Source organism: Microcaecilia unicolor, chromosome 12, assembly GCF_901765095.1.
Source record: "Microcaecilia unicolor chromosome 12, aMicUni1.1, whole genome shotgun sequence".
Lineage (NCBI taxonomy): Eukaryota > Metazoa > Chordata > Amphibia > Gymnophiona > Siphonopidae > Microcaecilia > Microcaecilia unicolor.
The window spans coordinates 107,928,746-108,217,103 of NC_044042.1; the positions used below are offsets into that span (position 1 = coordinate 107,928,746).

At 45.9% G+C, this 288,358-nt stretch overlaps 1 protein-coding gene and 1 long non-coding RNA gene across 3 annotated transcripts; one reads left to right on the plus strand and one right to left on the minus strand.

The window, feature by feature from the left end:
- The first annotated feature begins 72,124 nt into the window (after nt 1–72,124).
- On the plus strand, nt 72,125–72,817 carry LOC115482226. Its single transcript, XR_003944045.1, has 2 exons — nt 72,125–72,567; nt 72,623–72,817. It is a non-coding gene; the product is annotated as an uncharacterized LOC115482226 (long non-coding RNA).
- Nucleotides 72,818–79,614: 6,797 nt separating this feature from the next.
- On the minus strand, nt 79,615–215,677 carry DHX8 (DEAH-box helicase 8). Of its 2 annotated transcripts, none has more exons than XM_030221067.1 (23): nt 215,443–215,677; nt 203,419–203,504; nt 193,256–193,328; nt 189,761–189,843; nt 187,411–187,520; nt 186,942–187,265; nt 156,713–156,857; nt 156,384–156,587; nt 152,298–152,385; nt 142,103–142,200; nt 141,798–141,945; nt 135,481–135,662; nt 130,767–130,961; nt 127,089–127,274; nt 126,496–126,706; nt 119,998–120,179; nt 119,679–119,819; nt 118,269–118,424; nt 116,414–116,551; nt 94,477–94,605; nt 80,797–80,993; nt 80,521–80,700; nt 79,615–80,047 (listed from the first exon to the last, which is right to left on the minus strand). In XM_030221067.1, the coding sequence occupies exons 1-23, from the start codon at nt 215,543–215,545 to the stop codon at nt 79,828–79,830; spliced, it is 3,579 nt and encodes a 1,192-aa protein (XP_030076927.1). In that variant the 5' UTR covers nt 215,546–215,677; the 3' UTR covers nt 79,615–79,827. The 2 variants fall into 2 exon arrangements, with proteins under 2 accessions (XP_030076927.1, XP_030076925.1); XM_030221065.1 differs by having other exon boundaries at nt 189,761–189,846.
- Between the last annotated feature and the right edge of the window lie 72,681 nt (nt 215,678–288,358).

The following is a 288,358-nucleotide window of genomic DNA, read 5'->3' on the forward strand; positions in this document are numbered from 1 at the left end:
ATTATATGGGTTGTGAATATTACATCTGTGTAGTATATATTTGCGGATGATACGAAGATCTGTAACAGAGTGGACACCCGGGAGGGAGTGGAAAACATGAAAAAGGATCTGAGGAAGCTAGAAGAATGGTCTAAGGTTTGGCAATTAAAATTCAATGCGAAGAAATGCAAAGTGATGCACTTAGGGAATAGAAACCCTCGGGAGATGTATGTGTTAGGCGGGGAGAATCTGATAGGTACGGACGGGGAGAGGGATCTTGGGGTGATAGTATCTGAGGATCTGAAGGCGACGAAACAGTGTGACAAGGCGGTGGCCGTAGCTAGAAGGTTGTTAGGCTGTACAGAGAGAGGTGTGACCAGCAGAAGAAAGGAGGTGTTGATGCCCCTGTATAAGTCGTTGGTGAGGCCCCACCTAGAGTATTGTGTTCAGTTTTGGAGGCCGTACCTTGCGAAGGATGTAAAAAGAATTGAAGCGGTGCAAAGAAAAGCTACGAGAATGGTATGGGATTTGCGTTACAAGACGTATGAGGAGAGACTTGATGACCTGAACATCTATACTCTGGAAGAAAGGAGAAACAGGGGTGATATGATACAGACGTTCAAATATTTGAAAAGTATTAATCCGCAAACAAACCTTTTCCGGAGGTGCGAAGGCAGTAGAACGAGAGGACATGAAATGAGATTGAAGGGGGGCAGACTCAAGAAAAATGTCAGGAAGTATTTTTTCACCGAGAGAGTAGTGGATGCTTGGAATGCCCTCCCGCGGGAGGTGGTGGAAATGAAAACGGTAACAGAATTTAAACACGCGTGGGATAAACATAAAGGAATCCTATTCAGAAGGAATGGATCCTAAGGAGCTTAGCCGAGATTGGGTGGCAGAGCCAGCCGGTGGTGGGAGGCGAGGATAGTGCTGGGCAGACTTATACGGTCTGTGCCAGAGCCAGTGGTGGGAGGCGGGGCTGGTGGTTGGGAGGCGGGGATAGTGCTGGGCAGACTTATACGGTCTGTGCCCTGAAGAGGACAGGTACAAATCAAGGTAAGGTATACACAAAAAGTAGCACATATGAGTTTGTCTTGTTGGGCAGACTGGATGGACCATGCAGGTCTTTTTCTGCCGTCATTTACTATGTTACTATATGTATGTATACCAGTGGCATAGCCAGACTGCCAATTTTGGATGGGCCTGAACCCAAAGTGGGTGGGCACAAAATTTTCTCTCTACCCCCCTTCCCCAGCAAAATTTAGTCACGCTAATCAGATGCATTTGTCACACAGGGTAAAGTGCTGCTTTTCAGTGCATCAGATTTCAGACAATTTATTTAATAGCCTAACACCTTTTTCAATGAGCTTTCAGAGGTCAAAACCTCCTGCCTCAGGTCAGTATAATGCTGTTACGGTATCCTCGCCTGACCTAAGGAAGGAAGTATTGGTCTCTGAAACTTCATTAACACAGGTACCATATTACTTTATCCTAAATTAAAAATAAAATTATTTTCTTTACCTTTCTTGTATGGCCATTTACTTTTTCTCATTGTGTCGCTCCCAGTCTCTAGATTCTGCTTTCCTTCGTTTTCGCTTTACTCTTCTGCCACGGTTTCCTGGCCATTTCTCATTTTTCTCTCCTTTTTCTTTGCTTTCTTCAATATTTTTCTGCCTCTCTCTCTCTGTCCTGATTTAATTCATTCTTACTATCCATTCTTTAATTTCCTTCATCTACTTATGGCTTTTCATCTTTTTCTCACCCTTGTTCTCCCCATGCCCCTTCCTCTTATTCTCCAGTCTTTCACTACTCTCCTTTTCCATCCAGCAGCTCTCTTCTTTCTCTCCCCATCCTTCCAGTCTCCCCTCTCTTTCCCCATCCTTCCAGTAGTCTCCCCTCTTTCTTTCTGCATCCTTCCGTCCAGTGTCACCTCTTTCTCCCTACCCTTCCATCCAGCGTCTTCCCTCTTTCTCTCCCCATCCTTCCATCCATCTATCCTCTCTCCTGATCCTTCTATCTAATGTCTCTCTCCCTCTTTCTAACCAGTGTCTCTGTATCACTCTACCCTTTTCTGTTCAGTGTCCCTTCTCTCTCCACATCCTTCCAGTCTCTCCCCTTTCTCTCCCCATCCTTCCATCCAGAGTCTCTCTCCCCATCCATCCGTTTTCCCTCTTTCTCTCCCCATCCTTCCATCTGTTTTCCCTCTTTTCTCCCCATCCTTCCATGTTTTCCCTCTTTCTCCCCATCCTTCCATGTTTTCCCTCTTTCTCCCCATCCTTCCATCTGGTTTCCCTCTTTTTCTCCCCATCCTTCCATGTTTTCCCTCCTTTCTTCGACGAGGCCCGCCCTGCATGCCAGCGCCAGCCCCCATTGCCGGCCACTGCTGCTTTTCCTGTTGAGCAGCAGGGCCGGCGCTACAAAAAAGAAGAAGCGCTAATGGCGCTAAGGACGAGAAATGTTTAAAAAAAAAAAAAAAAGCGCGGCACCGGCAGGCACTGTCTCGGCAGCCTTGAGGCATTGGCTGCTGAGGCATTGGCTGCTGGCTCGCAGGCTCCTCCCAGCTACTAGGACAGGGCCCTTTTTCCAGCAGCCTCAGGTACAACATTAGATTGTGAGCCACGTGTACCTGAATGTAATTCATCTTGAGCTACTACTGAAAAAGGTGTGAACAAAAAAAATCTAAACAGATAAAAATCTCTCAGTTCCTCTCTGCCTTTCCAAACACAGTGAGTGGAGCAAGTGTATAAAACAATGATAGATTTCTATAGCATTGTGCATTTCCCTTCTGTCAAAAGGGTAATATATCTATGGAATGTCTAATATTTTCTATATTCAGATTTATGACTGTATAGATTAGACCTCCCTGTCATTAGCATTAGAAAAGCACTGCAATATTCTATTTTGCAGCTGTCCAAAATCCAACAAGGTTCTCATCATAAAAGAATACACAGCATATTGTTCAACCAGGTTCCATATACATAAGATTAGATCACCTTTGTTTATTTAAATTAACCACTACTACTACTACTACTACTACTATTTAGCATTTCTATAGCGCTACAAGGCGTACGCAGCGCTGCACAAACATAGAAGAAAGACAGTCCCTGCTCAAAGAGCTTACAATCTAATAGACAAAAAAATAAAGTAATCAAATCAATTAATGTGTACAGGAAGGAAGAGAGGAGGGTAGGTGGAGGCGAGTGGTTACAAGTGGTTACGAGTCAAAAGCAATGTTAAAGAGGTGGGCTTTCAGTCTAGATTTAAAGGTGGCCAAGGATGGGGCAAGACGTAGGGGCTCAGGAAGTTTATTCTAGGCGTAGGGTGCAGTGAGACAGAAGGCGCGAAGTCTGGAGTTGGCAGTAGTGGAGAAGGGAACAGATAAGAAGGATTTATCCATGGAGCGGAGTGCACGGGAAGGGGTGTAGGGAAGGACGAGTGTGGAGAGATACTGGGGAGCAGTAGAGTGAATACATTTATAGGTTAGTAGAAGAAGTTTGAACAGTATGCGAAAACGGATAGGGAGCCAGTGAAGGGTCTTGAGGAGAGGGGTAGTATGAGTAAAGCGACCCTGGCGGAAGATGAGACGAGCAGCAGAGTTTTGAACCGACTGGAGAGGGGAGAGGTGACTAAGTGGGAGGCCAGCAAGAAGCAGATTGCAGTAGTCTAAACGAGAGGTGACAAGGGTGTGGATGAGGGTTTTGGTAGAGTGCTCGGAAAGAAAGGGGCGGATTTTACGGATGTTGTAAAGAAAGAAACGACAGATCTTGGCGGTCTGCTGGACCAGCAGAGAAGGAGAGAGAAGAGTCAAAGATGACCCCAAGGTTTCGAGCTGAGGAGACAGGGAGAATGAGAGAGCCATCAACAGAAATAGAAAACGGGGGGAGCGGAGAGGTGGGTTTGGGGGGGAAAATGAGAAACTCGGTTTTGGTCATATTTAATTTCAGGTGGCGTTGAGACATCCAGACAGCAATGTCAGACAAGCACGCTGAAACTTTGGTTTGGATGCAAGGTGAGATATCAGGGGTAGAAAGGTAGATTTGGGAGTCATCAGCATAGAGATGGTAGGAAAAGCCATGGGATGAGATTAATGAACCAAGGGAAGAAGTGTAGATAGAAAAGAGGAGGGGACCAAGAACAGAACCCTGAGGTACGCCGACAGGCAGAGGGATAGAAGTAGAAGAGGATCCACCAGAGTGAACACTAAAGGTGCGGAGGGAGAGGTAGGAAGAGAACCAGGAAAGGACAGAGCCCTGGAATCCAAGTGAGGACAGGGTATCGAGAAGTATGCTGTGATCAACAGTGTCAAAAGCAGCGGAAAGATCAAGAAGAATGAGGATGGAATATTGACCTCTGGATTTAGCCAGTAATAGGTCATTGGAGACTTTAGTAAGCGCAGTTTCGGTTGAGTGGAGAGGGCGAAAACCAGATTGTAATGGGTCAAGAATAGCATGTGAGGAGAGAAAATCAAGGCAGCGGCGGTGAACAGCACGCTCAAGTAATTTGGAGAGAAAAGGAAGGAGGGAGATGGGTCGGTAATTAGAGGGACAAGTAGGGTCAAGTGAAGGCTTCTTAAGGAGAGGTGTGACCACAGCATGTTTAAAGGCAGCAGGGACAGTCGCAGTGGAAAGTGAGAGGTTGAGAATGTGACAGATAAAAGGAATAAGAGTAGGAGAGATGGCATTAAGAAGGTGGGTGGGAATGGGATCAGAGGAACAGGTGGTACATTTTGAGGAAGAAAGGAGAAGTGTAGTTTCCTCAATAGTAACTTCAGGAAAGGAGGAAAGGGAATGAGGGGAAGGAGAGAGAGGGGAACGGACTAGTGGAGGGAGAGCTGGTGAGGTAGAGAAAGCAAGGTTTATCTTTTGAACCTTGTTGTGAAAGAATTCAGCAAGGGTCTGAGGAGATAATGAAGGGGGAGTTGGGGGAGGGGGCACCTTGAGGAGAGAGTTCAATGTGGTGAAGAGAAGTCGAGGATTAGAGCCAAGAGAGTTGGTCAGCTGGATATAATAATCCTGTTTGGCACGTAAAAGAGCAGATTGGAAGGAGGTCAGCATGAACTTAAAGTGTAAGAAATCAGCAAGGGCCCGAGATTTCCGCCAGAGGCGTTCGGCGGAGCGGGTACAGGAACGTAGGTAGCGGATATTAGAAGTCAGCCAAGGTTGGGGTTTTGTACGCCTTACAGGGCGGGTCATCAAAGATGCAGCAGAACATTGTATTTATCAAAATAATAATCCAATTAACAAAGCTCAGATCACAAAAACAACCAAGTTAGTACACTACTCCATCCCAGCCCCCCACCCTGGCCACCCCAAAGCCCCCAGAAACCGTGTTAGAGTGTTAGCCATTTAAGATTCTACTGTAGGGGGAGGAGGGCAGGGCTCGTGGAGGGGATGGGTAGAAGGGAGGGGGGGGGGGGTCAAAAGTGTTAATGAGACCCATGAAACATAGTAAACATAGTAGATGACGGCAGAAAAAGACCTGCACGGTCTATCCAGTCTGCCCAAGAAGATAAATTCATATGTGCTACTTTTTTATTTGTACTGTCCTCTTCAGTGCACAAACCGTACAAGTCTGGCCAGCCCCATCCCCGCCTCCCAACCACCAACCCTGCCTCCCAACCACCAGCTCTGGCACAGACTGTATAAGTCTGCCCAGCACTATCCCTGCCTCCCACCACCGGCTCTGGCACAGACCGTATAAGTCTGCCCAGCACTATCGCTGCCTCCCACCACCGGCTCTGGCACAGACCGTATAAGTCTGCCCAGCACTATCCCCGCTGCCCAACCACCAGCCCTGGCACAGACTGTATAAGTCTGCCCAGCACTAGTCCCGCCTCCCAACCACCAGCCCCAGCACAGACCGTATAAGTCTGCCCAGCACTAGCCCCGCCTCCCAACCACCAGCTCTGCCACCCATTCTAGGCTAAGCACCTGAGGATCCCTTCCGAAGCATTGTTATACTTGGCTATGGTCGTTATAGGAGAGTAGTGTCATAGAATATGGGGAGGGGGGGGGGAGGGAGCTACAGGTTAAATATAGCCAATCGATGGAGAACTGTTAGCTTTGTCACTGTTCAGACTATGTTGTTCTGGCTTAAAAGGTTGTATTTAAACTGCTTGTAATGTTCTATAAGGAAAATGGGGGGAGTTAAAACACAAGCGGGGGGGCGGGGGGGGGGGGGAGAAAATGTTTTAAATGAATTTGATGACGGACTGTAATACATGGCGTTCATGTTTGTTTCTAACCTTATGCATATTCAGATTATTGGAAATTTTTCATTTGAATTGTCATCGATAAAAAAATGTTGAAACAAAGATTCTACTGTAAGCAAGAGGCGTAAGCGTGTCCCAAATCAGAGACCAAAGTTGAATATAGCGTTCCCCTTTGACAGAGGAGAAATCGCCGATATCATTGTGCTCCAATGCACTCTGTGTGATCACAGCTGACTGACAATGGCGAATGGTGGGAGGTGATGAGGAAAACCAATTACTAAGAATTATCTTTTTATCTATGATGTACTTTTAAAAAGGCTTTCATATCAACAGTTCAGTCTTCCCACACACCCTCCCCAACACCCGCCCACCCCAGGACAACTCTTAATTTATAGTCAGTTATTGTAATTAGGGTAACATGCAAGGAGTGCTCTTACAGAGTTTTAAATGCATTTCATTACTGTCTAAGAAGGAAACACTAAATAAATCAGACAATTTTTTCAGAGAGAGAGTAGTGGATGCTTGGAATGCCCTCCCGCGGGAGGTGGTGGAAATGAAAACGGTAACGGAATTCAAACATGCGTGGGATAAGCATAAAGGAATCCTGTGCCGAAGGAATGGATCCTCAGGAGCTTAGTCAAGATCGGGAGGCGGGGCTGGTGGTTGGGAGGCGGGGATAGGGCTGGGCAGACTTATACGGTCTGTGCCAGAGCCGGTGGTGGGAAGCGGGACTGGTGGTTGGGAGGTGGGGATAGTGCTGGACAGACTTGTACGGTCTGTGCCAGAGCCGGGGTTGGGAGGCAGGGCTGGGGAGGTGAGGATAGTGCTGGGCAGACTTATACGGTCTGTGTCTGTGCCAGAGCCGGTGGTTGGGAGGCGGGGATAGTGCGGGGCAGACTTATACGGTCTGTGCCCTGAAGAACATAGGTACAAATGAAAGTAGGGTATACACAAAAAGCAGCAAATATGAGTTATCTTGTTGGGCAGACTGGATGGACCGTGCAGGTCTTTTTCTGCCGTCATCTACTATGTTACAATATACTATATAAACTAAAAGACACTTTTCTATTAGGCTAATACCCTTAATTTATTTATTTATTTATTTATTACTTATATCCCACATTTTCCCACTCATGCAGGCGCAATGTGGCTCACAGAGAATTAAATAAGAGTACAAACTTAATAGCTTAGTCAAGCATAAAGAAGTAGGTTGGAGGGAAGAAACTAACAACGTGAACTAGGTAGGGTAAGGGACAAGGGATACTTTAATCAACATGGCAAGTTGAGTGGTAAGTCTTAGCAAAGAGGAATGTCTTTAACAACTTCTTAAAAAGGGCATGATCCTCTTGAGTTTTAAGGTGACGAGGTAATGTGTTCCAGTATTTGGGACTCCAATAACAGAAGGACGAGGCGAAGATTTTCTTATACTTAACTCCCTTACAATTCGGAAAATGGAGGTGGAGATAGGACCGAGCAGCAGGGTTGGCATTTCTAGGCGGAAGGTCGATCAAGGGGAGCATGTAATCCGGGGAGGCCCCATAAATGATTTTATGTGTTAGGGAGCAGATCTTAAAAGCGATGCGCTCCTGTACTGGCAGCCAATGAAGTTTAAATCGCAGGGGTTCAGCATGTGCAAAACGCCTTTCTTTAAGGATGAGCCGCGCCGCAGTGTTCTGAGCCGTTTGGAACGTTTTCAATAAGGAGGCCTGGCAACCCACATAAATACCACTACAATAATCCAGGTGGGATAGGACAAGCCAGTGGACAAGGGTACGGAACAGGTCTCTGGGAAGGAGATATCGGATGCGCCGAAGTCTCCACATGGCCTGGAACATTTTTTTGGAGACTAATTGTACGTGGTCAGCCAGCTGGAGATGTGAATCCAGATGCACTCCTAAAAGTCTCAGGCTTTGGTAATCGGGAGGGTAGAGCCCAGAACTGGAAGCATTGTGTCGGATACATGAGAGTGCATGGACGATAGGATGAGACAATGAGTTTTTTCCCTGTTTAGCCTGAAGCGGAACACCCTGGCCCAATGTTCTAAAGTGGAGAAACAGGCATCTATGAGGTTAATACTGTAGCAAGTTTTAAATTACTGAAAAACTCAAAAACACTAAGATGGAGTCAGCAGTGGCGTAGCTACACGGGGCCAGAGGGGGCCTGGGCCCCCATAGATTTGGCCCTGGACCCCCTGCTGATGACCCTCCTGAGCCCCCTCCCGCCGCCAACCCTCCCCCACCATCGCCGTGGGCTACCTTTGCTGGCGGTGGACCCCAATCCCCGCCAGCCGTGGTCCTCTTCTTCCCGCGAAGGCTTCGTTCTGTTTCTGACATCCTGCACATTGTACGTGCAGGACGTCAGACTCACAGACACAGAACAAAGCCTTGCAGATCAGCCAGGCTTCGTTCTGTTTCTGTGAGTCTGAAATCCTGCACATACAATGTGCAGGACGTCAGAAACAGAACGAAGCCTTTGTGGGAAGAAGAGGACCTCCTCGGCTGGCGGGGATTGGGGTCCCCCACCAGCAAAGGTAGGCGATGGCGGGGGAGGGTTGGTGGCAGGAGGGGGGGGGGTCGAGAGGGTCGTCGGCAGGGGTCGATAATGGCTGGGGGGGGCGGTGACACCAGAGGGGGATAAAATGTGCCCCTCCCGCACTAAGTCTGGCTACACCCCTGGGAGTCAGCAGTCCAGGAGCGAGAGGGTTGCTATCCAGTCTCTTGCATTGAGTGTCACATGTATGATTATCTCCCAGTTGGTGAGATGTCATATGTGTGTGCCCGATGCAAAGAGCTCCTAGCTCTTAGAGAACGTGTCCGTTCTCTTGAGGCTAGAGTAGCAGACTTGGTGGAGCTGAGGGAGACAGAGAGGTACATAGAGGAGACCTACAGGGATGTTGTAGAGAAGTCCCACCTCCAGTCTGGTAGCCCTTGTGCTACCTTGGAGGAGGGAGATCTTCTAGAAGGACAGCATCACCCTGGTGAAGTAGGAAGTACTCCTGTAGCCAGGACCTGCCCACCAGAGGATGTACTATCCTCTCGCAACGAGGATATGTCTCCAAGTGCTGCCCGGGAGGGAAAGGTTAGGACAGCTGTTGTGGTTGGTGATTCAATCATTAAGCATATAGATAGCTGGGTGGCTAGTGGACGTGAGGATCGCCTGGTGACTTGCCTGCCTGGTGCGAAGGTGGCGGACCTCACGCGTCACCTAGATAGGATTTTAGATAGTGCTGGGGAGGAGTCCGCTGTCTTGGTACATGTGGGTACCAATGACATAGGAAAATGTGGGAGAGGGGTTCTGGAAGCCAAATTTAGGCTCTTAGGTAGAAAGCTCACATCCAGATCCTCTAGGGTAGCATTTTCTGAAATGCTACCCGTTCCACGCGCAGGGCCCAAGAGACAGGCAGAGCTCCGGAGTCTCAATGCATGGATGATACGATGGTGCAGGGAGGAGGGTTTTAGATTTGTTAGGAACTGGGCAACATTCTGGGGAAGGGGGAGCCTATTCTGAAAGGATGGGCTCCACCTTAACCAGGGTGGGACCAGGCTGCTGGCACTGGTATTTAAAAAGGAGATAGAGCAGCTTTTAAACTAGAAACGGGGGCGGGGAAGGCCGACAATCGCTCAAATGTGCATGGTTCGGGTTAAGGTATCTTTCAAAGATATTACCAAAACAGGGAAGATAGGGTATCCTAATAGTGAGGTTGCAAAAGAGACCGTAGTAGGTCAGGTGTCCTTAAATAAAAATAAAAATCAGACAAAAGATTGCAAATTAATACTGTCAAGTACTAAGCATGATGTAAATAGGAACAGCAAACATGGTTTGAAATGTCTATATGCGAATGCCAGGAGCCTAAGAAATAAGATGGGAGAGTTAGAATATTTATTTATTTATTTCTTTGTTGCATTTGTACCCCTCATTTTCCCACCTATTTGCAGGCTCAATGTGGCTTAAATAGTACCGTCAAAGGTGTTTGCCCAGTTGGTGGATAACAAATACAAAGTTGTATAGTGATCGTATGAAGTATAAGTGGAGGGTCGGAATGGATGAAGATTGCGTGATGTCCTGTTCGATCAATGTCATGCTGTGTTGGTAGGTGAAGAGGGTTACGTTTTATTTATTTATTGCATTTGTATCCCACGTTTTCCCACCTCTTTGCAGGCTCAATGTGGCTTACAATATATCATGGATACTGGAAATGAGAAGAGGATGTACATTTGGTTTTACAGAAGGATTTTGGGTTACATGGTCATGAAATGTTAGATAGTGGTATTGCAGAACACATTAACAAACATTAGAAATATAGATAGTGGTATAGCAGAAAACATTATAAGACATTAGACGCGTTAAGGAGTTTCTGGGTATGTTTAGAAATTTTTGCATGTTTTGATCTTGTGGTATATCTTTTCAAAGAAATGAGTCTTTAGTAATTTACGGAAGTTGGCCAGTTCGTTGGTCGCTTTCAAATTGCGTGGTAACGCGTTCCAGAGTTGCGTGCTCAAATAAGAGAAGGTAGAGGCGTGCATTAGTTTGTATTTCAGACCTTTGCAGTTGGGAAAATGAAGATTAAGGAATGTTCGAGAAGATTTTTTTGCATTCCTGGGTGGCAGGTCTATTAGGTCTGACATGTAGGCTGGGGCATCTCCATGGATAATTTTATGAACTAGGGTGCATACTATGAACATGATTCGCTCTTTGAGCACCATCGTCTCACCCATGCATTGAGTGGGAGCCAGTGTAGTTTCTCTCGTAGGGGTGTCGCACTTTCATATTTTGGTTTTCTGAATATTAGTCTGGCTGCCGTGTTCTGGGCTGTTTGGAGTTTTTTGAGTATTTGTTCTGGGGACGTTGGGGTAGGCTTTTTTGAAGAGGTAGGTTTTTAGTGATTTGCTGAAGTTCAAGTGGTCGTGGATTGTTTTCACAGATTTTGGGAGCCCATTCCATAGTTGTGCGCTTATGTAGGAGAAGCTGGATGCGTAAATTATTTTGTATTTCAGTCCTTTGCAATTTGGGTAATGTAGGTTTAGGGAGGGGAAGGGGTTCTCAGATGGGAGAAGGGGGTGGGGAGGGGGCTCTCAAATGGGAGAAGGGGGCTGGAACTGGGGTCTGAGAAGGGGTAGTGAGGGAAAATGGGGCATGCCTGGGTCAGGTGGGAGAATGGGTCGGGCTGAAAAGGGGGGCCCTAATGCAAGGCATGTGGATGAAGGGGGCTGGAACTGGGGGCTGAAAAGGAGGGTAGGTGGGATAAGGGGGCTAGTACTGGGACTGGGGGCTGAAACTGTGGGGACTGGGGGCTGAAAAGGAGACAGGGAGAAGTGGCTGGGGGCTGAAGCTCGGGACTGGTGGGAGAAAAGGGCTGGGGCTGAAACTGGGGACTGGTAGGATAGTGGGGCTGGAACTGGGGGCTGAAAAAAAAGAGGCAGAGAGAAAGGGCAGATAGTGAATGGAAGGGGGAGAGAGAGAGGGCAGACGGGCAGATGGTGGACGGAAGGGGCAGAGATAGAGGGCAGATGTAGATGGAAGGAGCAGGGAGAGAGGGCAGACATTGGATGGAGGGCACAGCAGAGAGGGCAGACACTGGATGGCACAGAGAGAACAAAGACAGATGCTGGATGGAAGAAAGACAGTGAAAAGAAGATGAGGAAAGCAGAAACCAGAGAAAACAAACTGTAAATAAAATATATTTATTTTTTTGCTTTAGGATAAAGTAGTATTGTAGCTGTGTTTTTAATGGAACATGTAAACAAGGTAATCTTTTTATTGGACTACTTTTAATACATTTTGGCTAACGTTTGGAGAACAAAACCCCCTTCCTCAGGTCAGGATAGGATACTGTAACAGTACTATACTGTATTGACCTGAGGAAGGATGTTTTGGCCTCTGAAAGCTAAATGTATTAGTCCAATAAAATGGTATTATTTTATTTTCTATATTTGTTTTCTTTCTATTTGTTAATTTGTAAAGTGGTGATTGGTATTTGTTAGTTTTTTCAAATTTACATCTGCTGTCTTTATATTTTGCACAGTACTGGGGGACATTTTCTGTTTCTGTGGTGTTGCATTGTATGCAGAGTCTGGCATCTTAGGGGTTCAGTTTAATTTTTGTCTCAATAGAAAGTTTATGATTACTTATTCTATAGTGGATTAGGGTGTATCTGTGTTTGTGAAAAAGACATGGCTTTCGGTTGGCATTGACTGTGCAGGATTGACGATCTGTACTAATCTGTCTGTTTTCATTTTACAATAGGTGAATTGATGTTCTAGTGCTCACTGTAGTGTTTAAGATGCTTTCCTTTTCCTTGTGTGACTCATAGAAATGACTGCTTATGGTATGGTAGAATTGCTCTATAGGTCCTGAGTGTTTTGTATTCTCGGCATGCCTAGTACTAGATTTTGGAAGGGGGTGTTAAAAAATGACCGGCCCCGGGTGTCAACTACCCTAGCTACGCCACTGCTAAGGTGCAGATTTTGAAGATGATCCGTTCTTTGATTGGGAGTCAATGCAACTTTTCTCGGAGGGGTTTGGCACTTTCGAAGCGTGTTTTGCTGAATATCAGCCTGGCTGCTGTATTTTGGGCGGTCTGGAGTTTTTGATATTTAAAGAACTGGTACTGGACAGAATACCCCTCTTTCTTCCTACAGTATATATTGATGGCAGTAGCCAATGTGAGGGAGGAAGGAGATTAGCAGGTTTTGCAATTGTACAACTGGGCCCAGATAAACAAGTAATTCTGCAAAGCATGCACTATTTACGGAAGATGTCCTCATATGTTCGAACTCGAGCAAATGATGGCTGTTACCCATGCCTTTCTTGGGCCATGTGGAAGCATATTGCATGTGGAAAGCTGCAACTGACTGAAAATCTGGCCTGGCTATACTTTGAAGTTTTTGACAGTTTGGTGGAGCGGACTGCGGAGGAACGCCTGGAGTGGGCAGAGACCGTGTGCTCCTGTAAATCTATGGAAGAATACGAGAAGCTGAAGAGTATGGTGTGTATAATGATTCTAGTATGCTGGGAGAAGGGTCAGGGAGTGAACATTGTGAAAATATTGAATACCTTGGGTAATTGGGTTGATACAAAGTCAGAGTGAGGACAGGGTACTAAACATCACAAATATGATGATGGTATATGACCAAAACCGAGCTTCTCATTTCCCCCCCCCCCCCAAACCCACCTCCCCGCTCCCCCCGTTTTCTATTTCTGTTGATGGCTCTCTCATTCTCCCTGTCTCCTCAGCTCGAAACCTTGGGGTCATCTTTGACTCTTCTCTCTCCTTCTCTGCTCATATCCAGCAGATTGCCAAGACCTGTCGTTTCTTTCTTTACAATATCCATAAAATCCGCCCCTTTCTTTCCAAGCACTCTACCAAAACCCTCATCCACACCCTTGTCACCTCTCATTTAGACTACTGCAATCTGCTTCTTGCTGGCCTCCCACTTAGTCACCTCTCTCCCCTCCAGTCGGTTCAAAACTCTGCTGCCCGTCTCGTCTTCCGCCAGGGTCGCTTTACTCATACTACCCCTCTCCCCAAGACCCTTCACTGGCTCCCTATCCGTTTTCGCATCCTGTTCAAACTTCTTCTACTAACCTATAAATGTACTCACTCTGCTGCTCCCCAGTATCTCTCCACACTCGTCCTTCCCTACACCCCTTCCCGTGCACTCCGCTCCATGGATAAATCCTTCTTATCTGTTCCCTTCTCCACTACTGCCAACTCCAGACTTCGCGCCTTCTGTCTCGCTGCACCCTACGCCTGGAATAAACTTCCTGAGCCCCTACGTCTTGCCCCATCCTTGGCCACCTTTAAATCTAGACTGAAAGCCCACCTCTTTAACATTGCTTTTGACTCGTAACCACTTGTAACCACTTGCCTCCACCTACCCTCCTCTCTTCCTTCCCGTTCACATTAATTGATTTGATTTGCTTACTTTATTTATTTTTTGTCTATTAGATTGTAAGCTCTTTGAGCAGGGACTGTCTTTCTTCTATGTTTGTGCAGCGGTGCGTACGCCTTGTAGCGCTATAGAAATGCTAAATAGTAGTAGTAGTACTCCTGTGGGTCAGCCTCAGCACAATACTGTGAACTGGCTGCCTTTGTGGCCTGTTTGCAGCATTATCAACACTCTCACCCTGAAATACAGATAATCTTAGATTCAGATTATGTATTCAGAAGTGCCATTGCATTGCTGCCATGGTGGTTAAGCCACAATTTTAAATCCACAGATGGGTCCATGGTAAAACATACAACACTATGGGCTATGGCACAAGAACTCAGTGAAAAATTTCAGAAAGTTCATTTATTGAAGGTGAAAGCACACAGAAAGAAAGGCCCTTTAGTGAGAGGAAACACTCTAGCGGATTCACTAGCGAAGGAAGCATGTCATGTAGGCCCTATATGGCCCTGGTATGAGCAGACACGGATGGTAGCCACGGCCACACGGTCCACTGATTACGATCAGGTGGTACCACCAGATTATTTCAGTACACTGCAGGAGAATGACGCAGAGCTTTCCAATCTGAAGCAGCTAGTGCAACAAACCCCAGATAACACTTACCAGCATACACCCTTTCTCACACTCACTATACAAAAAGACATACTGTGTGTGAAGAAGGAGGAAGGATTGGTTATAGCTATCCCCAGAGCTCAAGGGAAAGATTGGAATCATTGGGTTCATGGAGCAGGTCCCATGAGGCACCCTAAAACTGAAGAGATGTTGGCAACTCTGAATATGTTGGTCTGGTGGCCAGAAATGAAACATGACATACAGGATCATGTGGCCTCCTATGTGATTTGTGCTTCATTTGGGAGACAACCTAAAAAGAAAAGGGGACAGCTGATGAGAGCACCACAACGAGGCCCATTTGAGAGACTACAGATAGATCATGTGGGCCTGCTCCCTTTAACAGCTAGGAAAAACATAAGTACATAAGTACATAAGTAGTGCCATACTGGGAAAGACCAAAGGTCCATCTAGCCCAGCATCCTGTCACCGACAGTGGCCAATCCAGGTCAAGGGCACCTGGCACGCTCCCCAAACGTAAAAACATTCCAGACAAGTTGTACCTAAAAATGAGGAATTTTTCCAGTCCATTTAATAGCGGTCTATGGACTTGTCCTTTAGGAATCTATCTAACCCCTTTTTAAACTCCGTCAAGCTAACCGCCTGTACCACGTTCTCCGGCAATGAATTCCAGAGTCTAATTACACGTTGGGTGAAGAAAAATTTTCTCCGATTCGTTTTAAATTTACCACACTGTAGCTTCAACTCATGCCCTCTAGTCCTAGTATTTTTGGATAGCGTGAACAGTCGCTTCACATCCACCCGATCCATTCCACTCATTATTTTATACACTTCTATCATATCTCCCCTCAGCCGTCTCTTCTCCAAGCTGAAAAGCCCTAGCCTTCTCAGCCTCTCTTCATAGGAAAGTCGTCCCATCCCCACTATCATTTTCGTCGCCCTTCGCTGTACCTTTTCCAATTCTACTATATCTTTTTTGAGATACGGAGACCAGTACTGAACACAATACTCCAGGTGCGGTCGCACCATGGAGCGATACAACGGCATTATAACATCCGCACACCTGGACTCCATACCCTTCTTAATAACACCCAACATTCTATTCGCTTTCCTAGCCGCAGCAGCACACTGAGCAGAAGGTTTCAGCGTATCATCGACGACGACACCCAGATCCCTTTCTTGATCCGTAACTCCTAACGCGGAACCTTGCAAGACGTAGCTATAATTCGGGTTCCTCTTACCCACATGCATCACTTTGCACTTGTCAACATTGAACTTCATCTGCCACTTGCACGCCCATTCTCCCAGTCTCGCAAGGTCCTCCTGTAATCGTTCACATTCCTCCTGCGACTTGACGACCCTGAATAATTTTGTGTCATCGGCGAATTTAATTACCTCACTAGTTATTCCCATCTCTAGGTCATTTATAAATACATTAAAAAGCAACGGACCCAGCACAGACCCCTGCGGGACCCCACTAACTACCCTCCTCCACTGAGAATACTGGCCACGCAATCCTACTCTCTGCTTCCTCTGATTCCTTTTCCCACTGGGTAGAAGCTTTTCCTGTATCAGATCAAACTGCCAGAAACACAGCTGAGGTCTTAACTATGCAATTTTTTTACACGTTGGGGAATTCCTAAGACTATTGAATCTGATAATGGCCCTGCTTTTGTTTCTCAGCTAGTCAAGGAATTGTTTGATTTTCTAGGCATAGAGCAGCAATTGCACATTTCATACCATCCCCAAGCAGCGGGGCAGGTAGAACGTATGAATCAAACCATCAAAGCACATCTCAGCCCTATGCTGAATCTGACAGGGAAAAATTGGGATCAGGCCCTCCCTTTGGTCCGTATGCGTATCAGAGCCAATGTCTGTAAGACCTCAGGTTTTGCCCTATATGAAGCCTTAATGGGCAGGCCAATGCCTCGGTGGGAAAACCTGTTACACCCTTTTCTCCCGGAGGATCAGACTGTAGTTCTTGCAAATTAGTGGATAAATCCCTGCAAAAACACCTAAAAGAAATCCAGACCACTGTGCTGGCAAACATAGAAAAGTCTAGGGATTATCTACAGGAGGTGCAGGCCAAAGATTCTGATTTACGACCACTCAAAGTGGGGAGTAAGGTCATGCTCCTAAACCCTAGACCAAACCTCCCCTTTGGCACAGCAAAGTGGGACGGACCATACTTGGTTACAGATGCACTAGGCCCAAGCCTATATCAGATCCTAAGGCCAGACAACCAGCGATGTTGGAAACACATCACTCAGTTGAAACCTTATGGATAATGAGTGGTTACCAGTTTCCGTTCTCAGATTCCACCTGAATACAGCACAGACGACTGATTCCGTAATACAGCACAGACGACTGATTCCAGAATACAGCACAGAAGGCTGCCCCCCCCGAACAAAAGATGAAGGAAGAGTGGTAACTATAGTAGTCACTCATGATGTATAGTATCTGTATAGTTGATACACGCATTCAATAGCGATAATAATACTTAGTAAACATTATTTCTGTTGAGGTGTTATATAAGTAAGTTTCTAAGTAAGTAGGTTAGTTAGTATACTGTAATAATCAGTGTGCTTCTAGTATGGCACGTTTTATGTTTAGTGTGGTATGTGTTCTCCTTTACCCAAGTCTCATTACAGGAACTATCGTCCGAATATGCACAACTGGTTGGGCCAATTCCACAGATGGGGTATATCGCTATCAAGAAATACCCCCACCATTCCTTGAAGGAAAAGACCTGGTTATCTTGAGTTTCTGCTCGGCGCAAGACAGACCAGTCTACTATTCCCTAAACATCACGCACGTTAAGTGGACTCCACCAATTTCCACTTCCCTAGAAAGAACACAAGAATTGATTGCACCCCCAGAGAAATACTTTCTAGGCCCTCCTGCCTTAATTCTGTACAATATTTCTCTCTTATCCATCAAAGTAGCTAATTCCTCCCCTCCCCCAACTAACAGTTTTAAACTTAGTGGGTGGGACCAGTGACTCTGTTGGGAGAAAGCAAATTAGCCTTTGAACTAACAACTCAGAGAGGATCTGCCCTTCTGGAGATAAGCAGCAATCCACTCTGCTCTCCTGCTTATAACATAGGCAGCCGAGACCCCTCGGGCCTAAGGGTATTTGTGATATAGAAATAACAAGACACATGGTATTTTCTTAACATGGCACAACTTGGCCGCAGCTTTATTTTAAATACAAACATCATAACCCAGGGTATACTCAAGCCAATCAACCTCCCGGCTTAGAAGCCAACCCAGTCCGCCGTCATTAGCAAGACTGACCAATCGTATACAGAACTCCCCGCCGCACAGCAAGGGTGCTCCACCGTAAGCGCAGCTATCCCAGCTGCCTAGCTTACACCATCAGGCTTGGGTACCCCGCCAAAGCTGCGACAAAATATATACATGTACATATCCACATTAAACCGGGAGGGGGGGGGGGGGGCTGGGTGCATGCTGATGCCCGGACGCCAGAAGACGACATTCGGGCTCCGCCCAGAGGTTTTAAACCCCTTTTTGTTCCCCACCCTTCCCAGCGGGGTGCCTCTGAGGGGCGGGGACATGCCTACCTCGCCCCGCTTGCACCAGCGCGCATGTCCGTTGGGGCACGGCTCCGTGCACCCATTGGGGCACTGTGCCTTGCTTAACTTGCCACTTGCCAATTTGCAGTGGTATTTGCTGTTTTTCAGCACAATATTCATAAACTTCTTTGCTATCAGATTTCTCTCTTATCCATGAAAATAGCTAATTCCTCCCCTCCCACCAACTAACAGTTTTAAACTTAGTGGGTGGGACCAGTGACTGTTGGGAGAAAGAAAATTAGCCTTTGAACTAACAACTCAGAGAGGATTTTCCCTTCTGGAGATAGGCAGCAATCCACTGGGCCCTCCTGCTTTAAGGTTAGACCCCACCCACCCCTAGAATGACACTTCTTATATAGCCTCCCTAACACCTCAATTTACCACAACTCAGTGTTGCCAGGTGGGCGGTTTTCCGCGACCCGCCGCGGGAAATTTTTGCCCACGGCGGGTTGCGGTTTTTTGGGCTTCTTTTTTGTTTTTTGGGCGTTTTTTTTGGCGGTTTTTTCGGCTGCGGGGGGCGGGGCCGATGACGTTCTGGGCGGGGCCGATGACGTGGGAGGCAGGGCCGATGACGTGGGAGGCGGGACCGATGACGGCGGGGCAGGGTTGATGACGGCGGGGGCGGGGTTGATGACGGCGGGGGCGGGGTGATGACGCGGGGGTGGGGGTGTCGGGGGCAGGGTTTGAGTTTGGGCGGGTTTTGGGCTGGATTTAGGCTGGTTTGGGTGGGAAAAAAATTTTCCACCTGGCAACCTTGCCACAACTGTTCTCAGCCAATTACAACCGTTAACTAATTGCTGAATATTTATTCTCAGTTCTCATAGCAACTATTTAATTCACAGCCATTTGCTTTATTGCAGACAAGTATGCTCAGTAGATGCTATTGAGATACCTTTGAAACCTCTATTTGACTATAACTGCACTTATGTAAATTATCTAATCATAACCGGGACCAACTACCTTCTGGAGATAGAGTGCTTACTCCTCTTTCCTCCTGCTTTAGGCTTAGACCCTCCCACCCCTAGAGTGACACTTCTTATATAGATTACAACACAATTACAGATTACTGTACATGCTGACGTAAATTCCTGGCAGCTTTTGTAGAGTTTTACTTAAATACTGTTAGTATATGTTACAGTTATAAGTTATAGCAGCAGCTTCAGAGAGCATTTTCCATCTCACAGATAGGCTGCAGAGAATACCTTCTCCTGCTTCCACCCACCCTACCCCTCTACCCACCCACCCCTAGAGTGACATGTCTTATATAACCTCCCTATCAACCCACTCATTACTTTACCTCACCCATTTCTATTCTTCTATCACCTTCTCCCACTACTCCAACCAGAGTTACACCTAATCACACTGACCACCCTTCAACATCTTCTGTCCTTCTGTGACTGTTCTCTTGTGCTTGACTGCTTAAATATTTTAAATTTAAATGCTTTACTTTTTGTCTATTAGATTGTAAGCTCTTTGAGCAGGGACTGTCTTTCTTCTGTGTTTGTACAGCGCTGCGTACACTTTGTAGCGCTCTAGAAATGTTAAATAGTAGTAGTTAGAGGCCCCTCCACTGGAATAGTGGTGGGCAGAGCCATAGAGCCTAGGCTACCAAGAAGCACTGACCAGGCCAGAAAATCTGATGATGGCTTGAAACTGGGTACTTGCTGAAGCAGGGCCTAGTTGACAAGTCAAACCAAGACCTGGTGTAATAAGCAAAGGAAGTTTTAAAGCCTAGATGAAGGAGTAAATGGCTGGAATAGCAAGGAGATAGGTCAAGTAATTGAATTTAAAATGGAGTCCTTTTCATAAGATGGATACCTGTCCCTGCATTTGAAGATAGAAAAGTTGTTTATCACAAAGGATGTTGCAGATATTGGGAAATAGTAAGAAAGGGGGGGGGGGGGGGGGGGGGGTTGGGCTTACGGTTAGCAACTATAAGAAAAGCAAGATTTGCATAATAAAATATACAGTTTTAATGAGTGAAAAGGGTATTTAAGAAGTGTGAATATGGATGGAGTTTGGAGAAATCCCCAACTTCATCCAGAGGTGCAGAAGTGCGGACGGTTGTCCTGAAACTTTGACTGATGAGCGAGCCCGATTGATGTTACACTTGGGTAAGAATAAATTCTATATTATCAATTACCTTCCTTGCCTCTCTCTATTTCTTGTCTACACACTTATTTCTCCTAACACACCTAAAGAGCCTTTTTCAAGTAAAAAGTTTAAGTGGATAAAGCATGAAGGGGTGTTTTTCAGAAGGTAGTTGGGGCAGGGGTCAAGGTGGCATTGTGATCTAGAGAGTTTTGATATGGTTATGATGACTTCTTCAGTAGTAAGGGGAGTAATATTAGTCCAGTAACGGTCAACAGGTGTTTCATCAGTTCCAGGGTCCAGTACATCAAGGAAGGTGTCAATAGTGGAGTTATGCCTCTGGGCATGGGGGAAGAGACTTTATTTATTAATTATATTTGTATCCCACACTTTCCCACTAAAAGCAGGCTCAATTCGGCTTACATAGTAATAGGTAACACAGAATTTGTTATGTAAAGTAGGAAATTAAGTATAACATAATAGAAGGATGATGGGTAGGTAGGTAGAGACAGGTGATAGAGAGAGGAGGGTAAGGTGGGAGATAGAGTCTGGTTCAATGTCGTTTTCTCTTAGTATATGTAAGGTAGATGGGTTCAAGAGATTAATCTGGGTCTTTTGGGTAGGCTTGTTTGAATAGATGGGTTTTTAGTGCTTTTCTGAATGGCAGGTGGTCATGGATTGCTCGGATATGTCTAGGGAGAGCGTTCCATAGACAAACTAATGAACTTTACTGAACTCCATGCCTATATGGACCATTTGAAAACAACCTCCACAGAAGTGAATCATACCATCACCTGGACAAATTAGACAAACTGTTCAAACTTTGGTGCAAGACTCCCATGTCTCAGCATGGGAATTATTCTTTGGATATTCACCTACTGCTGATTACTACTACTACTACTACTACTATTTAGCATTTCTATAGCGCTACAAGGCGTACGCAGCGCTGCACAAACATAGAAGAAAGACAGTCCCTGCTCAAAGAGCTATGTAATAAAAGTGAGCCAAGTATAGGACAATCAAGCCATTGTGACATCACTGATGAGGTTGGCTCTTATTGGTGGACTGAGGCATTATGACATCACAATATTAGCTCTGGTTACAAGAGACTACTACTACTACTATTTATCACTTCTATAGCGCTACAAGGCGTACGCAGCGCTGCACAAACATAGAAGAAAGACAGTCCCTGCTCAAAGAGCTTACAATCTAATAGACAAAAAATAAATAAAGTAAGCAAATCATGTCTTTAATGTTTTAATTCACCCTATCATTGTTTTAACTGGTGTACAAGTATTGCTATGCATTGGTATGATTTTCATGTGCTGTAAACTTAGACATATGTACAACTCTGTGCAAAGTTTAACCTATAAAATACCCTCACCCCTATAAGGCAGCTACACACACACAACTTTCCTTCCAATCTGAAAATTTTTTTAACTACTTTCTTCCCAGCATTTCCATTTTAATCTGGCATGGTAATTTGGTTTTTTTTTTTTAACAGCCCCATCATCTACTTTGGAGCTACTCTAGTCTGGCAGGTTAATTTGAGCTTTTTATACCGGGCATCCTGGTACCTGTAGGCCTTAACCTCCAAAGTACTGCATCCCTTATGCACTGCCCATTCTCCAAGACAGGTAAGGGATGGCATATTGGGTTATCCCCGCCCACTAATGACTGCCTCACCTAAAGTATGAGGCTTGGACTCATAAGGGGTCTTAAACATCTCACTATTGTGGAGATATGAATAAGCAGGACAGGGGACCTGCTAGAATTAGCAGGAACGATATAACTGCCGGTAAGGGAACATGAACCGTCGTCAGTACAGTGACAGATCGGGTATCCAGGTTTGCTTCCATCTTGCCTCCATGAGAAAGAAAATAAAAATGGTGGCGATGTCAGGATTGCTGGACATACTCTTGACATACTTAGATTAATATTAAACCAGCTTCTGACTTCTGATAACTCCCCCCTCCCCTTCAGGAATCAGTAAGGATAGCAAAATGGACCAAATGGTACTCAGCGGCCAGCTACTACTACTATTTATCATTTCTATAGCGCTACAAGGCATACACAGCACTGTACACCATACACAAAAAAGTGTGTTGTCTTAATTACTCCTGATTAACATACCTTTTGTTCCATCTGGGAGCAGGGTTCTCTGTAAGAACAAAGGAAGCCAGACATAGAGGCTCCATCACTAGGGACTTCAAACACTATAACCTGTGAAAATGCTCACCTGGTCTGACTTCAGAAAGTAACCTGGAGTTTGGCTGGGAAGGAAGATAAGTTTTTTTTTATCTCTTTTTGTTCTTGACTCAAGAATCTTGAGGTATAAAGCAGAAGCACATGGCTCTGCTTAGGGTTACCATTTTGTGCCCTCTGAAAAAGAGGACACATGTCACGCCCCTACCACGCCCCCTTCGGGTCCTCGTTCCGCCCCTATTCCCCGCCCCCTGTCACATAGTCCCCTGTCACATAGTCCCCTCCCCCCTCGTCACATACCCCCCCCCTCACTATCTAGCCCTGGTGGTCTAGTAGCGTCTTCTCTTCGGGGCAGGAAAGAGCCCCCTCTTTCCTGCCCGGAGAGCTGCCTGCCCTTGCCTGCTGCATCCTCCTCGGTCTGGCTGGGGATTCAAAATGGCCACCAAGAGTTGAAGCGGCCTCGCGAGAGTTCAACTTTCGGCGGCCATTTTGAATCCCCAGCCAGACCGAGAAGGATGATGGACAGGGGAGGCAGCGCTCCGGGCAGGAAAGAGGGGGCTCTTTCCTGTCCCGAAGACGTCACTAGACCACCAGGGAACATGGTAAGGAAGGGGAGGGGACGGGAGACTAGACCCACGGCGCCAATCGCCCGCCCACACGCCCACCGCATGCACGCGCCTGCCCGCACCCGCGCTTGTCCGGAAATCCGGACAAACGTGGTCGCGGGCAAAATCCGCCGGACGCCCCGGACATGCCCTCAAAAAGAGGACATGTCCGGGGAAATCCAGACGAATGGTAACCTTAGCTCTGCTCAGGTCGGTGACTTCTCTCTCTCTGTCTTTCTCCCTGCAGCAGAGCACAGGGCTCTGGGGGCTGGCAGCTTTTCTCTCTTTCCCTCTCTCTGCACACAGGACTCTGCTGGGGCTTTTATTTCTTCTTTCTCTGCACATCTCCATCTTTAGCCACCAACTGGCTTAGCTGTTCTTTCTCTAAACACACACCTCCTCAGCTAGCTGCTCCCCCCATTCTCAGACAGCCATTCTCTCTTTCTCTCATTGATTCCCCTCTAAACACACAGATACAACCTTGTACCTTTTACCTGTACTAAGTGCTGTGAGCCTATATTTATATGCAAATACAATATACTTTATATATATCCAAACTCATGTGGATTGTGTATTCTTTGGGAACCCGGTAGTGGGAGGCGGGGCTGGAGGTTGGAAGGCGGGGATAGTGCTGGGCAGACTTATACGGTCTGTGCCAGAGCCAGTGGTGGGAGGTGGGACTGGAGGTTGGGAGGCAGGGATAGTGCTGGGCAGACTTATACGGTCTGTGCCAGAGCCGGTGGTGGGAGGTGGGGATAGTGCTGGGCAGACTTATACAGTCTGTGCCAGAGCCGGTGGTGGGAGGCGGGGATAGTGCTGGGCAGACTTATACAGTCTGTGCCAGAGCCGGTGGTTGGGAGGCGGGGCTGGTGGTTGGGAGGCTGGGATAGTGCTGGGCAGACTTGTACGGTCTGTGCCAGAGCCGGTGGTGGGAGGTGGGGATAGTGCTGGGCAGACTTATACAGTCTGTGCCAGAGCCGGTGGTGGGAGGCGGGGATAGTGCTGGGCAGACTTATACGGTCTGTGCCAGAGCCAGTGGTGGGAGGCGGGGCTGGTGGTTGGGAGGCGGGGATAGTGCTGGGCAGACTTATACGGTCTGTGCCCTGAAGAGGACAGGTACAAATCAAAGTAGGGTATACACAAAAAGTAGCACACATGAGTTGTCTTGTTGGGCAGACTGGATGGACCGTGCAGGTCTTTTTCTGCCATCATCTACTATGTTACTATGTAACCCACTGCCTCTGTGAACTGGAACCGGGACCAAACCTAGACGATGATTGCTGACAACAGTGAGAGTGGGAGCTCAGCAGTTCTGATGGGAATACAGGCTCACAGTGAGAGTTCAGCAGTTCTGATAGAAGTAGAGCCTCAGAAGCAAGCTGCCTATTGTGGGAGGTGCTTTCTGGTATCACCAACCGTCTGCCTGGTTTGAAATTATGTTGAGAAAGATGATGGCTGAGGAAAGCCTTCCCCAAGAGCAGGCTACAATAAAGGTTGGGGTTCAGCAGCTCTAATAAGAGTGTAAACCAGTGGCGTAGCCACAGGTGGGCCTGGGTGGGCACAGGCCCACCCACTTTAGGCTCAGGCCCACCCATAAGTGGCACAACTCTGATGTGGCTGGCGAGCCTCAAGCCTCGTCAGCAGAAGACTCTCAGCATCTCTCCCTCCCCTCCTCCAAAGGCATTTTGGCATCTGTCAACCACCCAACCTCTCTGTACCTTTTCAATTTTTCAATGTTTCGCAAACAGTGACTCATACCTGCAGCTTGTGCCAGTTCAGAGCCTTCCCTCTGATGTAACTTCCTGTTTCCACAATAGTGGTACCAGGTCAGAGGGAAGGCTCTGGACTGGTAAGAGCAGCGGGTATGAGTCACTGTTTGCTGACAGTGAAGCACTGAAGATTTGAAAAAGTATGAAGGGAAGGAGGGGAGGGTGGAATTGAGAAATTATTGGTCGCCTGGAGGGGGGGAGTGCAGGGAGAGATGCCGGATGGGATTTTTATGCCCACTCACTTTAGGCTCAGGCCCACCCAAAATTGGGTGTCTGGCTACGCCCCTGGTGTAAACTGCTATAAAAGTGGGAGCTTAACAGTTCTAAAGTAAGTGCACGCTTACAGTGAGAGTGGGAGCTCAGCAGTTCTGATAGAAGTAGAGCCTCAGAAGCAAACTGCCTAGTTTGGGAGGTGCTTTCTGGTATCGTATCACCAACCGTCTGCCTGGTTTGAAATTATGTTGTGAAATGTCACCTGCCCTGCCTGTAAACTTCACGCAGTTTAGTTCGTCTTGTTTGTAGTCCTGTAAACCAAGGTTCACTGTGTTTGGTTCACAAGGGACAAAGTGAACATAGACAAAACATCATCCTGGAAATAGGTGTTACCGGATGAATACATTAAAGGTAATTATTATGAAGAGAATCAATTTAATTCACACACATACACCACCCAAATTCTGAATTTCTACAATAACTTATTAAAGTGCAAATTTTTCCAGCACTCAAATTTGAAAATAACCAATTAAAATTGGTTGGCCCTTCAATATTATAAATACCATAAATATTTAAAACCCCTACTGGATCCAGTTATTACACTCTAAGATGTATTTTCTTTTAATAGGAATCAATAATATTTCTAATCGGGTATCTCATCTACCTATTAACAAAATTTATTTCAACTTTTCATAAACTTTTACTCAGCAAATTCAATGTCTTTTTCTCCTATAGGAATTCCCTCTGGTAAATATCCATTTTTTTTAATATTCCAGACTAATGGTGCAGTCAAGGAATAATTAAATCTATTTGGTATTTTTTTTCCTGTTTAGGTTCTCAGGTCTTTGTGGTAAGATGCAAATGCACAGTGCCACTCTTTCCATTTTCAAAGTTTCATCAGTTTTCTTCTCTTTAGTACTTAGCTGACTTTCCTGCTTTCTTGCCCCCTGTGTCGCAGATGACTTTCAGTTGATCTTCTTCCTAAACCTACTCTTTTAAGAAAATAACAGGAGATTCTACCTCCCTGCAGTGAGTGTGGTTTTTCTAATCAGCCTGCCTGATGCTGGAACCTGTACTGTATTGTAAAATACTACTTATCATTTCTATAGCGCCACTAAAATAAACTCAAGTTCTCTTTTCTAAATTCCTGACTTATTCTATTAAACTATTAAATCTATAATCCTAACCAGTGCATTTTGTCTAGCAAAAAAGGTGCCGGTACTCAAATGCCAGGCCACCCTTCAGGGGTGGGGAGATCACTGAGGGACCCTCCCCATAATAGCCAGGACCCCTGCAACCAGTCATAGAATCTATGACAAGGCAGAATTGGTGTGTAGAGCCTGAGCTCTTTCATTAAAACCTGGGGACCATGGGTCAATTGTAGCAGACAATGGAAAAGGTGCCGGTACTCAAATGCCAGGCCACCCTTCAGGGCTGGGGAGATCACTGAGGGACCCACCCTACAATAGCCAGGACCCCTGCAACCAGTCATAGAATCTATGACAAGGCAGAATTTGCATGTCGAACCTGAGCTCTTTCATTAAAATACGAGAACCATGGGTCAAGTTTAGCAGACAGTGGAAAAGGTGCCGGTACTCAGTACCCCCAAGTACCCCCTCAAAAAAGCCCTAATCCTAACTAAAAAAAAAACCAAAAAAAAAAAAAACAGGTGAGCAGTTCTTCCAAGAGATCTCTAAAATGGAGAATGCTTACTTAAATCACTCAATTAACCTTTATTCAGTTTTCTAGTACCAGATAATTTTATATATATATTTCTGTCTGGTACAGACTTCTGATATTAATCTAATTAATTCAAATGTAGTTTCCCCTTCTAAACCAAAAGATTTCCTTTAGGAATCATATCGTATCAACTTGTACTATCCGTAACCACCCCAGAAGGGCATGAAAATTACTACTTACGAACACTTTCTTACTAAAATTTATTCTTTATAGTGTTCCAATTATTATTTTTTTTACCTTAACTAGTAATAATGGGTTTAGCAGGGTTTAAGGAACATCAACTTTCCCCTCAACTAAAACCTCCCCATCTGTTATTCTTAGCACCATAACTTTTAGCACTCTCAATCATCAAAGTGAATTTAATCACTCTTTTATTTTTCCCATCCAGATTCTATCATTTATCCAGGTCGTGTAATCCTCACACACACACAGACAAATGATTGTGAACAGGTCTCCCCATCCCTGGTCTGGACCTTCCCTTGCTCTGACTCTCCTCTAACTGTCTGTCACTAGTACTAGGCAGAGCCCTAACAACAGCCGTGCAGCCAATCAGATAGTTCTATTTCAGACCAGATTTCCATATGGAGATTCCATTTCACATTTCTGATTAAACGTAACATATTAAACCTTCGTTTTTAATTTTAAACCATAAAACTCAGGTCAGAGCCATACCCTAATACTTACCCTGTAAAACTTTTCATTTAAAATGACCCCCCAAATACCTCAGCTGGAACATCCCATAATCGGACTCTTTTGCACAACCCCTCGGCTTCAAAAACTACCCCATAGCCAACAAATATAAGCTTCCAGCACCTGAATCTTGCATGCAAACGTTCTAAAAAGTATATTTTTAATGCTTTTGCAACTATTAGGTGTCAGTGCAAGTCTCCCTTGAGCGTACTGCGCATGTGCCAGAATTCACACCGTTTTCGCCGTTACCTAGCAACCATAATGCTATCGGAAACCCCCCTCCACTTTCCAGCATTCCCTTGGGTGAAATTACTTAAAAATATGCAACATGCATGCGCATTGCGCATGCGCAATCGCAAACATCGCCCAAATTCGACAAATTATTTTTTTTTATTAATCCTACCCGTTCCTGTATAACAGCAAGTTCCCACTTCCCATATTTAATTACGCATTGGTAGCACAATGTTCCCTGATGCTCCGTTCTTTTAGCGGAGTCAACAGAGTAATTAAAGGCATCACGCATGCGTTATAGACGTCACTAATGATGTCATCATGCACCCCCACACATTGCAAACCCGTTTCAGCGCTCCCCAGGCTCCTGCCAACCCCAGGAAGCTCGAGTCTCCTCCCAGACTGTCCACCCCGTGTCCTCCTCACCAAGGGTGATCCTGTCATAAACAGCTTCTACTACTACTACTACTTATCATTTCTATAGCACTACAAGGCATACGCAGCGCTGTACACCATACACAAAAAGACAGTCCCTGCGCAAAGAGCTTACAATCTAGATAAGACAGGTAAACAAACAGAATAATAAGGGTAAGGGAATAAAGAGGTGAGGATAAAGGACAGGGCAAGTGAGTAGTGGTTCTAATGAGAGTGTAGACTGCTGTAAAGTAGGAGCTTAACAGTTCTAAAGTAAGTGCAGGCTTACAGTGAGAGTGGGAGCTCAGCAGTTCTAATTAGATATAATAGGCATCTCTGAGACCTTGTGGAAGGAGGAGTGGAACACATACCGGGGTACAAATTATATCGTAGTGATAGGGTGGATCGAATTGGTGGAGGGGTAGCATTGTATATTAACGAGAACCTTGTTTTTATTCTTCCTTTGTATCCCGGGAAGAATTGTCCCTCTCCCACAATGGACATGTGTCCAAATGGACGAGGGGAGTCTCCCAGAAGGCTTAAAATATATTCCTCTAACATCACCTCTTTCATCTGACTCCTGATATCCGTGAATATCAGTAGATGAGTGAGGGTCCTACCCATAACTAATTTAGGCTCAGGAGGTTAAGCATCCTGCTAGTCATTAGTTAAGAAGGAGAGAAAATAGATAACAAGGATAATTACCTTTATTATAGCTTACCACAATAACACAGCAGGATCAGGAATACAAGCAGATAGGTGGACGGACGGACAGCACTTCGTGTAGCAGGTCAAAAGGTCTTCTACAACGCTCAGTTTTTGCCCTCTCTTATATACAATTTCGAGTACATAGAAAACCAATGCATTCCATTGACTCTAATGTAAATTCCAAACTGGCTGACCACAATCTTGCCTAACTGGAAAGGTGACACCCCTTTTCTCAATCATTTCCTTGCACCTGGCATGACGCATTCGTTTCTCAACTTGTTTTTCTAACTAAGATTAGAGAAAAGTCCACTTTGCAACTTTCCATTTTAATTCTCTAATCTTCCATTTTGTTTCATTTTTTCCCTTGACCTAACTTTTCAATTTAAGTCATTCAGGCCTTTTCCTAAGCCTGACAACTAGGCTTTACCATCAGGCCTCTATCTGTGCTAACAACTAGGCCATACTTTTCTAGTAAGCTCCCAGTTATGACAGCCATCAGATTTCTGACTCAGCCAAGGTCTGTAATAGCCTGAGCTCTATGACTGGGCCCGCCACCATTCCAGTGGGGGGTCTCTGGCTGTACCATAATTATACATTCCCCACTTGTCACCCCATCTGGGGGGGGGGTGACACAAAGCTCGTCAAGCTTGTCATCATCCATTCCAGAAGGTGGCAAGCTATCAAACAAGAGGGCGAGTTTTGGTCTTACGAATTGCTACAAGGTATGGTGCAAGATCAGGGCCGTGCTAACCCAGTAAGCGGGGTAAGCACCGCAGGAGGGCGCCTGTCTTCAAGGGCACCGCGCCGGCCGTGCCCTCCAGTTGTTAGAGTTGTATTTAAAAAAAAAAAAAACCTTACCGCGTCGGCGCCTATGCGCATGCGCTGCCTTCCAGCGTGCAGCGCTCGGCTCTCCACACGCCTTGGAGTGGATGCGGAGCGCATGCGCATTGCGAATTGCGAGTCACCTCCTCTCCCTCTCTGCAAGGTCCGTCCGCCAGGAGGAGCCGACCCAGAAAAGCCTCAGCTGCAGCCAATAAGCATGGAGAAGAGGGCGGGATGGCTGGGACGTGTAAGGCTTTGGGGTTAGTGTGTGCCGGTGGGTAGGCAGCGGCTCTGACGGGCGGAAGATGGTGGGTGACGCTCGGGGTTTGTTTCATGAGAGATTGCCTTTTACCTTCAAGAAAAACAATTGGGGGAAAGACTACAGAGCTAATTTGCAGTAGATTCTCCAGCAGATAAGCTGTCTAGTGTTTTCTTTAACGTTGCGACATTGAGCTTGTAGCTAGGTATCTGAGCACTGGGAATCAGATAGAGGATAGGATGCAGCAATGAAAGGGTGTCTGTTTCACCATGGCAAGGGGTTCACAATTAGGAGCTCTCTGAATCCATTATATCTTGGACTCTGACACTCCAGTGAATAATTACTGTAGCATCATTTGGTTGTTTGCTTCTGGTATATTTCCAATCCTCACTCCCATTCCCGCCACCACTTAACTGTATCATGAATTAATGAAACTTTCAGTGACACACACAAAAACTCCTCCAGAAAGGGATGGAAGCAGGAAAAAAGTGCCATGCATAGACTCTGGCATCCTTCACAGATCAAGGAGAATGTTTTCTATGCCCATGTAACAGCCCACTGAGGACATTTTTTCAGGAAGAGGGTTACTTGCCTTCCTCCAAAGACTATCCCCAGAAGGCTTATAATCTAATTTTGTACCTGAGGCAGTGGTGGGTGGGTGTGTACGCGCCTATTTCACTCTGGCTGGAGGCACTATATGTTCTATTGTGCTCTATGTGTGTATCACAGCACTTGGGTAAGATTGCTGAAAATAATTTTAAGCTTTCTATGGAATAATGTGATTGGCTTCTTCTATAGGGTTGGAGTTTCTTGTGGGTGTCTGCAGAAACCTGCAGTTTCATTAGGCTGCACTGTGGGTGGATGCTGTGTGTGTATATAATCCAGAGCACTGGAGCAGGACCCTGTAGACTCAGCACAGCAATACCCAGCAAAGACTGCCAAAGAGCTGAGGTCACTTCCTGTACAGCTTTCCATGAGCCGAGAGAGAAAATAATTTGATGCATGGAATAGAGAATGACGTGGGGATTGGGACGGGGACTGAGCTCGTGGACATTTTAACAGTGTGAATTAGGATTCCTTAGTGTAGTAGAAATCACCTATTGTTGGGGTTGGAAGGGTAGAGGGTGGTGGTGGGGTTATTATAGCTGCTCATTTTTGGCAATAAATTAGAATTTACACGCATAACTCAATAAGCGTATTCCGTAATGAACTGAGCCTAAATTCTAAAGCACTTGTCATTCACCTTTTATGGTAATGGGCTGAAAAAGGGGGCATGGGAGAAGAGGGAGAAGAGAGAAAGGAGATGCCACACGGGGGGGGGGGGGGGGGGCGCCAACTGATAGTCTGCAGGGGGGCGCCAGAGACCCTAGGCACGGCCCTGTGCAAGATAGGAAACTTCATTCTCAGGTGATATATTATTTGGGGCGTATGGAATTCCCTTTATATTACCCAATCCCTTGGGCCTCAATCATGATGTCACCCCTCTTGAGACTTGCTCAGACCTGTGGTAAGAAAGGTTTTACGAATGGGACAGATCTATGGGTTCATCTACAAAATCCATCAGGCTTATCCTATTGATTTTGCAAGCATAGTTCCATGAAATAAGTGTAGGTATCAATGTGAGCAGATTGTACATAGCCTCGCAGGTTATATATGGATTAGCATTGATGAGCCTGTTCAATATTCATTTGTTGATAGTAGCAATCCTAGGTGTATCATACTACTATATAGTTGCAGGTCTTTCTATGGTTTCCATTGTATCTGTTGCATAGTGCATGGGGAGATAATCTAATGTATCTATCTCAGTGGTCTTGGGAAGGAATAGTGGTTTCGATTAAGCATTGTTATGGGCTCAACAAATATATGATTAGTGCTCTGATTGCAGGCTGTCTTAGGTTACAGGTATCCAGAATCCCTAAGCAGGTTGGAATTCTTGGGCCTAACTTTACCGTCATAGCCATGCAATTATGAGCACTAAGAAGCAAATAGTAGTCATAAGGTTGCATTATACAATAAGGTGGTAGCAACAATTCTATGGGTCAATCCCATGTATATTTATAATTATGAAACTGTACAGGAGAAGAACTTTGGAAAATTATACTAAGGGCATAACGATGGGGGAGCATGGGGTTTCCCCATCCCAGGGTACGTAAAAACAACTTGAATCAAATAGATTGAAAATTCTTCAGGAAACAAAACGCATCTTGGAATCCCTTATGGATTGAAATTCCATATGTAAAGGGGAAAAGATTAGTGATAGGAGTGTACTACTGTCCGCCTGCCAGGATGAACAGATGGATGCAGAAATGTTAAAGGAAATTAGGGCCACAAACTGGGCAACACAATAATAATGGGTGATTTCAATTACCCCGTTATTGACAGGGTAAATGTAACATCGGGGCACGCAAGGAAATCAAGGACAGCTTTATGGAGCAGCTGGTGCAGGAGTCGACGAGAGAAGGAAAAATTCTAGACTTAGTCCTTAGTGGAGCGCATGATCCGGTGCGGGGATCGGATTTGATATTAGATTTGAAGTAAGTATACATGGGAAATCAAATACGTTAGCGTTTAACTTTAAAAAAGGAGACTATGATAAAATGAGAAAAAACTTAGAGAAGTGGCTGTGAGGGTCAAAAATTTACATCAGGTGTGGATGCTGTTCAAAAACACCATCCTGGAAGCCCAGGCCAAATATATTCCGCGTATTAAAAAAGGACGACAGAAGACCAAACGATGGCGTGGTTAAAAAGTGAGGTGAAGGAAGCTATTAGAGCTAAAAAAAAAAATACTTCCGAAAATGGAAGAAGGAACCGACTGAAAATAATAAGAAACAGCAACAGCATAAGGAATGTCAAGTCAAATGCAAAGCGCTGATAAGGAAGGCTACGAGGGACTTTGAAAAAAAAAAAAAAAAAAGATTGTGTTGGAGGCAAAAACACATAGTAAAATTTTTTTTAGGGATATTAAAAGCAGGAAGCCAGCAAAAGAATCAGTTGGACCGCTAGATGACCGAGAAGTAAAAGGGACAATCAGGGAAGACAAAGCCGTACCAGAGAGATTAAATGAATTCTTTGCTTCGGTCTTCACTGAGGAAGATTTGGGTGAGATACCAGTGCCAGAAATGGTATTTGAAGCTGACAAGTCGGAGGATCTTAATGAATTCTCTGTAAGTCTGGAGGATGTATTGGGGCAGTTCTACAAACTGAAGAGTAGCAAATCTCCTGGACCGGATGGTATTCATCCCAGAGTACTGATAGAGCTGAAAAATGAGCTTGCGGAGCTATTGTTAGAAATATGTAATTTATTCTTAAAAACGAGCGTGGTACCGGAAGATTGGAGGGTGGCCAATGTAACGCCGATTTTTTAAAAAGGTTCCAGAGCAGATCCAGGAAATTATAGACCGTAGAGTCTGACGTTGGTGCCGGGCAAAATGGTAGAGACTATTATTAAGAACAAAATTACAGAGCATATTCAAACGCATGGATTAATGAGACAAAGTCAACATGGATTTAGTGAAGGGAAATCTTGCCTCACCAATCTACTACATTTCTTTGAAGGGGTAAACAAACATGTGGATAAAGGGGAGCCAGTTGATATTGTGTATCTGGATTTTCAGAAGGCGTTTGACAAAGTACCTCATGAAAAACTCCAGAGGAAATTGGAGAGTCATGGGATAGGAAGTAGTGTTCTATTGTGGATTAAAAACTGGTTAAAAGATAGAAAACAGAGAGTAGGGTTAAATGGTCAGTATTCTCAATGGAGAAGGGTAGTTAGTGGGGTTCCCCAGGGGTCTGTGCTGGGACCGCTGCTTTTTAACATATTTATAAATGACCTAGAGATGGGAGTAACTAGTGAGGTAATTAAATTTGCTGATGACACAAAGTTATTCAAAGTCGTTAAATCGCAGGAGGATTGTGAAAAATTACAAGAGGACCTTACGAGACTGGGAGACTGGGCATCTAAATGGCAGATGACGTTTAATGTGAGCAAGTGCAAAGTGATGCATGTTGGAAAGAGGAACCCGAATTATAGCTATGTCATGCAAGGTTCCACGTTAGGAGTCACGGACCAAGAAAGGGATCTAGGTGTAGTCGTTGATGATATGTTGAAACCTTCTGCTCAGTGTGCTGCAGCGGCTAAGAAAGCAAATATAGAATGTTAGGTATTGTTAGGAAAAGAATGGAAAACAAAAATGAGGATGTTATAATGCCTTTGTATCGCTCCAAGGTGCGACCGCACCTCAAATATTGTATTCAATTCTGGTCGCTGCATCTCAAAAAAGATATAGTGGAATTAGAAAAGGTGCAGAGAAGGGCAATGAAAATGATAAAGGGGATGGGACGACTTCCCTATGAGGAAAGGCTAAAGCAGCTAGGGCTCTTCAGCTTGGAGTAAAGGCAGCTGAGGGGAAATATGATATGATAGAAGTCTATAAAATAATGAATGGGTGTGTGCTTTATTTCAATTTCACTTGACCTCTTCAGGGGAATCTAGGATAAAGAACTGATAGGTCCCCTGGTGGGGGAGGGATATAAAGATCTGCTTAGCCATACACGCTTTCAATGACACTGAAATCCTAATTTTCCATAATATAGTTTGCACTTCCCTACTTACACAGTCCTATAGGAGGCGATAAATCTCTGATTTGCTCCTATACCTCCATCCCTGGATCCAGCTCTCCCCTTCTCTCCTGCCCATGCTACGGCATCTCTCTTGTCACCGGACCTGCCCCCCCCCCCCCACACACACACATCTACCTCAAAATATCCGTGACTCCAAACAAGGTCCCGGAGGCTACATAGCCTGCTGCTGACACAGGAACCTTCTCTCTGTTGTGGCCCGCCCCTTTTAGCGTAACTTCTTGCTTCTGCAAGGGAGGGCCACAGCAGAGAGAAGGTTCCTGTGTCAGCAGCAGTCTATGTAGCTGCCAGGACCCTATTTGGAGTCATGGATGTTTTGAGGTAGATGTGTATGGAGGGGGGGGGGGGGGGGGGGGACAGTGGCGTAGCCAGAAGGCAATTTTTGGGTGGGCCAACAGGTTGGATGGATGGGCACTAGAGAAACACCTGCCATCTGATATGCCCTGCCCATGCCCCTACTCCTACCACACACCTACCCCACTCCCAATAACTTCAATGGGAGTAGTAGTGTTGGCCTCAGTGGCTGCAGGCCACATTGAGCGCTAGGGGAAATATAAGAGGGTGCACTCTTCATCCTCCACTGAGCTACGGTCCGCCAACACACATATGCTTCCCCCAAATGTGCCCTAAATATTACAGTGGGGCCCTAAAATATCAATACAACTATGAAGAAAAGTGAACAAGCCAAAGTACTATAGAATACTACATAGAAAATTGATGCTAATAGAATACTTTGGTCACACACACAGAACACAAATGCCAAATATAGAATAAGTGACCATAAACCTAGACAAATTAAATCAAAATCCCAAGAGGCCAGGCCTTGCATTTAGCACAGCACAGAGAAATACAAAGAGATGCATTTTCTCCTATACTGTGCAAAATCACATGCAAGAGACAGTGTTAGGGGAGGTACAACTAGGGCAACTGGGTTTGGCCCCCTAGCCAGAGAGAACCCCAGGCCAGCTGGAAGCTGAAGAAGGTGCAGCCTGTTAGTAAGCTTTGGGGTCCCCTTCTAAATATCTGCCTTGGGCCCCAGCCATATTCTAACACCAGCTCTGGCAGGATGTACATTTCAAATCTGACATATTCTAATCACAAAATAGAAAAATAAAATTATTTTTTCTACCTTTTGTTGTCTGCTCATTTTATTTTTCAAGTCATGTTGGTCCCAGGCTCTGGTTTCAACATCCTTCTGTCTTCTCTTAAGTCGCTCACCAAGGTCTCATGTCCATTTGATATTTCTACTCTCTCTCCATGTCCACTATCCATCTTCTTCCATCTCTGTACCTCTATCTTCCTCCATGTTTAGTATCTCCCTTACTCTGTGTCCAGCTTTTCCCCTCTCTGTCCCCAGTGCCATTATATCTCTACCCTTTCTGACCCTACCCCATCCAGCTTCTTTCCCTCTCACTCCCTCCCCCTTTCCAGCATCTGATTTGGTTGCTTGATTCCCTGCCTGCCCGCCCTCCTTTCCTTCCTCTCTCACACTGTAGGTTTAGTATTTGTTCCCTTTTACTTCATCTCCTTGGCCCTACGTAAACAGGAAGTGCATAGAGAGGGCCGGATGAATGCGGCAGGGGGGAGCGGAGCTGCCTGTGAGAATGGCAGTGCTGCGCGACGGGCGAAAAACCGATGCAGCAGAGCCTGGGGAGAAGAATTATTTCAAAGCAGAAGGTAGGCAATGCTGAACGCTGCTTCCCAGATGGCCGGAGCCGTGGGATAAAAGGCAGCGACAGCAGCAAAGGATGGTGGGTGGGTGGGTGGGTGCCCTGGGCCGGTCCAGGCCTGCCCATGGCTACACCCCTGGTTCACTCCCACTGTTGCCCCTTGTGACTCTGGGCAAGTCACTTAACTCAGGTATAAATAAGTACCAGTATATATGTAGTTGGGTTTGATTCCCCCTAGGCAAGTCACTTAACCCTCCATTGCCCCAGGTACAAATAAGTACCTGTATATAATATGTAAACCACTTTGAAGGTAGTTGCAAAAACCACAGAAAGGTGGTATAATCAAGTCCCATTTTCCTTTCTCTATTTGAGATTCTACATGGAATGTTGCTAATGGAGGAGTAGGCTAGGTTAGTGCAGAGAACTTTGACCCTGGGGAACTGGGTTTGATTTGATTCCTACTGCAACTCCTTGGGACTCTGGGCAAGTCACTAAACATCCCCCACCCAGGTACAAGATTCACTACATAAACCACTTTGAATGTAGTTGCAAAAAAAGTTCCATTAACAAGATTCAATGTAGAACTCCATTCCAGAATCCCAAAGAGTAAGCCTACTGGTTAGCGAGTTGGACCTTGATCCCGAGGAAGTGGGTTAATTTCTCAACTGCAGCTCCTTGTGACTCTGGGCAAGTCACTTAACCCTAAATAAGTAGCTGTATATACTATGTAAACTGCTTTGAATGTAGATGCAAAAAAAAAAAAAAAAACCCACGGGAAGGCAGTATATCAAATCACAATAACAAGATTCCATGCACAATCTCAAAGTGTGGCAACATTCCATGTAGAACTCCAAAGAACAGCAAGATTCCGGAATCCCAAAGTATAAGGAGTGGAGGAGTAGCCTAGTGGTTAGTGCAGTGAACTTTGATCCTGGAGAACTGCAAAAAAGGCACTTTTTTTTTACCGAAAATGGACATGCGGCAAAATAAAAATTGGTGCATGTCCATTTTGGGCCTGAGACCTTACCACTACCCATTGACCTGGCATTAAAGTCTCACGCATTAACCAGGAAGTAATTGTCTACTCATGTACAATGCCGATTACCGCCTGGTTAGCGCCACGGTCCGGAAAATTTCTTAGTGGACTCGCATAATAAATGAAATTACTGCCCAGGCTACACGGTACTGGGCGGTAGATCAAAATTGACATGCGTAGAACACGCGTACATTTATTTATTACATTTGTACCCCGCTCTTTCCCACATACAGCAGGTCCAGTGCGGCTTACATAGTAAAAGAAAGCATCTTACATGGTAAAGAATACAGTAAAAACAAGGAAATGTAGGAACAGTATTATAAATTGTGATGATCATAACTACTTACATTATGAAAGGCATTACAAAGGACATGTGAAAAGAACGTAATGAACTAGAATAGGGAAGGTAGACAAGGATATGATAGGTGCAGTGGCGTAGGAAGGGGGGCGGTGGGGCGGTCCGCCCCGGGTGTACGCCGCTGGGGGGTGTCGGCGCCTCGCTGGTTCCTTGCTCTCTCTGCCCCGGAACAGGTTACTTCCTGTTCCGGGGCAGAGAGAGCAAGGAACCAGCGAGGCGCCGACACCCCCCAGCGACGTGCACTCGGTGGATTGGCCCTCCTGTCCGCCCCTCACCACCTTCCAGGTATGTTCTCGCGGGCGGGGGGGGTGTTGCGCTACGGAGGGGGGAGGGTGCGTCGTGCTGCACCCGGGGGGGGGGGGTGCACAGCGGCGACCCGCCCCGGGTGTCAGCTGCCCTCGCGACGCCACTGGATAGGTGAAAGGGAAGGAGAATGGGAGGGAAATGGTAAAGGATGGAGGGAAGAAGATGAGGGATTGAGTATAACACTGGGGTCAGAGTAAGCGTCGACGTCTTAGCAGGAGTATCGTAGGTGATCTGGTGGAATTAAGCTGGTCCATTAGGGTAAACTTGCTTGAAAAAATGGGACTTTAACATTTTCCTGAAAGGTAAATAGTTATTAATAGCTCGGATGGGTCTTGGGAGAGCATTCCAAAGGAGAAACTGGATGCATAGTATGTTTTGTACTTACTACTATTAAACATTTCTATAGCACTACTAGACTTACGCAGCGCTGTACATATTAACTTGAAAAGACAGTCCCTGCTCAACAGAGCTTACAATCTAAATTGGACAGACGAACAGACAGCTAGGGGTGGGGAAATTGCAGTGGTAGGGGTGATAAGTGAGGGTGTTGAGTAAGAGAGTCATGGTTAGGAGTCGAAAGCAGTAGCAAAGAGGTGGGCTTTAAGACTTGAAGACAGCCTGAGGTACTGGCTCAGGGAGTCTATTCCAGGCATAGGGAGCAGCGAGATAGAAGGAACGGAGCTGGGAGTTAGCAGTGGGGGAGAAGCGGGACGACGGAGTTCACTGGGAGGAGTGTAGGGAGAGATGAGAGCGGAAAAGTACTGAGGAGCTGCGGAGTGGATGCACTTGTAGGTCAAAAGGAGAAGTTTGAACCGTATGCGGAAGCGGATAGGGAGCCAGTGAAGCAACTTGAGGAGAGGGCTAACGTGAGTATAGCGACTGGCGGAATATAAGACGCGCAGCAGAGTTTTGGACAGATTGAAGAGGAGATAGATGGCTGAGCGGGAGACCAGCGAGAAGCAAATTGCAGTAGTCTAGGCGAGAGGTGATAAGGGTGTGGGTAAGGGTTTTGGTAGCGTCCTCGGAGAGGAAAGGGTGAATTTTGTTAATATTATAGAGAAAGAAACGACAGGTTTTGGCAATCTGCTGAATATGAGCAGAGAAGGAGAGAGCGGAGTCAAAGATGAATCCAAGGTTGCGCGCAGACGGGACAGGGAGGATGAGAGTGTTATCTACTTGACACCTTTGCAGTTTGGGAGGTGTAGATTGAGATATGTTCGCGATGACATTGTTCTATTTCTAAGCCTACGCAGCTTAGTAAAAGAGCCCCTATATTAATATGAGTGCAATAACAAGGATGCTTATATATCACAGATAATTCTATTATAGCATATCTGATGTATTAGTCTATATTGTTCCTCTTGTTTGTATGTGTATTGGAAAATAAAAATGAATAACATTTCTGGGGAAAACCCCCCCCCAGCTAACATCAGCATCTCAATAAACATATCTCTAAGCAGCAGGAAAAGCTTGAGTAAAAAAGATATGTCCCTGTGAAGAGGGTCCTGTATTGTGCTAAACCTCAGGTACTGCATCTTATTACATTGCTTCATTAATAGTTACTAACATTCTTTAAAAAAAGAACAGTATATCTTCTTTTATGTAATGTCTAATTGCTCAACCAAAAAACATGAGCTTCTAGGGTAATCAAGATTTCTCGAGGCCTGTAATAAATTTTCATGAAAATCTTTACTCTTTTCAAAAATACTAGGACTAGGGGGCACACATTGAAGCTACAAAGTAGTAAATTGAAAACTAATTGGAGAAAATATTTCCTCACTCAACGTGTAGTTAAACTCTGGAATTTGTTGCCAGGGAATGTTTTAAATGCAGTAAGCTTAGCAGGGTTTTAAAAAGGTTTGGATAGCTTCCTAAAGGAAAACTCCATAAGCTGTTATTAAAATGGACTTGAGGAAAATCCTTCTTATTTCTAGGATAAGCAGCATAAAATATATTGTACTGTTTTGGGATCTTGCCAGGTACTTGTGACCTGGATTGGCCACTGTTGAAAACAGGATGCTGGGTTTGATGGATCTTCGGTCTGTCCCAGTATGGCAACACTTATGTACTTATCAAATATCAGACATTTTGATGAGGTGCTACAATAAGAGGCCCCTCTCACACTTCGTTTGCTGATGTAATAGTCTGATGTCAGAATGGCTCAGAACAAAGGAAGGCCACACAAGGGTGGAGGTGCGCTAGTTCCCTACGTACAAACAGTCAAAGCGAAAAAAGGAGGGAATAGGGAGAGTTGGCTCTTCTCAAATACCGAAAGAGACGTGTAGATGGATAGGAGTCTTTATTACAAATCATCAAAGAGCGACTTGATCCAGCTGCTGTGTTTCAGCGCCTAAACACCTGCGTCAGGAGTCTACAAAAATATATATGCAATAAAACTTATGAAAGTGAAAACTAAAAAGTATCACAATTTAAAAAAATATCTATTTAAAGAATTCAAGCGGTGCAAAGAAAAGCTACGAGAATGGTATGGGATTTGCGTTACAACACGTATGAGGAGAGACTTGCTGAACTAAACATGTATACTCTGGAGGAAAGGAGGAACAGGGGTGATATGATACAGACATTCAAATATTTGAAAGGTATTAATCCACAAACGAACCTTTTCCGGAGATGGGAAGGCGGTAGAACGAGAGGGCATGAAATGAGATTGAAGGGAGGCAGACTCAAGAAAAATGTCAGGAAGTATTTTTTCACGGCGAGAGTGGTGGATGCTTGGAATGCCCTCCTGAGGGAGGTGGTGGAGATGAAAACGGTAACTGAATTCAAACGTGTGGGATAAACATAAAGGAATCCTGTTCAGAAGGAATGGATCCTCAGAAGCTTAGCGGAGATTGGGTAGCAGAGCCGGTGGTGGGAGGCGGGGCTAGTGCTGGGCAGACTTCTACGGTCTGTGCCCTGAAAATGGCAGATACAAATCAAGGTCCCAAAAAACAAGGCGGCAAGCGATCTGCAAAATCCAATATGGAAAAAGAAGCCAGCAGATCAATATAACATCAGAAAGATTTTATTGAAGATACCGCATGTAAACAAATTGCCCGACACAGGCCGTGTTTCGCCCACCAAGGGCTGCGTCAGGGGCTACAATAAACAAACAGATTGAATCATAATAAATAAAACATCAAATTTAAAATTGTATATATACGTATACATGCTTGTATATATATACAATTTTTAAATACATATAATGCGTTTTTTGTGATGGGATGATTGATTTATTTATTTGTATTACGTGGTCCTTTCTATGTACACCACATACTTATTTATTCATGTTTAGATTTTACATACATGTATGTATAACATTTTATTATCATTTTATAGCTTATACATTATCTATTTGTTCATGAATATATGAGAAACTATGGTGGTATGTTTTTATATTTTAAGTATGTTGTTTTTATATTTTAAATTTGATGTTTTATTTATTATAATTCAATCTGTTTGTTTATTGTAGCCCCTGATGCAGCCCTGCTGGCTTCTTTTTCCAGATACAAATCAAGGTCAGGTATACACAAAAAGTAGCACATATGAGTTTATCTTGTTGGGCAGACTGGATGCCGTTGAAGCCCACTCCAGTCTATTCGTCTTCTCATTTGTGGGACACAGACCGTAAAAGTCTGTCCAGCACTGTCCTCATGTTCCAGCCACTGAAGTTGCTGTCTAAGCCCTTTCCAGCCCATCCTAAACCAGATTGCCATGTATGAGACACAGACCATACAAGTCTGCCAGGTATCAGCCCTAGTTCATCACAGCCAGAGTCGCCATCTAAGCGTCACTTGATACATCCACACACAAGCAGCCATTTAAGGTTAGGTTTTATATAACTTCCATTTTCTAATTAGAGATCCTCTGTGTTCATCCCACGCGTTTTTGAATTCCGTCATCATTTGTGACTCTACCACCTCCTTAATGGAAGACTTTCCACATTTGTGCTGTTAAAGCAAGGAAGAAGAAGAAGAGGAGGAGAAGACAGCAATCAAAGAAATTGGTATTCGGTAGATGAGAGGCTGGTGCAGGTGCAGCTTACACTTCTACGAGAAGACCACAGAACTGCTTCCATCCCCCGCAGGAACTGCCTCCATCCCCGCGGGAATCCCGCGTTCCCGAGCAACTCTCTACTCTCCGTCTCCGCCCTTCTCAGCCCCAATGCGGTTGAGCCCGTTCCACCAGTGCAAGGAGGGCTGGGATTCTATTCCAGGTACTTTCTTGTGCAAAAGAAAACAGGGGGGATGTGTCCCATCCTAGACCTAAGGGGTCCTGAACAAATTCTTGGTCCCACAAAAGTTCAGGATGGTTTCCCTGGGCTCCCTGCTTCCCATGATTCAGGAAAATGATTGGCTATGCTCTCTGGACTTAAAGGATGCTTATACACACATCCTGATACTTCCAGCTCACAGGAACTATTATTTATTTATTTACGGTTCATTTCTACCCCACATTTTCCCACAAATGCAGGCACAATGTGGCTTCCATGAATTACAAAAGTTAAAAGATATAACACAAGTAGAATAAGGATAAAACGTTAGCAGCAATTAGGATGGTTAAACAGCAGAATTACTGATGGTATACACTTGTTCAAAAAGGTACGTTTTCTGCAGCTTCTTGAAAAGATGGTGGTCAGCTTGCGATTTTAGGTACAGGGGAAGAGCGTTCCAAGTCTTCGGGCTGGAGTAGTGGAAAGTAGAGGCAAAAGAAGCTTGTATTTAACACCCCTGCAAGATGGGTAATGTAGTTGTAAAAAGGTGCGTGCTTTTGTGATGGCATTTCTAGGTGGGAGATCTATTAAAGGAATCATGTATTCTGTCTGGGAGTGCAGCACTTCCAGTATTGTGTGCTGCCCTTTGGTATGGCATCTGCGCCCAGGGTCTTTACAAAATACCTGTCAGTAGTTGCGTCGCAATGCAGACTGAGGGTGCATGAGTTCCCTTATCTCAACGATTGGCTGGTGAAGTACACCTCAGAGGCAGGAGCTCTACAGCTCAACTGCTGGAGCTCCTCGGGTTTGTTATAAATTACCCCAAGTCCCATCTTTTCCCTGTTCAGAAACTGGAATTTATAGGAGCTCTGCTGGACTCACAGACGGCTCGTGCTTATCTTCCAAAAGCGAGAGCAGACAATCTTCTCGCTGTAGTTTCCATGGCCAGGGCGTATCAGCAGATCACAGCTCGGCAGATGTTGAGACTTCTAGGCCTTCATATGGCCTCCACAGTTGCGATGTATTACATCAACAAGCAGGGGGGCACCAGATCTCGCCCTCTGTGTCGGGAAGCCATCAGGATGTGGCTTTGGGCCCACCGTTACAGCATGTTTCTCCAAGCCACTTATCTGGCAGGCGTAAACAACAGTCTGGCCGACAGATTGAGCAGGATAATGCAACCTCACGAGTGGTCGCTCAACATGGGCGTTGTACGCAAGATCTTCCGAGAGTGGGGCACCCCCTCGGTGGATCTTTTTGCCACTCAGATCAATCACAAGGTCCCTCAGTTCTGTTCCAGACTTCAGGCCTACGATAGACTAGCGTCACATGCTTTTCTTCTTCATTGGGGGACAGGTCTTCTGTATGCATATCCTCCCATACCTCTCTGGTGGGGAAAACTTTGCTGAAACTCAAGCAGGACCGCGGAACCATGATTCTGATTGCTCCCTTCTGGATGCGTCAGATTTGGTTCTCTCTTCTTCTGGAGTTGTCCTTCGAAGAACCGTGGAGATTGGACTGTTTTTCAACCCTCATAACTCAGAATGAGGGGGCGCTTCTGCATCCCAACCTCCGGTCTCTGGCTCTCACAGCCTGGATGTTGAGAGCATAGAATTCGCTTCCTTGGGTCTCTCTGAGGGTGTCTCCCGGGTTCTGCTTGCTTCCAGGAAAGATTCCACAAAGAGGTGTTACTATGGTCAGTCTAAAGGAGCCTCCTGGTTTAACTATTGGCCATGCTGGAGAGTTGCATGTAGAAGAGATTGGTCTAATTATGCCCCTCTCTTCCAGTACCTGTATAATCTTAGCTACGGGTTCTATTGCCTGATGAGGTACTGGATATTACTTTTGTGGTGGAGGATCCTCACCTTCTAACAGGATTTCTGTGGACATTCTGCCACATTCTAGTTTGTCTTGTGCCCAAACAGGGATGTCTGTAACCTCTGTGGGAATTGTACTCAGATTATACTGTTGGTCAGCTTTTGTGCATTGTGTGGCCAAATGCATGGGAATTGCTTCGTGCACCAAAACTGTAGACATTTTTGGAGATCCAATACATTGCCACATAGCCATATCCACTACCAAATTTAACTGGTTGAGGACATCGATTCCAATTATTTCCTTTTCTGTGCTTACTATAGTGGCAGCATTGGTTTCCAAAATTTCATTATCATGTTCCCTCTGCATCTGCACTGGGATACCCCATTTAACTGGGATAGCCACACAGTTGGTAACTGTGTCATTGACTCCTTGGATTTTATATGTTTACACATTTTCCTGGTCTGCAGTGGGAGAGGCTCTACTTATAAAACTGATTCCAGCCCCTGTGTCAATCAACACTAATTTATCCTAACCCCCTATCCTGCTGTTCACATTGGGGCGTCCACACGTGTCCAAAATCAAGGGTGCCACAAACTTTAATTTATATTCTGAATCTGTCTCCTTTCCCCTCTCCTGAGGTGCTAGAAGTGCATGCTCAGGTATGTGAAAGGAGTCAGGCTGGGCACAAAATACTTGGGATTGTTTGATATTTGGACACTGGAGATCAGGACATCCCTATTCCTTTTTTTCTTGCTTATCCTGGGCAGCTATCAATTCACTTTTTATTCTGTCCAATTCTAGCTGCATGGTATATTTATCTTGTTCCCATTTAATTTGTTGCTGTGCCAACTGGTCTCTCTGTGCTTTGAGTTCATGAAACGGGATGTAGCCTGAGGAGTTTCTAAAATTACCTCTGCCCTCTCCAGGGGGCCTGTCCTGAGTTTCCTGACGTATTGCTGTGGGAGGGCCCTTCTGCTTGCCATTTCTTCGCTTCTGACACAGTAATTACCTGGGATGGCTGGGTTTTCCACACCGATGCATGTCAAAAGGAGTTTCTTTGGGGTCCTCAGCAAACAATCTGAGATGTTTAGTAATTTCAGGGGACAGGATTTCCAATAAAAATGCTTTATGCTGTACCTGACCATAATCTTCTGTTTTGGGCCAACCCTCCTGGTCTCGAAAGGCTGCTTCCAGTACCCACAATCTGTGCGCAAATTCTTCTAGTGTGTCATTTGGCAGGGGTGCAAGTGTTCTAAATGTTTGCAATTGAGTACAGCGAAATAATTGCTCAAGACCCTTTTTCACCAACTGGTATGGGTGGGTGAGAGATCCTATTTTAAAATAGTGGGGTCCTAAAGCCACGTGCATAAGTCTGTCAAAGTCAGACGTTTTCTTCTTATACTTTCCTAGGCCCCAGTGAATCAGAATATCAGTGGCCCATTTGCACCATTCATTCATATTAAAAGGCATAGGGCCGACCTTCTGTGTTATCCTTTCAATGTCACTATCCTTTAATGAGTCATACAATACCAGGTTTACTGGTGTTCTGGGGTCTGTACTGGCCTTAGTTTCTGTGTCTGCAGAATCTTCCCTGTCCCTCAGGTTAGTGGTTGTGCCTGGGGTTTCCTCATCTATGCATGTCTGAGTGCTTAAGTCAGTGTTTTCAGTCTTAGATTTGCCTCCACTTCTCAAATCCACTACACACACTTCTGTGTGCTTTTGTGGTTCTATGAATTGAAAACCTGGCTTGTAGGGTGTTTCATAGGCGGGAGGTGCTGAGGGAGAAATACTTGGGGTCTGCCAGTGCACAGAGTTAATCTGGTCCTTTGAGGCACATTTACTTTTTAAATGTTTTAATTCTGTTTTAGCCTTGTCCAATTGTTCATTTACATGTAAGAAGGAATTTGTTGCTTGCACAACCTGTGCCCGTTGCATCGAGATGCATGCCTGTGCGTCCTCAAGGTCCCTGGTTAACTGAGTGCACTGAGTGGTCAGGTCTGCATTTTGCTGTTTAAAAGTAATTAGTCCCCTACACAGGCCTTGTATAAAAAGGCATTTCCGTTTATTAGTTTTCTTTTTGAACTCTTGGGAATGGTGTACCATTTGTTTTTGAATATCATACCAGGAATCCTCTGGGAATTCTCCTTCAAATGGGCCTCCCTTTTTGTTACAATAAGTCTGTACCATAACTTTTAGTTCTTTAAGATCAAAAGCGTCCAAGTTTGAAGCTGCTGAAAAATACTTACATTGGTACCGGGGCCTGGCTAGTTTCTTAATAGATATACATATATGGAACTAGCTCTGTGTAGCTTCTTGAATTTGGAAAGGCTCTCTTTATAAAGGAGAGGGACTGGAGAGACAGTACAGAATGAATATAGATTATAGGCAGGTGTTAAAAGATTAAGTATGCCAACTGTCGGTTCCTGTCAGGCAGAGCTGACTTTCACCAAGACAGAGACTGGCCGGATAGAGAAACAGTTCAAAGTGACAAAAAAATTAAGTGATTACCAGATATGTAGTGTTTAAAAATGTGGGACTGTTTAACTTGGTACCCCCTTCCAATAAAGTTGGAGCAGCCCCAAACACAGCATTAAATTACTTCAACTTTCAATCCCCCTTAACACGCCTAGAATTACATATGCAAACATGCAGAAAGCAAAACAATTTCTTACTTACCCAGCTGGAGATCCTCTAGCGAAACCGAGACGAGCTCCCCAAATGTCAGCAATCGTTGTCTAGGGTTGTTCCCAGGTCCAGTTCGCAGAGGCAGTGGGTTCTCAAAGAATACACAGTCCACACGGGTTTGGATATATATAAAGTATATTATATTTTGCAGATATATATAGGCTTACAGCACTTGGTACAGGTAAAAGGTTACAAGGCTGTCTCTGGGTGTGTGTTTAGAGTAAGAGAAAGAAAGGATAGGGTGTTGGTTCAGAGGAAGAGAGAAGCCTTGGAATAGGGCTGTCTGAGAATGGGGGAAGCAGAGCCAGGTGCTCTGGTGACTAAAGATGGAGGTGTGCAGAGAAAGAAAAAGAAGAAACAAAGGCAGCCCAGCAGAGTCCTGTGCACTCTGCTGCAGGGAGAAAGAAAGAGAGAGGCGTAGTGCCCAGGACACAGAGAAGTGCCCGAGACAGAGAGAGGGGAAGAGAGCATGTGCTCTGTTTTTATACCTCAAGAACAGAGAAAGATCAAAACTTATCTTTCTTCCTAGCCAACTCCAGTGTACTTTTCTTTGAAGTCAGGAGAGATGAGCAATATCATCGGTTGTCCTTTTTGAAGTTACAAGCCATGGGAGCCTCTATGTCTGGCCTCCTTTGTTCTCAAAGAGAGCTCTGCTGATCAAGAATAATTAAACCCAGGGCTATTTAGGCTATTTGGTCCATGTCATCCTCAGTGGTTCCTGAGGGGGAGGGGGAAAGTTCTCAGAGGTCTCTCTTACTCTCAGCTGGTGACATCAATCCCAATCCTGGCCCTCCTCACCAACTATTATCCAAACTCTACAGATCTCACCGTGACCTCTCTAACCTCATCTCTATTCCTCTACTCCCCTCCTCTTCTCTGCCCTTCTCTTGCGCCCTATGGAATGCCCGCTCTATCTGTAACAAACTCCCCTATATCCAGGACCTCTTATCTCGCGTCACCTCCATCTGCTCGCCATAACAGAAACCTGGCTCTGCCCTGATGACTCTGCTTCAGTCGCAGCCCTGTGCCATGGCGGTTATCTATTTTCACATACTCCTCGCTCTGCTGGCCGTGGGGGCGGTGTTGGACTACTTCTCTCTCCCTCCTCCAGATTTCAACCCCTTCTTCCACCTCAATCTCACTGTTTTTCCTCCTTTGAAGTCCACTCTATCCGCCTTTTCTCTCCTCTGCCTCTTCGAATAGCGGTCATTTATCGTCCCCCTGATAAGTCCCTTTCATCCTTTCTCAGTGACTTTGATGCCTGGCTTGCCTTCTTCCATGATCCTTCCTCCCCCTCTCTCATCCTTGGTGACTTTAATATTCCTGCTAATGATCCTTCCAACTCTTATATTTCCAAGTTACTCGCTTTAACGTCGTCCTTTAATCTCCAACTATGCTCCACCTCCCCCACTCATCAAAATGGTCACTGTCTTGATCTCATCTTCCTCCTCCAACTGTTCACCCTCTAGTTTCCTTGCCTCCGATCTTCCCCTCTCTGATCACCATCTTATAACTTTCACACTTAAATCTCCTCCCTCCCAGTCCCGTCCTATCCTATCTAATTTATCTAGGAATCTTCACGACATTGACCCTTCATCTCTATCCTCCCATGTTTCAAACCTCCTCTCTACTGTGGCACCATCCACGTCTGTCAACGAGGCTGTTTCTTCTTACAACAATACTCTATCCTCTGCCTTAGACACTCTTGCACCTTTGATGACCCGCCCTGTAAGGCGTACAAAACCCCAACCTTGGCTGACTTCTAATATCCGCTACCTACGTTCCTGTACCCGCTCCGCCGAACGCCTCTGGCGGAAATCTCGGGCCCTTGCTGATTTCTTACACTTTAAGTTCATGCTGACCTCCTTCCAATCTGCTCTTTTACGTGCCAAACAGGATTATTATATCCAACTGACCAACTCTCTTGGCTCTAATCCTCGACTTCTCTTCACCACATTGAACTCTCTCCTCAAGGTGCCCCCTCCCCCAACTCCCCCTTCATTATCTCCTCAGACCCTTGCTGAATTCTTTCACAACAAGGTTCAAAAGATAAACCTTGCTTTCTCTACCTCACCAGCTCTCCCTCCACTAGTCCGTTCCCCTCTCTCTCCTTCCCCTCATTCCCTTTCCTCCTTTCCTGAAGTTACTATTGAGGAAACTACACTTCTCCTTTCTTCCTCAAAATGTACCACCTGTTCCTCTGATCCCATTCCCACCCACCTTCTTAATGCCATCTCTCCTACTCTTATTCCTTTTATCTGTCACATTCTCAACCTCTCACTTTCCACTGCGACTGTCCCTGCTTCCTTTAAACATGCTGTGGTCACACCTCTCCTTAAGAAGCCTTCACTTGACCCTACTTGTCCCTCTAATTACCGACCCATCTCCCTCCTTCCTTTTCTCTCCAAATTACTTGAGCGTGCTGTTCACCGCCGCTGCCTTGATTTTCTCTCCTCACATGCTATTCTTGACCCATTACAATCTGGTTTTCGCCCTCTCCACTCAACTGAAACTGCGCTTACTAAAGTCTCCAATGACCTATTACTGGCTAAATCCAGAGGTCAATATTCCATCCTCATTCTTCTTGATCTTTCCGCTGCTTTTGACACTGTCGATCACAGCATACTTCTCGATACCCTGTCCTCACTTGGATTCCAGGGCTCTGTCCTTTCCTGGTTCTCTTCCTACCTCTCCCTCCGCACCTTTAGTGTTCACTCTGGTGGATCCTCTTCTACTTCTATCCCTCTGCCTGTCGGTGTACCTCAGGGTTCTGTTCTCGGTCCCCTCCTCTTTTCTATCTACACTTCTTCCCTTGGTTCATTAATCTCATCCCATGGCTTTTCCTACCACCTCTATGCTGATGACTCCCAAATCTACCTTTCTACCCCTGATATCTCACCTTGCATCCAAACCAAAGTTTCAGCGTGCTTGTCTGACATTGCTGCCTGGATGTCTCAACGCCACCTGAAATTAAATATGACCAAAACCGAGCTTCTCATTTTCCCCCCCAAACCCACCTCCCCGCTCCCCCCGTTTTCTATTTCTGTTGATGGCTCTCTCATTCTCCCTGTCTCCTCAGCTCGAAACCTTGGGGTCATCTTTGACTCTTCTCTCTCCTTCTCTGCTCATATCCAGCAGACCGCCAAGACCTGTCGTTTCTTTCTTTACAACATCCGTAAAATTCGCCCCTTTCTTTCCGAGCACTCTACCAAAACCCTCATCCACACACTTGTCACCTCTCGTTTAGACTACTGCAATCTGCTTCTTGCTGGCCTCCCACTTAGTCACCTCTCCCCTCTCCAGTCGGTTCAAAACTCTGCTGCCCGTCTCATCTTCCGCCAGGGTCGCTTTACTCATACTACCCCTCTCCTCAAGACCCTTCACTGGCTCCCTATCCGTTTTCGCATCCTGTTCAAACTTCTTCTACTAACCTATAAATGTATTCACTCTGCTGCTCCCCAGTATCTCTCCACACTCGTCCTTCCCTACACCCCTTCCCGTGCACTCCGCTCCATGGATAAATCCTTCTTATCTGTTCCCTTCTCCACTACTGCCAACTCCAGACTTCGCGCCTTCTATCTCGCTGCACCCTACGCCTGGAATAAACTTCCTGAGCCCCTACGTCTTGCCCCATCCTTGGCCACCTTTAAATCTAGACTGAAAACCCACCTCTTTAACATTGCTTTTGACTCGTAACCACTTGTAACCACTCGCCTCCACCTACCCTCCTCTCCTCCTTCCCGTTCACATTAATTGATTTGATTTGCTTACTTTATTTATTTTTTGTCTATTAGATTGTAAGCTCTTTGAGCAGGGACTGTCTTTCTTCTATGTTTGTACAGCGCTGCGTACGCCTTGTAGCGCTATAGAAATGCTAAATAGTAGTAGTAGTAGTAGTAATATTATGTTGACTTCCAGCAATCCTGACAGTCAGTAGCATATTTTTCATTATAATAGTGAATACACTCATTGTTGTAGCTAATTGAAAACCTCTCACTTGCCCTTTCCATAGTGCTGTCTTCAGGAGCAGCTTCTTTCTGTTCATCCATAATATCTTTCAATTCATTATTTTCAGTATTTTCCTGATACTCCATTGGACTCTCAGTTTCATTTTGGGAAGAGCTATCATGTCTCTGATGGTAATCCTCTATTTTATTCTGATCATTAATTAGGACCTCTCTAACTTTCTGCTCATAGCATATTTTTCATTAGAATAAGGAATACAATAATTGTTGTAGCTGGCTGGAAACATCTCACTTGCACTTTCCATAGTGCTGTCTTCAGGAGCAGCTTCTTTTTGTTCATACATAATATCTTTCAATTCATTATTTTCAGTATTTTCCTGATAAACCAGATGTTGACAACCTTGCGAAATACTTCAAGGAGAAAATTATACAACTACGACTCAAGATACCCGCTAGCCCTATTGAATACGCCACACTTCTAGATTGTCTAGATCCAGAAGAAGGAACACACCCAGCAGACAGAACCTGGACCTTAATTCGAACTACTATCAGAACACCTCATTTCTAAAACTCTCAAAAGATATGCCAAATCCCACTGCAAACTAGACATATGCCCAAATAACCTCATGAAATCTGCTCCTCAACAATTCATAATAGACCTAACGAACCATGTAAACTTCATGCTACAAAACGGACTTTTCCCAAAAGAAAAAGGAAAAATCTTACTCACCCCAATTCCTAAAGATACAAAGAAAAGCACGAACGAATTAACCATTTACAGGCCAGTAGCATCCATACCACTAATAATCAAAATAACCGAAGGAATGGTAACTAAACAACTCACAAACTATCTAAACAAACACTCAATACTGCATGATGCCCAATCAGGATTCCGGTCGAATCATAGCACAGAAACAGTATTAGTCACCCTTATGACTAAATTTAAACAAATAATTGCGACTGGCAACAACATACTCCTCCTACAATTTGACATGTCAAGTGCCTTCGATATGGTTGACCACGGAATCCTATTACACATACTTGAATACTTTGGCATTGGAGGAAATGTCCTGAACTGGTTCAAGGGGTTCCTAACCCAGCGTTCGTATCAAGTCACATCAAAATCAACCACGTCTATGACATGGACACCTGAATGCGGAGTACCACAAGGATCACCCCTCTCACCAACCATTTTCAACCTAATGATGATCCCTTTGGCAAAACTCCTATCAAACCGGAAGACTGGAGGGTAGCCAATGTTACTCCGATTTTTAAGAAGGGTTCCAGAGGAGATCCGGGAAATTATAGACCGGCGAGTCTGACGTCGGTGCCGGGCAAGATGGTGGAGGCTATTATTAAGAATAAAATTGCAGAGCATATACAAAAACATGGACTGATGAGACAAAGTCAGCACGGATTTAGTGAAGGGAAGTCTTGCCTCACCAATCTAATGCATTTTTTTGAGGGGGTAAGCAAACATGTGGACAATGGGGAGCCGGTTGATATTGTATATCTGGATTTTCAGAAGGCGTTTGACAAAGTGCCGCACGAAAGACTCCTGAAGAAATTGCAGAGTCATGGAATCGGAGGTAGGGTATTATTATGGATTAAGAACTGGTTGAAAGATAGGAAGCAGAGAGTAGGATTGTGTGGCCAGTATTCTCAGTGGAGGAGGGTAGTTAGTGGGGGTCCCGCAGGGGTCTGTGCTGGGTCCGTTGCTTTTTAATGTATTTATAAATGACCTAGAGATGGGAATAACTAGTGAGGTAATTAAATTCGCCGATGACACAAAATTATTCAGGGTCGTCAAGTCGCAGGAGGAATGTGAACGATTACAGGAGGACCTTGCGAGACTGGGAGATTGGGCGTGCAAGTGGCAGATGAAGTTCAATGTTGACAAGTGCAAAGTGATGCATGTGGGTAAGAGGAACCCGAATTATAGCTACGTCTTGCAAGGTTCCGCGTTAGGAGTTACGGATCAAGAAAGGGATCTGGGTGTCGTCGTCGATGATACGCTGAAACCTTCTGCTCAGTGTGCTGCTGCGGCTAGGAAAGCGAATAGAATGTTGGGTGTTATTAGGAAGGGTATGGAGTCCAGGTGTGCGGATGTTATAATGCCGTTGTATCGCTCCATGGTGCGACCGCACCTGGAGTATTGTGTTCAGTACTGGTCTCCGTATCTCAAAAAAGATATAGTAGAATTGGAAAAGGTACAGCGAAGGGCGACGAAAATGATAGTGGGGATGGGACGACTTTCCTATGAAGAGAGGCTGAGAAGGCTAGGGCTTTTCAGCTTGGAGAAGAGACGGCTGAGGGGAGATATGATAGAAGTGTATAAAATAATGAGTGGAATGGATCGGGTGGATGTGAAGCGACTGTTCACGCTATCCAAAATACTAGGACTAGAGGGCATGAGTTGAAGCTACAGTGTGGTAAATTTAAAACGAATCGGAGAAAATTTTTCTTCACCCAACGTGTAATTAGACTCTGGAATTCGTTGCCGGAGAACGTGGTACGGGCGGTTAGCTTGACGGAGTTTAAAAAGGGGTTAGATAGATTCCTAAAGGACAAGTCCATAGACCGCTATTAAATGGACTTGGAAAAATTCCGCATTTTTAGGTATAACTTGTCTGGAATGTTTTTACGTTTGGGGAGCGTGCCAGGTGCCCTTGACCTGGATTGGCCACTGTCGGTGACAGGATGCTGGGCTAGATGGACCTTTGGTCTTTCCCAGTATGGCACTACTTATGTACTTATGTACCTCAACCCATATATATACGCTGATGATGTGACAATATACATCCCTTTCAAACAAGACATCAAAGAAATCTTCAACGAAATCAAAGTCTACATATCATGAACACATGGGCAGATGCATTTCGTCTGAAATTAAATGCAGAAAAAACTCAATGCCTGATACTCACCTCCCAATACAACACGAAGGAATTTACCGCTATAAACACACCAAACCTAAACGTTCCAATCTCAGAAATGCTAAAAATCCTTGGAGTCACTATCGACCGCCACCTAACACTCGAAACTCACGCAAACAACATAACTAAAAAGATGTTCTACTGCATATGGAAATTGAAAAGGATAAGACCATTCTTCCCAAGATCCGTCTTTCGCAGCCTAGTGCAATCCCTTGTACTCAGCCATCTGGATTACTGCAACTCACTATACGCAGGTTGCAAAGAGCAAATACTGAGGAAACTTCAAACAGCCCAGAATACAGCAGCCAGACTCATCTTCGGAAAACCAAAATATGAAAGTGCAAAACCATTACGAGAGAAACTACACTGGCTTCCACTCAAGGAACGCGTCACTTTTAAAGTATGCACATTAGTTCATAAAATCATTCACGGCGAAGCCCCAGCCTACATGTCTGAGTTAATAGACTTACCACCCAGAAACGCTAAAAGATCATCCCGAACCTTCCTCAACCTCCACTTCCCTAATTGCAAGGGCTTGAAATACAAGATGCTACACGCATCAACCTTTTCTCACATGAGCACGCAGTTTTGGAATACACTGCCGCGCAACTTAAGAACGATCTACGAGCAAGCTTCCTTCCGCAAATTATTGAAGACCATCTTTTTGAAAAAATTTACGGAAAGAGCCAAAACACATAAAGTCCACATTCTCTATTCATGCATCAAACATCCACTTCTGAACTCTCATCCCCCATAATCTCACATCACTCATACCTTCACTCACAGAAATATGTATACCATATGTCTTCGTGTCTTAATATTGCCCTTTAAGCTTCCCATTGTCTCCTTCCTATGTTTCAAGGTTTGTGTTCCATTGTTATATTCCTCAACGATACTTCGATTGTCTCGCATAACTCTGCACAATGTAATCCATAACCAAGTTGTAACAAATTGTATTTCCATTATTCGTATCATATTGTAAGCCACACTGAGCCCGCAAAAAGGTGGGAAAATGTGGGATACAAATGCAATAAATAAATAAATAAATACTCCATTGGACTCTCAGATGGTAATCCTCTATTTTATTCTGATCACTAACTTTCGGCTCATAGTTCATAGCATATTTTTCATTAGAATAGGGAATACAATAATTGTTGTAGCTGACTGAAGACATCTCACTTGCACTTTCCATAGTGCTGTCTTCAGGAGCAGCTTCTTTTTGTTCATACATATTATCTTTCAATTTATTTTCTTCAGTATTTTCCTGATACTCCATTGGACTCTCAGTTTCATTTTGGGAAGAGCTATCATGTCTTTCTGATGGTAATCCTCTATTTTATTCTGATGATTAATTAGGACCTCTCTAACTTTTGGCTCATAGCTCATAGCATATTTTTCATTAGAATAGGGAATATAATAATTGTTGTAGCTGACTGGAAACATCTCACTTGCACTTTCCATAGTGCTGTCTTCAGGAGCAGCTTCTTTTAGTTCATACATAATATCTTTCAATTCATTATTTTCAGTATTTTCCTGATACTCCATTGGAGTCTTCAGTTTCATTTTGGTGTACCCTCCCCCTTTGTTCCCAATTGTTCACCCTACAATTACCCAAACAATACCTCAGATGAACAATGGGAAAACTTGGTAGGGTGAGGAGTAATTATTAAAACTAACCACGCCTCTTGATTTCTAAAACCAGAGGGGAAGTAAACTAAAGAACTCAGCTGAGCAAAGTTAGTGTTTCATAAACTTTTAAGTTTTATTCTCCATTAAAATTATATAACAAGAACTATTCTTTTATTTTCAGGAAATATCATTCCCCCCCCACCTCACCGAATTCCATCAGATAAGTATCACTATTCTAAAATAACAGTAACAAGCTGTACTTAACATATGGTTTAGCTATTATTGTCTTCATCTCTCCTTAAAATTTGTAAGAACTGATTCTTTGTTCTCTTGTTTTATTTTGTCTAGGTCATGGCCCGGATTCCTTGTATGTTAAGTATCAATAGTCTAATACTTTATAGTCAAATTCTTTGTTGTAGGCTTAGGACTAGATCACTTAGCAGTTTATTTCCCTTCGAGTAGACACTTTTAAGGATACAGTTCCTGCTTTCTTGTTTTCTTCTTTTCTTCACCTTTCTTGTACGGTGGGTATCATTAGAGGCGGAAGAGTAGGATGCTCTTAGGAGTAAGCAGTCAGAGACCCATTCTCGAGATTGGTGTACCTACTACACTAAGCTGTAAAATCTCAACAAACCTAAAATCTAGCTAGTGAAATTACATGAGGTTCTTAAAATGAAGATTTAGGTACTTCCCTAATCTAGTTTACCCCAGAAAAAAACAAATAATTTTTAAACCCTACGCTATCCCACCCGCTTTTAATTATTATGCAGAAGAGTGTGTGAATGCAACTCTCAGAATTTTATTCAGGATAAAATTATTTGAACTCAAACAGCTTCCAGTTAGGTCAATTAGTGGACCTATTCATCCCTTTCAATAGGCAAGCTGTATAAAATATTCTGGCTACCCTTTAGAATTCTTCAGTAACCAACTCTTTTTTTTATAAACTTCAAAAAGCATCACTGTCAGAACTTTGATTAAAATCTTAAAGTGACAACCCATTAAGGATATAATTATTCTCAGCCAAACAAACCATCAGTTTTTCTTACTCTGGTTTGTAGAGATACTTGTTTAATAAACCTCAGCTTGTAAAAACAGCTAACAGCTCTCTCACTCACAGCCAGAAACACCGCGGGCTGTTCATACAATTCAGTAATTTACATTAACCACTCTTTTCACACACTCCAAATATACTTAAAAATACTCAAAATCCCACTTAAAGAAGTATTTTCTCAACAACTGTCTGCAGACCACCAACATAGGTCTGTACAGACCAGAGCTTACCTCCCAACTGCCACACAAGCTGTTTAGAACTTAAGTATGTTATCTATAATTCCAACCCAGCACGAGCCCCTGCACTCACATAAAACCCACTTAAACCCACCAAAACATATTTTTAGTTTGCATTACATATTTTTAGACATCAACACACAGTTGAGCAGACTGGATGGACCATGCAGGTCTTTTTCTGCCGTCATTTACTATGTATTTGCCTTTAACATAATATAAATTTAGTACCTTTTTCCCCCTAGGTGTCCTTAAAAATCTTCATTTTCGTCCCGAGCAGGAGCCTACTGCAGCTCCGTCACGAGCCAGAATCTGGCTCGTGCGGTCAACTGTTCTTTCCCTCCTCGTGTCTCCTTTCCGGCGCGTGCTGCACTAACCCAAACGCTGGCCGCTTACTTAAAAAATTTTTTTAAATGCTGGGGCAGTGCATCGGAGCACTTCCCCCACCTTCCCCAACCTCCCTTCGGTCCAAATTTTACTTCAGAACCGGCTCTGTACCTTTAAAGGAGCCGGTTCCCTTTAAAAGCAGGGAATCCTTGGGCCCTGCATCTACAACGTGCGTCTGACGTCATTACATTAACATCCGACGCAGAAGCAGGGCCAATCAGGCTTCTGCAGCTCCCTCTGGGCTTCCCTTCTCCGGGTCTGCCCTGCAACAGCGTCGCTCCCGCTGCTACCTCCAACTCGGCCCGAAATGGCCAGATCGCCGCCTTCCCTCCGTACCTGCCGATGCTCCGCCCACCGTCCCCAAAAACACGACCTGACTTGGGTCCAACTCGCCATCCGGACCCGCAGACATTGTAACATAGTAGATGACGGCAGAAAAAGACCTGCACGGTCGATCCAGTCTGCCCAACAAGATAACTCATATTTGCTGCTTTTTGTGTATACCCTACTTTGATTTGTACCTGTGCTCTTCAGGGCACAGACCGTATAAGTCTGCCCAGCACTATCCCCGCCTCCCAACCACCAGCCCCTCTTCCCAACCACCGGCTCTGGCACAGACCGTATAAGTCTGCCCAGCACTATCCTCACCTCCCAACCACCAGCCCTGGCACAGACCCTACAAGTCTGTCCAGCACTATCCCCGCCTCCCAACCACCAGTCCCGCTTCCCACCACTGGCTCTGGCACAGACCGTATAAGTCTGCCCAGCACTATCCCCGCCTCCCAACCACCAGCCCCGCCTCCCGATCTTGACTAAGCTCCTGAGGATCCATTCCTTCGGCACAGGATTCCTTTATGCTTATCCCACTCATGTTTGAACTCCGTTACCGTTTTCATTTCCACCACCTCCCGCGGGAGGGCATTCCAAGCATCCACTACTCTCTCCGTGAAAAAATACTTCCTGACATTTTTCTTGTCTGCCCCTCTCATTCTACCATCTTCCCATCTCCGGAAAAGGTTCGTTTGCGGATTAATACCTTTCAAATATTTGAACGTCTGTATCATATCACCCCTGTTTCTCCTTTCCTCCAGAGTATACATGTTTAGTTCAGCAAGTCTCTCCTCATACGTCTTGTAACGCAAATCCCATACCATTCTCGTAGCTTTTCTTTGCACCGCTTCAATTCTTTTTACATCCTTAACAAGATACGGTCTCCAAAACTGAACACAATACTCCAGGTGGGGCCTCACCAACGACTTATACAGGGGCATCAACACCCCCTTTCTTCTGCTGGTCACACCTCTCTCTATACAGCCTAACAACCTTCCAGCTACGGCCACCGCCTTGTCACACTGTTTCGTCGCCTTCAAATCCTCAGATACTATCACCCCAAGATCCCTCTCTCCGCCCGTACCTATCAGAATCTCCCCGCCTAACACATACGTCTCCCGTGGATTTCTATTCCCTAAGTGCATCACTTTGCATTTCTTTGCATTGAATTTTAATTGCCAAACCTTAGACCATTCTTCTAGCTTCCTCAGATCCTTTTTCATGTTTTCCACTCCCTCCCGGGTGTCCACTCTGTTACAGATCTTAGTATCATCCGCAAATAGGCAAACTTTACCTTCTAACCCTTCGGCAATGTCACTCACAAATATATTGAACAGAATCGGCCCCAGCACCGATCCCTGAGGCACTCCACTACTCACCTTTCCCTCCTCCGAGCGAATTCCATTCACCACCTCCCTCTGGCGTCTGTCCGTCAACCAGTTCCTAATCCAGTTCACCACTTCAGGTCCTATCTTCAGCCCTCCAGTTTATTTAAGAGCCTCCTGTGGGGAACCGTGTCAAAAGCTTTGCTGAAATCTAAGTAGATTACGTCCATAGCTCGTCCCTGATTCAATTCTCCTGTCACCCAATCAAAAAACTCAATGAGATTCGTTTGGCACGATTTCCCTTTCGTAAAACCATGTTGTCTCAGATCTTGCAACTTATTGGCTTCCAGGAAATTCACTATCCTTTCCTTCAGCAACGCTTCCATTACTTTTCCAATAACCGAAGTGAGGCTTACCGGCCTGTAGTTTCCAGCTTCTTCCCTATCACCACTTTTGTGAAGAGGGACCACCTCTGCCGTTCTCCAATCCCTCGGAACCTTTCCCGTCTGCAAGGATATATTTGTTCACATCGGAGTCTGCAAACGCCTCTCCGGTACTATGTAAGCCACATTGAGCCTACAAATAGGTGGGAAAATGTGGGAAACAAAAAAGGCCTATGTTTTTATAGAGCTATCTCCCTATTCTGATTAGTAAACTGCTTTGTACAATTGTTTTCACTTAAGTGTATAAAAGTGGTTTATAATAAATAAAAATTAGGTACCCCACTGATTTCCTCTTTTTTTTCTTTATTTTGGTGGGATCAGACTAGCATTTTCCTGCTGCTCCACAGAGCTTCCAGCTTTTGAACTGAGGGGTCTTCCCCTTGCTTTTATATCCTTTTCCCACCTCAGCTCAGCTAATGCAGTGACAGCAAAGCCCATTCTGAAGGCACAAGCTGCAACTCCTTCTGAATTCTGACATGTGCACCCTAAGACCAGCCACTAGGTGTCACCATTGCACAATGACTAAGACTTCCTCTCCTCACCAGTAAGCACTGCCTCTGCAGCACTGCTGGCCAACCTGGAGAGTGGAAGATCTGACATAGGAATTGAACTCAGATACTCAACATAAGAATAGTCATACTAGGTCAGACCAATGGTCCAGCCAGTCCAGTATCCTATCAGGGCACAGCAGATCTGCCATTGATTGTTTGTTGAAAGGTAGCCTCATGGTTAGTGCAGTGGAATTTGATCCTGGGGAGCTGGGTTTAATTCCCAACGCAGCTTCTTGCGACTCCAGACAAGTCTCTTAACTCTCCATTGCTCCATGTACAAAATAAGTACCTGTACATAGTATGTAAACTGCTTTGACTGTAATAACAGAAAGGTGTATATATCAAATTCATTCCTTTTCCCTTAGTCACTTAAAAAGAAGTTTGGAACCCACAGAAATTTTGCAGCACTGTTTGTCTGATTCTTATAATCCAAATTTTGAACTCACTGTTCTTTGTAAACTACTGAAAGCACATCTGATCTTCTTATGTTGCCTTTCAGGTGTTTGCAAGGGGCGCTGTGGGTGACATTCTGGGGAATTCAGATTTGTGTCTGCTTGTCCAGAGTCTTTTTAGCAGCTCACTTCTCCCACCAAGTTATTGCAGGAGTCATTTCAGGTAGGTCACAATTGCTTTTGTCAGCCAGTAAGGTGTGCATGTACTGCTGGGGAGAATTGTATTACAAAGCCCAACCTGTTAAGTACATAAGTAATGCCACACTGGGAAAAGACCAAGGGTCCATCAAGCCCAGCATCCTGTCCACAACAGTGGCCAATCCAGGTCAAGGGCACCTGGCAAGCTTCCCAAATGTACATTCTATACATGTTATTCCCGGAATTCTGGATTTTTCCCAAGTCCATTTAGTAGCGGTTTATGGACTTGTCCTTTAGGAAACCGTCCAACCCCTTTTTAAACTCTGCTAAGCTAACCGCCTTCACCACTTTCTCCGGCAACGAATTCCAGAGTTTAATTATACGTTGGGTGAAGAAAATTTTCTCCGATTTGTTGTAAATTTACTACACTGTAGTTTAATCACATGCCCCTTAGTCCTAGTATTTTTGGAAAGCGTGAACAGACGCTTCACATCCACCTGTTCCACTCCACTCATTATTTTATATACCTCTATCATGTCTACCCTCAGCCATCTCTTCTCCAAGCTGAATAGCCCTAGCCTCCTTAATCTTTCTTAATAGGGAAGTCGTCCCATCCCCGCTATCATTTTAGTTGCCCTTCGCTGCACCTTTTCCAATTCTACTATATCTTTCTTGAGATGCGGCGACCAGAATTGAACACAATACTCACGGTGCGGTCGCACCATGGAGCGATACAAAGGCATTATAACATCCTCACACCTGTTTTCCATACCTTTCCTAATAATACCCAACATTCTATTTGCTTTCCTAGTCACAGCAGCACACTGAGCAGAAGGTTTCAGCGTATTATCGACGACACCCAGATCCCTTTCTTGGTCCGTAACTCCTAACGTGGAACCTTGCATGACGTAGCTATAATTCGGGTTCTTTTTCCCACATCACCTTGCACTTGCTCACATTAAACGTCATCTGCCATTTAGCCGCCCAGTCTCCCAGTCTCGTAAGATCCTCTTGTAATTTTTCACAATCCTGTTGCGATTTAACAACTTTGAATAACTTTGTGTCATCAGCAAATTTAATTACCTCGCTAGTTACTCCCATCTCTAAATCATTTATAAATATATTAAAAAGCAGCGGTCCTAGCACAGACCCCTGAGGAACCCCACTAACTACCCTTCTCCATTGTGAATACTGACCATAAAGGAATCCTGTGCAGAAGGAATGGTTGACGGGCAGACGCCAGAGGGTGGTAGTGAATGGAGTTCGCTCGGAGGAGGGAAAGGTGAGTAGTGGAGTGCCTCAGGGATCGGTGCTGGGGCCCATTCTGTTCAATATATTTGTGAGTGACATTGCCGAAGGGTTACGAGGTAAAGTTTGCCTTTTTGCGGATGACACCAAGATTTGCAACAGAGTGGACACCCCGGAGGGAGTGGAAAACATGAAAAAAGATCTGAAGAAGCTGGAAAAATGGTCTAACGTTTGGCAATTAAAATTCAATGCGAAGAAATGCAAAGTGATGCACTTAGGGAGTAGAAATCCAAGGGAGGCGTATGTGTTAGGTGGGGAGAGCCTGATAGACACGGACGGGGAGAGGGATCTTGGGGTGATAGTATCTGAGGACCTGAAGGCGATGAAACAGTGCGACAAGGCGGTGGCCGTAGCGAGAAGGTTGCTAGGCTGTATAGAGAGAGGTGTGACCAGCAGAAAAAAGGAGGTTTTAATGCCCCTGTATAAGACGTTGGTGAGGCCCCACCTGGAGTATTGTGTTCAGTTTTGGAGGCCGTACCTTGCGAAGGATGTTAAGAAAATGGAAGCGGTACAAAGAAAAGCTACGAGGATGGTATGGGAGTTGCGTTCCAAGACGTATGAAGAGAGACTTGCTGACCTGAACATGTATACTCTGGAGGAAAGGAGGAACAGGGGTGATATGATACAGACGTTCAAATATTTGAAAGGTATTAATCCGCAAACGAATCTTTTCCGGAGAGGGGAAGGCGGTAGAACGAGAGGACATGAAATGAGATTGAAGGGGGGCAGACTCAGGAAAGATGTCAGGAAGTATTTCTTCACAGAGAGGGTGGTGAACGCTTGGAATGCCCTCCCGCGGGAGGTGGTGGAGATGAAAACGGTAACGGAATTCAAGCATGCGTGGGACAGGCATAAAGGAATCCTGTGCAGAAGGAATGGATCCACAGAAGCTTAGCTGAAATTGGGTGGCGGGGGGAAGAGGGGTTGGTGGTTGAGAGGCTAGGATGGGGGAGGGCAGACTTATACGGGGTCTGTGCCGGAGCCGGTGACGGGAGGCGGGACTGGTGGTTGGGAGGCGGGAAATACTGCTGCACAGACTTATACGGTCTGTGCCCTGAAAAAGACAGGTACAAATCAAGGTAAGGTATACACATGAGTTTATCGTGGGCAGACTAGATGGACCGTGCAGGTCTTTTTCTGCCGTCATCTACTATGTTACTATGTTACTCTGTTTCCTATCCTTCAACCAGCTTTTAATCCACAATAGGACATTTCCTCCTATCCCATAACCCTCGAATTTCCTCTGTAGCCTTTCATGAGGTACCTTGTCAAACGCCTTTTGAAAATCCAGATACACAATATCAACCGGTTCCCCTTTGTCCACATGTTTGTTTACTCCTTCAAAGAATTGAAGTAAATTGGTCAAGCAAGATTTCCCCACACAAAAGCCGTGCTGACTTGGTCTCAGTAATCCATGTCCTCGGGGATGTGCTCTGTAATTTTGTTTTTAATAATAGCCTCTACCATTTTCCCCGGCACTGACGTCAGACTCACCGGTCTATAATTTCCCGGATCTCCCCTGGAGCCTTTTTAAAAAATCGACGTTACATTGGCCACCCTCCAATCTTCCGGTACCACTCTCGATTTTAAGGATAAGTTGCATATCACTAGCAATAGCTCCGCAAGCTCATTTTTCAGTTCTATCAGTATTCTAGGATGAATACCATCCGGTCCAGGAGATTTGCTACTCTTCAGTTTGCTGAACTGCCCCATTACGTCCTCCAGGTTTACCGTGAAGTCAGTAAGTTTCTCCGACTCGTCCGCTTGAAATACAATTTCCAACACCGGTATCCAACCCAAATCTTCCTCGGTGAAGACTGAAGCAAAGTATTCATTCAGTCTCTTCGCTACGTTTTTGTCTTCCTTGATCGCCCCTTTTACCCCTCGGTCATTCAGCGGCCCAACCGATTCTTTTGCCGGCTTCCTGCTTTTAATATACCGAAAAATGTTTTTACTATGCTTTTTTGCCTCTAATGCTTTTTATCGTAATCCCACTTGGCCTTCTTTATCTGCGCCTTGCATTTGCTTTGACACTCCTTATGCTGCTTCTTGTTATTTTCAGACGGTTCCTTCTTCCATTTTCTGAAGGCATTTCTTTTAGCCCTAATAGCTTCCTTCACCTCACTTTTCAACCAGGCCGGCTGTCTTTTGGCGTTCCGTATTTCTTTTCTAATTTGTGGAATATGTTTGGCCTGGGCCTCCAGGATGGTATTTTTGAACAGCGTCCATGCCTGTTGTACAGTTTTTACCCTCTCAGTTGTCCCCCTAAGTTTTTTTTTTCCACCGTTCTTCTCATTTTATCATAGTCTCCTTTTTTAAAGTTAAACGCTAACGTATTTGACTTCCTGTGTATAGTTACTTCAAGGTTGATATAAAAACTGATCCTATTATGATCACTGTTATCAAGCGGCCCCAGTACCATAACGACCCTCACCAGATCATGCGCTCAACTAAAGACCAAGTCTAGGATTTTTCCTTCTCTCGTCGGCTCCTGCACCAGCTGCTCCATAAAGCTGTCCTTGATTTCATCAAGGAATTGTACCTCTCTAGCGTGTCCCGATGTTACATTTACCCAGTCTATATTCGGATAATTGAAGTCACCCATTATTATCACATTGCCCATTTTGTTTGCGTCTCTGATGTCTTTTATTATTTCTGCGTCTACCTGCTCATCCTGGCGAGGCGGACGGTAGTACACTCCTAACATCGTCCTTTTCCCTTTTATACATGTAATTTCAACCCACAATTATTCAAGGGTGTGATTTGTGTCCTGCTGAATCTGTAATCTATCTGAGTCAAAGCTCTCGTATATCTGGATTTTCAGAAGGCGTTTGACAAAGTGCCGCACGAAAGACTCCTGAAGAAATTGCAGAGTCATGGAATCGGAGGTAGGGTATTATTATGGATTAAGAACTGGTTGAAAGATAGGAAGCAGAGAGTAGGATTGCGTGGCCAGTATTCTCAGTGGAGGAGGGTAGTTAGTGGGGTCCCGCAGGGGTCTGTGCTGGGTCCGTTGCTTTTTAATTTATTTATAAATGACCTAGAGATGGGAATAACTAGTGAGGTAATTAAATTCGCCGATGACACAAAATTATTCAGGGTCGTCAAGTCGCAGGAGGAATGTGAACGATTACAGGAGGACCTTGCGAGACTGGGAGAATGGGCGTGCAAGTGGCAGATGAAGTTCAATGTTGACAAGTGCAAAGTGATGCATGTGGGTAAGAGGAACCCGAATTATAGCTACGTCTTGCAAGGTTCCGCGTTAGGAGTACGGATCAAGAAAGGGATCTGGGTGTCGTCGTCGATGATACGCTGAAACCTTCTGCTCAGTGTGCTGCTGCGGCTAGGAAAGCGAATAGAATGTTGGGTGTTATTAAGAAGGGTATGGAGTCCAGGTGTGCGGATGTTATAATGCCGTTGTATCGCTCCATGGTGCGACCGCACCTGGAGTATTGTGTTCAGTACTGGTCTCCGTATCTCAAAAAAGATATAGTAGAATTGGAAAAGGTACAGCGAAGGGCGACGAAAATGATAGTGGGGATGGGACGACTTTCCTATGAAGAGAGGCTGAGAAGGCTAGGGCTTTTCAGCTTGGAGAAGAGACGGCTGAGGGGAGATATGATAGAAGTGTATAAAATAATGAGTGGAATGGATCGGGTGGATGTGAAGCGACTGTTCACGCTATCCAAAAATACTAGGACTAGAGGGCATGAGTTGAAGCTACAGTGTGGTAAATTTAAAACGAATCGGAGAAAATTTTTCTTCACCCAACGTGTAATTAGACTCTGGAATTCATTGCCGGAGAACGTGGTACGGGCGGTTAGCTTGACGGAGTTTAAAAAGGGGTTAGATAGATTCCTAAAGGACAAGTCCATAGACCGCTATTAAATGGACTGGAAAAATTCCTCATTTTTAGGTACAACTTGTCTGGAATGTTTTTACGTTTGGGGAGCGTGCCAGGTGCCCTTGACCTGGATTGGCCACTGTCGGTGACAGGATGCTGGGCTAGATGGACCTTTGGTCTTTCCCAGTATGGCACTACTTATGTACTTATGTACTTATGTACTAATATACAATGCTACCCCTCCACCAGTCTGGTCCACCCTATCACTACGATATACTTTGTACCCCGGTATGACAGTGTCCCACTGGTTATCCTCCTTCCACCAGGTCTCAGTAATGCCTATTAAAAAGCCACACTGAGCCCGCAAATAGGTGGGAAAATGTGGGATACAAATGCAATAAAATAAAAAATAAATATTATATCCAATTTTTCATTTAGTGCAATATATTCCAACTCTCCCATCTTATTTCTTAGACTCCTAGCATTCAGACATTTCAAAGTATGTTATTTCTTGCTTCAAAGCAAAGTACGTTTGAATTGTGATTATAAAGGCGAAATATACATAGTAGCCTATTAATAGTATTATAGTAAGCCACCTCACCAAGGTCAAGTCAAAGAAGCTGATCCAGTGCTGGTTTAACCCCATTGCATGCATTGGATTTGTTTGTTACATTTGTATCCCACATTTTCCCACCTAGTTGTAGGCTCAATGTGGCTTACATAGTACCGAAGAGGGCTTTGCAGGCTCCGGTGTGAAAAAATACAGGGTGATGTTGTGGGAAGATCAAGTTCATGTGGCACAGTCACATTAGGGAATCGGAGAACGGAAGAGTTGTGTTATGTCCATTATGTGCTTTAGTTTGGTTGTGTTGCAGAAATTAGGCATTTAAGTTGGATCAGTAGGGAATGCCTTTTTAAACAGGTTGGTTTTTAGTGATTTCCAGAAGCTTAGGTGGTCGTACATCACTTTCAAGTCTTTTGGTAATGCGTTCCACAGTTGTGTGCTTATGTAGGAAAAACTAGATGCGTAAGCTTTTTGTATTTAAGTCCTTTGCAGCTTGGGTAGTGCAGATTTAGATAAGATCGTGTTGATTCGGATGTATTTCTAATTGGTAAGTCGATCAAGTCTGTCATTAACTCGGGGCTTCTCCGTAGATGATTTTGTGAATCAGGGTGTCAGGAAGTACTGCAGGCTGGATACATGCCCCAACTATTTGCTCCAATGTGCCCCTGCCTATTTCCTAGATGACTTGACGCTACATGTCAACTATAAAGACAAGTTTCCTACAAGCCATGGTAACATCTTGCTTACCCCAGTACCTAAAGACGCTAAGAAAAAAAGTAGTGATCTGTCCAACTACCGGCCAATAGCATCTATTCCCCTTTTCGTAAAAATCATGGAGAGCCTGGTGAATAAACAACTTAGTGAGCACCTGAACAAATTTAATATTCTACATACCTCACAATCGGGATTTCGACCGCTCCACAGCACTGAGACCGTACTTATCACTCTCCTATCCAACTTCAAGAGGGAAATAGTTGAAGGGAAGAGCATTTTACTCCTGCAGTTCAACATGTCCAGTGCCTTTGATATGGTGCACCACGGTATACTTCTGTGGCTCCTAGACTACTTTGGTGCAAGTGGTACTGTATTAGCCTGGCTGAGAGGTTTTCTTACATCCAGATCCTACCAAGTACACGCCAACTCTAATCTATCATCTCACTGGAAAGCAGCCTGTGGTGTGCCACAGGGCTCCCCACTATCACCTACCCTCTTCAACGTGATGTTGATCCCTCTGGCAACGGTTCTCTCCAAACTGGGACTAAACCCGTTTATCTATGCAGATGACATCACTATCTTCATCCCTTTTGAGAAAGACCTAAATGAAATTACCTGTAGGATTCGGCAAGGCTTTAACACCATGCTCAACTGGGCCAATTCTTTCCGATTCAAACTCAACGCCAAGAAAACGCACTGCTTGATTCTCTCCTCTCCCTATAACAAACTCAGGCCTCCTACATTAATTACTCCTGAGTTCGTCCTGCCTATCTTGGTCTCCCTAAAACTCTTGGGAGTCCTGGTTGACAGATCTTTGACATTGGAGCAGCATGTGAACTCTACAGTCAAGCAAATGTTCTACTCTCTTTGGAGGCTTAAGCGTATCAAGCCCTTCCCTCGAGACGTGTTCCGCAATCTAGTCCAGTCTCTGGTAATTAGCCGTCTAGATTACTGCAACAGTATCTACGGGGGATGCACAAACATGCTCCTAAAAAAATTGCGAACTGCTCAGAATACAGCAGCTCGACTCATCTTCGGCAAATCGAGATTTGAAAGTTCGAGACCACTACATGAGCGGCTGCACTGGCTCCCTGTGAAGGATCGCATCGCGTTCAAGATCTGCGCATTGGTGCACAAAATCATCTGTGGAGAAGCTCTTTCCTATATGGACACTCTCATTAACCTGCCGCCAAGGAACTCCCGAAGGTCGGCCCACTCGTATCTCAATCTTCTTGTGGCCTCAAATATAAGACCATCTATGTTTCCTCTTTCCCTTATCTCAGCACTCAATTGTGAAATGGGCTGCCCCGAGAGGTCAAATTCACTCCAGCGACTCAAGACCTTCCTTTTTGGCAGAGCATACGCTACGAGCCCTTCTGGTGCTACACCCTTTTAACCCACGGCTCTCTCTGTGATAATTTATCACCTCCCCTCTCTTCCTTTTCCTCCTCAGTTATTTCTTTCTTCCTCTTGTGACCTTGTATACTGTATTTTGTACTACTGTTTGCTTATTAACTACTGTACGCCACATTGAGCCTGCCCATGGGCGGGCATACTGTGGGATATAAATGTCATAAATGAATAAATAAATTTTGAAGGCGATGCGTTCTTTGATTGGGAGCCAGTGTAGTTTTTCACGGGGGGTTTTGCGCTTTCAAATCGCATTTTACCAAATATCAGCCTAGCTGCCATGTTTTGAGCGGTCTGAAGTTTCTTTAAGGTTTGTTCTTTACATCCCACATAAATTTCACTGCAGTAATCTAAGTGGCTTAGTACCATTGATTGTATCAGGTTGCGAAATATTTCCCTTGGGAAGAATTGCTTCACGCGTTTGAGTTTCCACATTGAGTGGAACATTTTCTTTGTTGTGGATGCCACTTGGCTCTCTAGTGTTAAGTTACGGTCCACTGTAACACCGAGGATTTTCAAGCTATCTGAGATAGGAAGAGTGTGATCTGGGGTGTTCATACTTGTGGAGATGTCCGCGCTGTGTTGGGATGAGACAATGAGGTTTTTTCTTTATTGAGTTTTAGTTGAAATGCATTTGCCCATGAATCCATGATGTTCAGGCCGAGCATGATTTTGTTGGTGATTACTGTCAGTTTGGTTTTGTAAGTAATATATATTGTGACATCGTCTGCATATACTGAGATGAAGTTCTAATTTACCTTAGGGAAATTAAAACTAAAATTAAACTACCATCTCTGAGACCTGGTGGAAGGAGGCTAACCAATGGGCACTGTCATAGAGGGGTACAAATTATACCGTAGTGATAGGGTGGATCGAATTGGTGGAGAGGAATCAAATAGATTGAAAATTCTGCAGCAAAACAAAACACTTCTTAGAATCTCTGTGGATTGAAATTCCATGTGTAAAGGGGAAAAGGATAATGATAGGCGTGTACTACCGGCCGCCTGGCCATGATGAACAGACAAATGCAGAAATGTTAAAGCAAATTAGGGACGCAAACTGGGCAACACAATAATAATGATTTCAATTACCCTGATATTTACTGGGTAAATGTAACATTGGGACACGCTAGGGAGGTAAAATTCCTCGATGAAATCAAGGACAGCTTTATGGAGCAGCTGGTACACCGAGTGCAGAGGCCAGCTGAGATACTGAGTCCACGATGAGTGCTGAGTCTGCATTGAGTATAGAGTCCAGCCGAGACAATGAGTCCACGATGAGTGCTGCGTTTACACTGAGTGCAGAGCCCAGCCAAGATAATGAGTCCACGATGAGTGCTGAGTCTACACCGAGTGCAGAGTTCAGCCGAGATGCCGAATCAGAATTGAGTTACAGTCCCGGGCAAGATGCTGAGTCCGGGTCAAGTTACAGTCCCGGCCAAGATGCTGAGTCCGGTGAGAGTTGCCGTCCCGGTCAAGATGCTGAGTCCGGTGAGAGTTGGAGTTCCAGTCCCAGGCAAGATGCTGAGTCCAGGTCAAGTTGCAGTCCCGGCCAAGATGCTGAGTCCGGGTCAAGTTGGAGTTCCAGTTCCAGGCAAGATGCTGAGTCCGGGTCAAGTTGCAGTTCCGGCCAAGATGCTGAGTCCGGAGCGAGTTCCCGTGCCAGCCGAGATGCTGAGTCTACGCTGAGTACAGAGTCCAGCCAAGATGCTGAGTCCGAATTGAGTGGCAGTTCCGGCCAAGATGCTGAGTCCGGTGTGAGTTGCAGTTCCGGCCAAGATGCTGAGTCCGGAGCGAGTTCCAGTGCCAGCCAAGATGCTGAGTCTATGCTGAGTACCGAGTCCAGCCAAAAGGCTGAGTCCGAATTGAGTGGCAGTTCCGGCCAAGAGGCTGAGGCCGGATCAGGTTGCAGTCTCAGGCAAGATGCTGAGTCTACTCTAAGTTCCCACTTCAACCAAGATGTTGACCTCCTTCTGAGTTCCAGCTCCAGCCATGAGTCAAGGTCCAGTCTGAAGTCCTGTTCGAGTTCCTGTCCGGCTTCAGATTCCAGAATGGGTGTGGGCTCTAGCCCAGTTCTGGCTGCTACAGTGGAGTGCCAGGAAGTCAAGGAAGTTGTGGACTCCTTCAGGAGATGGTTCCTGTTGAATAGAACTCCACTTGTTGCATCCAAGACTCTGATCCTGCTTAGCAGCCGTCCTAAAGAGCCTCGTGGTGGCCAAAGCCACTCTGGTTTCCAAGTTCCAGATGTACTTGTCACTTCCTGCCCAGCCGCCCAGATTTATGTTGTGAAACCCATTGGGAGATTTCATCACAGCTACCCATGGAGACCTAAATTGTCTTTTGAGACCTGGAGCTCCCGTGGGGACACGGGAGCCTTGAGGGGGAGGTGCTGTTATGATTGGGGTCAGAACCCCTCTCAAACCTACCTCTTTCCTGGGGGTCAGCTTCTTAGCTGGCTTCTGTTTCTTTTGTCTGTCCTTTCTGAGCTGGCTCTGTCTCTCTGTGCTGGCAGCTTCCAGCAGCATGGGGTTAATTGTTTCACTTTACTACAGCTGTGTGGGTGGACTGAGTTAGCTCTACCTCTCTTTGGGTGTACTGGCTTCAAGTGCTTAACGGTTTTGCATTGGTGTGGGTTGGGCCTCTCTGGGTCAGTGTGCTGTTGCCTGGGGCTAGGGAGTGTGACATCATCAGGGAGGGCCTTGATAAGGAAGTGGTGTTGTTTCCTTCAGAGCCTTTGCAATGGTGGTGTTTGCTTTAGGTAGGGTGGTGCAGTGTGCACTTCTGACTTTGTGTCTAGTTTCCCTGCTTGCTTTTGCTAAGGGCCAGGTTTAGTGTTAGTGCAGTGTGCACTGGTGACTGTGTGTTTAGCTTTCCTGCTTTTCCCTTATGGTTCCCCTGCTTTTCCCTCTTGGTTTTGGAAGCATTGCTGTGTGTAGGGCTTTGGAAGCTCTGTTGTTGATAGAAGTACTTCAGGGTTTGGTGTTGTTAGGAACACTGCAGAGTTTGCTGTTAGAAGTACTGCTGGTGTTTGTGCTATTGGGAGCATTGCAGTCTTTGCTGTTGGTGTTTGGTGATTTAGAATCACTTTTGGCTTATGTGTTAGCTTCCCTGCTTTTTCCTTGTGGCTCCCCTGTCTTTCCTTTTAGTGCTAGGAGCTCTTCTGGTTGCTTGCCAGAGTAGTGCTTAGGAAGCACCTTGTTAGTTTTGTATGTAGCTTGCTAGAGCAGTGCTTAGTTAGCTTGTTAGTTTTGTGTTTAGCTTGTTAGTGTAGAGCTCTGCTTGTAGCTTGGTGCTTAGTAGCACCTGTGTTAGCTTTGTGTTTAGTTCCCTGCTCTGTTAGTATAGGGCTTAGGAAGTCCTTTTTGTCAGTTTACTGTTAGGAACACTCCTGCTGGTTTAGGGCTTGAGAGCACGTAGATCAGTTTAGGTTTAGGAGCACTTCTGTTTCCAGTCCTGGTCCCTGTGTCATCCGGTATCCAGTAAGTCCTGCCGGCTACTCGAACCCAGGAGCTCAACTCCTGGGGGGCTTAGTAGCTAAGTGCAGGTGAAGCTGTACGGACCAGTCCAGTGTGTTCCAGTCCGGTGTGTTCCAGTCTGGTGCGCTCCGGTCCGGTGTGTGTTCCAGTCCTGTGTCCTCCAGTCCAGGGAATTGCAGTCCAGTGTTCCAGTCCTGTGTCCTCCACTCCGGGGGATTCCAGTCCATGTGTTCTGGTTTGCTGGGCAGTGCCTGCAGTCCCTGCCGGTGTGCTTGCCCAGTATTGGTTGGTGGGTTTTGCCTGCTGCTGTCGCTCCTCGGCAGCAGCCTAAGGGCTCACGTTTGCTCCAGAGCCCGGCCCCGCGGGCTCTGAACCTGAGAACCTGACAGGCGGTTAGCTTAGTGGAGTTTAAAAAAGGTTTGGAAGGCTTCCTAAAGGAAACGTCCATAGACTGTTATTAAATGGACTTGGGGAAAATCCACTATTTCTGGGATAAGCAGTATAAAATATTTTGTACATTTTTGGGATCTTGCCGGGTATTTCTGACCTGGATTGGCCACTGTTGGAAACAGGATGCTGGGCTCAATGGACCTTTGGTCTTTCCCAGTATGGCAATACTTATGTACACAATCTAAGGGAAATTAAAACTTGAACTCTATGCATGCAATGGGGCATAACCAGAAATGGATCAACATTTTTGCGTTGATGACATGGCAGGTCTGTCCCCGAGAAGTTTAGCCATGGCTGGTTCTTCTGCACTGCATCTTACAGACTTTGCCTCTAAATACATTGATCTAGTAGGGCATATCAAGAACTGGATTGGCCAGGTCAGGTGGCAAGTGCAACTCAACCACTTTATGCAGGAGATTCCAGCTCAGTGCAGGAGACTTAGCAGGTCTGCTGTCAGTGGCACGTCATAGAAACCCCATGTCTTTGTTTGGTGTCTTACATTGAATACACATACTAAGTAAATACGAGTTAGGAATTATTTCATCCTGGAGACTTTGTAAATCTGTTTTGCAAGTATGTGGGGTCAGTTGGCATCCATATAGATACGGACTATGTACCCACCAAGGAGGTTTGAATGACAGGAGATGGCGTCAGGTGACAAGGCTGAAGCTGTGTACACCCAGGGAGGTTTAATTGCTTCCTTACCATGCAGCCGCCATCTTGATACACTCAAATTACATTACTTTGTATGGCACAAGCTCCAGGCCAGATAACGGGCCAAACACAAACACTTATGGCCAGATTTAGTGAAAGGCACGAGGAAAAATTTACAGTTTTAAAAAATAAGATACAATTTTAGAGGACATAGGGTATTGGAACTCAGGAGGAGATAAGATTTTAGAATTGTAGAAGGTGGTAACAGCACTAGAAAGCGAAGTTACTTACCTGTAGCAGGTATTCTCCGAGGACAGAAGGCTGATTGTTCTCACTGATGGGTGACGTCCAACGGCAGCTTCAGGATCGGAGATCTTCCTAGCAACAAAGTTTGCTAGCCCATGCGCGCACCGCGCGACCGTCTTCCCGCCCGTAGCTTGAGCGTGCTCCTCAGTCAAGTAGAAAGCAAAGACAAGGGAAGAAACAACTCTAAAGGGGAGGGGAGGTGGGCGTGTTTGTGAGAACAATCAGTCTGCTGTCCTCAGAGAATACCTGCTACAGGGTAAGTAACTTCGCTTTCGCCAAGGACAAGCAGGCTGCTACTTCTCACTGATGGGGTATCCCTAACCCCCAGGCTCACTCAAAACAACATTGGTCAATTGGGCCTCGCAACTGTGAGGACATAACTGAGATTGACCTAAACCAAAACAACTAACTGAGAGTGCAGCCTGGAACAGAATAAAAATGGGCCTAAGGGGGTGGAGTTGGATTCTAAACCCCAAACAGATTCTGCAGCACCGACTGCCCGAACTGACTGATGCGTCGGGTATCCTGCTGTAATGAGATGTGAATGTGTGGACTGATGACCACATCGCAGCCTTGCAAATCTCTTCAATAGTAGCTGACTTCAAGTGGGCCACTGACGCTGCCATGGCTCTAACACTATGAGCCGTGACATGACCCTCAAGTCAGCCTAGCCTGGGCGTAAGTGAAGGAAATGCAATCTGCTAGCCAACTGGAGATGGTGCGTTTCCCGACAGACACTCCGCTTCTGTTGGGATCAAAAGAAAACAAACAATTGGGCGGACTATCTGAATGGGCTTGTCCGCTCCAGATAGGTCAATGCTCGCTTGCAGTCCAATGTGTGCAACTGACACTCAGCAGGGCGGGTATGTGGACGGGGAAAAAACGTTGGCAAGACAATTGACTGGTTAAGATGGAATTCCGACACCACCTTTGGCAAGAACTTAGGGTGAGTGTGGAGGACTGCTCTGTTATGATGAAATTTAGTATAAGGAGCATGAGCTACCAGGGCTTGAAGCTCACTGACTCTACGAGCTGAAGTGACTGCCACCAAGAAAATGACCTTCCAGGTCAAGTACTTCAGATGGCAGGAATTCAGTGGCTCATAAGGAGGTTTCATCAGCTGGGTGAGAACGACATTGAGATCCCATGACACTGTAGGAGGCTTGATAGGGGGCTTTGACAAAAGCAAACCTCTCATGAAGTGAACAACTAAAGGCTGTCCCGAGATAGGCTTACCCTCTACACGATAATGAAAAGCACTAATTGCGCTAAGGTGAACTCTTACAGAGTTGGTCTTAAGACCAGACTCGGACAAGTGCAGAAGGTATTCAAGCAGGGTCTGTGTAGGACAAGAAAGAGGATCTAGGGCCTTGCTGTCACACCAGATGACAAACCTCTTCCATTTGAAAGAATAACACCTCTTCGTGGAATCTTTTCTGGAAGCAAGCAAGACTCGGGAGACACCCTCAGAAAGACCCAAGGAGGCAAAGTCTACGCTCTCAACATCCAGGCCATGAGAGCCAGGGACTGGAGGTTGGGATGCAGAAGCGCCCCCACGTTCTGAGTAATGAGGGTCAGAAAACACACCAATCTCCACGGTTCTTCGGAGGACAACTCCAGAAGAAGAGGGAACCAGATCTGACGTGGCCAGAAAGGAGCGATCAGAATCATGGTTCCGCAATCCTGCTTGAGTTTCAGCAAAGTCTTCCCTACCAAGGGTATGGGAGGATACGCATACAGCAGGTCTCTCCCCCAATAAAGGAGAAAGGCATCTGATGCTAGTCTGCCGTGGGCCTGAAGTCTGGAACAGAACTGAGGAACCTTGCGACTGAGCTGAGTGGCAAAAAGATCTACGAAGGGGGTGCCCCACGCTTGGAAGATCCTGCGTACTACTCTCGAGTTGAGAGACCACTCGTGAGGTTGCATTATCCTGCTCAAACTGTCGGCCAGACTGTTGTTTACGCCTGCCAGATATGTGGCTTGGAGAAGCATGCCATGCTGGCGAGCCCAAAGCCACATCCTGACGGCTTCCTGACACAGGGGGAGAGATCCGGTGCCCCCGCTTGTTGATGTAGTACATAGCAACCTGATTGTCTGTCTGAATAATTTGATAGGACACCCGATCTCTGAAAGCCTTCAGCGCATTCCAGACCGCTCGTAACTCCAGATAGATCTGAAAACCTGCTTCCTGGAGGGACCAACATCCTTGGGTATGGAGCCCATCGACATGAGCTCCCCACCCCAGGAGAGACGCATCTGTAGTCAGCACTTTTTGCGGCTGAGGAATTTGAAAGCGACGTCCCAAGGTCAAATTGGAGCGAATGGTCCACTAATGTAGGGTTGGAGAAAAACTGGACAGCTGGATCACGTCCACTAGATCCCCCGCAGCTTGGTACCACTGGGAAGCTAGGGTCCACTGAGCTGATCTCATGTGAAGACGGGCCATGGGAGGAGTCACATGAACTGTGAAGGCCATGTGGCCGAGCAATCTCAACATCTGCCAAGCTGTGATCTGCTGAGACGCTCTTACCCAGGAAACAGGAAACAGAAGATTGTCTGCCCTCGCCTTGGGGAGGTAGGTATGAGCTGTCTGGGAGTCCAGCACAGCTCCTATGAATTCTAGTCTTTGAACTGGAAGAAGGTGGGACTTTGGATAATTTATCACAAACCCTAGTAGCTCCAGGAGTCGAATTTGCATGGACTGTAGAGCTCCTGCCTCCGAGGTGGTCTTCACCAGCCAATCGTCGAGATAAGGGAACACATGTACTCCCAGTCTGCGTAGGGACGCTGCCACAACTGCCAGGCATTTTGTAAACACTCTGGGCGCAGAGGCGACACCAAAGGGCAGCACACAATACTGAAAATGCCGTGTTCCCAGACGGAATCGAAGATACTGCAGTATCGGGATATGAGTGTAAGCATCCTTTAAGTCTAGAGAGCATAGCCAATCGTTTTCCTGAATCATGGGAAGAAGGATGTCCAGGGAAAGCATCCTGAACGTTTCTCGGACCAGATATTTGTTCAGGGCCCTTAGGTCTAGGATGGGACGCATCCCCCCTGTTTTCTTTTCCACAAGAAAGTACCTGGAATAGAATCCCAGCCCTTCCTGCCCCGGTGGCACGGGCTCGACCACATTGGCGCTGAGAAGGGCGGAGAGTTCCTCTGCAAGTACCTGCTTGTGTTGGAAGCTGAAGGACAGAGCTCCCGGAGGGCAATTTGGAGGTTTTGAGATCAAATTGAGGGAGTATCCTAGCCGGACTATTTGAAGAACCCACTGGTCGGAGGTTACAAGAGGCCACCTTTGGTGAAAAAACTTTAACCTCCCTCCAACCGGCAGATCGTCCGGCACGGACACTTTTACATCGGCTATGCTTGCCTGGAGCCAGTCAAAAGCCCGTCCTTTGCTTTTGCTGGGGAGCTGCAGGGGCCTGTTGAGGTGCACGCTGTTGACAGGAACGAGCGCGCTGGTGCTTAGCCTGAGCAGGCTGGCGGGTGGATTGTACCTAAGCTTATTATAAGCGTAGGGAGCACTCCTCCTGCTCCCATAAAAACGTCTACCTGACGAGGTAGATGCTGAAGGCGTCCGGTGGGAGAGTTTGTCGAAGGCGGTGTCCCGCTGGTGGAGCTCTCTACCACCTGTTCGACCTTCTCACCAAAAATGTTATCCCCCCGGCAAGGAGCATCCGCAATCCGCTGCTGGCCTCTATTCTCCAGGTCAGAGGCACGCAGCCATGAGAGTCTGCGCATCACTATACCTTGAGCAGCGGCCCTGGACGCAACATCAAAAGTGTCGTAAACACCCCTGGACAGGAATTTGCGACACGCCTTCAGCTGCCTGACCACCTCCTGAAAAGGCTTGGCCTGCTCCGATGGGAGCTTATCGACCAAGTCCGTCAGCTGCCGCACATTGTTCCGCAAGTGGATGCTCATGTAGAGCTGGTACGACTGGATCTTGGACACGAGCATAGCAGAATAGTAGGCCTTCCTCCCAAAAGAGTCCAGAGTCCTAGACTCCCGCCCCGGGGGTGCCGAGGCGTAATCCCGAGAACTCTTGGCTCTCTTGAGAGCGGAGTCCAGAACACCAGAGTCATGAGGCAACTGGGTCTTCATCAACTCTGGGTCTCTGTGGATCCGATACTGGGACTCAATCTTTTTGGGGATAGTGGGATTAGATAATGGTTTCACCCAGTTCGCCAGCACTGTCTGTTTCAGGACATTATGTAGGGGAACAGTGGACGACTCCTTAGGTGACGAAGGATAGTCCAGGACTTCGAACATCTCAGCCCTGGGCTCATCCTCAGTAACCACTGGGAAGGGAATGGCCATAGACATTTCCGCACAAAGGAAGAGAAAGACAGACTCTCGGGAGGAGAAAGCTGTCTCTCTGGCGAAGGAGTAGGATCAGAAGGAAGACCACCTCATCAGAGAAATATCTTGGGTCTTCCTCTGTCTCCCACGAGGCATCGGACACAATTTCTCTGACTTCAGTCCGAAGCCGAGTCCGTCTCGATGCCGAGGAACCAGGTCATCTATGGCAATGCCGAGAAGAAGACTCCCGCGCCACCGGCGACGTCGAGTCAACTTGGGTGGCAGCGGATGCCGCAAGCGGTACCGGCTCCGCAGTCCTCACCACGGGCGGGAAGCCAGCCGCCGCATCTGTTGATGATACCAACGGCGTAAGCACCGGCGGTACCGGAACAGATGGTCGTAGCAGCCCTTCCACGATGAACTGTGGAACTAGATGAATGGCCCTGAGGCGCTCGTCTAGAGTGTCTGTCGAGCAAGGCAGTGGGGCCGGTACAGGCGACGAACTGAGAATCTGCCTGGAGCAAGGAGGCGGTAGAGGGCTGTCCATAGAAGAACGCATCGACACCTCTTGTATGGAGGGTGAGCGGTCCTCCCGGTGTCGATGCTTCACGGATGCAGACTCCTTCGGCGCCCCGGAGCTCTCGGTACCGTGACGGGAAGGCGACCGATGACGGTGCTTCTTCGCCTTCGCTCGAAGCACGTCACTGGTACCTCCCGGTACCGACGAGGACGTGAAATCCACACATCTCCTCGGGGCCGGGTCCGAAAGAGGTCGGTCCCGGGGGGCCTGTACCGCAGGAGCCCTCAAGGCAGGTGGAGACCCACTCGATGGCTCACTGCTACTAGCGTGGGAGGGTCTCTTGACAGCCATCACCTACGCTCCCGACGTCGATGCACTCTCCGATGCAGACATCGATACCGTCGATGACCTCGGTACCGCTGGCGCCGTCGATGTACCGGACTGGGCTCCAAACAGAAGGTTCCACTGAGCCAATCTCGCCACCTGGGTCCTCTTTTTTAGTTGAAGACACAAGGTGCAGGCGTTGGGACGGTGACCAGCCCCCAGACAGTGAAGACACGAAACGTGCCGTCAGTGAGCGAGATCGTCTGGTTGCACCACGTGCACTTCTTGAAGCCGCTGGCAGGCTTCGAGGACATGAGCGGAAAAATCGTGCCGGCGAAATCAAAACTTGCGATGATGCCAAAAAAAGGCACCAAAACCAGGGAAAAACCCGTACGGGCGGCCAAAAAGGCCGCGCACGAGAACGAAAGGAAACTTACGGGGTAGAACTAAAGAAATACAGGAAAAGGAAAGTTTTTTTTTTTAAAGGAAAACGCGAGCGAACTCGCTCAGAAAAAAAGTTAAAGAGCGGCGAAAAATGCTGCGAGGGCTCTCTCTGAGGTGCAGAACAGCCGAAAACAGCCATCCTGAGCCGCGGAAAATAAAGAGACTGAGGAGCACGCTCGTGCTACGGGCGGGAAGACGGTCGCACATGTGCGCGCGAGGGCTAGCAAACTTTGTTGTTAGGAAGATCTCTGATCCTGAGGCTGCCGTCAGACGTCACCCATCAGTGAGAACAAGCAGCCTGCTTGTCCTCGGAGAAATATCTTTTACAATACGTCTTCATGTCCACCCCCATCCCTTGTCACATGTATTCCTCTGTGCTATGGTTGCAGCTCCTCAAGCAGGAGATGCTAAAGAAGAAAAATCTTTTCAATTTTCAGATGCCAGACTCAAAAAAACTGAATAGCATTGGGCTCTCGCTAAACCTTGATCTCTCTCCACCTGTCGAGTATGCTTAAATTTTTTTTTACTGTATATGTTTTGTTTTATTGTAACCCACTTAGAATAGTAGGATAATGCAGGAGAGACATTTTTAAAATAAATATATTTGGTCTAAAAGGCAAGTAAACAGAAGGCATATTTATAGAAAAAAGGGAGCAGAAAATACATTTCCTATAGCTAAATATAGTGGCAGAGTCAGATGGTCAAGTCTGGATGGGCCTTAGCCCAAGGTGGGTGGGCATGCAAGTCTCTCCCCTCTGCCCCACCCCCACCCATGACCCCTGTCTCCACCCTCTGCTCCTCAAAATATAAATACCTGAGCTGGCAGGGATGCCAAGCCCCACCAACCGAAGACCTCTCCTGCCTGAGTCGTACCTGCAGCAGCACTTACTCACCAGGAGTACTTCACCGCTAATGCCAACACTCCTGCACATCTCAGTTAGCCCATAAAATTCAAGGCCTTATAGCTGTTACAGAAAGGCTTCCCTGGCTCTTTACCCTAATGTAAGGTCCAGCTAGCGAAAGCATCAACCATAAGAGAATATACCACAGGAATCCTCAAAAGACTTTTTTTTTTTAAAAGAAAAGATGAAAAAGGGATAAAATTGGTATGAGAAGCAGGGTGGACAAGGAAAAACCGTCCAGTTCAATTTCAGTAGGATTGCACCCTTATGTGAAAATAAACCCTTACAAAATGAAGTGCCAATTACAGTCTTGAGCTTGTGACCCAGCTCATTCCTCAGTTGTAGGCCGAGTCTTTTCCACACCCCAGATGCCCTCCTCTCTTGTTGTTCACCGCCGCCTGAAGGCACGGGAGATTCTCCAGGCATTGGGTTCTTCGTACCGATTGTACAAAGGCTCCAGTCGTTGCTGCTTCTTCTGCTTGCTGAGTTTGGTGGGGTCGGAGACTTTAAAGAAAGCGGGGGCAAACTCCACCAGCCAGCGAGGGTCGATCGTAGTCACCTCTCTCATGTACTCTTTGGTAGTCAGTACCAGCTCATGATACACAACCCTTAGGGCAAGAAAAAAAAATGAATTCACATCTCTTTATGGGCGAGAAAGGGGAAAAAATGTTCTGCAGAAAAAAAAACAAAAAAGCGGAGATGGACAAGGAGTGTGGCTCCAGTGACATCATCGTCTCCTTGGCCATCACCGCTTTTTGTTCTTACAAAAACCTTCATGACAGGACAGTCTCCTCAATTCTCACCGCCCCCCATTTCACATGTCCCTGGTTAGCACCAAGAACGTTAAAACAGCTGTCATCAAGCTTTGCACTTTTCTCGCACTCAAATCATAACCTGCCTCTACTGGGCTATGACACAATGAGCCTTCAATCATACTGAACTGCTGATTTCCCTGCCGTTTTTAACCCTCACATCACAGTGATCTTTGGGATCAAGGACATATCTATCCCAGTTAAATAAATCAGTAAATCTAATGCTTATACCCAAAACAAAAAGACACGATTGTTGCCTATTTGCATACCATTCTGGCTGTCGGTTGAAAAGGGCGCTGGAAGGGTGGATGTAGACCACTTGCTGGTCAATAAGAGTACGGTATCCTTCTTGAGGGTCTTTCTTTGCTGCGTTCCGGAAGAAGCCACTGCAAATGGCCTTCTGCACTCGAACCGTAGCCTTGCCACAGGACACCACGTCCAGTTTATGCCTGCAATTGGGTGGAAAAGAATCCAAGCTTTAATCGTTTGTGGGGAGGGAGAGGAGAGAGTGTGCTCCTGATAGTAATGGCTGTGCTTTTGCTCACCTGTCCATGATGCCCAGCATCTGTTTGCGGATGTCCTGTGCCCTGCGCAGTGAGCGTGCCTGGATGAAGTTCTCATAGCACCAGGGGTTGGAAAACTTGTTGTTTTTCCAGGAGTTGTACACGGCGAGCAGTGTGAGGTGGTCTCCCTCTGTCTGATGGAACTTGGCCTTCTTCTGGTCAGCGAGCGCTTGCTTATCCTGCCATCATAACAAAAAAAACCCCAATTCAGTTCTGCTGCCGCACTTCTCATATATTTGTGACAATTTTTAAAATTTTCACAGTGATGGAAAGTCATCTACAGTCCATGGCACTGAAAAATCTTGTTCCTAAATATAAAGATATGCACACAGATGTCACCTTTTGAGGTCTCACAGTTACACCTGCTGGTTGCCCATCATGTTGCTTCACTCACACCCTGGTTCTCTTCCACTCAAGGAAGAGCAGAGTGAGTAACAGGTTGAAAAAGAAGGGGAAGTCAGGGTTCAAAACCTCACTGTGACTCCTTTGGGCAAGTCACTTAGAGGCCCTTTTACAAAGCTGCAATAAGCACTAACGCATGCTTACCACAGCAAAAAATGGCATACCGGGGGCAAGCTGAGGCATCCCGCAGTAATTCTGCCATGTGTGCGTGCTACCCACACGCTAAAAGATATTTTTTACTTTTTGACAGGGAACGAGTCTGGGGGATGAGACTGGGCATGTTTTGAGCTAATCAGTTAGCACAGATACATTGAAACACACTAACAGATTAGAGCGGGTTTATTGCACGAGTTCCTACCGCCTACAAAATAGGTGGCAAACAGTAGCACATGGCCATTTTTGAAAAATTCAGGAAGTCGGCCATGTTAACCCAGTGGTAAAAAGTGACCTTAGCTCGCGGGAACGACCCGTGAGGGCATACGAGGCCTCTTTGTACCGCTGTTTGGTAAAAGGACCCCTTAACCTTCTATTGCCTCAGGTGAAAACTTAGATTATAATCCCTCTGGGGACAGGGAAATACATAAACTTAAATGCCTCAACCCTGCAACACTTCACTATCAAAGATCGTACTGGACATTATCAAACCCTTCTACCCTAACCCAATTTGACTGTATCTTATCTTCTCTATCCCATTATAACATCTTTTGTACTTATCCCCTACCGGACTTGGCGAATGCCTTTACGGTATTATGTAAGCCACATTGAGCCTGCAAATATGTGGGAAAATGTGGGATACAAATGTAACAAATAAAATAATGTGGGTGGTGGATACTTGGAATGTCCTCCCGCAGGAGGTGATGGAGATGAAAACAGTAATGGAATTCAAAAACACATGGGATAAACACAAAGGAATTCTGTTCAGAAGGAATGGATCCACAGAAGCTTAGCGGAGATTGGGTGGCAACACTGGTAATTGGGAAGCAAAGCTAGTGCTGAGCAGACTTCTAGTGTCAGTGCCCTGAAAATGGCAAGGACAAATTAAGGTCAAGTATACATATAAAGTAGCTCATACAAAGAGTTTATCTTGTTGGTCATCTACTATGTTACCTTGAACCACTACTGGAAAGGTGTGACCTAAATCCCTAAAATCCCTTATTACTAATGACAACTTTTTGGCACTTTCAGACTGTCACTCAGTGAAAATGAGTAACAAACCTTTTAGAAAGGTATCAGGCAAAGTGAGTTTCCACTTGAAAATACTCTACTCCATCCCACCTGGCTAATCCTGCTTTTCACTTTTCCCTGTTAAATCAGCTGTACTTTTCATAACCTCCGATTTTATGTCAGCCCCTCTCCAGCGTCTGCCATTGGTTGCACAGACCACTGCTGATGTGTGTTTGTGGGAGGGGGGGGGGAGGGAGGGGAAGAAATCTTTTCCTAGGGAGCTACAGAGCAGAATAAAACTGAAAAATATTCCCAGTTGCAGCAGTAATCAGAGCAAGTGAACCCTGCAAAACAATCAGGCCTGGCGGGAAATGTCTGTGGCCAGATCCAATCAGGGCTTAAGAATTCAAACATAATTTACCAAAAACAAACCACATCAGATGTCAAGGTACTCTGAAAGGTTTAAAAATACAAACTAAAAAGGAGGAGGGCCCAGCAAATATGGTCTCCAATACTTGTTTTTCCAGTTACACTTACTTGATGGGTAAATGCCATTGGAAGACCCAATCCTATCCCTCCAGAGGATCAGGGTACTCCAAAGCAAGGACTGATTGAACGTTATTTGGCGCAGCTATCCTTTGGAAGACGCAAACTACCAAGGGCCATGGAGAAAAGACATAGAGGAGACCCTAACTAGGCCACTGCTGAGAGAGCGCATCGAGACTTTCTGACATTGGCTCTCTCCGGCAGCTGAAGAACCTAGAAGCCTTAGCGTTCCACGACTGGTATCTCCCCATCGAAGAACAATGGCTTGGAATGCATCGTCAGAGAGGGACTACTCCCCCGGATCCAGACGATTCCTGCCAAGGTAATCAGCAGCCACAGTAGACATTCCTGTGACATGGACTGCCGACAGCTGGCTGAAATGCTCCGCCCAGGCCATCATCTCTGCCATCTCCCGAGCCAGATGGCTCCTGGTTCCTCCCTGATGGTTGACATACGCCATTGCTGTGACGTTGTCCGACAACACACGAACCGCTTTGTGCAGGAGAAGAGGCTGAAAGGCCAAGAACACCAGATGAATCACTGGTCTCCAGACAGACCACTATGCCTCTGTCTCAGACCAGCGACTCTGCATCACTCTGTCTCAGACAATGAGCTCCCCACAACCGTAGAAGCTGGCATCTGTTGTGACCACCAGAGCATCCAGAGGCATAACCACTGACAAATGGGCTGAGTCCAAACACCACCGAAGACAACTCTGCACCCCACGTAGAAGATGACACTGGAGATCTCCAGACAGAGGAGACCACCAGGACAGCAAGGAGTGCTGAAGGGGACGCATGTGCATCCTTGCCCATGGCACAACCTCAATCATGGCCGCCACAGACCTGAGGACTTGAACATCCTAAATTGTTGGAGGACCTGGGCGCAGAGGATGGTGAACTTGAGACTAGCACTTTACGATCCTGTGTTGGGGAAGGTACACCCAAACCAATGGAGGTACCAAACCACAATCCCAAATACCCCCTGCCTGCTCTTGGAGACATTGACCACTCAACCTAGATAGATCAAGAGCTCGATCACTCGGGACTTGACCCTGATCAGCCAGTCGTCCAAATATGGGTGAATTGTGAAGCTGGGCCACCACCATGATCATGACTTTGGAAAAGGTCCCAGGAGCCATAGCTAACCCGAACAGCAGGGCTCAGAACTGAAATACACTCTCGAGATGTTGAAACGTAAGAATTTGTGATGGTCTGGATGGATGGGAATGTGCAAATAGTCCTCCGAGAGATCGAGAATGGTGAGGAACTCTCCAGACCAAACAGCTATGATGACAAAGCACAGAGTTTTCATCCAAAAAGGGACACTGGAAGTACCTTTTGACCTCTTTGAAGTCCAAAATGGGCCTGAAGGAATCCTCCTTTTTGAGCACAACAAAGTAGATGGAATTTATTTATTTATTTGCATTTGTATCCCACATTTTCCCACCTATTTGCGGGCTCAGTGTGGCTTACAATACATTGTAAAAATGGAAGTGCAGTTGGTTGCAGTACAATTATGGGTTACATTGTGAAGAATTATATAAGACAGAGTAAGTTCAAGATATTCTTAGGGGATCGAATAGTGGATTATAACAGGGGTGAGTTGAGAGGGGGGAAACATAGTCGAGGGAATAGGGAGGTCTGACAAATTTGGTCAGTAGGTAGGGTTTAAGAGTGGTGAGAGCGCGAGAGTAGAGGTTCAGAGAGTGTATTGGTGCGTGTCTATGAGATTGCATGGGCTTTATGTGTTTTGATCCTTGCCGTAGATTTTCTCGAAGAGATAAGTCTTTAGTAGTTTGCGGAAGTCGGTCAGTTCGTAGGTCATTTTCAGGCTGAGGGGTAGTGTATTCCAGTATTGTGTGCTCATGTATGTGAAAGTCGATCCGTACAGTGCTTTGTATTTTATGCCTTTGCACTTAGGGAAATGGAGGTTGAGGAAGGTTCGGGACGATCTTTTAGCGTTTCTGGGTGGCAGGTCAATTAGGTCGGACATGTATGCAGGGGCTTCGCCGTGAATGATTTTGTGGACTAAGGTGCATACTTTAAAAGTGATGCGTTCCTTGAGTGGTAGCCAGTGTAGTTTCTCCCGTAAGGGTTTTGCACTTTCGTATTTTGGTTTTCCGAAGATGAGTCTGGCTGCTGTATTCTGTGCTGTTTGAAGTTTCTTCAGTATTTGTACCTTGCATCCTGCGTATAACGAGTTGCAATAGTCCAGGTGACTGAGTACGAGTGATTGCACTAGACTACGGAAGACAGATCTTGGAAAGAATGGTCTAATTCTTTTCAGTTTCCACATGGAGTAGAACATTTTTTTTGTTGTGTTGTTTGCACGAGTCTCGAGAGTTAGGTGGCGGTCGATGGTGACTCCAAGGATTTTTAAGGTTTCTGAGATTGGCAGATTTAGTTTAGGTGTGTTGATGGCAGTAAATTTATTCGTGTTGTATTGGGAGGTAAGTATGAGGCATTTAGTTTTTTCTGTATTCAGTTTCAGTCGGAATGCATCTGCCCAGGTATTCATGATGTGTAGACTTTGGCTGATTTCGTTAGAGATTTCATTGATGTCTTTTTTGAATGGTATATATATCGTTACATCATCGGCATATATATGTGGATTGAGGTTATGGTTGGATAAAAGTTTTGCCAGGGGGGTCATCATTAGATTGAAAATAGTTGGTGAGAGGGGGGATCCTTGCGGTGCTCCACAATCAGGTGTCCATGCAGCTGACGTAGTTGAGTTTGATGTGACTTGATATGAACGTGTGGTTAAGAACCCTTTCAACCAGTTTAGAACATTACCTCCTATGCCAAAGTATTCGAGAATGTTTAGTAGGATTTCGTGGTCTACCATATCAAAGGCACTCGACATGTCAAATTGTAGTAGGAGTATATTGTTGCCGGTTGCAATCATTTGTTTGAATTTGGTCATTAGGGTAATTAGCACTGTTTCTGTGCTATGATTTGACCGGAATCCTGATTGGGAGTCGTGTAGTATGGAGAACTTGTTGAGGTAGTTTGTGAGTTGTTTGGTAACCATCCCTTCGGTTATTTTAGTTATTAGTGGTATGGATGCTACTGGTCTGTAGTTTGTTATTTCGCTTGTGTTTTTCTTTGTGTCCTTGGGTATTGGGGTGAGTAGAATGTTTCCTTTTTCTTTTGGGAAAAGTCCATTTTGTAGCATGTAGTTCATGTGGTTAGTTAGGTCTATTATGAATTGTTGGGGGGCTGATTTCATGAGGTTGTTTGGGCAGATATCTAGTTTGCATTGGGATTTGGCGAATCTCTTGAGCGTTTTAGAGATTAGGTCTTCTGTCAGAACCTCTCTCGGCCGGCAGCACCATCGTTCGCAACTGCAACAATCTGTCCAAGGTCTGACGCCTTCTGAGGTGCCCTGCTTGGTGAGAGAACAAACCGGCTGGATAGCTGATGGCGGAATTCAAGAAGGTAATCAAACTGAAGAACATCGAGGACACAACAGTCCGTCATGACCTGGGCCCATCTCCAGAAGAACAGCTGGCTAAAGAGAGACATCTACCTCTTCAGCTGGATATTTCAGAAATTTTGGAGACCTCAGACTCTATGTTTGGCTACAGTAGTGACTATGATAGTATCTCTGGCACTGAAATCTGACTGTGGTAACTGTCTTTTCTTTAAACATAAAGATCAACCTTTTCTGAACTGCAAAGTAAGGATGGTTCCCGATGTCATTAAAGAGACTTGGAGGCCTATATATATATATATACATATATATACATACATACATATTTTTTAAAATGTAAACCGTTCTGTTTTGCAAAGGAAGAAGCGATATGGATCACTTTAAAAAGAGATGATAGAACTTCTGTCCACGTGGGTGTTGTCTACAGACCTCTGACACAATTGGAGGAACTAGATAAAAATCATTTCGCAGATATTCAAAAGTTGGGAAAGAAGAGAGAGGTACTGTTGCTGGGAGATTTCAATCTGACGGATGTAGAATGGAAGGTTCCATCTGTGGAATCAGAAAGAAGCAGAGAGATTGTGGATGCTTTCCAAAGTGCTCTGCTGAGACAAATGGTGACAGAACCCAAGAGGGAGGGAGCGACGCTGGATCTGGTACTCACAAATGGGGATAGTGTGTTAAATGTCCGAGTGGGTGTCCACCTGGGCAGCAGTGACCATCAAACAGTTTGGTTTGATATGACAGCTGAAGTGGAGGCGGCCACTCAAAACTCAGTCCTGGATGTCAAGCATGCTGACTTGACTAAAATAGAGGAATACCTGAGGAAGGAGCTCATGGACTGGGAGGACGAACGAGAAGTGGAAGGACAGTGGTCAAGGCTTAAAGAACCTATAAATATGGCCACAACCCTTTATGTAAGGAGAGTAAAAGGAAAACGATATGGTTCTCCCAAGCAAGTGGCTGAGAAAATGAAGGCTAAAGAGTTGGCGGTCCTGAAATACAGAAAAACTCAAGAAGAGGAACACGGAGAGGAATACCGGATGAAACAGAAAGAAGCCAAAAGAAAGATACATCTGGCGAAAGCGCAAGCGGAAGAACATATGGCTAGAAAGGTAAGGAGGGGTGACAAAAATTTCTTCAGGTATATTAGTGAAAGGAGGAAGACTAAAAAGGGAATTCCGAGACTGAAACATGCAGCGAATCGCTATGTAGATAATGATGACGAAAAAGGAAATTTGCTAAACAGATAACTTTTGTTCTGTTTTCACAGAAAAAAATCCTGGAGAAGGACCACAATTGACTGGCAAAAGTACATATGAGAATGGAGTGGATATAGCACCGTTCACGGAAGAGAGTGTGTATGAACAACTTGAAAATCTAAAGGTGGACAAAGCCATGGGACCGGACGGGATCCACCCCAGGATATTGAGGGAGCTCAGAGAGGTTCTGGTGGGTCCTCTTAAAGATTTGTTTAATAAACCCTTGGAGACGGGAGAGGTTCCGTGGGATTGGAGAAGAGCGGATATGGTCACAAAAGTGATGATAGGGAAGAAGCTGGAAACTACAGGCCGGTAAGCCTCACTTCGGTTATTGGAAAAGTAATGGAAGCGATGCTGAAGGAAAGGATAGTGAATTTCCTGGAAGCAAATAAGTTGCAAGATCCGAGACAACATGGTTTTACCAAAGGGAAATCGTGCCAAACGAATCTCATTGAATTCTTTGACTGGGTGACAGGAGAATTGAATCAGGGACATGCTATGGATATAATCTACTTAGATTTCAACAAAGCTTTTGACACGGTTCCCCACAGGAGGCTCTTGAATAAACTTGACAGGCTGAAGATAGGACCCAACTTGGTGAACTGGATTAGGAACTGGTTGATGGCAGATGCCAGAGGATGGTGGTTAATGGAATTCGCTCGGATGAGGGAAAGGCGAGTAGCGGAGTGCCTCAGGGATCAGTGCTGGGGCCGATTCTGTTCAATATATTTGTGAGTGACATTGCCAAAGGGTTAGAAGGCAAAGTTTGCCTTTTTGCGGATGATACTAAGATTTGTAACTGAGTGGATGGACACCCAGGAGGGAGTGGAAAACATGAAAAAAGATCTGCAGAAGCTAGAAGAATGGACTACGGTTTGGCAATTAAAATTCAATGCGAAGAAATGCAAAGTGATGCACTTGGGGAGTAGAAATCCACGGGGAAGGCGGGGATGGTGTTTGGGTGGTGGGGCTAGTTCTGGGCAAGATTTCTACGGTCTGTGTCCTGAAAATGGCAGATACAAATCAAGGTAAGGTATACACAAGAAGTAGCACATATGAGTTTATCTTGTTGGGCAGACTAGATAGACCGTGCAGGTCTTTTTCTGCCGTCATCTACTATGTTACTATGTGTTAGGCGGTGAGAGTCTGATATGTACAGACGGGGAGAGGGATATTGGGGTGATATAGTATCTGAGAATCTGAAGGCGACGAAACAGTGTGACAAGGCAGTGGCTGTAGCTAGAAGGTTGCTAGGCTGTATAGAGAGAGGTGTGACCAGCAGAAGAAAAGAGGTTTTAATGTCCCTGTATAAGTCGCTGGTGAGGCCCCACCTGGAGTATTTTTAGTTTTGGAGGCCGTATCTTGCTAAGAATGTAAAAAGAGAGAAGAGGTGCAAAGAAAAGCTACAAAAATGGTATGGGATTTGCGTTACAAGACGTATAAGGAGAGGACTTGCGGACCTGAACATGTATACCCTGGAGGAAAGGAGAAACAGGGGTGACATGATACATACGTTCAAATATTTGAAAGGTATTAATCCGCAAACGAACCTCTTCCGGAGATGGGAAGGCAACGTTTCCATCCGAAAGGAAGGAATCTTTAGAGCCGCATTGACCCTCTTGAGGTCTAAAATGGGCCGAAAAGAATCCTCTTTCTTTGGCACCACGAAGTAAATGGAGTAACAACCGGTACCTCGTTCTTCTGTCGGAACAGGCACCACAGCGCCTAAATCTACCAGACGTGACAGAGTGTCTCGCACTGCCCTTGCCTTGCGCCTTGAATGACAGGGAGAGACGAGAAAGAAATCGGACAGAGGACCGTTGAACTCCAGCGCGTACCCGTCTCGCACTATCTGCAGCACCCACTGGTCTGACGTGATTTGGGCCCACCTCTGGTAAAACAAGCGTAAGCGAGCCCCCACACGAACCAGAGGCTGGACCCCCAAACCATCATTGCGACACACGGGACGTGCTGGCCGCTCCCGAAGAGGCAGCTCGCCCCCCCCCCCGGCGGCCCCCACGAAAGGGCTGGGTTCTCTGAAAATAACGACCCCGGAACCCCCCCGAGGACCTACCCGGCCGATACCGTCTAGCTTCCTGAAAACGGCCTCGCACCGCAGAGCCCCTAGACGCCTTAGGCCGAAGCTCTGGAAGCCGCGGGATCTTAGCATCACCAAGACCCCTAACCAACTTATCCAACTCGTCTCCAAAAAGCAAAGCGCCCTTAAAGGGAAGCGAACACAACTTTGCCTTGGATGCGGCATCTGCCAGCCAGCCCCGCAACCACAGGGCCCTTCGAGCCGCCACTGCGAGGGTCATATTCTTCGCCGATGCCCGCAACAAATCATAGAGCGCATCTGCCAAGAAGGACGAGCCCATCTCCAACTTTGCCAAATCCTGCACTAAGGCGGCTCTATCAACCTGCGGCGCATCTAGCAGCCGCTCCGCCCAGCGGAAACATGCTCGAGCCACCAGACCTCCACAAACTGAAGCCTGCAAAGCCAGCGCCGATAAATCAAAACTGCGCTTCAGAAATGTTTCCAATTTCCTGTCCTGAGGGTCCCGCAAGGCAGCCCCTCCATCTACAGGAATTGCAGTAGCCTTAGTCACCGCCGTCACTACGGCATCCACAGTCGGCAGCTTTAAAGAATCTCTGTCTTCCTGCGGAAGGGGATAGAGCTTAGCCATGGCCCGTGCCACCTTACACGGCGCCTCCGGCGAGAGCCATTCCTGCGTTACCATCTCTCTAAGATCCGCATTCATAGGAAAAGTCCGAGACACCCTTCGGATCCCCTTAACCAGCGGGTCCTGCTTTTCAGAGGGAGCTGGATCTACTGCCGGGTCAAATTTGAGCATAGCAGACACCTGCTCAATAAGATCCGCCAATTCCTCCCTGTGAAAAATGCGGACCACCGACGGATCCTCCCCGGGCACTGTTTCTCTCTCTGGGCCGGACAAGGACCCCTCCTCCTCCTCCAGGGGACTAAAGTCGCCCTCTGACTCTGGAGGAGAAAAACAGTCCAAGTCCTCAGCCCACTCAACACATGGCCTCTTAGCACTCAAGCCCGCCCCCAGACTAAGGGGCTCTGTGCGCGCCGGTCCCACCTGCCAGGCCTGAAATAAGGACCAAACAAACTCCGGAGGGAAACCCATCCTTCCCGAAACGTCCCCTCCAGAAGCACCAGCCACCGGGCTGGCCTGAGGTCCGCTGACTAAGTCCGGAATTCTCGGGCCCGAATCCAAGATGGCGGCGGTTCCCGCCAAAACCGGGATCGCCGCTGAACCGCTAACCGAAGCCCCTGCAACCTCCTGCAAGGCCGGCGCGGGAAGCTCCGCCGCTAATACCGGCGGAGCGGAGGACTGAGTCTTCGGTTCCCCGCAAAAGCGGCAGGAACCGCCAACCGCATCGACCCCCCGACGCGCGCAAGACCGACAGCGAAGCGGCTTCGTGGACATCTTCGCGCCAAAAAAAACAAACCTCTCAAAAGGTAAAAGAAATGGGAAACTCACCCCAAAGAAGCCACTCACAGCTCACCTCGCAAAGCTGCCCAGCTCCGGCACTCCGGAGTGCAGCTGCACAGCTCTCCACACCGTCTGGGTCTTTTTTTTTTTTTTTTTAAACTTTATTGCAGCACAATTTGAGCCCTGCTGCTATAAAATCCCTGGCACTCAAGGCTGCAATATAAAACTGCAGCCGAGGCACAAAGCTGCCCAAACTGGAGAGCTAGCTCGGGGGAGGGACCCGGCCACCCGGGTGTGACACCCCAGGGGGGACAATGGCAGGCCCCACTGGCACCACCAACCCCCAGCACACAGAGTATTCCAGGCACAGGGATGCTCCTCAGGAACAACCAAAGGACCAGCCTAAAACTCTCAATTGATTGACTCCAACCAGACCGGCCAAGCTGCACAGGCTGCCTGTCTACCCTCTGCTGAGACTGAGAAAATACTGGCTTCTGTGGGATGGGCACAGGTTATATGTACATAGTTGAAGTTAGTGTTCTCAGTCTCCCTCTGCTGGTAGGCGAGCATAACCCACGCGTCTTGACCGGTCTGGAGGGTCGCTGAGGAAGTATGATTTCTTTAAATGATGTTAAATACCTTTTTTTCTGTCCTATGAAATGACATGATTTCATTATAGCTAAGGAGAGTATGCACGATGTCCCTGAGATGGCATCTCCCAGTTAATTGCACTATCTAGGCTGCAGGTTCCCGACATCCTTCCAGTCTATATGTGAGAAAATTGTTAAATTCTTTTAGTAATTTGTTTCCTATTCTTGGATCTTCCCATTGTGGATAAAATAATAAGGAATATTTCATTGTATTAGAATGCTTTAAAATTTATGTTTCAAATTCTTATACATTTTGATGTATTATTATCATGATGTAACTATTGAAAAGCTATAAATAAATAAATAAATAAAAGGAGGAGATGTTGGATTCAGGAGCAGAAGGGTGATGGAGAGATGCCGGACAGTGGGAGTGAGGGAAGAGAGAGGGAGAAATGTTGGAACATGGGGGAGAGGGCAGGAGGGAAGAGAGAAGGGGCAGAGAGATGTAAGGCTACAAGAGTGGGGTGGGGAGAAAGAGGGATCAGATGCTGGGCTAAAAGGGTGGAGGGAAGATGCTGGAACCATGTGGGAGAGGCCAGGAGGGAGAGGAAGAGGGTGGCAAGGAAATAAATAAATAAATAAAAAGATACTGATTACAGAGGATAGAAATATGGTAATGAAAGGGAATGGAGGGCTGAGGAAGGAATGAGATGGAGAAATGGAAAAGCTAGTGGGTGAGAGAAAAAGATGAAAATCTGATAGGTAGCTGTAAACTAAAAAGGAGGAGAACAGTGAGAGGGTGAAATTTGAGTTGACAGCAAGGCAGAAAGAAGAAAAATGAAAGGAAAGAGCTAAAAATAAGAAGTCAGTATGTCAGAAGCAGGTGTAGTGAAGGTAAAAGAAGACAAATGGACAGCAGCGCTTGAAAGAGAATTAGAAGACGACAGACAGGAAAGCAGAAAAGAAACTGCAACCAGCATGATGGAAAAATACAATGTCCAGACCACAAAGGTAGAAAAAAGCAATGTATTTTGAATGTTTTAAATGGAATATGTTGGCTTTGGGAAATCTACATTTCTCCAGTGTTGAAGTACATGCTAAGTTTAACTTTTGGGGGTTCCGAGTTCAATTTTTGTCTAAATATTTTTATTTCTGATACGTGATCCCATGTTCTGTATTTGGTGAGGGTCTGTTGGTGTGACAGTAATGGCAGGTTGGGAAATCGGAGGGAAGGCAGGGAGGAGAGGGGATCAGGGAGGGAGCCCTAGCATATCTAACACCAGTTCTGACCCTTGCTGTATAGCTGGTAGGGATCTCAAGCCTCCGCAGTTGAGGATTTCCTCCAAAGATAGCCAGAACTTCCTTCTACCAAGCTCTGCAGTCAGTGACAGCATGCTTGAGTCACCAACAGCTAAGCACGCATAGGGTGCTGGCATCAGTGGCTTGTTGGTGCTGCTGCCTGCCAAGTTTGGTAAAAGGGAGTTCTGGCCACCTTCAGAGAAAGTCTTCAGGTGACAGGGCTTGAGGATCCTTATTAGCGAATGTATTTATATTTTGCGGTAGGGCAGGACAGAGAAAATATTGTGCCCACCCACTTTGGGCTCAGGCCCATCCAAAATTGGCTGTCTGGCTACGCCACTGGGCTGGGCAGCACACCGCCCGCTTCACAGTTACTTCACTGTGTCCACCCGCTGCCATTCCTTCAGATTTGCAAACTTTGGTCAATAGTGTTCTCATAGTCCATGGGCATTTGCTCCTCCAAACGGTTCTCCACTGCAGGTAAATCCACTGCCTCTTCTATGCCCTCCATCCAATCAGGCTCCTCTCCACCCTTCATGACACTTGATTCCTCCCTCCCATCAGCTGGCCTGCACCTTTTCTCTCTCTCCTCCCAGGTGGATGGAATCCTATATTGATTTCTTAACCATGGAAGAAGAGTTTTAGCACTGCTGCTCCCTCTACTGGCCACCCTCTGATATAATGGCTTTTCTCTCTGTGTCCTGCCCTTCCTTTCTAGGGGAGGATTCCATGTCAGGGTTTCTAGGTTGCTCTTTCTTCCCTTCCCCCCTGGCATTGTGGGTAAGGTAGTTCTATATCCCCTGGATCTGCAAAGTGTCTATGTTGCCTTCCCTCACTACAACTTGGAATGCCCTCCCGCGGGAGGTGGAGAGGAAAACAGTAAAGGAATTAAAAAATGCGTGGGATAAACATAAAGGAATCCTGTTCAGAAGGAATGGATCCTCAGAAGCTTAGCGGAGATTGGGTGGCAGAGCCGGTGGTGGGAGGCAGGGTTAGTGGTTCGGAGGAGGGGCTAGTGCTGGGCAGACTTCTACAGTCTGTGCCCTGAAAATAGCAGATACAAATCAAAGTCAGGTAAAGTAGCACATATGAGTTTATCTTGTTGGGCAGACTAGATGGACCGTACAGGTCTTTCTCTGACGTCATCTACTATGTTACTATGTAAATATGGATTTATTAGAAGTGAAAAAACCCAAAACACTATAAAAACTGGAAACCACAGGGCAAACAGCAATATTGGGGGAGGAGGGACTGGATAAGAAATGGACTTACAGTGCAACAAGGCAGCTTCAGGTGAGGTACTAAAACCACTTCTGGTAGTTATCCACCGAAACAAGTTGCCCAGGCAGGTGGAATCTCTAATAGCAGGTGGCATAATCCTCTGTCTGGGATGGTCTAAGTAAAGGAGATCGTGCCTAGAGGCAGACCCTGCTATGGATCTTGTATTGGAAGATAGAGCCATGCAGCAGGAGGGTTAAGGCCTAAGCATCAAGAACTCACCTTTGGCCTGTAGAAGACATTTTGTACAGAAAGCATGGAGACAATGGTCAGCATCTCCTCGCTGCATCCCAGATGGACAGACATAATCAGCATCTTACAGAGCATGGGCTCCAAGGGGAACTCCGCCATCTACAAAAAGAAAACAAGATGAAAAAGGAGAAATTAGGTCTTAATGGATCATTTTCTATTAGATCTTCACACTACTCCAGGACTTGTGAGAATTATCATGTCCATAAACCAATAGGTGGGGATAGAAACTCAGAACTCAGCTGTGTCATATATTCCCAGCCAGCCAGCCCAATTCCTCTGTATTTACACAGACAAGCAGTAGGAAACAAGATATAGAATCTATACAACTTTAACCAATGCAAACAAACAAATTACTCAATGCAAAGCTGTTCATAACCCTTGTAGAGAGACGAGACCATCCCAGGCACCTGCAAAGCCACCCAATGAGAAGCCCACAGGCACTGACCAAAATCCCACCTTCCACCAAGACTCTCAAGAGTCACGGGTGGGCTCCTGGAATAGTGTGAAGAACTAATGAAAATAAAATTGTCAAGACAGACCTAATTTCTCCTGCCATTACACGTCTTCCCACTATTCCAGGCCTTGTGAGATATTCAAAAGCAATCACTAATGAGGGTGGTACCCCGGCCCTGCTGCCTGTAGCACCGAGGCCCCAAACATGGCCTCTGAATGGGCCTAATATCCACATGATAGAGCTTTGAAAAGGTATGCAGCCTTGACCAGGTCACTGCCCTACAGATGTCTGCTGGGGACATCAAAGCAAACTTCGCCATATGCTAAAAAAGATAGGACAGCCTTCAAGGCATGGCTGGCACGGTGGGGCTTAATTGATCTATGGAGAGTACAACATGAGTCTGAAAGGGATTATACATTTTATGCACCAAAATATAACTCATATTCGCGAATTGATTTTTGGTTTGGCGATGGAGAGGTCAGAAGAAACATGGGCAAGGTATCTATATTGCCCTGCAGTTGGTCTGATCACTCGATGGTCCTACTGACCCTAAGGGTGACGAATGCGAAGAGACCACATAGGCACTGGAGGCTCAATGAAAGCATTCTCCTAGACCCACAGAATATAGTACAAATCGAAAAGTATATAATAGAATACATAGAGCACAACGACACTGATGAGGTGCAGCCCATTAGCCTTTGGGAAGGCTTGAAAGTGGTGCTGCGAGGGCAACTTATAGCGCTGCAAGCATACCAATATAAAGAAAAAAAAAGACAAGAAGTAGAACTTAGGAAAACACTGGAGAAGTTAGAGAGCGAGCATAAAAAGGCACCACAAAAAGACAAAGTAGGACGAGAATTACAAGAGGTTAGGAATCAATTGAATGATCTGCAGCTAGCAGACATAGCTATACAGTTGCAAAAAGTGCAACAAGAACACTATGAATTTGGTAATAGGGCAAGCCGGCTCTTAGCATATAAATTAAAGAAGAGAGCACAGCGAAATTGGATTTCCAGTGTTGTTAAACAGGGAGGGAATCGGGTTACTCAAACAGATGACATACAGGAAGCTTTTAAGGACTTTTATGAGCAGCTCTACCAGTCAGAGCAGACACTACCACTGCCTGACATAGAAAAGTATGTACAAGAGACAGCATTACCCACACTAACAAGGGAAGAAATAGAGAGACTATCTAAAGAAATTACATTAGAGGAGATCACGAAAACAATAGCAGCCTTATCCAATAACAAGGCTCCAGGGCTGGATGGATTCCCGGCGCGCTTCTATAAGCTATATAGTAAATGGATAGCACCAGTGTTGCTCAGGGCTATAAACTCATTTGCAGATCTAGAGGAGCTACCCTACTCATGGAGAATGGCTGAAATCACACTTCTCCTGAAACCGGGTAAGGATGCAGCACAATGTGGCTCGTATAGGCCGATCTCGCTTTTAAATATTGATTATAAAATCTTTACGAAGATTTTAGCACATCGACTCCAGGGCTGTTTACCGCGACTAATACATGAAGATCAGGCCGGCTTCATAGTGGGTAGACAGACCTTTGATAACATTAGGACTCTGCTGCATGTGCTTCAGTACTCGGGGGAGGATCCGGCCTCACTGTTATTACTCTCGGTCGATGCTGAAAAGGCATTTGATCGGGTGGAGTGGAATTTCCTCTTTGCAGTGCTGAGACATGTCGGCATGGGGGGCAGATACCTATCTTGGCTTCGACTATTATATTCCAATCCAACGGCAATGATAAGGGTGAATGGGACGCATTCTGGACCGCTGAGGCTGAGCCGGGGCACGAGACAGGGCTGTGCACTGTCACCCCTGCTGTTTGCATTATCTATCGAACCCTTGGCTAAACGGATTAGAGACAATGGGGAGATACATGGAGTGATCAGGGGCAAACGAGAGCACAAACTTATGCTGTTTGCCAATGACATCCTATTGACCGTGGTTCAGCCTCGGCGGTCGCTGCCGAGGCTAATGTATATTTTAACACAGTTTGGGGATCGATCAGGCTTTAAAATGAATGCCTCTAAATCAGAAATACTTAATATAACGGTGCCCCCGCAAGAGGTTCGGCAGCTTCAGAGAGAATACCCATTTAAGTGGAACCCTGCAGGAGTCAAATACTTGGGGGTGGTGATCACTCCAAAGGTTGAGCAGATGTATCAGGCGAACTACCCACAGAAAGTTCAGGAGCTATTTAAAGAACTGGATAGATGGGAGGGCCTAAATATATCCTGGATAGGAAGAATCCATGCAATAAAAATGATGCTGCTACCCAAACTTCTCTATCTGTTTATGGCCCTTCCAATACCAATCCCGCGGACTTTTTTCCAAAAACTAAATAGGAAAATGTTTGTTTACATCTGGAATAAGAGACCGCCACGGGTACGGCGGACAATGCTGTTCCAAACCCCAGACAAAGGAGGAATGGGAGTCCCAAATTTAAGTCTATACTATCAGGCAGCTCAGCTTCGCATAATGGCGGACTGGACCCCGTGGACTACTAAGAAATGGTTACACTGGGGAAAGGGCTTGGATGAGAACGCGATTTATAGGAGATATACTGTGGAAATCAGAGAAAGAAATATTAGCGGAAATACGCCGATTACCATTAGGAATGAGTCATTTGCTAAACACATGGTTGTGTGTGCGTAGAAGGGTGTTTCCTGAGAGGAGATATTTTTTGCAGATGGCAATTAGAGGCGCGCCGGGTTTTCCACTGGGGGGATCAGAATACATTTACCAACAATGGGCAGATAAGGGGCTATATAAACTGGACCAATTATGGGTTGATGGGAAAATAAAGAATTTTGAGGAACTACAAGATGAATATGGGTTAGAAGGGCGGGATCTAGTTTACTATCATTGCTTAAGAAATTATATCCTCCGAAGGGCAAAAGAAGAATTGGAACTTGCAGCAACGAGGCTGGAGCAGGCAATGGGAAAGGGGGGGGGGGGGGGGGTAGTATTACCCGGCTATACAGAGCACTCTTATACCTCTCAACGCCATAGGAATATTATATAAGGAGATGGGAGGAGACTCTACAGAATAGCCCTACACCCAACTGGTGGACGAGTAGCTTTCGATACCTGCTCAAACCTTCCATCGCTCAAACCACAATAGAGAATGGATATAAAATCCTATACTGGTGGTATTATACACCTGATCGGCTGCATAAAATGTACCCACAGACCTCGGCAAATTGCTGGCGGGAATGTGGAGAGAGTGGCACTTTTATACACATATGGTGGGAGTGCCCCAAAGTCCAGATTTACTGGACTCAGATACTAGAGCTGGTGAATAAGGTGGTGCAGGGAGTATACCCTCAGCGGATGGAGGTGTGCTTGCTGCACTCCAGGCCCCCGGGAAGCCGGAAATATGAACATAGGTTGGCGATCCAGTTTTTTGTGGCGGCAAAGATGGCGCTGGCGGGGGCCTGGAGGGCAGTGGCAGCGCCCACTGCTAAAGAGGTGTTAACCAGAGTTGACTACCTGCATTTGATGTCAAAGTTGACAGCCGTACGAAAGGGTCAACTCCATATATACCAGAAGATTTGGCAACCATATGAAACTGTACGAAATGAGTTATAGTAAGACTGCTACATATAGGGGGGTAGGGGAAGAGGGGGGGATGGTTTCATAAGAGGCTGTTTAATATTGTATCTATATAACTACATGTTTAACTAGCAGATGGAAGAGAAATGTAATGTTACATGCATATGGGTGATAATGATCTTTGGTTTGTATTATTGTTCTGTTAAAATTATAAATAAACTTGAAAAAAAAAAAAAAAAGCAAACTTTGTCCAAGACATCGTCATACACCTCAAAGAATGAGCCTTCAACACCGAAGGAAGTTGATGTCCCTCCAACATATAGGCTGAGGCAATGGCCTCCTTCAGCCACCTGGCAATTGTGGGCTTAGATGTCATCAGGCCCAGTCTCTTTTGTTTGCCAAAAAGGATGAAACGTCTATCCGATGTCCAAAAGTTATTCATGACCTTGAGATATCGCAACAGGACTCTGCCCCTCTTCTTCTCTGCTAAACAACGGCAGCTTCACAGATTGATTAACATGGAACACCAATACCACCTTAGATAGAAAGGAAGGCACCATCCTTATCAGCCTCGGTGAAATGGATGAAGGGATCCTGACACAATAGCGACTGGAGTTCCAAAAAACTGACACGCTGGGGCTATCGCCATCAGGAACACCGTATTCAACATGATGTCCTTCAAGGTAGCCTTCCAAAGCGGCTCAAAGGGAGGCTTCTGGAGAGCCTGCAGAACCAGGATGAGATTCCAATCCGGAAAATGCACTCGGAAGCGGACCACATCAGGATGTGACACCAAGGACAAGTTCTGCAGACGTCCTCTGAAACAAGCAAAGACTGCCACTTGCTCCTTCAAGGAACCCAATAACCCTTGTGAACTCCCAACTGCAAAAGCACCAAGATTTGGGCAATCAGAGACAAGAAAAGGCCTACTTCTGTACACCAACCTTCAAATGTACACCACACCTGGGCATACGCCGAGGATGTTGAGTGCTTCCGGGCCTGAAGTAAGATCACAACGATAGAATCCGAGTAGCCTTTCCTCCTCAACTAAGCCCTTTCAATGTCCAAGAAGTAAGACCAAAGGAGGAAGGGTCCTCCATGAACACCGGACCTTGCCGAAGCAGAGTCTGCGGAAGCCGTAATAGGTCCCCATCCAGGAGCCGTACCAGGTTCATGTACCAGGCCTTCGCGCCCAATCTGGAGCCACCAATATGACCCGGCCCCAGTGCTGCGCCATTTTCCTTAACAGCCTGCCGATCATTGGCCATGGCAGGAAGATACAGAGCAGCCCTGAAGCCAGCCACTCCTGAAGGAGTGCATCTAGTCCTAGGGAGCCCATCTCTCTAGAACTCAAAAACCACTGTACCTTGGCGTAACTCCCACTTTCCAGGGTCTAGAGTTTTCCTGCTGAGAAAGTCGGGCTCCACATTCAGAGATCCCGCAATGTGAGCTGCTGACAAGCAGAGAAGATTCTTCTCCACCCATGAGGAAGCCGGCTTCCAATGCCAGCTGTCTGCTGCTGTTCCCCCTTGCTTCTTGATGTAGGCCGTCTTTGTTGCATTATCGAAGAACACTCACACCGGGAATAACTGTAACATTAAGCAAAAGTGATCAGTGCTCTGCAAACTGCTCGGAGCTTCAAGTGGTTTGATAGGCCAACCAGACTCCTCTGCCATCCAGGTTCCCTGTGCCAGGTGAATCCTGCAATGGGCCTCCCAACCCAAAAGGCTGGCATCTGTGGTCACTACCTCCGACTGAGTGATCAGGAATGGAACTCCAAGAGAGAGATTCCTCAGGGCGAGCCGCCACCGCATACCCCATTCAGTCACCCACAGCAGCCAAATGCTCGTAATTCTGAGACACCGGGGACCAGCGACTGCGGAGGGAGTCCTGCAGTGGATGCAATACGTGCTCGCACCCAGAGCCCCACTTCCATGTTCTCTGTATCGCTTCATGGTGCGATCGCACCTTGAGTATTGCATTTAGTTCTGGTCACCATATCTCAAAAAAAGATATAGCGGAATTAGAAAAGATTCAAAGAAAGGCAACCAAAATGATAAAAAGGATGAACTCCCCATGCATAAGGAAAGGCTAAAGAGGTTAGGGCTCTTCAGCTTGGAAAAGACAGCTGAGGAAGGATATGATTGAGGTCTACAAAATTCTAAGTAGTGTAGAATGGGTAAAAGTGAATCGATCATTTATTCTTTCAAAAAGAATACAAAGTCCAGGGGAAACTCAATGACATTACATGGAAATACTTTTAGGTTTCAACATTTTTTATTGATGTTCAGGCAACCAATACAGGTACAGTGTCAAATCACAACAATTCGTTTAACATTTGTCCAGTATTGCTGTGAAAATTTTGAGAACACCAAAAAGATTTGCATAAGAAAGAATCTAACTACCCTCCCAAACAATCCCTAAACCCCCCCCCCCAAAACCCTCCTGCGACCCCATCCCTGTTCCCCCCCTAATCTCTTCTCCGTCCCTTCCCCTCCTTTCCCCCCTCCACCCAACCTCCATGCTGTCCCCATCAATTGAGGAAATACAGAGAAGCGCTACCTTACCCTATTCCCTCTTATAGCCCCGGCCCCGAAACCATTCCCACTTGATTAAGAATAGAACTGCGAGCTCAGGGAGCCAAAATATGAATATATTTTTCCCATGTTAAATAGAACTTACGTTGTGTTTTAGGCTTTAAGTATGAATCTTGAAGTTCTAATAAAAGTAACGCGTGCAGTCTATTGCGCCACTGCCAATATGAAGGAGCTTCCGACTTTGTCCGATTTAACAATATACATTTTTTCCCTATCAGAAACGGCTTATACAGTAATAAGTTATAATGGGCAGCACCAGCTCCCAGCGGAGTGTCAACACCCAAAAGAACATTTTCAGGAAAAATCAGTATTTTCCGTCCCAAAAAGTCTCTCCATAAAGTGACACACTTGTGACCAAAAACTTTGGACCCCTGGGCAAGCCCACATCGCATGGTAGAAAGTACATCTAGGACCCCCACACCAACTACATTGGGGCGAATCTACCCCTCCCATACAATGCAACCTCGACAAAGAAGTATATACCAGAAAAATCCCTCTACCTTGACACTCACTACGGCACTGCAGATCCATCCCGGTATTTGGCTCAGGCTGCGAACTAAAGTGTCCAATGCAACTACTTTTTGCAAATCCTCCAACCACTTCAAAGCCAAAAAATCCAGTTCTCTATGTTGTTCACTCTGCAATAATCTTTTGTGTAACAATGAAATCGAAATAGGTTCCTTTGTAGGCATTTCATAAAGGTCCTGAATCTTGGCGGCCACATCAACGACCAATGAGGCTTTAGGCAAGGGACACTTGCTTATAGGCAAACCTATCTGCCCATTCTATTGTGTCCAGGCCCAAAGTCTCCAGCCTCTTAATATTCCCAGATGACTGCCAGCACCTAGGCAGTGAGAGGAGCCCAACTTTTCCTGAGAAATGCCGAAAAGACGTGGGAAGGCAACAGCTAGAGCTTCGCAACCTCCTTCCTTACCTTTCCTGGGTCCTATGGACAGATATGTGGGAGCCTCGGGACGAAATGATTCGACCAGGAGCGGACCCCTAGAGATTGCCAGCATGAGGCAGGAAGTATCGGTGACCTCGGGGCAGGATGTTACTTTGAGCCCCGATCAGTGAACTCCAACCCCGCAGCCGCAGATGACTAGCTCTCCCCTTTATGGAGCACCAGGACCTCAGCCGGAGAGCGAGATGGTAAACCTGGTGTTGGAAGCTCAATTACAATCTGAAGGGCAATCCGAGGGCCAATTGAGGCCGTCTGAGTCGAGCAGTCCTGCTGATACGAATGCAGGGATACAAGGTATGAGTTTGGTGAAGAATTCAGAGCAAGTTGGTGGTGTTCCTCTGGGAATAATGCAGAAACCGGCAGAGGTAACGTTAAGACTCTCTATGGGATTTAATTTATCAATTTATGTAAACCTCAACTCAAAAAACTAACGCTATATCTGAGAAAATTGTTGAAATTGAACAAAGGATGGCAAAAACTGAAACAGATGTAAAACTCTTTACTGAGAAACAAGGAAATATTGAGAAAACTGTTACAGACACAGTACATACAAGCAGTTATGCTAAAAGATATTGTTAACTTGAGAAAGAAAACAGAGACCTATGAGGAATAATAACCTAAGACTCATAAATTTTCCTAAGATTAAAATGATTAAACCATATGATATGTTAAAGAGGTATCTTCGTGAGGTTTTAGAAATACCTGAAACAAATTTACCACCTTTCAATCAGGTGTATTATATTCCACAGAAGGAATCATCTCAAGAGAGGAAAGAATCATTAAATTTGACTAAATTTCTGGAAACATCTGAAATAGATCAAGCTCAAGCAGCTACCTTGGGTAGCTTCTGTTGCTTTAATACCTGACAAACAGATGCTTCTTCAATTATTCTTTAGGAACCAGGAGAAATTGTTCCTAGGCCTAAGAATGAATATGTTTCCTGATATTTCAAAAGATACCCAGAAAATGCGCAAGCAATTTCTCCTGTTGAAACCTGCCATTCTGCAACTTGGGGGAATATTCTATTTACGTTTCCTTTGTAAATGTATAATTTGTCTTAATTCAATTAAGTATGTGTATACGGAACCTTCACAATTGTCATCATTCATAACCTCCGAAAGATCTGAAAGAGTTTATTTAGTATTTTCGTCCTTTCTAGGTGCTGAATAACCTTACTAAAACCTATTGTGGGTTTTGTATTTTGATTATAATTCTTCCTGTATTTTGAAATCTTGAATCCATTTAATAGTGGACTTGAGTGTCAGAATTATGTTTTTGTTTAATATAATCTTTTGAATTGTACTGTTAACACTATTCACAATCAAATTTGTATTCTTGAGATATAGTGTAAAATTGCAAAAATAAAATAATAAAAAAATATATATATTTCCAGCTGGGTCTAAAAAATCTTGTAACTTTTGAAGCCCTCTATCTCTCAACTCCCTGATGCGCAAATTTTCCATCCCTGGCAAAAAAATCTCCATTACCCATAACAGGCAATAAGCTGCTACAACACAGATCAAAAGACCAAATTTGCGCGAGTTCTCCATATATCACCCGTAAAGGTCATACTAACGTACTAACTCGGAGGACCGACAGCAAAGCCGAAGACTTGGCTTGCAAGACATAATGAAGATGCCAAGGGTAAGCCCAGTCCTTCTCCATCCGCAACGGTGTATAATATGAAGTTCCCAACAACCAATCCCCCAAATGCCTCAACAAACAGGCCCTATTATACCTCAATACGTTCAAAATTCCCAGTCCTCCTTTACTCCAGCCATCCACAATATTTTGTAAACGAATCTGTGGCCTTTTCTTATTCCAAAAAAAATCTAGAAAGCATTCCCATCAAGCTTCTCCAATCTCTCTTGGTGAGGCATAATGGCAGAATTTGGAAACAATATAGCCATTTGGGGAAAATAATCATGTTGAACAAAGATATACGGCCCAGCAGCGATATTGGTAAGCTTCCCCATCTCTTGATAAGCTGTTTAGTAAAAGAAAACAGCTCAGCAATATTCAGCTGGTACATCTTCCCTGGACTCCAAGGGAGCTGTATACGGTAATATCTAAGTATTTAAAGGAATTCCTAGTTCTCTTGAGCGGGCAATTTAGTTGTTTCCACTCTGCCTCTGACATATGAATAATTTGAACTTCCGATTTGTCCAGATTAATACGAAACCCTGAAAAATCTCCAAATTCAACAAAAATCTCCAAAAGTATGGACAAGGAAATTTGTGGCTCCCACAAAATCACCAGCATATCATCAGCAAAAGCTGATATCTTAAAATGTTCTGACCCGATCTTAACACCTTTCACATCTTCAGCCCCCATGACATCTCGTATCAGTGGATCTACCACCAGGGCAAAAAGCAAAGGAGACAAGGGGCAACCCTGTCTTGTACCTCTCTGTATCTTAAACGGATCCGATAATAGTCCATTCACCGATACCTCCACTACCGGGTCCCTATAAAGAACTTTTATAGCCTCTTCAAAGAACCCTTGCATACCATACGCCTTCAATGTTGCAAACAAGAAATTCCAGTGAACTCGATCAAATGCTTTTTCAGCATCGAAACTCACAAGCAAGGAAGGAGCAGGATTATGTTGCAAGTAACATAGTAACATAGTAGATGACGGCAGAAAAAGACCTGCACGGTCCATCCAGTCTGCCCAACAAGATAAACTCACATGTGCTACTTTTTGTGTATACCTTTCCTTGATTTGTACCTGTTCTTTTCCGGGCACAGACTGTATAAAAGTCTGCCCAGCACTATCCCTGCCTCCCAACCACCAGCCCCGCCTCCCACCACCGGTTCTGGCACAGACCGTATAAGCCTGCCCAGCACCATCTCCTTCTCCCGCCACCGGCTTTCCCACCCAATATCGTCTAAGCTCCTTAGGATCCTTTCCTTCTGAGCAGGATTCCTTTATGTTTATCCCACGCATGTTTGAATTCCATTACCGTTTTCGTTTCCACCACCTCCCACGGGAGGGCATTCCAAGCATCCACTACTCTCTCCGTGAAAAAATACTTCCTGACATTTTTCTTGAGTCTGCCCCCCTTCAATCTCATTTCATGTCCTCTCGTTCTACCGCCTTCGCATCTCCGGAAAAGGTTCGTTTGCAGATTAATACCTTTCAAATATTTGAACATCTGTATCATATCACCCGTTTCTCCTTTCCTCCAGAGTATACATGTTCAGGTCCGCAAGTCTCTCCTCATACGTCTTGTAACGCAAATCCCATACCATTCTCGTAGCTTTTCTTTGCACCGCTTCAATTCTTTTTACATCCTTAACAAGATACGGCCTCCAGAACTGAACACAATACTCCAGGTGGGGCCTCACCAACGACTTATACAGGGGCATCAACACCCCCTTTCTTCTGCTGGTCACACCTCTCTCTATACAGCCTAACAACCTTCTAGCTAGGGCCACTGCCTTGTCACACTGTTTCGTCGCCTTCAAATCCTCAGATACTATCACCCCAAGATCCCTCTCCCCATCCGTACCTATCAGACTCTCCCCGCCTAACACATACGTCTCCCGTGGATTTCTACTCCCTAAGTGCATCACTTTAGCATTTCTTCGCATTGAATTTTAATTGCCAAACCTTAGACCATTCGTCTAGCTTCCGTAGGTCCTTTTTCATGTTTTCCACTCCCTCCGGGGTGTCCACTTTGTTACAGATCTTAGTATCATCCGCAAATAGGCAAACTTTACCTTCTAACCCTTCGGCAATGTCACTCACAAATATATTGAACGGAATCGGCCCCAGCACCGATCCTTGAGGCACTCCACTACTCACCTTTCGCTCCTCCGAGCGAATTCCATTCACCACCACCCTCTGGCGTCTGTCCGTCAACCAGTTCCTAATCCAGTTCACCACTTCGGGTCCTATCTTCAGCCCATCCAGTTTATTTAAGAGCCTCCTGTGGGGAACCGTGTCAAAAGCTTTGCTGAAATCTAAGTAGATTACGTCCATAGCTCGTCCCTGATTCAATTCTCCTGTCACCCAATCAAAGAATTCAATGAGGTTCATTTGGCACGATTTCCCTTTGGTAAAACCATGTTGTCTCGGATCTTGCAACTTATTGGCTTCCAGGAAATTCACTATCCTTTCCTTCAGCATCGCTTCCATTACTTTTCCAATAACCAAAGTGAGGCTTATCAGCCTGTAGTTTCCAGCTTCTTCCCTATCACCACTTTTGTGAAGAGGGACCACCTCCACCGTTCTCCAATCCCTTGGAACCTCTCCCGTCTCCAAGGATTTATTAAACAAATCTTTAAGAGGACCCGCCAGAACCTCTCTGAGCTCCCTCAATATCCTAGGGTGAATCCCATCCGGTCCCATGGCTTTGTCCACCTTTAGCTTTTCAAGTTGTTTATACACACTCTCTTCCGTGAACGGCGCTCTATCCACTTCAATCTCATTTGTACTTTTTGCAGTCCATCGCGGTCCTTCTCCAGGATTTTCTTCTGTGAAAACAGAAGTATCTATTTAGCAAATTTGCTTTTTCTTCATCATTATCCACATAGCGGTTCGCAGTATCTTTTAGTCTCACAATTCCCTTTTTAGTCATTCTCCTTTCACTAATATACCTGAAGAAAATTTTGCCACCCCTCCTTACATGTCCAGCCATTTGTTCTTCCGTTTGCGCTTTTGCCAGACGTATCTCTCTCTTGGCTTCTTTCAGTTTCATCCGGTATTCCTCCTCGTGTCCCTTTTCTTGAGTTTTTTTGTATTTCTGGAATGCCAACTCTTTAGCCTTTATTTTCTCAGCCACTTGCTTGGAGAACCATATCGGTTTCCAGCGACAGCAAGATCTTTCTCAAATTCCGTGTTACCAACTGTTCTCTAATAAAGCCCACCTGTGGTGACGCTATCAACCCTAGCTAACCTGTTCGCTATGATTTTTGCAAACAATTTTAGCTTCAAACGGTAGTAAGGAGATTGGCCGATATGACTCAGCTCTACTCGGATCCCTTCCGGGTTTTAATACAATGATCTGAGCTTTCCTTAGCGACCCAGGAAGTTCCCCTTTCTGAACAAATACATTAAAGACCTCTGTCATACAGGCTGCCACCTCTTCTACCATGATTTTATAAAATTCAGAGAATCCATCCACCCCCGGTGACTTTTATAATGGACTATTTCTAATACACCATCTGACCTCATCTTCATTAATAGCCGCATTACGTATAGCTTGTTGGTCTTCCGTGAGCCTAGGAAGCTCCTGACCAATAAGATATGATTCTGCTTCCAGCCGGTGAAGAATATAATTTAGCATAAAATTCCTGAAACACCTTATTAATGCCTTCATTTGTATGGTGGTATACACCCCGTCCATCCCGGATCTGAGACACGCATCTCATCCCCCCAACTTGTTTAACCAGTCTTGCCAACATCTTACCCTGCGCCTATTAGCATGCTTGTATAGCTGGTATTGAAAATATATCACAGACTTTTGCGTCCTTGACTGTATCAATTGGTTTAATTCTGCTTGAGAGACCAACAACTGGTGCTTATGCTCTGCAGTTGGCGACCGACCATATACCTGCCTAGTGCTCCTTACCCATTCCTCCAATTGTAGTAATTCTGCGGCCTTCGCCCTTTTTTTATGCACGAGTAAGATATAATATCTCCTCTCAATACCGCTTTGGCCGCCTCCCAAAAAAGTACTGGGTCCGACTGGAAACTATTCTTATTAAAGTCTGTATATTCTCTCCATTTTGTTTGCACATAAGAATGAAATTTGGGGTCATAAAATAAAGCTCTAGGAAATTGCCAGCGAAAGACTCCCTTCTCTTCCTTATTCCAATTCAACGAAATCCAAACCATCGTGTGATCTAACACTTGAGATGCACCTATCTCAGCTTGCTCTTGTCGAATCACTCTTTGACACCAGTAAATAATCTATATGCAACTGTGTTCCATGTGCCCGAGAAAGATGGGTATAATCTTTTGATCCTCAGGATGCAAGAGGCACCAGGAATCTAATAAATCAGTTGAACACACCCAGGGCACTCCTCTAGAATAGTTCACCGGTCGCACCCGTGAGGATCCAGTACTGTCCATCAAAGGATCAGAAACCCAATTAAAGTCTCCTCCCATAATTATTGGCATCTGGTCAAAGATTTGTGTATGTGTAATAATACTCAAAAAAACTTTTATCATATTGATTTGGCGCATAAATATTCACTAACAGTAATGGTTTATTATTTAAAGTAATTTGCTGTAAGCGATACACACCCACTGTGTTGGAGGCGGCACTTTGGGAACCTTATCAATTATTCTCACTCTTACACCACAAAACGTGTGATTTACTGGAAGGACTACGTAAAAGTGTGCTGTTGCATCCGCTTAGAGAGGTGTGGAGAGTGCTTATACGGCACCTAGGGGGGGATCCAGCAATAACAGATCTATTAACAATATGTGGGAATTGTGAGTTTTTACCAGGCTTATCGAGCCGACATTTTGTAGACTGGGCAAAGAAGGGTATTTCCAGTCTGGCACACCTGGTGGGTGGAGATGGGCAGCCTCTCACAGAAGAAGAAATACTGGGGAAAGTAGGCGAATCCTGGGGTAACAGATTTGCCATAAGGCAAGTGCAGCACTACATTGCCTCTCTCCCGGGGGACCCTTTGAGAACTCAGTTGGGGGATAAGATACAAGATTTCTTTCACTCTTTGGGTGAGGGCGAACTCACGATATCTCTGCTCCACAAAAGAATATCAGGATGGCGACCCCCCAGGGATTACAGAAAGTTGAAGAGTGCTTGGGAAAAGGAATTGGGGGTTGGAGTAGTATCATGGGATATCACTAAATCGATAGCAAGAATACCCTTATTAGTATCGGATGCTCGCTTAAGAGAATGTGCCTATCGTTGTATTCACAGGGGATATGTAACTACAGCTCAACTAACCCACATGGGAGGGAATCGGAGCCCAGAGTGTCTCAAATGTGGAAAGGACTCTGGCACAATGCTACATATGTTTTGGAGTTGCCCCACCTTGAAAAGGTTTTGGACACAGGTTCGAGGCTTTTGGAAGGAGCGGTTGGGGCTTCGGATCTTAGGGTCAGCTGAACAATTGCTTTTAGACATCCCGGGGTCTTTCAGAGGGCAGAATAGATTTGAAACAATATTGCTCCGAAAGATGAGCTTACTGGCCAGGAAATGCATTTTACAGTACTGGACAATTAAAGATCCTCCAGCATATTGGCACTGGAGAAATCAATTGCACCAGTTGGCATCTTGGGAGGCTGGAGAATCCCGGCTCTCAAAGAACAAGAGAGTCACGTTTTTGGCTGTCTGGGGTCCTTATCTGCGAAGTCTAAGCCATAGAGGTCGAAGTTTACTCTTAAATGCAGGGTGAATCCATGGATTAATACTGAATAGATCTCCAGGTCTGGGGAGGGGGGAGGGAGGGGGGTAGAGGAGGGGGTTGGGGGAGGGTGGGGGTAGGATAAATACACCCTGACAGGAGTAAATAAATAAAAATGTTGTATTAAAGGGAAGGGGGGGGAGAAAGGGGGAAGAAAAACTCAAAAATGATACATGTTCATTGACCAATGGTTGAATAATTAGATTGAGGTTTGATGACTGTTATCAGCAGAGCCTTGTAAGTCAACGTTTATGTTACTGTAATTTCAATAAAAACTGTTTAAACATAAAAGCAGAGGGGAAGGAGGGAGGGTTGGGGGGGATGGGAGAAATTGTTAAAAAGTTTTGATGATGGACTTTATCATTGTATTTCTATTTTGAAAGTTTGACGGTGGCATTTATGTGTTTAATAAAGATTTTTTGTATTTAAATAGTCTGGAGCAATTTTTGTGATTTATAAAACAAATGCTCTGGTAGTATTTTGGAGTCCCTAATTGTATAATATAATCCATTTATGTTTATGCCAGATATTGGATGTAGTTATTTTGTTTCATCAATAAAAATGTTGAAATATAAAGTAATTTGCTGTATTATGTAACGTCCGTGGGGGTCTGTAATCCTAAGATTCATCCCAAAATGCAACCCCTTCTGAAATAAGATAGCCCAACGCAAAATACAAGGGCGGGGGTATCTACAAGGTCCCCAACCCACCAGCGACATAACTTCTTGTGCTCAGCCACATTCAAGTGGGTTTCTTGTAACATAAGTATATGAGCCTTTTGTCTGTTCAGCACTTGTAAAATCTTAGAGCGTTTAACTGGCGCAGGCTATCCCTCCCACATTCCAAGTCAGTATTTTAACCACAGTGCTCCCACAATTTGCTCTCTTGATATATTATCCAGTTCAACTCTCTTTCGCTAGGGAAGAGGTGTCCCAGCTCACCCCACTCCTTGCCCCCTAGAAACAATACTCCAATCCTTCCCCCTCCCTTGTGTTTACCCACCCACCTTACAGCATGGAGTACCCCCACCCCTCTCCCCCCCTTCCCTACAAACCCTCCCTCTATCCCCAACATCCCCTGAGTTCTATAGGAACTCTGCACATATAGGCACCCCTCTTCCTCCCGAATAAGGATCAATTTTTATTAGTGGAATGCTTAAACATAACCTTACACGCAATACCTCTCGTTCAAAGAAAAAATAAAAGTGTGAGAGAGATAAGAGGGTGTGACAAAAATATACATCAGGCAATTTGCTTAAACTCCAATACAATCATTAAGGCAATTCAAAGTAACTGCATAAACCTTCTGCATTGTGTCTGCCCTCTCTGACCTTAAACCAAGAATATCGTAAACATTAGAACTAAGCTAACAGCATTGCTTTTATTACATTTAGATAATTATACCATATCAGTCTACTTTCTGGTACAAAGACAGGGGTATATAAGCATTATCTAACCTCTTCCACGAGACCTGACAATGTTCTGTTGGTCCCGATGGTCTACCGACCGAATTAAAGAATCTTCACAAACCCAGCAGTGCCTTACCACTGGTTTACTGTCCAGATATTCAAGCAGCATTCGCCGAAGCACCTTCTCCACCACAGATTCCCACAAGGGGCTTGGGTATAAACCCGGGCCGTCCATTAAGCTCATCACGCCGCTGCTTTAGGTGGCAAATTTTTTACAAAATCTCTGGCAAGCTCCACTGACTCAAAGTTCTTCTCCGTTCCATCGTGGAATACTCTCAATTTAGCTGGGTAAGTCAGAGCAAATTTGAATTTCCGATCATATAGCTCAGCACAAACTGGCGCAAAAGCCCTTCTCGCTGCCGCCACTCTCGCCAAGTAATCCTGAAAACATAGAATTTTCTTACCATCATGCTGTAGCAATTGTCCAGACCTAAGCGCCCTCAAAATCGCTTGCTTATGTCCATAATGCAAAATTTTTATAATCACTGCTCTCGGCCTTTCAGTTGCAGGCCTTCTCAGGCCTATCCGATGCGCCCTCTCAACTCTCAGGGGCCCTGTAAGTTATTGAGTTGCAGTGCCTGGGGAATCCATCGTTCCAGGGGTTCTGGCAATCCTATGATTCTCAGATTATTCCGCCTCGAATGGTTTTCCAGGTCGTCTAACTTCTGTTCCAATTCATCTATTTTCTTTGTAGAGCCTCAGCTGGTCCCGCGGTTTCCGTCATGCGGTCCTCAACATCACTAATTCTCTGCTGCATGTGATCCAAATCTAAATGAAAGCCATCCAAATGTTCATGAGCTTCCTCAGCTCTACCAAATATAGCTTGTAATTTTTTGTCCAACGCGGCCTCAACCGCTGCTGTAACTTCCGCCGTTATTTCAGTTGTCCACGCAGAGCACACTGAGGAACAGTGCTGTAGTTGAGTGTCCGCCATTTTGGCTTCTACGCTCTTGTTCTTCTCCCTGTCTTTTTTTTTTTGTATTTTTGCTGCCATCATATGCCGCACTGGCCAATTAATACCAAATTCTCACTCCCTTCACAGGTATCTCAAGAGATTGCACAATCCAAAAATCGTCCACTTTTGGCTAGCTTAGTGAGTTAGATTAGGAGGAAGTGTAGGAGCTCGGCTTTTCAGCGTCCACTCTCCCTCATGGCACCACATGACCTCCTACATGGAAATACTTTTAAAATAAATGAGGAAATATTTTTTCACTCAAAGAATAGTTCAACTCGAACTCATTGCCGGAAGATGTGGTAATGGCGGCTATCATATCTGGGTTTTAAAAAAAGATTTAGAAAGGTTCCTGGAGGAAAAGTCCATAGTCTGTTATTGAGATGGACATGGGGGAAGTCACTGCTTGCCCCGGAATTAGTAGCATGGAATGCTGCTACTAATTGGGTTTCTGCCAGGTACTTGTGACCTGGATTGGCCACTGCTGGAAGCAGGATACTAGACTAGATGGCTATTCTTACGTTCTTATATCATAGAACCCAGCATCTGCATATAGTCTCAGACCCAGAACTTGACCTAAGGAGCAGCTTCGTGCACCTGAGCTCCATGAGAAACATCTGGTCCTACTGTGTGCTGAATCGTACCCCGAGATGCTCTAACTGCTGAGATGGAATTAGTATGCTCTTCTCGAAGTTGACCACCCAGCCCAAGGACTGAAGAAAATGGATGACTTTCAGAGGTGGATGACCTTCAATGTCGCCTTCACGCTGTCCTGCTGTGAAGCCATGTGAATCAACTAGTCATCCAGGTTAAGGGTGGACTCTGGTACCGCAGGAAGGCTGCTGCCACAACCAAGACATTGGAAAACATTATTGGCCCATAGGCAGGCCAAAGGGCATGGCCCAGAATTGAAATTGACAGCCCAACACCGCGAAGCGCAAAAACTGCTGAAGCAGAGGCCAAATGGGAATATGAAGACATGCTTCCTTGAGGTCGAGATCGGTGAGAAACTCCCCCGCTTGTACTGAGGTGATGTTTCCATACGAATATGGGAGACGCAGAGATACCGGTTCAGGCTTTTGAGATCAAACACCCACCGCAGAGTGCCCTCCTTCTTCAGGACCATGAAATAGATGGGAGTATCTCCCCTGCCCTCGTTCTGAGGGAGAAACGGGCATGATAGCCCGAAGCTCCAACAAGGAGGTGACCATATCTAGCATTTGAGCTGCTTTGGCCTTTCCTTGACATAGAGACTGTAAGAACAGAGGAGTGACCAGGTGGGAGAATTCCAACTTGCAACCGTCCCACAAAATATCCAGTACCTACTGGTCTGTAGTTATACCAGCCCACTCCCCCTGATATGCCTGAAGGCACCCTCTGAGGACCAGCCTGGCATCATTGCGACTGTCTGGAAGTGATAGGTGCCCGTGCAGCAGGCTTCCTGTCACCACGAAACGAAGACTGATGCGATTTAAAATGGGAGCTCTGTCCGTATGTCTGTTGGCCAGGCCTGTATTTCCTGCTATCCTGAAACTTCATCAGCGTGAGCTCCGCCATGCGAGTCAAGGGCTTAGGTTTGTCCTCAGGCAGCTGCTGTCGTTTTGTTTCATCCAGCTCCTTAACCAAATTACTAAGATCCTCTTCAAAACAGTCACTTGCCCATAACAGGTTACTTCACCAGGCAAGCCTCAGAAACAGCATCAGCTACCCAGTTCCTCAACCACAGTTGTCGATGTGCGGTGACCATCAAAGACATGCCCTTGGCGAACGCTTGCAGCATGTCAAACACTGCATTTATTTGTTTGTTTGTTGCATTTGTATTCCACATTTTCCCACCTATTTGCAGGCTCAATGTGGCTTACAATGTACTGTAATGGTGATCGGCAGTTCCGGATCAAGAAATACATAGTGGTATTGTAGTAAAGTTCGTACATAACAAAGTGAATTAAGCATCCACTAGATAAACCAAACCAGCCTCAGGCTGTGTGGCATGGGTATCCTCCTGCGACCCTGCCTGTTGATGCCACTGCAGACAAGCTCGCACCACAAAGGAGGAGCAAATGGACGCCTGGAGCCCCAAGACTGCCACCCCTGCTTCAAGGTATGTTCGAGTTTCCTGTCCTGTGGATCCTTCAAGGCAATGGTCCCTTCAACCAGAAGTGTCATCCTTTTGGTCACTGCCGTCACCAAGGAATCCACCTGAGGCAGGACCAGTTTGTTTTTTTCCCTCGAGCACTCAAGGATAAAGGCGCACCATGGCCCTCTCCAACCTAAGACCCATTCTACTGAAATCAACTCTTGAACATCCGGATGCATAAGAAACGCCTTAGACAGCTCCCTAAGACCCCTCATAATAGCCGATGGTGCCAAGGAGGGCTCCTCAACTGAAAGAGCCGCCAGGGCCTCAGAAATTAGCAAGCTCAGCTCCGCCCTATGAAACAAATGAAGAACTCTCTGGTCATCCCCTTCTTCAGAAGGGAGCTCATCCTCTTCCAATGGCTCTCTCAATGAGGGCCCCTCTGAGAACCGTGCGCCATTTGTACTGGGGAGCCCTACGTGGCCGACATTGCCCACTGCTGAATACTCTCATCTGACGTGGCTTCAGCTTCCAAATCCCTTGCTGCTCTCCAGCTTCCAAATCCCTTGCTACTCTCAGGTTCGCCAGCCTGCACACCGTGCACTGGCCTGGGAACATGCAAGGGCCTCCACAACTCGAGTAACGCTGCACTGCGCGGATTTATGTATTACTGGCACAAAGGCACCACGACTGCCTCCCCTGCGCTGAACTCACACAGCCTGGACCGCAGTGAAGTAGGAGAAGTACTCACCAATGCAATCTGCTCTTAGCCCCCTCCCCCTCTCCACAGGCTTTCCACAAAGGGACATGCCACCCCCCTTCACTACTGGGGCACCTCCTCGAGGTCTGCCCTGGACTCTCTATCAGACGCTACCCGGCTCTCTTTTTACTCTTGTTTAGATTTTTGTTTTTTTTAAAGCTGCTGCACAGGCTCCAAGACCGAAACAGAGTGTGGAGTAGAAACTTCAGCAGGAACCAGAAACAGGGATCTGGCACCACCAGATATGACTCTTCAAATGCAGACACTCACCAGGCTCAACTGGGAACCAGCTGTCCAACTGGACCAGGAGCAAAAAACTCAGAACCAGAGGCTGAATAGTCTGTCCATCCATCTACTGGAGATAGAAAATACTGAGGAACTGGGCAAGCTGGCTGGAAATATATGGCATGGCTCAGTTCTGAATTTCTCTCTCTACCTGCTGGTTGATGGACATGACTATTCCCACAAGTCCTGGAATAGTAGGAAGATACATAATGGAATGATCAAATGGTGCATTTTCCCTTCCTCCACTTGCATGTCTGGGGACTGAGTGTGAAGAGACATGGTAAAGTGTGTCTCATTGGTATGACCGGGGCTGTACGAGGTGTGTCCGTGTACAGACAGAAAAACAGATAGGATGGAACCTATCCAACATGTGCTCCTGCCTGGACAAAACATGCCTAAAATGCAAACACTCAGTCATGACAGCCTGTAAAAATGTCTCTACATTTTTGTTATTTTTTTTGGAAGGCAAAAAAGGCTGTTGCTGGTCCTGTACTAGGAAAGCACCATCCTAAGCGGCCATCACTACCACAAAGAAACAAAGCCAGAGGAACAAGGAAGCTGGATATGGCTCAAATTTAGAGTAAACAAATCTAAGCTCTGCTCTAAATGCAGCACGTAATCATCTTCTTTTCATTCTGTTTCTAACGTAAACCTCAAAGTTCTGCTGCTCTTGATAGAAAAATCAGGACAACCTTATTCTCTGCTCACAGGCAAGGCAATGCCAACATACCAGTGTGACATGGTCCAACAGCTCCCTGCATGGATGCTCTTGCTTAGCTCACAAACCTCTAGAAAGTTTTGCTGGGCATCATAAGTATTCTCATGCCTGCCAACAGCACAACAATCTAATTCTCCCTCATAATTCGATCCAGGGGAGACTCAATTGTATATATGAAGCCGCAGGGCGTACAGGGTCCAGAAACACAAACCCCAGTCCCATTTATAAAGAAAATAAACTGATGGAATTAAGGAAAAGTGAATTCAACAGGGCTTAGCATGAGAATATTTGACAAAACACGAATGAAACGTAAAGCAGGCTGTCTGAATGCAGTGCTGAATTAAGTGAATACAGTCAGTCAGTCATTCTCCATCCGAGCAATATATGTCCGATATGAAGAGTAGCTTAGACAAAAGCTTGAATACAAAAGTTCGCATCATTTTGGGAGGGGAGAGATAATGAGAATTTTTAAAAAGTTTTTTCACATCATCAGCAAAGTCTTCAACACACTTAAGGGGAAGCTTTTAAGCAATGTGAAGACAGGAATTCAAATTTCACTCCCCACGGTCTAATTTCTGCATTGACTGTTTACAGCAATCCTTGACATGGACTCTCCTCCCCACATTATCTCCAGGAAAACACAGTCTTCAGTATCGTTCAGGACCTACCCTGCGCCCCAGCCGTGTGAGAAGTCCCTCATCATCCAGAGCCCCCAATGTGTACAGCTGCTCCATGGCTGTGATCAGGGTTTCCATTGGGGGGGCATCCATGAAATCAAAGGACAGCAAATCATTGATTCCCATCGCCTGCAAGAAGAAATAAAATCAAATTGACGTGAGTGGACGTGTGACAAATACATGTGTATATGTACGTATATTGAAATGTAGAGAAACGTTCAAAGTGTTCTACCTACATAAAATAGACAATCTTCACACTGATTGTTACATTTTTACCCCGCGCTTTCCCACTCATGGCAGGCTCAATGCGGCTTACATGGGGCAATGGAAGGTTAAGTGACTTGCCCAGAGTCACAAGGAGCTGCCTGTGCCGGGAATCGAACTCAGTTACTCAGTTCCCCAGGACCTAAGTCCACCACCCTAACCACTAGGCCACTCCTCCACTAACCCTTCTCAACCTTCTCCTGGAGGCAGGCCTAGCCAGTCAGGTTTTAAGGATTACCGCACTGAATATGCATGAGAGCAATCTGCATGTACTGCTTCCACTGTATGGAAATGTAGCTCATTCATTTTTAGTGTGGCAATCCTGAAAACCCAACCGGCTATGCGTGTTTCCAGGACAGGGCTGAGAAGCACTGCTCTAAGGGGCTGAGGTGCAAACACTGTGGAATCACAACAATATGTCTAGCCAGGTTGGAGGTGTTTCCGGGAACAGGCTTAGGTCAAGTGAGAAAAGTCTGAATGCAGACTGCATTTCAAAGCTACACATGTACTTTCCAGCAAAACTTTACCTGCCTGAAAAGCAGATGTAAGCAATTGTACACAATCTGTACACATTACAGCTCTGCCTCCACGTGTACAAATGCCACTTCCAAGAATATCTATGTGCAATCAGACTGTGCATGTACTTTTTACACATGAAATTACATGGAAGACCTTTCCTGGGGGTGGGGGAGGGGAGGGCTTCCTAACAATTACTCCCTATTTTCTTTCATATTGGAAGTGTGGGCTTTTTTTTTTTTTGTTGTTACATTTGTACCCCGCGCTTTCCCACTCATGGCAGGCTCTATGCGGCAGGCAATGGAGGGTTAAGTGACTTGCCCAGAGTCACAAGGAGCTGCCTATGCCGGGAATCGAACTCAGTTCCTCAGTTCCCCAGGACCAAAGTCCACCACCCTAACCACTAGGCCACTCCTTCACTCCATTTGGATATACCAAAATGTTGTATTATGCATATTATACTTTGGATACAGGCTGGCAATGAATCTGAAACATCCCTAGGGAATTACAGAATGTCGTAAATCTAGCAAGTCAGCAGTCTCAGAACAGTTTGCCCAACGGCTTAAACAAAATCTTTAACCTTTAAAAAAAAAAACAAGAATTCCAGTGTGTGGAATCAGTTTCATAAAGACTTTTTTGTTCTGTTTTGATCCAGCAGCTTCTTTGAGTGCCAGCTCAATAGGAAATGGGCCTGGATCCAATCCAGTGCCATAAACCTTCATTTACAGACATACAGGGGGTTTCTTTCAATTTGAATATATCCCCTCAAATTCAGCCCAGCTGTTGCAAAAATTCTTGTGCACCCCAAATCTGAACACTAATAGTTACCTTGCCACACCCAGTGGCTGTCAATGCTGCCTCCGTAACATCCCCATCCCAGCCAGAGATAGAAGACCTGAGCTGGGAATCAAACCAGATCTCTTGTACAGCAAAACACAGCACTGCTGCAACCGAGTCTCTAGGCCAACGTGCTTCAATAATGATTTATACACAATGGTCAATTTACTGTAATGGTCCTTTAATCGAGCCCAGACTGTAGGCATCTGTAATAAAACTGATAACCCACCTTCAGTGACAGTACTGTGCTAGCCAAGTTAGTCCTTTGGATTTCGGGCACATTCGTGGTTAGCATTTCATCTCGGTAAGCACGCTCGGTGTACAGCCGGTAACACTTCCCTGGCCCTGTTCTCCCAGCTCTGCCTGCACGCTGCTTTGCCTGGGCCTACAATAAGCAAAAAATTACACATTACTGTATATACATATATATGAAACACAGCAGATTACTTTTATGGGGACCGTTCAGAATTAGTATTAGGAGGGTTTGCTGCCTTTATAACAGAACTACATCCATCCAGCTGCAAAATCAAAAGTTCAATTTTGAGAACAAAACAGCTGCCCAAGTAATATCAGTTTATAGAAAAACACATCCTTAGCTTCCTACTCTGTAGCTATGCTGCAGTGAATACACTGTAAACAAGGGATTTTAAAACCAGTCAACTTGAGCAGGTTTGCGCTGGAAACCGTAGTGCAGACATGGCTAAAGGAGACGGCCTTTTCACTTTGGGGCCCTTTTACTAAAGTGCGTTAGATAACACATACAGTGGCGTATGTGGGCCTGAGTGGGCCAGGGCCCACCCACTTAGGGCTCAGGCCCACCCAACAGTAGCACACGTTTAGCGGTAGCTGATGGGGATCCCAAGCTCCGCCAGCTGAAGACACCCCCCTGATAGTAATTAAAACGCTGCTCTCCACGATACTGGCACCTGTGCATGCTCAGTTTTCAGCGCATGCCTACTGCAGACTGCCAAGGTGGAAAGAAGCGTTTTCCCGCCAGCTCAGATATTTTTCTGGTGGGGGGGTTGGGAAGAACACTTGGTGCCCAGCCATTTCTTGCCTAGGCCCACCCAAAATCTGTTGTCTGGCTACGCCCCTGAACACATAGCTAACGCAGCTTAAAATGGCGTACCGTGGGATGTACTCAGACATCCTGTGGTAACTTCCAAACTAGCACACACTGATCCGTGTGCTAAAAAGTGTGTGCGTGTGGGCGGAGGTGTGTCAGAGGGGTGGAGAGTGAACGTTCCTGCACTAAACAGTGCATCCACTTCAGCATGAGCTAACTGGTTAGTGCAGGATTAATATGTGAGCCCTTACTGCCTACAAAATGGGCGTCGGTAAGTACTCATGTAGTAATTTTTTTTTTTTAATGGTCAGGAGCTGATGGCTTCATTAGTACATGGCCATTAATAAAAAAAATTAATAAAAAGCCCACCCAGAAAAATGGCCGTGTTATGACTGCATTAAAAATGGCCCTAGTACACAGGAAAAACCCATGCATGGGTGCGCTTGGACTGCTTTTAACCGCAGCTTAGTAAAAGGACCCCTTTGTGATTTATCAGTGGAGGGAACCTGAAAGAGGAAACTATTAGATTTCAAAGATGAATTGAAAATTAACCAATAATCAGCAGCACTATACCTGTGAAATGGGTGTGACCACCAGCTGGTCAATGCCGGTTTTGGAGTTGTACACTTTTTGTTTCACAAACCCGGGATCCACCACATAATAAATTCCGTCTATAGTCAGTGATGTCTCCGCAATGTTGGTAGCGATGACAACCTGCACAGTATGACAGAAAACAGGATATCTTTTTGAAATGTGTACACCGCCTGGGATATAGGTTTTGAAAAAAAACTCCTGTAGTCAGCTGTATGCTTTTTATCAGGTGTAATCTAAAGTGCAAAAAAAAAAAAAAAACAGTAATTGACGAGAAGTGTTTGGCTCAGGTTGTGCTTACCTTTCTACTGCCGGGAGGTGCCGGATCAAAAATCCTCGTCTGCATCTCGCTGGGTAAAGCTGAATACACTGGAAGGATGATTAATTCAGGCACGTCTGGGCCGAGGGATTTCATTCGCTCGTATAGGATCTCACAGGCAGTGTCAATCTCCTCCTGACCAGTCAGAAAAACGAGTATATCGCCTGAAAGATAAAGTAAAAACAAGAGATTACCGTCAAAAATAAAACTATCGAATGCTATAAAAACAATGCATGACTTGACAACCTTCCGGAAGTTATTGAAGACGCACCTGTTCGAAGAGACTTACAATAAAAATCCTCCTTAATGACTTGATTCCATTCTACATCTAAACATGGCTTTTTTTGAGGGGGTACTTGGGGGTACTGAGTACTGGCACCTTTTCCATGGTCTGCTAAAATTGACCCATGGTCCCCAAGTTTTAATGAAAGAGCTCAGGCTCTACACACAAATTCTGCCTTGCCATGGATTCTGTGACTGGTTGCAGGGGGCCTGGCTATTGTGGGGTGGGTCCCTCAGTGATCACCCCAACCCTGAAAGGTGGCCTGGCATTTGAGTACCGGCACCTTTTTTCCTAGAAAAAATGCACTGCATCTAAACCAACTAATACTGATCCCTTCTAATTTGATTATGTTAATCACATTATCCCTATTGGTCATTATAAGTACATAAGTAATGCCATACTGGGAAAAGACCAAGGGTCCATCGAGCCCAGCATCCTGTACACGACAGCGGCCAATCCAGGCCAAGGGCACCTGGCAAGCTTCCCAAACGTACAAACATTCTATACATGTTATTCATGGAATTGTGGACTTTTCCCAAGTCCATTTAGTAGCGGTTTATGGACTTGTCCTTTAGGAAACCGTCCAACCCCTTTTTAAACTCTGCTAAGCTAACCGCCTTCACCACTTTCTCCAGCAACGAATTCCAGAGTTTAATTATACGTTGGGTGAAGAAAACTTCTCCGATTTGTTTTAAATTTACTACACTGTAGTTTCATCGCATGCCCCCTAGTCCTAGTATTTTTGGAAAGCGTGAACAGACGCTTCACATCCACCTGTTCCACTCCACTCATTATTTTATATACCTCTATCATGTCTCCCCTCAGCCATCTCTTCTCCAAGCTGAATAGCCCTAGCCTCCTTAGTCTTTCTTCATAGGGAAGTCGTCCCATCCCCGCTATCATTTTAGTCGCCCTCTTTTATTTTGTGTTATATAAATAATTCTACTGACCTCTCTACCTAATTTCTTACACAGTAATATGTTAAACTAGACCATACCTCTTACTCTGTTTTGCAACATAGTGTAAGCCATATTGAGCCTGCAAATAGGTGGGAAAATGTGGGGTACAAATGCAGCAAATAAAGAGATGAACTGGCCAAAGACAAAACCAGCATTAATATACCACAAAAAAGTGAGATAAATTAATGCATTTCTTTCTAGCACGATAAGCTCAGCACACTTCCCAAAGTATCCATGAGACAGCTGCACAACTCTGCATAAGTAAATAAATATATAAGTGTTGTCATACTGGGACAGACTGAAGTTCCATCAAGCCCAATATACTGTTTCCAACAGTGGCTAATCTAGGTTACAAGTACCTGGCAAGATCCCAAAACAATACAATACATTTTACGCTGCTTATCTCAGAAATAAGCAGTGGATTTTCCCCGTCCATTTTAATAACAGCTTATGGACTTTTCTTTTATGAAGATATCCAAACCTTTTTTAAACCCTGCTAAGCTAACTGCTCTTACTACATTCTCTGGCAACAAATTGCAGAGTTTAATTACACGTTGAGTGAAGAAATATTTTCTCCGATTCCTTTTAAATTTACTACTTTGTAGCTTCATTGTGTGCCCCCCACCCTAGTCTTTGTATTTTTGTAAGGGTGGAAGTGATGGAGACAAAAATAGTATCTGAATTCAAGAAAGCTTGGGACAAGTCCACAGGATCTCTAAGGGAATGATAGGGAGAGCAGATGGAGGGATAGGCAGACCGGATAGGCCATGTGTTCTTTATCTGCCTACATTTTTCTATGTTCCTATGTTTTTGCACCTTATTGTACTGAGCAATATATTGAATCAAAACAAACACCCTTATGTAATAAGAGGAATTCCTGTTCTCTTCTTATCCCTGCAATGCCTCACATGATTACAGACACTGACTTTCATGCTTGAAGGGTCTTTAGCATAACCTTACAACGGAGAAAAGCACCGCCCAATGCTATTTGATAACTGGGGTGAGGTGGGGATGAGGGAGGTAAGATGGTTTACTGAATTTTAATATATCAGCTCTCCTTGTAAAGTAACAAAGTGGTTTACAAATTAAAAGCAGAAAAAGAAAAAAGAACTTCACTCAAATAATAGTACAAAGAAATTAGAGAAAGAAAGAGAAAACTTGAGGGGGTAGATATTCAGCCAGAAGTGCTCTGCATTTTGCTGCTACCAGCTTTATGTCCGGATATTCAATGCCAGGCTCTGCACTGAATATCCACACATATGGGGTCGGACAAAACATAACCCTTTCAGTGCGAAATTCCATACTCAAATGGACATGGTGAACTGCATAAAGATGGAATGCCCACAAAATAGCCGGTAAGCAATTTAAATGGCCAGAAGCCATTTCTAGTGTTTTACATCGCTTTGAATACCTATCCTGAAGTTTATAGCAGCAATATTTATACAAGAGTGAGAGACTGGGAGTGGTAATCCTAATGCTCCAGTCCACTGTTAGCCTGGCTTGTCAAAGCAGCAGTAAAGAGGAGTTTTAACGACAGCTTTATTATTATAATAAATTTATTTATTTTACAGCTGGTTCAGAAGAACATAAGAGTAGCCATCATCAGACTAATGGTCTATCTAGCCCAGCATTCTGTTTTCAAAACAGTGGCCAAGCCAGGTCACAAGTACCTGGCAGAAACCCAAATCGTGACAACATTCCATACAGAACCCCCCAAAATTAGAAAGGTTCTGGAATCCTAAAGAGTGGCAAGATTCCACGCTGAATCTCAAAGAGTAGCAACATTCCATGTAGAACCCCAAAGAATAGCAAGATTCTGGAATCCTACAGAGTGACAAGATTCCATGTGGAACCCCAAATAGCAGCAAGATTCTGGAATCCTACAGAGTGACAAGATTCCATGTGGAACCCCAAATAGCAGCAAGATTCTGGAATCCTACAGAGTGACAAGATTCCATGTGGAACCCCAAATAGTAGCAAGATTCTGGAATCCTAAAGAGTGACAAGATTCCATGCAGAACCTCAGAGTAGCAACATTCCATACTACAAATCCCGGGGCAAGCAGTTGCTTCCCATGTCTTTCTCAATAGCAGACTATGGACTTTTCCTCCAGGAACTTGTCCAAACCTTTTTTAAACTCAGATATGTTAACTGCTGTTACCACATCCTACGGCAAAGAGGTTATCCCAAAGAAAGGGGGCAGTTCAGTAAAAGGATAAGGAACGTGTGGAGTCTGGTCATGCATGAGCTACTGGGGGGCGTGAAGATCATAGTTGTTGAACGAGTGTAATACTCTTGCTGGGGCTTAGGTGATGATCAAACAGGAGCAAAACTAGTTATTTGACTGGATGTCGGCCAGTTTGCCTCCTTCCCTTACCTCAGTGATTTTCAACCTTTTTCATCTCGTGGCACACTGACAAGGTGCAATAATTGTCAAGGCACAATAGGTTTTTAAGGATATATTTTAACATTTAACAAATGAGTATCAAGATTCTACCCAATGTTCAGTGCTATTTAATTGGTCAGGAATGGCTCCTGGCTAGTTAAACAGTGCTTAACCGGCTATTGACGAATATCCAGATCCGGTGGTGGGAGGCGGGACTGGTGGTTGGGAGGAGGGAATAGTGCTGGCCAGACTTATACGGTCTGTGCCATGAAAAAGACAGGTACAAATCAAGGTAAGGTATACACATGAGTTTATCTTGTTGGGCAGACTGGATGGACCGTGCGGGTCTTTTTCTGCCGTCATCTACTATGTTACTATGTATGTTACTATCCAGTAGGAGACAGACAGTTATCTCCCTCTGAATATTCCATCAATATTTAGTGGATAACCAGCTACATTGCCCAATATAGCCGTCTATCTGCGAATATTCAGCACATCGCCGGCTAAGTTTGAACTTAACCAGCCAGGGCTGAATATTAAACTTGGCCGGATAAGTTGAAACCGGCCAAAAATAAACCAGATATTCAATGCCAGTCACCAGAAAAGGCACGGCATCAAATATCCAGGCTCAGAGCCAGCCCAGCTATCGGCTCCATTGTGTTTAAAGTTCAATAATTAAATCTTCAATCATTGTGTTATCTTTATAACTGAATATTTTTATTGAAGAAACAAGTTGGGGAAAAGGGCAATTTCCTCACGGTATCTGGGTATACAAACTGGGGAATTTAACCTGTTTTTTCCCTCACCTTTTTTCCTGTAGCGGTCAGTGGCAGAAGCAGCAATTCAGACAACCTGAGCCTTCTCTCCGATGCTTCCTGCTTATGCAGAAGCAAGAAGTTGCATTACAGAGAACAATAGTCTCCAATGACCTATTACTGGCTAAATCCAGAGGTCAATATTCCATCCTCATTCTTCTTGATCTTTCCGCTGCTTTTGACACTGTCGATCACAGCATACTTCTCGATACCCTGTCCTCACTTGGATTCCAGGGCGCTGTCCTTTCCTGGTTCTCTTCCTACCTCTCCCTCCGCACCTTTAGTGTTCACTCTGGTGGATCCTCTTCTACTTCTATCCCTCTGCCTGTCGGCGTACCTCAGGGTTCTGTTCTTGGTCCCCTCCTCTTTTCTATCTACACTTCTTCCCTTGGCTCATTAATCTCATCCCATGGCTTTTCCTACCACCTCTATGCTGATGACTCCCAAATCTACCTTTCTACCCCTGATATCTCACCTTGCATCCAAACCAAAGTTTCAGCGTGCTTGTCTGACATTGCTGCCTGGATGTCTCAACGCCACCTGAAATTAAATATGACCAAAACCGAGCTTCTCATTTTCCCCCCCAAACCCACCTCCCCGCTCCCCCCGTTTTCTATTTCTGTTGATGGCTCTCTCATTCTCCCTGTCTCCTCAGCTCGAAACCTTGGGGTCATCTTTGACTCTTCTCTCTCCTTCTCTGCTCATATCCAGCAGATCGCCAAGCCCTGTTTCTTTCTTTACAACATCCGTAAAATCCGCCCCTTTCTTTCCGAGCACTCTACCAAAACCCTCATCCACACCCTTGTCACCTCTCGTTTAGACTACTGCAATCTGCTTCTTGCTGGCCTCCCACTTAGTCACCTCTCCCCTCTCCAGTCGGTTCAAAACTCTGCTGCCCGTCTCATCTTCTGCCAGGGTCGCTTTACTCATACTACCCCTCTCCTCAAGACCCTTCACTGGCTCCCTATCCGTTTTCGCATCCTGTTCAAACTTCTTCTACTAACCTATAAATGTACTCACTCTGCTGCTCCCCAGTATCTCTCCACACTCGTCCATCCCTACACCCCTTCCCGTGCACTCCGTTCCCTGGATAAATCCTTCTTATCTGTTCCCTTCTCCACTACTGCCAACTCCAGACTTCGCGCCTTCTGTCTCGCTGCACCCTACGCCTGGAATAAACTTCCTGAGCCCCTACGTCTTGCCCCATCCTTGGCCACCTTTAAATCTAGACTTTAAGCCCACCTCTTTAACATTGCTTTTGACTCGTAACCACTCGCCTCCTCCTTCCTGTACACATTAATTGATTTGATTACTTTATTTTTTTGTCTATTAGATTGTAAGCTCTTTGAGCAGGGACTGTCTTTCTTCTATGTTTGTGCAGCGCTGCAAACGCCTTGTAGTGCTATAGAAATGCTAAATAGTAGTAGAGGAGTAGCCTATTGGTTAGTGCAGTGCAGCTCCTTGTGACTCTGGGTAAGTCACTAAACCCTCCATTGCACCTGGTACAAAATAAGTACCTGAATATATGTAAACCACTTTGAATGTAGTTGAAAAAAACCTCAGAAAGACGGTATATCAAGTCCCATTTCCCTTTCCCCCTTTCCCTTATGACATCAGAAGTGAGCCAAGTATCAGGCAATCAAGCCATTGTGACATCACTGATGAGGTTGGCTCTTATTGGTGGACTGAGCCTCCACCTACCCTCCTCTCCTCCTTCCTGTACACATTAATTGATTTGCTTACTTTATTTATTTTTTGTCTATTAGATTGTAAGCTCTTTGAGCAGGGACTGTCTTTCTTCTATGTTTGTGCAGCGCTGCGTACGCCTTGTAGCGCTATAGAAATGCTAAATAGTAGTAGTAGTAGTAGGGTTGGCGCGAGCAGGCTGTTTGAATTGCTGTCCGCTGCTGCCGACCATTACAGAAGAAATCTTATAATGCTGGGCCGCTGGCTAGGGATGGGACAGGAGTGACAGAAAATGCGTGCGGCACACCTGGGAAACAGCCCCGGTGCAACGGTTGAAAAACGCTGCCTTACCTGGTGGTTCTGTTAAGTGAATCTGCATGACGGTAATCAGACTGGCATCCAGATAATCTGTCTCAGGCTCTTTGGTGTACAGAATTTCTACTGGGTATGTCCGCCCAGGAATGGTGAAGATGGGAGCTTCATAAAAGTACTGGGAAAACTTCACGGCATCCAGAGTTGCTGAAGTCACAATCAGCTTCATATCCTGGCGTTTCTGCACAGTCTGAGACAGGAAAAAAGGTGGTTACAGTTTAGTTGTGGAGATGGAATTGCTTTTTCCATTGAACTGTTCTTCTTTAGTTTGGTAGCAGCAAATTTGTCAAGTTCCTCTGGTACAAAATGAGACATCAATTGCCCTAGAGAAAGAGGTATCTAGTTCTAGGCTACAGGCTCATAAATTTCTCTCTATGTGGTCCCACCACATCCTAATCCTATTATTTGTATTTGTTTACACCAAGGCCTACCATCACCTCTCCGGCACCATGCAAGCCACATTGAGCCTGCAAATAGGTGGGAAAATGTGGGGTACAAATGTAACAAATAATAAAATTTTAAAAAATCAACAGACGTTCACTAATTAAAATAAAGAAATCCCCATGCTCTACCTTCTTCAGGAGTCCAAACAGGACATCAGTGTGGATTGTCCTCTCGTGCGCTTCATCCAACATAATAATTGCGTACAGGCTCAGATCAGGATCTATCAAGCATTCTCTCAGCAGCATCCCATCCGTCATGTACTTTATGACAGTCTCTGGGCTCGTGCAGTCCTCAAACCGAATTGTATACCCAACCTGAGCACAGAAACAGAAAAACCAAGGGGTGAGGTTTCAGACTTCTGAAGATGGCAAGGACATGAAATAGGCAGATCTTAAATAGCAACAGCTAGGTCAGCAGTCCAGAGTGCAGACTGGGACTCTGAGTTCCAATCCCACCTCCACCACTGACTGACCTTTCATAGTCACTTAACTTCTTCTAGGCTCTTAAAGTAATAAAGCATTTATGGAGGAACTAGTAAAAGAGGCCCGTTTCAGAGCAAATGAAACGGGCGCTAGCAAGGTTTTCGTCGCCAACACCCCCCCTCCCTCCCTGGCCAACCCCTTCGTTGTTCTGCCATTGCTCCGCCCCTGTCATGACGTTTGAGGCGAGGGCGGGGCCAGGAGCGATTTGCCACCCCCCGCCTCCCTCCCTGCCAACCCTTTCATTGTTCTGCCATTGCTCCGCCCTCGAGGGCGGGGTCCCGGAGCGATTTTGGTGGCTTCACCACCACGAACCTTCGAACCTTTTTGAAGGAAGTCAGGGCTTGGCTTCAGTGACATCAGTGTACTCAGAACATTGAGGGTGAGTTTTATTATAGTAGATAATAACCTCTATTTGGAGACAATTTTGGAGCAAATATTTGGTAAAAGATAACTGGGTAAGAGAGGCTCCTACCTGGTAATCTCCCACTGATCAGGCACTCTTGAGTTCATCAGCGACATGCAACTGCTGTGGCACTGTCCGATTAGAACTGGGGAGTCCGGGGGGGGGGGGGGGGTGGAATCAGGAGTTACCTGGGCACTGCCAATGTTCAGCGGCGATGCCCGAATAAATATCCGGTTATCTTAGGACAGCAAAAATGGCCATCTTAAGTTAAACGGTTAGCTATCTGGTTACCTGCTGCTGAACACTTCCAGGGGCTGCTCTGCACCCGGAAATTCAGTGCCAGCACCCGGATAGGGCCCAGCACTGAAGAGCCAGGTCTAATTTCCAGTGTTTAAAAAAATGTTGACCGCCACCACCCGAATATTACTCTCTGTTTTTAAGGCTGATTCTTGCATCATATAAGTTGTACAGATGCTGTATAACACGAACATAAAATACAGTAAAAAAACAAACTATACAGCTTGTTTTCTGCACAACTCTATCAAAACTTGACCAGTTTCAAAAATGTTTGGGATCATCCTGAATAAATTTAAAATAAGGCTAGACTCAACGCTGGCCACCTCTCACCTAAACGAGGCCACTTCACCTGCTGAAATATTTTCTTTAATACGAACTGATCAAACCCTGCTGCATTCTGACTGGCTCTCAGTTGAGCCCATTTTCTTTACAACATTTGAAGCATTTTGAAACATTAAACGAGACATACCAATAATTTTGTAGCATTATGCATGTCCATTTCCGTACATCTTTTCATTATACTGGCTGTCCACTAACTTTTATTATCAACACTAGTACATCTTGTAATCTTTACTCCATTCTCTTTTTCAGTTCCCTCCATCCATGTACCATTTTTATAATTTGCCCAGCTTTATTGTACATCTTCCCTTTCACAGATGGTAGGATCATTTTCACACCCCTTTCCATCCCCTCCCTCCCTCCCCCCCTCTAGTTGAGCCCATTTCTTGCAATTTCTTAAAAACATATTCTGCCCTTACTCTCTTCCACCTCTTTTCTGGAAACTTTTGCACCAGTCTATGAGAACCGTAACCTTTTGGGGTTTTTTTTTTGTGAAACACAGTGCATTTAAGTTGTTAGCTTCCGTGGTCAACGTATAAACTGATCATCTAGAGTATAGATAAACCACTCTTGAAATTAGCAGAACAGAACAGTAATAGCAGAAGTGCATGTACTAGCAAAGCACTGCAGTCATTTCTGGTCTAGATCATTGCTCTGACTTTAAACCTGATATTTATTTCACAAAGCTAAAATGTGGAGGAGTGGCCTTGTGGTTAGAGTGGTGGACTTTGGTCCTGAGGAACTGAGTTTGATTCCCACTTCAGGCACAGGCAGCTCCTTGTCACTCTGGGCAAGTCACTTAACCCTCCATTGCCCCATGTAAGCTGCATTGGGCCTGCCATGAGTGGGAAAGTGCAGGGTACAAATGTAACAAAAATAAAATAGATACTATTGGAGATTCTACATGGAATGTTGCTACTATTGGAGATTCTACATGGAATGTTGCTATTCTACTAGCAACATTCCATGTAGAAGGCTGCGCAGGCTTCTATTTCTGTGAGTCTGACGTCCTGCACGTACGTGCAGGACGTCAGACTCACAGAAGCAGAAGCCTGCGCGGCCTCATTGGTGATCTGCAAGGGCCGACTTCTACATGGAATGTTGCTAGTGGAATAGCAACATTCCATGTAGAATCTCAAATAGTAGCAACAGTGGAGGAGTGGCCTAGTGGTTAGGGCGGTGGACTTTGGTCCTGAGGAACTGAGTTAGATTCCCACTTCAGGCACAGGCAGCTCCTTGTGACTCTGGGCAAGTCACTTAACCCTCCATTGTCCCATGTAAGCCGCATTGAGCCTGCCATGAGTGGGAAAGCGCGGGGTACAAATGTAACAAAAATAAAATAGATACTATTGGAGATTCTACATGGAATGTTGCGACTATTGGAGATTCTACATGGAATGTTGCTATTCCACTAGCAACATTCCATGTAGAAGGCTGCGCAGGCTTCTGTTTCTGTGAGTCTGACGTCCTGCACATACGTGCAGGACGTCAGACTCACAGAAGCAGAAGCCTGCGTGGCCTCATTGGTGATCTGCAAGGGCCGACTTCTACATGGAATGTTGCTAGTGGAATAGCAACATTCCATGTAGAATCTCAAATAGTAGCAACAGTGGAGGAGTGGCCTAGTGGTTAGGGCGGTGGACTTTGGTCCTGAGGAACTGAGTTAGATTCCCACTTCAGGCACAGGCAGCTCCTTGTGACTCTGGGCAAGTCACTTAACCCTCCATTGCCCCATGTAAGCCGCATTGAGCCTGCCATGAGTGGGAAAGCGCGGGGTACAAATGTAACAAAAATAAAATACATACTATTGGAGATTCTACATGGAATGTTGCTACTATTGGAGATTCTACATGGAATGTTGCTATTCCACTAACAACATTCCATGTAGAAGGCTGCGCAGGCTTCTGTTTCTGTGAGTCTGACGTCCTGCGTCAGACTCACAGAAGCAGAAGCCTGCGCGGCCACATTGGTGATCTGCAAGGGCCGACTTCTACATGGAATGTTGTAACATTCCATGTAGAATCTCCAATAGTAGCAACAGTGGAGGAGTGGCCTAGTGGTTAGGGTGGTGGACTTTGGTCCTGGGGAACTGAGTTCGATTCCCACTTCAGGCACAGGCAGCTCCTTGTGACTCTGGGCAAGTCACTTAACCCTCCATTGCCCCAGGTACAAATAAGTACCTGTATATAATATGTAAGCCGCATTGACCCTGCTATGAGTGGGAAAGCGCGGGGTACAAATGTAGGAAAAATAGAATAAAAATAATCCCTGGCTATAGGACTTACCTCCTGTCCCAAACAGCAACCATACTCTTCTGACACACGCTTGGCCACCGACATGGCAGCCACTCTCCTGGGCTGGGTACAGCCAATCTTGCCTCTGGCAGTGTAGCCAGCCTCTGCCAGGTACTGGGTAATCTGGGTGGTTTTCCCAGAACCTGTCTCTCCAATGACAATCAAGATTTGGTTATCATGGACAGCCTGAAAGAAGAGATTAGGGTGGATAAAATTAAATACTTCATCACAGAAGCAAAAGTTGGTCTGAGCGACCTGTGCGTCTCTCTGGTTCCTTACAGGCATATTTTCAAAGCACTTTGGGAGGCTAAGTTCCATAGGTTTCTATGGAACTTTGGGAGGCTAAGTGCTTTGAAAATGAGCTTGTTAGTGTTTTAAAACACGTTTTGAGCATACTTTGCAACGGAAAAGAGAGCTTATGAGATCACTAAGGTAGTAATAAATAAATAAAAAAAGAGAGCCAACAGGATACAGTGAAGAATAAAAAAAAAACATGTTGCTTTAATGACTCATTCTGTCAAAATTATAAAACAGGTAAAGAAGTCATCCATCCATCATGTATTCATCAATCCAATGATAAAAACATTTTGAGCAAACTTTGCCATTGTTTACTGACATTCACGTCCTAGAGAGTAAGTATATTTTCTTGTTCCACTGAACTCTATGAACTGATGACAAATCACATAAGCAATCAATTATATGACTCCTGACGCAGGCACTCTCCAAAATAATTGTATCTAGACTTGGCTCTCCAGCTGTTTTTTATCGTTGGATTGATGGATAGGCTACTCCTCCGCATACGTGCACATGGCACTTAAGTATACATCCATCTATTCTTATCGGCACAAACATGCACAGAGCTACAAATACCTCAAGGCAGTGTAAGTGTGTGATTCTACTCTCCCTGGGGTAATTTTAGAAAGGCACAGACACATATGTTGGCTTTATAAAACAGGTGCAACATATGTGCTTGTGAACCCTTCCTCCCAAGGCATCATGTTATAAAATTTCCCCCTACTCTAATAACTTGAATTTGGTGTCCTATCAACTCCAAATTTTAACATGTCAGGAGAGACACAAGCAGATTTGTTTTTCAGATTATCAAATATACACATCACAGAAAGGAGAAATTAGAGCTTACCTGCAAATTTTCTTTCCTTTATTCTCTCTCTAGACCAGTTCAGATGATTGGGTTTACACACTCCTACCAGTAGATGGAGACAGAGCCACAGGTTCAATGATGAGCCCTGTGCAGCCCATATCCAGCCAGTATTTCTTTACCAAAGCCCAATGTTTCACTATCTAGATTCGTTGATGACCGCTAAAACCATTTTTTTTTTTGCTAGGATGAAATAGGCAAAAGCATTTAAAATTCCATTCAGCCTCCTCTCTTCTCACAATAGAACAAGATCTGGGTGGATTCTGGATTGGTCTAGAGGGCAGCAGGCCTCCTAGGCTACATAGTAACGGCACCCCCCAGGGCTGCCTATTGACATCAGCCTACTGGTCTGCCTGGTGGCAGCAGCCTTGTGGGAGACTTACTGGTAGCAGCTCCTGTATATCATAGAGGCCATGGAAAGGTGCAAAATGCAAAACCTCCATATTTTTAGTTCTTTATTTTTTAGTGTAGCTATTTTGCATTTTCTGAGCTGGGAGCAGCCATGAAATTGCAAGACAGATAGAAGTTTGTGGTTTGACATTTGGCCTATGCTAACTTGTGATAAGTTGCTGGTCAGCAACTAAGAGCCAGAGACTCCTATGACTAAGGACACCTGCAGTATCCAGATAAACAATCAGAAGGAGAAGTAAGTGGGTGTGGGTGACATTGTAACTTCAGCAAAAGGGTGGGTGGGGGGGGGGGCTAGCATAACAAGGACATAGGTCAACCCATTATCTAATGAAACCTTATGCTTATGTGCATGACAGGCCCTAGCTGTACATAAAATGAGGGAATAAATGATAAAGTTGGAAGACGATGGAACGTGCTGGAACATAACAGGAAATACAATATTCTGGAAAGATTAATATTCATTAGGTAGGAAGCGTAATTATAATTAAGATAATGAAGAAAGGAAGAAAAAAGTATTTAAGAGGAAACAACTGAGGATGGCAAGCCTCAATGTGTCTACATTAGCAGGTGGACGTATTGACAGCTCCCAGGGAAAACTGTTTTTATTTGCTACATATTATACTCTATTGGGATTTATTTCAATAATTACAGATTGGCTTCTTTGACAATATGAATAAACATTTATTATGTCTAACATTTAGTAGCCAGAGTTTTTCTTGCCTGGGGTTCTGCCTGGGGGAGGGAACATTTCTCAAGGGTCCACCCTCCAGGAGACCTCCATAAGGTTACTCCTGTCTCAGAGGCAAAGACAGACGTATACACTCCCTAGGCTCTGTACAGGTGTTGGCATCTGGAATTGGTTAGAAACATCAGTTTTCTAGGCTACGTGGTGGCAGTAGCCCTCTGGTCTGCATAGTGGTGGCAGCATTCTCTGTTGCGTTCTGGTAACAGATTCTAGCCTGTGTTCTAGATCCAGCCTTTTGGCCTACTTATTGATAGCAGTCTCCTGATCTGCCTCGTAACAGCAATCTCGACAGCTGTCTGGTGGCTATACGGCCAGCTCAGCCTATGGACCAGGTGAGGCTCTGGTCCAAGGGACCAGTGATAAAGGGTGTCAAACGTCTGAGCCCATGATGTCACCCAGCCTACGGAATTAAGACTGGGCTCGACAAACCCTAGGCAACAGGCAAGTCAGAAGCAGTGGCGTAGCTACGTGAGGCCCCTCCCGCTGAAGTCTGGCTATGCCCCTGGTCAGCAGTCATGACGGTGTATGTTGCCTTCACAGATACAACTATCCCATACGTTCTGGAATAGTGGGAAGCTACATAAAGGAAAGTCAACCTTTATGACGTCAGTTGTCCCAATCTATTATTTTAGGCAACAGCACCTGCCTATATGCCACCTGCTGCTGCTGTACTCAATAGAGCACCGACAACTTTTCTGGCCTTCTCTACAGTGTTTTCTGTAATGCTTACCTGTATGGGACACCTACCTTGTGTGCCCTTTCGTGTCATGAATAGTCACTCTCAATTTTGCATTTCTTGTCTTACAGTCATTTGTTGCTGCCTCCTACTGTTTGGTCTCCATGTTTCCACCTACTTCATCTACATCTACAGCACTACCTGGAGCAGCCACCCCTATGTCACTAGTTGCAACAGTGTTGTGAGGGCCACAAGCACATCTGATTTCCCATTTGATGCCAAGTATATGCTTCTTTTTGCTGCCTTCTTGGGAGAGACAGCCTGTTTCTCTACATGTTCAGCTGCTGCCTTTACTGCTTCAGTTCCTTCTCTCTGGTACATCTTGGCTTTGCAATTTTCTGAAGGCGTCTGGCAGATCCAATAATCCGTTTTGCTTAGTCTTGGCAATTGAATCTCTGGTCACTCACAAGTCTGACTTCTAGGGCCTTTGTCCACCTAGTATCAGCAGCAATCAGGTTATATGGCTTTATGTTCTGTAGTCAACCTGGTGGCCTGTTTTTCTTAGGTTTCACTGGAATAGTCAGGGCCTTGGATGGACATAACATATTGGTACTGGACTGGTAGGACTAAAGGAAGTAAGTTATTAGGTAAGACAATTTTTCCATATATCAAACATATAAAAGGCAAGTGACCGTACTCACTTGCAAATGCGCAGTAGAGACTTCCCTCTCTGTCCCGCCCCCGCGTCAAGACGTGATGACGGGGCGAGGGGGGCGGGACAGAGAGGGAAACTGCGCGGAAGGGGAGGGAGGGAACCGCTGACGTCGCTACCGCTCCCCCCCCCCAAGGTAGCCGGCTACCGCCCCCCCCCCGGAGTCGCCACCACCCCCCTTCACCCGGCCCGGGCCCTCTCTTCGTTATTCAACTTACAGCAGCGCCGAAACAGCAGCAAGCAGCTCAGCTTCAGCTCCCGTCGGCCTTCCTTCCCTACCTGTGCCCCGCCCTCGCCAACGTGACTTCACACGAGGGCGAGGCACAGGCAGTGAAGGAAGGCCAACGGGAGCTGCAGCTTGCTGCTGTTTTGGCGCTGCTGTAAGTTGAATAACGAAGAGAGGGCCCGGGCCGGGTGAAGGGGGGGAGGGGGGCGACTCCGGGGTGGGGGGGGGGGCGGTAGCGGCTACCTTGGGGGGGGGAGGGGACATGGGAGGTCTCAGAAGGAGGGGGGGGCCTTGGAGCTGGGAGGGCTGGACTGAAGGGGGCCTTCCAGCTGGCTGGGAAGAAGGCACGGGGGGGGGGGGGCAAGGGGCCTTGGAACTGGGAGGGAGGGAATGGGGCCCCTTACAGTTGTGAGGGAGAGCAGGGGGCCTTGGAACTGGGAGGGAGGGAATGGGGCCCCTTACAGTTGTGAGGGAGAGCAGGGGGCCTTGGAACTGGGAGGGAGGGCGGGCAGGGGGCCTTGCAGCTGGGAAGGGGGGAGGACTGGAGCCTTGGAGCTGGGATGGAGGGACAGAGGGGGCCTTGCAGCTGGCAGGGAAGGAGGATGGCAGGGGGCCTTGCAGCTGCAACGGGAGGGGGGCCTTGGGGAAAAAAAACATTCCAATACGCGCCCGTTTTAACGGGCTTAACGGCTAGTATATATATATATATATGCATATACACATACACACACAGCAGTGACAGCATACACTTTAGATCAACTTCTGTCTGCTTTCACCTGGATAAGCTGTTCCTTCAGTCTGTAGATAGGGAGACTCTCTCGCTGCTCAAGGATTGACATTTGTGTCTTTTTGCCGTAAGAGGCTTTGTTGCCACCAAATGCATGCTTCTTCCACTCTGGGATGTCATTAGGCATCATGCCAATGCCCCTCATGTTGGCTGCTATCTGTCGCCCCTCAGCTGCAAAATAATGAAAAATAAATACAAGGCAAGACATGTGTTGGTATCACTCGACCAATACTTACACTTTGGGGGGAATTTGGTACAACTGCACAATGCAGAATTTGAGCAGGAGGTGGAGTTAAGTGCACTTATCTGTGACTGAGAGGAGGCTATGATGTATTCTTCCTGCACTGCTCAGCTCTCTCAGATAACCACTACTAATAATCATTTCTATAGCAAAACTAGACATATACACTGTTGTACACATTATATGAAGGTACTTTCTCTGTCTCTAGTGGCCTCACTATCTGTTTTGTACTTGGGACAATAGAGTGACAAGGAGCTGCAGTGGGAACTGAACCCAGTTTCCCAGGATCTTAGCCCACTGAACTAACCATTAGGCCACTCTGCAGGTGCTGAAGGCTTGTGCTATTTAATTTATTTATTAGGATTTATTTACTGCCTTTTTGAAGGAGTTCACTCAAGGTGGTGTACAGTAAGAATAAATCAAACATGAGCAATAGGCAATTACAGCAGTAAAAATATTCGAAAATAATACAAAGTATGGCATGGTATACTAGCAATGTCTTACAAAACCGTCATAACAGTGCAGCACTTCAGAAAGAGCAAGGCACAAAATAGATATGCTGGGAAAGAGGATGCCTACAGCATCGGGAGCTGAGGAGATGGTGGACACTGGAGAAGCGTGAAACAGCCTATTAGACTGGAGGAATCATATTCTTGTTTTCAAGTAGTGCTTAAAACACACTACTACCAATCAATCTCCATCACTGGCAGAGCTTTGCCGACTGTTTTTTTTTTCTTTTTTTAATTGTTGATGTTAGTCTGATGTATGACTGTGGTTTAAGCTGACCGATTTTATCTTTTAGTGTGAAAGTTTTGTTTTCTATCCTATTTTAGATGGAGTTCTAAAAAGTTTTAATTTATGTTTATTTTATTGTATTACATGTTTATTTATTTATTTGTATCCCACATTTTCCCACCGATTTGCAGGCTCAATGTGGCTTACATTTGCCGTAATGGCGTTTGCCATTTCCGGGTAACAGAATTACAAAAGGCATTGAATTAAGGTGCATACATACATGGTAAAGAAGAATGCGTTATGGTATTGCATATTAGTTCCTGACTGATAGATTGGATTGTAACAGACATTAGGTCATCGTCTATAGAGAGACCATAATCGACATATACAAAAACATGGACTGATGAGACAAAGTCAGCACGGATTTAGTGAAGGGAAGTCTTGCCTCACCAATCTAATGCATTTTTTTGAGGGGGTAAGCAAACATGTGGACAATGGGGAGCCGGTTGATATTGTATATCTGGATTTTCAGAAGGCGTTTGACAAAGTGCCGCACGAAAGACTCCTGAAGAAATTGCAGAGTCATGGAATCGGAGGTAGGGTATAATTATGGATTAAGAACTGGTTGAAAGATAGGAAGCAGAGAGTAGGATTGCGTGGCCAGTATTCTCAGTGGAGGAGGGTAGTTAGTGGGGTCCCGCAGGGGTCTGTGCTGGGTCCGTTGCTTTTTAATGTATTTATAAATGACCTAGAGATGGGAATAACTAGTGAAGTAATTAAATTCGCCGATGACACAAAATTATTCAGGGTCGTCAAGTCGCAGGAGGAATGTGAACGATTACAGGAGGACCTTGCGAGACTGGGAGAATGGGCGTGCAAGTGGCAGATGAAGTTCAATATTGACAAGTGCAAAGTGATGCATGTGGGTAAGAGGAACCCGAATTATAGCTACGTCTTGCAAGGTTCCGCGTTAGGAGTTACGGATCAAGAAAGGGATCTGGGTGTCGTCGTCGATGATACGCTGAAACCTTCTGCTCAGTGTGCTGCTGCGGCTAGGAAAGCGAATAGAATGTTGGGTGTTATTAGGAAGGGTATGGAGTCCAGGTGTGCGGATGTTATAATGCCGTTGTATCGCTCCATGGTGCGACCGCACCTGGAGTATTGTGTTCAGTACTGGTCTCCGTATCTCAAAAAAGATATAGTAGAATTGGAAAAGGTACAGCGAAGGGCGACGAAAATGATAGTGGGGATGGGACGACTTTCCTATGAAGAGAGGCTGAGAAGGCTAGGGCTTTTCAGCTTGGAGAAGAGACGGCTGAGGGGAGATATGATAGAAGTGTATAAAATAATGAGTGGAATGGATCGGGTGGATGTGAAGCGACTGTTCACGCTATCCAAAAATACTAGGACTAGAGGGCATGAGTTGAAGCTACAGTGTGGTAAATTTAAAACGAATCGGAGAAAATGTTTCTTCACCCAACGTGTAATTAGACTCTGGAATTCGTTGCCGGAGAACGTGGTACGGGCGGTTAGCTTGACGGAGTTTAAAAAGGGGTTAGATAGATTCCTAAAGGACAAGTCCATAGACCGCTATTAAATGGACTTGGAAAAATTCCGCATTTTTAGGTATAACTTGTCTGGAATGTTTTTACGTTTGGGGAGCGTGCCAGGTGCCCTTGACCTGGATTGGCCACTGTCGGTGACAGGATGCTGGGCTAGATGGACCTTTGGTCTTTCCCAGTATGGCACTACTTATGTACTTATGTACTTAGTTCCCGAGTGATAGATTGGATTGTAACAGACATTAGGTCATCGTCTATAGAGAGACCATAATCGACATAAGGATTAAAGTGGTAGTGCTTGATCATTATTAACAAAGAGGTTATTCATTCAAGTGATAAAGAGTTAGGTTTTTCTAGTTCATGTGCAGTCTTATTATTTAGTATTGAGGATGGATGTTATTCTTGAACAGTTCAGTTTTCAGTAGCCTTCGGAAGATAGGTCTTGCGTTGTTTTTATGGCCTTCGGTAGTGCGTTCCATAGTTGTGTGCAGATGTAGGAGAAACTGGTTGCGTAAGTGGATTTATATTTTAGCGTTTTACAGTTGGGGTAGTGGAGATTGAGGAATGAGCGTGCTGATCTTTTTGCGTTCCTAGTAGGCAAGTCTATAAGGTCAGACATATAGGCCGGGGCTTCCCCGTGAACGATTTTGTGGACCAGGGTGCAAACTTTGAACGCAATTTGTTCTCTTAAAGGGAGCCAGTGTAGTTTTTCTCTTAGGGGTTTGGCGCTTTCGTATTTCGCTTTCCCAAATATGAGTCTGGCTGCTGTGTTTTGGGCGGTTTGAAGCTTCTTAATGATTTATTCTTTGCATCCGGCATAAATGGCATTACAGTAATCTAGATGGCTTAGTAACATTGATTGTACTAGGCTGCGGAATACTTCCCTTGGGAAGAAAGGTTTAATCCTTTTAAGTTTCCACATTGAGTAGAACATTTTCTTTGCGGTATTTTTCGCTTGGTCTTCGAGTGTGAGATTTCGGTCAATTGTGACTCCCACAATTTTCAGACTGCCTGAGACTGGAAGGGTGTAGTCTGGGTTGTTTATAGTATTGGGTTTGTTTGTGTTGTATTGTGAGGATAGGATGAGACATTGAGGCATATTTTCAAAGCACTTAGCCTTCCAAAGTTCCATAGAAACCTAAGGCTAAATGCTTTGAAAATATGCCTCATTGTGTCTTTTCTGCGTTTAGCTACGTCTTGCAAGGTTCCGCGTTAGGAGTTACGGATCAAGAAAGGGATCTGGGTGTCGTCGTCGATGATACGCTGAAACTTTCTGCTCAGTGTGCTGCTGCGGCTAGGAAAGCGAATAGAATGTTGGGTGTTATTAGGAAGGGTATGGAGTCCAGGTGTGCGGATGTTATAATGCCGTTGTATCGCTCCATGGTGCGACCGCACCTGGAGTATTGTGTTCAGTACTGGTCTCCGTATCTCAAAAAAGATATAGTAGAATTGGAAAAGGTACAGCGAAGGGCGACGAAAATGATAGTGGGGATGGGACGACTTTCCTATGAAGAGAGGCTGAGAAGGCTAGGGCTTTTCAGCTTGGAGAAGAGACGGCTGAGGGGAGATATGATAGAAGTGTATAAAATAATGAGTGGAATGGATCGGGTGGATGTGAAGCGACTGTTCACGCTATCCAAAAATACTAGGACTAGAGGGCATGAGTTGAAGCTACAGTGTGGTAAATTTAAAACGAATCGGAGAAAATTTTTCTTCACCCAACGTGTAATTAGACTCTGGAATTCATTGCCGGAGAACGTGGTACGGGCGGTTAGCTTGACGGAGTTTAAAAAGGGGTTAGATAGATTCCTAAAGGACAAGTCCATAGACCGCTATTAAATGGACTGGAAAAATTCCTCATTTTTAGGTATAACTTGTCTGGAATGTTTTTACGTTTGGGGAGCGTGCCAGGTGCCCTTGACCTGGATTGGCCACTGTCGGTGACAGGATGCTGGGCTAGATGGACCTTTGGTCTTTCCCAGTATGGCACTACTTATGTACTTATGTACTTATGAATGCGTCCACCCATGAGTTCATTATTTGGAGGCTGTGTTTGATTTCATTTGTGATTTCGGTTATATCGTGTTTGAACGGGATGTATATCGTGACATCGTCTGCATAGATGTTCGGGTTATTTTACGTGAACTGTTCTGATTTGCATTGCAATAAGTGACAATATAGTAAAACAGATAAAGAAAAGATCTTGGTGGGGAACACAGAATAAGAGGACAGCATGTGGTGGGTGACAGCAAATGAGCTGACAGCATGTTGGAGCTGGGGATGGAGAAGACAGCACGTTGGGAGGATGACCAGAGGAAAAGGGAGAGCAATCCCTTATGATTAGGACTTCTGGATTTCAGGGACTTTCCTTTGGCACCCACTTCTTTCAACTGCCAACATTTCTACTCTTGGACTCCATAGCTTGCTAAAATAAAATTGCTGAAAAACAAAAGCCCTAGTTATGGTACACTCTTACTTTGCCCTGGGCAAAATCTGCACCTTTACATTATTTACCACTCAAAGACTGACTATTTTGATAAATATAATGTACTGAATTTTATTTCCTGCAGAATTCCCTCAGGGGTAAACAAAACAGTGCACCTGTGCCATGACAACAATTACAGCAGAGAACGGTCCAGGTTTGTGTGTACTGTACAGTACCATACCCCTCGGATAAGAGTGTGAATCCCTGCCTATTTCACATGATGGTGGTCAAATCTCTTCCTACCTTGGGGGGACAGCTATTAAAGCGCATTGAAGCCATCTGTTACCATAACACGTTAATATTAGTTACCGCGGTACACATAACTAAGGAGCGACTGACCCTGCACTATCACAGGGACTCCTAGCAGCTCTCTCTCTCACACTTAAAAGTTCTTCACTTTTTTCCCATTCTGTCTCTCTTCCCCCCCCCCCCCATCTCCTCACACACACATACCTCAAAAACGACTGGCTATAAGGAGCGACTGAACCTGCACTGTCACAGGGATTCCTAGCATCTCTCTCTCTCACACATACATACACACATATACACTCTTTCTCTCTCTCTCTCTCAACAACTGGCTATAAGGAGCGACTCACCCTCCACTGTCTCAGGGACTCCTTGCACCTCTCTCTCAGAACGCAGTAAATAAAACTGAACTGTACACATCCACTCATTTCTGCCTTTGGCTATTTGCTGTTTACACAACGAACATAGTATATGTATATAAAAGTGTACTATACACATCAACTCACATTACGTTCATCAACTTTTAAATTACATTTCATAAATAAAAAATCGTGCCTGTTTTAATGGGCTTAACGGCTTGTGGAGTATAAAGGAAGTGTGTTATTTTGCCACAGTATAAATTAACATTTTTCAAATTGATAAAAACTGTTATAAAATGGAAAACAATAGTAACTTGCTTGGCTAAAAGGTTCTCTGTGAATCAAACATTTCTACTATAGGAATATATATATATATTTTTATTACATTTGTACCCCGCGCGTTCCCATTCATGGCAGGCTCAGTGCGGCTTACATATTATATACAGGTACTTATTTGTACCTGGGGCAATGGAGGGTTAAGTGACTTGCCCAGAGTCACAAGGAGCTGCCTGTGCCTGCAGTGGGCATCGAACCCAGTTCCCCAGGACTAAAGTCCACCACTCTAACCACTAGGCCACTCCTCCACTCCAATAGTAAATCAATGCAAAGGAATTTGTACATAAACTGAATTTAAGCAGTATTTATCATGGACACAGGGCCATCATTGTGTTAACTCACCATCAGGTAGCGGGTCAACCCAGTGTTTGTTCAGTCCCATGGGGATGGAATCCATTTCTGCCTCCCTCTGAGCCTGCTTAACTTCCCGTCTTTCTTTAGCTAATGCACTTTGCATCATGGCTGCCTGGGATAAGGAGCCATCAGGGTTCTGGAAAATTAGAAACCCAGGTTACAAACCATTTCTTGCTTTCCTAAGTCTAAACAACTGAGAGCTCTACAATCGGTGCTGGGGACTGAAACAAGAACCCCTAAGGAAACTCTTAGAAATTGGAGTTAAGCAGCCTCTCCATATTCAAACCCCTTACCTTCACTATTTTAATGGGACTCATATCCATGCTCTGCTTCGTGTGTCCTCTCAAGAATGGCGGCTCCTCCTCCACCAGCTCAATCTCAAGGTCCTCGTCTGTGAAAATATGAGAGAGACAAACTTAACACAGGCCACAACAATCTTTTATGAAGGGGGGAGAGGGACAGAAGGCAATATTCTCTGCATGTGAACTGTGAAAAATTGCAAGAGGAAACTGGAAGACTGGGCTTCCAAAAGGCAGATGAAATTTAATGTGGACAAATGCAAAGTGGTGAACACTGGGAATAAGAACAAAGGAGTAGAGGCTGGCTGAAGGACAATCCAACACAGAAGATGGTGCTTTAAGATGCTTTATATGTACAAGGTCCACCATTAACAATATTCATTGTGTATTATTTTAATTTTTATGGATTTTATATTCCCAGTTGAGTTTATTCGTCAGTCCTTTATATTTATTTTATTAATATTTTGTAGCATGTATATATTTTGCAACAAGTATATATATATATATATTTTTTTTTTTTTTAACATATATTTATGTATCGTACATTTATATATGTCTTTTAGAACACTACTGTGACCCCTGAGGCAGGTGTTCTTTAATGCCGAAGCACGGACCGTGTCGGGTCTTTTCTGTCCAAGCAGCGAATAAAGCATCTTTTAAAGCTCTATCTTCTGTGTTGGATAGTCCTTCGGCCAGCCTCTACTCCTTTGTTCTTGTACTGTACACATCGAGGTTCTTCCTGTTCGATGTGTCTGCACATTGGGAATAATCATCCAAATCATAGTTACTTGACACTAGGTTCCGCTTTAGGAGTCACCAACCAAGCAAATATCTAAATGTCACTGAAATCCTCTGTTTAGTGTGCAGCGGCGGAAGCCAGGCCCCCTCTATCTCTGCCCTCCCTCCCCTGTGATCACTCCCCCCCACCCCGCCGGGCTTACCTTAGAGCCTGGTGGTCTAAATAGGAGAAAATATTTTTTTCACTCAAAGAATAGTTAAGCTCTGAAACTTGTTGCTGGAGGATGTGCTAACAGTGGTTAGTTATCTGGGTTTAAAAATGCTCTGCACAAGTTCCTGGAAGAAAGTCCATAGTATGTTATTGAGATGGACATGGGGGAAGTCACTGCTTGCCCCGGGATTGGTACCATGGAATGTTGCTATTAACTGGGTTTGTGCCAGGTACTTATCACTTGGATTGGCCTCTGCTGGAAGCAGGATACTGGGCTAGATGGACCATTGCTCTGACCCAGTATGGCTATTCTTATGTTCTTATATAATTGCATCTTCAAAGGCAGCAATGAACCCCACTCATTCGTACTCCATGATCCTGCTCCATCGCAATGGCCACTGGGATTTCTTGTGGCAGTCTCGGCAGCCATTTTGCAACTGGAACCAGCACAGGCAGGAGACTCGCTCCTGTCCGCGCTGGTTCCAATTGCAAAACAGCTGTCTGGTCTTCCTGTGGCAGTCTCACAAGGCTGCCACAGGAAGTCTAAGCAGCCACTGAGATGGAGCAGTGGCATGGTGCAGAACAAGTGGAGTTCATTCCTGTCCCTGAATACACTACTCAACTACCAGGCCTTCCTAAGGTAGACCCAGGGAGTTATGGGATAGTTATGTCCATCGGACTAGCTGATAAAGACAGAAAAACAAGTGAGTCTCCCCTTAAAGGTATTATGCAGCCATAGAATGTTCAGTATGACAAATAGCCAAGCAATGGTGCTCATTATTACTCGGCCATCAAATATGAACAGTTGAGCTGAAGCAATAAATTCAAGTATAGCTGTAGCAATCCTGCAGGTATCTGTTCCAATGACAGACAATGGGGCTCATTTTCCAGCCTTTGATAGCAGACTATTTATCGATTTTCTGGCATCATACAGGATATGTTATTTTGAGCTGCTCATGCTGGTTTTTTATGAAGAAAATTCCTTTTATTCTTGTTCTGATAGACAATTTGATACCGCTCTTATTTAAGACAGATACAGACTAGCCCCTGACGCAGCCCTATTGTTGGGCGAAACACGGCCTGTGCCGGGCATTTGTCTCATATGCGGTATCTTCAATAAAGTCCTTTTGGATATTATACTGATCTGCTAGTTTGTTTTCCGCAAAGCAGTGACCAGACAGGGTGGGACTAGACGAGAGAGAAAACCACATGAAATGCCAGTTGACGAACTCCATGCATCAAAGTGACTGTGGACATCAGATGCCCTGATGGAGGACCAACTAACTAAAGGAGACTTCCAGTGCAAAAGAAAGTTACAACCAGAGCAGCAATACTGAAGGAAATGAATAACCCAGGATAACCCAGATGCACAGAGGCTTCTATTCAGAGCACACAGACTTACAAGTTACATAGGTTACTATGGGGCTCACTTTCAAAGGACTTAGACTTACAAAGTTCCATAGGTAACTGTAACTTTGCAAGTCCATCTGCTTTGAAAATGAGCATGTAGATCTCCCAGTCCAAATAGCATATGCCGAAGAGAACTATAACCTATCAGAGCAGAAATAAAAGCTATCCCCACACCATAGCGCTGGGTATCGAAGAGGCAAACAAAGGTTGATTGGAACTTGGAAGTTCGTAGACTTCTAGAAGAGCCACAGTCGAGTAAGTCTTGCGCAAAAGACATGCCTATCTCCCTGCAGAATAATCTCAGAAAAGTAACTCTGGAAGGGAACGCAATAAATCACAACAAAGGTGAAGGTGCCGAAGACAGCATCTCAATTAATCTGCCTAGACCCAGGCCAAACCGGTGACTCAAGGGCTGTGTCCTCCGCAGGCCAGAGCCAGACGTCCAGCAGAATGCCAGGGTCATTGACATCTTCACCAACTAGCATCAGAGTACCGTGTCAGCGGATAGCACAGCTATATCCCATCAGCGGCGGAGCAGTTACAAACCACAGTTTTCAATCACATAAGCCCTAGTGGCTGGTGGAAGAGAGGTACACAGCTGTCTGTGAGTTGAGACATACAGTCTAGAGCTGGCATCTCAGCATCTGTGTCCCAGAGTTAGATGTAGAAGAAGCTAGGAAAATAAGCGAAGTACCAGCACAGCCATACCCTAAAGCTGGTCCCTGGTGGCTACTAGAAAGGGCAGAACCATAGAACTGATAGCGGTGGTACTCCATTGCAGATACCAGAAAGGCCTGGATGCCCAGTGAGCACCACCATCACACTAGCCAGAACTAGATGGTGATGCCACTGTACACAGACAGCCCTGTTGTAGATAAACTATTAGTCACCTGTGCTATCAGAATCGTATACCGAAAGCTGTTAACACATTGGCCACGAGCAGCCTGCTGATGTGGCTATGCTGACCAAGAGAGCAATAGGGATTGACCCCATGATGTTAAAGCCGTATCGCATTTGCATTCTAATAGGTGGGTGCCACCAACACTGCGACCAACAGGAGATACTACCGACAAAACCCCCCAGCTGCGTATACTAAGCATTGCTACACTAGTGGATGCTGATGCCGAACCAGTGCCATGTCAGAAGCAGAAGATGCCGACCCTGGACCCTGTAGGGCCTGAAGACCGGGACTGTACCAGCTAAGTGTCCACCAAAATCGATGGAGGGCAATGGCAGCGGTAATAGTGATGCAAAGTCTCGCTGGTTGCTTCCAACACTGACTTGGTGCACTGCAAGTAGTCGTGAAGAAAACTCAACTCCATGTGATAGAGCGCTGATCAAATAGCTGCGGTCCTGGAGTAGAGGTATAGAGGCGGCTGATCAAGTTGTGTCATGAAAGCAGCTGTTGCTATACAGGGAATTGTATAGAGCCGAGTGCTGTGGACATGGCTGTGACATATAGACAAGCTGCTGCCCGTCACTGGCTGACGCCACTCCAACTGGACCACACAGTCAACTGCTGCTACGGATCTGGTTGCACATATAGGAAAAAATATTCAGAACAGACTGTTGCCGCTGAAACGGATCCAAGGAGCTTGCTATTGTGGAGGCTGAATCACACTTCTAGGTATAGACGACACCTCCCTCTAGCTGCTGAACACTGCCAAAACTGTGCTAAGCAACAGGCTTCTGCAGCCACTGAACTCATACCAAGCTGCTTAAGCTGTGCCCGATAGAAGGCAGGAGCTGCTGAAGTTGCACTATGTGAATAACTGGTGTCGTAGACGCCGAGCCATGCAGGCCAGCAGGACTGTCACGCTGAAGACTGGCACCGGAAAAGCTGTAAATTAGAGTGCTGGTGCTGCAGAAGTCACGCTTCTCAGGGGCTAAAGCCACCAAAACTGTAATGCCAGTGAATACTGAAGCTGCATGAAGCAGAGAGTTAGCGCTGCAATAGCTGTGCCGTGCAGGGAGCCAATGTTGCCGAAAGTGCTCGTCTGAGAGCTGATATTGAAGAAGCTAGGTAGCCAATGCTGCCACAGCTGAGCACTACCGAGAGCTGGGATTGCAGGTGCTGCAATCTGCAGGGAGAAGCTGTAGAAGCTGCCTTCTGCCATAAGTTGCAACCCCCACAGCAGCCAGCTGGCACTGCTGATGCTAATGAGGCTGCGCCCAGCAGACAGCCAGTGTTGCTGAAACCGGCCCACAGGGAATTGGCGCTGCTGACGCTCTTTCACACAGGGGGAACTGAGCTCTGCAAGAAGTCAGTGCTGTAGAAGCTGAGCCCTATAAGGTAGCTGGTGAACTAGAGAATTGGTGTAGTCCACTCTGTGTCAACCTGGAAGCAGTGCAGATGCCGCACTATGAAGTGATGTGGGTGTCACAAAATGCCTAGCACCCGCCTGGATTTAACCCTGTGGCCACCTAGCAGGTCTGTCCCCAGCACTGTTCAGGCCCTCCTGCACTTGGGTATGTGCTCTACACTAGCACCCTCCTCCCACCGACTTCTTGCCTCTGGGCTAGTCTCACACTCTCAGTTTATTCCCCAGTGATTTGCAGGACACTGAGGTCCCACAGTTCCTTGAAAGCATCCACAGACACAAACACACAAACTAGGATCCTTAGCCCAGGACAGAAAAGTCAATAAACTATACTGTCACAGAACTTGAACAGTGAACAGAAAAAGGTGAAATCAGCAAACAATAATAGGTAACTGAATATGGATCAATTGTAAAACTATCTAAACAACTGTTTACTACCTGGGGAGTTCAGAAAATATAGCTGCTCAAAGGTTATAAAATATAACTGCTCACAGGGCCTCAGTAAAGAGATCTTTCTCTCGCCGCTCCCTGACTGAGACTAAAAAAAAAAAAATCCAATACCTCCTCACTAGATTTGAACTTCAGGCCAATCAAAAGCCCAGAGCATCAACTTTGAAAGTATCTGGCCAATGGTACTGCAAATTGCCTCTCCACAAGCTTAAACTGGAAAAGAGAAAGCCTTTTTCAGCAACAGCTTAAACACAAAACAATTGCCATCTGCTGGCCAATTAGGAGAAATAAATAATTCTGTGCACAGGCTTAGAAACCCACTGTTTCATCATAATGGGTGAACTGCAACTGTGCCATTCAGGTAGCAGTTGTTGAAATGCAGGTAACTGGTACTGTGAGAGCAGAACCATGCAGGAGGCAGAACAAGCAGCCCTGTGAAATGCAGCAGGCACATGGAGTCTTGCCATGCAGGTGGCAGATGCTGAAGAGGCAGTTCACAGCAGAAGCTTACTGTTAAAGCTGCCCCATATAGCAAGACAGGTGGAGACTCCCTACTAAAGTGGAGTCATACAACAGATTAAGTTGATGCTGCCACATGCTAGCGAGTACTGGCAAAGCTGCTGTTATGATTGGGGTCAGAACCCCTCTCAAACTTACCTCTTTCCTGGGGGTCAGCTTCTTAGCTGGCTTCTGTTTCTTTTGTCTTTCCTTTCTGAGCTGGCTCTGTCTCTCTGTGCTGGCAGCTTCCAGCAGCATGGGGTTAATTGTTTCACTTTACTACAGCTGTGTGGGTGGACTGAGTTAGCTCTACCTCTCTTTGGGTGTACTGGCTTCAAGTGCTTCACGGTGTTGCATTGGTGTGGGTTGGGCCTCTCTGGGTCAGTGTGCTTTTGCCTAGGTCTAGGGAGTGTGACATCATCAGGGAGGGCCTTGATAAGGAAGTGGTGTTGTTTCCTTCAGAGCCTTTGCAACGGTTGTGTTTGCTTTAGGTAGGGTGGTGCAGTGTGCACTTCTGACGTTGTGTCTAGTTTCCCTGCTTGCTTTTGCTAAGGTCCAGGTTAGTGTTAGTGCAGTGTGCACTGGTGACTGTGTGTTTAGCTTTCCTGTTTTTCCCTTATGGTTCCCCTGCTTTTCCCTCTTGGTTTTGGAAGCATTGCTATGTGTAGGGCTTTGGAAGCTCTGTTGCTATTAGAAGTACTCCTGGGTTTGGTGTTGTTAGGAACACTGCAGAGTTTGCTGTTAGAAGTACTTCTGGTGTTTGTGCTATTGGGAGCATTGCAGTCTTTGCTGTTGGTGTTTGGTGATTTAGAATCACTTTTGGCTTATATGTTAGCTTCCCTGCTTTTTCCTTGTGGCTCCCCTGTCTTCCCTTTTAGTGCTAGGAGCTCTTCTGGTTGCTTGCCAGAGTAGTGCTTAGGAAGCACCTTGTTAGTTTTGTACCTAGCTTGCTAGAGCAGTGCTTAGGTAGCTTGTTAGTTTTGTGTTTAGCTTGTTAGTGTAGAGCTCTGCTTGTAGCTTGGTGCTTAGTAGCACCTGTGTTAGCTTTGTGTTTAGTTCCCTGCTCTGTTAGTTTAGGGCTTAGGAAGTCCCTTTCTTGAGCAGGGCTTAGGAGCTCCTGTTTAGTATAGGGCTTAGAAAGTCCTTTTCTCAGTTTACTGTTAGGAACACTCCTGCTGGTTTAGGGCTTGGGAGCACGTAGATCAGTTTAGGTTTAGGAGTACTTCTGTTTCCAGTCCTGGTCCCTGTGTCATCCGGTATCCAGTAAGTCCTGCCGGCTACTTGAACCCAGGAGCTCAACTCCTGGGGGGCTTAGTAGCTAAGTGCAGGTGAAGCTGTGTGGACCAGTCCGGGGGATTCCAGTCCAGTGTTCCAGTCCGGGGGGTTCCAGTCCTGTGTCCTCCAGTCCGGGGGATTCCAGTCCATGTGTTCCGGTTCGCTGGGCAGTGCCTGCAGTCCCTGCCGGTGTGCTTGCCCAGTGTTGGTTGGTGGGTTTTGCCTGCTGCTGTCGCTCCTCGGCAGCAGCCCAAGGGCTCACGTTTGCTCCAGAGCCCGGCCCCGCGGGCTCTGAACCCGAGAACCTGACAGCTGCACCACAGAGCTAGCCACTTTCTAAGGAGTTTGAAGCAGCTGGATGCCTCTGAGTCGAACGCTACAAAAATAGATGACTACCACGGGGATATATTATAAAAGAAACCTGCCCAGCAGAGCAGTAGAAAGCCATGCATTCTACTCAGATGGCTGCCTGAGCCACACTAAAGAAAACCAATGTACCCCCATAGGAATGCTGCAAAATGTTCTATCCAACCAACAAACATAAGGCTACAAGGAAGTCCCAGATGTGCAGCACCACAGCATAGTCAGTCAGGGTACAGAATTAGAATTCTTGCTCCTTTTTTTTTTTTTTCTTTTGCTGGAGAAAGAAATGTACTATGGAAAACCATAGACAAATGCGTGCTCCTTCTCTGGACCTGGAACAAATACCATGGCGGACCGCTAGGACGGAGTACGGACTGCAAAGCGCAGCATATATAATAAAGGGAGATGTTCATATCCACCTTCCTCTAACTGCAGCAAAATGAGCAGCTGCCCACTTCCCTGAAGGAAGGCCAAATTGCCACCTCTATATGAGGGTAGATTAAAATAGTCCAGCCCAGTGGCAACAGTATCACGCAGAATGTGGACAAATAAAAGACCTCAAATAGTAATCATGTCCCCGACTCAAACCAAGAGCTCAGGAAAAAGTAAAAATGGTGCTGTGGTGAAACACCATAAGTTGGTGATAATGAAAACAAACCGAGTTGCAAGTAAAATCTGCCGAATAGGGCGCCAGAAAGAGAGGAGAGAAATTTGCTTCACCAATGAAGACAGCCCGTACAAGACTCACCCAGAAAACTGACTCTTGCCATTATCTCGAATGTTAAGGGACAGAACTCCATGACTCCCTCCGAGTAGAGCTGAAAAGGTAACATTTACCTCATGTAAGAAAACGTAAGTCTCTTAGACAAAACGTTGAAGCCGCAAGTCTTGCCATAAAAACGCCCGACTCACAGAAAGGCATTCAAACTCCTTTTCTGCAGCACCAGGAAGGAGGGGGAGGGGGAGGAAGCACCACTAAGTGTCACCCTAGCTCAGATACACTGTGTTAAGGATTAAATCAAAAAGAAGCCAAATCGGATCTGCATGAACCCCTCCTGCTCTACTGACATCTAAAACTACCTGGGACAAGAGCTGGATAAGAGCACCAAGGAAGGAGCTGCACAGGTCGTCAACCATCCGTTTGGAGACAGTAAAAACTGAACATTCCATGGCTATACGATACCCTTAAGAGGTGACTCACTAGGAATTCCTTTTTTTTTGTTTGTTTGTTTTTGGAAGCGTCCTTTCAGTTATTTAAAGAGGGTGGTTGGCCACCCTGCAACTTGCTTTCCTTTAGGGGCTATACTAAATCAGGGGACAACATTTGGCCAGCAGGGGAAGGGTTCCTTTTTATTAATATGTAAGTCGTGCCTAGTGGCAAAAAAAATATATTTTACGACACTTGACTGGACCAGCTCTCCTCCCCACTGGTATTGGTGAATTCAATTCCATAATCTAATGCTAATGGAGCTATGAGATGCCACTCACTCCCTCAAATGACAAAAATTGATCTCGTCTATCTGGTATGCTTATATTCAATAAATCACATCATAAAGCACAACGTTTTGTTCTGAACAAATTACACTTGGTGTGAGAATCAGAATGTGATTTACTATTGGGAGGTGTAAGAGTTCAATCTCTCAGTAGTGAGGTGTGGTGGTGGATGGATGGGTGGGGGTAGAGGGACGGGCTGTTATATGTTGTTACTTGTTCAGCATCTACTGTTTGATTCATGCTGTCTATGCCAGTCTGGAATCCTTTTCTCCACGGTTTTGTATTGTGGATACTTGCTTACAGGGACATAATCAAAGAGAATGGCGCCCATCTTTCGACACAAATCGGGAGATGGGCGTCCTTCTCTCAGGGTCACCTAAATCGGCATAATCGAAAGCCGATTTTGGGCGTCCTCAACTGCTTTCCATCGTGGGGATGACAAAAGTTCACAGGGGGGTGTCGGCAGTGTAGTGAATGCAGGACTGGGGCGTGGTTAAGAGATGGGCGTCCTCGGCCGATAATGGAAAAAAGAAGGGCGTCCCTGACGAGCATTTGGCCGACTTTACTTGGTCCATTTTTTCATGACCAAGCCTCAAAAAGGTGCCCGAACTGACCAGATGACCACTGGAGGGAATCGGGGATGACCTCCCTTACTCCCCCAGTGGTCACCAACCCCCTCCCACCCAAAAAAGAAAAAAATTAAAAAACATTTTTTTACAGCCTCAAATGTCTTACATTTGGTGTACAGTTGTGGGGAGTGGGTTTTTTTTTTTTTGGGGGGGGGGGGGGGCTCAGCACTGAAGGTAAGGGAGCTATGCACCTGGGAGCAATTTGTGAAGTCCATTGCAGTGACCCCTAGGGTGCCTGGTTGGTGTCCTGGCATGTGAGGGGGACCAGTGCACTACTAATGCTGGCTCCTCCCATGACCAAATGCCTTGGATTTGGTCATTTTTAAGATGGGTGTCCTCGGTTTCCGTTATTGGCGAAACGACCGTATTCGAAACGAAAGATGGACGCCCATCTTGTTTCGATAATACGGGATGCCCCGCCCATTTGCGGGGATGTCCTCAGAGATGGGTGTCCTTAGGAGATGGTCGTCCCCGTTCGATTATGCCTCTCTTAATCTCTCCTGGGTGGAGGAAGGATGTTAGGGCCTGGATGATGGTGTATTAGGTTTTGATAAATGATGAAGTTCCATGGGCAAACCTATATTATGCTGCACTGAGTTTCTTATGTATGTGATGTTGCTCATTATACTTTTTGTTGTAAATTACCCCATTTGCTGAACAAAAAATATTGAAACATAAAATCACATTTCCCTGCAGAGGTCATGAATGTTGAAAATTACTTTGCTCAGCACATGCAGTTGCTGTATATGCTAATGCGATTGCTAGCAATCACTGGTTCTCCACTCTGTCCCCATAGTTACCTTCCTCATCATCCACCTTTGGAAGGATCCCGGTCTCTTCATCAAAGTCGGGAAACTCCTCTTTGGAGAGAACGTTGGCTGCAATCATCTGTACATACAATGAAAAAAGGACTATGTTTAATCCTAGAGAAAGGAAATGGCATGAATCCGAATTTTTTTTATTATTATTATTATTATAGTTACACAGTGCACTGAAGAAAAAGTTACCACCTAGTCCCTGGGTTGGATATATTCTAAAGTATATTTTGCCCAGTATATATATTCTAAAGTATATTTAGAAACATTTCCATATATAAATTTATTTTCATTTATTTATAAAATTAGAATACAAATTTTATAAATAAATGAGATTAGTAAGTTCGACTCAGGACAGAGACCTTGGGGTGTTGGTGTCTGAGGATCTAAAGGTGAAGAAACAATGTGACAAGGCGATGGCCGTGGCCAGAAGGATGCTAGGCTGCGTAGAGAGGGGCATAACCAGCAGAAGAAAGGAGGTGTTGATGCCCCTCTACAAGTCTATTAGATTGTAAGCTCTTTGAGCAGGGACTGTCTTTCTTCTATGTTTGTACAGCGCTGCGTATGCCTTGTAGCGCTATAGAAATGCTAAATAGTAGTAGTAGTAGTAGTAGTAGGCCCCACTTGGAGTACTCTGTTCAGTTTTGGAGGCCCTATCTTGCTAAAGATGTAAAAAGACTGGAAGCGGTGCAAAGAAAAGCTACAAAAATGGTATGGGATTTGCGTTGCAAACTGTACGAGAGACTTGCTGACCTGAACATGTATACCTTGGAGGAAAGGAGAAACAGGGGTGATATGATACAGACATTCAAATATTTGAAAGGTATTAATCCGCAAATGAACCTTTTTCGGAGACAGGGAGGCGGTAGAACTAGAGGACATAAATTGAGGTTGAAGACCAGAGAGGGAGGGGGGGGAGGTATCTCTGTCACACACACTCTCTCACAGTCACTGTCTTTCTCTCACTCTCATACAGTCTCTCACACTGTACCACATTCACTATGTGTCACACAGTCACTCTCACACACTCTCGGTCTCACAGACTGTCTGTGTATCGCACACATAGTTTCTCACACTGTGTCACACACACTCTCTCTCACATAGTGTATCTGTGTGAAACACACTCTCTCTCACAGTCACTGTCTCACATACGCAGTCACGCACATTCATTCTCACACACACACTCGCACCCAGACTCACTATCTCTGTCACACACACACACTCGCACATTCACTCTCTCTCACAACGTCACTCTCACACACACACTCTCAAACATACACACTCCGAGGAAAACCTTGCAGGCGCCCGTTTCATTTCTGTCAGAAACGGGCCTTATTTACTAGTAAATAAATAAATACTGGGACAGACTAAAGGTCCATCAAGCCTAGTATCAAAATCCAGGTCACAAATATTTAGATTTTACTTATACCTTCAGGTACACTGAATATTTCCCTGTCCCTGGAGGGCTCACAATGTAAGTTTGTACCTGAGGCAATAGAGGGTTAAGTGACTTGCCCAAGATCACAAGGAGCAGCAGTGGGATTTAAACCGGGCACCTCCGGATATCAAGACCGGTGCTCTAACCAACAGGCCAGTCTTCCACTCCTGGCAAGATCTCAGAACAATAAAACATTTTATGCTGCTTATCCTAGAAATAAGAAGGATTTTCCCAAGTCCATCTTAATAACAGCTTAAGGACTTTTCTTTTAGGAAATTATCCAAACCTTTTTTAAACTCTTCTAAGCTAATTGCTTTTACCGTATTCTCTGAGTCATTCAAAATAGTTTACAATAAAACAAAAAATGATAGAGGAAAATAGTATAGTAAGAATAACAGGTTAACCACAGGCCTGCCGTCCCCCTTCTCCCCCACTGCCAACTCCCAGCTCCGTTCCTTCTATCTCGCTGCTCCCTATGCCTGGAATAGACTCCCTGAGCCGGTACGTCAGGCTCAGTCTCTGGCTGTCTTCAAATCTAGGCTTAAAGCCCACCTCTTTGCTACTGCTTTCGACTCCTAACCATGACTCTCTTACTCAACACCCTCACTTATCACCCCAACCACTGCAATTTCTCCACCCCTAGCTGTCTGTTCGTCTGTCCAATTTAGATTGTAAGCTCTGTTGAGCAGGGACTGTCTTTTTCATGTTGATTTGTACAGCGCTGCGTAAGTCTAGTAGCGCTATAGAAATGTTTAATAGTAGTAGTAGTAGTAGGCCTGAGCAAATAAGAGCATCTCCAATCTCCCCTGAAAAGACAGAAGGGACTGCTGCTCTCATAACCCCATTGATCATTTATTCCACCTCTCTGGCCCTACCACTCAAATGCCCACTTCCTCACCTAGAGCTGTTAACAAATGTCTTACCTCCAGACCACAAATCCCTAGTGGGCACATAACAAGACAATAAATCATAGAATAAACCTTATACAACAGAACTATCAATTTAAAATAACACCTTTCCTTCACTGTAAGACACCATTAAAAAAACAAAACAAACAAAAAAACCCACAAACACAAAACATACATCACCAATTTACTAGCCGTATTTGGAATACCTGAAGTTTTAACTCATGTAGATCATGTGTTTATATTGATTTTAGAATGCCCCTCTTTACATGTGGATATTCACACCAAGTGCAGATTTCAAGGGTGTGTAGCTTGGGCAATATATTTAACCAGGCCAAGATTAGAACCTGCAAACTGCCCTAGAACACGTAAAACTTTTTTCAAATATTTGGTGGGTAATGGGAAATATATGTTTATGCTTATTATGTAACTTTATATACTGCCTAATTTGAAGAACAAAGGCTCTTGCTTGATAGCCTGAACAGCATGTACTGAGACATATGAGAACTTCACTACCTGTAAAGTTACTGCTCCACCTGTAGGAGCAAGGCCCTGCCTATATAACTACAATGAGAGCTTGGTAACAACTTCAGTATCAGATACTTCAAGCCATGAATCAATACAGCATGAAATGTGCCCTGATTTTACCAAAGGTCCTGCTTCAACAAGAAGGAATTACTTATGAATTGCTTGCCTAATGCAATCACCTGCCAAACATTTTTGCTCAGTGATATGTACCCCAGGTCAGGCTAACCCAGCCACTTCGGTGCCTAGGCATGGGAGAAGGCCACAGAGCCCACATTACTGGACTGTTCGGTGCCTGAATTTGGGGATTTTTCTGAATTCTAAGAACTGCATCTTCAGGGTCTTAAGTGTGGTTTCTGAGGACCGAATGTTCAGAACATAGGGGAGAAGCCTGCTTATCACCAAGGGTAATGCCTCCATCAGAACTGTATAAAGAAGCGCTGGACACCAAGGAGAGGGAGCTAGTTTTCCATTCAGCCTGAATTACCACCATTCAGGTTTTTACCAGCCATCCCCTCTGCTGTAGCACTTTTGGGACCTGCCCAAAATCTTCTGCATCCAACTGTTCGTCTGGTGTCCTGTACAGACATCACCCGCTAATCCCATCTATATCCAGGCTGTACACCAGCTCCATTATTGCTAAAGGGTAATAATAGGAGGCCTGATTTTAGGGCCTGACCCCAGGGTTTACTGTATGTTCACGCTGACTAAATTATCCGATTACTGAATTAACTTGCATTTGCAAATTAATTCTTACTCATGTTTGCATTGTTTCACTTGCTTGTCAGTTCCTGGAGCAACAGAACTTGGATATGTATAATTTGTGGGATAGGGTTTTAGAAATTCTGATCATTCCTACCGTTACACAATTTGAACTTCCCACTTTTATAGTGCAAATAAAAGCACTATATTGTAACCAGCTCCGCCTACATACTGAGGTCACTGAAAAACTATCCACAGCATATCTGAACAGTTCTACCAGGTATCGAATGCAGGCCATTTACAACAGAAACATAGCACCAGTTTGTTTGTGGCTATAGCAATACTGGTAAGCAGTGCCCATTTTTTTTCTTTTGAGTATTTGCATGCAGTAAAACTGCTATGGGGGGAATCTGGTGTGGGTAGATGTTTTGCCATTCTAGAGCAGACAGGAAAAAAAACCCACTGCTGATCACCACCACTTTGAAATTCACTAATAGGTACCTGCTTGATCTCCCACTTTTCAGGATCTGAGATCTTGGTGAGGCGCTTCCGCTCAAGGGTGTCATCTTCCACCTCTGGTGCACTCATCAGAGAGAGGTGGCTGGGCCTGTCGGGGTTCCTCATGGAGGCCTCTTCATTTGCTTCGCCTACGAGGTTCCTGCGCCGGTTTGGATTCATGTCTTCCCCAGTATCCTGGTCTACATCCTGCCAAAAACACACCAGAGGAAGGATTAATGCATACTACCCTTCTCTATCAGTGGAATACTCTCTCACATCTTTATATTTTTCACACCTGCTTCCACCCCCTGCACTGTGTGACACGGCCATACCTTCATACTCAGACTAGTTTTAGAGCCAGTGAAGGAGAGCACTTTCACTTTCACTCTTTGCCCTTTGCTCACGACATCAGCAACGTTGGCAACACGGCCTTCTCTCCTAAGCTCGGAAATATGGACCAGACCCTCCCAACGTTTCCTGGAATGACAAGAGGACACCAGGTTAAAGTACAAAAGAAGCTTCCCTTTCAAAAAATTGTACCTTCTCTGGAACCTTACTCTCCCTGTCTGCCCTGCTCTCTTTTTTAAATGCAGGTACTACATGCTCCTTTTACAGACTGTCAGAAGCCTTGGGTTCAGCCTGTGCTTTTAACACGCTATTTTTGCTTTTAACACAAAAGCAAGAAATTTCTCTAACCATAAACTACTTGAAAGGAGAAATTCGATTTTACCAGCTGTTTTTTTTAATCCCTACAGAATGGTCCAGAAACTTACGGTTTACACATTCCTACCAGCAGATGGAGACAGAGAACTTCTGACTTCAGAGTGAGCCTATAAGTACCCTGTGCAGTCCCCAGGCAGTCAGTATTCTCATAACAAAGATGACCAAAGAAAGTCAACAATAAGAAGGATAATCAAGATAACCCTCCATAAAGCACTGAAGACACATCTCTTTAACATAACATACCATAATGACTCATAATTGGAACCGTAATTATCCATCCTCTACTTAACAATCGGATTATTTTCTCCCTATATGTAATCCATGTTCAATATATGATACCAATTGCATGTTTTCCCTTTTTTACCTGATTGTTCATTACATCATCCATGTTTCTATATATATTACCAATTGTATCTGTACTCTGAATTGGCATAAGTCATGACGGAAAATTGTAAGCCACATTGAGCCTGCAAACAGGTGAGAAAATGTGGGATACAAATGCAACAAATAAATAAATAAAGATAATTCAACCTACAACAGATGACTAAGCAATATCTCTTAAGAAAGGATCCTTCTGAGGAAGTACCACCTCACCAAAGTCTGTGATCAACCTGCCTCTAGACTACAGGAAAGATACAGCCCATAAATTCTGAGTTGGAAGAAAAAAATGTCTTACCTTATAAATTTTCTTTCCTTTACTTCTACCAGACCAATGGGTTATCATCTATCTACCAGAAGGAGGAGACGGAAAAAAGAGTTCCAAGTATTCGCTCCTTAAGGGTATTGTGCAGCCTGGAATGTTCAGTATTTCAAATAGCCAAGCAGTGTTGCACCTGACATCTACAATGAACAACAATAACCAGACGAGGTCACTCGGACTTAGCTGCACTATGCAGTGTGGCTCATACTCAACTGACATACAGATATTTCACTGAGTCAGGAGATGTGGCCCAAGCTATAATAAGAAATGTGGCTTCCTGCTCAACTGACATACAGACACGTCATTGAATCAGGAAGTGCATTCTGACTTGCAATATGGAGTGTGGCTCATACTCAACTGACAAAGATATTTCCCCAAGCCAGAAGAAGTGTTCCCTTCTCCACTACTGCCAACTCCAGACTTCGCACCTTCTGTCTCGCTGCACCCTATGCCTGGAATAAACTTCCTGAGCCCCTACGTCTTGCCCCATCCTTGGCCACCTTTAAATCTAGACTGAAAGCCCACCTCTTTAACATTGCTTTTGACTCGTAACCACTTGTAACTACTCGCCTCCACCTACCCTCCTCTCTTCCTTCCCGTTCACATTAATTGATTTGATTACTTTATTTATTTTTTGTCTATTAGAGTGTAAGCTCTTTGAGCAGGGACTGTCTTTCTTCTATGTTTGTGCAGCGCTGCGTATGCCTTGTAGCGCTATAGAAATGCTAAATAGTAGTAGTAGTAGTATAAAAGCAAATGATATAGAAAGCAGAAGAAATTACATCCGCGTATAACATATGACCTAAGGAAAATAAGATAGGGAAGCTATCTGGACTGGTCTATTAGGACAAAAAGAAAAGAAATTATAATGTAAGGCATAGTTTCTCTTTCCTTTTTGTTCAAACTAGACCATTCCAGACCAACTGGATGCAGCAAAGCAGTGTTCACAATAGGGCGGGTCTAAAAATGCAGAAGGGAGAAGACCTTCTGTCAATAAACAGAATAGGAATGTCTCCCTGGAAAAAAAACATGAAGATCAAACAAAGGCCATGCCATGACAAGGGAGGAATGCTGACTCATAGCATTGGAGAAAATGCAAGATGTGTGGACTACCAGATGGCCCAAACAGGTCAACGGATGTTGCTCAAAAAACATCCACAAACAAGGAGAGATTAAGAAGGGAACACCTAATCCCCAAAAAGAATGCCAGAGCAGCTAAAACAAGTAGTAAGCTTAAGAAAGGCCCCGAAAAAATAAAACAAAGAAGGAAGGCCAGCACAGCCAGAGTAACATGGCAAGAATCTGGATGAATGGTCTAGAAGGTCATAGACAGTTAAACCCTAATATTCAGATAATTTATTTTTATTTGTAGCATTTATACCCCGCTCTTTCCCGCTCGATAGCAGGTTCAGTGCGGCTTACAATATAAGTACATAAGTAATACCACACTGGGAAAAGACCAAGGGTCCATCGAGCCCAGCATCCTGTCCACGACAGCGGCCAATCCAGGCCAAGGGCACCTGGCAAGCTTCCCAAACGTACAAACATTCTATACATGTTATTCACAGAGATAACACAATGTATGGGTACAAAGTATCACAGAGGTAACAATGTATGGGTAAAAAATATCATAGAGATAACACAATTGTATTAGAGAAGGACAAGAGGAAAGATGTGTGGGGAAGGATTGAGGTATGGTTAATGTTAATGTTGTGGATTAGGTTCGTAAATTAAATTGGGTTGTTTGAAGAGGTATGTTTTCAGCAGCTTTTGGAAGGGTAGATGTTCGTTGGTTGTTCGGATGTATCTTGGTATGGCATTCCAGAGTTGGCTGCCTATAACAGAGAAGTTGGATGTGTAATAGGTTTTGAGTTTGAGACCTTTGCAATTGGGAAGGTGAAGATTGAGATATGTTTGAGAAGATTTGGACCCGTTTCTGGCTGGGAGGTCGATCAGATTGGTCATGTAACGGAGATTCTCCGTGGAGGATCTTGTGGATCAGTGTGTGGGCTTTGAAGTTTATTTGTTCTTTGATAGGGAGCCAGTGGAGTTTTTCACGGAGTGGTGTTGCGCTTTCAAATCGTGATTTACCAAAAATGAGTCTGGTAGCCGTGTTTTGGGTGGTCTGGAGTTTTTTCAGGATTTGGGCTTTGCAACCAATGAAGATGCTGTTGCAGTAGTCAGCGTGGGTGAGTACTGTGGATTGTACCAGATTACGGAAAGTTTTGGGGGGAGGAATGGTTTTATTCTTTTCAGTACCCACATCATGTTGAACATCATCTTCGTCATGGCTTTTGCGTGAGTTTCAAGAGTTAGGTGGTTGTCTAACGTTATTCCTAGGATTTTTAGGTTGTCGGATATTGGGACTGTAACATCGGGGGTGATCAGGGTGGTTGGGAGTAGATTTGAGTGTCTTGATGAGAGGATTAAGCATTGAGTCTTTTCTTTATTCAATTTCATTTTGAAGGCATTGGCCCAGGCGGCTAAGATGCTCATGCCAGTGATTATTTTTTCAGAGAATTCTGCAAGGTTGGATTGGAAAGGGATGAATATGGTGATGTCATCTGCATAGATGAAGGGGTTTAAGACCAGCTTTGGATAGGGATTTAGCCAGAGGAATCATCATAAGATTGAAGAGGATCGGGGATAGTGGCGATCCTTGGGGGACTCCGCAATGTGAGTGTCGCGTCTCTCGCGCTTGCCGCGCTCTCGAGGACCTTGGCATACCTTCAGGCTTCTTCCCCGGGAGCGCGGGGTTTGTGAGTCCATAGGCCACTACCGTGGAGCGGCAGTGGCAGGCAAAATCACCTTCCAGGTAGAGAGGAAACAAGACTGGACCGGAACTCCGGACTGGAGTGCTACACCGGAACACTCGGAACTGGAACGCACCGGACGGGTGCGCACTGGAGTGGGGCCCGCTGGACTGGACACACTGGAGTGGCCCCACTGGACTGGAACATACAGGAGTGAAACCCGCTGGGCTGGAACACACTGGAGCGGAACCGGAACACCCTGGACCTAGGCTTCACCTACACTTGACTGCCTTTCCCCGAGGGTTGAGCCCTCAGGTTCTGGCAGCCGGTAGGACTTACAGGAACAGCAGGAATGAAGATCCAGGAGTGCCCCCTGGCACCTAGGCGAAGGCAAGGCAGACAAGCAGGGACTGTCCGGGTTCTGGCAGTCGGCAGGATTCAACACAATGACTAGTAAACTGTACCCAGGCTAATAGGAACGCTATGCCCAGGCAAACCAGTCATACACAGGAACATACACAGAGCAAACTCAGGAGACTTGGAAGGCTACACACCAGCTAACAACTAAGCTGTGCCCAAGCTAACAAGTCATGCACTGGAAACAAACGCAGAACACTAGCAAAGCTTTACACAGGCTACAAGCCACACGGTGCCTAAGCTGGCTAGTCAAGTAATAGGAACAAACCCAGAGAACTAGCAAAGCTATACACAGGCTACAAGCCACACGGTGCCTAAGCTGGCTAGTCTATCACTAGGAACAAACACAGTCTTGGGATAGTGGCTAGCAAGGGCGGCTAGTCTAACACTAGGAACAAACACAGTCTTGGGATAGTGGCTAGCAAGGGCGGCTAGTCTAACACTAGGAACAAACACAGTCTTGGGATAGTGGCTAGCAAGGGCGGCTAGTCTAACACTAGGAACAAACACAGTCTTGGGATAGTGGCTAGCAAGGGCGGCTAGTCTAACACTAGGAACAAATACAGACTCGGGATAGTGGCTAGCAAGGGCGGCTAGTCTAACACTAGGAACAAACACAGAGAACTAGCAGAGCTATGCACAGGCTACAAGCCACACGGTGCCTAAGCTAGCTAGTCATGCACTGGAAACAAACACAGAGAACTAGCAGAGCTATGCACAGGCTACAAGCCACACGGTGCCTAAGCTAGCTAGTCATGCACTGGAAACAAACACAGAGAACTAGCAGAGCTATGCACAGGCTACAAGCCACACGGTGCCTAAGCTAGCTAGTCATGCACTGGAAACAAACACAGAGAACTAGCAGAGCTATGCACAGGCTACAAGCCACACGGTGCCTAAGCTAGCTAGTCATGCACTGGAAACAAACACAGAGAACTAGCAGAGCTATGCACAGGCTACAAGCCACACGGTGCCTAAGCTAGCTAGTCATGCACTGGAAACAAACACAGAGAACTAGCAGAGCTATGCACAGGCTACAAGCCACACGGTGCCTAAGCTAGCTAGTCATGCACTGGAAAACACAGAGAACTAGCAGAGCTATGCACAGGCTGCAAGCCACACGGTGCCTAAGCTAGCTAGTCATGCACTGGAAACAAACACAGAGAACTAGCAGAGCTATGCACAGGCTGCAAGCCACACGGTGCCTAAGCTAGCTAGTCATGCACTGGAAACAAACACAGAGAACTAGCAGAGCTATGCACAGGCTACAAGCCACACGGTGCCTAAGCTAGCTAGTCATGCACTGGAAACAAACACAGAGAACTAGCAGAGCTATGCACAGGCTACAAGCCACACGGTGCCTAAGCTAGCTAGTCTAAACAAACATAGAACACTAGCAAAGCTATACACAGGCTACAAGCCAGACGGTGCCTAAGCTAGCTAGTCATGCACTGGAAACAAACACAGAGAACTAGCAGAGCTATGCACAGGCTGCAAGCCACACGGTGCCTAAGCTAGCTAGTCATGCACTGGAAACAAACACAGAGAACTAGCAGAGCTATGCACAGGCTGCAAGCCACACGGTGCCTAAGCTAGCTAGTCATGCACTGGAAACAAACACAGAGAACTAGCAGAGCTATGCACAGGCTACAAGCCACACGGTGCCTAAGCTAGCTAGTCTAAACAAACATAGAACACTAGCAAAGCTATACACAGGCTACAAGCCAGACGGTGCCTAAGCTAGCTAGTCTAACAAACATAGAAACTCACACAGAGCAAATACTGAAACTGTGTACAGAGCACTCTATACACCAGGACCTTTAGATGAGCTGCAAAGGCCAGGACTGTAGTCTCCAAGTGACTAATAAAGCCCATCAACACCAGAGCCACAGCTGCAGCAATCACCTTGCGACCAAACAGAGCCTTGACACACCGAGCAGTCATCCCATAGGAAGGAACAGCGGGAGCCATCTTGGATACTGGCAAAGAGGAAGAGGCGGCAGCCATCTTGGAAGAGGCATAGCCCACACAGGTGAGGTTCAGTAGGGCAATCAGCACACAGAGCCAGAGAGAACCTAAGACAGACACAGACACAGAGACAAGCAGAAGCCAGCACAGACACTGACTCCCAGAAACAGGGTAAGTGAGGGTTGTCACGGCCACAGACGGGACAGTGAGGACCACGCAGATGATACAGATGAGGTTGATTTGACTTGATAGGATCTGGTGGTGATGAAACTTTTTATCCATTTAATGATGTTTCCGCCAATTCCTAGTTTGTCCAGTAGTTTTGTGAGAATATCGTGGTTTACCATGTCAAATGCGCTGGATAGGTCGAATTGCAGAAGAAGTATGTTGTTGCCAAATGAAATTTCTTGTTTGAATTTGGAGATTAGGGAGAGTAGTACTGTTTCAGTGCTGTGTGCTGGATGGAAACCCGATTGTGACTCATGTAGTATGGAGAATTTTTGCATGAACTCGTTGAGTTGGGAGGTCACTCTATTTTCCATTAGTTTGGTTATAAGAGGAATGGAGGCCACAGGTCAGTAGTTAGTGATGTCTTTCGCTGGCTTTTTGGGGTTTTCTGGTATTGGTGTGAGTAGAATATTGCCATGTTCGGAGGGGAAGGAGCCTTGTTGAAGTAGCAAATTTAGGTGGGTGGCGAGGTCCTTAATGAATCGAGTTGGGGCATTTTTCATTAGATAATTGGGGCAAGGGTCCAGGTGGCAGTGAGACTTGGAGAGTTTGGATAGTGCTGTGGAAATTTCCTTGGTGATAGGGGTGAAGTTTGTCCAGGAGTGGTCTCTGCTGGGATCTCTTCTGAGTCGGGGTCTAGTTCGTCGAGGAAAGTATCAATGTTTGCTTCGTCATGGGGAATTGTGTTGCATAGATTAATGATTTTGTCGTTGAAATATTTGGCCAGTTGGTCAGCTGATGGACAATTTGAGGGTGAAGTTGTTACTGGATTCGTATTGATAAGGTTCTTTATGATTTGGTATTGTTTTTTTTATGTCTGTTCCGGTGGCTGTGATTTGTTTTGTATAGTATGTTCTTTTGGCTCGTTTAATGTCATTTTTGTATTTCTTCTGCGTTTGTTTCCACGTCTTTTGATTTATTCCAAGTTTTTTCTAGTCTCCTGGTTTGTTTCTTTAGTTTTTTTTAGTTCATCGTTAAACCATTGTGAGGGTTTTTTCTTTGTGCGTATAATTGGAGTGTAGCGGGGCGATTTCATCCAGAATAAGTTTGCATCTGTGGTGCCATTTTGTAAGAAAGTGGTTTGAGTTTGGATCTATTGACCAGTCGTTGTCATAAATTTGTTGCCAGAAGGTTTCCTTGTCAATTCGTCCTCTGGTGTTGACTGTTATGGGGTCAGGTGGTTTGGATTGGTCTTTTTTCCGCCACTGTATGGATAGGGTTGCTTTGTGATGGTCTGACCAGGGGGAAGCTGCCCAGTTGATATCTGATAAGAGGAAGTTTTGGTCTGTGGAGTATTTGTGTGAGATGATGTCAAGTGAATGTCCTTTTATGTGGGTTGGTACTGTTGGAGGAAGGTTGAAATCACATAGTTGGAGGAAGTTTTTACATTCTCGGGTGTTGGCAGAACTGGAGTCTTCTAAATGGAGGTTTAGGTCCCCTATTAGTAATATGTTGGAATTGTTGACGCATGCATTTGATATAAAGTCCATGAATGTGGTTTGGTTATGGTTCCAGTTGTTGGGAGGTCTGTAAAACAGTATGCAGGTTACGTGTTCGTATAGTGTGGGGCTATATAGTTTTATAGAGGCAATTTCAAATTGAGTTGAAATGGACTCTGAGATGGGTTCTACGGAGAAGCTGGATCTGTAGACAAGTGCAATTCCTCCTCCTCTTTTGTCTTTTCTAGGCCAGTGTGATATTTTGTAGCCCGGAGGACAGAGTTTGTTTATGATGGGGTCTTCAGGGTAACGGATCCAGGTTTCTGTGATGAAGAGTAGGTCAAGGTTGTCCGAAGTGATCCAGTCTGTGATGATTTCACTTTTATTTACCACTGATCTTACATTGATAAATCCTAACAGATAGATATGGATCAGCGGTTTGGAGAGATGGGCAGATTTTGATGAGTTGTCTTATTTTAGATGTTTTGGGATTATGTGGAACTGTTTCTGTATTTGTAGATGGTATCCTGGATGATGGTGGGTTTCTCTGGTTATTATTGGTTAGTGAGGGAGTGAGAGTTATGTGAGCGTTTGAATTGTGTTGAAGGATTGGTGACATGTTGTATTCAGTTGATGGGGTTTTGGGAGTACTACTACTACTAAACATTTCTAGAGCGCTACTAGGGTTACGCAGCGCTGTACAATTTAACAAAGAGAGACAGTCCCTGCTCAAAGAGCTTACAATCTAATAGACAAGTGAACGGTCGGTCCGATAGCGGCAGTCAAATTGGGGCAGTCTGGATTCACTGAACGGTAAGGGTTAGTAGCGTAAAAGTTGTGGCGAGTAGGTAGATGGTGATAATTTCAATAGGATCATGTTGATGGGATATTCTGGTTAGCTAGTGGGTGTATGTGGGATGTTAGGGTAACATTTCAACATATCGACATACATATAGTTGAAGGGTGGTATTGTAAATGTAAGATATCTAATTGTTATATATTGTATAACGTGCTAGCAAGGCGATAACAGATAATATCAGCAGTACAGTAACAGTAAGATTCGATACAGCAGTTGAAAGGTATTGTAACTGTAAGATATCTAATTATTACATTTTGATGCTACTATACTATGTTAGCAAGGCAATATCAGCAGATAATATCAACAAGTTGGTAATAATAAGATTTAGCTTAACTGATATCCCAGTACGGTAGTAGAAGCAGAAGTTAGCACAATATGTATACAATTTTGTGACTCTTAGAACGTTAGGTATATATGCTATATTATGCTAGAAAGACAATATCAGAAAATATCAGCAAGATAGTAATAGTGAGATTTGGCTCAATTGATGTCACAGTATGGTAATAGAATCGAAAGTTAGCACAGTTTGGTTATATGTTTGCAATTCTATATACATACGCAGGAGATATAGAGGTTCGGATAAAGCGTAGAGTCAACAGACAGGATTCTGCTGCGTTTTTTTGAGCGGACAGGAATCCGCTTCGGCAGTCGGCTGTAGTCTAATTGATTGGAGTGGTAGTGATCCTTGCTAGTCCACTATAAGCAGGAAGCACTTTGATTGGAGTGGAGAGAGCCTGGCTGATCCAGTGTAAGTCTTTAGTTAGTCTTTGTTTCCACTCCTTCGCGCATCCGTAATAATAATAATAAAAATAAAGGAACATAAGGGTCTGAAAAAGTGCATTAAACAAGACAGACACAGCTAGGCTTACAGGGAGAAAAACCCACAGGCTGAAAATTCCATGGGGTCTCAACTTCACAGCCCTTGGAAGTTGGGTAACCATGCTGGCCAAGGCCTCTGTGGCCCTGAGACAATAGTGGAAACAGCTAAGCTGCAGGATATATGAACCATGTGATCCAAATAAAAGAAGCAAATAGACTGCCCACAAAACCAAAGTCAAAGTAGGTGAATTATGAGAGGTATCCAGCGACAAGAAGGAAAACAGTGTGCTAGAGTCACCAAGCACCATGGGAGAGGAAGGAGGTGAAGAGCTACAAAGGGGAGTGACAATAGGAAGACTGGAAGCAGCAGCTGTAATTAGAAAGATATAGGTAAGAATACAGAGGTCTACTGAAGACCACACCACTGGTGACTGCTGTAGCCAGTACTCCTTGGTCATCTGCCATAGCCAACACTCTACGGGCACCTGCTGTAGCCAGCACCCTACAAGCATTCGATATAGACAGAGCCTAATAGGCATCAGCCTTAAGCAGTGCTAGCAGGTGACTGCAGACGCCAGCGCATACAGACAACTGGTGCTGCCAAGGCCCCAAAGGCAACCGCTGCAGCCAATACCTTACCGGCCGTTATAGCCAGCACCCAATAGGTTTCTCTTGTAGCCAGTATCCAATAAGGCTCACTAGCCAGAGTAACCAGCATTAGAGCTATGCAGGTGGCCACTGTAGCTAACATCCCACAGGCGGCTGGAGTATCCAGCCCCTCCCCCCTGACCACGGCAGCCTGTGCCTCACAGGCTGTTCCATACCAAAAGCCATTTAGTCAATGCTATTGCTGGAGTCAAAGCACTAGAGGCTGCCACGGAAGCTAGTGATACCAAAGCACCTATTTTCAGTTATTTGTAATGAGACAATTGCCATAGCTGGCATGACATCGGCTATTGCACTAGAGAATGTGAAGGGATGAAAGCAGTAACTGGTGCTATGCACGCAACTACAGAAAAATGTTACCACACACAGAATCAGCAAAATCTGGTTCCCTGTCCTGGTTCCCAGCAGACTGTTAACCATGAGGTTAGTCCTAGCTGTGAGAATTGGAGATGGACAAGCAACTGCAGCATGGGGTCACATACATGCGGCTGTGGTTATGTGTTATAGTTGAATGTGGCAACTACCAAGAGAGAAGAGGCCACCATATCCCATAAAGAACTGTGAAAGTTGTCACTGAAACCACTCCTGTTCACGCTGCAACTGATGCCACGCCTGTAAGGATGCTACATCTAAGGCTACACCATAAGAAGATTAATCTGCAACCACGTATGAGGATGCTGCATTTAGAGTCAAGCCTGAATTTAAAACTGCCTCCATGTATGCCCCAAATGTACCTCATTAGAGCCATACCAACCGAAATAATATTCATGTCTCATAGATAACAGATGAAGCTGAGATAAAAGCAGCCGAAGGAGTACCTGTTAGACCGTCAAACTCACTGTGGCTCCAAGCCGTTTTTCCTTTTTTTGAAAAGACTACTCAGCCATGTGGGACAGCCATAACATACAAACAGAAAAAAAAAGAAACAAGGGGAAGTCCAGCTGCACCACTCTACAGACCTCGAAAATTCAGCAGTCCAACTTTTATGCAGAGCTCGCCGATTTGATCATGCTTACTCGTTACTTGCAAGACTTCAATGGCTTCCCATCCATTTGCCTTGTTCATAAAGCCCTTCACCTCGGCACACCCTACTATCAACCCTTCTTAATTATTCCCTACACCCCAATCATCTTAGATCTTTAGACGCAAACTGCTTGTCTCTTCCATCACCTTGAATGGCACATTACAAAACCACGTTCTTCGGCTTCTTTCTTTCAGCAGCGACTGCGTTATTTTTCCTACCACCGACGTGAGACTTAACAGTCTGTAGTTTCCCACTTCTTCCCTATCTCCACTTTTGTGAAGCAGGACCACATCCACTCGTCTCCAATCCCACGGCACCTCTCCCGTCTAAAGATCTATTAAATAAATCTTTAAGAGGTCCCGCAAGGACCTTCCTGAGCTCCCTCAGTATCCTGGGATGTGTCCCATCTGGCCCCATAGCTTTGTCCACCTTCAGATTCTCCAGCTGTTTATAAACTCTTTCTTCCGTAAACGGTGCAGTATCCACTCCATTCCCAGACATTCCCTTGGCAGCTGACCACGGTCCTTCTCCAGGATTTTCCTCCGTGAACACCAAAGAGAAGTAATTGTTTAGCACGTTCGCTTTATCTTCAGCACTCTCCACATAGCCATTCTCATTATCTTTCAGTCTCGAAATTCCATTCCTATCTCTTCTCCTTTCTCCAATATATCTGAAAAAGGTCGTCACCTCTCTTTACATCTTTAGCCATTTTTTCTTTCGCTTGCGCTAGCCATACTTCCCTCTTCACTTCTTTGAGTTTAATCCAGTATAATCTTTTCTGTGATCCTCTCGTTGTGTTCGTTTGTATTTCTTTAACAAAGCCTCTTTTGCTCTTATTTTTTTCAGCTACTTGTTTGGAGAACCATATAGGCTTTCTGCTTCTCTTGTTTTTGTTTACTTTCCTCAAGAAAAGATCAGTCACCATATTTAGAGCAGCCAGTGATTGAACAAATGCCAAATCCATGAATACAGGAAACTGTTTTGACTCAGCCGGAAAAGGAGGTTGCTACTCCCCAGTGGCAGAAGACATTGCAATCCAAAATCCGCAGAGACTTCACTGCCAAAAGCAGCCACAAGGCACTGCCATCAAAAATCATTATAGGTCAATGGGCCCGATATTCAGACTGAGGGAGTTAGAATTATTTGGACTGGCACCTGAATATATGCTAGACATGATTGGTCCATCCCCAACAAATGCAAGCCCAGAAACCAGAGGTTACTTACTTCTTCATCTACCCAACAACAGAAAAATAACCTACAAGACCATCTACACAGCAGGATTCATCCCAAATGGTGGAATTCCATACCAAAAACCACAAGAAGCATCACTATCTTCAGTACAGAAAAGAACTAAAAATCTACCTCTTCAAAAAATTCTACCAAATAACTATATAAGCTAACGATGTCCTCTCCCCGTCCTAATTATAAAACACTATTGTAATCTCACCAAATTAAAAACTGTAAGCCACTTTGAACTGAAACTTGTTTTTGGATAACAGTGGGGAAACAAGAATGCATAATGTGGAGGAGTGGCCTAGTAGTTAGGGTGGTGGACTTTGGTCCTGGGGAACTGAGGAACTGAGTTCAATTCCCACTTCAGGCACAGGCAGCTCCTTGTGACTCTGGGCAAGTCACTTAACCCTCCATTGCCCCATGTAAGCCGCATTGAGCCTGCCATGAGTGGGAAAGCACGGGGTACAGATTTAACAAAAATAAATAAATAAATAACTCCTGTGCCTGGATATTGAAATAAGCCCTGAGCCTGGATATTGAATGCTGGGCCGTTTCAGGTGACCGGCACTGAACATCTGGCTTATTTTTGACCAGTTCAAACTTAATCCGGCAAATGATAGGCTGCCAAACTCGTGCTGAAAAAAATTGGTGGATAGCCAGTTATATCACACAATATAACCAACTAGCCGCAAATTTTCAATGAGTCATGGCTGGCCAGGTCCTGCTGAAATTTCACGGATAGCCATTTATGGAGCATTTAAATGGACAGGTGACGATCCTGACTGGTTAAATGCTTCCGAGTGTCAAGGGGGGGGGGGGGGGGGGAAGAAATGTCTTCAAAATAAAAAAAAAACGTAAAGGATGTTGTCATCATGCGCAGCACAGGACCTGTTGTTGTCATGCGCAGCATAGGATTGTCACCCAGCAGGAGAGGACAAGACTGTCATCTGGCAGAATAAGGGGCTGTTGTTACTAGACAGGAGAGAAGTAGGCCATCACAAAGCAGCGGAGGAGGTTGATGAAGATGAGTAAATAGAAGGACTCTGTAAAAGGCAGCTTAGTAGACCATACCATAGAGGAAGATGGCGCAAATGCTGCTCTAAGCTATTTGAGGCAGATATAGTAAAAGGGTATGGAACGCTTTTGGTACACTAGAGATCAATCACAAGAGAGAATGCCTCGGGCAGAAACCCAAATTAGGAATTGAACTGGGCATCAGTGTAGTAAGAAGCAGAGGTCAGGCAAAATCCAAAAGGACCACTTAACTCCACTGCAAATGTAGCATAAATGAACAGGAAGAAGAGTAGCTCTAGCAATAGCTCTTGGTGTCTTTCAGCCTATGGCAAGATTGAGAAGACCTGAAGGAGGACTTTGGTTTGGCAAGTCCTTCACCAACTTTTCAAGATCCTTCCTGAAAAGAAGATTCTCTCTAAAAGGTAATTTCATAAGGCGCTGCTTGGAGACAGCATCCATGGACCAATATCACAAACACAATAAGCGGCAGGCAGTGTCTGCCAGAACCACCTACGTAGCTGAAGCTCAAACAAGATCATACAGAGAATCTGCTAAATAAGCAAGTCCAGCACCATGGCTTGCCCTCGGATCACTAGCATGGAATGTTGCTATTACATAAGTATTGCCATACTGGGACAGACCAAAGGTCCATCAAGCCCAGCATCCTGTTTCCAACAGTGGCCAATTTGGTTTTCTGCCAGGTACTTGTAACCTGGACTGGCCAAAGTTGTAAACAGAATATTGGGCTAGATGGACTATCGGTCTGACCCAGTATGTTCTTATATTAGGAAACTCACAGGAAATAGGAGATTCCAAGTCTGCCACTGCATCCGCTGCCTGCTGAACTCAGCTAAGGTAAGCCCGAGCAGCATCAAAACTGCATGTAGTCTCCGGCAGGGAAAGAGTGGAAACCTGGAAGAATGGTTTCAAAGAACACTCCAGACTCCTATCCTGCACATCTTTCAAGGCGATGCCACCTTCCACAGGTAAGTTGGTTTTCTTGGTAACCGTTGTCACTAAAGAGTCCACTTTGGACAACATCTGGTGATCTGGTGCTCACAAATGGGGATAGTGTGTCAAATATCCGAGAGGGTGCCCATCTGGGCAGCAGTGACCATCAAACGGTTTGGTTTGATATTACAGCTAAAGTGGAGAGCGGCCACTCAAAACTCAAAGTTCTGGATTTCAAGCGTGCTGACTTTAGTAAAATGGGGGAATACGAGAAGTGGAAGGACAGTGGTCCAGGCTGAAAGAAACTATAAATAAGGCCACGAACCTTTATGTAAGGAAAGTAAATAAAAGCAAGAGAAAAAGGAAACCGATATGGTTCTCCAAGCAAGTGGCTGAGAAAATAAAGGCTAAAGAGTTGGCATTCCAGAAATACACAAAAACTAAAGAAAAGGAACACGAGGAGGAATATAGGATGAAACTGAAAGAAGCCAAGAGAGAGATACGTCTGGCGAAAGCGCAAGCGGAAGAACAAATGGCTAGAAATGTAAGGAGGGGTGACAAAAATTTCTTCAGGTATATAAGTGAAAGGAGAATGACTAAAAAGGGAATTGTGAGACTAAAAGATACTGCGAACCGCTATGTGGATAATGAAGAAAAAGCAAATTTGCTAAATAGATACTTTTGTTCTGTTTTCACAGAAGAAAATCCTGGAGAAGGACCGCGATGGACTGCAAAAAGTATAAATGAGATTGAAGTGGATAGAGCACCGTTCACGGAAGAGAGTGTGTATGAACAGCTTGAAAAGCTAAAGGTGGATAAAGCCATGGGACCGGATGGGATCCACCCCAGGATATTGAGGGAGCTCAGAGAGGTTCTGGCGGGTCCTCTTAAAGATTTGTTTAACATATCCTTGCAGACGGGAGAGGTTCCGAAGGATTGGAGAACGGCGGAGGTGGTCCCTCTTCACAAGAGTGGTGATAGGGAAGAAGCTGGAAACTACAGGCCGGTAAGCCTCACTTCGGTTATTGGAAAAATAATGGAAGCGTTGCTGAAGGAAAGGATAGGAAGCCAATAAGTTGCAAGATCCGAGACAACATGGTTTTACCAAAGGGAAATCGTGCCAAACGAATCTCATTGAGTTCTTTGATTGGGTGACAGGAGAATTGAATCAAGGACGAGCTATGGACGTAATCTACTTAGATTTCAGCAAAGCTTTTGACATGGTTCCCCACAGGAGGCTCTTAAATAAACTGGAAGGGCTGAAGATAGGACCCGAAGTGGTGAACTGGATTAGGAACTGGTTGACGGACAGAAGCCAGAGGGTGGTGGTGAATGGAATTCGCTCGGAGGAGGGAAAGGTAAGTAGTGGTGTGCCTCAGGGATCGGTGCTGGGACCGATTCTGTTCAATATATTTGTGAGTGACATTGCCGAAGGGTTAGAAGGTAAAGTTTGCCTATTTGCGGATGATACTAAGATCTGCAACAGAGTGGACACCCGGGAGGGAGTGGAAAACATGAAAAAGGATCTGAGGAAGCTAGAAGAATGGTCTAAGGTTTGGCAATTAAAATTCAATGCGAAGAAATGCAAAGTGATGCACTTAGGGAATAGAAACCCTCGGGAGATGTATGTGTTAGGCGGGGAGAATCTGTTAGGTACGGACGGGGAGAGAGATCTTGGGGTGATAGTATCTGAGGATCTGAAGGCGACGAAACAGTGTGACAAGGCGGTGGCCGTAGCTAGAAGGTTGTTAGGCTGTATAGAGAAAGGTGTGACCAGCAGAAGAAAGGAGGTGTTGATGCCCCTGTATAAGTCGTTGGTGAGGCCCCACCTAGAGTATTGTGTTCAGTTTTGGAGGCCGTACCTTGCGAAGGATGTAAAAAGAATTGAAGCAGTGCAAAGAAAAGCTATGAGAATGGTAAGGGATTTGCGTTACAAGACGTATGAGGAGAGACTAGATGACCTGAACATGTATACTCTGGAGGAAAGGAGAAACAGGGGTGATATGATACAGACGTTCAAATATTTGAAAAGTATTAATCCGCAAACGAACCTTTTCCGGAGGTGCGAAGGCATTAGAACGAGAGGACATGAAATGAGATTGAAGGGGGGCAGACTCAAGAAAAATGTCAGGAAGTATTTTTTCACGGAGAGAGTAGTGGATGCTTGGAATGCCCTCCCGCGGGAGGTGGTGGAAATGAAAACGGTAGCAGAATTCAAACACGCGTGGGATAAACATAAAGGAATCCTATTCAGAAGGAATGCATCCTAAGGAGCTTAGCCGAGATTGGGTGGCAGAGCCAGCCGGTGGTGGGAGGCGAGGATAGTGCTGGGCAGACTTATACGGTCTGTGCCAGAGCCAGTGGTGGGAGGCGGGGATAGTGCTGGACAGACTTATACGGTCTGTGCCCTGAAGAGGACAGGTACAAATCAAAGTAGGGTATACACAAAAAGTAGCACATATGAGTTTGCCTTGTTGGGCAGACTGGATGGACCATGCAGGTCTTTTTTTGCCGTCATTTACTATGTAGCGAATGCTACATACCTGTAGAAGGTATTCTCCGAGGACAGCAGGCTGATTGTTCTCACTGATGGGTGACGTCCACGGCAGCCCCTCCAATCGGAAACTTCACTAGCAAAGTCCTTTGCTAGCCCTCGCGCGCCCGCGCGGCCGTCTTCCCGCCCGAAACCGGCTCGAGCCGGCCAGTCCAGTATGTAGCAAGACAATACACTTCAAGGGAAGACACAACTCCAAAGGGGAGGCGGGCGGGTTTGTGAGAACAATCAGCCTGCTGTCCTCGGAGAATACCTTCTACAGGTATGTAGCATTCGCTTTCTCCGAGGACAAGCAGGCTGCTTGTTCTCACTGATGGGGTATCCCTAGCCCCCAGGCTCACTCAAAACAACAACATTGGTCAATTGGGCCTCGCAACGGCGAGGACATAACTGAGATTGACCTAAAAAATTTACCAACTAACTGAGAGTGTAGCCTGGAACAGAACAAACAGGGCCCTCGGGGGGTGGAGTTGGATCCTAAAGCCCAAACAGGTTCTGAAGAACTGACTGCCCGAACCGACTGTCACGTCGGGTATCCTGCTGCAGGCAGTAATGAGATGTGAATGTGTGGACAGATGACCACGTCGCAGCTTTGCAAATTTCCTCCATGGTGGCTGACTTCAAGTGGGCTACCGACGCAGCCATGGCTCTAACATTATGAGCCGTGACATGACCCTCAAGAGCCAGCCCAGCCTGGGCGTAAGTGAAGGAAATGCAATCTGCTAGCCAATTGGATATGGTGCGTTTCCCTACAGCCACTCCCCTCTTGTTGGGATCAAAAGAAACAAACAATTGGGCGGACTGTCTGTGGGGCTGTGTCCGCTCCAGATAGAAGGCCAATGCTCTCTTGCAGTCCAATGTGTGCAGCTGACGTTCAGCAGGGCAGGAATGAGGACGGGGAAAGAATGTTGGCAAGACAATTGACTGGTTTAGATGGAACTCCGACACAACCTTTGGCAGAAACTTAGGGTGAGTGCGGAGGACTACTCTGTTGTGATGAAATTTGGTGTAAGGGGCCTGGGCTACCAGGGCCTGAAGCTCACTGACTCTACGAGCCGAGGTAACTGCCACCAAGAAAATGACCTTCCAGGTCAAATACTTCGGATGGCAGGAATTCAGTGGCTCGAAAGGAGGTTTCATCAGCTGGGTGAGAACGACATTGAGATCCCATGACACTGTAGGAGGCTTGACAGGGGGCTTTGACAAAAGCAAACCTCTCATGAAGCGAACAACTAAAGGCTGTCCTGAGATCGGCTTACCTTCCACTTGGTAATGGTATGCACTGATTGCACTAAGGTGAACCCTTACGGAGTTGGTCTTCAGACCAGACTCAGACAAGTGGAGAAGGTATTCAAGCAGGGTCTGTGTAGGACAAGAGCGAGGATCTAGGGCCTTGCTGTCACACCAGACGGCAAACCTCCTCCAATGAAAGAAGTAACTTCTCTTAGTGGAGTCTTTCCTGGAAGCAAGCAAGATGCGGGAGACACCCTCTGGCAGACCCAAAGAGGCAAAGTCTACGCCCTCAACATCCAGGCCGTGAGAGCCAGGGACTGGAGGTTGGGATGCAGAAGAGCCCCTTCGTCCTGCGAGATGAGGGTCGGAAAACACTCCAATCTCCACGGTTCTTCGGAGGATAACTCCAGAAGAAGAGGGAACCAGATCTGACGCGGCCAAAAGGGAGCAATCAGAATCATGGTGCCTCGGTCTTGCTTGAGTTTCAACAAAGTCTTCCCCACCAGAGGAATGGGAGGATAAGCATACAGCAGACCTTCCCCCCAATCCAGGAGGAAGGCATCCGACGCCAGTCTGCCGTGGGCCTGAAGCCTGGAACAGAACTGAGGGACCTTGTGGTTCACTTGAGATGCGAAGAGATCCACCAGGGGGGTGCCCCACGCCTGGAAGATCTGTCGCACCACACGGGAATTGAGCGACCACTCGTGAGGTTGCATAATCCTGCTCAACCTGTCGGCCAGACTGTTGTTTACCGCCTGCCAGATATGTGGCTTGGAGCACCATGCCTTGACGGCGAGCCCAGAGCCACATGCTGACGGCTTCCTGACACAGGGGGCGAGATCCGGTGCCCCCCTGCTTGTTGACATAGAACATGGCAACCTGATTGTCTGTCTGAATTTGGATAATTTGGTGGGACAGCCGATCTCTGAAAGCCTTCAGAGCGTTCCAGATCGCTCGCAACTCCAGAAGATTGATCTGTAGATCGCTTTCTTGGAGGGACCACCTTCCTTGGGTGTGAAGCCCATCGACATGAGCTCCCCATCCCAGGAGAGACGCATCCGTGGTCAGCACTTTTTGAGGCTGAGAAATTTGGAAGGGACGTCCCAGAGTCAAATTGGAGCAAATCGTCCACCAATACAGGGATTCGAGAAAACTCGTGGACAGGTGGATCACGTCCTCTAGACCCCCGGCGGCCTGATACCACTGGGAGGCTAGGGTCCATTGAGCAGATCTCATGTGAAGGCGGGCCATGGGAGTCACATGAACTGTGGAGGCCATGTGGCCCAGCAATCTCAACATCTGCCGAGCTGTGATCTGCTGGGACGCTCGCACCCGCGAGACGAGGGACAACAAGTTGTTGGCCCTCGCCTCTGGGAGATAGGCGCGAGCCGTCCGAGAATCCAGCAGGGCTCCGATGAATTCGAGTTTCTGCACTGGGAGAAGATGGGACTTTGGGTAATTTATCACAAACCCCAGTAGCTCCAGGAGGCGAATAGTCATCTGCATGGACTGCAGGGCTCCTGCCTCGGATGTGTTCTTCACCAGCCAATCGTCGAGATATGGGAACACGTGCACCCCCAGCCTGCGAAGCGCCGCTGCTACCACAGCTAGGCACTTTGTGAACACCCTGGGCGCAGAGGCGAGCCCAAAGGGTAGCACACAGTACTGGAAGTGGCGTGTGCCCAGCTGAAATCGCAGATACTGTCTGTGAGCTGGCAGTATCGGGATGTGTGTGTAGGCATCCTTCAAGTCCAGAGAGCATAGCCAATCGTTTTGCTGAATCATGGGGAGAAGGGTGCCCAGGGAAAGCATCCTGAACTTTTCTTTTACGAGATATTTGTTCAGGGCCCTTAGGTCTAGGATGGGACGCATCCCCCCTGTTTTCTTTTCCACAAGGAAGTACCTGGAATAGAACCCCAGCCCTTCTTGCCCGGATGGCACGGGCTCGACCGCATTGGCGCTGAGAAGGGCGGAGAGTTCCTCTGCAAGTACCTGCTTGTGCTGGAAGCTGTAGGACTGAGCTCCCGGTGGACAATTTGGAGGTTTTGAAGCCAAATTGAGAGTGTATCCTTGCCGGACTATTTGGAGAACCCACTGATCGGAGGTTATGAGAGGCCACCTTTGGTGAAAAGCTTTCAACCTCCCTCCGACAGGCAGGTCGCCCGGCACTGACACTTGGATGTCGGCTATGCTCTGCTGGAGCCAGTCAAAAGCTCGCCCCTTGCTTTTGCTGGGGAGCCGCGGGGCCTTGCTGAGTCGCACGCTGCTGACGAGAGCGAGCGCGCTGGGGCTTAGCCTGGGCCGCAGGCTGTCGGGAAGGAGGATTGTACCTACGCTTGCCAGAAGTATAGGGAACAGTCTTCCTTCCCCCGAAAAATCGTCTACCTGTAGAGGTAGAAGCTGAAGGCTGCCGGCGGGCGAACTTGTCGAATGCGGTGTCCCGCTGGTGGAGAGACTCTACCACCTGCTCGACTTTTTCGCCAAAATGTTATCCGCACGGCAAGGCGAGTCCGCAATCCGCTGCTGGATTCTATTCTCCAGGTCGGCGGCACGCAGCCATGAGAGCCTGCGCATCACCACACCTTGAGCAGCGGCCCTGGACGCAACATCAAAAGTGTCATAAACTCCTCTGGCCAGGAATTTTCTGCACGCCTTCAGCTGCCTGACCACCTCCTGAAAAGGCTTGGCTTGCTCAGGGGGAAGAGCATCAACCAAGCCCGCCAACTGCCGCACATTATTCCGCATGTGTATGCTCGTGTAGAGCTGGTAAGACTGGATCTTGGACACGAGCATAGAGGAATGGTAGGCCTTCCTCCCAAAGGAGTCTAAGGTTCTAGCGTCCTTGCCCGGGGGCGCCGAAGCATGTTCCCTAGAACTCTTAGCCTTCTTTAGGGCCAAATCCACAACTCCAGAGTCATGAGGCAACTGAGTGCGCATCAGCTCTGGGTCCCCATGGATCCGGTACTGGGACTCGATCTTCTTGGGAATGTGGGGATTAGTTAATGGCTTGGTCCAGTTCGCAAGCAATGTCTTCTTCAGGACATGGTGCAAGGGAACAGTGGACGCTTCCTTAGGTGGAGAAGGATAGTCCAGGAGCTCAAACATTTCAGCCCTGGGCTCGTCCTCCACAACCACCGGGAAGGGGATGGCCGTAGACATCTCCCGGACAAAGGAGGCAAAAGACAGACTCTCGGGAGGAGAAAGCTGTCTCTCAGGAGAGGGAGTGGGATCAGACGGAAGACCCTCAGACTCCTCGTCAGAGAAATATCTGGGATCTTCCTCTTCCTCCCACGAGGCCTCACCCTCGGTGTCAGACACAAGTTCACGGACCTGTGTCTGCAACCTCGCCCTGCTCGACTCCGTGGAACCCCGTCCACGATGGGGGCGTCGAGAGGTAGACTCCCTCGCCCGCATCGGCGAAGCTCCCTCCGCCGACGTAGTCGGGGAGCCTTCCTGGGAGGTGGCCGCGGTCGGTACCGCACGCGGTACCGACGTCGGGGACCTCAACCTGGGCGATGGGCCAGCCGGCGCCACGCTCGACAGTACCGGTGGCGCAAGCACCGCCGGTACCGGAGGGGTAGGGCGCAACAGCTCTCCCAGAATCTCTGGGAGAACGGCCCGGAGGCTCTCGTTTAGAGCGGCTGCAGAGAAAGGCTGAGAGGTCGATGCAGGCGTCGACGTCAGTACCTGTTCCGGGCGTGGAGGCTGTTCCGGGCTGTCCAGAGCGGAGCGCATCGACACCTCCTGAACAGAGGGTGAGCGGTCCTCTCGGTGCTGATGCCTGCTGGGTGCCGAATCCCTCGGCGACCCAGAGCTCTCGGTGCCGACACGGGGAGGAGACCGGTGTCGATGCTTCTTCGATTTCTTCCGAAGCATGTCACCAGAGCTCCCCGGCACCGACGAGGAGGACGTCGAATCCATCCGTCGCTTCCTCGGGGCCGAGACTGAAGAAGGTCGATCTCGGGGGGGCTGTACCGCAGGAGCCCTCAGGGTAGGAGGAGACCCACCCGAGGGCTCACCGCCACCAGCAGGGGAATGGACAGCCCTCACCTGCACTCCACCCGATGCACCACCGTCCGACGACATCAGCAGACGAGGTCCTGGTACCACCGACGTCGATGCAGCTATCCGATGTCTCGGCGCCGATGCAGAGGCCCGATGCCTCGATGCACTCGATGCAGGGGCGGCCGAGGAAGATGGTCTGGACACTGACGACGTCGATGCACTCGAAGATCCCGGTGCCGATGCCGACGAAGAGCCCGAGAACAACACGTTCCACTGGGCTAGTCTCGCTACCTGAGTCCGCCTTTGAAGCAGGGAACACAGACTGCAGTTCTGAGGGCGGTGCTCGGCCCCCAGACACTGAAGACACGACGAGTGTCGATCAGTGAGCGAGATAACCCGGGCGCACTGGGTGCACTTCTTGAAGCCGCTGGAAGGCTTCGATGTCATGGGCGGAAAAATCACGCCGGCGAAATCAAAAGCCGAAATGGCGAAATTTGAAGCACCAAATTTAGAGGGAGAAAAAATCTCGACCGAGGCCGAAAAGAGGCCTACCCCGACGACGAAAGAAAACTTACCGGGGCAAAAAAGCTGGAAGTACGGGGAGGATTTACACGAAACCCGGCGGGGGGTTTCCGGAGCACTTCCCGACTAGGACAAAGCTTTCCCGAAGGAAAAAAACACGTTCAAAACAAATTGGACGCGCGAGGTCGACTTTCCGGGGCTCGACACGGCGAAAACACGACCGTACCGAGTGCGGACAAAAGAAGACTGGCCGGCTCGAGCCGGTTTCGGGCGGGAAGACGGCCGCGCATGCGCGGTGCGCGCGGGCGCGCGAGGGCTAGCAAAGGACTTTGCTAGTGAAGTTTCCGATTGGAGGGGCTGCCGTGGACGTCACCCATCAGTGAGAACAAGCAGCCTGCTTGTCCTCGGAGAATACTATGTTACATGAAATTCTCTAATTCCTCCTGGGAAACAGGATAGAGGCAAGCCATGGCTCTGGCCATTCTAAGGCTGGTCATCTGAACTGGACCATTGTACAGATATGAGTTCCTGCATAGCCTCATCTACCGGGAATGCTTTATGTGGTTTCCTGGTACTAACTATTTTACCATTAGATCAGATGGAACCAGAGCTTCAGGGCCAGAAATGTTCACAACTTCCAGAGCTCGGGTGATAAAAGAAGACAATTCCTCTCTGTGAAAATTCCACACAGTAGTGGGATCATCCACCTCATCATTAACAATCTTACCTTCCAGCTGCACCAAGAATGTTGTCCTTTGAGAAGACCTCCCTCTTCCAAAGCAGCACAGGGGCTGCCAGGCTGGAGGTGAGACTTCTCTACAACGTCCCTGTAGGCCTTCTCTATGCACCTCTCTGTCTCCCTCAGCTCCTCCAAGTCTGCTACTCTAGCCTCAAGAGAACGGACTCATTCTCTGTGAGCTAGGACTCTTTGCATCAAGCGCACACATATTAACCTCACCAACTAGGAGATAATCATAAATGTGGCACTCAGTGCAAAAGACTGGATAGCACTCTTCTCGTTGCTGGACTTCTGTCTGCATCTTAGTATTACAGAGTTGTTTAATTAAAACTTCTTAAGGTATTAGGGATACCAGGTGAATATAAAGAGCCTTAAGATTATATAGTGTAATATGTAATTTATTTAGTGTTGGTTTCTCGGAAACTAATTAAATGTAATTAAAACTCTTAATGAACTCTTCTCTTGTTGTCCTAATTAGAATGACTATAAAAGAAAAGCTAGAGGTGAGAATAAGGACAGAACCGTTTAAAAAGGCTCTGGGGAGATCCTGGAAATTATAGACCGGTGAGTCTGACGTCGGTGCCGGGGAAAATGGTAGAGGCTATTATTAAAAACAAAATTACAGAGCACATCCGAGGACGTGGATTACTGAGACCAAGTCAGCATGGCTTTTGTGTGGGGAAATCTTGCCTGACCAATTTACTTCAATTCTTTGAAGGAGTGAACAAACATGTGGACAAAGGGGAGTCGGTTGATATTGTGTATCTGGATTTTCAAAAGGCGTTTGACAAGGTACCTCATGAAAGGCTACAGAGGAAATTGGAGGGTCATGGGATAGGAGGAAATGTCCTATTGTGGATTAAAAACTGGTTGAAGGATAGGAAACAGAGTGGGGTTAAATGGGCAGTATTCACAATGGAGAAGGGTAGTTAGTGGGGTTCCTCAGGGGTCTGTGCTAGGACCGCTGCTTTTTAATATATTTATAAATGATTTAGAGATGGGAGTAACTAGCGAGGTAATTAAATTTGCTGATGACACAAAGTTATTCAAAGTCGTTAAATCGCAACAGGATTGTGAAAAATTACAAGAGGACCTTACGAGACTGGGCGGCTAAATGGCAGATGATGTTTAATGTGAGCAAGTGCACGGTGATGCATGTGGGAAAAAAGAACCCGAATTATAGCTACGTCATGCAAGGTTCCACGTTAGGAGTTACGGACCAAGAAAGGGATCTGGGTGTCGTCGTTGATAATACACTGAAACCTGGATTGGCCACTGTCGGTGACAGGATGCTGGGCTAGATGGACCTTTGGTCTTTCCCAGTATGGCACTACTTATGTACTTATGTACTTATGTACTTCTGCTCAGTGTGCTGCTGCGGCTAGGAAAGCGAATAGAATGTTGGGTATTATTAGGAAAGGTATGGAAAACAGGTGTGAGGATGTTATAATGCCGTTATTTCGCTCCGTGGTGCAACCGCACCTTGAGTACTGTGTTCAATTCTGGTCGCCGCATCTCAAGAAAGATATAGTAGAATTGGAAAAGGTGCAGAGAAGGGCGACTAAAATGATAGCGGGGATGGGACGACTTCCCTATGAAGAAAGATTAAGGAGGCTAGGGCTATTCAGCTTGGAGAACAGACGGCTGAGGGGAGACATGATAGAGGTATATAAAATAACGAGTGGAGTGGAACAGGTGGATGTGAAGCGTCTGTTCACGCTTTCCAAAAATACTAGGACTAGGGGGCATGCGATGAAACTACAGTGTAGTAAATTTAAAACAAAATCGGAGAAAATTTTTCTTCACCCAACGTGTAATTAAACTCTGGAATTCATTGCCGGAGAAAGTGGTGAAGGCGGTTAGCTTAGCAGAGTTTAAAAAGGGGTTGGACGGTTTCCTAAAGGACAAGTCCATAAACCGCTACAAAATGGACTTGGGAAAAATCCACAATTCCAGGAATAACATGTATAGAATATTTGTACGTTTGGGAAGCTTGCCAGGTGCCCTTGGCCTGGATTGGCCACTGTTGTGGACAGGATGCTGGGCTCGATGGACCCTTGATTTTTTCCCAGTATGACATTACTTATGTACTTATGAACTAGACCCTGATGTTCCTTCTAGAGTCTGTTAATGCTGTGGCAGAAAATTCAAGTTTTAAAACTAAGGGTGAAACTGTATGTAGACTAACTAATAAAGTTTGCCTTTATTTTTTAACTCTGTGTTTATTAATATCCTATAATTCCTCTTTTAAACCAATCTTTAAATTACCAAGCACAGAACAAAATAACGTCACTTACCAGAGAAATGTCCTCTTCTCTCAGAACTTCTCATCTAAACTGTGTTTGAATATTTTTGAGAATTGATGCAAGTACATCAAATGTGTGGGAACCCTTCAGTCTTAAGGCCAGACAAACAGATTTCCTCTCTAAAGACTCTTTATCAATCCAGTAGACAGTTACCCCAATGTAAAAGTTTGCATGGAATGACCAGCAGTCTCTTGTGGTAGAGACATGTGTCTGTTCACCAAGAACTGCTACCAGCTTCAGCTTCAACTCCACTTTAAAGTGACCCAACTCATCACTGTTCTGTTTGGCAAGAGACCAGTAACCAGTTCAAACACAGTCAACTAAACTGTTCTTATAGGTTATACTCACTGAACAGCAAAATTTAAGATGAGATGACCCAGTTTGCATGACATGGTTTGCAATAGCAAAATCCTGTTCCCAGTTTTGCTGTTTCATTTCGTTTACTGAGGAATCATCATTTGCATCTCACTTCTGCTTTCACTTTTAACTGCAAGTATCAGATATCTAGTATAATAAAACGCACCCTCAACGTTCTGAGGACACTGACGTCACTGAAGTCACTCACACACCGGTTCGTGGTTTCATGGTGGTGAAGCCACAACATCTTCATGCCCCGCCCTAGCGTCACACGTGATGACGTCGAGGACGGAACACAAAAACAAGGCTAATTAAAAATCCCAGCTGCCCACGACGTCCACATCAACCCGGCCCCTTTCGCCACATAGCCCCGCCCCTTAGAAGTTACTGCCCCGCCCACGGTACCACACTCACCCTCACCAACGTCCCTCCCGCCCTGTCACCTCCCATCCCCTTACGCGTGTCTCCCTGGTGGTCTAGAGGTACCTGTTCGGTGGGGGCAGAAAGAAAGAGCCCCCTCTTTCCTGCCCGTAGCAGTGGTGGTAGCTTCCTTGCTGCATCGTGTGAGAGTCCGGCTCTCGGCGTTTCAAAATGGCCGCCGAGAGTTCAAGCTGCATCGCGAGACTTCAACTCTCGGCGGCCAGAAACGGGCCATTTTTACTAGTAACTGAATAAAAGTGGTAAAAATTATTACTTCAGTAAAAGTAACAAAAAACATTTACTTAAGTACAGTAACTAGTTACATTTACTTAGTTACTGTACAACACTGACCAAGGAAAAGTGTCAATTAAGTGTTGCAGTAACAGTAAGATGCTTGAGCAACTGGGCATGCGATTGAAGGACGTTGCGGATGGTAGGAGTCTGATCAGCAGACAAGACTCCTGTTGCCACATCAAAGGCAGAATATCCTTTAACAGTGCTTTCTTGAAATCCAACAGCAGCTTCTGCAGTTTTTTTATTATTGAATTCAGTTGCCAGTTTTCTAAGATGTGTTAAATTTTTATATACTGATACTAGTATTTTACAGATGCTGTTCTATCTAGTTTGAACAGTTTAAGATTCATCTCAAGCTTTTAAAGAATGAAACAGGAAAAAATGTTGTCTCCATCCCCCATATCATTCTTTAGTCAGAAGTTCTCAGTCTCCATCTGCTGGTAGCAATGTGTAACCTCAACTGTCGGGACTAGTCTGGAGGGATGCTAAGGGAGTAGATTTTTTTTTTTTTTTGGGGGGGGGGGGGAATAATTTTATAAAGTATTTTCTGTGTGTAAAGCACACTTCACAAATGGAAAATGTCTCTCCTAAAAACTGTGTGGCCAAGCACACACGCACTTAGTACGAATACTGTGTGAAGGTATTTAGAAAAACATAAAGTACATTCACACATTTACAACTTCTCCAGAATGCTGTAAATGTGTGTCCTATTAGGGATATTTCCAAGAGCTTAATTTATAAATGCACAGAGGCACCTACCTTTATAAAATGAGGTGCTTTTTTAAATCTTTCACACAGGTGCCTCATTATGAAATTACTAGTAAAAAAGCCCCCTTTCTGATGCAAATGAAACGGGGGCTAGCAAGGTTTTCTTCTGTGTGCATGTGGGAGTGTGTGTCCCTGCCCTCTGCCCTCTCTCCCTTCCCCTGTGTTCTCTGTCCCCTCCCCCCTCGGAGTCGAGTCCTTCAGTGTTAAGTTTCCTGCTGTGTTTGTGTTACAGAGATAGGGCTTCTGCCCTCTCTCCCCTCCCCTCTCCGAGTCCTTCACTGTTACAGAGAGAGCGATTTGATTTCGTGGTTTGCTGTGTTTTCCTTCACTGTTTGTGTTACAAAGAGAGCAAGGGCGGGGCAGACACTCATGGGGAAACCGGTATCTCTCTCCCTTCACACTTCCGGCTGGAGGCTTCATTTAGAACGTTGGTGGTGCCTTTTATATATAGAGATGGATGGTAATATTCAGCTGGTGGCAATAGGAATGCCCACTGCTGGCTGAATTATGCCTTGAGATTTGGTGCTGGCAGCCATCTGAGTCCCAGCACTGAAAACCCGGATACAAAGTGGCCTGCAGACGTTACTGGGTAGAGCTGACATTCAGCAATGGTACTCAGGGACAGATACACAAAAGTCACCATTAAATACATCAGCCACTGGTGAACTTACCGAGTCACAAACAGCGACCTATGCACAAAGGAGGATGGCATGCAAATGAGATGCACAGAAATGTAACGGCATCGGCATGTGGAAGCCGCCTAGCACACTTGCAGAACAGTTGTTTCCTGGATTGGGGGGGGGGGGGGGGGGGAGGAAGACAGCTCCTGCACTCATGAAACGTCATCCTTGGAACAAAATTTCAGAGCTCCTGCAGCTGCCTGTGGTGGGGGGGGAGGGGGGAGTTGCATAGCCAGTGTGTAAAGATGGCAGTGGGGGCTCAGGTGCGTGATGACGTCGAGGACGGAACACAAAAACAAGGCTAATTAAAAATCCCAGCTGCCCACGACGTCCACATCAACCCGGCCCCTTTCGCCACATAGCCCCGCCCCTTAGAAGTTACTGCCCCGCCCACGGTACCACACTCACCCTCACCAACGTCCCTCCCGCCCTGTCACCTCCCCTCCCCTTACGCGTGTCTCCCTGGTGGTCTAGAGGTACCTGTTCGGTGGGGGCAGAAAGAAAGAGCCCCCTCTTTCCTGCCCGTAGCAGTGGTGGTAGCTGGAGCTGAACAAGGTCAGCAGAGCACCAGAAAGTGGGAAGGGCTCCCTGAACCAGGCTGGGGAGTGATCACGAAGCAGAGGCTGAAGGGAGAAGGGAACTGGACCGGGGGTCAGCCCCAGAGTTGCCAGCGGGGATGAGGAGGGCTCCACTCTGACAGCTCCTGACCTACGTAAAATCTAGCAGGTTAAAGGTAGGTGCTCCTCTCTGTGCATCACAAGGAATGCTCATTTAAATACGGATGACCTTGTTGTAATACATTTGCATGGGGTTTTTAGTAGCTGCTACAGTGAGTGAACAGTAAAAGGGACACAGAACCCCTTTGTGCGTTGCAACCGGTCTAAAGCAAATGTTACAAGCGTAGTAAGCTTTGTGAATCAGCCCCTCAGTTAACTAGACTTTTTGCTGTCTTAAGTTAACCCAACAGTTATTCAAATACTGCTGCTGAATACTAGCTCCACCCCGGCACTAACAAATAGTGCCATGCTGGTCTCTCTAGATTTTCAGCGGAACTCTCTGGTTACATGCCACTGAAAATACAGGGATCAGCTGGTCAGCAGGAGCCACTTCTACCTGGTTATCTCCTACTGAATAACAACCCCACTGCCTTTAAGTCAGCCCACCAAGCCTGTGTACAAAGTCCACATTTCCTGAGGAAGGACTCCAGAAATCCTGAAGGTCTGTATCTTTCAGCACTGGTTAGTTTGGTAAAAAAAAAGTTATCACCTGTAGCTACCTGATTCACTAGGCTATAATATGTGTCAATTAGTTGTTACGTGTCATCATCGGAGAAAATTTTTCTTCACCCAACGTGTAATTAAACTCTGGAATTCGTTGCCGGAGAAAGTGGTGAAGGCGGTTAGCTTAGCAGAGTTTAAAAAGGGGTTGGACGGTTTCCTAAAGGACAAGTCCATAAACCGCTACTAAACGGACTTGGAAAACTCCAAAATTCCAGGAATAACATGTATAGAATGTTTGTACGTTTGGGAAGCTTGCCAAGTGCCCTTGGCCTGGATTGGCCGCTGTCGTGGACAGGATGCTGGGCTCGATGGACCCTTGGTCTTTTCCCAGTATGGCATTACTTATGTACTTATGTACTATTATAGGTACTTAATTTGGAGAAGGCATGTGTGGTCTTGTTGGCTTTTGTACATCATCCACTGTAATAATTATTATATTAGTCCAATTATGTCATAATAAAACTTTACATTTACCAGACTACAGGGGTCTTTTACTAAAGATCAATGCATTTTATCTGCAGCAGGTCCCATAGAAATAAATGGGTCCTGGGGCAGATAACTTGCACTAACCATTAGTAAAAGACCTCCTAAGACAGTGCTCTCTCTCACCTTAGTCCCTCCAGCTGAACGAAGCACCCGAACTGCATGATACTTGTCACTTTGCCATTGTAAATGTCCCCTATGGAGGGCTCCTCTGGCGGAGGCCGATCCACATGTTTGTCCCTCCATCGGTCATTCATTTTGTCTGCATGCTTGTCTTTGTCCCGACGGTCCTTGCTAGGGCTGGTGCTCCTGCTTCGGGAACGATGACGGGACTTGACCTTCTTCCTGTCTCGTGACCTTGAGCGAGACCGGGAGTGAGACCTGTGCCGGCGCTTCCGGTCTCGGTCTCTATCCCTGCTGCGACTTCGACTCTTCCTCTTTTTTTTATCCCTGGCGTTAGAAAATCAGATCATCAAGCTATAAGAACACCACACTACTATGGGTCATAGAGAGGAAGCTTTTATATATTTTCATCATCTTTCATTCATGCTTGAAGGAAGGTATTGAAGAGAGGAGTACAAAATCCGTTACCTACCGGTGTTTGGAACCTTTGACTTTTTCTTCACCAGCTGCACTTGGCATCAGAGCTTCCAGTTCCTTGAGAGCATCTGCAGCTACCTTAACGTCATCTGCATCCAACATGTTCTGTAGAAATTAAGCACCGTGTTTCACCAAGTTGTAAGGCACCGGGGCTGTCCAAAGCAGCCAATGGAGAAAAAAAACAAAACAAAAAAACCTCTGTCTACAATGAAATCCCAACCTCAGCTGCTTCCCAAGTCTGTCATTTCTCATAGCTGCAAACTCTCTTCTGTAGTAATATGCACAATTCATATCTTACATATACTAGCATGAAGCAATGGAAGCCCTAATTTAGTTACGATAACTAACAATGGAGTAGAAGGAGCTTTCTACTGCCAGTCCTGCTGCAGGGAATTCAATAATTATCAGAATGAAAAAGGAGAGATCCAGCTTGGCCTTCTGCTCTCCAGGTAAGAAGTATTCACAGCCTCTGGAGGGGAAACAAGGTTCTGGATGGAGCCCTTGACTATGCACCCATGGCTGAGAAATGTCACTACAGCAGCTGGACTAAAAGTAAGCTGGGAAAGGATATAAAACAGGGGGGGAAATGCCCAGGTTATTGCAAATGAAGGCTCATGATGCCATATCCCAGATCCAAATCTATCAAGGCTCCAAACCTTACAAAATGCAGCAATAAAACTTTTAGGTAATAAAAGAAAATTTGATCATGTTACTTCATAATGTATTCACTATCACTGGTTACCCATTAAATATACAATTCTTTTTAAAACTTCAGTGTTAGCTCATAAAGCTTTTTATAGTTTACAGCCATCATATCTAAAATTATCTGACCATATTATTTATCCCCGGGAGGGTACTTAGACCATTACAAGACTTCAGGATGATAGGAAAGGAAAGGGAATTGGACTTTATATACCACCTTTCTGTGGTTCAAATCAAAGCGGTTTGCATATTAAATACAGGTACTTATTTGTACCTGGGGCAATGGAGGGTTAAGTGACTTGGAGCAAAAAAAAAAAAACAGAGGCCAAATCTCCCGCAAAAAACACAAGAAAACAACAAAACAAAGCGGAAGAAATCCAGAAAGACCAGACTGAAACCACAGATGGTAAGAGCACCAAAAGTTTTATCTGGACCCTACACGGTCCGTGTTTCAGCCGAAAAGGCCCTCTTCAGGGGTCTTCAAATTTGACGTATACAGATATTCCAGAAAAAGTTCTCACAAAATGAGACAAACTGAACAATAAAGGCGTGAGATACAATATCCTTAAAGAATAAACCGAATGGTGCTCTATTGCTTCACGCACGTCATTAACATTAGGTCTAAGTCAGTTAATGACGTGCGCGAAGCAATAGAGCATAACTTTTATATGTTTCCAACAGTTTATGCCTCTCGTATACTGAAGTTTTTATTTATTGTGGTGTGCACCATTCGGTTTATTCTTTAAGGATATTGTATCTCACGCCTTTATCGTTCAGTTTGTCTCATTTTGTGAGAACTTTGGCTGGAATATCTGTATACGTCAAAATTTGAAGACCCCTGAAGAAGGCCTTTTTGGCCGAAACACGGAGCGTGTAGGGTCCAAATAAAACTTTTTGGTGCTCTTACCATCTGTGGTTTCACTTTGTTTTGTTGTTTTCTTGGGTTAAGTGACTTGCCCAGAGTCACAAGGAGCTGCAGTGGGAATTGAACCCAGTTCCCCAGGATCAAAGTCTGCTGCACTAACCACTAGGCTACTCCTCCACCAGACTTAAGGGGAAAATGGGCCAGGGAAAGAGTTTTCTCCTGCATGGCACCTTCCTTATGGAACCTTATCCCTAGAGAAATATGAGGCAAGATGAATTTAACTAAGTTTAAGATCATGTTAAAAACGTTTTACTTCAAAGAGGCATTTAATCTCACAGGTCAGGAGGATTACAGAGTCTATTAAGTTTCTGTTTCATGTGAGGAAAACAGTTTTGAGTATGATTTGGTCTTGAAAGTATGTGGTTAGGTCTTTTTCTGTCAATTTGAGTGGCATTTGTTCCCAATTGATTTCATGATTTTATTGTAATGTCAACCTCTGCGATTTTGATTGGTTTGGTGGTATATAAGTTTTTGTAATAAATACTACCTTCTATAAATTTGAAACATTTATTTAATAATAAGAAAAGAACAAGTAAATCAGCACAGTTAAATATTTTTGCGTATTTACCAAGAGAATTCTAGCTACACTTACTAATTTCTGCCCACAACCTGGAACACACCCCACCAAATACAACTAGTTAACAGAAAACAAGCTCCAGATAGCATAATAACCATCTGCATGTACAAATAACACTCTTAGCTGCATAAATCCACTTACCCGAACCATAGGATCATCTGGTCTGCACAGGGCTGGAAATAGATCTTTAAGCTTCTCTTTCTCTGTCTTGGGTTTAACAACAGCTTCTGGTTAAAATAAGATAGAAAAACAATAAGCTACAGATCTCTGTATCTACACTTTTTTTGTCCTGTGTGTCTTCAATATAGACATGGGAAGCAACTACTTGCCCTGGGATTGGTAGCATGGAATGTTGCGGCTAACTGGGTTTCTACCAGGTACTTAGCCGAAATTGGGTGGCAGAGCAGGTGGGGGAAGAGGGGTTGGTGGTTGGGAGGAGAGGATAGTGGAGGGCAGACTTATACGGTCTGTGCCAGAGCCAGTGATGGGAGGCGGGACTGGTGGTTGGGAGGCGGGAAATACTGCTGGGCAGACTTGTACGGTCTGTGCCCTGAAAAAGGCAATTACTAGGTAAGGTATACACATATGAGTTTATCTTGTTGGGCAGACTGGATGGACCATGCAGGTCTTTTTCTGCCATCATCTACTACGTTGTGACCTGGCTTGGCCACTGTTTGGAAAACAGGATACTGGGCTAGATGGACCCAGTATGGCTACTCTTATCTTCTTACGCACATTAATTGCAGTCAAGCCGGCAATCATCGTGATTAAAAATTTTAAATCGCAATTCATTTACCTTCTGCAGCACACATGCATGTGGCCCGGCATCTCCCTCCTCTTCCCACCCGGTTTTACCTTTTTCCATTTTCAGTAAAACCTTTGGCCCTGTAGCCGTGGCAGCAGTACTGAAAGTTGCCTGCACCGGGTCTTCTCTCTGACCCGTCCTAAACAGGAAGTTGTATCAGAAGGGGGTGGGATGGGTAAGACTAACCTAGTGGTTTAGTACAACAGACTTTGCTCTTGGGGATCTGGGTTCAATTCCCACTGCAACTCCTTGTCACTCCGGGCAAGTCATTTAACCCTTCATTGCCCCTGCTATATGTAATTGCAAAAACCACAGAAAGGCGGTATATGAAGTCCCAATTCCTTTTCCCATCCCTAGGAGGGAAGGCCTGGTGCAGGTCGCAGCTGCTTTTCAGTACCGCTGCCATGGCTGAAGGGGAGTGGAGAGAGAGCCGTTGGCGGTTGGGGGGTAATTAAGAGAACCATGAATGACCATGAGGGGGGGGAGAGAGAGAACCTTAGATGGCCGTGGGGGGGGGGGGGGGGGGAGAGAGAGAGAGAGAGATGAACCTAGAGGCAGGAGCACAGTCGCAGGGGAGGTGCCTTGGAGACCTGGACTCCCTACTTTGGGCTCAGGCCCCAGACCCCTCCAAAGCTGCAGTACCTGTTCAATGGCTGGTGGGGTAGCTCACCGGCCTCCAGCTACCAATGCTTACACTCCCCAAGCATGCTCAGTTTGTGGCATCAGTGGCTGGAGGCACCTCACTGACGTCCTCACTCCTGAGGCCGAACAAGGAGAAAGGGGGCTCCTTTGGCAGTGAATTTCTTTGTCTGGTGCAGCTTCGGAATCCCCACCAGAAAAAGGTATGATTAGAGAATGACCTGCAGTAACCGCAGGAATGGGGACAGAGCCCGTGGAGACGGGGACAAACTTTATCCCCGTGTCATTCTCTACTTTGAAGGCTGTTAATGAACTGGACAGTTATTTATGCTTGAGTGATGCAGATGACGATATTTTGATTTTTTGGAAAAACAAGCAAACATGCTGGCCACAACTAGCAAAATGTGCATGGGGAATCCTGTGCATCCTGCTACCAGCATATCTTCTAAGAAGACATCTTCTATTGCAGGAGGGACTGTGGAAGACAGGAGAGCTAGACTGAACCCTGAGATTGACAATGACTTCTTATTCATCCACAGATTCAAAAATCATAACAGTGCTTCATATGGCATATTTCTCCCCCGCTAGGGCATGCAGAATGGGTTATGTGAATTAGCATTCCTTGGGGGTGTAGCAGAAGTCAAATATTGCTGGAATTGGAAGGGTAGAGGGTGGTGTTGGTGGGGTTATTATAGTTACTCATTGTTATTATTGGCTTTTTATTTGTGATTTATAAACAACAGTTGCATAGCATATTGTTCCTTTTCATACTTCAATAAAAAGATTTAAATATAAAATCATAAGTATTCGAAGTTTTTGCAGATGTGGACAGTGCCCACAGGGATGAGGCGTGGAAAGGGACAGACCTGTCCCCGTATCATTCTCTAGGTACGATATATAATGGGGGGGGGGGGGAAGAAATGTGTGCCCCCCCCCCCCAATAGACTGCTGGGTATGACCAGCGATTAACCATTTTAATCAAAATGCAGCCCTAATGTGTATCTGTACAGTGCTGTGTACAGCTACTAGTATTATAGAAATAGCCATAAAAGCAATCTCTATATTTATGGATACAGAGAGGCGTATTTTCAAAGCACTTTTTTTTTTGTCTATTAGATTGTAAGCTCTTTGAGCAGGGACTGTCTTTCTTCTATGTTTGTGCAGCGCTGCGTACGCCTTGTAGCGCTATAGAAATGCTAAATAGTAGTAGCACTTAAGACTATGGAAATCTGTAAGTCTAAGTGTTTTGAAAATGGGCTCCAGAGTTTACAAATACTAATTCTTCCCATAGGTCTATTTTATGATCTTAATGATAGTGAAGTTAAGAACGTTGCTTAATTACCAGCAACACATAGTATTCAGCATATTTCTACAAAATATCTTAGTGTCCATCAAGTATTTGGAACCAGGTTGAATCTAACAAAAAACTTTAGTACAATATTAAAAAGCAAAACGGAACAAAAAGTACCCCAAATCACAAAGAGGCTCATTTTCAAAGCACACAGACTTAAAAAGTTACATAGTAACCTATGTTACCTAAGTAACCTAAGGCTAAGTGGTTTGAAAATATGCCTCTAAGTAACTTTGTAAGTCTATCTGCTTTGAAAATGAGCACCAAAGGCACCCAGGAAGAGATAACATATACTTGTGACCTCTAACATTGTCCAGTGCATGAAATGTGGTAAAACAGGTCAGACACTAAGCACCACGAACAAAACCTCCACAGAGAACGGAAAGGACCAGTTGGTACAAATTCCCAGGACAGACTAGGCTGTCTAGTAATTGTATTGATCCTGTAGAGAACTGAGCCTACAAAAAATGCCAAATTCAAGTCAGCCTTGGGGTTAAAATCCAGATTTTTTTTTTTTTTTTGTTACATTTGTACCCCGCGCTTTCCCACTCATGGCAGGCTCAATGCGGCGGCAATGGAGGGTTAAGTGACTTGCCCAGAGTCACAAGGAGCTGCCTGTGCCGGGAATCGAACTCAGTTCCTCAGGACCAAAGTCCACCAACCTAACCACTAGGCCACTCCACATATCACCATCCATAGCTCATTTTGCACTGCCCCATGAATTTCAATGGAAATAAAAACCTCAAAGAGGCAAAGCACCCTACGCAAACTAAAAATGTTGATTTCTTTTGATAATACAATTTACAAGTCATACGGAACAAAATGTAACTATTCCACACACCTTTGCTTGTGGATGGCTTTGTGGGAGGTCGCATAGTTTGTATGAGACGCAGTAAGTTACTGATCAGGGAGTCCTGAAAGAGAACAGAAAGACAGCTCCAAATACTGGTTCAGCTGATTTGACAAAGAACAAGCTGAATGCAAAGCAAATCAGGTAAGTACATGACTCATTCCATGCTAAAAAAGCAACCGGGGGGGGGGGGGGGGGGGGGGGGGGGGGGGGGGGGGGAAGAGGGGTTTAAAGCAATAATAACATAGTAACATAGTAGATGACGGCAGAAAAAGACCTGCACGGTCCATCCAGTCTGCCCAACAAGATAACTCATATTTGCTACTTTTTGTGTATACCCTACTTTGATTTGTACCTGTGCTCTTCAGGGCACAGACCGTATAAGTCTGTCCAGCACTATCCTCGCCTCCCAACCACCGGCTCTGGCACAGACCGTACAAGTCTGCCCAGCACTATCCCAGCAAAGACGTGAATCTTTGCTTACCCTTTCCAAAAATACTATGACTAGCTACAAGGTAGTAAATTTAAAACAAAATCGGAGAAAATATTTCTTCACTCAACGTGTAATTAAACTGGAATTTATTACCAAAGAACATGGTAAAAGCAGTTAGCTTAGCAGGCTTTTTAAAAAAGTTTGGAACTTCCTAAAAGAAAAGTCCATAAACCATTATTAAGATGGACTTTGGAAAATGCCACCGCTTATATTTAGGATAAGCAGCATAAAACGTATTGTACTGTTTTGGGATCTTGCCAGGTACTTGTAACCTTGATTGGTCACTGTTGGAAACAGGATACTGGGCTTGATGGACCTTCAGTCTGTCCCAGTATGGCAAAGCTTATGTTCTTAAAAACAAATTAAAGAGCTAGTGGGAGATGTTGGCATCCAGCTCGCTTGAATATCAAGTGTGCTTTCGTGGTCTCAAAGAGCCCCAGCAAAGCCCAAGTAATTCTGAAGATAATCCTTCCCTTAACCCAAATTTTGGGAACAATAATATAGAACCATGGTTTATGAACTCCAGTCATCAGCTGAAGAGACCAAAATCTGAATAGTAAGCATAGCATCCTAAAGATAGCGGAACACCCTTTTCTTTTCTTTTGAGGGGCCAAAATTTCAGCCCCGACCCCCAGGCTCTGCAGTTGCTGATGCTATGTTGGGCCATGGCCCCAGTGACCCACCACATTCTGTTGCCTATGCATCATCCCTGTTAACTAAGATTTGCCTTCCAGTCACAAAAATGAAAGGCTTTAGGCCCCCTCCCTTTATCCCCCACCCCCACCTAGCACCAGATGAAAGCTGCACTTAACTCATAAGCGCTTGCATATTCCACTGGTTCCTACAGCTTTCCACTGCTATTTACAGTAAGTTTTGGATTACCCTATTTTTATGTATATAAACTGCACCCTATTATAAGCAGCAGGTTTTCAGCTTTTGTGTAAATGTGCCTTTGCATAAGCCGCACCTATGTATTAGCAGCCCCTCCTGTGTATGCACACGTTATTGTGCGCCAAATGCTCAAAGATGAATGTTAACATGTGCGGTACAGATGACCGCAAATTGTAAGCAATATGTGCGCGTGTCCGAACAAAATGAAGCGAAAGCACACAGATTTTGGTGCAGAAGAACATACGCCGATGTGTACCGACACTTCCATTTTTGTCTGGGAATGCGCACAAGAATCACGCTTACCACAAAACCTTTGTACATATGTGCCAGGCACGCTCCTCCCCCATTTTCAGTTTAATAGTGTGATTTAACTGCACATAAAATTTGCATATGATTTTTGCATTGCTGTTGTGTTGTGATAAAATTCACACTGCATGGTCCACTGCACATTTATGTAATCAGAAATCCTATATAGTAAAACTCACCCTCAACGTTCTGAGGACACGGACGTCAGTGTCACTTCCTTCGGGTTCGAAGGGTTCGTGGTGGTGAAGCCACCGAAATCACTGTCTCTGGGCCCCGCCCTCGCGTCAAACGTTATGACGTTGAGGGCGGAGCAATGGCGTCACAGATCGAGGGCAGAGCAATGGCGTCAGTGGCTTCACAACGACGAAGAGGTGGAGGGGGGTTGGGAAGGAAAACCTTGCTAGCGCCTGTTTCATTTGCTCCAGAAACGGGCCTTTTTTACTAGTGTGTAAATAAAAAAAAGGCGGTCTGCCAAATCCAATATGGCAGATAAAACAAGGCAGACTTTGTAAGAAACGCAGTCTTTATTAACAGATTAAAAGCTCCAAGAATTTCAACATAAAATGCCCGACATGACCATGTTTCACCATTGCAAATGGCTGCAGCAGTAGGTCACCAGCGGATGTAAAATTCTAAAATCAGCCTGGCTGTATTCACAGCGTGTTTATGAGAGACTGATCCCAGAATCTTGCTTGCAATGTTTTAACAGCTGCACCAGCCAGGCTGATTTTGGAATTTTATATCAGCAGATAACTCGCTGACCCCGACGCAGCAAATTTGTACTGGCGAAACATGGCCTTGTCGGGCTTTAATCTTTTAATAAATTACTGTATTTCTTACAAGGGCTACCTTATTGTTTTATCTACCACCAGGAATGTGTATATAAATCGCACCCTTGTATTTGCCACAACCCCTCTAATCAAAACGTAAAAACAAAGAGAAAATATTATATACATATTTTTTTTTAATTGAGCATGTCCAAAATGACTGGAGAGCTATAAAAATTATAACAACTTGCACAATACAACTTCAAAGCAAAAAAATAAAATCACCACATTTATTTATAACATTTGTATCCCACATTTTCCCACCTATTTGCAGGCTCAATGTGGCTTACATAATTCCGTAAGTGGTGGTTCTGGATAGGAGAAATACATAGTTGAGGTAGAGGAACAGATAGCTAAAGGTGATAGGTTAAACTTCATTCAAGACAAAAATAGCTTGAACAATTGAGATCATTAAACTTGAAATCAAGATAATCAGCAAAAACAGTTGAGATATAGAAAATACATGTTGTATAGTTGCGTTTTGAACAGAGAGGACACTTCGCTCAGTACAATTACAATAAAAAAAAACCCTCACTATCCCCTAACTACCCCCATCCTTCCCCCTCCCACAATACAACAACTGTATGGAAGAAGTTAAAAGTAAGTATCCAAAAAGTAATAGACAAACAATTCAAAATCTGACTTCGAGCCCTTGATGTTAAGGTATTCTAAAAATGCTCTCATGTCTTCTGAAAGGGCTGTCCTTTAGCTCCATCCATATTGTCCATTTCAGGAAGGCCCTCACCCCCATTTTCAAGGGTCGAGGTCAAGGAACACAGCAACTAGAACTCCTGGATTAGGCTTCAGTGTTACAGAACAGATACTGCAAACAAAATCAAAAACACGTGGCCAAAGTCCAAAACATATGCCCCAAAGAGGCCTCCAGGTGCCCATACCTCAAGAATGCAGACATCATTTGCGAGTGGAGGAGTAGCCTAGTGGTTAGAGTGGTGGACTTTGGTCCTGGGGAACTGGGTTCAATTCCCACTGCAGGCACAGGTAGCTCCTTTGGACTCTGGGCGAGTCACTTAACCCTCCATTGCCCCAGGTACAAATAAGTACATAAGTACATAAGTAATGCCATACTGGGAAAAGACCAAGGGTCCATCGAGCCCAGCATCCTGTCCACGACAGCGGCCAATCCAGGCCAAGGGCACCTGGCGAGCTTCCCAAACGTACAAACATTCTATACATGTTATTCCTGGAATTTTGGATTTTTCCAAGTCCGTTTAGTAGCGGTTTATGGACTTGTCCTTTAGGAAACCGTCCAACCCCTTTTTAAACTCTGCTAAGCTAACCGCCTTCACCACTTTCTCCGGCAACGAATTCCAGAGTTTAATTACACGTTGGGTGAAGAAACATTTTCTCCGATTTGTTTTAAATTTACTACACTGTAGTTTCATCGCATGCCCCCTAGTCCTAGTATTTTTGGAAAGCGTGAACAGAAGCTTCACATCCACCTGTTCCACTCCACTCATTATTTTATATACCTCTATCATGTCTCCCCTCAGCCGTCTCTTCTCCAAGCTGTAAGCCCTAGCCTCCTTAGTCTTTCTTCATAGGGAAGTCGTCCCATCCCCGCTATCATTTTAGTCGCCCTTCGCTGCACCTTTTCCAATTCTACTATATCTTTCTTGAGATGCGGCGACCAGAATTGAACACAATACTCAAGGTGCGGTCGCACCATGGAGCGATACAACGGCATTATAACATCCTCACACCTGTTTTCCATACCTTTCCTAATAATACCCAACATTCTATTCGCTTTCTTAGCCGCAGCAGCACACTGAGCAGAAGGTTTCAGTGTGTTATCGACGACGACACCCAGATCCCTTTCTTGGTCCGTAACTCCTAACGTGGAACCTTGCATGACGTAGCTATAATTCGGGTTCTTTTTTCCCACATGCATCACCTTGCACTTGCTCACATTAAACATCATCTGTCATTTAGCCGCCCAGTCTCCAAGTCTCGTAAGGTCCTCTTGTAATTTTTCACAATCCTGTCGTGATTTAACGACTTTGAATAACTTTGTGTCATCAGCAAATTTAATTACCTCGCTAGTTACTCCCATCTCTAAATCATTTATAAATATATTAAAAAGCAGCGGTCCTAGCACGGACCCCTGAGGAACCCCACTAACTACCCTTCTCCATTGTGAATACTGCCCATTTAACCCCACTCTCTGTTTCCTATCCTTCAACCAGTTTTTAATCCACAATAGGACATTTCCTCCTATCCCATGACCCTCCAATTTCCTCTGTAGCCTTTCATGAGGTACCTTGTCAAACGCCTTTTGAAAATCCAGATACACAATATCAAACGACTCCCCTTTGTCCACATGTTTGTTCACTCCTTCAAAGAATTGAAGTAAATTGGTCAGGCAAGATTTCCCCACACAAAAGCCATGCTGACTTGGTCTCAGTAATCCATGTCCTCGGATGTGCTCTGTAATTTTGTTTTAATAATAGCCTCTACCATTTTCCCAGGCACCGACGTCAGACTCACCGGTCTATAATTTCCCGGATCTCCCCTGGAGCCTTTTTTAAAAATGGGCGTTACATTGGCCACCCTCCAATCTTCCGGTACCACGCTCGATTTTAAGGATAAGTTGCATATCACTAGCAGTAGCTCCGCAAGCTCGTTTTTCAGTTCTATCAGTACTCTAGGATGAATACCATCCAGTCCAGGAGATTTGCTACTCTTCAGTTTGCCGAACTGCCCCATTACGTCCTCCAGGTTTACCGTGAAGTCAGTAAGTTTCTCCGAAGTACCTAAGCCGCATTGAGCCTGCCATGAGTGGGAAAGCGCGGGGTACAAATAAAAAATAAAAAAAAATATGGGCCTTCTTCAGGGAGACGTACACCCTCAGAATTATTTTATATTGTATTTCCCAAAGGGACATGTGATCAGAAAGTGACCTCATAACCTTCAGGTCGGCTAAGAATCACTTCTTTTCGTAATTGTACTGCCAGGTCAGAAGTCCAAACAATGCCAGCTTATCATAATCCAGGGGGTATACTCTTGAAGGTTTCCTTAGTTTCATCATGAACACCTTCATCTGAGAACCCAAAGTATATGCCTCAGATAGTGTCTCACGTATCTCCATCTGTAGATGATTACGGTTTAAATAATGCTGAAGTTGGAGACAAGCAAAACTGTTTGGGAGATTAAACTCTTCCTGTAACATGGGAAAATCAAATGTCCCTCCTAGACTACATGAAACAAGTAGTGGATACCATGAACTTCCCAGGTAACGAACTCTGGATTACCCAAACCCTGGGGAAAAGATATGTCGAATAGGCAAAAAAGGAGTAGTCTATGCATTAACATTATGAAACTTGAAGACTCATTTCCACACCTTTCACAAAAGCTTGTATAAAACATAATCCTGGACACAAGAATTGGCAGATACCATACACATATGTAGACAGACACTGAAGTGATCTTTATGAAATAAGTTTAACTCCAAGGGAGTGCAAGAAAATCAACAGTGCCCCGAAACCAATCATTAAAAGTGCCTTATACCACAACTGATAGTCATAATGTATATGACACGGTTCCACACAGGCGACTGATAAATAAATTGAGTGACCTCGGTGTGGGACCTAGAATAACTGGTTGAATGGTAGGAGACAGAGGGTATATGAGGAATGTCACCGTGGTTTAAGATAGAGCTTGGTAGGGGAGAAGGTTAGTGAGATGGGTGGGGAGGGAGTGTTGTCTTAGTAGAAGAGATGGAGGAGGGGAGGTGGAAATCTTTTTATTTTATTACATTTGTATCCCACATTTTCACACCTATTTGCAGGCTCAATGTGGCTTACATTATCCTGATCTGAAGGCGACAAAACAGTGTGACAAGGCGGTGGCCGTAGCTAGAAGGTTGTTAGGCTGTATAGAGAGAGGTGTGACCAGCAGAAGAAAGGAGGTGTTGATGCCCCTGTATAAGTCGTTGGTGAGGCCCCACCTAGAGTATTGTGTTCAGTTTTGGAGGCCGTACCTTGCGAAGGATGTAAAAAGAATTGAAGCGGTGCAAAGAAAAGCTACGAGAATGGTAAGGGATTTGCGTTACAAGACGTATGAGGAGAGACTTGATGACCTGAACATGTATACTCTGGAAGAAAGGAGAAACAGGGGTGATATGATACAGACGTTCAAATATTTGAAAAGTATTAATCCGCAAATGAACCTTTTCCAGAGGTGCGAAGGCGGTAGAACGAGAGGACATGAAATGAGATTGAAGGGGGGCAGACTCAAGAAAAATGTCAAGAAGTATTTTTTCACGGAGAGAGTAGTGGATGCTTGGAATGCCCTCCCGCGGGAGGTGGTGGAAATGAAAACGGTAACAGAATTCAAACACGCGTGGGATAAACATAAAGAAATCCTGTTCAGAAGGAATAGATCCTAAGGAGCTTAGCCGAGATTGGGTGGCAGAGCCGGAGGCGGGATAGTGCTGGGCAGACTTATACGGTCTGTGCCAGAGCCGGTGGTGGGAGGCGGGGCAGACTTGTACGGTCTGTGCCCTGAAGAGGACAGGTACAAATCAAGGTAAGGTATACACAAAAAGTAGCACATATGAGTTTATCTTGTAGGGCACACTGGATGGACCATGCAGGTCTTTTTCTGCCGTCATTTACTATGTTACTATGTAGAGGCGGTCACCAGCTCCGGTAGTGAAACAAATAAAGGGGATTAATGTGGTTGGATAAGGTTGGGAATCAGAGAGGAAGAGTTATGAATAGTTTTATTGCAAGCTTTGGTATCTCTTCCTTCTGGGTCAATAGTTTATGTCTCAGATATGACCTAGCACTAATCTGTGAATGGAACTCAATTATCAGGTTTAAGCCTCTTAATTTTTTAAAAAATGACCTAAACATAGATTTTCATCATTTTTCACCCTTCCAGCAAAAAGAGATAAAAGTATCCACTGGCGAGATTTGTTACCTTCTCTCCTTAGCATCTCCTAAAGTAGCACAGAATGTCACTTTTTTTTTTTTTTTAACCATACTGCCTGGTTCTACAGGGAGACTGCTCTACTACAGTATTTCCCAAATCCAGTCCTGGAGTACCTCTTGCCAGTCAGGTTTTCAGGATATCCACAATACTACTACTACAATACTACATTACTGCCTGGATGTCCAACCGCCACCTGAAACTGAACATGTCCAAGACCGAGCTTATCGTCTTTCCACCAAAACCCGTTTCTCCTCTTCCTCCACTTTCTATCTCAGTTGATAACACCCTCATCCTCCCCATCTCATCTGCCTGCAACCTCGGAGTCATCTTTGACTCCTCTCTCTCCTTCTCTTCGCATATCCAGCCGATAGCCAAGACCTGTCGCTTCTTCCTCTTTAACATCAGCAAAATTCGCCCTTTCCTCTCTGAACACACCACCCGAACTCTTGTCCACGCTCTCATTACCTCTCGCCTTGACTACTGCAACTTACTCCTCAGTGGCCTCCCACTTAGCCACCTATCCCCACTTCAATCTGTTCAGAACTCTGATGCACGTCTTATATTCCGCCAGAACCGATAAACTCATATCACCCCTCTCCTCAGGTCACTTCACTGGCTTCCGTTCAGATACCGCATTCAATTCAAGCTTCTCCTTCTTACCTACAAATGCATTCAGTCTGCTGCCCCTCACTACCTCTCCTCCATCATCTCCCCCTATGTTCCCGCCCGTAACCTCTGTTCACAGGACAAATCCCTCCTCTCTGTACCCTTCTCCACCACCGCCAACTCCAGGCTCTGCTCATTCTGCCTCGCCTCACCCTATGCTTGGAACAACCTTCCTGAACCCTGACGCCAAGCTCCCTCCCTGCCCATCTTCAAGTCTTTGCTTAAAGCCCACCTCTTCAATGCTGCGTTCAGCACCTAACCCTTACCGTTCAGTGAATCCAGACTGCCCCAATTTGACTGCCCCTATCGGACCGACCGTTCACTTGTCTATTAGATTGTAAGTCTTTGAGCAGGGACTGTCTCTCTTTGTTAAACTGTACAGCGCTGCGTAACCCTAGTAGCGCTCTAGAAATGTTAAGTAGTAGTAGTAGTTAACACTTCTAAAGCGCTACCAGGGTTACGCAGCGCTGTACAATTTAACAAAGAAGGACAGTCCCTGCTCAAAGGAGCTTACAATCTAAAGAACAAAAAGTGCAGTCAAACAAATTGGGGCAGTCTAGATTTACCTAACCATTATATCTTCATTCAGGAAATCTAGACTGCCCCAATTTGTTTGACTGCACTTTTTGTCCTTTAGATTGTAAGCTCCTTTGAGCAGGGACTGTCCTTCTTTGTTAAATTGTACAGCGCTGCGTAACCCTGGTAGCGCTTTAGAAATGTTAAAGTAGCAGTAGTAGTAATATGAATGAAAGAGATTTGCACATAATTTATTTATTGTACATTTATACCCCACATTTTTCCCACAGTTTTGCAGGCTCAAAGTGGCTTACAATGCACTGATAGTGAAGGCAGTGTATGCAAATCAAGTTCATGCATGCATATCCACTGTAAATATCCTGACAATCTGACTGGCAAGGGGGTACTCCAGGACCAAACTTGGGAAACACTGTTCTACTAACTTCAGGGTTATTATAAATTATTATTCTTAGCCGTTAACACACACTGAGCATCTAAGATCAGCTGTCAGGTTCATTCTCTAGCACATACTAATTACATATTAATCTGCAAACGAACCTTTTCCGGAGATGCGAAGGCAGTAGAACGAGAGGACATGAAATGAGATTGAAGGGAGGCAGACTCAAGAAAAATGTCAGGAAGTATTTTTTCACGGAGAGAGTAGTGGATGCTTGAAATGCCCTCCCGCGGGAGGTGGTGGAAATGAAAACGATAACGGAATTCAAACATGCGTGGGATAAACATAAAGGAATCCTGCTCAGAAGGAATGGATCCTAAGGAGCTTAGACGAGATTGGGTGGCAAAGCCGGTGGCGGGAGACGGAGATGGTGCTGGGCAGACTTATACGGTCTGTGCCAGAGCCGGTGGTGGGAGGCGGGACTGCTGGTTTGGAGGCGGGGATAGTGCTGGGCAGACTTATACGGTCTGTGCCAGAGCCGGTGGTGGGAGGCGGGGCTGTTGGTTGGGAGGCGGGGATAGTGCTGGGCAGACTTATACGGTCTGTGCCAGAACCGGTGGTGGGAGGCGGGGCTGGTGGTTGGGAGGCGGGGATAGTGCTGGGCAGACTTATACGGTCTGTGCCAGAACCGGTGGTGGGAGGCGGGGCTGGTGGTTTGGAGGCGGGGATAGTGCTGGGCAGACTTATACGGTCTGTGCCCGGAAAAGGACAGGTACAAATCAAGGTAAGGTATACACAAAAAGTAGCACATGTGAGTTTATCTTGTTGGGCAGACTGGATGGACCATGCAGGTCTTTTTCTGCCATCATCTACTATGTTACATACCTAAGAAGCCAACCAGAAATTTAAGTATTTTCTTATAGAAGGCACAGAACAACAACAACAACAACAACTTAAAAGGGTGGGCTTAAAGACCCAAATATATAATTCCTTCAGAAAGAATTTACCATATACTATGTGTAAACTGTATACCATATACCACATATAAACTGAATACATTACATTTAATTCAGAATTAAAAGTAATATAAAAAAAAATAGCTTACTGTGAACTCAGCACCATTCTTCTCCAAGGCATTTTTAAAGTTGTCAAAGGTAGCAGCTTTCTCTGCGATATCTATCACAAACTCAGCTACAAAAGAAATTCAGATTATTAACTTAAACAGAGTTGTATTTTATATCAAGCAATGAAATTGGTCTAATCAATCTAGTATTAATATTTCAACATGTCATATGTTTGACAGTTTTTGTTATTTTTTTTACTTTAAATATTTAAAACCTCCTAAAAGTAGCATAGATTTGAAATACAAAGCTATGAAAAAATGGACACCAATGCCACGGTCTGATCACTACAGTGCAAACCTCTCCCTCCATTGGAGAACAAAAAAGATACAACAAAAACAAGAACAAACCTATACAACGAGAAGTAAAATAGACCCACTAATATTCTGGCAACAATTCTACACTGATGAATGGACAACACCTACAGACTCACCCCAGTTTCTCCAAGAATGGGATAACAGATGCAGAACAGTACTAGACAATATAGCACCACTGCAAACCAGAACCTCACATAGAAAAAACTCAATACCATGGTTCAACGAAGAATTGAAAAAACTAAAAACACAAGTCAGAAGGTTAGAAAGAGCATGGCGCAAGAAAAAAGACGAACACACATTCAAAGACTGGAAACAACTACAAAGAAAATACAAATACACCATCAGACAAACTAAAAGGACGTATTATAAAACCAAAATAGGACCAAACTACAAGGATACACACAAACTCTTCTCACTCGTAAACAATCTCCTAAATACTACAACGGTTACCTCCAACAACACAGACACCCCATCAGCAACCAATCTTGCGAAATACTTCAATGAAAAAATAACAAAGCTCCGACTCATGATACCTACCAACACAGCGGAGTATACAGACATCCTTGAATGTCTAGACCCAAAACCCGGGGAACAGCCAGCAGACCGATATTGGACCAACTTTAACATACTCTCACCAGATGAAATCTCTCACTGGCTCCGAAAATACGCCAAATCGCAACGCAAACTAGACACTTGCCCTACTAGTCTGATAAGATCTGCACCCAAACAATTCAAAACAGACCTCACGAACCACATAAACTACAGGCTTCAAAATGGGCTCTTTCCCACGAATAAAGGAAACATCCTACTTACACCGCTGCCAAAAAGCACATTGGACCTAACCAATTATCGCCCAGTAGCATCCATTCCGCTCATAACCAAACTCATGGAAGGCGTAGTGACAAAACAACTTACCGAATACCTAAACAAATACTCAATTCTGCATGATTCTCAATCAGGATTTCGGTCAAATCACAGTACTGAAACCGTTCTAGTTTCCGCAATGAACTCATTCAGAAAAGGAATTGCAACAGGTGACAACATACTCCTCCTACAATTCGACATGTCCAGTGCCTTTGACATGGTGAATCATAGAATACTATTACATATACTAGAATACTTCGGAGTAGGAGGCACAGTTCTCAAGTGGTTCAAAGGATTCCTGACTACAAGATCATACCAAGTAACAACGCACGCAGACAGATCACCCCCATGGACACCCGAATGTGGAGTACCCCAAGGATCCCCCCCCCCCTCTCACCAACCTAATGATGATATCGTTAGCCAAACTTCTAGCCAATCAAAACCTCAATCCTTACATATATGCAGACAATGTCACAATCTACATCCTGTTCAAACATGATCTAAATGAAATCACCAACGAGATCAACCAATGCCTCCAAATCATGCACACCTGGGTGGATGCATTCCAACTAAAACTTAATGCAGAAAAAACACAATGAGGCATATTTTCAAAGCACTTAGCCTCCCAAAGTTCCATAGAAACCTATGGAACTTAGCCTCCCAAAGTGCTTTGAAAATATGCCTCAATGTCTTGTACTCACCTCCCAACATAACACAAAAAACTTCTCTACCATAATCACACCATACTGTTCTCTTCCTGTCTCACAAAACCTGAAAATTCTTAGAGTTACTATTGATCGAAAACTCACTCTTGATACCCACGTGAAAAACACGAGGAAAATGGAGGAAGTGACGTCACCGGAGAGCATGGCTGCCTAACTTCTGTGCTCCCGAGTACCCGAGGTGAAAATAGCGTTACCCGGCACTTACAATAAGCAAGGAGGGCAAAGAAAACGACACCACTTAAGAACGTGGAGCGGAGGAGGCCAGAGACGTCCATGCAAAGGCGATCAACGCCGCTAAACTTGTCTAAATTCGCGTACAAGAAAGGCGCGACGAAATCCAACATGGCGGCCCGAGCGAACGAAGAAATGGCGGAGCGAACGGATGCGGAATTGCAACCATCGGGAGACATGTTCGCATCGCAGACCCAGGGAGAGCCTGAGGGGGCCGGACTGCCGGAGCTATGCGCTTGGATCCAGGAAATCCGATCGGATCTAAAGGCCATGAGGTCAGAGCTGGCGACGCTGGGGGCTGACTTGAGAGGGGAGATAGCTGAGCTCGGACACCGGGTGGAGGAGGCGGAAGGCCGAACAGATGACCACTCGGAGTCCCTGGGCTCCCTTGAGAGGCAGATCGCGGATGAGCGAATAGGTCAGCAGTTTCTTTCTGAAAAACTGGAGGACCTGGAAAATAGGAGCAGGCGCCATAACATCCGAATTCGGGGCTTGCCGGAGGTTTCAAAGTATCAAAATAGCGAGCAAGTGGTCCAGCAAATCGCCAGCGATATTCTAGCGAGCACGGAGGATCCGATTCCACCAGAAAAAATAAACTTGGACAGAGCACATCGGGCCCTGGGGGCTAATAGAAAGAACTTACCAAAGGATATTATAGCATGCTTCCAGGACTTCAGTGAAAGAGCGTGTCATGGCAGCGGCAAGACAAATAAAGGATTATAAATGGGACACCAATAGGGTGGAAATATACCAGGACTTGGCGGCTGCCACCCTGAAGAGACGGGCTGATTTGAAGCCGGTAACGGCAAAGTTGCGAGAACTGGATATTCGCTATCGCTGGAGATATCCGTTTGGACTAGCATTCTACAAGGATGGGAAACAGCACATGGTCAAAACCCTGGCAGAGGCACAGAGAATACTGCAGGGAGACTACCAGATGGATATACCCTCTGCAGCGGAGCGCCCATCGATGACAGCGGATCCCAGGACCCACCCCAGATGGCAAAGAGTGGGTCAGAGTCGACTTCAGCGCCAGAAGTCAGCGGGACGCCTCACCTGACTTTGCATGGCAACAATGGGAGATAAGATCCCACTTGTTTAACAGGATGCGCCCTTGCGGCGAGTATACCAGGTGTCATGGACTTGGAGAGCAGCAAGCTGGCCTGGTCGAAAGTTATTGTTGGTTATAAGGTGCAGTAGGGTAATATAGAACTTTGGTTTAAACAAGGAGTAGGATAAGAGTTAAGTTAAAGATATTAATAGCTAAAAATGTGAAGGGGTACTAGTGAGTTACAACACCTCCGTGTTGCACCATCCAGAATATGGTAAAGGTGCTAAGGTTTTGGGGAAGGGGAGGGAAAGGAGCGGAGGAGGGAAGGGGTGGGGGAGGGAAGAAGGGTGGGAGGGATGGGTGGCTAATATTGAGATATGCTATAATGATGCGTATAACTGAAGAAGTTGTCTGCCTATACAATGCTTAAATGTGTGACTATAAATGTGCGGGGCTTGAATACTCCACAAAAACGGAAGCAGGTATATAGGGAAATGCAACGCCAACAAGCCGATGTAATGTTTCTCCAGGAGACCCACCTTAGAAAAGTCCATGAATACTTAATGAATAATAAGCAGTACCCATATATAAGATGTGCATCAGCCACAGAGGTTCAGAAAAAGAGGGGAGTTTTGATAGCTCTATCCCGATCCCTACCCTGGCAGGTGCATACAACGGTCAGGGATAAAGCGGGCAGATATATATTGCTGGTGGTCTCCCTTGATAAGGAATATTACACACTGGTATGTGCATATGCACCCAATGAGAACCAGAGGATATTTATGCAGGAACTGGAGAGGATTTTACAAAAGCATGCTAAAGGTCATTTGGTGATAGGGGGCGACATGAACTTGACACTGGACCCGAAGCTAGATAACTCAGGGGGGGGTGGCAAAATACGCACAGGGAGATAGAGTAGCCTTCCAGTCCTGGCTGGCAAGGTGGGGGCTGACTGACTTATGGAGAGACACGCATGGGACTGAAAAAGATTTTACCCATTATGCCCCCCTCCACAAAACCTACTCAAGAATTGACTATTGGCTGGGCGATGCGATGGTGAGGAGGCAGGTTGAAAGGGTGACTATCGAGCCCTGTAGTTGGTCGGATCACTCTCTGGTGGTGCTAATGCTGAGGATGGGAAGAAGGCCTATAGGCCGTCCCCATTGGAGGCTAAATGAAGCCTTACTACTAGAGCCACAGAATATAGCTGAATTGGAAAAGTACATAAAGGAATATATAGAGCTTAATGATAATGAAGAAGCACATCCGACCAGTATTTGGGAGGGAATGAAAGCGGTATTAAGGGGTCAGATTATAGCATGGCAGGCACCATAGGGGGAAGGAGGACAAAGTTAGAAATAACATGGAGGCCAGTGAAAGAAAGCATAAAGAGGACCCGTCCGACACGCAAAAATTGCAGGAAGTGCAGCAACTCCGAGCACAGCTTAATGATCTCCAGATGACGGAGATAGCAGGGCAGCTTCAGCGGGTTCGGCAGGAGCATTTTGAATTTGGAAATAGGGCTGGCCGGCTATTAGCAAATAAATTGAAAAAGCAAACTCCAGGGGTATATAATGCATCAGGACAGTTAGTAAACCGCACAGAAGAGATACAGGAAGTGTTTCGGGATTATTATGGCCAACTTTATAAATCGGACCTGAGGGGCACGAGGGAAGAGATTGCACAATATCTACAGGGGATACAAATGCCAGGCCTTTCAGAGAAGGAGGTGGAGGAGTTGTCCTCCCCCATAACGCTTGAGGAGATAGAAAGGGCAATCGCGAGTTTGCCTAACAATAAGGCGCCTGGGTCTGACGGGTTCCCAGCGAGCTTCTATAAGCAGTTCTCCAAGTGGATAGCACCATTGCTGTTAAAAGCAATCACAGCATTTGACAACATGGGGGAAATGCCTTACTCGTGGAGGGTGGCAGAGGTAGTCTTGATACAGAAGCCGGACAAGGATCCCCTATGTTGTGGATCATATAGACCCATTTCCCTATTAAATGTGGACTATAAAATTTTAACTAAAATTCTGGCTGCGAGGCTGCAAAGGGTACTCCCGAGAGTGGTTCATGAGGATCAGGCGGGCTTCATAGAGGGCCGGCAGACGTTCGATAATATTAGGTGCCTGCTTCATGTGATTCAGCAAGCTAATGAAGAACCAGAATCGGTTCTACTCCTTTCGGTGGATGCTGAAAAAGCGTTCGACCGGGTGGCTTGGCCTTTTCTTTTTGGGGTCCTAAAGCAGATGGGACTGGAGGGAAGAATCTTAAAATGGTTCAGCTTGCTCTATACTAATCCCCTGGCAATCATAAAGATAAATGGGGCTTATTCGGAGCCGATAGGGCTAGGTAGGGGGACGAGGCAGGGGTGTGCGGTATCGCCCCTGTTGTTTGCAATATCCATTGAACCATTAGCACAGAGGATTAGAGAACACAAGAGTATACGGGGGGTGGTTAGAGGTAAGAGGGAGCACAAGATTATGCTGCTTGCGGATGATGTACTGCTGACCTTGGCACAGCCTAAACAATCGCTACAGCAGGTTACAGAAGTGATCTTGCAGTATGGGGAGCTCTCGGGCTTTAAAATTAATACCACTAAATCCGAAATACTTAATGTTACGGTACCGCAGAGGGAGGCCCAGGAATTGCAGAAATTATACCCATTCAAATGGACAGCGAGGGCAATAAGGTATCTTGGGGCTATGATTACCCCAAGAATAGAGCTTTTATATCAGGAAAACTTCCCTAAGAAGGTCAGGGAGCTTTTTGGAGAACTGGATAGGTGGGAGGGCCTTACGATTTCGTGGTTGGGCAGAATACATGCGGTAAAAATGATGCTCCTGCCGAAGCTGCTTTATCTATTTATGGCGCTTCCAATTCCCATCCCGCGTACCTTTTTCCAACAGCTGACTAAAAAGGTTTTTGCATATATTTGGAGGAAGCGGCCACCCAGGGTGCGTAGAAGTGTAATGTACCAAAGGCCGAACAAAGGCGGCATGGGGGTCCCAAATTTCTCTCTCTACTACCAGGCAGCGCAACTGCGGGTGTGCGCTGAATGGTACCCGACCAATACTAAAAAGTGGCTTCACTGGGAGCGAGCATGGATGGGGACTAGATACACAGGGGACGCACTCTGGAAACCGAGAAAGGAACTCTTAATGATAATTGAGAGGGTCCCGTTGGGCTTGAGCCACATCTTACATACCTGGCTTCAATTAAGAAAGCGGGCTTTCCCAGAAAGAAAATATTTCCAACAGATGGCAATACAAGATGCACCAGGGTTCCCCTTGGGGAGGGAGGAGAAGATATTTCAGATCTGGGCTAAGAGGGGTCTTTATCAACTGGGGCAAATTTGGGTCAACGGGGAGATGCGGTCATTTGAGGAGTTGCAAGATTATGGATTGGAGGAGAGGGACTTAGTTTATTATAATTGCCTCAGAAATTATATACTCAAAAGAGCTAGGGATGAATTGGAGTTGGCAGAGACGGAGGTGGAAAAGGCAATGAGACAAGGAGGGGGTAGGGGTGGTATAACAAGGATATATAGAGCTCTGCTTCTGCTCTCGTCCCCACTGGGTTTTTATACTAGAAAATGGGAGGAGGAACTCCAGGGTAACTATACGGAAGAGTGGTGGACACATAGCTATAGACACCTATTGAAGCCCTCCATTGCCCAGCCTCTGGCAGAGAATGGGTATAAGATCTTATACTGGTGGTATTATACCCCAGTTAGACTACAGAAGTTCTGCCCACAAATGTCGACAAATTGCTGGAGGGACTGTGGAGGGAAAGGCACATTTTGGCATATATGGTGGGAATGCCCAAAGGTTCAAAAGTACTGGACGGAGATCATGGACAGGGTGAAGGAAATGACTGAGATTAGCTATCCGAAAACAGCAGAGAATTGTCTTCTGCATGTAAGACCTAGAAAGAGCCCCATACATAGTCATAAGCTGGTCATCCATGTCTTAGGAGCAGCGAAATTGGCGCTCGCTCGGGCTTGGAAGCAGCAGGAAACCCCAGCCTTGCAGGTGGTGATGGGCAGGTTACATCACCTGTATCAAATGTCAAAGTTGACGGCATTGCGAAAAGGTCAGCTTCAAAAGTTTCAAAAAATATGGGATGCGTATGAACAATGGAAAGGAGTGGGATGAGGCAGGATGATGTACACCCGAGGGGGGGGGGGGAGGGGAGGGAGGGGGGAAGAATTGAAGTGGAAAAGAAATGAGCATCTGAGCTGTATGATCTTCATTGTTTGTATGTAGTTAATGTAATAATTTCACCAGAAGCTTGTATCAGTAGAGGTTGTTTATTTTTGAAAAACCAATAAACAAATATAAAAAAAAAAAAAACACGAGGAAAAAGATGTTCCACACCATGTGGAAACTCAAAAGAGTGAAACCATACTTCCCGAGATACATCTTCCGCACCCTGGTACAGTCAATGGTAATAAGCCATCTGGATTTCTGCAATGCACTATATGCAGGCTGCAAAGAACAAACTATCAAAAAAACTCCAAACAGCCCAGAATACTGCCGCCAGACTCATATTTGGAAAAACTAAATATGAAAGTGCAAAACCCCTAAGAGAGAAACTGCACTGGCTCCCACTTAAGGAATGCATTGCGTTCAAGATATGTACGATTGTACACAAAATCATTCACACAGATGCCCCTATCTACATGCTGAACCTAGTGGATCTACCTCCCAGAAACGCCACAAGAACATCCCACAAATTTCTCAATTTGCACTTCCCCAGCTGTAAAGGACTAAAATACAAACTGATGCATGCCACCACCTTCTCTTACATGAGCACGCAGATATGGAATGCTCTACCCACAGACCTGAAATCAATTGTCGAAACAAATAACTTTCGCAAATCTCTGAAGACACACTTCTTCAACAAGGCCTACAACGAGAACCAACCGCTTCACTGATCCACTTTACCAACCCAACCAGTTTTGAAAGTCTACTTCTACAATTACCCGCCTAATCACGTCCTCTTTTTTCCCTTACTTAATCTCTGCACAATACTAACTGTATCTGATACTCTGGAATGACAATGTCATAACAAAACTTTGTAAGCCACATTGAGCCTGCAAATAGGTGGGATAATGTGGGATACAAATGCAATAAATAATAATAATAATAATAATAATATTTAAGGATCTGCATATGTTTAACATGTCTGTCAAAGATGGCATAATGCTGACATTTACTAAGAAGCATCCTATATTAGACTGATCCATACAGGCAAGGTTCAGTTGCCATCAGAAGCATAAGTACATCTCTCAGTGCATTCATGGGGGAACCTGCTAGGTATCCTTAGACCAGTGTTTCCCAAGTCCGGTCCTGGACAACCCCTTGCCGGACAGGTTTTCAGGACATCCACAATGCATGAATTTGACTTGCATACACTGCCTCCATTATATGCAAATCTCTTTCATGCACATTCATGCAGATATACTGCAAACCTGACTGGCAAGGGGTATTCCAGGCCTGCATCTGGGAAACTCTGCCTTAAGACTAGGATACTGTCTCCTAGGAGAACTTAAATAATATATTTGCTGCCATGCAGCATACAACGGCGTAGGTCAAAGTACACAGCAAAGCAATCCAGAAAAAAGCACAATAGGCTTCTCAAGAAAAGGAACTAATGTGTTTTATTAATGACCCAACACAAGCCGTGTTTCGGCACAAAACGACGACTGGCTTGGGGGTTATTAATGACCCGACAGGCCGTGTTTCTGTGTAAAACAACGCCTGTCTCAGGGTGAAAACATTGGGATCTATATTCTAAGCAATTTAACTGTGTAGATGAATCTGCTGCCTGGTTAAATCATGCTGGGTGGCCCAGGAGCGGGTATTTATGGAATTTAACTGGACAGCACTGCCGATTATCAGCTCTAACCATCGTGGTACTCACTAGTTAGTGCCAGGGCAGGCAGACTAGTCAGCAGAGCCAGGTGTTTTGCAGGCACCAGAGATATTCAGTACCTGTGCCAACACACTAGTACTACTAGTCATTTCTATAGCGCTACCGGACGTACGCAGCGCTTCACACTTGAACATGGAGCAACAGTCCCTGCTCAATAGAGCTTACAATCTAATTATGACAGACAGACAGGACAAGTAAGGGATAAGGGTTAGGACAGACAGGAAATATCAGGGACAGGGGCCAGTTGAAGGTTTAAGAGTTAAAAGCAGCATCGAAGAGGTGGGTTTTTAGCCTAGATTTGAAAATGGCCAGAGATCCCTATTCCTCACGTCTTATCTTCCGCCTGAACCGGTACACTCATATCACCCCTCTCCTCAAGTCACTTCACTGGCTTCCGATCAGGTACTGCATGCAGTTTAAAGCTTCTCCTTTTAACCTACAAATGCACTCGATCTACAGCCCCTCCCTACCTCTCATCTCCCCCGTAACCTCCGCTCTCAAGACAAATCCCTCCTTTCAGTACCCTTCTCCACCACTGCCAACTCCAGGCTCCGCCCTTTCTGCCTCGCCTCACCCCATGCTTGGAATAAACTCCCCGAGCCCATACGCCAGGCCCCCTCCCTGCCCATCTTCAAATCCTTGCTCAAAGCCCACCTCTTCTATGTCGCCTTCGGCACCTAACCACTACACCTCTACTCAGGAAATCTAGACTGCCCCTACTTGACATTTCGCCCATTAGATTGTAAGCTCCTTGGAGCAGGGACTGTCCTTCTTTGTTAAACTGTACAGCGCTGCGTAACCCTAGTAGCGCTCTAGAAATGTTAAGTAGTAGTAGATGAGGCTTGGCATACTACTACTACTACTTAACATTTCTAGAGCGCTACTAGGGTTACGCAGCGCTGTACAATTTAACATAAAGGACAGTCCCTGCTCAAAGAGCTTACAGTCTAAAAGACAAGTGAACGGTCAGTCCGATAGGGGCAGTCAAATTGGGGCAGTCTGGATTCACTGAAAGGTGAGAGTTAGGTGCCGAACGCAGCATTGAAGAGGTGGGCTTTATGCAAAGACTTGAAGATGGGCAGGGAGGGGGCTTGGTGTAAGGGCTCAGGAAGGTTGTTCCAAGCATAGGGTGAGGCGAGGCAGAATGAGCGGAGCCTGGAGTTGGCGGTGGTGGAGAAGGGTAGCGAGAGGAGGGATTTGTCCTGTGAACGGAGGTTACGGGCGGGAACGTAAGGGGAGATGAGGGTAGAAAGGTAGTGAGGGGCAGCAGACTGAGTGCATTTGTAGGTAAGAAGGGGAGTGTTGTAGCCGTGTTAGTCCACTCTTAAGGTTATCAATAGAAATCAAACAAAATAAAACATGGAAAAGAAAATAAGATGATACCTTTTTTATTGGACATAACTTAATACATTTCTTGATTAGCTTTTGAAGGTTGCCCTTCTTCCTCAGATCGGAAATAAGCAAATGTGCTAGCTGACAGTGTATATAAGTGAAAACATTCAAGCATTATTACTATGACAGTAAAATAGATACCATTGGAGATTCTACGTGGAATGTTGCTACTATTCAGATTCTGTTGCTACTATTGGAGGTTCTACATGGAATGTTGCTATTCCACTAGCAACATTCCATGTAGAAGGCTGCGCAGGCTTCTGTTTCTGCGAGTCTGACGTCCTGCACATACGTGCAGGACGTCAGACTCACAGAAGCAGAAGCCTGCACGGCCACATTGGTGATCTGCAAGGGCCGACTTCTAGTGGAATAGCAACATTCCATGTAGAATCTATAGAAATCAAACAAAATAAAACCTGGAAAAGAAAATAAGATGATACCTTTTTTATTGGACATAATTTAATACATTTCTTGATTAGCTTTCGAAGGTTGCCCTTCTTCCTCAGATCGGAAATAAGCAAATGTGCTAGCTGACAGTGTATATAAGTGAAAACATTCAAGCATTACTATAACAGTCTGACAGGGTGGGAGGATGGGGGTGGGTCGGAGGTATGCATGGGGACATCAAAGCATATCATTGATATTCTAACAGGATGGGCACACTTCCCTGTAATTTATCCAGTTGCAAACTATGCCAAAATATTTCACAGGACCCCACAGTTATCCACAAAGGAAAGATATTCAACATAAAGGGATCTTTCACTTGCTCATCTTCCAATGTGGTATATATCATTCAGTGTAAAAAATGTAACGAAGGATGCTATATTGGAGAAACAGGCCAGATGCTTAAGACAAGATTCAATTTACATAGACATCACATGAACAATACTGGTGCCAGTAGGGCTCCCACCCCTGTTGGTCAGCATTTTACAGGACCAGGACACTGTACCAGTGACTTCACAGTGAGAATCCTGAAAGGTAACTTAAAATATTCAATCATTCTGACTTCAAAGGTCTTACGTTCTTGTATGGTTTTAAACACCCAACAGAAAGGACTTAACAAGAATCTGGGGTTCCTAGCCCATTATAAAATATAAAGCTGTATTTCTCTGTTGATCACCCTTCCCTCACCTAGCTAGCTGACAGTGTATATAAGTGAAAACATTCAAGCATTACTATGACAGTCTGACAGGGTGGGAGGATGGGGGTGGGTAGGAGGTATGCATGGGGACATCAAAGCATATCATTGATATTCTAACAGGGTGGGTGTGGATAGGTGAGGGGAGGGTGATCAACAGAGACATACAGCTTTATGGTTTATAATGGGCTAGGAACCCCAGGTCCTTGTTAAGGAGAAGCATACCGGCTCAGGAAGTTTATTCCAGGCATACGGTGCAGCAAGTTACTGTAACTTGTAACTAACCAGATAAAACACGGTCTTAACTAAGCCTGGATAGGACGAGGCCACTTTTTATCCCCCAGGACTCACCCAGGTCCTTGTCGTTGATACCCAGGTGGTTGTCCAACTCCGTGCACACCTTCGACACCAGAGACAGGTACTCGAGGGTGCTCAGTTCGTCCACTTCCGCCATGGTGAGAAGCCTGCAATGGCCAGTTGGGGGTCAGGGAAGCAGAGGACCCTCCTCAGCCCCTGCGCTCTGGGAGCCGGACGGACGTGTTCGTGTTTTCATACGTCATCACCCACGCGACGGCTTTTACGTGCGGACGCCGTCGCCAATCAAACCGCTTTCCTTGCTCCCAATGGTTGTTGTACGTGAGCAAACAGCAGCACTCACGTGTAGCGTGCGTGGCAGCCCTGACGTAAGGAGGAGGGGTGGGGCGAGGAGGACGGCGCGCGCGCGCAGTTGGCTTCGCGCCTGCCAAGTCACCGTCGCGCAGGTTTTGACGTCAGGACCCTCTCTTTTTCGAACGGCTTCCTAGAGTAGTTTTAGAGATAAAATACATTTACAGTACACTGAGGTGAGAAGACAATAATAACAAGGATGGGTTCTGGTCGTGCTCCCTATTGGCCTTGTCCTGTTATATTTCTTGCCTTGTTGCAGGAATTACCACTATTGTTAGCAGAATCTGTGGTACTTCAGGAGTCAAACACCACACACCAGAATGAGAAAAAAGTCTTCTTTATTTGCCAGCAAACAAAGTAGGACATCAGCACTAGGTCTCTTCTTCTCTTCTCAGCTCCTTTTCTAATGTAAGCTGCTTCTGTTCTCCTTTATATAGGGTCCTAAACCCTTCTAGCCCCCCTTTCTCACCAGATGGTAAAGAATAGATTGATTACCCTGTCTTGAACTAATTATCTCAACACATTTACTCAAAAATATCAGTTACATAGGTTTGATATTTCCTAAACTGACCTGGGGCCTCTCAAACTAGACAATGTGGCACCTATCTCCTGCATTTTATTATTATTCACATAATCCCAGTCATAGCTTAAACTGGGTTCATTGAGGGGCCAATCTTGCTTAAAGGCACACAGACATGGTTTATTATTACTTTCAGAAGACCAGTCCTACATTTAGCTATTCATCAAGGAGAAGAGAGTTGACTAGTCCTGACCTCTTTCACCTAGCTAGGACTGTGGATAATTCAAACCAGATGATGACCTCTTAAACTGCAGACAAATCTCACTTGAAAAGTCAGTCAAAGATGTAACACTCAATTGAAAAGATATTCTACATAGAAATAGAACTTATTAATTAAACAGAATAAAACATATTCTAAAATAAGCAGAAATCAGAATTCCTTATAAGACAAAATCTAAATCATCTAGAATTATCTATATCTAAACCTATCTTCTTCTAACCAGCATTAACCTAATCCTTTAAACTGCCTGCAAAACTGTCCAGTATGCCTTGCTTGCTGATCCCCTCGAGATTCAATGGCATCCAGATGTGGTAAATAATACCTAGCCTTAACAATCCATCACTCAAAAAGGGACAAAGAAAGTTTCATTTCTCACTGACCTTTCTAACCTCTAGTCTAGCAAAAGCTAGACTTCTGAGCAATTAAAACCAGATGGCATTCCATCACTTGCAGGACTGAAAAGTTAAACACCAAATTAATATGATTTCTTTGCCCAGGCTGCCTCAGCCTAACAACACAGTAACATAGTTAGGGAGATAAAAAAGAGGACAGGAAAAAATAAAAACGGTTGCTACCTTTGGTAAAGCAATATTTAATCGTAGCCTTTAGTTAATGAGCACACATCAAACAGTGACTTGCATACAAAACCTCAGGATTTGAGTATGATGGAGTCTGAGCCCATGCACTTAGCAGAAGACCGCATATCCCTCGACAACTTTGGTTGGCTTCTGATATCTTTGCATGACATATGCTTAAAAATTGTGCTGCTCAAACAAAATTCCTGTGACAGACTACTACTACTACTACTTAACATTTCTAGAGCGCTACTAGGGTTACGCAGCGCTGTACAAATTAACAATAAGGACGGTCCCTGCTCGGAAGAGCTTACAATCTAAAGGACGAAATGTCAAGTTGGGGTAGATAAGTTTTCTGAGAGGAGGTGTAGTGATTAGGTGCCGAAGGCGACATTGAAGAGGTGGGCTTTGAGCATTGATTTGAAGATGGGTAGGGAGGGGGCACAGACAACCAGCGAGCAGACCAGCAATGCCTTTAGTACCCCCATTGACTAATAGGCTACAGATGGTGTCTCTCATTATGTGGCTAGGTGTGTTGGTCATAGGCACATAAAAGAAAAAGAGGACATTTCCCTAAAAATTAAAAATCGTGGAGGACATATCTGAAGAAGTCCAAAAAGAGGACATGCTAACCCTAAACATAGTAAATGACGGCAGATAAAGACCTGGACGGTCCATCCAGTCTGCCAACAAGATAAACTCGTTAGGTATGGGATGCAATACCTGAGTTTGATTTGTCCTTGCCATTCTCGGAGCAGAGACAGTAGAGGTCTGCCCGGAGCTGGTTTTGCTTCCCAATTACCGGCGTTGCCACCCAATCTCCGCTAAGATTCCGTGGATCCATTCCTTCTGAACAGGATTCCTTTGTGCTTAATGGCGGAATACGACGTATTTTGCTGCTACCTTATTTCCCCGGGATTCTACAAAGTTTTTCCTGCTATTTTACAGGAAGTCAAGTAAGACCTTTGTGTAATATTTCGGTCCTATAAAATTCAGAGCTTTTTTTCAGGGGGTACTTGGGGGTACTGAGTACCGGCACCTTACCCATTGTCTCCTAAACAGTGGCGTAGCCAAGGATGGGCCCGAGCCCACCCATTTTGGGCTCAGGCCCACCCTGTAGCAGCAAACCTATGGTGTGGCTGGCAGGGATCCCCAAGCCCCACCAGCTGAAAGCTCCCAACAACTTTCCCTCCTGCATACCTTGTAAATAGCAGATCTTTGCCTGTAGCGAGCAGCGACTGATACATACTGCTTGCATGGCCCCACAACCTTCCTTCTGACGTATTCCCACCTATTGCGGAAACAGGAAGTTGCATCGGTGGGAAGGCTGTGGGGACAGCATGAGCAGTGTGTATTAGTTGCTGCTCACTGGTGAAAATCTGCTGATTAAAAGGTATGCAGGGAGTAGGGGGGGATGTTTGAGAGACCATATGGCATGCAGGCGAGAGAGGGAGAGACCAAATCACTTGTGGGACAAGGCAGAGTTCTGCCCACCCATCTTGGGCCCAGGCCCACCGAAAACTGGATGTCTGGCTACGCCCCTGCTCCTAAAGTTGACCCATGAACCCCAAGTTTTAGTGAAAGAGCTCAGGCTCTACACACCAATTCTGCCTTGTTGTCATAGGTTATGTGACTGGTTGCTGGGGGCCAGGCCATTGTGGGATGGATCCCACAGTGATTACCCCACCCTCGAAGGGTGGCCTAGCATTTGAGTTACGGCACCTTTTTTGCTAGAAAAAACGCACTGATAAAATTTATCATAATTCTTTGGAGTTTGTCTGTATTGATGTGCTTAATGCGTGCTTAAAGCAAGTGGCAAAATGCTTACCACAAAGGGCACAATTCTATACTTGGCACCTCAAGTTAATGCGCTCTATCAATTACATCTAAGCATATTCTAATCTGCGTGCGGTATTTAGAATAGGCTTAGGCATGAATGCAACTGAATCGACACGCATCCATTTACGCCAACAAAAAGCTGGTAGATTTACGCACACTGGCCCACATAACGCGCACAGATTTTGGAACGCCCACAAAACGGCCCTTTTTTGCCTGTGCGTGTTAGAATTTAGGTGCAGTACATTACAGAATATGCTTAACAACGTATGCATGTAAATTCTAATTTTTGCCAATTAGTGCTCGTTATTGTTTGTTAAGAGCTGTTAACAACACTTAACAGCTTGTTAAAATAACTTATGCACGTAGTTATTTATTTATTTATTGCATTTGTATCCCACATTTTCCCACCTCTTTGCAGGCTCAATGTGGCTTACAATACATTATGAATAGTGGAAATAAGAAGAGAATAAACATTTGATAATACAGAAGGATTTTGGGTTACATGATAAAGTTAGAACAGGATAGTAATATAACAAGAAAGCATTGTGAGATAATTATGAGATAATTCTGGATACATCTGGGGGAGTTCACATGTGTTGATCTAGATTTACATGCAGAATCATGCGTAACTCTAGGCGCACTATATAGAATCAGAGGGAAAGCGCATTAAAGCGTTTTTTGGTAAGCTTTTTTTTTTTAGAAAGAGTGGAGAATGGGCTTCGATGCGCTATTCAGCTAGCATGTCGACATCTGTATTCGCTAACTGGTTAGCTCATCCATAACTCTTACAACCTCCCAAATAGGGGTAAGTGGTCCCGTGTCAAATTTTTTTTTTAAGTTATGTGGACTAATGCCTTAGCGAGCAGGAAAGTTGCATGTGCTAAGCCCCTTGTTCACTTTAGTAGACATACCCCTTTGTGAGCATTAGACAGATTACCATCAGAGGTTTTTGGACTGGTTTGAAGTACTTTTTAGGTGCATTTCACTTAAGCGATAGCATCCATTAAGAAGGATCCATCTATCTGTCTGTTGGTCTGTCCATATACTCATGCAAAACAAATAGATGGGTAGAACTGTTCACTGCAGTGGAGCAGGGCACAGCTAAAGAAGTCAAAAGCTGGCGGGAGTCCTCAGGTCCCGCTGGCAAGCAAAGAGGAGCGGAAGTATAAAGAGCCAGTGGGAATCCCTAGTTCTAGCCAGCAGAAGAGGCAGAGCAGTGTACCAAAAGATAGGAGAAAAGGAAAAGTTAATGAGGAGGAAAGATGAGGGGTTATAGGAAAATTGGAGAAGATAGAGAGACTGGAAGGGATGAAGAGAGTGAAAGGCAGGTGGCAGAAAAGGGAGAGAGTGCAAAGTTGGGTAGCAGGGGAAAGAGGGGAGGAAGATCACATGGGTTCATGGAAGGGAAGGAAGGCGAGCACAAGAAAACAGGTGATGAAGAGTAGGGAGGAGGAACAGTGTAAGAGGATAGCAGCTACAGGGAACGAGTTCAGGAGAACAGGGGAATGGGGGGGAAGATATAGTGGAATTAGAAAAAGTACGGAGAAGGACAACAAAACTGATAAAGGGATGGAATGATTTCTCTATGAGGAAAGACTAAAGAGGTTAGGGCTCTTCAGCTTGGAGAAATAACAGCAGAGGGGAGATATGATAGAGGTCTATAAAACACTGAGTGGAGTGGAACACGTAGAAGTGAATCGCTTGTTTACTCTTAATACAAGGACTAGGGGGCACTCAACGAAGGTACTAAGTAGTACATTTAAAACAAATCAGAGAAAATATTTCTTCATTCAGTAAGTAATTAAGCTCTGGAATTTGTGACCAGAAAATGTGATAATAGTAGTTAGCTTAGCAGGGTTTAAAAAAAGGACTGGACAAGTTTCTAAAAGAAAAGTTCATAAGCCATTATTAAGATGGACTTGGGAAAATCCACTGCTTATTCCTGATATAAGCATCATAAAATCTGTTTTATTATTTTGGGATTCTGCCAGGTACTTGTGACCTGGATTGGTCACTGTTGGAAACTGTATACTAGGCTTGATGGACCTTTACTCCCAGATTCTATATAGCATGCCTTGAGATCTGCGCCTGAATTGGCGTGGATTCTATAACAACTAGAAAAAAATGCCCGTTTCTGAAGGGAAGGAAACAAGCACTAGCAAGGTCATCCCCCACCCTCCCTCGCTGTTCCGGACTCCGCCCTCCCTCTGTTTTCACCCCCCCCCCCCCGCACCGTGTTCCGGACTCCGCCCTCCCTCTGTTTTCACCCCCACCCCCCGCACCGTTTTACGGACCCCTGTACCCCCCTTCCGCGACCCTGGCGACCCCCCTTCTCGGCAAAAACCGTCCCCTGCCGCCGTGGAGTACCTGTGCTGACGGGGGACCCCAACCCCCGTTAGCCGAAGTCCTGTGCTGGCCTTCGCGGCGTTGCTTCCTCAATGATCTGTTGAAGTTCCTCTGTGTGCGTCTGACGTCATAAATGGCATTGCAGTAGTCTAGATGGCTTAGCACCATTGATTGTACTAGGCTGTGGAATACTTCTCTTGGAAAGAAAGGTTTGATCCTTTTAAGTTTCCACATTGAGTAGAACACTTTCTTTGCTGTGTTTTTCGCATGATCTTCGAGTGTGAGATTTCGGTCAATTGTGACTCCCAGAATTTTCAAGCTGTCTGAGACCGGAAGGGTGTAGTCTGGGGTATTTATGGTATTGGGTTTGTTTGTATTGTATTGTGAGGACAGGATGAGACATTGTGTTTTTTCTGCGTTTAGCTTTAGTTGGAATGCGTCCGCCCATGAGTTCATTATTTGGAGGTTGTGTGTGATTTCATTTATATCTTGTTTGAACGGGATGTATATCGTGACATCGTCTGCATAGATGTATGGGTTGAGTCCTTGGTTGGATAGCGATTTGGCTAATGGTGTCATCATTCAGTTAAAAAGAGTTGGTGAGAGCGATGATCCTTGTGGAACTCCGCATTCAGGTTTCCATGGAGTTGACGTTTTTGAGTTTGATATCACTTGATAGGTTAGGAAGCCTTCGAAACATCTAAGTACGTTCCTCCAATCCCAAAGTAGTCCAGGATGTTCGAGAGTATTTGGTGGCTGACCATGTCGAATGCGCTGGACATGTCAAATTGTAGGAGAAGCACATTATTTCCAGTTGCAATTAATTGTTTAAATTTGGTTATGAGAGTGGTTAGAACTGTTTCAGTGCTATGGTTGTATCGAAATCCTGACTGTGATTGATGTAGTATAGTGAATTTGTTTAAGTAGTTGGTAAGTTGTTTGTCTCTATCTTATCTCCCCTCTCCTGCCTTTCTTCCAAAGTATAAATATTGAGATCTTCTAAGTCTATCCCCATATACTTAATGATGACGTGGAGTGTTCCATGATTTGGTTTTCTGCCAAGTACTTGTAACCTGGCTTGGCCACTGTTTGGAAAACAGGATACTGGGCTAGATGGACCATTGTTAGTCTGACCCAGTATGGCTACTCTTATGTTCTTATGTAAGACCACTGTCCATTTTAGTAGCCACCTTCTGGATCGACTCCATCCTGTTTATATCTTTTGGGAGGTGCGTCTTCAGAATTGTACACAATATTGTAAATGATGAGGTCTCACCAGAGTCTTATACAGGGGCATCATCACCTCTTTTTTTCCTACTGGCTACTCCTCTCCCTATGCACCCAAGCATCCTTCTAGCTTTGCTGTTGCCTTTTATTTATTTATTTGTCGCATTTGTATCCCACATTTTCCCTCCTATTTGCAGGCTCAATGTGGCTTACATAGTACTGTAAAGGCTTTTGCCTTGTCCGGTAGAGAAACAAATAACAAGGTGATATTGTGGTCAAATAAAGGTGTATCAGGTACAATGGGGTTTGATGAGAGGAAGGTTATATAGAGGGGCATAATCGAACGGCGCCAGCCATCTATTTTGCCGGAGCCGCAAACAGCGGTCCCGAACCGTATTATCAAAAAAGATGGCCGACCATCTTTTGTTTCAATAATACGTTTGGGGCCGGCCAAATGTCAGAGATGGCCAAGTTTGAGATGGCCGGCATCAGTTTTCAGCGATAATGGAAACCGATGCCGGCCATCTCAAACCCGGCCAAATCCAAGGCATTTGGTCGTGGGAGGGGCCAGCATTTGTAGTGCACTGGTCCCCCTCACATGCCAGGACACCAACTGGGCACCCTAGGGGGTACTGCAGTGGACTTCAAAAATTACTCCAAGGTGCATAGCTCCCTTACCTTGGGTGCTGAGCCTCCCAAATCCCCACCCAAAACCCACTCCCCACAACTGTACACCACTACCATATCCCTTACAAGTGAAGGGGGGCACCTACATGTGGGTACAGTGGGTTTTTGTTTTTTTGGGGGGGTTGGAGGGCTCCCATTTACCACCACAAGTGTAACAGGTAGGGGGGGGGATGGGCCTGAGTCCACCTGCCTGAAGTGCACTGCACCCCCTAAAAACTGCTCCAGGGGTTTGCATACTGCTGTCTTGGAGCTGGGTATGACATTTCAGGCTGGCATAGAGGCTGGCAAAAAAAGTTTTAAAAATATTTTTTTTGAGGTTGGGAAGGGGTTGGTGACCACTGGGGGACTAAGGGGAGGTCATCCCCCATTCCCTCCGGTGGTCATCTGGTCATTTGGGGCACCTTTTTGAGGCTTGGTCCTGAAAAATATTGGACTAAGTAGCGCCGGACAAATGCTTGTTGGGGCCGGCTTTCTTTTTTCCAGTATCTGTTCCCCATGCCCCTGTTCAGCCTTTGCTAGCCTGCCGACACGCCCCCTTGAACTTTCGCTGGCTCCGCGACGGAAAGCAGTTGGAGCCGGCCAAAATCAGCTTTCGATTATACCGATTTGACCGGGTTTAGGAGATGGCCGTCCATCTCCCGATTTGTGTCGGAAGATGGCTGGCGATCTCGTTCGAAAATAAGCAGCATAGTGTCCATTACGAGCTTTGGTTTTGCTGTGTTGCCGAGTGTAGGTTACTATGTTGGGTCGGTGGGGTATGCCTTTTGAATAGGTAGGTCTTCAGTGATTTCCTGAAGTTTAGGTAGTCATAGGTTGTTTTCACAGCTTTTGGCAGTGCGTTCCATAATTGTGTGCTTATATAGGAGAAGCTGGATTCATAGGTTGCTTTCTATTTGAGTCCTTTGCAATTTGGGTAGTGGAGGTTTAGGTATGTTCGAGTTGAACTAGATATGTTTCTGATTGGTAGGTCAGTGAGGTTTGTCATATATCCTGGGACTTGGTGCTAGATAATTTTGTGGACCAGGGTCAGATTTTGAAGGTGATACGTTCTTTGATGGGAAGCCAGTGCAGTTTTGCCCGGAGGGGTTTGGCACTTTCGAATTGTGATTTACCAAATGCCAGCCTGGCTGCTGTGTTTTGAGCGGTCTGAAGTTTCTTTGTCAGTTGTTCTTTGCATCCCGCATATTTTCCGTTGCAGTAGTCTATATGGCTTAGTACCATTGATCATACAAGGTTGCAAAATATTTCCCTCGGGAAGAAAGGTTTTACAGGTTTAAGTTTCCACATTGAGTGGTTATCAATAGAAATCAAACAAAATAAAACATGGAAAAGAAAATAAGATGATACCTTTTTTATTGGACATAACTTAATACATTTCTTGATTAGCTTTCGAAGGTTGCCCTTCTTCGTCAGGTCTGACCACCAATCCCAAAGTAGTCTAAGAGTCTTAGTAACATACCAGCTTATAATCGAAAGTGATCGCCGGCCATCTTCCGACACAAATCAGGAGATGGCCGGCGATTTCTTAAAAGCGGCGAAATCGGTATAATCGAAAGCGGCATTTTTGACAGCATCGCCGCTTTCCCATCGCTTCGCCGGTGAAAGTTCAAGGGGGCGTGTCGGTAGATTAGCGAAGGTGGGACATGGGCAGACATGGGCGTGGCTACCAGATGGCCGGCTTTCGCCGATAATGGAAAAAAAAAAAGTGGCGTTAAGCAGTATTTCGCCGGCTTTACTTGGTCCTTTTATTTTCACGACCAAGCCTCAAAAAGGTGCCCCAACTGACCAGATGACCACTGGAGGGAATGGGGGATGACCTCCCCATACTCCCCCAGTGGTCACCAATCCCCTTCCAAACTAAAAAAATAAAACTAAAAACCTTTTTTGCCAGCCTGTATGCCAGCCTCAAATGCCGTACCCACCTCCATGACAGCAGAATGTGTGCTATCCTCCGACAGCCTTTCCCTGGTTGCGATGTGGCTCTCGGGTGAGTGTGACACCTTTTCTGTTAGGTGCCCTGCAGAGTCACATTAGCAATGCATTTTGGTGAGTGTAGGGTACTGGGCTCTACTCCCATGGTGCTTTTCCCCCCTGCTAACTGGGTCAGAGTGTGCCCTGTTTTGTTTCCTGTTGTAGTCCATGCGGTAGTGACCATTTTTGTAAGCCAGTTTTAGTTCTCTTTCCTGTGTTACCCACATTAGAGAACGTAGTCCTTACCTTGAATGGTACTGAAAGAGGGCATTGTACACCATTGTGCCAGCTCTGACCTACTGCTAATCTTGGTGCCAGGGGACTCTTTGCCAGTGGGGCACAACCTCTGATCTGCAGTTAACTGTGAGTAAATGTGGTTATTTCAAGAAAGGACTTTTTCAGACAGATTAGTTTTCAGGTGTAAACTGGTGTGCCAAAGTTATACAGCAGCAATAAGTCCTAGAGGCTGTATGCAGGTCCCTGGAGCAATTTTAGTGGGTGCAGTACATTTGTGGGTAGTGGGTTTGGGGGGCTCAGCTCCCAAAGTAAGGGAGCTATGCACGTGGGAGCTTTTCTGAAGTCCACCGCAGTGTCCCCTAGGGTGGCTGGTTGGTGTCCTGGCATGTCAGGGGGGCCAGTGCACTAAAAATGCTGGCTCCTCCCACGGCCAAATGCTTTGAATTTGGCCGGGGTTTGAGATGGCCGACATAACTTTCCATTATCGCTGAAAAACAAACCCGGCCATCTCAAACCCGGCGAACTCCATGACATTTGGCCGGGCTAAACCATATTATCGAAAAAAAGATGGCCGGCCATCTTTTTTGATAATACGGTTCCGGCCAGCTGAAGTGCCGCCGCCAACATAGATCGCCAGCAATCTATTTGGCCGGCGACGTTCGATTATGCCCCTCATAGTAACATAGTAGATGACAGCAGAAAAAGACCTGCATGGTCCATCCAGTCTGCCCAACAAGATAAACTCTTATGTGCTACTTTTTGTGTATACCTTACCTTGATTTGTACCTGTCCTTTTCAGGGCACAGACCGTGTAAGTCTGCCCAGCACTATCCCCGCCTCCCAACCACCAGCCCCGCTTTCCACCACCGGTTCTGGCAGAGACCTTATAAGTCTGCCCAGCACTATCCCCGCCTCCCAACCACCAGTCCCGCCTCCCACCACCGGCTCTGTCACAGACCTTATAAGTCTGCCCAGCACTATCCCCGCCTCCCGCCACCGGCTCTGCCACCCAATCTCGGCTAAGCTCCTTAGGATCCATTCCTTCTGAACAGGATTCCTTTATGTTTATCCCACGCATGCTTGAATTCTGTTACCATTTTCATTTCCACCACCTCCCGCGGGAGGGCATTCCAAGCATCCACCACTCTCTCCGTGAAAAAATACTTCCTGACATTTTTCTTGAGTCTGCCCCCCTTCAATCTCATTTCATGTCCTCTCGTTCTACCTCCTTCGCATCTCTGGAAAAGGTTCGTTTGCGGATTAATACTTTTCAAATATTTGAACGTCTGTATCATATCACCCCTGTTTCTCCTTTCTTCCAGAGTATACATGTTCAGGTCATCAAGTCTCTCCTCATACGTCTTGTAACGCAAATCCCTTACCATTCTCGTAGCTTTTCTTTGCACCGCTTCAATTCTTTTTACATCCTTCGCAAGGTACAGCCTCCAAAACTGAACACACTACTCTAGGTGGGGCCTCACCAACGTCTTATACAGGGGCATCAACACCCCCTTTCTTCTGCTGGTCACACCTTTCTCTATACAGCCTATCAACCTTCTAGCTACGGCCACCGCCTTGTCACACTGTTTCGTCACCTTCAGATCCTCAGATACTATCACCCCAAGATCCCTCTCCCCGTCCGTTCCTATCAGACTCACCTAACACATACGTCTCCCGAGGATTTCTATTCCCTAAGTGCATCACTTTGCATTTCTTCGCATTGAATTTTAATTGCCAAACCTTAGAGGAGTAGCCTAGTGGTTAGTGCAGTGGACTTTGATTCTGGGGAACTGAGTTTGATTCCCACTGCAGCTCCTTGTGACTCTGGGCAAGTCACTTAACCCTCCATTGCCCCTGGTACAAAATAAGTACCTGAATATATGTAAACCTCTTTGAATGTAGTTGCAAAAACCTCAGAAAGGCGGTATATCAAGTCCCATTTCCCCTTTCCCTTCTAGCTTCCTCAGATCCTTTTTCATGTTTTCCACTCCCTCCCTGGTGTCCACTCTGTTACAGATCTTAGTATCATCTGCAGTAGTATGTTGTGGTTTACCGTGTCGAAAGCGCTCGACATATCGAATTGGAGGAGAAGTATGTTCTTGCCTATAGCTATTTCCTGCTTGAATTTGGTCAGGAGAGTGATTAGCACAGTTTCGGTACTATGGAGGGGGCGGAATCCCGATTGTGATTCATGAAGTACCTGTTTGGCCATCTTAAGATCATCACATTCGATGTTCTGGTAGCAGGATGTACAGGATTCCCCCATGCAAATTTTGCTAGTTGTAGCCAGCATGTTTTCCAAAAAATCAAAATATCATTGGCTGCATCACTGAAACATAAATAACAGTCCAGTTCATTAACAAGCTTCAAAGTAGAAAATACTACTACTACTACTACTTAGCATTTCTATAGCGCTGCCAGGGTTACGCAGCGCTGTACAAGTTTCACATGGGGAAGGACAGTCCCTGCTCAGGAGAGCTTACAATCTAAAGGTTACAAACCAGGGGCGTATCTGGACTCTGGCGGTAGGGGGGCCAGAGCCAGAGGGAGGGGGCACATTTTAGCCCCCCCCCCCCCGGTGCCACCGATCCCTCCCCCCCCCGCCATTTCCGGACCCCCCCCCGCCACTGCTAGACCCCCCCCTCGCCACCAATGACACTCTCCACCCCCTCCCGCCGCCGCCAACCCTCCCCCGCTGCTGTCACTTACCTTTGCTGGCGGGGGACCCCAACCCCCCGCCAGCCGAGGTCCTCTCTTCCATGCAGGCTGCGCCGCTGTAAGTTGCAATGCTTCCTGTTCTTCTGAGTCTGACGTCCTGCACGTACAACGCGCAGGACGTCAGACTGAATTCCAAATTCTGAGTCTGACGTTCTGCACGTTGTACGTGCAGGACGTCAGACTCAGAAGAACAGGAAGCGTTGCAACTTGCATCCTGCACGGAAGACAGGACTTCGGCTGGCGGGGGCTTGGGGTCCCCCGCCAGCAAAGATCGGCGACGGGTTGGTGGCGGGCGGGCGGGAGGGAGGGAGGGGGAGGTGGAGAGGGTCTGTGCTAGGGGTTCCAGGGCGAAATCTGCGGGGGCCCAGGCCCCTGTGGCCCCACACAGATACACCCCTGTTACAAACTATGTAGTCAGTGTAGGTAGCTTACAATCTAAAGGTTATAACTAAATAGCTAAATAACTAAATATAACTAAATGACACGGGAACAAAGTTTGTTCCCATCCCTGTGGGCTCTGTCCCCATCCCCGCCCCGTGTCATTCTCTGTTTCCTGGTCAGTATCCATTGTGAAAGTAATTATGTAAGTGAAAAATGATTATTTAACAAATAGTGCTCAGTTCCTCTGGTATAACCCACTGTTACCTGTAGATGGCAGTATTGTAGCAGCAACTGTCCTTAGCGCAGTCAGTCACATGATTCAGGTGTAATGCAGATTTTTTTTTCATGCAGAAACAACTTCTAATGCAGCAAAGTTTTTAACAGACAAGAACATTATGCTTTCAACCTAGCCAACCTGCCACAGAATTGCCGAACAGCTGACAAATAACAATAGATCACAAAGCACAGAAGACACAGCTCTCAGAAATAAAAAAGAAAAGAAAGCCTCAAATCCTCCTCTCTCTCCGAAAAGCAGTGCCTTCACCACAGCACTGACAATACTTCCTGCAGATTAATGATATTTATTTGGCGTGGGTATATCCAGGAAGCCTGCATAAATGCGAAAAACTTCACTCCTGGACCTTTTCTTTGATTCTTGACTTCTTCCATCCAGTAAAAAGCAAGGATATTTTAGCAGTGATGCAGCTAGGATTGAATGAGCCACTGACGAAGACATTAAGAAGGGCCTCTACACTAGGTTGCCCAAGGTGGTGAGGGGGTCTCCCTCAGAGGTTCAGTCAGGGAGTGGGAGAGGTGGTGTGGGGTTATGTTTGGAAACTGTGAATGTGTCTGGAGCAGACGATGTGTATGTGGGGGTCAGGGGTACAATGTCTATTGCAGAAGGGTACATGAGGGATGTGTAGGGGGTATCTTGGGCAGTAAGGAGTTGTGGGAGTATGTCCTGTGAGAGTGTGACGTGGGAGCTTGTATATGTTGGTGATGCAGTGAGGGTGTGATGTATATGGGGATGTCAGTTGTAAGAGAAGTGTCTTGGACAGTGGTCCAGCAGGTTTCAGGTGGGACCAAGGAGAGGGAAAGGGAAATGGGACTTGATATACCGCCTTTCTATGGTTTTAAGCAGTTTACATAGTATATACAGATACTTATTTGTACCTGGGGCAATCGAGGGTTAAATGACTTGCCCAGAGTCAGAAGGAGCTGCATTGGGAATCGAACCCAGTTTCCCAGGATCAAAGTCTGCTGCACTAACCACTAGGCATGGGTAGGATGTGGGTAGAGGGATATTTGGTTTAGGGAAGGTGCGTGCTGGGGTAATGGCAAAGATGGTGGATTTCCAGGCAGGATGTACATAAGTACATAAGTATTGCCATACTGGGAAAGACCAAAGGTCCATCGAGCCCAGCATCCTGTTTCCAACAGTGGCCAATCCGGGTCACAAATACCCGGCAAGATCCCAAAAATGTAGAAAACATTTTATACTGCTTATTCCAGAAATAATGGATTTTCCCTAAGTCCATTTAATAACGGTCTATGGATTTTTCCTTTAGGAAGCCGTCCAAACCTTTTTTAAACTCCGCTAAGCTAACCGCCTTTACCACATTCTCTGGCAATGAATTCAAGAGTTTAATTACACGTTGAGTGAAGAAACATTTTCTCTGATTCGTCTTAAATTTACTACATTGTAGCTTCATTGCATGCCCCCTGTCCTAGTATTTTTGGAAAGCGTGAACAGACGCTTCACATCTACCCGTTCAACTCTACTCATTATTTTATAGACCTCTATCATATCTCCCGTCAGCTGCCTTTTCTCCAAGCTGAAGAGGCCTAGCCTTTCCTCATAGGGAAGTCGTCCCATCCCCTTTATCATTTTCGTCGTCCTTCTCTGCACCTTTTCTAATTCCACTATATCTTTTTTGAGATGCGGTGACCAGAATTGAACACAATTTTCGAGGTGCGGTCGCACCATGGAGCAATACAAAGGCATTATAACATCCTCATTTTTGTTTTCCATTGCAACCTTCGAAAGCTAATCAAGAAACGTATTAAGTTATGTCCAATAAACAAGGTATCATCTTATTTTCTTTTCCATGTTTTATTTTGTTTTATTTCTAATGAATTTATTAAGAGATCCTTTTACTAAGCAGTGGTAAAAAGTGGCCTTAGCACACTCTTATGTGGGGTTTTCCCCGCACACTAAGGCCATTTTTACTGGATCAATATAAATGGGGTTTTTTCTATTTTTTGCCCTTTAATGGCCATGTGCTAATTTCCACTATATAAACAATACTAGCCATTGAGCCCGTAAAAACGGGCTAGTAAAGGAAGGGGGGGGGTTAAAAAAGCCCGGCCCCGGATAGGTCGCCGCCGCCCCTCCCCCTCGGAGTCACCGCCGCCGCCCCCCCCCCCCCCGGAGTCCCCTCCGCCACCCCTCCACGCTGGCCGGCTACCTGGCTTCACTATTCAAACCGCCGGAACGCAGCACACAGCTCATCTGAGCTGCCGTCGGCCTTCCTTCTTCTCTGCGTGTGTTCCGCCTTCGTGTGATGTAATGTCGGCGAGGGCGGGACACAGGCAGGTAAGGAAGGCCAACGGGAGCTCAGATGAGCTGTGTGCTGCGTTCCGGCGGTTTGAATAGTGAAGCCAGGTACCCGGCCCGGGTGGAGGGTGGGTGGGGGGAGCGGTAGCGGCAACCCTGGGGGGGAGAGCGGTGGTGACGGCGGTTCCCTCACTCGCAGGTGTGCAGGTTCCCTCTCTGTCACGCCCCCGTCATCACGTATTGACGTGGGGGCGGGACAGAGAGGGTCTCTACTGCGCATTTACGAGTGAGTACGCCTCTTGCCATTTATATGTTTTACTAGCCGTTGAGCCTGTAAAAACGGGCTGGTATTGGGGTTTTCCTTCCTTCCCCCTCCCCGTGAGGTTGTCGCCGCCATCCCTCCACCCGGCCCGGGCCCTCTCTCTCTCCGCTACTAAACTTACACATCCATTCGCCGGAACGCAGCACGCACATCAGCTGAGCTGCCGTCGGCCCTTCCTTCTCTACCTGTGTCCCGCCCTCCTGTGACGTAACGTCAGCGAGGGCGGGACACAGGCAGGGAAGGAAGGCCGACGGCAGCTCAGCTGATGTGCGTGCTGCGTTCCGGCGAATGGATGTGTAAGTTTAGTAGCGGAGAGAGGGCTCGGGCCGTGTGTGTGTGTGTGGGGGGGGGTAACGGTAGCGGCGACCTCGGGTGGGCGGGTGGGGTGGAGCGGTATCAACCTCGGTGGCGCAGTTTCCCTCTCTGTCCCGCCCTCGTCATCACGTATTGACGCGGGGGCGGGACAGAGAGGGAAGTCTCTACTGCGCATTTGCGAGTGAGTCGGTCACTCGCCGTTTATATGTTTGATATGGGTAGTGGATGAAGTAATCACGCAAGATATCATTTAAATACAAACCACAAGTAGATAATTATGCTTCTTTTTTCTTTGCAGAAGTCCCATCCTTGAAACAGCAGCGTGAAATGCTGGCCAACGTCGGTCAGGGGACTTTTTTGTTTAAGCTGGAGGAGGTAAGATAAGTGCACTTTGATAGTGTCTGTCTCATTTAGAAAGTTGTAAATTTCCATTGCAAATACAGGGCCCTGTTTACTAAGGTCGTTAGTGTTTTTAGCGTGCCTACACTTAGCGTGCGCGCTAACCATGTAGACGCCTATAGGGATATTGTAGGCACGTACATGGTTAACGCGTGTTTAAAATGTTAACGTGCCTATAACATTGCTTAGTAAACAGGGCCCTAGGTGTAAAAAAAAAAAAGGTTAATAGAAGCAGTTTGCCAAACAGAGGCCCATATTCAGTGTGAAGCCTGGGCTCAAAAACCCTTTGTTGATATGTGTGGGGTTATGGTTTTTATTTCATATTGTGTACTGTCTTCTTGCAGCTTGTTAGCCACATTGAATTCAAATTTGTGCAGGAAAATATAGGGTATAGGTGCAGTGGCGTAGGAAGGGGGGCGGGAGGGGCAGTCCGCCCCGGGTGCACGCGCTCGGGGGGTGCCGGCCCTGGTGGTTCCCTGCTTCCTCTGCCCCGGAACAGGTTACTTCCTGTTCCGGGGCAGAGAGAGCAGGGAGCCAGCCGGGCCGACGCAGCTCCGAGTGACGTGCACTCAGGGCGGATCGGCCCTCCCGCAGGTAAGAATGCGTTCCGGGGGAGGGGTTGCGCCGCAGAGGGGGGGTTGCGCCGCAGAGGGGGGGGGGTCACGCCGTGCTGCACCCGGGGGGTGCGCAGCGGCGACCCGCCCCGGGTGTCATTAGCCCTCGCTACGGCACTGTATAGGTGGCATGAGAACTGCTGTTTTACATTTGCAACAAAACAAAGTTAATTGCAGGCAGTTGGGCGACACAACTAGGAGATGACCTTTTAAAGAATCGGAGACCTGGGCCAGCACATATTAAGAGGTCCTACAGTCTTGAAACTTGGGGCCTTGTTTACTAAGGTCGTTAGTGTTTTTAGCATGCCTACACTTAGCGTGCGCGCTAACCATGTAGACGCCTATAGGGATATTGTAGGCACGTACATGGTTAACGTGCATTAAAAATGTTAACGCGCCTATAACGCTGCTTAGTAAACAGGGCCCACAGACTGTTGCACTTACATGTTTGGAATGTGTTTTTTTTCCCAGTGATGAAGAGTTTTTAGCTCTGAAGGGGTTACCCTGGAGCTCCTTGAGGCTTTTTCCACCCACTATTATTAATATATTAATGGATGTCTGATACAGGTTTCAGTCTAATTGAGGATTGTATCTAAATTATATTTGTGACAAAACAGTGGGTTTGTAAGCCTGTAGACTGTATTATTTCTTGAAGTTTATTTCTCTAGTTTGGTCAGCAGGTGGTGATTGTTTTATGTTTAAAGCTGTTACAGAGAAAGGACTGTTCCTTCTTTAGTTCAACACAAAGAGAAGGTAACCTGCAGTGATGTGGCCAGCTACTTAAAAAAAAAAATGTTGTTCTGGATTCTGATTGGCCCAGGATCTCAAATTCTGACTGGAAAGACTGGAATTTTCTCCAGTCTCAGTTTGGAAGTAGAGAGAAAAAGACCTCTTTACTGAGCAGTTTAATTATTTATTTATTAGGATTTATTTACTGCCACTCAAGCCAGTGTACAGTAAGAATAGATCAAACATAAGCAATAGGTAATTACAGCAGTAAAAATATTCAAGTAACAATACAAAATATGGCATGGTATACTACTTTTCCTATAATTGGGTACCTTGGTTTACTATATTCTACAACAACCTATTCCCAAGGACTATCGTATCTGGTGAATCAGACCTCCAATGCTGAAATGTATTTATATATCAATATGACCTCAATACCTCCACCCCTGGTCTAACACCAATTGGTGAAACAGAACCTTTATATAAAGGATACCAGGGATTCTGTGGGGTTATTTCTTATCATAGGTCTTAATTTTAATTAAAGTTAAAATACTTAATTTATTACTTAATCGAAAAACTTGTTTGTTTGCATTGGCTGACCTGAATCAGCACATACTCTTACATCTTACATAAAAGTATCTTAATCACAATGTGTACACGGAGTCTCGTTATCTTTATATCTTTAATTTTTGTTATTCCTATCTATCCACCTTTTCCTTCTGTCTCATGAAAGGTTACACTTAGCTGAATTGTGTTTAATCTTCTCCAGCCGGCTGGTGCCTGTTCATGAGCCCTTGAAGTCTGTGGTAGTGCTTTCTCCGATATGCAGATCCTTCATCGCTCCATTCTTATTTGTCCTTCATTGTGTCTTTCATCTTAATTTTCCAACTCTGTTGACAAGAACGTCTTGTTTCGCGATAATAATCGCTGCTTCAGGAACTTCTTTACTTGTATTTTTTACTTTCAATTCTGATGTTACCGTGCACAAAATGGCCGCGGTTTTTTATATGACGCCCATTGAGTCCTCCTCCAATCCCTTTGTTTCATTCATTTAAAGGGACCGCTAGTAGAATGCCTTCCACTCTACATTCTTATTTAGTCCTCTGGGCATAGTTGTTTTAAACTGATAAATCAGCCGTTGTTCCCGCTGCCAAAGTTGTTGTTTTATATCCCCCCCTCTCTTACCCTTACTGATCACTTCCAACACAATAAATTGCATTTGCTCAAAAGAATGACCTTTCTCTGCACAATGCTGTGCCATAGGTGCTTCTAATTTCTTATGCACTATTCCATGTTTATGTTCTATTATACGTGTTTTGAATTTTCTTGAAGTGTGTCCTATATAGATCTTACTGCATGGACATCTGCTTGCGTATACTACATTCTCTGTCTCACAAGTCGCTTGGCCTCTCACTGTAATCATTTGTTGTCCATGTTCCCATTCTAGAATCGATCCTTCTAAAATATTTGGACAAATACTACATCTATCACATTTCTTTTGAATACCTGTCATTGTCTGTCCGTTTGTCCATACGTCTGATCTACAAAGAGTATCTTGCAGATTCGTGTTCCTCTTGTATGAAACCATCAGTCTTTTGTCTTTAAATTCGTTCTGTGTTTGCAGTATGCCCCAATGTTTTTTTAATATTTTTGTTATCTTATCTGATTCTTTTGTATATTTCAATATACAATTAATTTGTGGCTCCTCTGTCTTTTCTCTAGGTTGTAATAACCATTCCCTGTCATTAAACCTTGCTCTTTTTTGAGCCCGTTTAATTTCCTTATTGGGGTAACCTCTTTCTTGAAATTTACTCTTCAATATCTCTGATTTTTCCACATATTTCTGAGTGGAATCACATATTCTTCTATATCGTATGAATTGCGAAAAAGGTAAACTCCCTATCAGATGTTTAGGATGCATACTATCATATGCCAAAAGAGAGTTGCTATCCGTTGGTTTTGTATACAAATCTGTGTGTAGCTGTTGCCCCTCTTTTTGAATCCATATATCTAAAAAATTAATATGGACCTTATCCAAGTTGTAATCAAACTTAATTGTTGGTAGAGAGGTAATGGGGGGGCTGCAGATTGAGTGCACTTGAAGGTTAATAGGAGAAGCTTGAACTGTATACGGTAGCGGATCGGGAGCCAGTGAAGCGACTTGAGGAGAGGGGTGATATGAGAGTATCGGTTCACGCGGTAGATAAGACGTGCGGCGGAATTTTGGACAGATTGGAGGGGGGATAGGTGGCTAAGCGGGAGACCAGCGAGGAGAAGGTTGCAATAGTCAAGACGAGAGGTAACGAGCGAGTGGACGAGGGTTCGGGTGGTCTGTTCAGAGAGAATGGGCGAATTTTGCTAATATTATAGAGGAAGAAGCGACAGGTCTTGGCTGTCTGTTGGATATGGGCAGAGAAGGAGGAGTCAAAAATGAGCTCCGAGATTGCGGGCTGAAGAGACGGGGAGGATGAGGGCATTGTCAACAGAGATGGAAAGTGGGGGAAGAGGAGAGGAGGGTTTGGGTGGAAAGACAAGGAGCTCAGTCTTTGCCATATTCAATTTCAGATGCCGGTTGGACATCCAGGCAGCGATGTCTGAGAGGCAGGCCGAAACTTTGGCCTGGGTTTCGACTGTGATGTCGGGAGTGGAGAGGTAAAGCTGGGTGTCATCGGCATAGAGATGGTACTGGAAACCATGTGATGAGATCAGCGAACCCAGGGAAGAGGTGTATATCGAGAAAAGAAGTGGTCCAAGGACAGATCCTTGAGGAACCCCAACAGAGAGCGGGACGGGGGTGGAAGAAGAGCCATTAGAAAATACTCTGAAGGTGCGTTGGGAAAGATACGAGGAGAACCAGGAGAGGACGGAGCCCTGGAACCCGAATGAGGACAGTGTGTCAAGAAGTAAATTATGATTGACGGTGTCGAAGGCGGCAGATAGGTCGAGGAGGATGAGGATGGAATAGTGACCTTTGGATTTGGCCAGGAACAGGTCATTGCAGACTTTGGAGAGAGCTGTTTCTGTCGAGTGTAGTGGGCGAAAGCCGGATTGAAGCGGGTCAAGGACGGCTTGAGAGGAGAGGAAATCAAGGCAGCGGCTGTGGACAGCGTGTTCAAGTAATTTGGAGAGGAAGGGTAGAAGGGAGATGGGGCGGTAATTGAAGGGACTGGTGGGGTCAAGTGATGGTTTTTTGAGAAGTGGTGTGACTACAGCGTGCTTGAAGGTGTCAGGGACAGTAGCAGTGGAGAGAGAGAGGTTGAGGATGTGACAGATTGAGGGGTTAACTGTAGGGGAGATGTTGGTAAGGAGATTGGTGGGAATGGGGTCAGAGGAACAGGTGGTGCACTTAGAGGAAGAAAGAAGGCGAGTAGTTTCCTCTTCGGTGATCTCAGGGAAGGAGGAGAAGGAGGCCAGGTTAGGTTGGTTGAGGGAGTGGGTTAAAAAGTCACAGGGAGGAGAAGGCTTGGAAGTGAGTTCAAGGTTTATCTTCTGCACTTTATCGCGGAAGTAGTCAGCTAGTGTTTGAGGAGAGAGTGAGGGGGGGGGGTAGGAGCAGAGGGCACTTTAAGTAGGGAGTTGAGGGTGGCGAAGAGGCGACGAGGGTTGGAGCCAAGAGAATTGGTTAATTGGGAATAATATTCTTGTTTGGCAAGGAATAGGGAGGACTGGAAGGAGGATAGCATGAATTTGTAATGGGTGAATTCTGACAGGGTGCGAGATTTCCTCCAGAGTCGTTCAGCAGAGCGGGTGCAGGAGCGAAGGTAACGGATGCAAGGGGTTAACCAGGGCTGAGGATTAATGCGCTTAGTGGGGCGAGAGACAGATGGTGCTAGGGTATCCAGAGCAGTGGAGAGAATTTCATTGTAGGTAGAGACAGCCGTGTCGACAGATTCAGAAGACGAAATGGAAGGGAAGAGATTGGAGATGTGAGAGGACAGGGTAGGGGGGTCGACAGCTTGGAGATTCCTGAAGGCCGTGGTTATAGTTGGGCGAGGTTGAGGGGGAGGGTGATGAAGTATGAGGGTGATTAGGTGATGATCTGAGATGGGAAGGACTGAGGTGCAGAAATTGGAAGGTGAGCAGGAAGAGAAGAGAACGAGGTCGAGACAATGGCCATCACGGTGGGTAGGGGTGGTAGAGCATAGTCGGAGGTTGAAGGAGGATATCAGAGTGAGGAATTTAGAACCCCAGCAGATATTAGGGTGGGGGCCCCAAAGCTTCATTTTAGGAAGTCTCTCTTTCAACTTCAGGCAGATTTGGGACCCCCTTTATCATAGGGGCACAGAGCAATTGCCCTGTTTGCCCCCCCCCCCCCCCCCCATGCCGGTCCTGCAGCAGACTCCAGTTCAGTCACAGTCTTACTGGTTGACCCACTCTCTACCTTTAATTCCCGATACTGAGCGCAACGAATATTATAAGTAAAAAGGCGAACCTCAAACCAGATCCAGAGTATGTAAATCTGCCCGTACAGCCCATAATGGACAGGACTACATTTCGAGGAGTTATTTTGTCAATGTCTGATACTGAGCACTTACAAGGTCTGTCCGAGATGGGCATGAATGACAGCTGTGAGCCATACAGAATTTCTAGAGGTGCCGAGACCCTGAAAGGGCCTGGTGCACCAAAGCTTCAGAAAAATCCTCTCTCTGGCTGGGCTTGTTAATGCTAAATTTATTCCCTCTCCTTATGCACCCGATTCTGTTCATTTATTTATGCTGAGTTGTCTGCATTTTCATAGGATATATTTCACATTGTATTAGTGCTTGTAAATAACTGAGGTTGGGGGAAGAAGCTGCAAAGCCCTGTGGAGATAATATAGTGTTATTTACTTTCACATGATGTGTGAGAGCAGAGCTGTGTACAAGAGGAGTCACATGGCGCCATGTTCCTTGCCCAAAGAGATTTTCTTTTAAATAGATTTGGATTTAGCTCACACCTTTTTCAGTAGTAGCTTAAGGTAAGTTACATTCATGTATTTCCCTGTCCCCAGAGGGCGCACAATCTAATTTTTGTACTTGAGGCAATGGAGGGTTAAGTGACTTGCTGATGTAGGGACCCTCCCCTTGCATGTGTCACATATAAAGAACGAATACACAGTCAGTGAAAGAGTCCCATGCAGACGTTGCACTAACACACATTAAACATGAACACAGCACAGACAGCTGAAGAGTGGATCTTTGTGCAGAGAGGAAAGGGATGCAAAATAAGACCAAGAATATTATAATTCCTCTATATCGCTCCATGGTGCGACCTCACCTTGAGTATTGTGTGTAATTCTGGTCGCCGTAACTCAAAAAAGATATAGCAGAATTAGAAAAGGTTCAAAGAGCGACTAAAATGATTACCCATGGCCCTGAAAACCATGACCAATCTAACCAGCTTTCGCAAAGCTTTGAAAACACATCTCTTCAACAGAGCCTACAAAAGTCACCCTCAATGAAACAAATCATTCCTTAAACCACCCAAGTACACCAAAAACACCTCTCTCACGACCTACCTAACACCTTTCCATCTAAATTCCTCTTTCACCTCAGCTTATGATCGACTGTTTTCTTAAATCATATAACGACGTTCTCATATCCATACTCTGTAAGCCACATTGAGCCTGCAAAAAGGTGGGAAAATGTGGGGTACAAATACAATAAATTAAAAAAAAAACTCCTCCCATATGAGGAAAGGTTAAAGAGGTTAGGGCTCTTCAGCTTGGAAAAGAGACGGCTAATGGGGGATATGAGTGAGGTCTACAAAATCCTGAGTGGTAAAACTAAATCAGTTTTTCACTCTTTCAACACTCAGTGGATACTGAGTCTATAGATTATTCGGATGTATGATTACCAAAGGATTGGGAGGTGGGGTAGGAGGGGGAAGCTGAGGGGAAAAGGGGGGGGGGGGAAATTAAAAGTTTGGAGTCACTGTTCAGAATTGTATTGGCTTATGTAGCATAATTCGTTGATGATTTAGTCCAGCGAAATGTATTGTGTGATTAATATGCTAAATGCTAATAAAAACTGTTTAAACATAAATTACAAGGAAATACTTTTAAAACAAATAGGAGGAAATATTTTTTCAGTCAAAAAATATTTAAACTCTGGAACTCTTTGCCGGAGGATGTGGTAACAGTGGTTAGCATATCTGGTTGGACAGGTTCCTGGAGGAAACATCCGTAGTCTGCTATTGAGATAGACATGCGGAAGCCACTTCTTGCCCTGGGATTGGTAGCATGGAATGTTGCTGTTATTTGGGTTTCTGCCAGGTAGGTTCTTGTGACCTGGATTGGCCATTGTTGGAAACAGGATACTGGACTAGATGGACCATTGGTCTAACTCAGCATGGATATTCTTAAGTTCTAACATAACAATAGTAAAATGACTAAATCAATATATATAAAAGGCGAGTGTCGTACTCACTCGTAAATGCGCAGTAGAGACTTTCTCTGCCCCGCCCCCGCGTCAATACGTGATGATGGGGGGCGGAACAGAGAGGGTCTGTACTGCTTATTTCTGAGGGAGGGAGGGACACCGCCGTCTAACGCTCCCCCCACCCGAGTCGCCGCCGCCACCCACCTTCTACCCGGTCGGGCCCTCGCTCCACTATTGAAACAGCGAGGGTCCGGGAACGCAGCACTGAGCTCTGCTGAGCTGCCAACATCGCCTTTCCTTCTTCTTCTCTGCCTCTGTCCCGCCCTCGACGACGTTACGTCACACGAGGGCGGGACAGGCAGAGAAGAAGAAGGAAGGCCGACGTCGGCAGCTCAGCACTCAGCAGAGCTCAGTGCTGCGTTCCCGGACCCTCACTGTTTCAATAGCGGAGCGAGGGCCCGGCCGGGTGAAAGGTGGGTGGTGACGGCTCGGGGGGGGGGGCGGCGGTGGCCCTTTCAACCCCCCCTTCCTATAATAGCCCGTTTTCACGGGCTCAAAGGCTAGTATAAACATAAATACAATAAATGATGTAAACTTGGAAATATGATGTCAGTACAATACAAACAATACCATAAGAGACAGCATGGAAGAATATTCAAATATCAAACATAATACAATGTCAGTATAATACCAATGAAACACCTCATAAGCAAGCAATAGAACATTCAAATAACAGAATGCCAAGATCTGTCGTTTCTTTCTTTACAACATCCGTAAAATCCACCCCTTTCTTTCCGAGCACTCTACCAAAACCCTCATCCACACCCTTGTCACCTCTCGTTTAGACTACTGCAATCTGCTTCTTGCTGGCCTCCCACTTACTCACCTCTCCCCTCTCCAGTCGGTTCAAAACTCTGCTGCCCTTCTCGTCTTCCGCCAGGGTCACTTTACTCATACTACCCCTCTCCTCAAGACCCTTCACTGGCTCCCTATCCGTTTTCGCATCCTGTTCAAACTTCTTCTACTAACCTATAAATGTACTCACTCTGCTGCTCCCCAGTATCTCTCCACACTCGTCCTTCCCTACACCCCTTCCCGTGCACTCCGTTCCCTGGATAAATCCTTCTTATCTGTTCCCTTCTCCACTACTGCCAACTCCAGACTTCGCGCCTTCTGTCTCGCTGCACCCTACGCCTGGAATAGACTTCCTGAGCCCCTACGTCTTGCCCCATCCTTGGCCACCTCTTTTTTTTTTTTTTTAAATTATATTTATTGAAATTTTTGAATAACAATATATAACACTTGTCATGGCACAATCATATGACACATATATATAACTTCCATAACCAATAACAGGAAAGTGAACAAATTCCCTCCTCCCTCCCTACCCCTCTACCTAACATGGGAAACTCTTACTCATTAGTGAAGGTTAGTCGTATTGTGGTCAATTATTCGCTTTCAGAGTCTAGGAACAATCAAGTGGGGCGCATCAAGATCTATCCCATTGTGTCCTCTCCATGTGCGATAGCGCTCCCATAGCAAGTTAAATTTTGTTATATGTCCCGATTTCAAGGCTGTCAGTTTTGACATTTGGTAGAGGTAGTCCATCTTATGTATCACCCGGATCACTGGTGGTGCCATTGTACTTTTCCACGCTGCCGCCAATGTTATTTTCCCAGCTATAAACCATATAGAAGTAAGTCTGTGGTCAGCAAGGCGCACTCCAGGTGGACGAACATGTAGTAAGCATATCTCAGGCTTAGCTGAATATCGCACCCCAGTCACTTGAGCAAACGTATCAATCAATTCCGTCCAATATATTTGGATCTTAGGACAGAACCACCAAATATGGGCCATGTCCCCCACCATTGTACATCCTCTCCAACATTGATCAGACCCTTTCCCATACATTTTTACCAATCTCTTTGGAGTATAGTACCATTGATACAATATTTTATAGCTGTTTTCAGTGAGAGAACTAGATACAGAGGCATGTAACATGTGTTCTAAAGCTTTTTCCCATTGGGTCTCATCTAGAGTTATCTGTAGATCTCGCTCCCAGCGTTGTATATAGTATTGGATTGGAGCCTGATCAGCAAGCAGGGCCCCATTTAGGCGAGACACACAACCCCTATGGCTACCCGCCCTCATTGCTCTTTCTATATCTACCTCCTCCCGAATCAGTTCTGTTTTTGCTTTCTTGTTTATATAATCTCTATATCGTTGGTAGTGAAATAGGTGAGAGGTTGGTAATCCATAGTCCTCTTGTAATTCTTCAAATGGGGTTACTTGATCATCTTCCCACAGTTGACTTAGCGTGAAAAGACCCCTCCTTTCCCATTGGCCATAAAGAGGATTGTCTACCCCCAACGGACATCCCGGGGCAGTTTTTATTGTCATCTGTTGAAAATGTAGTCTATTGGGTAGAGTCCTTTGCCTAACCGCCCACCATGTTTGCAAGGGGTATTGCACTGCTATTGGGGCTTTCCTAATATAAGACTGGAGTTGGCTCTTTGGTAGCCACAGTATAGAGCGTAAGTTTGCTAATCCCATCCAGTGTTGTTCCATCTGGACCCATGATTTAGTACTACCAGTGCTCCACTCTGCTAATACTCGTAACTGTGCTGCTTGGTGGTATAGAGCAAAATTTGGGACTCCCATTCCTCCTCTTTTTTTTGATTGGTACATAACAACCGCTCGTACCCGTGGTGGTTTGTGTTGCCATACATAGGCGAAAACCTTTCTATTAAGTTGTCGAAAAAATCCCTTCGGTACTGGTAATGGTAATGCGAGGAACAGGTATAAAAGTTTGGGCAAAATCATCATTTTTATGGCTGCCACACGTCCCAACCAAGACAGCTCTAACCCCTCCCACCTGTCAAGATCTCGAAACAATTCTTTAAGTTTCTGGGGATAGTTAACTTGATGGAGGTCCGACAATTTGGGTGTTAATTGAATGCCTAGATATCGGAGGGACCGCTGGACCCATTTGATCTGGAATTGTTGTCGCAGTGAGGCTTCGTCTCCTGCCGCCAGTCCCAATCCCAGAGCCTCAGATTTATCTATATTCACCCGGAACCCGGACATGGTGCCGTAGTGATTCAATTCTTGTAATATATATGGTAAGGACTCGCCTGGATTAGTCACTGTTAATAAGATATCATCGGCGAATAGCATGACTTTGTGTGTTAGATGCCCCACCTGGAGACCATGTATGCGTGGATGTTGTCGTATGCATTGGGCCAAGGGCTCCATTGTTAGTGCAAACAGCAGTGGGGACAGGGCACAACCCTGGCGGGTCCCACGTTCTAATGTTATTGGGTCAGAGTTGGTTCCATTGATTCTCAGTATTGCTAACGGCTGGGTATATAATAATTGGAGCCATACTATAAACCGTCCTACAAATCCCATTCGCTTTAGTACTGCAAACATAAAGACCCAATTGACCCTATCGAACGCCTTTTCGGCGTCTAAAGATAGGAGCAACATTGGCTGTCTGGTATCGGTTGCCTCCTGAATCAGGTGGAGTGCCCTGCGAATGTTATCTATTGCTTGCCTTCCCATGATGAATCCCGCCTGGTCCTCTTGTACCAGCTTCGGCATGAGTCTTTGTAGTCTCTTAGCCAATATCTTAGTAAAAAGCTTGTAGTCCGATCCCAACAAGGAGATCGGACGGTAGGAACCACAGTATTGTGGATTCTTTCCGGGTTTAGGTAAAACTACTACATTTGCTATCCGCCAGGTGTAGGATAGCTCCTCTTGGGTATCAAGCTCATTAAATGTTCGGACTAGTAAAGGGATTAAGAGCTTGCTATACCGTTTATAAAATTTGTTTGTGAATCCATCTGGGCCCGGGGATTTACCGTTAGGCATATCGCTTATGGCCCACGCCACCTCATCTGCTGTGATCGGTGCAGAGAGCGCCTCCGCTTCTACCATTGTCAATGTGGGTAGGGCCGCCTTTGCAAGATAATTCTGGGCTTCCTGCGCATCTAAAGTACCCTCCGTTTTGTATAAGGCCGTGTAAAAGTCTGAGAAGACTGTCCTGATCTCTTCTCCTGTTATACATAATTTCCCCTCCCTATTGAATATGGAGGGCACTTGTGTATGGGTATAGTGCTTTTTTAACTTAAATGCTAGTAGCCGTGAAGCTTTGTTTCCAAATTCGAAATGAGCTTGTCTCACTCTTTGGAGGTGCTCTGCTATCTCTGCCATTTGAATTTCCCTAAGTTCTGTCCGTAATGCGTGTATTCGGTGGTTTATAGCTCCCGCCCCCGGTCGCCCTGCACATTGTTCAGTGAGGTCTCTTAATTCCGCGTGTATTTGTTGGGTCCTCGCTCTTACTTGTCGTTCTAGGTGGATTTGTAAGGATATAACTTTTCCCCGGAGCACGGCCTTACATCCTTCCCAGAGGATCCCAGCTGATACTTCATTATTATCATTGATGTCAATGTACTCTCTAATATCTGCTTCTATCCTGGCGGCTATGATTGGGTCTGCTAGTAGTTTGTCACTAAAGCGCCACTGTGGCGTTCCAGGGCTCATTACCTTCAATTTCAACTCAAGGACTACTGGAGCATGGTCTGACCATGTCCTCGGATATATGCCGTTGTATCGCTCCATGGTGCGACCGCACCTGGAGTATTGTGTTCAGTACTGGTCTCCGTATCTCAAAAAAGATATAGTAGAATTGGAAAAGGTACAGCGAAGGGCGACGAAAATGATAGTGGGGATGGGACGACTTTCCTATGAAGAGAGGCTGAGAAGGCTAGGGCTTTTCAGCTTGGAGAAGAGACGGCTGAGGGGAGATATGATAGAAGTGTATAAAATAATGAGTGGAATGGATCGGGTGGAGGTGAAGCGACTGTTCACGCTATCCAAAAATACTAGGACTAGAGGGCATGAGTTGAAGCTACAGTGTGGTAAATTTAAAACGAATCGGAGAAAATTTTTCTTCACCCAACGTGTAATTAGACTCTGGAATTCATTGCCGGAGAACGTGGTACGGGCGGTTAGCTTGACGGAGTTTAAAAAGGGGTTAGATAGATTCCTAAAGGACAAGTCCATAGACCGCTATTAAATGGACTGGAAAAATTCCTCATTTTTAGGTACAACTTGTCTGGAATGTTTTTACGTTTGGGGAGCGTGCCAGGTGCCCTTGACCTGGATTGGCCACTGTCGGTGACAGGATGCTGGGCTAGATGGACCTTTGGTCTTTCCCAGTATGGCACTACTTATGTACTTATGTACTTATATCTGAATATCCACTGTATTTGTCATTAATGTCAAGTGCCCCATCCAAAAATCTATGCGGGAATGAGAGTTGTGTACAGCCGAGTAAAATGTATAGCTTTTAGTTTGAGGGTTTCTGTGTCGCCAAATGTCTACTAGTTGCCATTGTCTCATGAATTTATATAATTGGGATCGATCTGCTTGTGAGTAGCGTATCCCTTGCGTAGAATTATCTAGTGTTGGTTGCAGTGTGAGATTATAATCACCACCCATTAAAAGGGTCCCTTCAACCTGTTTAGAGAGGAGCACTGATAGGTCCGAATAGAAGGTACCTTGTTGGTCATTGGGGGCATATATATTTAAAAGTGTCAACACCTCTCCTTCCACTTTTACAATCATCAATAGATATCTACCCCCTTTGTCCCTTACTATCCTTTGCACTTGCCAGGGGTATTTATTGGATAATGCTATCAGGACTCCGTTTTTTTTCCTTTCTGTGAGACTTGATGCAAAAAATATTTGCTGTGATCTCATGTTACTACACAGCCGCTCTGCCTCCTGTAGTAAATGGGTCTCTTGAATAAACGTTATATCAGCATGGAGGCGTTTTATCTCCTGAATCATAAGATGTCTCTTTCCTGGGGAATTAAGTCCCTTTACATTAAGGGTCATGCATTTGACAATACTCATCTCAACTGTGTGACAATCTCTTTTGTCCCTCTTCTATTCCCAATCCTCTGGTCTATTCCCTCTTGAAAGTCCTGCTCTCTAACCTTCAGGTAATGTCGAATCTGAACTAATCTCCCCCCAACTAGAAACTCTTTTACCCTCCCCTCCCCCTTTAAGACATCCTCGTATCCAAAGCACAAGGGTGTCATAGAGGGAAGTGACCCACCCACCCACATATTATCAATTAACAATTTGGGCCCCACTGCTTTGGGCAAAGTAATGTGAAGTGCTAATTGCGCAACTGAAAGGCATTTTTTTTTTCTTTTTTTTTCCTTTACATATTAAATGTCATCACCTTACACTGTTCAATCTTACAGTCAGTTTCTTGTAACTTATGTTTGGAATCAGCTTTTGTTGTGTCCGTTCCTCCAGTCACTTCTTTGCTTTGTCTTCGGGTCTTCGTAGCTGGGTATCAGAGTGTTGTCGCTGTAGTCGTCCTTTTCCCGCTGTGACCCGCTGCCATCTTGGTCTATCTCCAGTTAATGGTATACGTTTCCTGGGAGTATTAATGTCTCCGCTGGGGCCTGCTTCCGGAAAGATATGCGTTGCCTCTGCGATATCTCGTATTTGGCATTGCTTCCCCTCCTTGTAAAATCGCAGCACAAAAGGGTGGCCCCAGCGATATTTAATCCCCTTGTCTGTCAAAAATTTCGTGAAGGGTCGGAGTTCTGCCCTTCTTTTCAAAGTAGCCGCCGCCAGGTCTTGGTAACATTCAATATGGTATGTGTCCCATTCAAATCCTGGCGTGGAGCGCGATGCCTGCATGACTTGTTCTTTTAATTTAAAATCGCTGAAGCATGCAATAATATCTTTTGGGCGGTTTGATGTTAAAGTTCCTAAAGCTCTGTGGGCCCTCACCAGTTGGATTGTAGCAGGGTCTCTTGTGATTTGAATGTTCTGGAGCAGCGCACTCACAATTTTTTGAACTGTCTGTTCACAATCTGTATAGTGTGGTGTGTCTGGCAGACCCCTAAATCGCACATTGCATCGGCGGCTCCGATTTTCAAGATCTTCTATTTTGTCCCAGACTTGCTGGGTATCTTGTCGGGCCTCGCGGTGCTGGGAGTCGAGTGTCTGGATTAAGTCTGTTTGTTCCTCCAGGCGGTCTTCTATTTCAGTTACTCGTAGGCCCAGCGCGCCTATTTCTCCGCGTAGCTCCGCCCCCATCGCGGCGATGTCTGCCCGCACTGCCGTTATTATTTCCGTTTTTATCTCCTGCAACCAGCCCCGTATTTCCTGCATATTTGTATCTTCCTGGATCCGTCCCTCCCCCGTAGCGAATAGCGACGGGGAGAGCGGCGGGGGACTCCCCCCTCGGGACTCGGATTGGCGCTGTTCGAGAGCTGGCGTGCTTGAACTCGCGGCTGGGCCCGTATACGCGAAGGTTTGTAAGTCGACTGCTGGGGCTTTCGAGGTCAGCATCTTTCGCTTACCCTTGGTTTTAAATGCTGTTTTCTTGCGTTTCTCAGTCGCGTTTGCTTGTTTTTCATGCAGTGGGTTTACTGATTGTTTGGGGCTGATCGGAGCTCGTGGCTCAGGCAGCCATTTCAGGTGGTGACGTCACTTCCTCCTTGGCCACCTCTTTAACATTGCTTTTGACTCGTAACCACTTGTAACCACTCGCCTCCACCTACCCTCCTCTCTTCCTTCCCGTTCACATTAATTGATTTGATTTGCTTACTTTATTTATTTTTTGTCTATTAGATTGTAAGCTCTTTGAGCAGGGACTGTCTTTCTTCTATGTTTGTGCAGCGCTGCGTACGCCTTGTAGCGCTATAGAAATGCTAAATAGTAGTAGTAGTAGTAATGCTTTTCTGTCTAGCTGAGGGACTAAGTGGAGATATATAGATTAGGACAAGATAGGTAGTATAGTCAATTGGGATAAACAGATGTGTGGCTCAACTCAAGGGGAGGGTGGGAGAAGAGGGGGGAAGGGGGGAGGGAAAGGGGAGGGGGTTTCCATGGGAAGTTAAAAGAAAATTGTGGGACACAGGGGGCTATTGATGGCAGCGATCTTTATGCATTTACTGTTGCGATGTTGTTGTTTATGATTCCTGTACCTTAGACCCATGAGACAATAAACACAGTTAAAAAAAAAAGATATGAGGAACGTATCTAAGTTACAGGGTGTGCAGCAAGCTAGTCCAAGTGTGGAGTGATTGTATAGTCAGTCACCACCAGTGGCGTACCTACCGTAGTTGCCACCTGGGGCGGAGCACCTCCTCTCCCAAGCAAGGGGGTGTGCTGAGTCGTTGCGTGGCTGTCGGTTCTGCCGATCCCCTGCCTTGGAACTGGAAATTGACATTAGAGGGGGAAGGGGACCAGCAGAACTGACGGCCTTGTGACTGCTTGTTGCAATGCCTTGCTGCCTGCACCCGGAGTGAACCGCCCCCACCACCCTGCCCTTGGTCACCACATGTATTAAAGGCTTGTGAGAAGAGCCAGGCTTTCACCTGCTTCCTGAAGTAGAGGTCTCGAGTTAGACGTAGCCCCTCTGGGAGTAAGATCCAGAGTGTGGGGGCTGCTTCTGAGAGGGCTCACTGATGGGTATTACATTGCACAATTTCTTGTGACGAGGGTACAGATAGTGATGCTCCCTGAGAGAATCTTAGAGGTCTCAAAGGTGTGTAAAGGGCTAACTTTCTCTTTACGTATTCTGGCCCATTTTGACTAAGGACCTTGAAAATCAAACAGAGTTTTAAATTTAGCCCTGTAAGGTACTTGTAAACAGTGTAGTTTTTGCAGGAAGGGTGTGATGTGGTCACGCCACTTGCAGCCTTCTGAATTAGTTGGAGCTGATGCAAACTCTTTTTTGGTTTGACCAGTGTACAGGGCATTACAGTAGTCTAGTCGTGACATTATCATGGCATGGACCACTGTGGTCAGACTTGTCTTTTCAATATATGGAGAGAGATTTCGTAGTTGTCGAAGGCGATAGAGACAATTTTTAAAGTTTGTTTGAATTTACAGGATCAGAGTGAGTGATGAGTCCAGCCGTATCCCAAGATTCCTGATCTGCGATTTTAGGGGGAGTTCATACTTCGAAAAGATATTTTGAAAAAGTCAGGTATTTGTCCACTTGTGTTAGGCACCCAAAGAATCTCTGTTTTGCTTCGGTTCAGGCAGTTTGTTGTTTTTTGCCCATTCCTGAGTTGCAGTTAGACAGGCAGTCAGTTTATTCAAAGCTGTGAGTAGATCTGGGTCAGTGATATGAGTACAGTTGCACGTCATCAGTATAGATATGGAATTTTGTGCCAGTTGACTGAAGAAGCTTATCCAGAGGCTCGAGGTAGGGGAGACAGTATGGATCCCTGTGGCACCCCACAGTTCAGTGCCCAAGGTAATGAAGAGAACCGATTGTTACCCTTCCTGGATGCAATGAAGGAGCTTGCTCAATATTGGGGGTGCTCAGCACCCAGAGAGCTGGCTCCTACGTGTCAGGGCTCTGTGCAGGCAGTGCACTGGTAAGTACCCTGTTTCCACGAAAATAAGACATCCCCTGAAAATAAGACCTAGTAGAGGTTTTGCTGAATTGCTAAATATAAGGCCTCCCCCGAAAGTAAGACCTAGCAAAGTTTTTGTTTGGCCCCGATGGGTGCCCACACTCTCCCACCAGAAGCTCACTATTTGGCAACTAGCCACCCAGCCCAGTTCCCATTAGTGTGGAGGTAGTGATGGCGATATGGTACTGTGTTGTGGTTTATTAGGGGAGGTTGTTTGTTTTTTTGTGTCCTTGTGAGAGCCGGACGTCTATAACACAAAGCAACGCATTCTTTTCCTCGTTCTTCCTCTATCAGGGGCCATCGTTGGGATTTTTTTTTGGTATATGTAATCGTTTGGTCCTCTAGTGTGGTGCATTTGGGTATGGCTTGTACCGTGTTTCGCCGAAAATAAGACATCCCCTGAAAATAAGACCTAGTGCATCTTTGGGAGCAAAAATTAATATAAGACACTGTCTTATTTTCGGGGAAACACGGTAGAAAGCATGCATACAGTCCAGAAAGCAGCAGGAAGAAGGAGAAAAGATGCTGGGAAATTCCCTGTACTTTACAGTCAAAACCCAAACCTATGCTGGGAACCCCAAATCCAGCCAGGTCTTCAGGAGATCCACACTGAATATGCATATGCAATGTATATTGGGTTTTAGCTCATGTGTAGCCAATGTGGATCAGGCCCACTGAGTGGGGGGGGGCAGGGGGGTCTGGGCCCCTCCATTTGGGCTCTTGAATGACGGGGAGGGGGAGTGGGGTCATCTATTTCTTTCTGCTCTCTCCCCAACTCCATCCCCCCCCCCTTAAAAATGTTAGGATGCCCAAGACCGAACCTCCCTTGGTGTAAGAAAGTCAGCAACATGCTTTTTAGCAGCCGATGCTGGCACTCCACGCATGCTCAGTTCACATGTATGAACTGAACATGTGCAAGGAGTGCTGGCATCGGTGGTTAGAAAGCATCCCCGCCAGCAAAGGTAACATTTTTAATGGAGGTAGGGGGAATGGAGTCAGGGAGTCAGGCTGCTGGCTACACTTCTGCGTTTCCAGACTGATGGTGCAGCAGGCAGGGCCGCCGAGAGACTGAACGGGGCCCGGGGCAGAGCCGCTGCCCCCCCATCACTGCTGTTGCCACCGCAACAGAATTTAGATTGTAAGCTCTCTTGAGCAGGGACTGTCCTTCCCCTTGTCTAAACTTGTACAGCGCTGCATAACCCTGGCAGCGCTATAGAAATGCTAAGTAGTAGTAGTAGTAGAATTGAAATATCTTGGCTGGCGGGGATCCCAAGGCACCGCCAGCAGAAGACGATTCCTCCAGCGCTGACTGCCTGCCCTTGCGGCTGCTTTTCCTCTCAGAAAAGCAGCCGCTCAGCAGGGAATGGCAGAACAGCAGTACTGGAGGAAGCTCAGGTCCTCCCCAGCCTCCAAGGGGGGCCCAGCACCGGAGTTTTCTCTCTCCTGCTCCTGTTGGGATGCGATCACTCGGGTCCCGTCAGGATCAGAAGAGAGAGAGACCCCGGCGCCGGGCCCCCCTTGGAGGCTGGGGAATTTTGCCCCTCCTGCCCCCCTCTCCGCCGCCATGGCAGCAGCCCTGCCCCCCCTCTCTGCGGCCATGGCAGCAGGGGGGAGGGATCCTGACTGTTTGCCCCGGGCCTGCTTTTGTCTCTCCACTGGCCTAGGTCACTTTTGCTGGTTAGGCTGGTTCAGTGCTGCTTTATCTTTTGCCTCTCCCTCCTTTAAGTGGACTTGTAGTTCTGATTTCTCTAAGGAAAGACAATCCCTGCATGCCATAAAGGGGTGGAGGGAGGGGACACAGGATTGTATCAACCTCACCAACAGAAATGGAGTCAGCTAAGAGGTGGGGTCAGTAAATAAACTGAAGTTTTGTTGTTTTGATGCTGTTTTGATGTCAGGAAGTATTTTTTCATGGAGAGGGTGGTGGATGCTTGAAATGCCCTCCCGCGGGAGGTGGTGGAGATGAAAACGGTAACGGAATTCAAACATGCGTGGGATATGCATAAAGGAATCCTGTGCTGAAGGAATGGATCCTCAGAAGCTTAGCCAAAATTGGGTGGCGGAGCAGGTGGGGGAAGAGAGGTTGGTGGTTGGGAAGCGAGGATAGTAGAGGGCAGACTTATACGGTCTGTGCCAGAGCCGGTGATGGGAGGCGGGACTGGTGGTTGGGAGGCGGGAAATACTGCTGGGCAGACTTCTACGGTCTGTGCCTTGAAAAAGACAGGTACAAATCAAGGTAAGGTATACACATATGAGTTTATCTTGTTGGGCAGACTGGATGGACCATGCAGGTCTTTTTCTGCCGTCATCTACTATGTTACTATGTTACTATGATATAGGTTCAGAGCTGAAACACGGTCATGTCAGGTGTGGTTTGCTGTTAAGGTGTTCAGATCTTAGGCAATTAAATGTAAAGGTTTATTTTTAATGTTTTGTTGGTTTGTTTGACTTTAGATAGAATTATTAAATAGCTCTTTTGACTTTTCACCGTCACTTCTCATACTTTGAGTAAATTATTTTACCCAGGCTAGCAGAACCGGGACTAGAATCCATAAAGTCCCGAGACCCACGTGCTAGGCTCCCCAGACCTGTCCTCAGAACTGGACAGATGATCAGGCTTCATGTATGAGGAATGTCTGAAACACTGGAAACCGGGCATATGCACAGTTCATAGTAATATTTACTAAATGATGACAGAAAAAGATCAGTTAGCTCATCCATCCCGCCCAGTTATTCCTGTCCACACTGATAGAGGTTTATCTCAGCTGCCATCTACAGACCCTTTCTGCTGGGAGGATGTCACTGTTTATTCAGGGTTCTACTACCTTTGTCCACTTCTATCTTGAGAGTCCTGCCAGATTGTGGGAATTACAATATGAATTTGTTTTAAGGACATATGTCTAACCGCAGGCAACATTTGCAGCATCAGCATCCATGTTTTGGGACTGTCCTGAAATACAAATCTTCTGGAAGAATATACTGCAAACAACGATGTCCCAGTGGGGCCACACTTCAAATTTAACGCCTAAACATCTGTTCTTAGACTACAATTTGTCTGCACCTGGTCTCGTATCATTTCTTCACAGATCAGTGTTAATTGCCAAGTGGGTCATACTTCAGCAGTGGAGAGAGAAAGCTCCACCTCTGTATTCTACTTGGCAACTCGGTTAGCTTTGGAGAGGATGGGCATGAAAGATATTGCCTTTTCAAAAGGAGAGAAATGTCAACATTGTTGGGAGAAATTTTGCTCCACAAGCCGCCTCTTGAATGAACATAACAAGACGTGATTAATCATAGCTACATCCTATGTGGTTCTCACTGAACTTGATACTCTTATTTGACACCTCACAGGGAGGGGGGGGATAGTGGGATGGGTTGGGGGAAGGTAATAAAATTGTGGTTTCTTGGTTGGTTAAAATGTACATTAACATTGTTGATGCCTATATAACTTTTGATTTGTTTCGATAAAAAGGATTTATATTTTTAAAAATGTATAACCCGCTTAAACTTAAGCAGCTTATATAAAAATGTACAAAATTTAAAAAAACATAATATAGCTACCTACATATCACATGAAACAATAGTGGAATTCATCCAACATAATTGGTGTGGACCATATTTTGGGATAGCAATACGTGGAGGGGCATAATCGAACGCGAACGCCCATCTCCATGGGCGTCTATGTCCGAGAACGGGTACATGAAGGGTCGGGACAGACCGTATTTTTGAAAAAATGGGCGCCCATCTTTTTTTCGATAATACGGTTTGTGCCGGGCAAATGCATCGGATTTGTGCGGATTTGAGCTGGGCGGTTTCGTTTTTCAGCGATAATGGAAACCGAAGGCGCCCAGCTCAAAAACGAACAAATCCAAGGCATTTGGTCGTGGGAGGGGCCAGGATTCATAGTGCACTGGTCCCCCTCACATGCCAGGACACCAACTGGGCACCATAGGGAGCACTTGTAACAAGTAAAAAAAAAAAGTTAAATACCTCCCAAGTCCATAGCTCCCTTCCCTTGGGTGCTAAGCCCCCCAAATCCCCCCCAAACCCCACTGCCCACAACTCTACACCATTACCATAGCACTTATGGCTGAAGGGGGGCACCTAGATGTGGGTACAGTGGGTTTTGGGGGCGGTTTGGAGCACTCCCATTTACCACCACAAGTGTAACAGGTAGGGGGGGAAGGGTCTGGGTCCACCTGGGTGAAGTCCACAGCACCCACTAACAACTGCTCCAGGGGCCTGCATACTGCTGTGATGGAGCTGGGTATGGTGTTTGAGGCTGGCATACAGGCTGGAAAAAAAAGTTGTTAAAGTTATTTTTTTTTTTTGGTGGGAGGGGGTTAGTGACCACTGGGGGAGTCAGGGGTGATCATCCCTGATTCCCTCCGGTGGTCATCTGGTCATTTAGGGCACTTTTTTGGGACTTGTTCGTGAAGAAAAAGGGTCCAAAAAAAGTGACCCAAATTCGTGGTAAAAACGCCTTTCTTTTTTCGATTATCGGCCGAGGGCGCCCATCTCTCCTCGGCCGATAAACACGCCCCAGTCTCGCCTTCACCACGCCTGCGACACTCCCCCCGTCAACTTTGCCCGTTTCCGCGACAGATTGCAGTTGAAGACGCTCAAAATTGGCTTTCGATTATACCAATTTGGGCGCCTTTGCGAGATGGGCGCCCATCTCCCTATTTGGGTCAAAATACGGGCGCCCATCGCTTTCGAAAATAAGGCTGATAGAGTATCAAACCCTACATCCCTCAAAAAAAAGCCTTTACAAAAAAAGAGGTTTTCAACGTCTTTTTTAATTGGATCTTACAGACACATAAATGCAACTGCCCTGACAACATATTCCAAAGCAGTGGGCCAGGCACTGAAAAAGCTGAAGCTCATGTACTAGTGTAATAAACCCTAGATAGTGCCTCCACAGTAAGCCGCATTGCTGTCTGTGATCTCAATGACTGCACAGGATGATACAACTGCAAAATATTGGTAAAACTCCAAAGCACTTTCTTATACAAAACTTGTTGAAGAATAGACAAACCTTTGTACTGTATCCTATATTTCACTGGCAACCAGTACAGCTGTTTCAAAATTTGGGTTACATGAGCGAATTTAGACATACCCACAACCAACCTAGCTGCAGAATTCTGAATAATTTGCAAAGCCTTCACCCAGGAATTTGCAATTCCTAAGTACGATGCATTACAATAATCTACTTAACACCAAACTCTGAACCACACTTTGAAAATCCACCATCGTCAACATTAGTTTTAACCTATGTAGCAAACAGAGTTGATAAAACGATGTCTGCACAACCCTAGCAATCTGCTTTCGCATAGTCCGCTTCACATCCAAAACAACACCCAACAATTTAATTTCCTTCTTTACTGGGAATACAGTCTCATCCATATCGTAATCACAATTAATAATTGTAATTTATAATAATAGTTTAGTTTACACAGAGCCTTGGCCTGGAAACTCTTCAACTGTGGGATATCAGCGATCAGGTTTGGGAGCCACTGTGCCAGATCAAGTCTATTCCAAATGGAGCTTTCTGCAGATTGACAGCTCCACCTTTCCCCCATAATTATTTGAAAATGTGTGTCAATCAGGGGCGTATCTGGACTCTGGCGGTAGGGGGGGCCAGAGTCAGAGGGAGGGGGCACATTTTAGCCCCCCCCCCCCGGCGCCACCGATCCCCCCCCCCCGCCATTGCCAGACCCCCCTCCTCGCCACCAATGACACTCTCCACCCCCTCCCGCCGCCGCCAACCCTCCCCCGCTGCTGTCACTTACCTTAGCTGGCGGGGGACCCCAACCCCCCGCCAGCCGAGGTCCTCTCTTCCATGCAGGCTGCAAGTTGCAACGCTTCCTGTTCTTCTGAGTCTGACGTCCTGCACGTACAACGTGCAGGACGTCAGACTCAGAAGAACAGGAAGCGTTGCAACTTGCATCCTGCACGGAAGAGAGGACTTCAGCTGGCGGGGGCTTGGGGTCCCCCGCCAGCAAAGATCGGCAACGGGTTGGTGGTGGGCGTGCGGGAGGGAGGGGGAAGTGGAGAGGGTCGATGGTAGGGGGGTCCAGGGCGAAATCTGCGGGGGCCCAGGCCCCTGTGGCCCCACGCAGATACGCCCCTGGTGTCAATGACCCAGGCATTCAGATTTTGGTAACAAGAGACTCAGACAGGTTTTTCAGCTGACAGTGTCCAGCCCTCACTTCAAAATGCAGCATTGGCTGGATGTTAATTATAACAGAATTAGGAACTTGGGACAGGGGAAGGATAGCAGTCAGTGAAGCAATTGTACTAAGTAATCATTGCCAGAGTAAAGAACCATAAGGTGACCTTCTAACAGCTTCTTTAGTGGAAGAAGTCCAGGAATAAAGAAGAAAATTAGCAACTCAATTTCATTGTAGTTGTCATCTTAATATGGATGTTTAATAGGTAAGTGAGGGCATCACCCGGCAGTAATGAGACCGACAGTGATGCTACATTACCCCCAGCAAGTCAAGAATAATGATGGATAGGAACAATTTACTTTCATAATTTCTCTCAGCAAGAATGGTACCCCCACGCCTGTCCTCACATTGATGAATGAGCTCCCTCAGCTGCTATGCTATTTAAGGAAGCCCCAGGGGAGGCACAGCCCAGCTGCAGGAAGCTGGCATGGACTGGAAAAAAAAAAACACTTCTATGATAATGGTAGCTTAAAAATGAAAGATACTACATAAGTATTGCCATACTGGGACAGACCTAAGGTCCATCAAGTCCAGCATTCTGTTTCCAACAGTGGCAAATTCAGGTTACAAGTACCTGGCAAGATCCCAAAACAGTACAATATATTTTATGCTGCTTATCCTAGAAATAAGCAGAGGATTTTCCCCGACTCCATTTTAATAATGGTTTATGGACTTTTCTTTTAGAAAGCTATCTAAACCTTTTTAAACCCTGCTAAGCTAACTGCTTTTACTACATTCACTGGCAATTAATTCCAGAGTTTAATTCCACGCTGAGTGAAGAAATATTTTCTCTGATTCATTTTAAATTTACTACTTTGTAGCTTCATTGCGTGCCCCCTAGTTCTAGTATTTTTCGAAAGAGTAAACAAGCGATTCACGTCTACCCGTTCCACTCCACTCATTATTTTATAGACCTCTATCATATCTCCCCTCGGCCATCTTTTCTCCAAGCTGAAGCACCCTAGCCACTTTAGCCTTTCCTCACAGGGAAGTCGTCCCATCCCCTTTATCATTTTCGTTGCCCTTCTCTGTACCTTTTCAAATTCCACTATACCTTTTTTGAGATGCAGTGACCAGAATTGCATATTCGAGGTGCGGTCGCACCATGGAGTGATACCAAGGCATTATATTCTCCGAGGACAAGCAGGCTGCTTGTTCTCACTGATGGGTTGACGTCCTCGGCAGCCCCCTCCATCGGAAAGTTTACTAGCAAAGGCCTTTGCTAGTCCTCGCGCGCCCATGCGCACCGCGCATGCGCGGCCGTCTTCCCGCCCGAAACCGGCTCGAGCCGGCCAGTCTTCTTTCGTCCGCACTCGGTACGGTCGTGTTACGCCGTTCGTGCCCCAGAGAGTCGACCTCGCGCGTCCTTTTCGACGTGTTTTTGTCCTTTTTTCCTTGGAAAAAGTTCGGGAAGCGCTCCGGTAGTGTTCCGGAAGACCCTTTCGGGTTTTCTGCCCTTCCCGTATTTCTTAGTTTTTGCCCCGTAAGTTTTCTTTCGTTGTCGGGGTAGGCCTCTTTTGGCCTCGGTCGAGATTTTTCTCCCTCTAAATTTTGGTGCTTCAATTTTCGCCATTTCGGCTTTTGATTTCGCCGGCGTGATTTTTCCGCCCATGAAATCGAAGCCTTCCAGCGGCTTCAAGAAGTGCACCCAGTGCGTCCGGGTAATCTCGCTCACTGATAGGCACTCTGCGTGTCTTCAGTGTCTAGGGGCCCAGCACCGCCCTCAGAACTGCAGTCTGTGTTCCCTGTTACAAAGGCGGACTCAGGTAGCGAGATTAGCCCAGTGGAACGTTTTGTTCTCGGGCTCTTCGTCGGCATCGGCACCGGAGGCATCGAGTGCATCGACGTCGTCAGCGTCCGGACCATCTTCCTTGGCTGCCGCTCCATCGACTGCATCGAGGCATCGGACCTCTGCATCGGCGCCGAGGCATCGGGCGACTGTATCGACGTCGGTGGTACCGAGACTTCGTCTGCTGATGTCGTCGGACGGAGGTGCATCGTCAGGAGTGCAGGTGAGGGCTGTCCATTCCCCTGCTGGTGGCGGTGAGCCTTCGGGTGGGTCTCCTCCTACCCTGAGGGCTCCTGCGGTACAGCCCCCCCGGGATCGACCCTCTTCGGTCTCGGCCCCGAGGAAGCGACGGATGGATTCTACGTCCTCCTCGTCGGTGCCGGGAAGCTCCGGTGACATGCTTCGGAAGAAGTCGAAGAAGCATCGACACCGGTCTCCTCCCCATGTCGGCACCGAGAGCTCTGGGTCGCCGAGGGATTCGGCACCCAGCAGGCATCGGCACCGAGAGGACCGCTCACCCTCTGTTCAGGAGGTGTCGATGCGCTCCATTCTGGACAGCCCGGAACAGCCTCCTCGCCCGGAACAGGTTCTGACGTCGACGCCTGCATCGGCCTCTCAGCCTTTCTCTGCAGCCGCTCTAAACGAGAGCCTCCGGGCCGTTCTCCCAGAGATTCTGGGAGAGCTGTTGCGCCCTACCCCTCCGGTACCGGCGGTGCTTGCGCCTCCGGTACCGTCGAGCGTGGCGCCGGCTGGCCCATCGCCCAGGTTGAGGTCCCCGACGTCGGTACTGCGTGCGGTGCCGACCGCGGCCACCTCCCAGGAAGGCTCCCCGACTACGTCGGCGGAGGGAGCTTCGCCGATGCGGGCGAGGGAGTCTACCTCTCGACGCCCCCACCGTGGACAGGGTTCCACCGAGTCGAGCAGGGCGAGGTTGCAGACACAGGTTCGGGAACTTGTGTCTGACACCGAGGGTGAGGCCTCGTGGGAGGAAGAGGAGGACCCCAGATATTTCTCTGACGAGGAGTCTGAGGGTCTTCCTTCTGATCCCACTCCCTCTCCTGAGAGACAGCTTTCTCCTCCCGAGAGTCTGTCTTTTGCTTCCTTTGTCCGGGAGATGTCTACGGCCATCCCCTTCCCGGTGGTTGTGGAGGACGAGCCCAGGGCTGAAATGTTTGAGCTCCTGGACTATCCTTCTCCACCTAAGGAAGCGTCCACTGTTCCCTTGCACCATGTCCTGAAAAAGACATTGCTTGCGAACTGGACCAAGCCACTAAGTAATCCCCACATTCCCAAGAAGATTGAGTCCCAGTACCGGATCCATGGGGACCCAGAGCTGATGCGCACTCAGTTGCCTCATGACTCTGGAGTTGTGGATCTGGCCCTAAAGAAGGCTAAGAGTTCTAGGGAGCATGCTTCGGCGCCCCCGGGCAAAGACCCTAGAACCTTAGACTCCTTTGGGAGGAAGGCCTACCATTCTTCTATGCTCGTGGCCAAGATCCAGTCTTACCAGCTCTACACGAGCATACACATGCGGAACAATGTGCGGCAGTTGGCGGGCTTGGTTGAGGCTCTTCCCCCTGAGCAAGCCAAGCCTTTTCAGGAGGTGGTCAGGCAGCTGAAGGCGTGCAGAAAATTCCTGGCCAGAGGAGTTTATGACACTTTTGATGTTGCGTCCAGGGCCGCTGCTCAAGGTGTGGTGATGCTCAGGCTCTCATGGCTGCGTGCCGCCGACCTGGAGAATAGACTCCAGCAGCGGATTGCGGACTCGCCTTGCCGTGCGGACAACATTTTTGGAGAAAAAGTCGAGCAGGTGGTAGAGTCTCTCCACCAGCGGGACACCGCATTCGACAAGTTCTCCCGCCGGCAGCCTTCAGCCTCTACCTCTACAGGTAGAAGATTTTTCGGGGGAAGGAAGACTGGCCCCTATGCTTCTGGTAAGCGTAGGTACAATCCTCCTTCCCGACAGCCTGCGGCCCAGGCTAAGCCCCAGCGCGCTCGCTCTCGTCAGCAGCGTGCGCCTCAGCAAGGCCCCGCGGCTCCCCAGCAAAAGCAAGGGGCGAGCTTTTGACTGGCTCCAGCAGAGCATAGCCGACATCCAAGTGTCAGTGCCGGGCGACCTGCCGGTCGGGGGGAGGTTGAAAGCTTTTCACCAAAGGTGGCCTCTCATAACCTCCGATCAGTGGGTTCTCCAAATAGTCCGGCAGGGATACACCCTCAATTTGGCATCAAAACCTCCAAATTGTCCACCGGGGGCTCAGTCTTACAGCTTCCAACACAAGCAGGTACTTGTAGAGGAACTCTCCGCCCTTCTCAGCGCCAATGCGGTCGAGCCCGTGCCATCCGGGCAAGAAGGGCTGGGATTCTATTCCAGGTACTTCCTTGTGGAAAAGAAAACAGGGGGGATGCGTCCCATCCTAGACCTAAGGGCCCTGAACAAGTATCTCGTAAAAGAAAAGTTCAGGATGCTTTCCCTGGGCACCCTTCTCCCCATGATTCAGCAAAACGATTGGCTATGCTCTCTGGACTTGAAGGATGCCTACACACACATCCCGATACTGCCAGCTCACAGACAGTATCTGCGATTTCAGTTGGGCACACGCCACTTCCATACTGTGTGCTACCCTTTGGGCTCGCCTCTGCGCCCAGGGTGTTCACAAAGTGCCTAGCTGTGGTAGCAGCGGCACTTCGCAGGCTGGGGGTGCACGTGTTCCCATATCTCGACGATTGGCTGGTGAAGAACACATCCGAGGCAGGAGCCCTGCAGTCCATGCAGATGACTATTCGCCTCCTGGAGCTACTGGGGTTTGTGATAAATTACCCAAAGTCCCATCTTCTCCCAGTGCAGAAACTCGAATTCATAGGAGCCCTGCTGGATTCTCGGACGGCTCGCGCCTATCTTCCAGAGGCGAGAGCCAACAACTTGTTGTCCCTCGTCTCGCGGGTGCGTGCGTCCCAGCAGATCACAGCTCGGCAGATGTTGAGATTGCTGGGCCACATGGCCTCCACAGTTCATGTGACTCCCATGGCCCGCCTTCACATGAGATCTGCTCAATGGACCCTAGCCTCCCAGTGGTATCAGGCCGCTGGGGGTCTAGAGGACGTGATCCACCTGTCCACGAGTTTTCTCAAATCCCTGTATTGGTGGACGATTTGCTCCAATTTGACTCTGGGACGTCCCTTCCAAATTCCTCAGCCACAAAAGGTGCTGACCACGGATGCGTCTCTCCTGGGATGGGGAGCTCATGTCGATGGGCTTCACACCCAAGGAAGTTGGTCCCTCCAAGAACGCGATCTACAGATCAATCTTCTGGAGTTGCGAGCGATCTGGAACGCTCTGAAGGCTTTCAGAGATCGGCTGTCCCACCAAATTATCCAAATTCAGACAGACAACCAGGTTGCCATGTACTATGTCAACAAGCAGGGGGGCACCGGATCTCGCCCCCTGTGTCAGGAAGCCGTCAGCATGTGGCTCTGGGCTCGCAGTCAAGGCATGGTGCTCCAAGCCACATATCTGGCAGGCGTAAACAACAGTCTGGCCGACAGGCTGAGCAGGATTATGCAACCTCACGAGTGGTCGCTCAATTCCAGTGTAGTGCGGCAGATCTTCCAGGTGTGGGGCACCCCCTTGGTAGATCTCTTCGCATCTCGAGCCAACCACAAAGTCCCTCAGTTCTGTTCCAGGCTTCAGACCTCCGGCAGACTAGCATCGGATGCCTTCCTCCTGGATTGGGGGGAGGGCCTGCTGTATGCTTATCCTCCCATCCCTCTGGTGGGGAAGACTTTGTTGAAACTCAAGCAAGACCGAGGCACCATGATTCTGATTGCTCCTTTTTGGCCGCGTCAGATCTGGTTCCCCCTTCTTCTGGAGTTATCCTCCGAAGAACCGTGGAGATTGGAGTGTTTTCCGACCCTCATCACACAGGACGAGGGGGCGCTTCTGCATCCCAACCTCCAGTCTCTGGCTCTCATGGCCTGGATGTTGAAGGCGTAGACTTTGCCTCTTTGGGTCTGTCAGAGGGTGTCTCCCGCATCTTGCTTGCTTCCAGGAAAGACTCCACTAAGAGAAGTTACTTCTTCCATTGGAGGAGGTTTGCCGTCTGGTGTGACAGCAAGGCCCTAGATCCTCGCTCTTGTCCTACACAGACCCTGCTTGAATACCTTCTGCACTTGTCTGAGTCTGGTCTCAAGACCAACTCTGTAAGGGTTCACCTTAGTGCAATCAGTGCATACCATTACCGTGTGGAAGGTAAGCCGATCTCAGGACAGCCTTTAGTTGTTCGCTTCATGAGAGGTTTGCTTTTGTCAAAGCCCCCTGTCAAGCCTCCTACAGTGTCATGGGATCTCAATGTCGTTCTCACCCAGCTGATGAAACCTCCTTTTGAGCCACTGAATTCCTGCCATCTGAAGTACTTGACCTGGAAGGTCTTTTTCTTGGTGGCAGTTACTTCAGCTCGTAGAGTCAGTGAGCTTCAGGCCCTGGTAGCCCAGGCCCCTTACACCAAATTTCATCACAACAGAGTAGTCCTCCGCACTCACCCTAAGTTCCTGCCAAAGGTTGTGTCGGAGTTCCATCTGAACCAGTCAATTGTCTTGCCAACATTCTTTCCCCGTCCTCATTCCTGCCCTGCTGAACGTCAGCTGCACACATTGGACTGCAAGAGAGCATTGGCCTTCTACCTGGAGCGGACACAGCCCCACAGACAGTCCGCCCAATTGTTTGTTTCTTTTGATCCCAATAGGAGGGAAGTGGCTGTAGGGAAACGCACCATATCCAATTGGCTAGCAGATTGCATTTCCTTCACTTACGCCCAGGCGGGGCTGGCTCTTGAGGGTCATGTCACGGCTCATAATGTTAGAGCCATGGCTGCGTCGGTAGCCCACTTGAAGTCAGCCTCTATTGAAGAAATTTGCAAAGCTGCGACGTGGTCATCTGTCCACACATTCACATCTCATTACTGCCTGCAGCAGGATACCCGACGCGACAGTCGGTTTGGGCAGTCAGTTCTTCAGAACCTGTTTGGGCTTTAGGATCCAACTCCACCCCCCGAGGGCCCTGTTTGTTCTGTTCCAGGCTGCACTCTCAGTTAGTTGGTAAATTTTTTAGGTCAATCTCAGTTATGTCCTCGCCGTTGCGAGGTCCAATTGACCATGGTTGTTGTTTTGAGTGAGCCTGGGGGCTAGGGATACCCCATCAGTGAGAACAAGCAGCCTGCTTGTCCTCGGAGAAAGCGAATGCTACATACCTGTAGAAGGTATTCTCCGAGGACAGCAGGCTGATTGTTCTCACAAACCCGCCCGCCTCCCCTTTGGAGTTGAGTCTTCCCTTGAAGTGTATTGTCTTGCTACATACTGGACTGGCCAGCTCGAGCCGGTTTCGGGCGGGAAGACGGCCGCGCATGCGCGGTGCGCATGGGCGCGCGAGGACTAGCAAAGGCCTTTGCTAGTAAACTTTCCGATGGAGGGGGCTGCCGAGGACGTCAACCCATCAGTGAGAACAATCAGCCTGCTGTCCTCGGAGAATACCTTCTACAGGTATGTAGCATTCGCTATGTCCTCATTTTTGTTTTCCATTCCTTTCCTCATAGTACCTAATTCTAATTGCTTTCTTAGTCGCTGCCGCCGCACACTGAGCAGAGGGTTTCAACGTATCATCAACGATGACACCTTGAACCCTTTCCTGGTTGGAGACTTCTAATGTGGAACCTTGAATCATGTAAGTATAGTTCAGGTTCCTCTTTCCCACATGCGTCACTTAGCACTTGCTCACATTAAACATCATCTACCATTTGGATGCCCAGTCTCCCAAGGTCCTCTTGCAATTTTTTACAATCCTCTTGCGACTTTGAATAACTTTGTGTCGTCAGCAAATTTAATTACCTCACTAGTTACTCCCATTTAGAGGTCTGCTTGGGAACGGGGTTTGCGGGGATCCCGCGGAGTGGGAATCCCCTCCGGGTCAGCGGGAGTGCCGCGGGGATGGAAATAAACATGCGGGATTCCCGTGGGGATGGAGGATGTTCTGGCGGGATTCCCGTGGGGACGTGCGCACATACCTTTGTTTGAGAGCCTGCTGCTTTTCTGCCGATCTGTGCCCCTATTGCATCAATCATGCTGCTGGTTCGCCAATCGCCCCTTCTTCTTTTAGTGGGCGGAGACACCAAGCTCTCCTCCAGCGGGAAAAGAAGGACACCCTCAATTGCCCCATTGCGCCAGGGACGGCCAAATTTCAAGGAGGGTGTTGGGCAGAGCAAATGCATGGATGTGCTCCGAGAAACATCCATTTAGGTCGTCCTTAACTGCTCTATCGCGCCAGGGACGGCCAAATTTCAAGGAGGGTGTCGGGCAGAGCAAAGGCATGGATGTGCTCCGAGAAACATCCATTTAGGTCGTCCTTAACTGCTCTATCGTGCCAGGGACGGCCAAATTTCAAGGGGGTTGTCGGGCAGAGCAAAGGCGTGGATGTCCTTCTCGGAGAAACGTCCATTTTGGGCATCCTTAACTGCTCCATCACAGGGACGGCCAAATTTCAAGGGGGTGTTGGAGGCATAGCGAAGGTGGGACTTGAGCGCCTAACACTTAGACGTCCTTCATCCATAATCTAAAAAAAAGGACGTCCCTGACGAGCACTTGCACGTTTTCACCCGGGTCTCTCTCTGTCTCAACTCAAGTTCAACACGTGCAGGAGATTTGCTGAAGTTGTATGTAGTGAGTCTTCCAGGCACTGCCAGACCTCGGTATCCACAGAAGAGAACTGCACAGAGGTGAGATCAGCTGACTACTTTTATTTTTCATATGTGTATAGGCAATTTATTTCTCTCATGGTGGGAACTGGCTGTTTGTGAGCTGTTTTTCTGCAGCTAAAGCATTATCATACCCACTTGTTTCTTTTGTTGAGGACATTGTGCTGTTTGGGTGACCAATAATTCTCTCTATTTTAGTGTGGAAAAAACTTCTGTTTGTTTTATGTATTTATTGCCCTTTTTCTAAGATTCAGTATATTAACGAGTGAAGAAATATTTTCTCTGATTCGTTTTAAATGTATTACTCTGCATTGTGTACCTCCTGTCCACTCCACTCTATACTTCCTTTTTTTATGGGGACGGGCAGGGACGGAGGAGATTACTCACGGGGACGGGTGGGGATGGGTTAGATTCTGGCAGGGATGAGCGGGGACAGGTTTGATTCCGGCAGGGACAGGCGGGGATGGGTCGCATTTCTGTCCCCATGCAACTCTCTACTCCCATTGCTAGATCACTTATAAATATGTTAAAAAGCAACAGTCCCAGCACAGACCCTTGGGGAACCCCACTATATACCCTTCTCCATTGAGAACACTGACCATTTAACCCTACTCTCTGTTTTCTATCTTTTAACTAGTTTTTAATCCACAATAGAACACTACCTCCTACCCCATGACTCTCAGATTTCGTCAGGGACTTTAATGAGATACTTTGTCAAATACCTTTTAAAAATCTAGATATACAATATCAACCAGCTCACCTTTATTCACATGTTTGTTCACCCCTTCAAAGAAATGTAGTAGATTGGTGAGGCAAGATTTCCCCTCACTGAATCGATATTGGCTTTGTTTCATTAATCCATGCTTTTGAATATGCTTTGTAATTTTGTTCTTTATAATAGTCTCTACCATTTTACCCGGCACTGACGTCAGGTTCACCGGTCTATAATTTCCCGTATCACCTCTGGAACCTTTTTTAAAAATCAGCTTTACATTGGCCATCCTCTAATCTACCAGTACATAAGTACATAAGTACATAAGTAGTGCCATACTGGGAAGACCAAAGGTCCATCTAGCCCAGCATCCTGTCACCGACAGTGGCCAATCCAGGTCAAGGGCACCTGGCACGCTCCCCAAACGTAAAAACATTCCAGACAAGTTATACCTAAAAATGAGGAATTTTTCCAGTCCATTTAATAGCGGTCTATGGACTTGTCCTTTAGGAATCTATCTAACCCCTTTTTAAACTCCGTCAAGCTAACCGCCCGTACCACGTTCTCCGGCAACGAATTCCAGAGTCTAATTACACGTTGGGTGAAGAAAAATTTTCTCCGATTCGTTTTAAATTTACCACACTGTAGCTTCAACTCATGCCCTCTAGTCCTAGTATTTTTGGATAGCGTGAACAGTCGCTTCACATCCACCCGATCCATTCCACTCATTGTTTTATACACTTCTATCATATCTCCCCTCAGCCGTCTTTTCTCCAAGCTGAAAAGCCCTAGCCTTCTCAGCCTCTCTTCATAGGAAAGTCGTCCCATCCCCACTATCATTTTCGTCGCCCTTCGCTGTACCTTTTCCAATTCTACTATATCTTTTTTGAGATACGGAGACCAGTACTGAACACAATACTCCAGGTGCGGTCGCACCATGGAGCGATACAACGGCATTATAACATCCGCACACCTGGACTCCATACCCTTCCTAATAACACCCAACATTCTATTCGCTTTCCTAGCCGCAGCAGCACACTGAGCAGAAGGTTTCAGCGTATCATCGACGACGACACCCAGCTCCCTTTCTTGATCCGTAACTCCTAACGCGGAACCTTGCAAGACGTAGCTATAATTCGGGTTCCTCTTACCCACATGCATCACTTTGCACTTGTCAACATTGAACTTCATCTGCCACTTGCACGCCCATTCTCCCAGTCTCGCAAGGTCCTCCTGTAATCGTTCACATTCCTCCTGCGACTTGACGACCCTGAATAATTTTGTGTCATCGGCGAATTTAATTACCTCACTAGTTATTCCCATCTCTAGGTCATTTATAAATACATTAAAAAGCAACGGACCCAGCACAGACCCCTGCGGGACCCCACTAACTACCCTCCTCCACTGAGAATACTGGCCACGCAATCCTACTCTCTGCTTCCTATCTTTCAACCAGTTCTTAATCCATAATAATACCCTACCTCCGATTCCATGACTCTGCAATTTCTTCAGGAGTCTTTCGTGCGGCACTTTGTCAAACGCCTTCTGAAAATCCAGATATACAATATCAACCGGCTCCCCATTGTCCACATGTTTGCTTACCCCCTCAAAAAAATGCATTAGATTGGTGAGGCAAGACTTCCCTTCACTAAATCCGTGCTGACTTTGTCTCATCAGTCCATGTTTTTGTATATGCTCTGCAATTTTATTCTTAATAATAGCCTCCACCATCTTGCCATCAGTACCATGCTTGATTTTAAAGATAAATTACATATTACTAACAATAGTTCTGCAAGATCATTTTTCAATTCTATCAGTATTCTAAGATTAATACCGTCTGGCAGTGGCGTACCTAACATACTTGACACCCGGGGCCGACCTTTTTTTAACCCCCCCCCCCCCCCAATGAAAAAATTATTTTTTAGCAACAATCATGAAATTAGATAAATGGTCAGAAAAGAAATAGTAAAAAGTAAAGGATTAATGGCAGAGAGCTTATGTTGCATTAAACATTGTGTCTGATACTCTCAGTGATGCACTGATTTTTGCAGGGAAGAGAGGGCAAAGAGGGTTGAGAAAATAAAGCGATCAAGAAAATAAAGTGCTCAAGATAGGAGCTTCAAAAATCTAGAGCAAGAAAATAACCAATTCTTTGGTCTAAGCCTTGCAAAATCCATTATGCAGAAAATGGAAATTTGCATTTATATAGCACTATCCATTACAGGACTGCAGAGAACACTGCAAAGGTGTAGCCATTGCTGGGGCGGAAAAGGAACCATTTAACCAACTGGCATATTGCTGAACAGGACTTTTAATTGCACAAATGAGTGTATGATCAGGATAGTAAGTCTGTACCATATTAGAATTTGTTTCTTTAAAAGATATCAGTACACGGAGTACAACTTTAATTACCTAAGATTTCAGCAATAATTGTTAATTAGTGGTGATCTGACAATATAAAATTCTGTTGACCCTTGCCTAATATGACCCATAAGTAAAAAGGATTAGACCACCACCCCCTCTAGTAATCAAAGAAACCAGCCAAATACTACAGATGAGAAAAATGGATACCTGGTGGAAAAACTGAAAATAAAACTGATTTCATTCAGTGCAGCTGTGCAACTCTGGGACGGAGAGAGGAGCCAAACACCGAGGAGACGTTACTGCAGCAGGGAGGCCGCAAGGCGCACTGGCGTGCAGGGTGCTGCAGGGGGAGGAAAGCATCGTGACGTCAAAGTAGTCCAGATGGGCGGGACTCGTCTCGGAGACGGGAGAGAGAGAGAGAGAGAGAGAGGAGCTGCTGCGAGGAGACAAGTGAGCCGCAGAGATGTAAGGCGCATGCCGGTGCAGCGTTAGAGGAAGTCCAAACTGATGGACGGAGCAGCGGAGCAGAAGTTAGAAGAAGTTAGAACACCCCCACCCCATTGGTTTGCACCCGGGGCGGTCCGCCCCCACCGCCCCGCCCTCGGTATGCCACTGCCGTCTGGTCAAGGCAATTTGCTTCTCTTCAGTTTGTCAAATTGCGCCATTACATCTTCCAGGTTTATAAAGATTTCATTCAGTTTCTCTGATTTGTCAGCTTTGAATACCATTTCGGGCATTGATATCTCTCCCACATCTTCCTCAGTGAAGACTGAAGCAAAGAATTCATTTAATCTCTCCGCTATGGCTTTGTCTTCCCAGAGTGCCCCTTTTACCCCTCGGTCATCTAGCGGTTCAGCTGATTCTTTTGCCAGCTTCTTGCATGTAATATACCTAAAGAACATTTTTACTATGTGTTTTTGCCTCCAACGCAGTCTTTTTTTTAAGTTCCTCTTTGCCTTCCTTATCAGCGCTTTGCATTTGACTTGCCATTCCTTATGCTGTTTCTTATTATTTTCAGATGGATCCTTCTTCCATTTTCTGAAGCATTTTACTTTAGCTTTAATAGCTTCCTTCACCCCGCTGTTGTTTGGTCTTCCTTCCTCATTTTTCAATACATGGAATCAGGGGCGTATCTGCGTGGGGCCTCAGGGGCCTGGGCCCCCGCAGATTTCGCCCTGGACCCCCCTACCGCTGCCAACCCTCCCCCTCCGTTGCTCGCCTACCTTCGCTGGCGGGGGATCCCAACCCCCGCCAGCCGAGGTCCGCGTCCTCCTGCCGGCTGCCTGTAAAAGAATTCCGTCAGCTGGCGGGGGACCCCCAACCCCCGCCAGCCAAGCCGAGGTCCTTTCATTTCTTCCACTAAAGCTGGCGCCGAAAGTTTCTTTTGAGTCTGACGTCGCTGCACGTTGTACATGCAGGACGTCAGACTCAGAAACAGAATCAACTTATGTGTCCAGTTTTTCCTACGTAAGCACATAACTGTGGAACGCATTACCAACAGCCTTGAAAACTACGAACGACCACCTAAACTTCTGGAAAACACTAAAAACTGACCTGTTTAAAAAGGCATACCCTACCGATCCAACATAAATGCCTGATCTTTGCAACACAACAAAACTAAAGAACGTAATGGACATAACACAACTCTTCCGTTGTACGATTCCCTGGTATGGCTGTGCCATATGAACTTTATCTTACCACAACATCACTTTGTATTTGTTTACACCGGAGTCTGCAACGCCTCTCCAGTACTATGTAAGCCACATTGAGTCCTACAAATAGGTGGGAAAATGTGGGATATGAATGTAACTAATAAATAAATAACTGGGCTTCCAGGATGGTATTTTTGAACAGCATCTACACCTGATGTAAATTTATGACCTTCGCAGCTGCTTCTCTACGTTTTTTTTCACCGTTCTTCTCATTTTATCATAGTCTCCTTTTTGAAAGTTAAATGCTAACGTATTGGATTTCCTGTGTGTACTTACTCCAAAGCCAATATCAAATCTGATCATATTATGATCACTGTTATCAAGCGGCCCCAACACCGTTACCTCCTGCACCAGATCATGCGCTCCACTAGGTCTAGAATTTTTCCTCCTCTTTTTGGCTCCTGTACCAGCTGCTCCATAAAGCAGTCCTTAATTTCATCAGAGAATTTTACCTCCCTAGCATGCCCTGATGTTATATTTTCCCAGTCAATATCGGGGTAATTGAAATCACCCATTATTATTGTGTTGCCCAGTTTGTTAGCCTCCCTAATGTCTGATAACATTAAAACATCTATCTATTCATCCTGGCCAGGTGGACGGTAGTTCATTCCTATCACTATCCTTGTCCCCTTTACACATAGGGATTCCAAGATGTGTTTTGTTTCCTGCAAAATTTTCAATCTATTTGATTCAAGGCCCTCCTTAACATACAATGCTACCACTCCACCAGTTCAATCCACCCTATCACTACGATATAATTTGTACTATGACAGTGTCCCACTGGTTTTCCTTCGTCCACCAGGTCTCAGAGATGCTTTTTTTATTTAATTTTTCATTTAGTGCAATATATTCTAACTCTCCCATTTTATTTCTTAGGCTTCTGGCATTCGTATATAGACATTTCAAACTATGTTTGTTGTTCCTATTTACATCTTGCTCAGCAGTTGACAGTGTTAATTTGTAATCTTTTGTCTGCTTTTTATTTAAAGACACCTGGTCTGCTATGGTCTCTATTGAAACCTCGCTATCGGGATACCTTATCTTCCCTGTTTTGATGATGATACCTTGTTCCTAACCATGTGCTTTGGCCTTCCCCCAGGTTCTAGTTTAAAAGCTGCTCTATCTCCTTTCTAAATGTCAATGCCAGCAGCCTGGTCCCACTCTGGTTAAGGTGAAATCCCTCATTCTGGAATAGGCTCCTGCTTCCCCAGAATGTTGCCCAGTTCCTTACAAATTTAAAACCCTCCTCCCTGCACCATTGCCTCATCCACACATTGAGATTTAGGAGCTCTGCCTGTCTCTTGGGCACTGCGCGTGGAACAGGAAGCACTTCAGAAAATGCTACCCTAGAAGTTCTGGATTTTAGCTTTCTACCTAAGAGACTAAATTTGGCTTCCAGAACCTCTCTCCCACATTTTCCTATGTCATTGGTACCCACATGTGCCAAGACAGCCGGCTCCTCCCCAGCACTACCTAAATTCCTATCTAAGTAACGTGTGAGGTCCGCACCTTCACACTAGGCAGGCAAGTGACCAGGTGATCCTCACATCCACCAGCCACTCAGCTATCTACATGCCTAATAATTGAATCACCAACTACAACAGCCGTCTCTCCTGGGCAGAAGCTCCTGGAGACACATCCTCGGTCTGAGAGGATATTGCATCCCCTGTTGGGCTGGTCTTGGCTACAGGATTACTTCCAACTGCACCAGGGTGATGCTCTCCTTTTAGAAGACTTCTCTCCTCCAAGTCAGCACAGGGTCTGACTGACTGGAGGTGGGACTTAACTACAACATCGCTGCAGGCCTCCTCTGTGTACCTCTCTGTCTCCCTCAGCTCCTCCATCTGCTACTCTAGCCTCAACAGAATGGATGTTCTCTGAGATCTAGGAGCTCTTTGCATTGAGCACACACATATAACCTCTCACCAACTGGTATATAATTATACATGTGACACTCAGTGCACAAGACTGGATAGCACCCTTCTTGCTGCTGGACTGCTGTCTGCATCTTAGTATTATAGAGTTGTTTAATTAAAACTTCTTAAGGTACTAGGGATATCAGGTGAATACAAAGAGCCTTAAGATTATATGGTGTATTATGTAATTTATTTAGTGTTTGCTTCTCAGAAACTAATTAAATATAATGAAAACTCTCCTCTTGTTGTCCTAATTAGAATAATTGACTATAAATAAAGAGTTGAGCTAGAGGTGGGTGGGAATGAGGACTGAACTAGGGCCTGCTGTGCCTTCTAGAGTCTATCTGTTAATGCTGTGGCAGAAAATTCAAGTTTTAAAACTATGGGGGAAAAGGTTTGGAGACTAGTTAATAAAGTTTGCTTCCTCTTCTTTTTCTTTTTTTAATTCTGTGTTTATCAATAACCTACAATTCCTCTTTTAAACCCAATGTTTAAGTTACTAAACACAGCAAAGTAATGTCATTTACCCAGAGAAATGTTCTAAATGTTCTCTTCTCTCAGAACTTCTCAGAAAGGAAGTTAAGTGGGACCTTTCCTGTCTATATAGTTTGGATTCTAAGGAGACTGCTTCAAACAAATCCTTTGAACTAACCCAGTAATCAGATTGCCCCTAGTAACCTTTGCAAATATTCTACTTCCCCACACCTTAATTAACACTTAATTTAGGACAGAAGCTGTATAGTAAACTGAATAAACGATGAACAATAAACATCCGCACCTAAATTCACAGCGTGTTACTCAAAAGGGACATAACTATGGGAGGAGTATAGGCGGATCAGGAAGTGTTCCCATAAGTTAGACACAATGTTATAGAATAAGGTCATATCTTCACTTATGTTGGGTGTCAGCTTTACACCAGGTTTCAGCAGGCGTAAATCCAATGCTCAGGGTTAGTTGTCAAATCTGTACTAAGCTAGTTCTCTGTAAAGGGTGAGCGCAGTTCTTTTTGGCACATTTTTGGTCACTATTTACTGAATCCAGCCCATTTTGCACAGGTCCTATTTATGTCACGTCTGTGGCCGTGACCACCCTCAACCTTACCTTCTTTCTGGGGGTCAGCAGCTCTGCTGGCTTCTGTCTGCCTTTGTGTTAGTCTTGCCTCTGTCCGGGTGTGCTGATTGCTTCACTAGACCTCACCTGTGTGGGCTATGCCTCTCTAGGGAGCCAGCATCTAAGATGGCTGCCACCAGCTCTGTGCCAGCTTCCAAGATGGCTCCTGCTTGTCTTTCCTGTGGGCTCACTTCCTATGTGTGTCAAGCCTCTCTTTGGCGTCAGTGTACTTCCTGTTTCTGTCCTTCTGTCCTTCATAAGGAAGTGCTGTGCTTGCAGTCAGGGCCTTTGCATGGTATTATGCTCTTAGACCAGGTCAGGTTAGTAAGTGTCTGCTGCACTACTGCTTAGCCTCTCTCTGGGTTCCAGCCCAGCTTCTTTCTGTGTCTGTGTGTCTGTGGACTGCGGGTTCTTCCTGGCTTACCCTGTGTTTGGGGTGAAGCCTCTGTTCCTGGCTTGCCCTGTGTTTGGGGTGAAGCCTCTGTTCCAGGCTTACCCTGTGTTTGGGGTGAAGCCTCTGTCCCGGGCTTACCCTGTGTTTGGGGTGAAGCCTCTGTCCGGGTTAGTTCTCTGTCTGCATTGGAAGCCTCAGCCTTTGTGAGTTCCCCAGTCGGGTTGTGGAATGGCTGTGGCTTCAGACCCTTGGCCTGATATTCCTGGTTTATTCTGTCTGCCTTGCTGCCTGCCCAAGACCCTTGGCCTGTTCCTCCTGGTTTACTCTGTTTGCTCTGCTGCCTGCCCAAGACCCTTGGCCTGTTCTTCCTGGTTTACTCTGTCTGCTCTGTTGTCCGCCCAAAGACCCTTGGCCTGATATTCCTGGTTTATTCTGTTTGCCTTGCTGCCTGCCCAAGACCCTTGGCCTGTTCCTCCTGGTTTACTCTGTTTGCTCTGCTGCCTGCCCAAGACCCTTAATCCTGTTTGTGCTTTGCTAGGGTTTCCCGGTTCCCTGCTCTGCCTAGCTAATGTATATTCCGAGTGTATATCCTGAATCCTGTCTCTGTCTAGCTAGTGTGTTTTTCCAGGGTGTTGATCCTGTGTCCTCCTGCTACCTAGCTACTGGGTTTACCCGGTGGGTATTCCCTGATTCCCCTTCTGCCTAGCTTGCACGTTGCCCTAGTCCTTGCTCCTGCTAAGCTCTTGTATGTCTTGTCTTCATAGTCTGTCTTGTGTTCTGGCTTAGTGGCTACGTGCAGCTTTCAGTCCTAGTCTAGTTCCGTGCCCTGTCTCCCTCGTGTATCCCAGACCCAGGGTTGGTCCTCTGGATCTTCAGTTCCTGCCTTATCCTGCAAGTCCTGCCGGCCACCTGCACTTCGGAGCTGAACTCCGGAGGAACGGTGGCTAAGTGCAGGTGAAGCTGTTCCTGTTTCGTCTGTTCTAGTTGCCTGCCTTGTACTACTCCAGTCCAGAGTTCCAGTACTGCTCTTCTGGGTATCCAGTTCCAAGGTGGTCTTGCCTGCCACTCCTCGACAGTGGCCCAAGGGCTCACGAACTCCAGTCCTGCCTCGAGGACCCGACAGGATGCCAAAGCCCTCGAGAACGTGACAATTTACATATAGGGCCCTGTTTACTAAGCCGCGCTATAGGTGCATTAGTGTCTGTAATGCGTTTTAACCATGTGTGCACCTACAATATCCCTATAGGCACCTACACATTTAGTGCACGCGCTAATTGTAGGTGCGTTAAAAACATTAACGCGCCTTAGTAAACAGGGCCCATAATTTGTTTACTTCATTGGTGCACTTAAATTTAGCAATACACTTGCATTAGGAAGCTGTGAGTTAAATTGTCTCATCTGAAACCCCACACAGGAATGTAGTCTGTGCAACTGAAATGCCATCTCAGGTGAGGACACTTTTCCAGGAGAGCAGGAGGCTTGATCACAACAAAAGGTTCACACACAGTTTGCCAGGGAAGAAAGAGAGTGTTGGCAAAAAAGGGGAACCGGGTATAAAACCAGAAGAGAACCAGCGCTGCCAAGTTACCCAGATTCAGGAGGGAGATTTTAAGCCAGCCCTGGATTTCTTACAGTTTAATACGGTGCATTATGGGAACTGCAGCACTGACTTTATGGGTATAATCAGGTGCTACAACTTTGGGATGTAAGTTCAAAAAGTGTCCCTCCTGGACCTGGAGAACAAAACAGTTGGTACTTAGCACCAGCTTATGACGACTGTGGATCTCTCTCTCTCTCTCTGTATATATGTATGTATATATAAAGTGAAATTTATTTAAAGCAATCTTAGCTCACTTTACGGGACATACAGACGCTAATTTTAAAGCCTTTGCACCAAAGGAGTGGTGACTCTTTTGACAGGAGCAGCTGGTCACTGCCCAATCATTACAGGATTAATGCTGTAATTACAATAGAACAATCCTGCTGACAAATTAATGTTGCTGGGTGCTGAAACTGAAAGTGGGCATCTTTGTCCCTTCTAAATCTATCAATCTACTCCCAGCACAGCCACCAATTAGGTGTTATGTTCTATCACTGCAAGGGTGACACCCTGATGAGAGGCTAGTCATCCTAAGCAGGGCTGTCACAAGGAGTGGGCAAGCAGGGTGTCTGCCTGGGGTGCCAAGCCAAGGTGGGGCAGGCCATGCTGCCCTTTGAGTCAGTTTGTGAGTCTGTGAGCGTGCAAGAGCAAAAGAGAAGGGGGGGGGGGCAAAAACCACCTTTGTCCCAGATATCATTTTCTCCAGTGACTGCTTCACTCTGAAGCAAACTATCCTCATTTCTCCAGTGTTTTCTTAAGCCCGGGCAACTTCTTCGTGCTCTTTGATCCTTCTGAGCATGCCATTCAGTTGGAGCCTGCCCCAGCTAAGGCTAAGATGCTGGGAATGTCCACAGGGCTGGCTTGACCAGTAGGTTGGCTAGGCATCTGCCTAGGGTAGCACAATTTGAGAGGTGGCGCTGACATGGCAGTCAGCATGTCTATAGAAAATTCATTCCAGTTGGTGCAGGGCCTTGAGGATCCACACGTGCTCAAGGACTGTCAGGTCTTCACTAATGCACCTGTTGATTGGGATGAGTCTTCTTATGAGCTGGTCTGACTGCTATTATGGTGCCATCCCCAGTGGGGGGGGGGGGGGGGGGGGTAAGGAAGAAAAAGGAAGCTGCTGAACACATCAGGTGGGGGGCACATGTTGAACACCTGGGTGGGAGGGAGTTAGGGAAGGGGAGATGCCGGACTACAGAGGGTAGGAAATGGAAAGGGAGAATTTATACATTGGGAAAGAGAAGGCCTCGAGCAGCCTCTTGATTGGTGGTGGGGGGGGGGGGGGGCACAGGGCAGTGTTTCCAAATCTTATTGTGCCTGTGACCTCACAATTTTAGACTAATAAAATTAGGTGACCCCCCTGGAAGTGCAGAATAATGATGTACTGATGAAAAGCCCACCTAAATTGTCACCCCAAAAGCAGGTTTTGTGACCACATTTGGGATCCTGACCCCCAGTTTGGAAAGATCCTTCCAAGGGTGTCAATTACATTTGGGCAGCCCTGGCTGTCTAGGGTCTTTTCCTCCCCTTTCCCATCCTCCGTCTTTCTAGTATAGCCCAGATCTTACAGTTGGGCAGGGAGTATGGTCTTTTCAGTACTCACAAAACCCAGTAGCTGTGACTGTTATGCATGGGTCTGACTACCTCCACCCTAAAACTGAATACGGGTCTTCCGTGCTATTTCCAAAGGTTTGAAAAGAGCTCATTTCTCCTGTGACTGGATCTGAGAAATGAATATGTAGCAGACAATCCAGTTACCCAGTTCCATCCATGCTAGAGACGTTTTGACTTTTCATTATTACTGACTTTGAACTTACATCCCAAAGCAGTATGGGATTTGTAGTGGCTAATCCTGCCCATTAAAATCAGTGCTGCAGGTCCCATAATGCAACAAGATGGGGTGGTCAGAAATCCAGGACTGCTCCACAATCTCCATCCTGGAATTGGGTACCTTGGTATCTCCGCTGTACTACTTATATGACACCAGCTACAAAGACAGCCTCTTTCTGAGAGCACTCCATTTTATTATCAGCTAGAGTTGCAATGCAAGTAAAACCAGGACTGCAAACACATTGTACAGACTTATACGGTCTGTGCCAGAGCCGGTGGTGGGAGGCAGGACTGTTGGTTGAGAGGCAGGGATAGTGCTGGGCAGACTTATACGGTCTGTGCCAGAGCTGGTGGTTGGGAGGCGGGGATAGTGCTGGGCAGACTTATACAGTCTGTGCCCTGAAGAGCACAGGCACAAATCAAAGTAGGGTATACACAAAAAGTAGCACATATGAGTTATCTTGTTGGGCAGACTGGATGGACCGTGCAGGTCTTTTTCTGCCGTCATCTACTATGTTACTATGTATCAGCCAAGAAGAAGCAGCTGTTTAGCTTACCAGCAGGAAGAATAACCTGTCACACAGTGACAGGCCTGTTACAATGAACATTATTATATCATAAACCCAGTTTGTAACAATTACCACTTTCTCCAGCCACATATTATGATTTTGCACCAAAAATACACCGTGCAACAGGACCCTGCACCTGCCACGTTAACTCCTTGCCTCCATCCTCTGACCTCTAACCTCTTCGCTAGTCCCTGCACTATCACATGTTGTCCCCACACCCCCTGTTGTGCAGCGCTTCTTATTCCGTATCTTGCTTCCTTGTTTACTTCTTCTCCCGTACCTGCAGCACTCCCTTCCTTCCTTCCCCCCAACTTATTAGTATGCAACATACCTGAAATACCATCTTCATCTAGAGAGAAGACACTCGAGAGCGTGCGGTGTGTGTTTGTGGAGACAGACCTGTTATCTGTGTGACAGCATTTTGCAGTAGGGGATCCAGGTAGACCTCAGGTACTGGAGTTGGTTCTCAAGAATGTCGTTTTGGGAAGATCAGTGCAACTCTGAACGAAAGGGAAACGTTTACTGTTATCGTAGGAGCCAGCTCTGTGGATGCTTGACTAACTCCTTGACTGTGTCCAGAGAGAAGCCCTTTATTTTGGGTTTAGCACTCAATAATTTTGGAAGTTTGGCTGTTATCACTGTCAACAGATTCTTAAGACTGGAGCTAAAGCGGGGATAAGCATAAAGGAATCCTGTGCCGAAGGAATGGATCCTCAGGAGCTTAGTTGAGATCGGGAGGTGGGGCTGGTGGTTGGGAGGAGGGGATAGTGCTGGGCAGACTTATACGATCTGTGCCCTGAAGAGCACAGGTACAAATCAAAGTAGGGTATATGCAAAAAGTAGCACATATGAGTTATCTTGTTGGGCAGACTGGATGGACCGTGCAGGTCTTTTTCTGCCGTCATCTACTATGTTACTATGTTACTATGAGTGTGCAGAAACTGCCCAGCATCAGCACCTCCCAGTCAAGTAACCAAAATTAACCCTTTCCTCTTTCACCCACTAATTTAGGCTCACCTGGTGACACCTTCATTTCTAAGCTCAGAGAGCAAGCCAAAGCTTTTACCTTCTCTACTGTGATTACCTCATTGACCTCTGATTTAATTTCCCTTTTCTTTCCGGACGGACTCTCTCTTGGGGCTATAAAAGGAAACCTGGAATTAGAAGTGCAGGGTGTGTCTGGGTCTTAATTTGGCTTGGGCTCCGCTTGATGCCAGTCAGGGTGTTAATCAGTGACAGGGTGAGGTGATCAAAAGGGAGAATGAGTAACCAGATTTCAGCAGCAAGTTCTCCTGGTTTCAACTACCAAGAGGTCAGGGAAATACTTCTTTATTCAATAATAGTAGCCAGCCTTTGGCCAACTTTCTGAAGGTGAGTTGACGGCCAAAATAACCTGCATTCAGTTCAGAAAAATTCATCCACAGGAACAGTGGATGAAATTTTATTAACTAATCAAACTCTCTTGGATTCTAAATTTAGCATCAATGAGGCTTAGTATCAGAATATCCACCCTCTAATTACAAACAGAAATGGCATTTGCTTACTAACTGTACTGAGTAAAAAGCTCAGTAGTTTCATCTGACGGATTTGGTGGGAGGGTGGGGGTCTTGCTACACTTTAGGCCCATCAGATGAGAGCCATCCTGCTGATCAGCTGTGAAGGGGAAAATGTTTGGGGTTAGGATAACAAACCAGGGGCGTAGCCAGACCTCATGGTGGGAGGGGACCAGAGCCCGAGGTTGGGGGCACATTTTGAGTGCTGCCCCTGCCCCCTCACAAACAAATACCTTTGCTTGCGGGGGTCCCCAACTCCTGCCAGCTGAAGCCTTCAGCGCGGTCTCCGGCGCAGCCACGTTTGCAGCCTGCCCCCTGCTCTTCTTTCTTCACTATGTGCACAGGAGGAGCAAGGAGAAAGAAGAGCAGGGGGCAGGCAGCGAACGCAGCTGCTCCGGAGATCGCGCTGAAGAAGGGACGCCCACCAGCCAAACCAGGGGCCCGGATGAAATTTGCGTGGCCCCCTGTAGCTACGCCCCTGTAACAAACATCTGTTATTTTCAGGTTAGCTGGTACCAATGTCAAGGAGTTTTACTTATTTATTTATTAGAATTTATTTACCACCTTTTTGAAATTCACAAAAGGTGGAATACAGCAAGAATAAGCTGGACGTAGCCAATAGACTATTCCAGCAATAAACATATCAACATGATATATTATGCTACTTACAGTGTCAACACAACACATGTTTATTTATGTATTTATTTATTGGGATTTATTAACCACCTTTATGAAGAGATTCACCCAAGGGGATGTACAGCAGGTATAGTTTAACATCAAATTTACAATTTTGTTAACAGCATAACAATAGTAAAATGACTAAGAATAAACACAAATACAATGAGGGCCCTTTTTACTAAGCAGCATTATAGGCGCGTTAACCATGTACGTACCTACAATAGCCCTATAGGCACCTACATGGTTAGCGCGTGCGCTAAGTGTAGGCGCGCTAAAAACACTAACGCACCTTAGTAAACAGGGCCCTAAATGAGGTAAACTTGGCAATAGCAAATTAAAACCTATTAATAGGAGTAACATGAAACAGGATCAGAAATATACACATTTAACTGAACTGAAATTCAAATAACAGAGATATAATATGCTGTCAGCATAATACTGATGGAATATCTAATAAGCACCTAACTAGAACATTCTTATAACATAGATATGATGCTAATGCTTTTCTACAATACGGCTTACCATACAGCTGAGGGGCCAAGTGCAGATATATAGATGGGGACAAGAGGTGGGGTACAGAGTCAATTGGGATAAATAAATGGGTGGCTAAACTAAAGGCAAGTTCTTTGTATAGTTAAGTAAGAGATAAGGAATTGATCTCAGTTACAGTGTGTGTAGCAAGCTAGTCCTAACGTTATGAAGTTACTTAGCCGGTTTACGCACTGAATATCACCACTAACTAGTGAAGGTGCCACTGCACCCTAACTCCATCCCCAGCCTGCCCCTAACCTAGCTGATTAGCAGAGATATTCAGTGGCACTAAGCAGTTAAGTGATTCCATGCACTTAGGTAAAGGCAGGCCCTGGATTCTTTTAAACCCAGAAAATTAAAGGTGCATGAAGATGTAGTTGATACCAGTATTCGTCATTACTGACACTGCATGTTTTAGCTCCATTCTCTCCAGTTATGTCTCAAATAAATTAGCATTTTCTTCCATTAAGAATAGTCCCTTTATTTGATGGATTACAAAAAGGGTGATGTAGGAAGTCTGCTTTGTAAGCATCTTCTAGAAATTTAATACGCTTCTCTGTGAACATCTTAATCTGTACAACTGACACTGCAAATTTCTCTACTGCAGGGCAGTCAGCGCTCCATGGCAAATTACTGAACTGAAGTATGTGATACCCCCTTTCCAGCTTTCTGAAATTTTAGCAAATATTTCTTTTGTCTTCTTCCCTCCTTACTCCCTCCCCCACCCCAATACTAGGACAAAATGCCAAGCAGATTTTCAGAAAGCTTTTGACAAAGTTCCTCATGAGAGACTTCTGAGAAAATTAAAGTCATGGAATAGGAGGCAATGTCCTTCTGTGGATTAGGAATTGGTTATTGGAGAGAAAATAGAGGGTATGTTTAAATGGTCATTTTTCTCAGTGGAGGAGGGTGAATAGTGGAGTGCCACAGGGATCTGTACTGGAACTGGTACTATTTAACATATTTATAAATGATCTGGAAAGTGGAGCAACGAGTGAGGTGATTAACTTTGCAGATGACACAAAACCATTCAAAGTTGACAAAACACATGCAGATTGTGAAAATTTGCAGGAAGATCTTAGCAAACTGGAAGACTGAGCATCCAAATGGCAGACTAATGCAAGGTGATGCACATCGGAAAGAATAATCCGAATCATAGTTACCTGATGCTGCGTTCCACCTTAGGAGTCAGCATTCAAGAAAAAGATCTAGGTATTATTGTACACAATATGCTAAAATCTTCTATCCAGTGTGCGGCAGCAGCCAAAAAAAAAAATACTCAAACAGGATGCTAGGAATTATTAGGAAATGGATGCAAAATAAGATCAAGAATATTACAATGCCTCTGTATTGCTCCATGGTGCAACCTCACCTTGAGTATTGCGTTCAATTCTGGTTGTCGTATCTCAAAAAAGATATAACAGAATTAGAAAAGATTCAAAGAAGAGCAACCAAAACGATAAAGGGGATGGAACTCCTCCCATATGAGGAAAGGTTAAAGAGGTTAGGGTTCTTCGGGTTGGAAAAAAGAGAGCTGAGGGGGGATATGATTGAGGTCTACAGAATCCTGAGTGGAGTAGAATGGGTAAAAGTGAATCGATTTTTCACTCTTTCAAAAAGTACAAAGACCAGGGGACACTCAATGAAATTACATGGAAATACTTTTAAAACAAATATGAAGAAATATATTTTCACTCAAAGAATAGTTAAGCTCTAGAACTTGCTGCTGGAGGATGTGGTAACAGCAGTTAGCGTATCTAGTTTAAAAAAAGGTTTGGACAAGTTCCTGGAGGAAAAGTCCATAGTCTGTTTTTGAGACAGACATGGAGAAAACCAATACTTACCCTAGGATTGGTAACATGGAATATTGCTATTAATTGGGTTTCTGCCCTTTACTTGTGACCTGGATAGAACACAGTTAGAAGCAGGATACTGGGCTAGATGGACCATTGGTCTGACCCGATATGGCTATTCTTTCATGAATATTCATTGTGGACATCTGAAAACCTGACTGGCTGGGGAGTCCCTAGGAATGATTTTGGAATCTCTGCTTTAAAGAAATCATGCAGAGTTCAAGGTTGAAAGGACTACACTCACTCCTCTTTGGGGTTAAGCATTTCCCAGTCGCAGCAGACATATGATATGGTAATTGTGAAGCCTTTCAGCTCCCAAATGTGCCATCTGTTCAACACTGCTGACATTTTCATTCTTTTTTTTAATTCATACTATAGGAATGGAATATGGCTGCTGCTGGCAGAGATATTTATTTACAGTATTTAAACCTATTAAATTCACTTGTGCTGTCATAAACAGCAGCCCAAATGGAAATTAAAACCTGTCTCAGGAAAAGGCAATTTTGAAAAGGAGCATGAGAAGAGCAACCCCAAGTCAATCTCTTGCTTAAACCAGATTCTGCTGGTGTTTCGATGGAGGTTTCTATGTCAAGAGAGGTGACTGTGAAGCCTAAGGAATAGTGTTTCTACATGTGTTGATGCTGAGGATGCATTTAGAACATTTTCTAGACCTGGTTCCTGAAGAAATGCCAACTGTGCTGTTCCAGGGCTGTCGTGATGTTCATCATAGGTCATGGTTCATTGTAATGTATTATTTTAGGCAAGACCACCATCATAATTACTTTGGTTATCTATTCAGCCACAAAACCATAGGTAGAGGGAGGGTTCTACTGACTGTAACATCTTCTGTAAGCCTACTATCTTTCTGAGATGTTCTCCATGGAAAAATGCCGATCAAGCAAGGGCTGATTATTAGAAGTTCTGACCCATCAGGAAGCATGGTTGTGGTGGTACTGTATAGGACTGGAGATTTTTTCTGTTGTAGTGCCAAGCTGTGGAATTCCCTCCTTTTTGATGTGCATCAGAATGCAGCTTTGTGCTAATATTCTGTAATTACTTAGGCACACTCTTAAGCTGTTAAAGAATTAGCGCTATGCATACCCATTAGTGGCACTTACAATGAGGCAACAATGTATAGAATTCACACATACAGGTTGAAATTCAAAGCGATTTATGGGGGTGTTCTAGGGGTAGAACGTAGGTAATCAAGAGAGCTCTTTTATTGGTCATAGACTGTAGATGGGAGTGTAGGTAATCAGGAGAGCTATTCTATTGGCCAGAGTCTCTGGGAGGAAGGACAAGGCATGAGGAGCTCTCATCCATTAAAGCCCGCAGAAGGAGTGCAAGCAGCTGGGAGAGCTCTTCTGTTGGTCAGAGACTGTGGATGGGAGCGTAGGTAATCAAGAGAGCTATTCTATTGGTCATAGACTGTAGATGGGAGTGTAGGTAATTAGGAGAGCTATTCTATTGGCCAAAGTCTCTGGGAAGAAGCACAGGGTGTGCAGAAGGAGTGCAATCAGCTGAGAGAGCTGTTGGTCAGAGACTGTAGATGGGAGTGTAGGTAATCAAGAGAGCTCTTCTATTGGCCATAGACTGTAGATGGGAGTGTAGGTAATCAGGAGAGCTATTCTATTGGCCAAAGTCTCTGGGAAGAAGCAAAGGGTGTGGGGAGCATTCATCCATTAAAGGCTGCAGATGGAGTGCAAACAGCTGGGGCAGCTCGTCTATTGGTCATAGGCTGTTGACAGGAATGCAAACATCTGGGAGAGCTATTCTGTCCTCACAGCTTGTGTGTACATGTATTAAACTTAGAGTCTTTAAGCTACAGCAAACAGTACCCAACTATATAATGCACTACCAAATGCAATAAAAACAATGCATGACTTGACAGCCTTCCGGAAATTACTAAAGACTAACCTGTTCAAAAAGATTTATCATAATGATCCTTCATAAATGACCTGACATCAAAACGCTACCAGAACAAGACAACATTGAACTCTTTATACTTGTTTACCTCAATTACTTTGTCACTAATTGAACGCTATGCATTACCCCTTATCTCTTACGCCTGTTATGAACTGTTTACATACTTTATTTATTTTAATACTTTTGTACTTTAAATGTTATAATACCTTGTATTTCTCATTCTGTAAATGCCAATCGCCATTACGGCTTTATGTAAGCCACATTGAGCCTGCAAAAAGGTGGGAAAATGTGGGATACAAATTCAACAAATAAAAAAAAATAATTCAACAATCTAACCAGCCAACAATTACTCAAGTGGAGTAGCTACAGAAAGCCTCATCTACTTTTACTGCAGAATCAGTGCAGCACGCTTATTTTCAACTATCTACAGTCAGTTCATTGATTATTTGTAATGAACATTTGTAAATTTAAAAAGTGGTATTTTCTTTGGCTGCTCAACTTGTTTAGCTTGTTGTTTAAGTTGTATTTTGGAGTACAGCATTATGAGAACAGTACAAGAGCAGAACTAGTTCTTCAATTAGGCAACCCAAGCAATTGCCTAGAGTTCCGAGGTTTGGGAGGGTGGCAAATGGCAGTGGGCAGCACAAGAATCCCCCCCCCCCCCCCCCACAGTCAGTTATTGGTAGACAGAACAGATGGAAAAGCAGACAAGCTGACAGCTAAATAAGGAACCATGGGACCTCCTTTCCCCTGCCCTGCATGCACCTAGCCATACTCAGTGACCCTCCTTTCCCCTCCATCCACAAATGCCCAGCGACTCCCTTCTCTCCCCTGCCACCCCCTCCCGAGTTGTTGGCGAATTCTCCTCCCCTGCTCCCTCCCTCCCGATCTGCTCCCTCTCTCCCTCCCGATCCCTCAAGTCATCGACCCGACCTGACTCTTCGCATTCTTCGGGGCAGGCAGTCTTGCCTGCCCGCTGCCAGAACTGACTCTCCCCCACTGGCGCTGCCGGCCGGTTCGCGCTTCAAAATGGCCGCCGAGACTTCAGCAGAAGTCTCGCGAGGCCACCTCTGGAAGTCTCGGCAGCCATTTTTAAAGTGCGAACCGTCAGCGCCAGCGGGGGAGAGTCAGTTCTGGCAGCGGGCAGGCAAGACTGCCTGCCTCGAAGAATGCGAAGAGTCAGGTCAGGTCGGTGATGTGAGGGATCGGGAGGGAGGGAGGGAGCCAGGGATCGGATCGGGAGAGAGGGACGGGACCGAATCGGATCGGGAGGGATGAGAAGAGCCGGCTCGCGCGTTTCAACAACCGGCTCGCAAGACCCGAGCAAAGTTAACAACCGGCTCTTGCGAGCCAGCTCCAGCACACCACTGGGTGTAACACACAATACTAACAATTATTTTTTATCATATATACAGGGATGTGCTCATATGTTTCCAAGGGGCAAACACAGACACACTGGTCTTCAAAGATGTCCAGGCATATAATTAATGCCACCAAGTGCCAGATAACATATTTTGTGCAAGTGGTTTACAATAAACAGTACTGAGTGAGAAAAGAACTACATAATCGGATACTGCTTAGTTGTAAGCTCTGCCCAAGCTTTCACAAATCGTGGTAGTGCCGCAAGAATGCTCTTCCCCCTCCCCCACACTGCATGAAGGCAATACAAAGCTGCCATTGGCAGTTCTTGGAGCATCAACATTAGATAAATTGAGGCTTTCTGTTATCTGTAAGTTATACGAAAACATGAGAAGGATAAGTCCTGTAGCTTTTGAAGCCCTGTGCAGCTGGTCTGCTGGATGTTTACACAGTGCAAAGGGTTTCAGTCTGCTGGCCTTTTTTGTCATCACTCCAGAATTTAAGAACAGTACTTCCATAGTTTAAAAAGGTCAATGTGAAACACACCTCTAGGAAATACTTCCTCACAGTCTCGCTGAAACTATATACACTATGATTAGGGGCAACTCATGGGAGATGTGGGTCTGTATGAAGAGACTCACTGAGGACCCTTGTTTGCATAGATCAGTGGGGACTGGAAAGAAGGACAGAAAAGTGGAACCGTGTACGAAAACTACAAATTGCCAAGCTACTGTCTCCCTGAACCTTAGATCTAATCCCTCCTCTGTCACTGTGTCTGTGTGTGACCCTGCAACCAACGTTCCCTCTAAGGTACACAGAAGTCTGCCGTCTGCACGCCTACCATCAGGATGGTACAGCAATATCATGCTTTCAATTGTGTGAGGCAGGCAAGCTCTGCAGAACTCCCAAGACACCTGCCCTCCCCCTGTGCAATTGAAACCATCATAATGCTGCACCACAGCCAAAGGTAGGAACTCTGGCGCTGGAATTCCGCACACCTCAGAGGGAATGTGGCTTGAGACTAGAGACTCAGGAGACTTCTATAACTGGGCTCCTGGTAGGAGTTTATTCTTTAAACAAATGTACATGCCTACCTTCCTTTAGCAAATACAAGCATAACAGAAAAAAAAATACGTGCCAATTATTTGTTTATTAGGATTTATTTACTACCTCTTTGAGGGAATTCACTCAAGGCGGTGTACAGCAAGAATAAAACTCAAACATAGGTAATGGACAATTATAGCAGTAAAAATATTCAAATAGCACAAGGTATGGCATAGTATGCTACATTACAGTGTCAACACAGTACACAATAAAACATTTTAACAGACAGCATAGGGTATAAGCAAAGATGGAACATAAAGATAGATAAGATAGAGTAACAGAAAATAAGAGGTCTAATTTAATGAAAGTTGCACATGAGGTCAGAAAGGTGCTCGAATATAATCTCAGCTAGGGTAGGAGTGGATAAGCAAGTCTCACTACAGTATGTGCAGGTGGTGTTACTCTTTGTGTGTGTATGACTAGCATGGGTAGGCAACCTCGGTCCTCAAAAGCCGCAACCTAGTTGGGATTTCAGCATTTCCTCAATGACTATGAATCTGGAGGCGGGGCTAGTGCTGGGCAGACTTCTACAGTCTGTGCCCTGAAAATGGCAGATACAAATCAAGGTCAGGTATACACATAAAGTAGCACTTATGAGTTTATCTTGTTGGGCAGACTGGATGGACCGTACAGGTCTTTCTCTGCCGTCATCTACTATGTTACTATGTTATTTGCATACAGTGGAGACAGTGCATGCAAATTGTCAGACTTGTGAGTTCTTGTGCCAAGTGGAGCACTGCTGAGCGCAATGGCATGCCCCCATACTCTGCTTGGTGGCCCAGCAACCCCGAGGTTCACCGGCAGTGACCGCCGTACCCCGGAGGTTGAGCCCCCAGGTGCGGCCGGCCGGCAGGACTTGTGCGGGAAGCCGAGGAGAGGGGCGCTGAGGAACCAGCTGGAGGGGAACGGAAGGGAATGGTCCTGGTACAAGCAATGTCCAACAGGCAGGCAGCAGGCGAGAGTGTAATCCAGGTACAAGCAAGGTTCAACAGGCAGGCAGCAAGCGAGAGAGTAATCCAGGTACAAGCAATGTTCAACAGACAGGCAGCAGGCGAGAGAGTAATCCAGGTACAAGCAATGTCAGCAACGAGGGACCAGCAGAAGAAACAGGCTACAGAGTAGTAACACCTAGCAAAGTAGAAGCCGAAGCATGGAGCCCAAGGATAGATCAGCAGATAAAGTGCTGGCGTCTGATGTCAGCAGGAGCATAGCAGGGTGAGAGAGAGCTGCCATAGGGAGAAAGCAGGAGGAGGGCACAAGCAGTAACCAATAGGAAAGGAGCAAGGGAAAGGGAGCATCCTGAAAGGCCACGTGGGATGATAGGGGCGGAGCTACGCAAATGTGTGGAGCATCGCAATGCAGAGATGTCAAGCAAGCAAAGGGGGGCGCTGTTTGAGGAGGCTGGAAGCGCACCGCTCTGGTTCCAACGGCGCTGCAGTGGAGCCCCGTGCCACTCGAGGACGTCGAGGTAGGGGACGTGACAGCTGCACTGGTTACGACGGCGCTACAGTGGAGCCCCGCGCCACTCGAGGACATCGAGGTAGGGGACATGACAGTACCCCCTCCTTACGGGCCCCCCTCTGCCTATGTCCGGGTTTGGATAGATAGCAGGTATGGAACTCCCGGGTCAACTTAGGTGCATGGACGTTGGCAGTGGGCTCCCAGGTATTATCCTTGGGACCAAAGTGCTTCCAGGATAGTAGATAAAATAGTCGTCTTCTCTGACGCTTGGAGTCTAGAATCTCCTCCACTTTGAATTCAGGATCAGTCTCGGAGTCAGGAACAACGATCTTCTTCAGCTCTGGGTGCCATTTTGAGGATAAGAATGGCTTTAGCAAGGACACATGAAAGGCATTGTGGACCTTGAGATTAGCTGGTTATCTGAGACGATAGGAGACTACCCCCACTCGGGATTGTATTGAGAAAGGTCCAATGTACCGGGGAGTCTCAGATACTTGGTACTAAGCCAAACCTTCTGCCCGGGTTGAAAGTTCGGTGCACTGACTTCTTCGGTCTGCGAAAAGCTTATACCTAACCGCGGCTTGCTGGAGATGATCCTGGACCTTACTCCAAATGTCCCAGATATCTGTGAGGGTCTGTTGGAGCTGAGGCGAAGCTTGGGTCAGTGGGATCGGAAGGGGCAGTCGGGGGTGGCGTCCATATACAGTAAAAAATGGTGATGTTCGAGAGACGGATTGGAGGCCGTTGTTATAAGCAAATTCCGCCCAGGGGAGCAATGTGGACCAATCATCCTGTCGATTATTGATATACATACGCAGAAAGGTCTTAAGTGTCTGATTGACCCACTCCACATCCCATTAGTCCGAGGGTGATACGCGGATGAAAAATGAATGGTGATGCTAAAAGCAGAGCACAGGGTTCTCCAGAATCTAGACGTAAATTGAGTTCCTCGGTCACTTATGATCCGCAGGGGTAGACCATGCAAATGGAACACATGCTGGATGAAATTCCTAGTGAGAATAGCGGCTGACGGGAGAGATTTCATGGGAATGAAGTGAGCCATCCAGGAGAATCAATCTACTACTACCCAAATGACCGTGTGACCCTGGGAGGAAGGTAAGTCTTTAACAAAGTCCATGGATATCTCTTGCCAAGGAAGCTGTGGAACTGGTAACGGCTGTAAAAATCCCCACAGCTTGCCAGGAGAGGATTTGTTTCAGGCACAAATGGGGCAGGTGGAGACAAAATGTAAAACATCTTGAGCCATGCGTGGCCACCAATAATACCAGGAGATCAAAGGTCTTGCGAAACCCAGAGTGCCCAGCAAACGTAAAAGAGTGTCCCCATTTGAGAACCTTCTTTCTGGACTGGGGTGGAACGGAGGTCTTCGGGGTGGCTGAAGCTACCGTGGCGGAGGCAATACAGGCAGGATTTAACATGGGATAGGATTCCTCAGGCTCTTCAGGGGTATTAAAGGCCCTGGAGAGTGCATCGGCTTGAACATTCTTCTCGGCAGGTTTAGTTGTGGGTTTAGTCTTTTAGCGTCCTGGAGGTACAAGAGGTTCTTGTGGTCGGTGATCACAGTGATGGGCTGTAAGGCCCCCTCCAGAAGGTACCGCCACTC

Excerpts from the sequence above, each read along its gene's own strand:
- DHX8 (XM_030221065.1), bottom strand. The coding sequence starts at position 215,545 with ATGGCGGAAGTGGACGAACTGAGCACCCTCGAGTACCTGTCTCTGGTG. Across the intron at positions 156,588-156,712 it reads AAACTAGTCTGAGTATGAAG|GATGTAGACCAGGATACTGG; the intron begins GTATGGCCGTGT and ends TGTTTTTGGCAG. Across the intron at positions 130,962-135,480 it reads TGAAGGAACAGCTTATCCAG|GCTGTCCATGATAACCAAAT; the intron begins GTGAAAGCAGAC and ends CTCTTCTTTCAG.